Consider the following 288,358-nt stretch of genomic DNA (forward strand, 5'->3'; position numbering starts at 1 on the left):
AGTGCTGCCTGGAGCCTGGGAATCTCCTTGGGCGGAGTGGATGGATGGGCTATGGGGAGTGTCACGAGGAGCGCCTGCACGCCAACGTGCACCGGTCCACGGCCGGACTCTCTAGTCCCAGCGGTTTCGATCCAGGCCCTTGCCCGGTGGCTTCCCTGGTTCTGCTCTTGCGGTTCGCGGTCTGAGCCGAGTTGCTCCGACCCGCCCTCGCGCCGGAGGCGATGGGGGCCGCTGCTGTGCCGGCGCCCCTCCGCGGGCCGGCCTCCCCCTGTGGAAAAAAAGGGAAAGGCGCCGCGCACGCAACCCCGAGCCGAGGGCGCCTGTGGGAGGCGCTAGGACCCGCCCGGCCCCGGCGGCTCCCTCGGCTCCGTCTGCCTCTCTCTGGCGCGCTCTCCGGACGAGCGGGCCGCGCTGCTGCTGCTGCTGCTCGGAAGCGCCAGGCGCGAAATCAGCCCCGGACGGGAGCCGCCGCCGCCGCCGCCACAGGAGCCCGCGGGGCCGGGGCCGGACTCCGCCCCGCCTGGCCGCGCGCGAGCCGAGCCGGCAGCCGAGGGCCGCCGCAGCCGCAGCCGCCGTCGCCGCCGGGCCAGGTCAGCGGGCGAGGCGGCGCGGTCCGCGGCGGGAGATGCCGATCGCGGCTGGGCGGGCTCGAGGAGGGGTCCCGCCTGCGGGCCGAGTGGGCGAGCGAGGGGCGGGGGCGCCGGGGGCTCTCCGCGGGGCTGGCGAGAGGAGCCGCGCTCGTGGCTTGGCCGAGCCGGGTGGAAAGGAGCGGAGCCGGCTCCCGCGCCCGCCCCCCGGCGCGCCGCTGCCCCCGAAGGCGCTGCCAGCGAGGTGGAGCTTCAGTCAGAACCAGTTCAGTGCCAGCCAGAACCCGGAGCGGATTCGCCGCCCCACTGCGAGAGATGCGGGCGGGAGGCTTCCCCCTGCAGCAGGGGCAAGGGTGGGAGGGCCTCACCAAGCGAGGCGCCCCCAAGCGGACCTCCCTCAAGACCGCCGAGGCCCGCGGGCCGCGAGCAGCGGATAGGACGCCGCCGCCGCCGCCTTCGTCATGTCCAGGATCTCTTTGTCCCGGTCTCCCCTCCAGCCAGTGTATGTCACTGTCACCGGGGTGGTGGTGGGGGGGTGGCTCCAAGCGGCTCGTCCTGGTGGCCCCCGAGGGCTCCGCTGGTCCTGATGGCCCCCTACGAGCGCTGCGCTGGGCGGCACGACCACGCCGGGCTGGCTGGAGCATCTCCTTCCCCTCTCCTGATAAACTCATTCATTCTCACCCGCGCATCCGTGACCGAGTTAGACTTTCTGGGGCTGGACCGAACGAACGTGTCTCGTGGCTGTTCCGCATCTTATTCTTGTGTCGTTGTTTGAGGCGATCGATCGATCTGTCTGTCTGCCGACATCTCTCCCCGCCCCCGCCGCTAGACGTCCGCTCGCCTCTCAGTGGGCTGAGATCGTACGTCTGAATGTGCCCAGGCCTCCCCACATCCCTTGAAACACGAAAAAAGGCCTCTTGTAGATGGTGATGCTCGGCGGCCGGGGGGGGGGGGGCGGCGGCGGCGGCGGCGTCCCGCCCGTCGCAGCATAGCCCGATTTCTGGCCTTCAGGGGGCGAAGAGGGTGGCTCTCAAGCCACATCAAGAGCTCATCCCGCTGTCCCCTCCCCTTTAATGTCCCTGGGATTTAAACTCTGGCAAGGGCCCAGAATATTGGAGGGGAATGCGGGGGGGGGGGTAGGCTGGAAGTCAAGCAATTTCTTTTATATGTTATCTACCGAAGAGGCTGTCAAATGGAAAATGGGTATGGGCAAGTTCTTAAGTTCTAGGGACAGATGTTTCAGGGCTCTGCTCAAATTTACTTGGAGGTCACATCCTAAAAACCCTGGCCTGGCCCACCCCCAGATCTGGATGGGCGGGCTGTGATGACTCAATGAAGAGGGAAATACATTTTGCTCCCAGAGGCACTCTGGTCTCTATTACCTCTAGGCTGAACTGTGGCACTAAAAAGGTCCCTGGGTTAAGTCTTGTTTATGGTTACTGTCCTTCTATTTCCCTCTCCTCTACTCATTGGTGCCAGGATCCACTCAAGATCCTTGAAATTCCAAAATCTGGTAAGTGTAATAAAGGGACAAGATTATCTTGCCCCCAATGAAGGTTAGTGTTGTTATTCTCTATACAAATAGTCTCAACTGTGGGAAATAATTTAGTTAAAACTTAAATTATTTGTAGGAATTTGGCGTTCCTGTCTTGGTTTATCTCCGTACTCAGCTTGGGCATGATTTGCCCCTCCAGCCACTGCTCTGATCCCAGTTACTGACCTCATTTAATCCCATGTATTTTGATGGATCTAGGACATTTGCTTGGATTTAAAATACCTTCCTGGGCATAGGCTTTGTAAACAAATTCATAATTAATACTTCTTACTTAGCTGCTTCCTTTGCTTTGGTATATTAAAAATAATAAAACATACCAAAATATTAATTTTAAAAGGCATAGATTTGAATCTGCTTATCTGTGTTATTTGGATATTTATCTTGTCTGGAATTGTGGCTTTGATGCTTGTTTATTAAGTATTGGTGACATTAGATTTATAGCTGTATATTGCAGCTAAATGTGCAGTCTGTAGCTACATCCTCCTGCCTATGTTTACTGAGTTCAGTGGGACTGATTTTCAAATAAGTGGGCATATTAATTATTCTGGTGTTGCAGAGGAGCAATTTCAAGATGCAATGTTGAGCAGAGTGGGGAGGTATGGATTAACATATTTTTAGATGTTATGGAATGTTTACAAACATTGTGTGTCAGTAATGTGTTAAGATTTCTGTTATCTATAACAATCACAATAAATTATAATAGAAATGAAGAAGAATTATAACTAAAATTAGAACAAAAAATGTAAAGTTGTAGATTAATATATTATGAGGCTGCTGCTGCAGTTAACCCGATTTCATTTTGGTGGCATGAAGAAGGGTCTAAGGCCTAGTACTCGCTGGGTTTTGGGTACTAATGTAGTTCCTCAGTTTCTATGTCCCTTGGCATCTTCTGCTGTTTCTGAAGGGTACATTCTCAAGATGCACAGTTGCATAGCTTCTAACACAGTCTAAAGTGCAGTTCTACTCTGAGAACTGACTGTAAAATGACACCCTCACTCAACAGGTCTTCTCCCAGGGTATTCAGTTCTCCCCATGACTTGCTTTCCAATCATGCAAACATTTGTGCACGTGAGTAACTGGAGCTTCATAAGTAGCATGTTCCAGTAAGTTCAGAGTGATCACTGACATATCGGCCCTTACTCAACTGCATGAATATGTGAAGGACCAGAGCAATGAATTATAACTATTAAATGATGCTCTTATTACCGGATTTCAGCCTCAGGGATTTAATTGTTAATCTCCAGAACTAAAGCATGAGGTTTTTATACATGAAATATATAGTTGTGACTCTGGAATAGCAGCAGACTTTGTTTTACTTTCTGGGTGCTTTAAATGCAATGGAAAGCTAGCAAAATAAGGAATGGCTTTCTACCAAATCTGGTGCATCTGTGCACCCACTGCTAGCAGCCATTGACAGGAACCCTTGTAAACCTGCAACAAACGGCTGCTCTCTCGTGCTGTCTGTGTGCGTGTGTGTCCATGGGAGCAGAAAAGCCTGCAAGCAATTACCCATGAAGCGAGAACGGAGAATACAGCCAGGCTTTCAGTTCCACGGTGGATTTGAGGTTGTGGTCCTGATATTTCGACATCATTACAAAGTTTCTGGTATAAAACACACATGCAAGGAATAGCTGTTCAAAGATGGTTTTGAGCTTATGGTTTGGTTTTTAATTGGGTCATTTTTGCGGACATTGTCTTGATTCTCTCCTGCTTTCCTCCGGGGAAACAGACATGACAGTTGGAGAGGGGCTATTGGATGAAGCACTGAACTGCTGAGGAAACATGTGGGGTGGGTTGTGAAGGAGCTTTGCATTTCATACTCACACCCTTTAGTTAAGGGCTGAAGAGTCAGGATGGTAGTAATGGTGGTTGTGGTGGTGGTGATATCCAGAACCTGATTGGCTTCCCAGCCATACAAGCTCTATTCTTTACATTCCAGGTGGCTTGGTAGTCCAGAAATCTGTATGCATGCATGCATGCATTTAATGGAACATATAGGCCACCTCATTCCAAGGGCTCAGGGCAGGTTAAAAAGAATATGTTATCTACTAATTGCATTGATTAAATCCCACTCAAAGTAAATATGAATAAAAAAAAGACCTGAGACTGCTTTCTATGGCTGGGTTTTGGCAAGTCTTCTGTGGAAAGGAATTCCTGAGTGTGGGAAAGGCACACACTAAGAATGCCTCTCCGATTTTATGTGTTAAAGGTCTAGGTCTGGATTTTGGCCTATCAATTTACCTGCCATGGTCTAATTCCTGAGTGTTGAGAAGGACTTGCTCTTTATTCTCTCTCTCTGCCTCCCTACCCCCACCCCATTACCTAGCAGTTCTGGGAGGTTTTGGTTTTCTGCATCATGAGACACACCACCTGGATTTGTCATCCTTGCCCCACAGGAGTCTCCAGCACATGGGGATGTCCAGCACACAGTCATCGTTGCTCTCTGCTTGTGACATGCCCCATTTCCAGTATTCAGATGATCAAAATATATTTTCTTCTATGATAAGGATCAGTTCAGATCTTAGCTCAGCCGGAAAACCACTGGGTCATCTTTGATGAGTCATTGTCTCTCAGTCCCCCATCCATAATATGGAGACATTGATACTGGCGGGTCTTACAGGGCTGCTGTAAAGATTGCTGAGATACTGTTTGTGAATTGCTTTTGAGCACTTAGGGAAAAATGTTGAGGGATAAAGAAGATGAAGAATAGTGAGAATCCTGCCAGTACAGGATTTGTTATTAAAAAATTTTACTTTGCTGTTTAAAATACATTCTCAGGGTGGCTTACAATAAGATATTTAAAACACTATTGACTCATTAATTAAAATACACTAAAACAGCAAATCTATAAAAGTAGCACTAAAATAATCTAATAATCTTCTATAACTGAGCAATAGAAGTTAAAAACCCTAGGAACATAAAAAAGTATTTACCTGGTGCCAAAAAGACATCAGTATGGGTGCCAGGTGAGGCTCTCTGGTGAACGCATTCCAAAGGTATGGAGCCACCACTAAAAAGGCCCTCTCCCCATTAACCACATGCTGTACCTCAGATGGTGGAGGAACCAGATAGCATTTTAGTTCATTCTTACTCCGTATTTTCAAATTGTTTTTGCAATTTCAGAGTGGCGATGCGATCTCTCTATCTCTCCATCTGGCATTCTTGGACCGTGAAAGGGTCCTCACCTGATTCTGTAGTCTCAGACTTCTGGGAGGCTGGTGAGATGGAGCTTCTGCTAAGGGTTCCTCCTCTGACTCAGCAGATGATGGCAAGGCAGAGTGTTATGGATGAGGGGGCCCTGAATATGGACCTGACTGTCTTTATCTTGGAAGAGTAATCTGGTCCTCATCAGAGGCTTCTTTCGTACCCTGAAAAAGCAGGAGGTTGGGAGACATGACAGCCTCGACCACAACAGCGGTCTTTTTTGCCTCAATATTGGGAGGGGAGCAGCCCACTGGCTAATCTTGGGGGTAGGGCTCTTGCCCCCTTTCCCCCCTCTTCTGGATCCCAGATCTAGTTCCTTTGTATGTGCTAGATTTGATTTCATTTGATAATTTTAACCATCTGTTGTTAATTTTCATAATGTTAGAGGCTAAAACTGAAGGAAATGGTTTTAATTAAGGGCCAAACTACATGTGACACTGAGTTGCATGTAATTTTCCCCTAACACATTTCTTTTACAAAATGCAGCTGCAGAGATTACAGTATGCATGAAAGACTGGCTGGGGTGAGGGAGAGGCTTTGTAACCCTTTCTCCTTGAGTGGTTTTTCTGCTTCAAACTGCCTCTCCCACACTTTTTTTTCCCCCTGTGGGTACCTGTATCTTTCCCCCTGCAGGGAATTTTTAGAAGAAAAACTGCCAGAGGGGAAAGGGTTAAGAAGCCCATATAGTGTGGCCATAAATAACCAATTATATTATTCCCTTTTGCCTTCTCCTTAAGATCCCTAATTTGAATGTCTTCTCTTTTTTATTATCCAGTATTTCTATGTTCAATAATATAATACTATGAGTGATCACTTCTGTTTCTTACCAACAAAGTAAATGAAGAAGGGCTAATCAATGCTAATTAAGTGATATCATTTACACTTGTTAAGTTGTTGACATTCCAAGTGAAATACTGAGAGATTTGGAATAAAACCAGTTTTGTTTTTGTTTTTAATTCGAACACTTCCTTCTTGCATTCTCTACTTATACTGTATAAAGAAGTCATGTTTCTTATGTACAGGTCTAGTAGGTTAAAACACATGATTTCTTTTTTTATCAAGCAGGCTAAGACCCTGACATGAGTGTTATGGCTATAATATACAATAGCAAAAATAATCAAATGTGTGCTTTCTTTTATTTTTTAAACATCCGAATCATCTTTGAATCCTGATATTGTGGTACACAGGCAGGAAGAAGAAGGTGAAACTTTTCAGTTAACCAGATACTTTGCATACTCAAGTTACACCATAACTACCTTTTATCTACATATAAACACAGAGGGCCCTTCAATAGGCCTGAGCTGGTTCATGTGATTTATGGGGCAAATAAATAGTGAGACAGGACGTCAAGCACACCCTCAGAAACACCCACAACTGAGTCAACTGTTAAGTGAATGCCTCATCTATCCTTATTGTTCCTTCCTTGGTTTCTCTGGCAACAGCCTGGGGAGCAGAAGCACGCTTTTGGAACCTCCTCTTTTTTCTTTTTGAATAGGTAAAGTTACCATCAATATCTGGGTGCTGGTCTGTATATGTTTGGGAGAGGTCATCTAGTAGAACGGGTAAGGACTTGGGATTATAGGAATTACTTGTCTGGATATATAGAAGTGACCACTGTGCTAATTTCAACAATCTCTTGTTCCCGATTGTGGCCAAACTCAGATAAAGGTACCAGAACATAGTGTACATTTGTGTGTGGGGTGGGGTGGGGTAACAAGAATGCTTTTTAGACTGGGATGTGTCACTTGTAAATGTTATTAATGTATGATAGAAAGGGAAAAATAGTATTTTAAAACTGAGTGCACATTTTAGCAGGTGTAGGTTTTATATTCAAATTACAGGCAAAGAAAATGCAAAAATGTGTTACTTGTGCCAATGTCCCCTAAGACAATAATTCACTTGTTTCCAGGCTTGTGTGTTCTCCCTCTCTCCCCCGCTCCCCAATTCCAGTTGGACAGGTCTTGTTATCACAAATGCTTTATTCTTAAAGTCAGTATTGGTCGCTTAGTTGGTGCGGTCGTAACAAGAAGCAAACGAGCAGGGTTAGGTAGAGATGGCCTTAACACAACCGCGGTTGCCAGATCACCGTTTGAAAAATAAGATGTACAGTAACAGTTTGAGACCCGTTCTTCTGTGTATTCTATGGAACGGGCAGTGGAACTATGGGATGGACGGCGATTGTACCAAACGGGAGTGTTTCCACGCAGAGGTATTCTGAAAATCCAGTTCAGTACGGGCACATCACGGTACTAAACTGGAAGAAGTCTGGGTGGTTGAACGTAAGCTGCGTCCTCTGCGAAGTTAGTCCTTCCCCTAAAGAGATGAACTTCTGCTTATAACTGAAGTGAGTTCAGCCCCCCCCCTCCCTCCCCTCCATGTTGTATATGGATTCTCAGGGATGGAGTAAGGGTGATACATTCCCACTCTGTCTTCCCGTACAGCTGGAGTAATTACCGAGTTCAAGCATGGTTGAAAGACGCCATTTAGATAAGATCAAAGGCGCGGCGCGGCTCTGGTTGCAAAGCTTGTCCCCAAGTCTGATTATTTCTTGACAGTGCAGGATAACCAGAAGTTCCCTAGATTTCCGTCGGATATTCGGATCGCTAGCGGGGCTTGAATTGTTGGGGGAGGGGGGGCTCCTTTCTCCGGCTCCTTTTCTCCCTCCCGCAATACAAGGAAGGGGAGATAGCCGTATAACGCGAACATAAACTCTAGGGCCGGTAAGGGCATCGCTGAGGATCAGACTTGAAAACGCCTCAGGCAACCAGGGCTGCTGCTGTTTTCAGCGCCCGCACCCCGCGCGATCTGAGCAGACCTCGCTCTTGCGTGCGCGCCTGTTCTTCGTGAGCCGGGTGTGTGCGCCGTCGAGGCAGCGACGCTGAACTCGGCTGAAGAGGGGCATGTGCGTGCTGCTATGGCTTGGCTCCTACAGATGGCGAGGGTCACGACTGCTTCCTCTGGAAGCGCACGCGCGGAAGGGGACCGCGGAGCCCCTCGCGCGCGCTCGGTCCCTCATGCCCTCTCTCAGCATTGCGGTATCCTTGGCTCCACCACGAGGTGAGGGCGTGGGTTTCCCGGCAATTACGGTAGGCGCTGCACCCCGCCCCCCCCCCGCCTGCCTCTTCTTTCGGTCACGTCCTTCACGTCCGCATGCGGAAGGGGCGCCCCGAACTGTGCCGGCCTGTGCGCGCCGCCCGCCGGGTGGTTCGGGCCAGCCTGGGCTTGGAGGCGCGGGAGAGGGGGAGGGGGAAAGGCTCCCTCCCCGCCGGGCTGCTGCCCCCTCCGCCTCAGACGCAGCCCCCGGAGCGGCGCCCCACAGAACATAAAGGAAGGAGAGATCAGTGTGGTATAGGAGACTGAATGCTGAACTTGGTCAGGGAGATGTAGGTTTAACATCTCTACTCAGCCATAACGCCCTTTGGGTGACCTTGGGGCAGTCACTATCTCAGCGCATAGCATTGTTCTGCAGATATAAATGGGGAGAAAGAACACTGTGGTACCCAAAGTTGCCTTGGGAAGTGTGCAATAATATAAATGTAAACCGCTGAGCAGGGGACAGACAACATCTTGGCCTGCAATCTGTGCACACCAGCTTGGAGTAAATTCCAGGGAACTGAGTGGGGCTTATTTCCAATTAAGTATGCCTGTAAGTGGTTCAGAGTGAAAAAACACCAGGCTTGATAAAGGAGTAGTAAGGCTGGGGAGTCATTAGGACTCAATTAAATCTTGAGGTCCCTAAATACATTTCTAGTTTTTACTTTTTACAGTTGATTTGTACTGTGTTCTAGTAGCATTTTGACCAATTAAATGTATTGAATTAGTGAGGAAAGCGTGGCAGTCCCCTCTTTCTTTCATTGGTTGTTTTTGTGTTAGTATGATGGTGTATCTCCAGAAACCTCCTTTTCCACCTGGTCTGGGGAAATCCCCAGGGGCTTCTCCTAGTTTTACAACCCTGCAGCTTTTGCTGCTTAAGGTGATGGCAGAGATGGCTCCTTTCATGACACACACTATGAAACCTCAAATCCGGTATCCCCTTTAAAGGAAGTACTTCCTTTTATCTGTCCTGAATCTCCCACCAATCAGCTTCATAGGACCCCGGGTTCTAGTATTTTGAGAGAGGGAGAAAAATGTCTCCCTATCCACATTCTCCACACCATGCATAACCTCTATCCTGTTTCCCCATACCCTCCTTTTTTCCAGGCTAAACAATCCCAGCTGTTGTAACCTTCACTCATAGGGGAGATGCTCCAGCCCCTTGATCATTTTAGTCATTTTATTCTCAATCCTTTTTCTAATTCTGCCTAACATGGAGTTTGCCTTTTTACAGCAGCTGCACACTGGGTTGACATCTTCATTGAGCTGTCCACCACAACCCCAAGATCTCTTTCCTGGTCAGTCACTGGTAGCTCAGATCCCACCAGGCTATACTTGAAGTTGGGATTTTTTGCCCCAATGTGCATCGCTTTACACTTGCTTACATTGACCCACATTTGCCATTTAGATGCCCATTCTCCCAGTTTGGAGAGAGCCTTTTGGAGCTCTTCCCAATCCCTTTTTGTTTTAACCACCCTAAATAATTTGGTGTCATCATAAATTGGTGTCATCATAAAATAAAATTGGTGTCAAATAATCTGCAAACGTGGCCACTTCATTGGTCACTCCTAATTCCAGATCATTTTTGAACAGGTTGAAAAGCATTGGTCCTAATACAGATCCCTGTGGGACCCCACTATTTGGGAGAATTTATCATTTATTCCTACTCTCTGCTTTCTATTCTTGAACCAGTGACTGATCTATAAGAGGACCTGTCCTCTTATTCTATGACTGCTAAGTTTGCTCAGGAGTCTTTGGTGAGGAACTTTGTCAAAAGGCTTTTGGAAGTCCAAGTAAACAATCTCTACCGAACCATCCCTGTTTACATGTGTATTGACACTCTCAAAGAACTCTAAAAGGTTAGTGAGCCAGGATTTACCTTTGCGGAAGCTGTGTTGATTCTTTTTCAGCAGGGCTTGTCCTTCTATATGCGTACTAATTTTATCTTTAATAATGCCTTCAACCAATTTACCCGGAACAGATGTTGAGCTAACCAGCCTGTAATTTCCCAGATCCCTTTTTGAAAATAGGTGTTACATTGGCCATCTTCCAGTCCTCTGGGATAGAGGCTGTCTTAGGGACATGTTGCATATTTTGCTTAGAAGAACAGCAATTTCATATTTGTGTTCTTTGAGAACTCCAGGATGAATACCATCTGGGTCCAGTGATTTATTTTCTTTCAATTTATCAGTAAGGTTGAGAACTTCATCTTTTGTCATCACTGTTTGCCTCACTTCCTCAGACTCCCTTCCTGAAAACATCAGTTCAGCCAGAGGTATCTGTCCTATATCTTCTGCAGTGAAAACAGATTAAAAGAATTCATTCAGCTTCTCTGCAATCTCCTTGTCCTCCTTCAGTACTCCTTTAACTCCATTGTCATCCAATGGTCCAACTGCCTCCCTAGCTGGTTTTCTGCTTCTGATACATTGAAATAATTCTTTATTGTTGGCCTTGATGCTGTTAGCGATATGCTCTTCAAACTGTTTTTTTGCATCTCTTATTGTCTGCTTGCATCGCCTTTGTGCAAGCTTGTGCTCCCCTTTGTTTTCCCCACTTGGGCAAGACTTCCATTTTCTGAAGAAAGCTCTCTTAATAGCTCCCTTAACACTGCTCGTTAAACACGTCAGCGACCTCTTGGACTTGGCGCTACCTTTCCTAACCTGTGGTATATATTTTGGCTGGGCTTCTATTATTGTGGTTTTGAGTAATCTCCAAGCATTCTGAAGGGATTTAATCCTCTTGACTCCCCCTTTAGGTCCATTTCACCAATTCCCTCATTTTAGAGATGTTTCCTCTTTTAAAGTCAAATGTGACTGTGTTGGACTTCCTGGGCAATTTTCTACTTAAATATATATTAAATCTGATAGTGCTGTGATCTCTGTTTCCAATTGGTTCAACAACATTTATATCTCCTACTAGGTCCTGGGCGACACCATTTAGGATTAAATCCAAGGTCGCCTCCCCCCTGGTCGGTTCCATGACCAGCTGTTCTAGGGCACAGTCATTTAAGACATCGAGAAATTTAACCCTTTTGTCATGGCTGGAACATGCATTTATCCAGTCAATGTGGGGGTAATTGAAGTCACCCATTATTACAACACTTCCTCGTTTGGAGGCCTCCCTGATCTCGTTTTCCATCTCAAGGTCATTCTGAGCATTCTGATCTGGGGAATGATAGCATGTTCCTAGTACTAAATGAGTTTTGGAGCCTGGTATTGTCACTCACAGAGGTTCTGTGGAAAAGCCTACCCCTTTCAGGTGTTCTAGTCTGCTCGACACTATGCCCTCTTTGACATACAGGGCAACCCCTCCCCCAGTATGCCCTTCCCTGTCCTTCCTATAGAGTTTATATCCAGAGATGATCGTATCCCACTGGTTCTCTCTGCTCCACCAGGTTTCTGTAATGCCCACTATATCCAGGTTTTCCTTTAAAATCAAGCACTCCAACTCTCCCATTTTGGCATGGAGGCTTCTGGCATTTGCATAGAAACACCTGTACATGGTATCCTTCCCCAGATGCCTCTGGTGTGTGCATCTTTTGCTATGGGATGTTGACCCCTTTGATTGGCTATTATGTTCTACCATGTGCTCCTGGCCTATTTCCTCCCCTTCTGCATTTGGGAAATCAAAAACATTTTCATCTTCATCCCTTTGGGATGATTTAACCCAAACCGGATGCTTCCCAGCTCCTGTCAGCTTTCCCCCAGGGTGTAGTTTAAAAGCTGCTCTGCCACCCTTTTTATGTGTAGTGTCAGCAGTTGGTTCCATTTTGGATGAAGTGGAACCTGTCCCTCTTATACAGGCCCGGCTTGTCCCAAAACGTTCCACAGAGCCTAGCAAATCTGAACCCCTCCTTCTGGCACCACTCTCATCCATGCATTGAGACTCCTCAGCTTCGCCTGTCTAGCTGGCCCTGCGCATGGAACAGGTAGCATTTCCAAGAAAGCCACCTTGGTGCTCCAGCTTCCTACTTAGCAACCTAAATTTGGCTTCCAGGACCAGTGCCATTGTGGTTGAAGACAGGGTTGCAGCTGCCTTTCTCTGGAGATGATCACCTTGCAGTATTGCTAGAAATCAGACCCAGTTGGATTCCACAAGATTCTGAGAAGCCTGGCTAGAGGATCTTAGAGGCAGTGGGTCTCTCTTGGAAGCCTTCATGGGGACAAAGCAGCCTTCCCCAATCTCGTGCTCTCCAGCTATTTGGCACAACTCCCAGCATTCCTGACCATTGGCCATGCTGCCCAAGGCTGATGGGAGTTGAAGTCTAAAACGTATGGAAGACACCAAGTTGGGGAAGGCTGGGATAAAGGATGACAAAAAGTCTGGGTGAAGGAAGCCCATGAAGTCATTTAGCTTGGTACTGTGTTTCTCTGTCATGGCAGACAGAAGGCCATATTTTAGAAAAGGCCAGTGGGGGGAAAGCCTTGTCACCACTGATGTGGTGATGAATGTCAAGTGTTCTGCCTCTGCTATGTACACAGTGAACAGTCCAGCCGCTGAGTTTCTGCCTGAGTTACTGTGAGGCAGAATGGCTGCGGGATAGGAATAAACAGCTGGCTGAGTAGGTGTATGCATGGATGGCTACAAGTTTCCATGGGGACAGAATGGTCTGTCTCCTCCAATACAATACCTGCTTTTTAGAAGAAGGGGGTCTCTTGTAGGAAGAGTACTGGGTGCTTTTATCTTTAGTAAAGCCATCCAGAGGTTATATATCTTATGGATACAGATACAGACACAGATTTAGATCTCACCCCCAAAAGCAAAGGTAGCTGGGTTGACCCTAAGAACATTTCCAAAATCCATGTTACTGTAATAACTTTATTAGGCCAACCAAAAGATCATGCAAAATTTGTACAAGCTTTCAAGATCCCCAGATCTCTTCATTAAGATGGGGGTGGGGGGAAGAAGGGGAGAAAAAAATAGGTGACTAGATAGTGAAATCACATTGTTTGCAAGTTCAGTCTAGTCTGAAGGTGTATTGTGGGGGGAGGAGGAGTCTGCAGGTATTCAAGATAGGCTTGGCAAGTCATGTGATGGTTACAGGAAGCTCCATAAGAAAATAGCTGGATTTTATATTCCCCCAAATGAAGGATCAAACATTCCCCTCACCTTCTTCCCAGCATAACCAGGGGCAGCAGGTCCTGTAACCATGGGACTGGTCTGAACTTGGCAGACAATGTGGGTTTACAATCTAGCCACTTTCTCCCCCTGCCCCCACTTCCAGTCTGCCTTTATAACATCTTGCCTGGGGATCTCAAAAGCTTGCACAATTTTGTTGGTGATCTTTTGGTTGGCCTAGTAAAGGTATTACAGCAACATGAATTTTGGAGATACAGATCTGGTATCCCTGGGAAATACATCCAAGTCAGATAACAAGATTACCTCCACTCTTGCATACACAAAATAAACCCAATAAAAATATTGTATAGAGCTGGCTTTTGGAGCCAGACCCCATAAGCAATGCAACAATTCATTGCTGAACAATTTCATTGTCAGGAAAACTGTACATGTGAGAAGCCAGTGGTTCCTTTCTAGGGAAATTATGCTCTCTTCTGGTTTGAAACAGCTTCTCTTAACAACAGAGTTCAGACGATATTCACTTATTAGTACTTGCATTGTTCAGTTTCTTGTAGCAGCAAATGATGATTTAAAACAAGCTTTTTTCTCTAGAAAAAATACCATGCTGCTGTTAAGCATTAAACTTTGATTAACAGTCCATCTGCCTACTATGACATTTTGCAGATGGATGTTTGACTGACAAAAGCATACATTCTCTTGGGTAGAGGGACAAACCTCAGATAACCTTTACTGTAAGAAATTCAGAGGAAAGGTGTAGGAATGAATACAGGAAATGACACACATCAGCACTGCAGGGAAAAGGTAAATTAAGTAACAACCCACAGGGTGTGTGGAAAGATAAGTTGTAGTATCTTTGTTGCCACCATAAGTGTAGGCAGCAAGCCTTTTCATGCAGTAACGTCACTCCTGGTACTTACAGAAATGTGGACACTTTAAGTATCCCTCCATTTTTGTAGAGAAAGGTGACTCTCTGGCTGGAATCCAAAGAGCTGATTTAGCAATGGTTAGGCAGGCCCAGTGTTTTTTGTTTTGCTTTGTTTTACTTTCCCCCTTTGAACATCAGATGTCCATGCCACTTTAAATGTTTTTGAAAATTCCCCCATTTTCAAAAGTGGTTTGCAATGTGGGGTGCTGGTATTGGGGGCTGCCCTTCAAGAGACATAAACCCGAAGCCTGCTTGGTCGTGTGGAACTAGTTGCACTGTTTTTTGCCCTTTATATACCAATAGGTGCTTCTGTGCTTGCTTCATGTCCTATCTCTATGTTGTTCAGGCAGCCTGTGTATTTAGTGTAACTGAATCTACTCTAGCAGGCATCAAGAGATGATGAAGGAAAAGCATTTGGACATTTTCTTTCTGTAAGAGCAGCTTCGTGCAACAGATCTGCTTGGGTAGGCTCTGCCAGGTTTATTTCTGGAGTTTGAATGTGAAATAGTTTCTTCTGAGCTGTGCAGTGCTGGGCCTAAATGTCACAGAAAGGACTCAGAGTGATCGTGTCTTCAGCCCTCAGCCGTCTAGACAGCAGGTTGGCTCGAAGTCTGGGTCTCACAGGATATCTGAGTCTTACGGAATACTTATTAAAGAACCCAAGCCCTAAGCAAATCATATTTTGTAATAATCACAGTGTTTGTTATTGTCTCATGAGAAATAGGTACCACTTGGTGGTGACATCTTTCTACAGCACATAAACACATTCACTGCCTGTTTCTTGACTGACAGGACATGGGTACGTAAGAGATTTCCTTATGCCAGCCAGTTCATACTGTTGTTCATTCTCTGGGAGGGAGGTCTCTGTTGGAGTGCCACAGGGCTCTGTCCTAGGCCCTTTGCTGTTCAACATTTTTTATAAATGACCTGGATGAGGGTGTAGAGCAGGAGTCTGTAACACAGCACCTGCAGGGCCCTCCAGCAGTGCCCATGAAGCTCTCCACTCCCTGCCCTCTTCAAAAAATAAAATAAAAATAAAAACCTTGTAAAATTTCTTCTTTCTCTCCCTTCTAGCCTTGCTCCTTCTCCCCCACTACCCATTTGCCTTGCTGCTTCTTCCTCCCTCTGAGCTTCTATTCTTGCTGTTTCTTCCCCCCTCTTTAGCTCACTTTTGACCAGCCAGCCCCCCACAGAGGCCATTATGTGACTAGCTACATCCTCTGTGGGAGCCATTTTGTGGTGATGCACACAGCAGTTTTTTCCCAAGCGTGCCCACAGTCCAAAAAGGTTGGGGATCCCAGGTGTAGAGAGATTGCTGATCACATTTGGAGGTGATACAAAGCTAGGAGGGACAGCCAAACCAGTCTTCCCCAACCGGGTGCCCTTCAGATGTTTTGGACAACTCCCAGCATTCCTTACCATTGGCCATGCTGGCTGGGGATGATGGGAGTTGGGGCAGCACCAGGTTGGGGAAGTCTGGCCAATAATATAGAAGACAGACTTGTGATTGAAAAGGATCATGACAGGCTGGAATCCCCAGGTGAAATTAACAAGATGAAATTCAAAAGAGATAAATGTAAAGCCCGTATAGGTACAAAAATAATAATAATCAAAGGCACAAGTATAGGATCGGGGAAATCTGGCTTGGCAGTAGTACATGTGAAAAGGACCTAGCTGTCTTAGTGGGTCACAAGCCAGCAGTGCAATACAGCTGCTAAAAAACCGAATACAATCTTGGGCTGCATAAACAGAAGCACAGTGTCCAGGTACGGGAAGTAATAGTTGCACTCTATTCTGCATTAGTCGGGCCACATCTGGAGTATTGTGTTCAGATCTGGCTGTTACATTTTAAGAAGGGCATTGGCAATCGGGGGCGTATCTAGAGAAGAGCAACCAGGATAGTGAGGGTCTTGGAAACCAAGTCCTATGAGGAACAATGGAAAGACCTGGGTATGTTTAGCCTGGAGAAGATTAAGGGGAGACACGATAATGGTTTCAGTATCTGAAAGGCAGTCATACAAATGGAGCAGAGTTGTTCTCTGCTGTTCCAGAGGGCAGGATTAAAACCAATGGGTAAAAGTTGCAGGGAAGCAGATTTCAGCTAAACATTAAGAGAAACTTCCTAACCATGAGAGCTGTTCAGCAGTGGGATAGACAGTCTTGGAAGGTGGTGGGTTCTCTTTCACTGGGGGTGTTTAAGCAGAGGCCAGATGGACATCTGTCAAGGATGATGCAGCTGCATTGCAGAGCTTGCAAGGAGCAGTGGGTTGGACTAGGTGATCTTCAAGGTCCTTCCTAGCTCAATGGGCAGTATCCAATTGGACACTAGCACTAACGTAAATTAGCAGCCTGCGTAATGGACCTCTAGTGCAATGCCCATAGCATTAGCTGGCATGATGGGTTTTCTGGGGAACCCCTTTGTGCCAGCTAGTGGTGTTGTGCTGGAAGCCCCTTAGGCTAGCACAGTGTAGTTTACATTAGTAATAGTGTCCAATTGGATACTGCCCTATGATTCTGTGACCTAGCCCAGTGTTGACTGCTCTGACTGAGAGCAGCTCTCCAGGGTCTCAGGCAGCGAAGGGTCTTTCCCCATCACCTGATCCTCTAAATCGGAGATGCTAGGGGTTGAAACTGGGACCACGTGCATGCTAAGCACATAAGCCAACAGCCCTTCCCACTCTGGGGGCTTCCAGTGATTTTGACATTAGCCAGACAGAAAATCTGAACCGATATATATATTTATATATATAAATTTTCCATGTTTCATGATCTAGGAAATACCAGCAAAACCACAAAACATCTGTAACGCTTATAGTCACACACATTTTGCATGTTTGCAACTGCATCTGTCTCTAGATCAGAGAATGACTCTGCCATACAGAACACACCCCAAAAGAATGGGATGCAGCCAATTGTAAATCACTGTCCTTTGGAAGACACCTCCATAAAACAGCCATGCCCTGCATCACTCTGCGTCTTTTTCTTTTCCCATCCAAATATCCTGTTTCTGTCTTATGCAAATCCTGCTCAAAAGGGATCTACCACTTTCTGTTCTACTTTCTAAGTATCACACTACATAGATGTTGATAGGTTTTAAAAGCAATCTCTGGTAGTAGAACAAACCTACTTCCACAACAAGAGAACACTTCAGATAAGAAAAAGCTAGCTTTACCTCCCATGATATTCGGAGACTACTGTATCCACAGAATTCTTCACAGTGTAATGAAGACTGAATTGATTAATTTTCTTAGTAACCATGGACTATATAACCATTTTTTTTTTAAATTATGTCCTAGGAAACTCATAAAGTCTCATCATGGGAGCTGTGGTGATTGATGATGGTCCATCTGGAGTGAAAGCCCCAGATGGCGGCTGGGGTTGGGCTGTTCTCTTTGGGTGTTTCATCATCACTGGATTCTCCTATGCCTTCCCAAAGGCCATGAGCGTATTCTTTAAGGAGCTTATCCGGGAGTTTAGTGTTGGATATAGTGACACAGCATGGATTTCCTCCATTCTATTGGCTATGCTATATGGAACAGGTAAGTTGTTTCTAAATGTTAATATAGTAGGAGTAAAGAAATCAAATAAGCTTTTTTCTATTATTTATTTGTGTATTTATCTATTAAGATTGATACCCCATCCTTCACATTTGAATTATCAGAATGGCTTACAATAAGATGCATTTTTAAAAAAACCTGTAAAGTAACAAGTACACAGTATAAGCTAAAATTAGAAAATCTATAAAAGCAGCATTAAAATATACAAGGCAGAATAAAACAGATCATCAAAAGTTAAAAACATGGGGAAATAAAATGGTCTTCATCAAGCACAAGAGAGATAAGTGCCAGGCGATTCTCTCTGGGTTCCAAAGCTGGGGTGCCACCACTGAAAAGACAGGCAATCCCAGCATAAATCTCAATGGCCCTACATTATAAAGAACATGCGTATTAACTACATTCATGGAATTGTCACATGTAGTTTGGCTCCGAGTACCTGTATGTGTGGACACCTGTGGCCACATAGGAAGTCTGTTAGCATCAGACAATGCAGTCATGTTTTTTCTCCCAGTTCTCTTGCCTCAGAGACTTGCATCATTTGCTGGATTAGGAACCATGGGTGAAAACCTGATTTGCATACAAATGCATGTTACAAAGCACATCCAAGTGTGGATGATGAGTATGCACTGCATTGCTTTCAGTGGAATGTACATTTAAATGTGCATCCCCATCCATATTCTGACACAACTAGTCAGGTGTAAATAGCATTTAAAAGTTCAACTAGGGTTGGATCAGGGTGAGGGAGTGAATGGCCCTGTGGTATGGCTGACCGAGTAACAAAGGGTAATTTAGAGACCAATCCTATGGTCCCTGGGAGAGTGCCCCATAGTGGCCATAGGATATTTCAGATTCCCCCTCCCAAGGCTGCAGACATTCTTACAATGACAGGAGGGTGAATCCGACATCAGATCCTTCCCATCTTCCCTTCCCAGCTGCCACAGAAAGAACCGCAGCAGCTGCTTTCTGAGGTCGTAACAGCAACCTCGGACGACCTCATAGAGGTCATGGAGGGGTGTTCTGGTGGGCAGGGAAGGGAGAGGGGAGTCCAGGATCCACAGGATCCTGTGGTTTTTCTGGCACTTGCCCCTGCTCGCTACCAGTAAGCCCTTCTAGCTGATCAGGTCAGAATTTGTGCACAGAAAGTAATGGGAAGCCAGTGTAAATACTGGAGTATTGGTGGAATGTGCTCCTGGCAACCCATTCACTAGGGGATGAACTACTGCAGTTTGTATCAGCTGAAGTTTCTAGGTAGTCATTAGACTGTGTTACAGTCATCTAGATTTGAGGTTACCAAGTCATATATGCTGCTTGCCTGGTCTTCCAGGTGAAGCTGTGGATCCAAAGACATCGAAAAGTTGCAAGCCTGAGAAAGTAGGGAAGGCTGAAAAACACCTGTTATTTATTAATTTATTCAATATCCCACCTTTCTGCCCCCCCCCCCCCCCCAGGCACTCAAGGCCTACCTCACCAAGTCACAAGACCCACCAAGCAGTTTTACCTCATTCTTTTCTGGATTCAGTCAGCTCAGTTGCAGCCAGTCCCATACTACGGTCAGGTACTGGGTAAACACCGACACTGCAGGGCAGGATATTTATTTATTTATTACATTTCTAATCCAGCCCAATAACTAATGTTCTCTGAGTAGATTACAAACAGTTAAAAATGCTATAGAACAGTTAAAATATAAAATACAAAACAAATATTTAAAAGAAAAAAGTACAATACAATAAGAGTCATATCAGCATACTAGACAACCACAAACTCCAAATATTCACAAAACTGAATCTGTATGTGCAATATGATAAGAAATACAACATTTAACTGATACATACCAATTAATGTTCTGGGCAGTTACAGGAACAGACACCTAAATTATCGTCTCTTTTGCTCAGGTCCCCTGTGCAGTATGTCTGTCAATCGTTTCGGCTGCCGTCCTGTTATGCTTGTTGGTGGCCTCTTTGCTTCAGCAGGAATGATCACTGCTTCCTTCTCCACTAATATAATTCAGGTCTATCTTTCTGCTGGTGTCATTACCGGTAAGTACTAGCAAAAGCATTTGATAGAACCAGCCAGTGTACTGGCTGGTACAGTTAGCAATGCTACATGTTGCAATGGCATACAAGAGACTGTGGACCAACCTACACTGGGGGGGCGGGGGGGGGAACATAGGGTAGAACCCTTCCCTTTAATGTGCTAGTTTTGTATGTGAAGGGAGCTTTCTATGTAGGGGAGCACTGATCTCCTAATGGCATTTTGAAGTGGTATTGGGACGTTCGCACATCATGCGAAGCCACTTTGAGAAGAAGCCACAGTGGATGGCTGACTTGTCCATTACTCCCAACAGACGATCACCCACTTGGCAGCTTGCTGTGGCTTGTTTCTCCTCAGTCCCTCTCACCCCTCCAGCCTGCTGCCGGCACGTATCCCAGGGGGCTTTGTGGCAAGAATCCTCTTTTACTCATTCCCTATATCAGCACCCTTTCGGCAACTGGTCTGCTGCGGCTGCCGGCTGACAAGGGGAACTCCTCCTCTCTCCTGCATCGGATCGCAAAAAGAAAATATTTTTCTGAGCCCTATGAACACAAGAATGTGTTTGCCTTCAGTGATTGATGGATGGATGGTTCAGAGTCATGCACAAGACCACGTGCCTGCTATTGTGCCTGGCATAGCCAGATTCCCTCTTTGCAAACATCCTTGTCAATTTTATCCTTCACTTTTGGGCTTCCAAAGTGAAGCCCCCCCCCCCCATCAGATCGCAAAAAGAAAATAATTTTCTGAGCCCTTATGAATGCAGGAATGTGGTTGCAAGCTTTGGGTTTTTTCCCGTTTGGGGTCTTGTCTAAATCTCATGGCAGAGCAGTAAAACTGAGGGGAATTTCGCACACAATTCTTAGTAGTAGTCATTTGTTCCTGCACACTTGTGCAGGAATGAAAGTAACAAATACAAAAACCCTTGCAAACTTGTTTGGGATACTTTTTGACCTTGGTGCTTGATTCCTACAAAATAAATAAATAAATCCATCCTGAGGCTGAGAAGGGATGAGGGAGAACGGCGGTGGCACCAGGAAGATTGCAAGGAGTGGCAGAGGTTTTCACTGTTCTTGCCGGCTGGCTCTCTAGCCATTCCCAACAACCCACAAAAAAATTGCCCTGCCAGGTTTGGATGTCACACTAAGCCACCCTGAGAACACGCCACCCTGAACAACGCTACTGCAAGCCATGGGCTCTCAGAGTGGCTTGTTTGCTGCTCTGGGTTTGGACATCATGCTAAGCCACTCTGCGACCACCCATGGTAACAACGCACCGTGGCTTAGCTAACTGGGTTTGCACATCACTTCTTTCAGGAGGGGCTGAAAGATGTGCTTGCGTAAACCAACTCCCGTGTTCACAACCCTCTTCCCGTCTCTCACTTTCAAAAGCAATCCTTCTCTCACATCCATTCTCCTTGCTGATTGGCTTCAGGCCTCATCTTACTTCCTCTTCCCAGTAGTCAAGCATCAGTTACCATTCTTGGTTCCTCTGCAGGGTCACTGAAGTCTCCTGTTTCTCCTCACTCACAATTGCCCACACCTAGCTGTCAGCATGAGTCCACTGTTGGTCTTGGCTCCCATAATTGCTTCTGTGATTGCTAAGTAGCTTTGCTATTTAGTTTTATTTGGAAATAGCTTAAATAAAGAACCAGGAACCTAAAAAGTGAAATCAAATTAGGTCTCTGAGATATGTACGTACGTATGTATGTATGTGAATGCTATTGTACAGTTGTTTTTCTGGAAAGTAGAATGTGTCTTCCACTTAAAACAGGCACAGAACAAACTTGTGCTGTCACCTTTGTTTTGGTTGAAAGAGCTAGAGCTGGTAAGGGCAAGTTATAATTTCCCCTGGGACACAGATGCAATGGACCTTACTTTACTTGATCTAGGGTGCTCCATATCTCCTCCTGTGTAAGTTTGGACAAGAGGATGCAGCCCACAATGACATGCTGCTGTGAAATGGCCATGGCCACACCAAAGGCCATACCTGCTATTTTTCTCTATCAGGGCTGAGAATTGCTCACCTGCAGTTCCTGCACTATCGAACGCATACTATTCAACAGTGTTCAACCTCTGTTATATATGCTGAACCTAGTTTGTGTTTAAACTGCCCCATTTGTTTTTGTTTTTTTCAGGATTGGGTCTGGCACTCAACTTTCAGCCATCACTCATCATGCTAAATCGCTACTTTAATACACGTCGGCCTTTGGCCAATGGGTTGGCTGCAGCTGGGAGCCCTGTGTTTCTTTGTGCGCTTTCGCCCTTGGGGCAGGTACTGCAACATGAATATGGGTGGCGAGGGGGATTTCTCATCTTGGGGGGCCTGCTTTTGAATTGCTGTGTTTGTGGAGCTCTGATGAGACCTTTGGAACCTCCTAAAAAACCTGAAGTTTCCAAAGAGACCTCTGAGAAACAAATCAAGAAAAAGCTATTGGATTTCAGTGTCTTCAGGGATCGTGGCTTCCTAACCTATACAATTGCTGCATCTATCATGGTGCTGGGCTTATTTGTGCCACCAGTCTTTGTGGTGAGCTATGCTAAGGATCTGAAGTATGAGGACACCAAATCGGCTTTTCTTCTGACCATTCTTGGATTCGTCGATATCTTTGCTCGGCCTCTCTGTGGAATAATAGCTGGCTTGCAGTGGGTTAGGCCCCGTTGCGTCTACCTCTTTAGTTTTGCAATGTTCTTTAATGGTTTTACTGATCTCATGGGGTCCATGGCCCACGACTATGCTGGTCTGGCGGTCTTCTGCATTTTCTTTGGCATTTCCTATGGAATGGTTGGTGCTCTTCAGTTTGAAGTCCTCATGGCTATTGTTGGTACACAGAAGTTTTCCAGTGCCATTGGCTTAGTTCTTCTGGCTGAGGCGTTGGCTGTTCTAATTGGACCACCTTCAGCAGGTAAATGTTCTATTCAGTTAATTAACTAATTGTTTATTACAGAGGGCATTTTGTGGAACGTGATGAGAATTACCATGGGAGGCAATGTCTGATATTTTGAGGAAATGATTGGCAACCATTGTTCTGAAGCCTCCCACACATGCTCTCTCCCTGTTGCTACATTCCCTCCATCCCACTTCACCTAGTTTGGCTGTGGTCGCTTGGGAAATGGTGGACGCTGATTTATTATCTCATATGCCTAGGCACAAACAGAGATAACTGAAGAAGTCCAAAAGCAGGAACATTTACCTTAAGCATGCAATACCAAGTGAAGCAGATGGCCACTTAAGTTTATGGCCCAAGGAGCACAAGAAGAAATAGGAGGAACGTAGTATGGAGAAAATGGCTAGACAGGTTTTTCTTCCTGTCTCAGAAATGAAACCAACTGGCAGGAGATTCAAGACAGACAAAAGGAGGCACTTCTTTAGACAGGGCATCATTTAACTGATTAAATTTGCTGTCACAAGATGTTGGGGATGGCCATGTGGTGATGGCCACTAGCTTGGATGGCTTTAAAAGGGGATTGGACACATTCATGGAGGGGGGAAAATCTACCAGTAACTACTAGTTGTCATGACTATATGCTACTTCCAGGATTAGAGGCAGTATGCCTCCAAAGACCAGTTGCTGGGGAACAACAGGGCTGTTGCCTTCATGTCCTTGTAGTCTTCCTAGAGGCATCTGGTTGGCCACTGTAGGAAATAGGATGCTGGACTGGACGGACCTTTAGTCTGATCCAGTAGGGCTTATTTTATGTTAACTGCCTGAATGAGACAAAAGCAAAGCATCGACCCCTACCTTCAAGTCTACAAAGCCAAAAACAGGTGCAAAAGCAGACCGAGGAGCAGGGGCAAAAGGGTGTAGACAGGCTGTGTGTGGTCACATACTACCTATATCAGTGCGCATAATGCTCTGGAAGTTAAAAGTGGAGAGAGGTTGAAATCACAGAGAGACCTGAATTTCTCCAGCATTGCCATACATTTGGTTTTGGAACTCCAATTTGTGTCTCTTTCAGGGATGTTCTGCTTTGTATTAAAATACATCCTAAGGGAAATAGTTTCAAGTGTTTTCAAATATTTTAATTAACAAATTGTTCCTATTTATTTTAATGCTTTCCCCCTTTCCTTCTCTTTGCTGAAATTAGGAGGCTAACATAATCACATATTAAAATAGAGGACATCAGTTAAAAGTCTAAAGATCCAAAAGATACACCCACAAAATCCAGACCCACAGTCATCATTATTTTTTTATCACCCCCCCACCCCCCAATCCATTTTTATAAGGAAAAGCCTTTCACTAAGGGTATATAATGTAGGTCTCTGGCAGGCTTTTTGGGGAAAATATTCACCTGGAAGTTTGCTTCTAAATTTGTTGAAAATGTCTCTTCATACTAATAGCATCTTTTAAAAACATATTCATGTCAACCCTTAGAACATGGATAGGACTATATTGCTGAAGATGTAAATTTTCTCTTCCAGGCAAACTCTTGGATGCAACACACAAATACATGCTTGTTTTTATTATGGCTGGCGTTGAAGTCGTTACTTCATCTCTAGTGATGGCTGTAGGGAATGCCTGCTGCATGAACAAACCAGCGCATGCACACACAAAAGAAGATCTATCAGAAAGAGAGGAGTTAAACAAACTACCTGGAGGCTCCAAGGTGGACTCTATTGAAGTGGAACACTTTCTGAAAGATGAAAAAAATGGGGAAGTTGTAACTAACCCAGAAACATGTGTGTGAGTGTGACGAGGATGAATGCCAGATATTTATGGAGAGATTCAGATGATTTCAACACTATTTATTTTAGAAATAGGACTAGCTTAGGGCTGGGCCATCTTGTATGGGAACTGGAGGGCAACCAGCTCATGAAATCACTCTCTGGAAGCTGGCTTGTTAGAAAACCTTTCTCCCTGCTTAAAATGGGATTGATCTTCAAGTTAAGCTGCTTGGGCATAACTGTAAGCTAAACAATTGGCCTTCTAAACACATGTAGAGGTCCCACTGTGCATCGTCAGAAAACGCTGAATTGGATGAAAATATTTTAACTAGAGAGGAAGTGTATGTATATTTTCCTGTAATACAGATGAAATATCCATCTGTTTGTGTTTGCGCGTGTGTGCGTGCGGCGCACCTCAGTGTATCTTCCATGTCTGTGTCTGCTTTAGGAGGAATGGCTTAGAAAGGAGAAATCTCAGGGACTTGGTCATCTCCAGTAGGTTTTCAAACCTATTGTTTTCCAAATCTTTTAGATCATTTGGCTCAGCCCTAATCTAATTTTGATAACACGTACAATTTGCAATGACTTTTTGTTTGTCAATGTATTTTTATGAGTTGTTTTTTGGTTTTGTTTTAATTGTCCTTTTTACTGGAAATATTACACATGTACCAAGAAAGGCACTGCAGTGCTTCCTGGGAAACTTCATAGTGGTTGTTCCCACATGGTGAAAAAACAAAATGAAAGTTGTGTTTCGTTCTAAGAGGCCAACAGCGCAAACAAGCCTCAGCTTTAAATACAGCCCCTTCAGAACATGTCTTGCATCAAAGAATTACCAATCTTTCACACAGGAAACTGTCCCTACCCCCCAGCCCCAGGATGGATATTCATTTCAAGAATGAGCCTCTAATATTTGTGGGCTCCAGATTAAACTGGAGGAGGGTAAGCACATATGGCTTGTGTAGTCAGGATTAAAAATGATTAAAAGGTGCTAACTAATAAATTTTGATAAAATAGTGTATCGGTCCCATTATTCAAACATTGTGAGACATTCATAGAGTCATCAGTAGTTATGAAATGGAATGGGGATTAAAGAAAGAAGTGTAGGGTGAAGGAGGCAGGTTTGCCTTCTGCCTCCTGCATTCTTCAGAATGAAACCTCTGGGGGTACAGCTATTCTCTCTCTTTCTGGGACTGTTGAAGTGATGTTTGGGCCACCAGATGGCAAAAGGCAACATTTGGGAACAGAAGTTGAGCTGACCCTGCAATGTTGCATTTGGCAGCTGGGGTGACACGGGTTTATTCAGAAGCATGGTACTGGAGAAAATAGACTGCACTCACTGCTTCCGACCAGACTGTTCAACGGTGGAAACAGTCTTGGGGTTCGCAGTATCACCGAATGGATGTTAATTGCCATTTTCTCCCAATGGGATGGTAAATGGATGGACTTTTCCTGCTCCTTCAAAGAGAATTTTAAAAGTGGGCTGGTGATTCTAAGGGTTTGCATACACAACTAGAAGTGTTTGAGGTTCTTTCAAAAGGTAGATGTCTCAGAGTTGCCAGTCCTGAATGAGAATGCCTTATCTACATAAAAGACATTTAGAGAGTTTGCTTTGGTTATGACCTCGAGTCAAGGCACTGGGCCCTATTTATTTTCAGAGGACTCAATACCAAATATAAGTTCCCTACTATGGTTTAGATGCACGGGCTCAGAACACAGGTAAGGATGACATGACAGAAGCACCCTGATGTTCTGGCCCTCCACATGCTGTTGGATTCCCAACTCCTATCAGCCTCAGCCAGCAGGGCCACTGCGAAGGGATGACAGGAGGTGGCGTCCACCAACATTTGGATGGCCACAGCTTGCCCATCCTTGCCCTGCACCATGTGAATGGAAGAATTGGCTTTGGGTGGAAGGGAGAATGATAAGGATGCACATCTGTCCTTGCTGAAGCTGGTCAGAAGAGGAAAATAAGGCCCTCCTGCCCTACAATTTGAGCCCAGCAATCCAAAGAAGGTCTCAGCACAGAAGCCACTTGGCAGGCCAGGGTGTGCATGTGCATCCAGCCCCACTGACTTAGGATGTAGGTTGCAACTTGTTTACACTTACGTCGGAATAAAAATGCATCTATAGCTACTGAGTTTACCAGTGAGTGTTGTAAACAATTTCTGACCACATTCTGTTCATTTCCAAACTTGGAGGCAACTCCTCTACAATAATCCCTCGTGATAATCATATCCCATCTGATCTTGCTTGGATCAGAAACCTCAAGTTCTTGTTCCCTATGCAGTTGTCAAAGATAATAGCTCTTTCCTAAAAATGCAGTTAGATACTGTTAAGACACAAAGCAGACAATAATAAAACAGTTCTAAGCAATTTCTGTCATAATATTTAACCAAAGAGGGAGTGTACTTATTATTTGATAATATTACGTTTGGCAGAAACTTCTGTTCTTCTACATTTAGTAGCAGATCAAAGCCAGGTAAAAACTACATCACAGAGTTTAGGTCAAGCTTGGCTTGGAACACATAGCTTTTTAGATATAGATACTAAGATACAGTAACATAGCTAAGCTATGTTAATCTACATTATAAGAAAAATAATTGCTCTGAGTAGCAAAATGTCAATTTGATGGTACTCAAGTGCAGCGAGTAGGTCAGGACTAAGCCTCACCTCAGGAAAGTGAGTTGTGTGCCAGTGGCTTTGGAGAAATAGTCAACAATTCCAAAGGAGAGGTCAAGCTATAGGACCATTAGCTGGCTCTTCAACAAAGACAGAAACTCATTAGTATGTTCCTTAATAAAGTGTTCAATAATCACTGATCTAGTGAGACCTGAATGTTTGGTATCCACACCCAAGTTAATTGAATTAAAGGATATTTAAAAGAAAGGATTAGATTTTTCAGTAATTTTTTTTCTAAAATTGTATTTTCCCAGAAATGGGTTCATTGGCTACTTACTGGAAAATCCAGTGCACTTGTAGTAGCGTAGAACAGGCTTCTTGTCCTCTTCCTGATCTTCTGTATAATTCTGGCAATGCCTGTTGTTTATCTTGGTCTTAAGTCTGCTACACAATATGTGGTCCATTACACTAACTCCTGTGGGTAACCATAGAACTTATCAAGGCTATACATCTGCTTCTGAATTAAACCAAGGACCAAAGAAAGAAAAAAGATGACATGCCCTCAGCAAATGTTAGACTCTCCACATTATTAGATCTGAATGTGAAATTGACTTCCAGTCCTGGAAAGCAATATGCTGGTTTTAGTAACATGTATAGGAGGAAGCAAAAAAATAAATAAAAATTAACTACTCACTTTTCATGTTTCAAAAGCTGTATGTCAAAAGGTGAGTAGGGCTGCTGTTGGGATAAAAATAGGTTTTAAAAGATTCAGAAATGGAGCTCAGTAGCCCTTTGGATCACAGCCTACTACACATTTAGAAAATAAGAGAAAGGGACACAGACACGGACACACAAGGGGGACTGGAAATGGGAAGATGGATCAACAGCGAAGTTTATACTTTCCAAGACTTTACCAAACTATCATTTTGAAGTCACAAATGCCAGGAGAAATATTGCTCCCTTTATCTCCTTCAGTCCAAAGTTTCTATCAGTTGTAATTTCTTAGGGACACAAATTTCACTAGTTGGTGGAGCACAACCTCTCAGAGATCATAGACTTACAGGAAGGAAGGAAATACCTTTTACTGGGACAACCTCTTCGAGTGATACAGGATATGCATTGCATTTCAGCTTCACAAATTTCTTCACAAAGCAGAAGACGGCTTGTTGTGTGTTTGTCCACAAAAAAGAAAAAGCACCCAACTATATCTATTCACCTTTGCATCCCTTCTCTTTCTATGCATAATGGACAATTGAAAATATCTTGACAAGTTTTTTTTTATAATGGTAAGGAATAAAAGAACCTTACCTTTTATATAATAAAAACATTTGTTTTTATTATATACCCACTATATCACGCATACTGCCAAATGATGGTTGTCTATTTGATTATCTTTTCTCCTGTCCCCTTCAGCATTTTTTATATAAGGAATGTATGTAAATATGTGTGTGTGAGCACAATGTGTGTGCAGTTGTTAATGCAGTACAATGCATATGCATCCACAAATGAAAATGAGCTGCAGCAGCTTACACACATATGCCTTGATCCAGAGGTGTGCTCAAGTGTACATGTACATTCATTTCAAAGGATGCAGCCAACCCACCCATGTAAAGGGAATGCAGCATAATTCAGCATTCTCCCGAGATGAATGAGGAAGAGACACTATGCAGGGGAAACTGGGTCTAATACTGTTCCCATGCTCAGATCACTCAAATTGGTCATCTGGATTTTCCGTAATGGGCAAAGAACCAACACAAGTTCTCTGCTACATAAACCAAAATGACAACATTATTTTAATTATCTTTTAAAAGATATATAAATCTATATTTTTATCCATTCGCAGCATGAACGAAAAGCAGTTGAACCAAATATACTGAAATGATGCAACAGACATTTAAACAGTGACGAGAAGCCTTGTTTCTTTCCCCTCAACACATAGTTGCTGATAGCAATTTAACTAGGGGCACGCTGGGGGATTCCAACACATTTAAGAGCCATACATTCTGGTAGGTCCCAATCAGACACATCAGTTCCCTTCTTTGCTATTTTATCCAGAGTCTATGCAATTCTTTTCACTGTTTAACAAAAATGAGTCCCTTCAACCGTTATCACCATGTGACACTTTCATTTGCCTTCTTTCTCAAAATGCAGCTGATGCTGCAGTCAAGGACTGTTAAGGCAGTGGTGATGGAGGGTTTCCAGGAGAACAAAGCTCTTGTGCGCTATGTTTATTACGTGCAGAATTGGTCTGTTTAAATTGTCATTGAGCGTGTGCGTGTGCACATAAACATACTGCTGTGTACGAGTGCGTGCTTGTGGCAGGTTAGAGGCAAGTGGAGTTGCTTCTGTTTCCGTTTTCATGTAAATGCACTTTAATGTAATAATATGTGGATGTCAATGTAATTTGGATTTATGCTTTTCTAGTGAACTCTTGCAACCATAGTGAATAAAGTTATTTATTCTGTTGTCAGTATTGTTGCATCAGGAATCATGGCATAGAACAGTTGCCCTTCTGCTTCTTTCATTTTATTCTGGGGCAGAGTCACAGCTTAATTTGTATCAGGCCTCAGCTCAGACATCCATTTTCTATGCTACGTTTCCAAATCTGAAACAGAAATAGATGACATCACTTCTGAGAAGGTGCAGAAAGTATCTGTATGGTACATATATGTTTCCTTCTGCAGGGCAAATAGCAGCTTCGGGGGGAGGGGGAGAATTAAATCAGGGAAAGGGCTAACCCCATCTGTCTCAGTGCTGCAACTCCGAACAGGAGGTAGTTATAATTTTAAAAAATATTGTGAGATCTTTATTACAGATTTCCTGCATTGCATCTAAATTGAATTTTTGCTAAAATAACAAAAGGTAGCAAAGCCTCATTCTGGCCAAATCATTTATTTTACTGATTTGCAACAATCCTATTTTAGCGGAACGGAGAATTGCTCCAGGTATCATCAAAATTTCCACCATAATGGTTTAGAGAAGACGTAGGATGATTATTTACATATCTGCATCACAATTCTTTTCATAACAGGTCTCCATTTATGGATGCTTTATACAGTACAGTATATGGTAATGGAAAATCTTTTTCTTAATGGCTCTCCTGCATTACCAAATATTCACATAAGGTACAAGCATAACAGAGTCACAAACATGCCATTTAGAATCACCTGTTACCAGAACAGATACTAGACTTCTTCGAAGGCCTTTACCTCCACTAATTCAAAATCTATGTTGACAAACTCGGCCAAGGTCAGTAGGCCCTATGTATTAACAATAGGTCACTGCAGTGTGACCACATTTCTCCAAGAGCTGGTAGAGGGATCACAAATCTAAAGACAAATACATTTAAGAAAAAGGGTGAAGGCCTTTAACCATCAAACATATTTAGTGACAAAACAATATATTCCTAAACATATGTATAGTATATTGCATGAAAAGTCTAGAAATTAGTTTCTGTTGTAGAATTAAGATCCTTAGGATTACTGCATCTCAGATCTAGGTTAAATCTAGATTTTTGTTTATTTTGAGCAGCTGACCATATGGCAGAGTACTATTAGGACAAAATAACAGGCAGATTTTACTGTACAATAGTTGAATATTGAATGTGAATTAGATGGAAGCCAGATGGTGATAGCTTCTGTAAAACCTAAATTAGGAAAGAACACATAAACATCAAGCAAAATAACTTGGAACTCCAGCAATCTCAAAGGGTGGTGGGTTTTTTTGTGGTGTGGTTAAGCATGCATGTTTTGAAGAAATATTTTTGCTAAACTTTAAATACAGCCAGAACTGGATTTTAAACTAGCTAGGTATTGGGTGACCTGGATTCATTTATGGAGCAAAACTTCACAGGATGTTGTTCAGTACGATGAATTTTGAGCCTCTCTACTGCTTTTAGCTGTAACTCTGTTGAAAGTAAAAGTGATTCAAGCTACAACAGAAGGTGAAATATCCACCAAAACAAGGCTGTTATTATGAAGGAACAGTGGTGTTTTCCTCTTGGCCATACACCAACAATGCTGAGTAAGCTTTGTGGAGGCTAACTGGACAGCATCAGAGCCTATCAGTGTCAGAACGCACAAGGGAATAAGCTGCACCCTCACAACAGCACTTGTAAAAGGACAGGATAAAAATGTAATAAATGAGATAAATCACAATTCCCTCCTTACAAATGAGGATCAGAGATTACAACTTGCCCAAGTTCATTTTGAGAACTTACCGATGGAACTGAACCATAGACTACAACTCCTTGATCCAAGCCTGTAACCCAGGAGTGCAGAACCTCTTTTAGCCCGAGGGCTGAATTCAGTTTCAAAGTAGCTGCCAAGGGGCGGTATCCAATGGGGCTCTTATGACCCATATTCTTTTCCACCCTGCCGATTCCATTACTCAAGTGGTTGGTCCCACTGACTGCATTCGCAAGCCGGACCCACAGTTCACACAAGATTTTGCGTTTCCTAGGGGAAGCCCTGAAGCGAGCGGAAACACTAGTTTCTGGGAGGTCTGCTGACCTGCCTCCGTCCAGAAACTAGCGTTTCTGCTCGTTTCAGGTTGTGCAAGCGGTGGGGGTCACAACACAATTGGCGGGGCGGAAGAGAATTGGCAGGGGAGGAAGAGCCCCATTGGATTCTGCCCAAGTATTCACAAAAGAAATCCAGCATGTAAGTATCAGGTAAAGGAACGTTATGGACATATATAGAGACTAGCCATCTTTTCTTTTAGGCCATGAGGTGAACTGGAAAAAATGAATTTGATGGCAACCAATTTGAAGACTATGTAATCTGCATTTGTTTGGAAGGCAGTAACCCCACAGACCTTGGATTAAAAATTACCTGCAAAATTTCCTGCAGGTTTTGTTGGGCAGGTTAGATTTAAAGGCTCCAAAGCCCCAGAAGACAGCTGCCTTATGCAACTCTACAAAATTCACCACTCTGGTCTTGCTTTCTTCCAGTTAACATCTGTAGGGGGAAGACCATTCTGCTGTATTTCTGCAGTTGATGAAAATGAACCACCCACTCCCAGTGTGAACAGAAATACCCTTTTCCACGCAGCAGAATGCACCTTCCACCAGGGAATGTTCAGAACAGTGGCACACACAGAAACACAAGGGATGGGAGTCTTCTAGTCATTCTTATACTTGCAGATGTGAAAAGGGGTGCAAGAGCAAGGTGTGCCTCCAATTTTAATTGGGAAAGTGTGTCCTCAGCAAGGTTTGTTATATTTTTAATCTGCCCTATAAACAATGTTCTTTGGGTGGCTTGTTGTTATTGTTCAGTTGTTAAGTCGTGTTTGACTCTTCGTGACCCCATGGACCGTAGCACGCCAGGCCTTCCTGTCCTCCACTCTCTCCCAGAGTGTGCTCAAGTTTGTGTTCATTGCATCGGTGATGCTATCTAACCATCTCATCCTCTGCCGTCCCCTTCTCCTTTTGCCTTCAATCTTTCCCAGCATCAGGGTCTTTTCTAGTGAGTCTCTCTTCACATTAGGTGGCCAAAATATTTGTGCTTCAGCATCTGTCCTTCCAATGAACAGTCAGGGTTGATTTCCTTTAGGATTGATGATTTGACCTCCTTGCAGTCCAGGGGACTCTTAAGAGTCTTTGGGTGGCTTACAAAACACTAACTACAGTGCATGCACATGTAGCTTCTTCTGGCCAACATGTTGATTAGCGAAGGCCGAGCCTCAAAGTTGAGTCTACCAATGGTAAGAATTATTTCCATGTTGCCCTGCCTTGGTTTTGACAAACAAGTTTCCCAAGCTTATAGTTCAACCCAGTGGTCAACAGCATTTTTGCTACTGAACGCTTTGGCATCAGAAATTATGACAAGCATAGTGAGACAGACCCAGATCTACAAAATAAGTATTATCCTGTGCTGCAACAGGATAGGTGTGCTGTAACACTTTTCCTTCAACTGTCTCCTACATCTTCTGTGACAACCCTCCCGCATTCCCCCCCTCTACTTCCCATTTTCTCCCCCTGCACACCCAGAACCTATTTTCAGGCCACCTCCGCCCTGTTTCAGTGTCTACACCCCAGATCAGCATTACCCCTATCCCAAAAGAATGAACACTCCTGTCTTCACAGCTGCTACCACATCTAGATATAATCTTGGATGCTGACTACACAGGCACATAAAAAGAAGGGGACAGGGAAACAGTCCGTTACAAATTGAACAAATACAAATTGAACAAAAAAGAGTCACATTAACTCTGGATCAGAATTTTTAGAAGTCAAGACAAACCATTTTGCCTTCAATATTTAGTAGCTGATTTGCTTTATATGAAGAGAACCTGTTAGATATGCAAATATGGCCACAATGCAAAACAAAATTTAGAAGTTCTTATGAATTTATTTACACAATTTTTAAAGTACACAAATACAGTGGTAATACAAATGAGGTGTTCCGAGATATTTGTTACCAGTACACAGGTTTATAGAGACATTCTAACTATATTTTCAGTAGGTGATGGTGGGATTCAACTATAATGGAAGGGCAAGAACTGCCCACAACCAAGTACAAGTTGAGAAATTTGCATCAGTCAACTTTTTAAGTATAGTACAGCAATTGAAGGTTCCAGATATATAGAGAGAAGAGGCTGCCTTTAGAAGTCTCTAACATTACATCATTGACCACAAGTATTTACAAAGAAAGCACACAGAAGTGTAGAACTGTACAAATGGAAGTGCACATGCCTGAAGAACGAACATCTACAATAACCAAGTGATACAGTTATTCAAAAAATTATCCATGGACCAACATTAAAAACATTCCCATTGCACTCCCCCAATTGTAGGTTGCATCAAATCAAATCCTGAACATACAAATAAGCACTTGGTTAATCATCTAAAGTAGATAAAGAAAAATGACAAGATTGGCCATATCCCCAAATCTACAAAACTAAAAAGGAACTGGCAAAGCTTTGGAACAATAAAAATGTTTGCAAAAAAACAGAAAAGGAAAAACATGGAGTTGCATTAGCCACCAAGTTTCCAAGGAGGCCAGAATCTCACATTTGTTGGTTAATAAGTAGTAACACAACACATTTTAGTATTGCATCTTCATTCCCAAAATGGGACTGCTGTTACTTTGAGTGGTATTTGGTATGATTCACACACCTCCTACTTTCCCAGATTACAAAGGGCTAGATATATTGCTCATGAAAACGAAGGTTCTTCCATATTTTATAGCTGGCACACTCATTTGCTAAGGTAAGTGTTTTGGCCATTATATAAGTATATATCTTCAAGTGAGGGCCAGGTGTTCCAGACTTGCACACTTAAATATTAAAGAATTCAACAAGCTTGAATATTCTCAAGTCTTGGCATCTTGCAGCAGGAACATTTTGTTTATAGCTCTGAGCCTTGGCATAATGCAGCAGACTGTAAGCACTTGCTGTTCTCTGTGTACTCAAGAGAAGCACACCTACTATAACACTGCTCACACTGCAGTGGCAGCGTTCAGATTTTATTGGCATCTGTACCAAAAACCAAGCAGAAACAGTGGAACCTCTCACATGAAGTCCTCTTCTGTGAAAAAAGGAGAACACATATCGTACATTCAAGATTAAAACCTTCCTGAATGGGTTATTTTTGAACTTTGACTTTTGTTCTTCAGTCCATGAAGCATTCTCATCACCTCTACTGGGTACGGTTATTTTTCTCCAAAGTATCTTCTGTTCTTTATTGGACAGTACTAGAGACGAATAAGCATCTAAAAAAATATGTTTCTGCACTGAATGGAACTTTTATTTTAAAAACTGGAAGAACAAGACAGCCAAAAGCAAAATAAACTTGTTTAAAAAAACCCTTGAGAACACCCCTTCTCCTCTGTAGAATGGGACCGTACAAAAGTAAACAGTGTAAAATAAAAGCAGACTTTTCTCATTCATTTACACATTCCCTGCGTGACTTAAGTTTACAAGAAGTTTCAAGTCTTTTTTGTTTTGTTTTAAGCTTCAGGATTGTTCACATTTCTACATAGGTTTGAAATCAGACAAAAGCGACAGTCTTTCTTTTTACAGAAAGAGTTAGCCAATAATCTTTGCAAAATGAATACAAAACTTTCTTAAACCAAGTAAAAGATTTATAGTTACAGTAGAACAATAAAAAGGGGGTAAAGGCTGCCGCCTGTGGAGGGAGAACAGAAATGGCTATTAAATAACAGGCGGTTAATGCTGTAAACCATCTCCTCCTTTTCCAGCCCTGTTGCTAGAGTTCACATAAGGTTATCAGGTTTCTGGCCAAAGCTTCTTGTAGTGGCAGCTGCTGGATTCTGTCCATGTTCCTGCGAGTATCATTAGTAAGTGGCAAGGAGAGATCCAATTGTGATATTTTCTTCTGCTCTAGTTTAGGGTAGTTTTGCTAGTAAAAGCCATTGGTAACATAGGAGATCAGCCATGCATTATCTGCCCCTCAATGGCAACATTTCACCGATGCACAGCAGACTGGAGAACGCTGGTCGTCGCCAGAGCAGGAATCTACTGAAGCCAAGGAACAGGGTATCAGTACTGGCCCACACCTACTGAAACGGCATACAAATGGATCCATTAAAGTAGTCTCAGCCATTTCCCGTAAATATAGCCGAGAAGATGCATCCATTTCAGAAGGATGAAGTGAGAATGCACGAATCTACGTTCCAACAGAATTAACGTTGCACCCACCTGTAGCGCCCATGGCATTTCCCTTCTGCATTAAAAGTAAGGCAAAAAAGGCACCTCATGAGAAATAGTATGAAGAATGACAGAAAAAAGCACATGCTAGCAAAAAAGAATAGACTGATGACTCAGGTGAGCTCTTGAATCAGTATTGAAACTCAAATCAAGAGGCAAGGGGAGAAATGCAAGTGTTACCTAAAAGATCATTGTCTTTAGCAGCGATACTGTTTTGAATATGTTCTACAATATCCTTTCCATAGCAAATGCCATGTTAAGCAAGTCCCCGTGAACTCTGCAATCAGAAATTTGTGCCAAATCTGGCTCTGCTGGTTGCCAATTCCTACTAAGATGCTGAAAGTGACAAGGATTAGATGATCTCTATGCTCAAATAGTCGTAGCCTGAGTCTTAGCCTTAGTCAAATGAATAGCTGAGTGTAGGAACAATTTCAGAGTAATTTCCTTCCTCTGTTACAAGGCTGCGTTGCATTCCCAATGTATCCAACACATAGATTATGTGCCACCAAGCCATCCACAAATTCTGTGGAGGCCCTCCAGTTTCTCAGTTCAAGATGAAAGCTGAGGCTTGCTTCATATGAACTAGACTAAAATTTGCCTCCACCTCCTCTCTTAAAGTAGATGTCCAAGAAGGAAAATCATTATTCACCATTTCAATAAATTACTGTGAAGCAGCGCAATGGCATCATGCACTTTGCTGCTCTCATAAGAAGTCCCCTTGTTTGCAATCGCAAAATAAAGCTTTGGTGGCTAGGGGACAAAGATTTGGCCAACGTGGGTGCATCTGGAGGGCAGCTTGCACAAAGCTGAGGGTGGGCAGAAAGGAGTTTCAAAGCATCCATCCCACCGAGCTCAATCCTTTCTACAGCAGTCCCAACTCCATAGTGAGGCAAGAGCAAGACTACAGCAGCTCAAGCTATGCTAGTCATATTTGTGCAATATCTGAAATGACAAAAAGCCTGCTTACATTGTTTCAATTCCATATGAGCATACTGGGACTGCCCTTTTGATGCAGAGTTCACAGGGACCTGGTCTTAAGTCCAATGGCAGTAGCAACTACGTTTTGACATGCAACAAGAGGTTAATTATTACAGACAAGGACCTTGATAGTAGATTGGATCCTGGAGTTCTCCCCTCAAAACTTCCAGTTTTCAAATAGGAATTGTGCTTAAAAGCAGGCAGCTCAATTCTTCTAGTTGTAATTTACATATAGCTTTGACTATTACCCACTTCATATTAGCCCCCAATTTCTATTTTCTTCCCACTGAAAAGACATATAGAAGTAGCTAGCTGAAAGTCAGTTGGCTGAATGCTTGGCAATCTACTAACTGCACGCAGTGTATCCCATCCCTGTGCTCATTTTCTCCAGAGCATAGAGCATGACATGCAGGCTTCCTACATCCTTGTTGTGGCCCTGCCCTTGTTATTAGGATGGTCTTCTCAGACAAGGAAGCATCCACTTAGCACAGCCCAGTGTGAACTCTGCATTCAAGTTGGTTTGGAAGAAGAATCCTGACATTCTGAGTGGTTGGATTATCCAGATGATCTGATCCATCTGGATAATCAGTTTGCTAATGTAATTAACAAAGTAAAGGGCTGTGGAGTAAGACAAACACAAAAGCAGCAGGGAGAAGAGAAATAAGAGGGATTCTGCACCAATAGGCGAGATTAGTGTAATATGGAGCTTTATCAATGGCAAGGAGATGGGAGAGCAACCAGTAACAGAATCTAAGCAACAAGACATATCAATCTGACTGAAAAAGCAAAAGGAACAGCTTGGAAAATACTTAGATTGGCAACAAGCTACAGATTGCCCCCACACACTTCATTTTGCTCTAGTGAAGCCCTATCTACTGTCAAGACAAAAAGAAAGATCAACTGGTAAGCTTTAGCACTGTTGCTATCACAGGCATTCATTCATTTTCTACCAACACAGGTGTTTAGGAATATCCTCTAAAGAGTCCAGCTTCATTATCAATTTTGAAAATGTTTTTTTAATCTTTGGCTGCTTGTGAGAAAGGGAAAAGAATAAAAGGCTGCATTAATGTTCTGTTCTACCCATTCCAAGAGGGAATCATACTTAAATTAGGCAATAAAAACCATCCTAGTGTAACTTTTCACATTGCTTGGACTTGTGGATGATTGTTTTATTGGCTTATCTAGTAATAAGTTATTTCAAGGTTTATAGCTGTAAGAGAATGGCTGATCTGATTATTGTATAAGATGTGATGATTCTGTGTGATAGCGATCATTTTTTAACTTATGGCCTCCCTTGGGAAAATGGACTTGCTTGAAGTGCTTGGAGGTATGTCGTTTAATGTTCAAGTTCGGCAACAACATCCCTTGCAATGCTAGTAACCTGTGGGTGGCAAACATGTAGAACTCTTGTGATGCAGTTAGCAGAACTTTTGGTCCTTCTCCTTCCTACTTGGGCTGCTCAATCTATGTATTTGCAGCAAAACAGACCTGTGGCTAAACAGTGCACCTATTTTCTCTTACAGGGAGATGATCTCTGTGTAAGAAAAAATGTCTTATGAAGCACCCGAAGTGTTCCATTACCACACTAAGTTACCCTGCGCGTTGGTGGCAATATATACCACCTGGTTTCTCTTATGAACACACAGGCGGAGCCCTTCTAGTGAAGTACTGAAAGCTTTCAAAATATTTTTAAAAAATAATTTGAAGCACACCTCATGCGACGTCATCTGCAACGCAGAAGGAAATAAAGTGCAGAATTAACATGAAAAGCCCCCCAATTTGAAGTCCCCACCCACCAAGCTGGTGTCTAGCGAGAAGGGACTCACCCAGTGCTGCTTTCCAACGATAAGGAGACGAGCAGCTACTTGCCATGGTGTTCGAAGGGAATGCTATTCTGAGGTGGGGGGGAAAAGACAGCCATTTGTAACAATTCCACTGCCCAATATGTAATTTCAAACTAAGATTTTAACCGGAGGTGCTCTTAATCTGGAACGGTGCTCATTTCAGATGCCTCACAGACGGTGGTCCACTGATTAAAGGCTCCCCCACCACCCCCAAAGTTGAGAAATACATGGCTTGATGGAATATACTTTTGACAAGTGATATATGAAGAAGGGCGGCTTTAGCAACAGGTGGCAACCAACAGTATTTTGGAAGTGCTTTTTGTTCCAGTGACTCAGCACAAAAGAATCACTTTAACTGTTTATTGCCAGCCCCTGCCACTGATTCAAAAAAACATTTTCCTTTTTCGTGGTACCTTGTAGAGCATTTTAACCTCTTTAACTGAAGAAAACCCGCAACTGTCATCCATGCTAAATTGTGTGCAAGCTCAATCTGGAGCCCTCTGACTACCATCCACAAATACAGAGACAAACTTGAAGAACAAACACTTCACTAAAGTAACAAAGAGTCTTGTGGCACCTTAAAGACTAAGACATTTATTCTAGCATAAGCATTCGTGGACACTGTCCATGTCATCATCAGATGCATGTCTGATGCTTTCACTAAAGTAGCAACCTTTTTGCACCTCTCTATTGTCCAAGACTGTGTGCGCGCACATGCACATACAGACACACCCTTGATCATCTTGCAGATGTGGCAACCCAAAAGATTCACCACATTTCTCTGTGTATCACTGGTTATTCAAAAGGATCTCATACTTTCCCAATGAAACAGGTTTTGATGGGGGGGTATCTTTTAAATGCCAATAAATGCCGTGTTTTTTCATCCAGTCTGGTTGAGTAAGGATGGATTACTATCCCCCCCCACATTCATTCTCAATGCCTTTAGGCACATAGCAGCAGACAATACATAGTCACACATATACAAATCTCAACACCTCTTCCTAGCAGCAGGTGGAGCTTAACTAAGCAAAAAAACATCCTCTTCTCTTAAAAGTGCCAGTCACTGCCCCACTGCTACATCGGAACAAAACATGCAGTATTTATGTCTTAAAGACCTCCAGCACCCAACAGGAAATGCTAAATTCAGCAAAGTTGTATAGAAATTTTTTGTTGCATTGTCTAGGCCACCTAGAAGTGAAAAGAAAGCTCAAGGGTTTTTTACTAGAGGGAAGGCAGACCAACACTTTCCCGCTCTGCAAAAGATAACTGAGTCCAGAAACCAACGTTCTCCCTAAGCTTGTAAAAGCCACCATACTACTCAGACAATAAGAATATCTGTGCAAAATGATTATCGAGTAGGCCATCAATTTTCTAATTAGCTTTTACCAAAGCAAGCTAAGTAAGAAATACATATAGAAGCACTAATGAGACTATGTATCAGAAATGCTAGCCATCTACAAACAGCGGACCATCAGGTCATGTGCCCCGTTCCTCACACACACAATATGTGATGTGCTATGCTATGGTGTGCACACAAACATAACTATATGTTTAGCTTGTGACCATTCCATTCTTTGAGGGAGAAGATCAGGCGCATGCACGTATGAAACACTGTTATGGGTGTGCTAAGGATGCCCCCACTGCCCCATGATGACACACACAAAATACGTTTGGCCGGCAATTACCAGCTTTCCCTGGCCTTGGGTCTCCAGATGTCATCGGATTAAAACTCCCATCACCACTGGCCATGCCAGCTGGGGGTGATGGGAGCTATAGTCCACCATATATGGACCATGGGACCATCACCATGGGAGCTATAGTCCACCATCATGGGAGCTATAGTCCACTAGCTATAGTCCACCATCACCTAGGACATCACCAAGCTTGAGACAATGGGACTGCAACACTTTATTGGAATGGAACCCAAGTAAGTGTTAAGACTGTTATTTCAATTGACCAGGAGGGAATTATCCACTTCCTGGACTCCCAACGCCTTAAAGGCAGAGCCTTCAATGCCCATTTCTCACTGAGGCAGTAATTTTGTCTCTTCAAACATCCAGTATGGGCTTACCTGACTAAATACTCCTTCATACAAGAAAAAATCCCTCCACATATAAAACTATGAAGTCAAAGAGAAGGCTACAAACACTCCTCCCCAACATCTAGTTTTCTAGTGAAGGGATTCTAATGTTTTGGGTACAGTGGAGCATTCTGTCATGAGAGCCTCTAGCTATAGAGATTATCAAGGTTTTGTGCCAAGGTATCCAAAATGCGCAAAGGTATACCAACTGCTTGCACTTCTAGACCTACCTTGTGTATTCATTTGTTTGATCACCTGAAACATTCTTGAAATTGCTTCTTTACCCGTGGCTTCTCTGATCGACTTTACCCCCCACCCTCACCAAAGCTGTTAAAAGTCTGCTGACTGCAGTTCTAGTCTGCAACCTGGCTTTCACTTCTATGGAAGGCTCTAATCCATGCTAGTTAAAGGCTCCCTAAGTGTAGCAAACTGTGCATGAACTACAGCACCAATCCTCAGTGACCCCGCATTTGATCACTTTCATGGTGAAAATGTAAGTGTAGAATCATTTAACTTGGTCCACAACCACCTGCTATTTATATTGGAAATGTTTCCGCAGAGGCCAAAGCAAGAATCTGGCTGGTGTGCAAGACCTAGAGTTTCAGTAGTTTTATTTAATTCTACACAATAAAATTCAAACACTTGAGAAGTAAAATGTCCTTTTTAAATCCACTTCTCTGCTCTTTATCAACTCTTCTTTCTTCATCATCTTCTGCCTTTTGTCTCACTTGCTCTTCCTTCTGCATTTCTTTCTTTGCAGCAACTTCAAATTCTCAGCTCCCCGTAGGCTCCACTCACACCCCATCCCCTGGTGTACCTGCTAGAGTGGTCACCAAGGAAATAGTTAATGTTGACTGTAAGATATTACTGGGATTTAATGCTGACAGATTATTAATTGGGGTGCCAGAGTAGGAATTCACACAATTTAATCATATTGGTGCTTTAGAACTCTGGAAGAAGCCAATTTTGTTAGGTCAAAACTATGACAATTACCTTCAAAAAAGCACTAAGATTTCCTAGCTAAAATGTAGGCAACTATGAATACTATAAATACAGCAAACAGGCTGTATTCCACCCACATAAAGAATTGTGACCACTGGAAGCAATGTTTTAAGAAGGAAACTCTTAAAGCAATAGCAAAGAGATTTGCTTTTTAGCATTCTTTGGCCAAATCTTCAAAGGATGCAAGACAGTGAGAACTTTAATTTTTTCAGTGTGTCAGCACACACAGATATGTGGAAGCCATACATTTGTTACATGCTGTTCTGCCAAGAACTGGTCAATTTGTGTTTTGTTGTTGCCCTCAATGCTGATCTTCCTCCCTCGCTGGCTGCCACAGCATACCACTGTACTACATATATTCTATTGGGAAACAGCACAATAGTATGGTGGCTGCCAGTTGCCCCTTCCCCAGACTGAAGCAAAAAACAGGGATGGTTTATAGGCACATAGCATAGTATTACTGGCAAAGAGCCACAAGCACAGCCACCAAAGTATTGCATTGTGCTGTTTCTCTGGTGATGAAAGCACAGCAATGCTACAGTGGCAAACAAACAGTTAACAAAACTGAATGTGAAAACTTCCCAAGTTCTCCCAAGCCACGTAGGAGGGAGGAGTGTGCAAGCTCACTGGAGCTTGTTCCTGTTCCTGCACATTGCACTAGACCATGGTTTAGTGGGACGTGTCGATGCAGCCATTATACTGCTGTTTAAATTAAATAACTCTGTGAAGCAGCTGTACTTTTTTTTTAGATGCTGTGTTACACATTATTCAAACAGAATGCTGTCAGGACTTTTCCTACAAAGTAGGCTCTAGCCACTCTTTGCTAGACAGTATTAGGTAGTTGTGAGGGGACTATATACCAAGATAAACTATAAACTGTAGCAGATATGATGAATCTACAAAAGAATGTCAGTGACATCAGACCAGAACATAATCCAGGCTGCATTAGATGGAAGTAAATGTCGACTACTATGGACATGGGAGTGGGCCCTTTTTCGTTTGATTTCAGAAATTTAAACATTAACTAATTCTTACGTATATGAAGAGAAGACAGAACTTGCTTTTTGCATCCCCTGGGGCCAGTAAGTCCAAGAAGGGGCCAAAGCAGCAATAGAGCTAGCAAGGAATGTAGCTTCTAGAAGGGTTAGCAGTTCAATATTTATGAACTTGTGGTTTCATTATTTGGCACTCTCAAGCTTCAATTAGCCAGGTTCCCATTAGATAACCTATTTATTTCACAAAAATGAGCTAACAAGTTGGTTAACCATAATTTGGTTAACCACCTGAAATGTTTTTTTGGAAAAAAGTTGTGCCTCTGAAATCAAGTCAAACACATCTGGACAAAAAGAGATGCAGTCTTCTTGGCCTGAAACATTTTAAGACCATAATCCTATACACATCTACTCAGAAGTAAGTCTCATTTATTTCAATAAGGCTTACTCCCAGGTAAGTGGGTACAGGACTGCAGCCTAAATTGATTTAAAGTATGCCTGTCAACCAATTTAGAAGGCTTAAATCAACCTTTCTTTTCATAAAGTAACCAACCATTAAAAAAAAAAAAAAAAGACTCGCTACCACTTGTACTAAATTCAGGAGCTGGGAGCACTATTATGTACTCATACATGATTGGTGCAGGAGGGAGGTGCAAGTTACAATATTAAAGTTCTTTTCATATCAGAAATACAATACACAGAGCTGTGTCAGGATGGTAGAACTGAGCCTTTGTGCACATGAAGAATACTGTCTCTCGGAATATAGCTATTTCCATCTTGGGGCCTCAGACTGATAATTATCTCTTCCCTTAAGTACAACTCATACGAAATCCCTCAAATCTTTTGACAAATTGTAATTGAGGTGCATAACAACTTGCATCACATGTTACTTACTAAATGCAGCCAAGTGCAACCTTCATATTCCATATCAGATCTTAAGATAGTCATTCAGGGGAAAAAATGACTAATAACCCAAACACTGTTTGCTTTCTACTCCTACCAAGCATGCAAAGCAAGTGTTCACCATATATGAAGAGACCCTAGAAAAGTGAGATACTCATCTAAGTCAAGACTGGTTGGAAGTTTAGTGCCTTCTAAATTCAGTGAAGAAAATAATAAGATTTGTAGATATTCAACACAGCACAGCCTGCTGGGCTTCAATGGCTCCAATGTAAAGGAAAGCAAGCGATTACATCTCAGAGCCTAAAAGTGCTTTATTCCTGGTAATTTAAGTGGTTAAAATACGCACTTTCTTCCTCTTCCTTCGAGGTCTGCAGGAGCTTGGCTTTACAGATGGAAGGATAAAAGAGAGAGTCTCAAAACCTCACAAGGTTTAATTTCTTCAAAATTAGCAAGCCTCTAATATACCCACAGGACATACTTGGTCAAACCGTAGATTGAAACATCTTCCCTTGCTCCATCCCAAGATCCAAAGTAAGATTCCAATTAGGGGCCAAGGAGTACCATCTTACCCACTGCAAATTTAGGGAGTGCGCAGTGAATGAAGAAAATGTTTTATAGAGATTTCTCTTATTTCCTGGAGTATTTCACGGGAAAAAACGAGAGCAAGAAATTCTGAAACTTATTCAGAAGGACAATATCTGATCTGCCCATGAAATGAGAAAGTTCTCAATGGAAAAGTTTGCAAGAGAAGCATGAGTATGGCATACAAATGTATTTATCATCAGTATAATGCCTATTAAGTACAGACTTTAAGCTTGCAGAAAAACATTATCTGTGCCATTTAAATACCTGAAAGTTCCACTCTGCAAGCTTAGGATATGTATCTTCTGGCACTTTATTGCAAATGTTTACATTGGGTGACAGAATTTATGTCCCCATGGTGTTGAAACCCTGAATCTCCACATTCTTCTACATTAAAGGGTATGGTCTGCCCAAAAGGTTTTTGTTCTTTGTATCAGAGACCATTTAGTATTTCTTAGAAGACTGGTGGTTCAAGTACTCTAAGCTAGATTCAGGGTACATATCTTCATCAGTGATTCCTGGTCACAGACAAAAACTTTCATATGGCATCATCAAGGAACAACATTTTATTAGTTTTTAAAAGGAAGCAGTCTTAAAGAGCAACCCTATGCAAGTTTATTCAAAAGCAAGTCCCACTGTGTTCAATAGATCTTATTCCTAGTGATTGTTTAGGGCTGCATTCGTAGTGTGAAATAGTCTTACTTTACTAGACCTGCAGCAGTTACTCAAAGTTAACTGTAATCAACAAATTTCCTTCCTTATACTTGATATGAATACATTTTCATCCATAATTACTTCTTCACACACCCCCCACAGGTTTTTAAGAGTTTTCCATTTCTAAACTATAAACCTTTAAGTCCCTTTTATCATCTGCAGACTTTATCTAGTATTCCTGACTGGTTGATTTTTGATGTGTGGTGCTCCAAACATTCTTTGTAACTGCAACATCCACATTTATGTCCTATTCAACTGTAGAGCCTTTTGTTCCTTTAGTCACAGACCAATTTGCCAACACTTCTAAAACAGCCAATTCCTTGACCTGGCCTTCCCAAAATACTAGTGCATGTGCATACTTTCTGTCCACCTCTCTCCCTCATACATTCATACAGACACACGCAACCCCCCTTCGATCTAACTCAAACAGCAAGTTACTGACTCTGAATTTACAACTTTTTTTTTGCCAATACTTTGGACTGGGAAGGTAACACACAATCCACAGAACTGCCTCCTGGGATCCATGTTACCTCGCTGTAGCATCCATGAGACACAGCCCTGTTTTGTAACATACCATAAGGCTTGTATAAGAACTCAGCCCGATTTGATTGTATGCCACATATATATTGTGGAAGTTAAAAAAAAAAACCCTTGCTACTAAAATGGGTTAATAGCATCTCTTCAGACACCAGACTGACAATGTTTTCCTTCTCTCTTTGGAAACACTAGCAAAAGAAGTGACCAAAAAATAGTGTCAATTGTTATCCCACTTTACAACCATGCAGGAATGTATTTATCTTCCAAACATTCTCCTGTTTATACAATAAGCATTTACACATATAGCCCGTTATGTCACTATGATGCCATTCAACTGAAGTATTTTGAATATTTGACATAAATTACAAAACAAATTATGCATGTTGCAAGGGAAAAGTTGCAATCTACAATAGTGGTCCCAAATCAAGAAGCCTGGTTATTGCAGTCATGTACAGATTCATTCACAACAACTAATCTAGATTAGCTTCATACTTTTGAGAAGGATGCATGCCCAAAGCTAGTTTGGAAACCATTTTTACTTTTCAAACTTTAGAGGAATCTAAAAGTAATAGAAAATAAAATTAAAGTTGCATGAATAATACCTGACAAATACAAAGGATGCAAGACAGGTAAGACAGACTCATTCCTCTCCAACCTCTCTTTTCATCAGGCATAATAATTTCAGAACTATGGTAGATTTAAATACACTCCTCTTATTTCAGATACGATTACAGACAGTTGCTTATACCAGACAGAAGCTGGCAACTATTTCCCATAAACAGTAATTTATTCAGAAATACACCCCAAGCTATGTCAGAATCTCCGAGCGGGTACATTTTTGCCACTAGACACAGCAGAACAAATGATGGATGACTAAGGCTACAGTTGATATTGTCCATTTAGTCAAACTGAGTCTGCACTAAGGATAAAAGGAGAACACTTATTGATCCTTGTTCACCATGAAATCTAACAAATACTAGTATTCATTCATTTGCACAAGGCTTCTGAGATCTGCAGTGGTTAGAAAAAAAGTGATCTTTAAGTCAGTTGATGATTCACATAGTATAGCAAAAGTCACTGAAATTTCCATGGCTGTTAAAAGTCTGTACCCTGCGAATACACAAACATCCAAAACCGGCATTAAACAAGTGAGGTACCCAGTCCTAGATTTTAGTAACCTATAGGACACCCTCCTTCACGTTTAAGCCTCAAAATTAAGAGAGCTAGGGCCTTCACAAGTAGCAATTCTTCAGCTGGTTCTGATCAAAAAAGATAACTGCATGGCTAAGCAATTGTAAGGTGAACTTTCCTACCCAGAGTATATTAACACTAGAGCATCATGTCAAAGAAAGCTATCAAACTCCTATCCCTTTTCCCACTAAAAAAGAAAGAACTGGTTTGTACCTGTGAGGTTGACATGCGCGAGGTATCTTGCCGGCCTGTTAAGTCAGACGAGGAAATATTGACTGGGGCCCCACGATGCAATCGCATACTCACTTTTCGTTCTCGCTCCATTCCAGACACTGGCCGAGGAGATGTGTTTGCTGAGAGAAAAAGATGTATTTTACTTTTGTGCATGTAGTTACTAGCCAAAAGTAACTCTTGCCCTCTGTTGGCCTGTCTTGATTGAGCCAGTTTAAGAATGTTTCCAACAGTCTGAGCCAGAGCAACCAAAACCATCAGCCCCTTTTGCATGCCTATTTTGAGGTTTTAAGTCAAGACATTTTTTAAAATTCTGCTGTTCTTAAATGTATACTATCTAGGAAGGTCCAAGATACCTTAATGCCACACACTGCTTCGGAAGTTGTGGGATCTTTGATGTTTGTCAAGAAGAGGCTGGATAAGCCACATCTCCGTAAAGGGCCATATGTAGGATATATTTTGAGGAGAGCCCAAAATGAAACATCCCTTGGAGTATTTTATGTTCTCTAAGCAAGGTATGAACAATTGAAAACCAAGATAACATTTTTAATCCTAATAGGAATAGCATTCCTTTTTATAACTGTCCAGTATGGGGGACGACGACAAACCAAATACACAGACGGCCTGAATCCAAAACACAGTGTGGATTGCTTTGTGTGCTTAAGGGATCTTTAGACTTGTGTTTGTAAAACAGTAGCTCCTTCCCTCTCTCCCTCACTCAACTTTTGAAACTGAGGGGCAGTTTGTGATATGGAACAGCGCTCTGCTTTTCAAAGGAAAAGAGTAAAAAAAAAAAAATCAATGCTGCATATATGCTCAAACCCTTGGATGGCCCTGAAGTAGCTCTTTAGATTCTAGCCAGGATATTATAACTGGCAAAGACCTTGACCAAGATTCTACATAGGGCCATAAGGAACTATTATAAAATGGTGTGTAACACAATGAATGTACAGCAAATTGGACAGTTGGGCTCCAAATATTACCAGTAATGAAAAAATGATTCTACACATCAACAAACAGAAGTTTGTTTGACATTCTAGCAACACAATGCTGGCCTAACAGCAGCTTTGTACCACTTTAAATTATGCTAGGATTATTTTATACTCGAGGTGATGAGGGTAAAAGGTCACAAATAGGTGGAATCAACAAGAGGATCCCTGAAGTTAAGGCTATTCGAGGGAAATTTGCTTGGTTGAGTGTTTATGTTTTTTGAGCTGCTGAATCCAAATCCATCTGTACCTAAGTGATACACCTTAGTATAAATCCTAAACCAAGGATAAACTTGCCTTTGGAGCCACACTGTTTAATAATTTTTTTTGATGAAGGGAAGCTAGTATTAGGCCTAACACTTATCCCAAAGGTTTTTAGAAGTCTACATTGAAAAATTTACAAAATGGTGGCTAATTGAAATTTATTTTGAGCAACAGTGCAGTCTGCACAAAGTATATTATAAAACCAAATGTATTAGTCCTAGTGCATTAAACAACACATAGTTTAGTGTATAAAGCAGGCTTCTGTGACAACGTGATGCTGAGAAAATTTAAAAATCCAAAATAGCTGCCAAAATCACTACATCTCAATTAAAATTGAAATATATGCTTCATGGGGTAGTCAGAACAATGAAAAGTTTACAGCTATAGAAATAGCACCTAATATTACCTTAGAACAACTCTTTACAACTTCCAGTTGTTTTTATATTGGCATGTTATATTTCTACTGAACAATGTAATAGGGGCAAAATAGGATTCTATGACTGTTTTACAGAGTCCAAACGGCTGGTTATTTCCCTAAAGTGTTCACAGAATCTAAACCGACAAACAAAAAAACAGGAGGTTTATTAGAGTGCATCTCCCCAGGTTAGGACTTTGGGGCTTGGAGGGAAGGGTTCAGAAGGTGGTCCTGGAGGACTTCTCTTTGATCCCCTGGCCACTAGCCTTTAGGGTACCTTAAGGCTCCAGCTTTTCTTTATGCTTTTTAACATCGACTTGAAACCCCTGGGACTCTACCTCTTATTTCCATCTTCTAATCTCAAGAAGATGGTGGAAACCTTGAACACATGTCAGGAGGCAGTTTTGAGATGGATGAAGGCAAACAAGTTCAAATAAGACAAAAGTCTTGTGGGTGGGGAAAAGCTGTTGATCTGGATGGAGGTGTGGAACTGACTCTGGATGTGGCTGCACTCGTCTTAAGGAGCCAGGTACACAGATTGGGAGTTCTCCTGGACTCAATGCTTACCATGGAAACATAGGTGACAGTGTCCAGAAATGCTTTTTGCCAGCTTCAAATTTATCTAGAGAAAGCTGACTGTGCCTCAGAAACACATGATCTGGTTATGTCCAGGTCTGATTACTGTAATGCTGTTTATGTGGGGCTGCCCTTGAAAGGAGTCCAAAAACTACAACTGGTGCAGATTGTAGCAGCCAGAACGTTTGTAGAAGCTAGGCATTTGGATCATGCTATACCTATTCTGCATCAGTTACAATGGCTACCTATTCATTTCCAGGCCCAGTTTAAGGTGCTGGTAGTGGCCTTTAAAGCCCTAAATGGTTTGGGGCCAAGGATACTCAAGGACCATCTGCGCTCATATGAGCCTGCTTTAAGATCAGCATTTGAAACCCTGCTCTCAGGTCTGCTAATGAGAGCTCTGAGATTGCCAAGTACCAAGGACCAGGCCTTTTCTGTGGTGGCCCCACATCTTTGGAATGCCCTTCCCTGGGAACGGTGTATGGCTCCCTCTTTCCTTTCTTTTAGGAGGCTTTTAAAAATGTATCTATTCCAGTTTGAATTTGCTTAATTTTAGTGTACTGTGCTCTTAAATTAAGGTTCTATTTCTTATTTTAAGTATTTACATATAGAATATTGATTGTTTTTAGAATCTGATCATTTATTTTGCATTTTAAAGCATGTTGTAATGTCCTTTGTGAGGGGCTTACTCTAAAATGGGTAGAAGCTGTACTTTAAAATCAATAAAAAGTTGGTGTTGGCCATCTTGGATGTTACCCTTGGTTTTAGGGTCAACACTAAAATGTATCACTTCAATACAGACAGCTTTGGATTCAGAATTAAAAATGAGCAAACCAATTTCCCCCCAAAAGCCTCAAAACCTGGGAAATCTCCCTGACTAAACCTTTATTTGTAGTACGTGGATGACAATACTGATGCCAGTAGACATTGCTATGTTTGGATGTGGGAGACCCAAATTCAAAGTCCCACCTAGCCTTGTAGCTTACAGGTTGGCTTTGGGCAAATCAGCTTAATCCTACCTCACAATATTGTTCCTAAGGAAAAAAAGAAATGTGAAGTACTTTGTACAATGAAAAGGAGCAAAGAGATAGAAATAAACCGAATTAATATAATGACATTCCTCATAATTCTATTACAGGGAGTCAGTGTAGTGATATGGTCGGAGTGCTGGACTACTGCTGGGGAGACTCAGATTCAAATCCCTGCTCAGCTCCCTGGGTGACCTTGGGACAGTTCACTGTCGCTCAGCCTAACCTACCTCACAGGGTTGTTGAAAGGATAAGGGGTGCGTGTGCTGTATGGTGCTTAGAGCTCCTGGGAAGAAAGGCTAGATATTAATATATACATAAATTCTAAGTATTCCGGTATTCTATTCTCTACTACTTCAAAATTTTATTTAAGTGTTGTTGTTATTTTGTTAGTCTATTAAGGGCCAGCCTTCCGATGGCATAGGAAGTCACAGCCCTTTTCTCTGCTTCAGAGAAGATCAATAGTTTCGGATACTGGACGGTACAGAAATGTAATAAATAAATAAAAGAAATGTTTATTTTTTGGATGAAGTAATATTACCAAGCAACAGGAGGAACTGTTGTACCATTTGAAGAAGGAAAACAGGATGAAAAGTACACTCTCACAAATTCTAATAGTATCTTGGATACTTCAGCGTTGTATATAAATGTGTCATGCTCTAGCAACAGTTCAGACTTTACTTAGAAATACAGTGGCATTTAAAAGAAAATATCTCCAGTAACTAGAAGAAAGCCTCAGGGCATTCTTCACTTTACCAGTATGGGAAGTTGGGGTAAGAGGGGTGGGTGGAGCTACATCCTGTGTCCCCCTCAGCCTGCCAGAGGCAGTAGAAGGTAAGCCACGAATGGCTGGATTTCGCGTGTGTCTCATTCTTTCCTCTCTCTCTCTCCGTTCACGCTCAGCATCTTCGACTGCACGACTTGCACCCTGCAAGAAAAACAGGAAATATGACTATAGATGGAGTACTGAATTTTGTACAATGTAGCTGTCGCACAACAACAGTGAATAACTGATGACTAAAGCTATTATTTATACTGTCTACATTTGTATTAGGCAAAATGAGTTTGTATCAATACACATGCATTACACTGATTTTCAGATTATTAGGTAGTTAAGAGCATGTACTCGTTTTTGTGAGGAGATAAACTTCAAAGCTACGCTGTTGAGTTTATCTTCATTACTGAAAGGCAGTCAGCAGGGTCAGGCAGATAAGCATTCTACTTAAACTTGGATCCAAGTTAGATACTGACTTAATAGGTGGCCTTGGGCAAGTTAATTCCCTCAACCTTGTTCCCATTTTTATATGAGAGGAACTAATGGGGATCTCATCCTGCAATGGTTAATGAATTAAAGAAATATTGGTCATTCTAAGCCTTAGGAGAAGGGCAGGCAACAGATTGGATCCAAAGAGTAGTCCCTCCCTCCCAATTTCCCCCTCCAGTTGCAGCCCCCTCTGCTACCCATACATTCCCAAGGATTCCCCCAACCCCCAGAAGAGGCTTGGGGAATGAGGGGACAAGTGGAATGAGCTGGGAAAGTTCTGTTTTAAGAGCAGGACACTGCTTGCCGTTCTTAGCATCCTACTTTACAGGGTTAAATAACTACTAGTCCTATACAGAAATAAGGCTCACCATGATCTTACTAGCCTGAGAAAGCTCACATCAAGTTACTATTTGCTACAAACAAAAAGAAACACTATGGAATACTTGTCTTTATACCACCCGTGTAAATAAGCCCACTCAAGTTACTAGCCTGCAGAATTTTTTACTAGCCTGCTAAGAGGTTAGTAGCCTACTGTGCTGGCTGCAGTTAAAAAAAAAAAGGCTTTTAATCAAGTAGCTGGTGGAGTAGGTAGATCTCTCTATCCCACCTCCACCAGCCTGCTTGGTTTCTCTGCTGGTCATGGAGGAAGAGGCTTTCCTTCCTCCATGGCTAGCATGGAAACCATGTGGACTGCCTCCTCTGCAAGGCACAATCACTGGCATGGAATTCCTGGTTGCCTATGGCTGTCAGGTGAATTCTTAAATTAAAGGCTGCTTTACATTTCCAGCATTATGTTCATCATCAAGAAGGCTGAACATTTAGTCAGGCTTTGAGATAATAAAGCCCTGCTGTATATTACATTTAATCAAAAACAAAGTCAAGCTCTCTCAGACTGGAAAATGTCACACATTTTTTTTTTACGCTAGTAGTACTTACAAATTTGAGCATGTTCCAGTCAAATACATAGTCATAGGAGAAGCCTTGTCTGTGGAAGAGGTTTCTGAATAATTGCCTTAGATACGAATAATCCGGTTTGTCATCAAAACGCAACGAGCGGCAGAAATTCAGGTATGTAGCAAACTCAGCTGTAATAAGAAATCCTGATCATATTACCACAAAGTCAGTGCAAACAAAAAGATCAAGCACAGATTCATCAGCTCATTGCACTTCCAAAGTACTCCTCAGTGATTTGTATGATAGCTGAGGTAACAGAACCTTGAATTGTTTCAAGTGATCAATCTGCCCCACATATAGGCAGCCAGAGATGTTCTTTTTTCACACACTGCAAGTGCTTCCATGATGGTCACTGTGGGCCTGTTTGCACATAACAGCAACAAATTGTGGGTTAATTAATATGATGGGTTGAGCACCACTGCCATTTTGAATATGCAAGCACTGACTGGCCCAATTGGAGGTTATTTCATAATGTGCAAACCCAGACATAATGGGTTAAACAACCCAAGGTCCACCTAAGAACTAATCATAGGTTAACTGTGGGTTATCTAACCCATGATTAACCCATAGTGCCCAGGTTCACACATCATGAAATAACCTCTGATCAGGCTGAATGGAAGCTGCGTATTCAAAATGGTGGTAGCACATGAGCCTGACAAATTGGGGTTAATTATCCATGATTTGCTGCTGTTATGTGAGAACCAGGTTATATCATCATCTAGGCATTTATTAGGCTGCAATGAGAGGCAACCTACAAAGAAGTGGAGAGGTTGTTATTCAGTCAGCCTCAGGTACTAACAATATAGGGATATATATCTCTTCTCAAAAAAAGAAAGCCTCTCTCTCTCTCAAGTTACAGCAAAGGATTAAAACAATGGAATGATACAAGTGTCTCTGAAAGGGGGTGGGGTGGATAAAGCAGCAAAAGGAAGTTGCCTATAGGGTATCCAAACAACATACCTGTACTGGATTAAATGAATGTAAGAGTTACTCTATACAAACAAGTGCCGGCATAATTTCTGAATTGGAGATGTAACAGATCATGTGACATTTAAGTTCAAGCACGCTTCACTGAAAAGTTAGCTTTAAAATCAATATCCAAGAAATCTATTCCAAAGAATAAACTTACAAGGGTATCCTTTACACAAAACCTCAATGGGTGTAGACATTTTCTTTTCACTGATGCGTTCATATTTCTGTCTCTTTGTAGCTGCCTTCAATCCCTGCCAGGGGAGGGAGCCCAGGTTAAAATACATGAGTACATAGCCCAAGGACTCCAAGTCATCTCTGCGAGATTGTTCTACAAGGAGTATAAGAGTGGAGCCATTAGGTTCTATCATCTGATGAAATACTGCAAATATATTTAAAGCAACAAATTACACAATGAAAAGCTTACCTGCAAGAAAAACATGGCTAAGTAGTTATTTTAAGCTTGCAATAAATAAGTAGGAGAAATGGTTTACTCTTGGAATTATTCCTAAAGATTAGCAGAGAACTGGGACCAAAAGACCCTATGGTCCAAACCCCTATAGAAAGGATCATTCATCCACACACCTGTCAGCTGTGGGTTCACAAATCTTGGCTTACTAGCAACCCAGCAACTGCCACCGTCTTTTCCCTTCTCCAAATCCTCTGTATGTGTGCTAGAAGATTGAGGGGAGGAGCTCAATCTTATTTTATTTTGCTTGAAGCTTCTGGAGTTACTTGTGCTATTCTGCCAAACCAGCATGATGAGGGCGACCCTTCCCCTGCATTCTCTGATACATGGAGAAAGTGAGGGAGGGTGCAAGGAAATTTGTAGAGCTCTGAAGTCAGCCTAGGCAATCCAGGCCACAGTTAAGGAACACAGATCTGACATACTATAGAAGAGTAGTTACAGAGCAAGTAGCTGAAGCTGATTCACATGACTGAGCCAGACTGCAAATTACTCACTTGTGCAAAATACAGGCCAGAGTGAAAGGCAAGGGGCTCTCCAACTCATATCCCTCAGAATTATAACCTTCCTAATGACTGAGAGTTCTTTGTTGCCACTGGAAAGTTTGTGTAGCACAGCAATTATTGTATTTGTATACAAGTGAAGGCAACCCCCCCACAAATCAACCAAAATCCTCAGGTAACTTTTGCAACATTCACTTGGAAATATAGCAATCAATGTAACCCGGAGTGGAAAGCGTGTACCAAGCCATCCCAAAAGAAATGCATTGTGCGAACCATCATCCAACATCTTATCTGGAGCAGTCTGATGCCTGAGAGAGCTAGGAACCTCATTCTCATTGAAACGCTAAGCTTCCTTTGAGCATGTTAGGTAAATTATACATACTGGTAGCCAGAACAATTTGTTTTCTCCAGGTCTCTGACTGGATGAACATTTGCATGACAGTAATAGAAGTAATCTGCTACTAGCTCACCAATTCCAAGATGAGTGTTGATAGACGCATAGCGGGCAGTTCCTGTTAAGTTTTTATTTTCACGATATGGAATGTGCTGGTGGGTTCGAGCATCCCGATATTTCTTGGCCAGCCCAAAATCTATGATGTAAACGAGATTGCCCTTCTTGCCTAATCCCATCAGGAAGTTATCAGGCTTTACATCTCGGTGAATGAAGTTCTTTGAATGAATATATTCTATTCGGCTTATCTAATTGAAGAAAAGCAATTTCAGAGTTACTGAATTTTCAACCTTTCTGAACACGCAAGCTTCCTGAAATTAAATTTCTGAAAGGTGCCCACACATACACCAAGAGAATGCCACACTTAATACCCATTAATTATGGTTTCCTCCATGGACATGTCTAGTTCTTGTTGACTCTAATATTCGCACAGAGGTACAAACTAAAATGCCTTTACACTTGTTTTGGAAGAACAATTCCACAATTAAGGATTAACATAACATTTTCAGCTTGTTACAAGATGCAGATTTATGTATCATGCACAGATTAACCATTTTTGTGGTGGCAGCAAACAATATTCAGGCAAAATTTTAAATGAGGTGGCTGTCAACTGTTCAGGTGGTTCCATGTTACAGTGTACTGTATTCAATAATCTTCCCTTACATTATTGGGTGGGTCAGTGTTAAGAACATTGAAGGGCCCTGCTGTATCAGACCAAGGGTCCAACTAGTCCAGCATTCTGTTCACACGGTGGCCAACTAGTTGCCCACGGGAAACTCACAAGTGTTTCATTGTAATGATCAATAAATACAATAGAAGGCTATCTGACTTGGGGATTTGCAATTATTTTTAAAAGCTGGTCTGTTCTGCAGGAACAACAATGGCTAGCACAAGGTTTTACAGATTTTGCAAGGTTTTACAGATTTCCAAAGAGATCAATTAAGAAATACAACCTAACGCACTACAAGCAGGCAAATGCTTCAGAGCCCAGCTCAACTCCCATTTCAGGTCCTCTCCTCATGAGATCATGTTTTGGGAAAAAAAACACATGTATTTTAAAGGAGCACAAACATATTTCCCACTACAGCTACATGGATCACATTCATATAGGCAAAAAAATATTGTTATTGGACATATTTGCTAGCTGGTATATGAAAAGAACAGCTTAAGTGATAACCTTTATCACTGACCTCTAAAATAGGGGTGGCCAACTTGTGGCCCTCTAGATGTTTTAACCTACAGTTCCCATCATCTCTCACCATTGGCTATGCTGGCTAGGGCAGATGGGAGCTGAAGGCCAAATCATCAGGAGGGCCACAACTTGCCCACCTCTGTGTCTATAGTAAAGGATTTCCAGCTTTTCCTGCAGGTAGAACAATTAATAGAAAGCATATATAGTATAAGCAAAGGGTTTCCTATCCAAAATTTATAGGAAACCCTCCTATCCAATAAACAAGAAATGCAAACATTTTAATACCATTTGGTCAGCAAGTAAAAGGACTGTCTTGAGGCTGAATTTCCTTGAACAGAAGTTAAAGAGATCTTCAAGGCTTGGTCCCAACAATTCCATCACCATTACATTGTAGTCACCTTCAGCACCACACCATTTGATTGTGGGAATGCCCACTAGAACAAGGAAAAATTGATAATTCATAGTATTTTGTGAAAATTGTAGTATATATAAGATACTGGCAAAGAATATCTTTCATGTCTCCAGATAATTATCTAAATTTCAGTACATTTCTTCTTTCTGAGAAATAATATTTTTCTTGGGAACAACAGGAATTGGAGCCTTTTGCTAGGAACACTCATGTCTTCATTGCCTGAAACCCTTTCTGTTTGGATCTGCCATCGTCTGACACTCTGGAAGCATTCTGCACATGGACTCTTTTTCTAATTGGAACTTTGGATTGCTAAGGACTTGCCATAAGCACCATGATGCTTTTCATAGACTTTGAACTCTTGTTTGCTGTGGACTGTGTCATTTCCTTGTTGTCAGCCCAGAGTGCCAGCAGGCTGGGTTTGATCCTGACTCTTGGACTTTTTTCTGCCTGGACTCATGCAGCGTGGAGTTACCAAAGTGAAAGCGATGGGAGTCTAACTCTCTGCTTGTGTGAGTTTAATCTTGGGCTTAAGAGCTCTCGACCATATAGTGCAGAGATCCCAACGAAGGTTTTAAGTTGGACAAAGTCTGTGTGGGGTGTGTGGATTTGTCTGGGCCTTTTCTAGAACTCTTGCCTTTGATTGTCTGGGAAGGATGACCCCAGGAATCATTCCAATTCCTTGTGCTGTTTGTGGAAATTTATGTCTTTGCCTGGGAAGGCTGACCCCAGGAATCATTCAGGTTACTTACCCTTGTCCTCAACTGCCTGGGAAAGATGGCCCCAGGAGTCCAGAGCCCCTTCCCCTATTTTTTGAGCTATAGGGACTTCAATGGGGAACCCTGTTGTGTGGATCTCTGTCATGGTTGTAGTTTTTAGCTTTGGACTGTTCTGGAATTACATACAGCCTATGAATGACCGTCAGCTATATGATTTCTGAAGAGTGTAATCATTAAGCTTTTGCCATGGGATTTCCTGCAGTAAAGAAATCTCACTTATTTGGGTGTCCTCTGTCAGAATGCCAGTGTGCGTGCACGCTGGAAGGATTGGGAGTCACGACAGATTTTTTAAAAGCAGTCCAGTAACTAGCGCTGCATTTAGTACAGAGCAAACAGATGGTATCTGAACATTCTTCTCAAATTTTGCACACCAGCAATTTGGGATCATTAAGCAATACACGATCTGTTAACCCTCAATGAAACTCAGGACAAGCTACCCAGCTTGACCACTGGGCAAGCCAGAGCAGTGCAATACTGCCCAAGTAGGCTGGGCTGCACAGAGATAATCAGTGTGGTAGTGGTGGGCCTGAACCTTACTCACATTGAAGAGCACCCATGGGCTCACTGGGTATCCTCAGTCAACAATGATCTGTCAACCTCACAACCCCATATGAAAACAAGAACCACCCCTTACCATACAGGAAGAATGAGAATGAAGATTACGCTACTCATCCAAACTTACTTAGGAGTAAGGCCCAATGAACTCTAAGGAAGCATATGTAGGATCATGATGAAATGCATTCTGCAAATTAAAAGTATTTAGCTACAGCTTGCTAATGAGTGGTAGGGAAGATGACTATGCAATCATGCACACACGTTTCCTATACTATATGCCCGTTTCAGTTTTCAGCTGAAACATTAGTGCCCACATAATTTATCAGCACAGATAATGCTTACCTCCACCCTGCATCATTTTGTAAATTTTGCTCTCTATATGGAGCTGAGGATGTTTGGTTTTCACACATTCCAACTTGATGGCAACCTCTTCTCCAGCAGCTATGTCAGTACCTAAAGGAGAGAAGAGAACAGAGTGTCATAATCGAAGGCAGCGAAAAATGAACTGACCATAAGAATTGCTATTACAGATCTGACCCATGGCTTATCTAGCCTAGAATCCAGCATCAGACAGTTGCTAGCACCCTATGCTTCATGGACCTGCAGAGTACAGGTACAAAGTGAATCCTACAACTTGAGAAGAGAGACAAGAGATGGATCTGCAGTAGTTATGGGGATAGCAACATGATGCCCTTCAGATGTTCTGGACTTCAACTCCCATCAGCCACGGGCAACATGGACAATGATCAGGGATTATGGGAGCTGGAGAGCACCAGGTTTGGGACTACAATTCCCATAAGTATGTGTTCAGATTAAAAGCTAACATTATTTTTCCTAGACTGAGCCAAATTAAAATCAATGAAGTTCTACTAATCTTTTTTGTACTTCATTAAATGTTTTCATCACGTAAATGTCTTGTACTTATATACTTTAACTGCTGTTAAAATAGTTAAGAAAGTTATCTATTTCCATTATAGGAGTATGGTTTATTAGGCAACCATGAAAATGAACAAATATTTGAAACATGTGCACAAAAAGTGTAGTCTGAAAACCATGATTCATAATAGAGAAGCCTTTGGCACAACAGGTTTTCAAAATGAATTACAGAAGCACAGATATCAGGTTGGATCCAGACAAAGTTAGTTGCACTTAAATCCCACTGATTTCAATGGGACTCAAGTTCAACTAACTTTGTCTGGATCCAACCCATTATTATTAGATTAAAAATTAAATCAACTGACTGTAGTATTTAGGTAAGGCTCTAAAGAGCTGCTTAGTGATACTGGGCTCGCCTAGTAGTATTTTTGACTTTTTCTTCCCATGCCACCTCACAAAATGTTTTTTACATTTCCCTTAATTTGATAACCAACTTGCCACATTGCATGGGAAGCTGCCACAAACAAGTCATAAGCGCTTTTGGGCCCATACAACTAGTTTCACATTTTTTTTATCCTGATCTGAGTATTTGACTGTTAAATCTGAAATGGATTATTTGATAGAGACTTAAAGCTACTGAAAAACAAGCATAAGAACATAAGAGCCCTGCTGGATCAGACCAAGGTCTACCTAGTCCAGCATTCTGTTCACACAGTGGCCAAGCAGCTGCCTGTGGGGAACCCACAAGTAAGACATGAGTGCAACAGCACCCTCCCGGTTGTGTTCCCCAGCAAGTGGTGTACAGAGGCATACTCCCTCAGATACTGGAGGTAGTATATACCATCAGGTCTACTAGCCACTAATAGCCTTATCCTCCATGAATTTGAAAGAGCTACAGAACACTCTTCAGCCATAACAAAAGCTTTGACAGTGCGGCTTGTTGAAGATTGTTGAACAAATAACACAATGGCCTAGTTCGCAAATAACGCTAACCCATGGTTTATTTGACTCATGGTTAACCCAGGGTTTGCTGCCCTACCCAGGGTTTGTCTGGCAGATGATTGAACTGTGGCTTGTTTTCTCAACCCCTGGGTTATTCGTTTCCCTCTTCCTTTGACTGCTCCCTCCCTGTACCTCAAATACCTTTGTGGCACAGTAGTACTGGCATGCAGAGTGGCTGTTTTTTTAAAAAAACACACACACACCACTCCCTCCACAAATAGCCTGGTGAAACAACCCATGAACAACCCACAGTTCTGGGTTCACACATAATGCCAACTCAAAGCTTAAACAACCCAGAATTCACAACCCAACAACAAACCATGGGTTGTTCATGGTTAACAACCCATGGTTTATTAGCGCAGCTGGGTTCGCACATCACAACAACCCAAAATTCAATAATCCTTGGATTTAATAAACCATGGGCTAGTGTTATGTGCAAACTGGGTCAATGACTAGGTTTACTTTAGGCACACCCCGAGGGTTTAACTTTCTTTTCAACAGTAACCCCCGTTCTATATCACAAACAACACCTGAAGAACATTTTAAGCGTCTCTGAATGTACCTTCAGGATTAGACAGTGGAGGGAGCAATCCTATGGCTTCTAGACATTGTCTGGGGGGGCCACAGGATACTGGGGATTCCTCCCTTCAAGGTCAGAGATAGTGCTCTGATCCTGGAAGGAGGAGTTGGACATCTGAACCGCTGACACCTCGCACCCAGCACGGAAAGAACTGCACCGGCTGTGCTCTGGGGTTGGAGAAGCGACATCAGAGAGGGGGAAAAAGGTGTGTGTCAGTGGGCAGGGAGGGGAGGAGACCGGAGACCAGGATATGAGCTGTCTTGAGGCCTCTCCAGCTTCCTTTCCTCTTCCTCTGAAGCACTGTTGCTAAATAGACAAAAAAGCCCATCTAGAAAAAAATGCCAGAGGATGAGGAGGCAAAGATCATCTCTGCTGCTTCTCCCACCTGGCACTGGATGATCAGAAGCCTGGGTTCTGGATGCATTTTCCTCATGTTTTCAATCAATATAACTTGCATTAGCACAGAGTGACTTTCACATTATCCCATATCATGGGTACAATCTAGCCTGAATTAAGAACATTCAAAACCGCTTTCAATGGGAGGGTTAAGCACATCATTAGTTCTTTTTCAACAAAATTGTTCTTAATTGAGAGTGGGTCATGTCTAAAGATGTAAAATTTCCAGAAATTTTGAGGCTTGGAAAAAACTGTTTTTTCTGGGGTGGTTTGTGTATGGAAAAAAATGGAAAATTTGGGAAAAATGGAAAAATAAGTAATACTTATTTTTTTAGTGCCCTTAGGGCACAATCCTATTCAGATAGGCAGCTGCTTCTGAACTCGGAGGCAACTGCCTATCCAAAGCAGGGCAGGAGAAGCACAGAGGCAATCGTTCCCCATGTGCTTCTCCTGCCCTGCATTTTCAGCTAGACAGCCGATTGCCATGGGAGGGCTGAACGGGGGAGGAGGCTGCTGTATGACACATTGGATGTGTTGTACAGGCACTTCCACCCTCCCCACCCCAGAACGCCCCTTTTTGGCTGCTCTGCACTCCTCTTGCGAGTGCAGAGGATGGGGCTGTTATGTGCTGCCTCTAAGGCAGTGTGGAAATGGGGGGAAGTCAGTTCCTGGAAAACCAGATATCCTATGGCTGTCTTGCCGCTGTCTAGCGGACATCTCTAGTCTTTCTATAAAAGTATTCTTATTACATATTTTTAAAAATATTTTTGTGGGATTAAAGGCTGGGTAACAATATATTAATACTTCATCTTAAATTCAAAAAGAAAATATTTCATAATCCAAAGCTGTTCAATTTTTCAGAAAAAAAACAAAACAGTCCTTGGAAAAAAACCCCTGTTTTAATCCCAAATGTTTCTATACCCCCGGCCCTTCACATCTCTAGTGATGTCTCATGATCCTATATTTCATCTAGTGTGTGCAAAGGTCATTCCTTGCCATTGACAATTTCCTATGGGTTCCCTATTAGTCAATTTCCCAGTATTCACTAAGCTGTTTTTTGTAATGCAGCATGATCTTCTGTATCATGGTCATCTGCAACTGAAATTCTAGTAAGTAGGCCTAAGTCAAAGGAAAAACTGCTAGGGCCTTTGGATGATGGACTACTCCCAGTCACAGCTTATCTGTTCCCAGACTTGGATGAAAGAGGACAGAGTAGAACACACAAGTGAGCTGAACACATGGGTTTTTTTTAAGGTTGTGGGTGGTTTGTTAACTACCCCAACAACCCACCCTCACCAAGTTCGCATGTAATGACAATCTATAGAGTGCCCCTGCTCAAATATTCGAAATGGTGGCTGCTGCAATGAGAAACCCTGCAGGGAAGTTCATCCATAGTGGCTTCTCGTTACATGAGAACCAAGGCTGAGGCATGCATTAAAATTGACATTATGCACTTGTGGTTGTTCAAGGTTATAGGGTAATACATGCATGTATGATACAGGCCCTATATATAGGGAATAAAGATGAAAGCAGATTGGTCATATTCAGCCTGATCACTCCTTCAGGTTCAGGCCTCGATTTAGTCAAGACTTCTGCTTTTAAGACACTTGTCCCTCATTAAGCATATTCTTCTTTGGGAGACACTCACAGTTATTTTCTGTGTTTAACATATAGGCTATTCTTGCCTGCTACCACATGCAAGGATTGTGTGAGACAAATAAGGCTACTATTTAAGGTAACAATGGAAAACTAATTGACCTCAAACTTTTTGCCAAATTGGATGCAACTGTAATGATATATTATAAAACTGGATCCAGATCTCTTAATTTGGGACAGGAGTGCACACTTTCGCACACATGTGCACTAAGGGAGACTTCTTTAACATCCCTCATATTAAGCCTTCCATCTTGTAATTGTACAGAGCTACACAGGAAAGGAAGAAAGTGGTAAACTATTTGAAGGGTCAATCATTTAACTGCTAATTCTCAGTAAAATGGCACATAAAATATTAAGTCCACCAAGCAAAACTACAGATGTAAGTAATGTGTTTTTTTATGCATTTAATAAGGTTCATCTGCAACCATACACATTTTGTTACAGACTGTTGAGTAAGGAAGCCTCTCTTAGGTAAGCATATTTTCTGCCAACACGTTTTTAGTGACTGGGCAGCATTTCACAATTCTTAAGAAAACAGAAGCTGGCTAAAGGTCAGTTTCTGGGAAACACTGAGGTACTTTGGCGCTAAGTAAAAGGGATATACAAGATAGATTTCTCTATCTCTAAATGAAGTTGTTAACTACCATTTGGAATTAATGTGCAATGCTCATGTGCCATAAGACTCATAGCTTCTGTTACAGTAGCAAGCAACTTTCTAAAAAAATGGCAAAAATTACTTCCAGATGAAAGCTTTGCAAAATGAGCCCACACAATCCAAACATTGGATTATAATGCAGTTTTATGTGAAGATTAGGTATATACTCCAGTCTAAAAAGCTACACAAAATTATCACCACCATCACCAACTGACAGCCTCTAAATTGATCTAACAGATTTCAGATACGGGTCTGAATTTTCAAGCTTTACAGCACAATCCTAGGCAGGTCTACTCAGAATAATGTTCAATGGGGCTTACTCACAGATAAGTGGGTATAGGATTGCACTCTAAGGGTGCAATCCTATCGGGATAGGCAGCCGCCTCCGAACTCAGAGGCGACCGATTTCGGTTGTCTAGCCATGGGACCTCGGAGCACAGGAAGTGGCAGCTGGACGGCACATAGGATGTGTTGTACCGCCATTTCCGACTTCCTCTCCCTGACACACCCCCAGGAACACCCCATTTGTGCCACTCCATGCTCCTCTTCCGAGGGCTGTTCCACGCGGGAGAGGGTGGAGGTCAGTTCTCAGGGAACCGACCTATCTATGGCCGTCTAGCCACTGACTAGCAGCCATAGGATTGCTCCCTTAATGACGTAAGAACTTCCTATCAGATATTTATATCTTACAAGTAGCAGGGAAAATCCTACAATCTCCTCTTTAGAGACAGAATTTTGTAATGGATTGTCTGAAAGACCTCTATCTTGTCTCAAACCAAATAATGAAGGCCAGCTGATCTCCAGAACATGTTCAAAGTCATATACCTTCATAACTGATGATGCAGAAGAAGAGCACTGACAGTACAAGCATAAAATAATTGTTCCAGAGCAACCCAATACAGGGAGACTCTGGGACTTACATTTTAATGCAATGTGTAAGCTCTAACCAATTTCTCTTTAGTATACTTTTACTGTAGGTACAGTGGCTTTCTTGGATACCACTGGCGGAAAGGCAAGGTATAAATCTTTTAAAATACATAAAAGACTACAGGAAGCACTCTTATATGAATCTAATGCTTCTTTTATGCAATAGAGAGAGAAAAAAGAGGCAAAAGCTTCCCAAAACTGCAAAGGAAGTCTAATACTACTGGAATTATACCTACTTATTTCAAATTGCTTTATTTTCTATAAGATCATTGTATTTATACTCAACTCGTTAAAAGATCCTTTACAAATTTTTAATCAATTAGGAATCTAATATCTTGCTTCAGACAGGAGGAGCAACTTTAATTGCACTAATAAAAACAGAACACTGTCAAAGAAACAGGAAGTAGCACCTTAAGATGAGTAAGGGAAGCAGGAAGCCAATCTCAGCTAATTACTTTCACTGAAGGGAAATTTCTCCCCCCTCCATTGATGTGACACCTTTCTTAGTTCTACAATGTGGAAGTAAAGGAAGGGATGTCACAGTCCTGAAAATGAGAGGCAAAACTAGTGGGTGATCCCATGAAAAGCTCTGGCTGGAAGTATTTTTAGTAGGCAACCCTATTCCTGTCAGACAACTGCTGAAACACACCACTATTCTAGGTTTGACACATCATTTTCATACAAATGTGAAAGATACCTGTCCTCTTTCTGATACGTAATTCTCAAAAGAAAAAACTAAACCAGCAGCAGCCCCTTACAAACTAGAAAAGCAACGACATGATGTTTGATAGCCAAATGGGCTATGTTATTAGGAACAAGAATATTAATAAAAGGCTTCTCTGACTCTATACAAAGTTTCCCAACCTGCACAACAACTTTAATTAAAGGTGGAGCTGCAACTGAATGACAGTTCTTTCTCCTGCTGGGAGCACACCCTTTTACAGAACTCCAGAAGCACTACATCATAACCCTCAAATGAATAATGATACTGTGTGGCATGCAGCAAGGGAAATCTGTTAAAGCAGTTCAAACAGTTTGTGATTTTCAGTTCAAACTAGCAAAGACACCATCCAATAAAGTATCTAGAACACTGCATTTCTACAATCTTCTGGTCCTGGATAAGGTACAGTGATTCCAACTCGCATGTTCATTTTTCAGAACCCTCCTCAATAGACAGCTAATAACAAAGAAGTGCACAAATGATTTAATACTATTACACATCCCCATTCTAATACAAAGCACTGTACTGGGGCAAACTGCAAGAGGGTACCAGGTACCCTTCTATTTAACAAGTATTATCAGATTTCACAGAACGACTCACTGCTCCTGCCATGCATAAATTTGTTGTTCAGTCGTGTCCGACTCTTCGTGACCCCATGGACCATAGCACGCCAGGCCTTCCTGTCCTATGCATAAATTAGTGTATTTTTAAACACAGGAGCTCAGACTTGGATTGACTTATACCTTTGTGCAGCAGCAGCAGCATGCAGGGTCAGCAATCCCACTACAGCCACTCCAGTACATACTGCAATGCACAGGCATAAGCTGTTACAGGATTGAACCCTGAACTATTTGCCAGTATCAGTTTCAACCATCAGATATTTTTCTGGCTTACCTTTGCATAAGCTCTATCCATTTGAAAGGAGACACCCAGACTAGTTTACAACATACAAATGCAAGAAAAAAAATCCACATCAGCCCTCAGGGTATATTAAAGATTTATTACCAAAGATGTAAGTTAGCAGGCCTCTGACTCAGGTTCACAGTTATATTGTCATCAAAACTAGAGGCCTAGGTTGAAAATAACCAGGTATGTCTTTCTTCCAGAAAGTAACACAAAGATATACTTTCATCCTAAGTTACAATTCAGCTATTAAAAAAAATCATGGTGGTTATGACAAGCAACAAAAGGGGGCAAAATAACCTAGCCCTACGCAATTCTTTTTAAAACTGGGCTACTTCCTGGAGGCCTCACAGCAAACACAGCTCCCTCCGAGTATTATTTTTTGTCCATGAACTATACTCCCAAGACTCATACTTCGGTGTCAGAACCGGCCCAAACCGTTCAACCCTATAACGTCTTGTAGCCAAGATTTTTTCCAAACCCCAGCCAGGAAGCGGAGGGAGGGGGTGGGGAGAGAAAAAGAGATAAGCAGCGACTTGCCCAAGGTCACAAACGGAAGTTACTGGACACTACCGCGGCTTCCAGTTTTCATTTTCCCCAGTGAGAATTAGAGCTATAGTCGTAAACATGTTTGCCTGGAAGTAAGTCCCTCTGAAATAAGTGGGTGTTTCTTTAGAGTAAACATGGCTAGAATAGCGTCGGCTGAGCATATAGGCATACGACCATTTCTTTCCATTATCGTGCTTGATGCGGCTCTTGGGCGTTCCTCTGTCACCTCATAGAAAACAGATTCAGTCCGCTGGGATAGCTCGACCTAAAGGCCCCAGCAAGACGCAGAGTAAAGCGACCTCACCTCTCTTCCCCGAGAGGCGCCGCTTCCCTACCACAGACCCCCCACAAATCCCCCGAAACCCCGTGCTCCCCAAACCGCTTGGTTCATGCCAGAGCAACCCCTGCTCACCGAGGTAAATGTCCCCGAAGGAGCCGCTCCCGATCTTTCGGCCAAGCCGGTACCGGTTCCCGACTCTCAACTCCATCGAGGCGGCTCGATTGGACCCAACCCAGTTGTGAGGACCCTAACTCAGAGCAGGGGAATGCCAGAGACCATCGCGGCCCTTAGCCCCGTCTCTCGACGCCGGAGGGGTTCGGGGGCGACAGCGCACCCCGGGTGGGGAGGATGGACGCAGATTCCCCGAGACCCGGATCCCCCCTCAGCGCAGCTAAGTCCGAGCCGCCATATTATGTGACCTCACTTCCTTGGCAATAGTGGGCGGAGCCTGAGGCGGCGGAGCATCCCTCTGATTGAAAGCTGGGTCGAGGGACAGGCGTGGGGCGGGATTTTAAGATTGTGAGACCTAGAGACGCTCCGTCTCCACGACAACCGCAGGATTACTGCCAGTGGCGGAAGGCGCCCGGCCTTTCTGTTGGTTCTTTAATCACTTTGAATCTGGTATCGCTTGGTAGTGGGCGGCATCCGGCCGGTCCCCACCCAAAAGAGCCAAGGAGTCCATCACACCATAGCCAGACGCATAGATTTTGTTCAAGGGTGACTCCAGGCCCAGCCACGGGCTAAGTTCTGAGGAAGTTTTATCATAGGTAACTAGGCTCCTTCATGCAATGTGCGAGCTCTTGAGGTTCCAACAGTCCAATCACCATTACAATACCCTCTCATAAAACCATCAGAAAAGGTCAACAAACCCAGTGAATGCTCTGATGAGGCTATGGCTCGGTTCACACATAACAACAACCCAGAGTATGGGTTGTCACTGCATCATGGGTTGCTGCTATGTGTGAACCCTGCACTATGTTTTAACTCTGGGTTGTTAACCACAAACAACCCTGGAAGAGAACCCACTGTTGGGTTGTGAAGTCTGGGTTGTTTGTAGTTAACTACCCATAGTTAAACCATTGCGCAGGGTTCACACATAACAACCCATACACAACCTGTATTCTGGGTTGTTATGTACGAACCAGATCTATACATATAAATCAGTTTCAAACTGGGGAAGCTATCAGAGAACTCTGTGGCCCCATGAAACTGCAGCATCCAAGTGTTTTTAGGCCACATCTTGACAGTTTCAAATTGTTTTCAATTTATCATGTGGATGTGCCAGCCACTGTACCATGACCCTCCCCATTACTGCAGATAAAAAACATAGGTTTCACACTTTGGTTATATGTTCTTCAAAATAGGCTACTTTAGCTCAAGGTACTCAACGTGACAAGTTAATCCATATGTGGAAAAGCAAGCTTCCTCATTTCTCACACCCTCTCTAGAAGCGCTGGCAATGTTCTGAACATCAAATGCAACAGCCTTTTCAGAAGAACTGGGGAGACAACAGTGTACTACCAATGGTTGCCTGAAGGAACCCTGTCACATTACATACACCATAAACACTTAAGGTGGAAGCCTTGATAAAGTCTGAGCCCGGCCTCCACCCAGCACCGTTTAGGGGAGAGCAGTGTCGTAAGACCTACTTATTTGGACCAGTTTGCAAAGATATAGTTAAATCCAGTAAGAGGATTTTGTTGTAAAATAATGCAACTGAACTTTACTCTGTTATTAGTTTAATACTTGCCATCTGGCCACTTCCCTCACATAGAGTTGCTATAAGGAGAGTGCATTTCACAAAGTACAAAGAAAACTTTACACTGAGATTCTCATTTATCTTGATATAAAAATATACTAAGAAAATGCTAAATAATGATAGCTTTCTTACTAGCTGTATTTCCTTTTAGACTGTGATGATCACAGAGGTTCATACCCATAATGGTCTAGGTCCTACAAAAAATCGTTATATATATATTTTTATTACACTTTTTTTTTACTTGGAACTTTACAGTATATAATGGGCTGGATCCAGATGTAGCCATGTTCAGAGCAGACCCATTAAAATCAATGTGGCTCAAGAGAGGCATGCCTATCCTAAGTCCCATTGATTTCAATGGGTCTACTCTAAACATGGCTACATCTGGGTCTAACCCAATAAATATATATTAGATGTGGGTGTTCTGTGGTTTAACTAATAGCAAAAAGCCATTTTCACTTGGCACATTTTGTTATTGATTTGACTGCAATTTGTAATCTTATTTTTATATTATAGATATATATACACAAACACATAATTTGAGTTTATGGATAGTTTTGTACCATGTATTTTGAAATGCTTTATTTCAGTGGCCTGGAGGAAGGTATTTTGAGACTTGTATTCTGGTTTCCCCCCACCCCCAAGATACTTTCCTGTTAGTATCTAAAACTAGCCTCTCCCAGATAAATATTCTTATTTAATATAAAAATTAGATGACCAAGCCAACATAGAGTATTGGGTATAACACTGAGTAGCAAAGTTTTATTTTTTCCTTTGTGGAAGCTGACACACAGCATTTCTTTCAAGACAAGATAAAGTTATGAACTATGAAGTTAAGTTCTCTTTAGAAAGGATAGAGAGTGGGTTGGATCAAAACTTAGTCATACTTTTAAGTAGACCACTGAAATCAATGGGACTTTAGTCATACTTTGAGTAAATGATTGAAGTTATGATTCTCAATCCAAGCCAGTGTAAATATCGTGTAAAGTTAGAATTGTGGGTGTTTGACCTTGGTTGGCACTTAAATATATAAAAAGCAGATGCTTATTCTTTTATCCCAGTACTGTGTTGATCCCACAGATCCTATTTTAGTTTTTTGTCCTGCTTTTTAAAGTATGTGAGAAAATACATTCATACTTTACAAGTAAAACATTCGGAAAAAATACTTTATCAGTGGGTCTGAAAATTGCTGGTTTTAGCCTTCAAAGCCCTAAATGGCCTGGGATATGGACATCTAAAGGATGGCTTTCTCCTACACTGTCTTATTGTAAACCACCCTGATGAGGTTGTACAATACAAGGCAAAAGTATCTCAAACTGTTTTCACTGAGATTCACTGTTTGAAATCTCTGCATCCTCTAGTTAAGGTGCACCCTCTAGGATATTGTTGGAGAATTATGAGCTATAGTTGTATAGTGATTGGTTTTTAATTCTATCAGGAAGTCCACCAGTGCTGGGAATGTTTGTCTATTTGATATAAACCAGCACTTGAAAAACAAGTTGTTTTTATTAATGCTTCAAAGGTGCAATCCTATGCATGTTTAGACAGAAACATGCTGACCGGGGAATGCTGAAAGTTGTAGGACTTTGTTTAAACATACCTAGGATTGAGCCTTAAGCAAGTATCCACCAGTGACCACTTGAGGCCAGTATTATACCAGTTATTGAGCATGAGAGATTGGCTTGAAAATAAATACATGCAATGCCTTTCACGGTCCACTTTATACAAAATATCACCATGGATTGATGGAATTCTCAGTATATGGGAAATACACTCTGTATCCCATGAGGGAGAGCAAGTAGCCTAACCAAAACGTATTACTGGATCAGACCAAAAGTTCTCTATTCCTGCATTCAGTTTCAAGCACTGATGCCATTCCATGTTATTTGACCTCCATATCTGGTACTCAGAGGTGTGCTGCCTGTAAATGTAGACATTTCTTTGGCTACCATGCATAACCGCTATTATTAAACCTCTTCTTCATGAATGTGTCTAATCCAGGTATCTAAGTTAGTGCCCAACAGTACTTCCAGGATGCCCTGTGAAATGGTACTTTCCTTATGCCTGTCCTAGACTGATTGCTAATAAACATTAGTAGAAATGTGAAGCTCTAGTATTGTGTGTCTAAGAGAAATGTCATGTTTACCCACCATTTAAACACATTTAGCTAAGTTCTACTGAGAATCAACCACTTCAGGCTGTGTGTGTGTGTGGGGGGGTGTTACAAGTTTGAAGGCTCCACAGGGGGAAAACCTCTGCACAGAGAAGTAGCATGACAAAAAACTGCCACCAAGCCCACCCTGTAGTATTATTTTATTTATATCTCCCCTTTTCCTGAGGTTTTAGTGTATCTTAGAACATTGCCCCACATGGTTTTTCTGTATGAATGGACCAGCCCTGTAAAGTATTTTTAAATACATTGGTGATATAATGGAAAAATATTGGAAACAAGTTTCTGTAAGTTACCAAAAATGCTATGTATTGAGTCTCATGTACATACATATAAAAACATTAAGTCAATGCACAAAAAATCCACATTCTTAAACCACAGGTTACACCATCTGTAGAGAGAAAAGTAAGAACAGCAAGTCAGCAAATTTGTATTTTTAAAAGCTTTTTGTTGCTTAAGTTTATGAACAATGATATATTAGCAAAGCATTTAGGGAGCAATCATATGGCCCCTAGACAAAGTCTGTGGGAGTGGGGGGCATAGGTTATTTCAGATTCCTGGATCTGAGGCTCTGACCTTGGACCTAGGAGTCTGAGCTCCTCCCACCTCACAGCCAATGCGAGCCTCTATGAGCAAGCTTGCAAATGTGAGCTTGGAGAGGAGCAAAAGGATAGGGAGAGGATACTGGGGCAGCTGGCTTACGAAGTATTCTCCGGCCATCCTTCCCTCTCCACAGAGCCCCCAGCTAGCCAGCTGAAATCACCTGTGCAGCGAAAATGCAAGGCAAGATGACCACAGAGGTGATGATCTCCATGCTCCTCCTGCCCTGCATAGGATGCCCGTTAACCTCCGAGTTCAGAGGCTGATGGGTATACCCACTGGACTGAGCCCTTAAGCAATTATCAGTAATGTCTGCCAAAAGCAAGTCAGATTTAAATTTCCTATTTCAACTTTTCTACAAAAGTTACAAACCCATTTGAATCAAGATAAACTGCATATTTTAGCTGCTTTGTGCAATACAGTCCTATGCATGTATACTCAGAAGTACATTCCATCAAGTCCAATGGGGCTTTCTCCCAAGCGTGCATAGGATTTTGCAGCTTAAACCTTAGACACACCTTTGTGTGACCAAATTTCCTTTTCTGAAGTTTAAGCTTAAGTCAATCCACATCAGAGATAGACTTTGAAAAACTTCACAGGAATATGCAGTAGTTTTAAACTTTAGCACAGGGGTGGGTAATGCGCAGCCTGCACGCAGCCCCCTTGTCCTCTTCTGTGGCCCCCGCTGTGCAGCAGCAAGAAAAAAAATCCAGTTTGTTGCTGAAATTTGGTGCCACATCCACACACCCCGAAGTCACCCACCCCTGGTTTAGCAGGTGAAGTACCTGTACACTGATAAAACTCAAAATTAAAAGCCTTGATCCCATACTCATGAAGCTGATGGAAATGAGGGTAGACTGATAATTGGTTGTATCCAATCAATGCCCTTCCGCTGATGGAAGGCTCTTTAATCCAGCAGAGAATTTTGTCACCATAAGAGGATGGGGAGGAAATTGTCATGCTACCTTCCAGGATGCTCCAAAAGGGTTCTCCAACCCACTGGAGCAGATTTGAGGGGGCACAAGGGGAGGGAGAATTGTTGACATGCACCCTTGCTATGCTGATGGAAGACTGTCAGTGGAGGGACACTGACTGGATACAACACACCGGCTCTAATTTGGCTCAGTTAAAGTGGAGAAGATGATGGTTACATGGTAAAACAAGATTAATCTTGTATTAACAGAAGATACAGCTGAATACTCTCTACTTATAACACAATTCAAAAACTAATATTTCTACAATACATATGACTTGCTTGGGTGCCTCTGCCAACTATATCAGTATTTTGCTCTTTAGTCTCCTGTTCAAGATGAGGGGACATACTGTTCATGGGCCTCCTAACTTCATCAAAGATTAAAAACTCATTGTTTTTAATCCAATTAACTGATAGAAATGCCTCCATTCTTGTGACAAGAAAAACGTTTAAGTGATGTAGCCAGCAATTCCTCAGTAGTGCTTCTGCTTCAGTTGATAATTACCTCACTCTAAAGTAATCGGTTTAGAAGTCTGAGTAGTGTTTCAACCTGCAAAGTTAAAACGGAGTTAATATGCAAGAGCTTCAGAGCTATTCCCACTCTACAATGTTACAAACCAAGTCTGTTCTAGTTCTTTTAAGGTATATCATGCTAATCCTAAACTATTTTATGAAAAAACTTGGAACATTTTCATCTAGAAATGTATTATTTTAAACATTAAAAGGAAAGCAAGAAAAATGTGCAAGTCTTCAGATAACATGTGGAAATTGTAAGCATTTCTTAAATAAACTCAACAGGTGAAATCCAGCCAGAGTTAAAATGTTTTAAAGCTGCAATCCTATGCAGTGCTAGGTGGACTGAAACACATTGTGCCTAACTGGCTGTACTCAGCCTGTATCATTCATATAAATAGGAGAGATTTAAGCACATACTTAGCTCTTCCATTAAGTAAATTACTTGAAGTGCTTAATGTTGGCTAAAGCATATCCAGTGCTTGGAAATACATTGATTTCTCCTCCTTACACCCCCAAAACATGATAAAATCTGTTTTATTATGATTAGGTATCAAAAGCAATGACAGTAGCATGCTACAAGTTTGCAGGCAACTATGAGTTAAAAATACCATCACAATTTCAATAGTATGATTTAATACATACCTATACAATAACGCTTTGCCTTTGCTATTTGCTATGGAAAAATATCCACTTCTTGGAGAGAAATCCATGGAGTTAGCCAAGTATATGAGCTTTCTTCTGAATACAGGAAAATTTGAGAATACAGTAAGCGAAGGAAGGTGGACCTGTTCCGAAGAATGGGATAAAGAAGTGAAATAAATGGAGGTGTGGAGAGGGTGGAAGTGAGAGCACAATTAAATGTCATACGTGTAAAAAAAAAAACCTTAAAACGTATCAGTCTCTACCATTTCCTATGATCCTAATCTGGAGAGCTTCTTAAGCAAAGTTTCATGCAGGCCCAGCAGGGCTTTCCAACCTCCCACCTGCAGCTGCCCATATGGCATTACAAGCTTTTGAAACACCCTAGAGGTTGGACTTAGAGTGTTCCACCAGCAGTAGCGTCTCCTAAACCAGGTTGTGCTCAGAATGTTCCCGCTGGTGGAAAGGGGAGAGAAGAAAGGTGATTTGACCTTGGATCCCCTGGTGCTATCTCCATCACTGTTCCAGAGGATCCATCAACCCTATGGAACAAATTGTCAGGGGGTACAGGGGGACTGCAGGGGGAGGGGGAAGTTAAAAAAAATTGCCTCCTTGCCCATTTCACCAGGGAGATTCCTCCACTGGATCAGAAGCCTTCCATGGATGGAAGGGCCCCTTCCATTTGTGGGAAGTATATTCTGGATCCAACCTCAAGTTTCAAAAGCAGTCTGTGAAGATGTCTATTATATATGTTATAAGCTAGAATCAGGAAAGGAAAAAGGCATGTCTTACAAAAATGTCTATGATCAGCTTGTGATATTTAGGGTGAAAAAGTTTCTCCTTACAGAGTCTTTCAGATAAGAAATTACCACCTAAACAATACGAAAAGGAATTTTGATATCTGTGGTTGTGATATTTATTCTTGGTCACTTCCAAAAAGTGTTACGCCAACTCAAGACATCCTCTCTATCAACACGCATACAGCTAGCATATATGCAAGAGGCAAGAATTTGTCTCTGGCCTGCATTAGACACACAACGTAATTACTGAAGTAGCTAGGAGGTTACGGAATATTCAAATATGTTAAGTGCTCAGGATGAAAGGGTCAGCACTAGAATATTAACAAACGTTAAAACTTTTCTAAGGGAAAATGATCAGCATGGGCAGGAGGAAAAACTTCAGACAGGTATCTATTTGTAAGAGGAACTGCATGCTATTTGCTGAAATAGGGGCAGGGGAATTGGATAGAAGCAGGGGTGCTCTGAAGGCACAGGAGGCCAAGGCCAGGAGGCTGGAGGAAAACTTTGAGGTGGGATTACGAAGAGCTGACAACAAGCAAGAGAGCTTTGAAGGGTGGGGACAGCAATGTAAATGTGGATCAGGGAGCCAAGGGATCTGATTACTGAATTTTCTGACTTGAAAAGCCAGCCATATCTTTGACTACAGGTCCCTTGTTATAGTGTAGTTAAAATCTGGTACAGCTAAAGTTTTATTCAGGAGAAAGTAAAAAGGCCTTTCTGAGATTTTAGGGTTGCAAACAAAATTTTGAGGCCAGATATGCAAGCACTTGAAATTCCTATCTTTAAAAAAGGCCATATATGCAACACCATGTTTTCTGTCCAAATGGATTTAAATATTTTATTAAGAACCAGTCACTTAAATTAAGCCTACTCTGAACACTTTCTTACTAAAAAAAATCTTACCAGCTTCACTGCATCATCAACTCTATTAGATGCCATTGCCAGTATTTCACTGGTGGGATTGAAAGATAATGATGTAGCAGCTGTGACCAAGTTCATTATAGCCTTAAGAGGTTTAGGACTAGTTTCTTTGAGACAATCACCATGGGCGTATACATTCACAACTCCAGAACTGGACCTAGAAAGAATAACAGTAGCCTATAAAAAGCTTAAAGCGTAGTGGAAGCAAGCCAGCAATTTATATACAAAATCAAATGTTTATCCACAATTACTGAGGGTTATTTCCTTTGACATATACCAAGGCAACCTTTGCGTGTAACTCTAGGAAAGTTTTATTAAAGCAACAAATGTAAGTTTTAGTTGTATAAACTTTACAGTCCTAGAAGTACACAACAAATGGCTTTCATATGATGAATGGTGGCTGCAAAATATTTTATATGTGTTTTTTCAGAAAAACACTTTAGAGAACTGCCAAAAAGGAATGTATCGCAAATTAAAAATTATTTTTGTTCTATCCATTTTATAATTACATCTAACCAAACAGTAGGGCATTTGAAAGTAAGTCCAGATATGGCCAATAACACACCATCTAGAACTGGTATCAATACTCTAAAGTGAGTTATTAACAGCACAATCTTATACATGTCTACTTAGAAGTCATCAGAGTTCAATGGGGCTTACTCTCAGGTACGTGTGTATAGGATTGCAGCCTAACTTACTTTACAAAAATGTTCCTGTATATATCATTTCTACATTCTGCAACAATCAGCCCCTGTATTCACCTGTGTTGCACCATCACATTAACTAGCCTTTAATTTCTAAAGGGAGAAATTATGGGGTTCATGACAACTTGGAAGTAATGTCCTGGGGGATGAGTATGGTTACTTCATGGTGAGGGAAACACATTCTCTTACTTCAAATGTTCCAATTGCAATCACATTTTTGAGGACAGATTCTGGGATTGAGCTCCAGTTCCAATTAAGCCTTTATGCTACAGGTGGACAGATATGGAAGGAAAGATGTTCTTTCTAGGTGCATCTTTCTAGTATGCATATCACAAGATACATTAGGAGCAGCAACTGCCTCCCACTACAGCTCAGTAAGTTCCATTTTTATTACGAATGGACTTAACCAGGGATGGCCACAAGGCAGCTCTACAGAATGTATACACAAAGGGATGCCCAATATTCAACTAGTCAGTCTTGAAATCATGGCAGCCGTCTGAGTATCAACCACCAATTATTTGCAGTTATAAATAAGATGTCGTTAGGACCTTTTATAAAGCCTGGAACCCGAAATAAGCATTTGCAACTTGTTTACCAGGCAGATCGGGAAGTTTTTCTGACAGTTGGTGCAAATATGGCTCAAATACTGGCTATGCTTTCACTTACCCACATGCCACATATTGGCTGTTTTTGGAGAGTGCGATAGATGTACCTCGAAGACAACCTTCATCAGTAAACTTGTTCAGACACCGCCTACTTTTCACATCCCATATGAAGACTTCACCCTCAGCTGACAGACATATAAGGAAGATGTTAGCAAAAGCAATATATGTACCTACCATTTAGACATCAAAATGCTGGATTTAGAAAAGTCTCCTAAACCTATGAACACTCTGACAACACAACAAAAAATATCCCGCTCTACTACCTTAAGTAAGGTTTTAAATCCTAACTATTCTCCTGTTGGAATTTTATTAACAGGTACGATCAGGTAAACTATGATGCAAAGGGTCAAAGGCACTGCTATTTCACTTTGGGGGAGTTTGTACTGGGTTGTAATGTTACTGTACTGCTTTACATTTTAATGTATGCCACCATGGGTGCTGTTTAAGTAAAACAGGAGCCTATGCTATAGCAACAACAGCAGCAATAGACATCAAATAGAGGATGCAGTCCTATCAGGATAGGCAGCCTATCTAATGCAGGGCAGCAGAAGTGCGGGGGGATCGGCCCCTCCGCACTTCAGTCACCCTGCATTCATGGCTAGACAGCCAATTTCAGCTGTCTAGCCACAGGAAGTTGGAGCAGGGGGCAGACGACGCATAGGAAGCGTCAGAACAGTACTTCCGCCCTCCCCACCCTGTCCTGCCCCCAGGAATGCCCTGTTTTCACTGCTCCTTCTAGTCCCTGACTAGCAGCCATAGGATCGCACCCTAAGTCCTTTTTCTAAATGATGAACACCTGCAAACAACCATTCTGCATATCAAGTGCAAAAGCCTTACCAGAATGTGTGTAGATTTTGCTGCCGTCTGGAGAGAAAGATGATGCAACAGCCCTCCCATTTATTTTCATGCTTCCAACAAACTCTTTTGTCTAAGATAGACACATAATGCTTATCAACACAATTATACATAAGATAGTGAAGCAAAACAACCTGATCTCACTAAAGAGGTATGCCCTTCTGCAATGGGGGGGGGGGGGCACTTCACAGTGCATAAAAATAAATATTTTATTGGCCCAGTGTCTCAAAATACACTTCAAGGACACTTATAAAGTACACCACTGTGTTCTCTACTGAACTTGGTTCCCCCCCTTCACTCTGTTATTAGTGCCTTCCCTCTTTTGGCTTCCTTTCTTCTGTAATCTCTACCATATTACTGGTTTATTCATTTATTTAATGATTTGTTCAATGAAGACTTTTACAACACAAAACTCAAAAAGTTGATAAACCAAATGGTTATCAGTAGTAGCTATTTGGATTTAACAAAGTCATAATCAAGAAATCTACAGATCAACCCAAAGAACTGTCCATTTTATTAATTTTAAAATGTATCACATTTTAGAGTGTTAATATCAACTAAAGTTCATATGAGAAATGCAATAGCTTGCCAGTAAAATTGCATTGCTGTCTGTTTCTTTCCAAACATTTAAACAGACATTTTACCTTCATTGTTATCAAATGCAGGTAGCCTGACATCCCATTAAAAAGCAGGAACATCCCATCTGGAGAAACTTCAAATTTTCTGACAAACTTCTCTTCTAAACCTTAAGTTCAAAGCAAAGATGTGATGTATAGCTCCAGTATACATAAGAGTTAATTTCCAAAGCTGACACTTAGTCTAACAGAACAATCCTATGCCTGTCTACTCTGAAATAAGCCCCCGTGAATTCAATAGGGCTTACCATGAATACGACTGGAGCATAAGGTATGACAAGTAATTTGTTGGTCATACTGATAAAACAACCTTTGATTTTATATTAAAAGAAAAGTTATGGGTTAAGCTTGTTTATTGCTTACAAGAGTGCTTTTAAAAATTGGAAAGATTTCACGGGGACTCTGAAGATATTTCATGGGGTAATTTAACAGGCTGTATTTTTTTAACTGTTGAAGAGGATAATAAATGGTTTAATCTTTGAATGTGTATGCCTTCATTCTTTTCTATATGGATGCCATAGCTCCAAAGATATGGAGGAACATATATGTGCAGCCCTAGTCAACAGATTAGCCTGGTAGCCATTTCAACAATGTACTCCCAAGCATCAGGTAAGGTGGATATATTCCTATTACATACACCTCTACTTCCTGATCCCCTCCTACCACGAAAGCTACTTGCTAGAAATAGGGTACAGGAACTGCTTCTGCTATTCCCACAGCCTGTCTGATTTACAGCAAACATTTAACTGATCTAGTTATTCATTCAGTAAAAGCAGATGTGTGGTGATAAGGATAATACAAAATATTTCCCAAGTCTTTTCTGTTTAGTTCTGAAAAAATTATGATCTTGAGCCTTATTGACAGACTACACTATGAGCTGCTTAAAATGGAACGTATACAAAAATGTAAAAAGCAGTTCAAACCTCACCTCTGATATGGTTTACAGGAATAATCTTTCCACCCATCATGTCATATATATAGAACAGCTTATTGCGAATGCTAGTGGCTATAACCTGCTCTCCATCTGCACTAAAACGTGCCTTAAAGACCGGGAAGCTTTCCAAATGAATACTCTGTATCTTTGGATTAGTGATACCATCCACCTTTAAAGAGAAAAATACTAGGGTGAATGATGATAGCATGAGCATATTTAGGAAGATTTATAAATACAAATAATAAATATCTATTACCAGCTTTTCCTGAATTAAAATATCTGGTTAAAAAAACCCTAAGCCTTGCAATACATGTACATACCTCACATATCCCTCCCCAAACTAATGACTGCAAACCAGAGCCCTGAACATGTGTGGGACTATTATCACCTGCTACTGCAGATGGAGCTTAAAAAGAATAAGGCACTCTTTCTACTTCTTTGCAAACAGTGTGGAAGCCCTGCTTGCTTGCATGTGCTTTTGATCACCATTAGTCCTTAGTTTTATGTATCGCATGCTGCTTTCATCTCATACTCATAGGTGTCAGCAAAGTATGTCCCTGCCAACCAGTTCCAATAATAATATGCAAGGAGAAAAGCAAAGCAGAAACTATTACATCCTACATAACTGAATTGTTTCTCACCTGGAACAGTGAAACAGAGCGATCAAGCCCAGCTGTCATAACAACTTGAGCAGAAGGATGGAATTGTACAGTTGTCAGTTTTGCATCTGACTGACGTTCATTATTAGCATGCAAGCAGTTTTTCATCTAAAAGGCAGAAGAATATACATGGTCATTGTAGAACTGTGCTATCTCTACAAAACAGAATGTATAGAAATGCATAATCTAAGAACTAAGTGTGGATTACTGGAATATAATCCAAAGAAGTTGCTACTAATTCAGGTGATGATACTTAAAAAATAGAAGCATACAATACTCTAGGCAGTTCTCCCATTTCCTAGTTTGTAGAATATATTACTGATCCTAACGCACAGGAATAGATATTCACGGATTAAACGCCTCAAGAACCTAAAACCTATAATTCAAGCTCTGAGTAGAAATTTTATTTAAGGAATTTTTATCCCACTCTTCAGCCCCCCCATCCTGGCTCCCAAAGCAGCTTACAAGATGAATAAGACAGTCCCTGCCTTCAGGCTTTTAGACTAAAAGACATGACACAGGAGGAAAAGGGAATGGGAAGGGGGAAAAGAAGCAAGCTCAGGCAATAACTCTTAGCTGCATGGAAGACCTTCTATGGAAGACTATCAATGTTCAACATGACAACGTAAGAAAATAGTTGTGTAGTAGTTGCTGAATTTCTATTTCCAGATGATTTTTTTTTTTTTACTGTGGAAGCGCCACGTAACTATTTCATCAGACTTAAGATGACGTTGTTAACAACATATTCAAGTGATGAATGTGCTCTCAACTGTGTTACATGGAGCCTTTCCTTATGAAAGCAGTCATTTTTCTCAAATTTAAGTTAGCTGCCCCAAAGCCAATAATTTCCCATATGTAAGTTTGCCACTAACAGTAATGAGAACACATTATGTGCATGAAAACTGAGTAGGATTTTTTACCTGTAAAATGCCTCTTGGTAGAGACTCTGACATGGTCACAAAATTGCCTGTCTTGCGTAACAGATCATCATCACCTTCATCCTCACTGTCATCTTAAAAAAAATAAGTATTTTTAAATATTACATTATTTTATCTGTGCTTAGAAATATGCACAGCCATATTTATGTGAAGTGTCAACTTAAAATGAAACACAGTATATGGAAAGAAGTCAGGACCGTATTCAGCACATTCCACTTTTGATTCCCTGCTCTTAGGTATGTTTACTCAGAAGTTAAGTCCCACTGAGACTTTCTCCATCATAATAAGAGAACACAGGATTACATGTTAATTATTTTCTCTGCTCCAATTCACAATATAGAAAGCCCCTTGTTTACCTTCATTTTTTCTTTTTCTTACTTTCTTCTTCATGTCCCTCTGTGCCCAAGAAGGGGTTGCTCCCATTGCACTCTGAAATCTAGGAACAATTGGTACTTTTTCTACAATTATTACTTAAGATACTACAGCCTTATAAATACAGGTAAATCAAAAACTCATCAGAAAACTTATATAAATAGCATATGCCAATCAAAGCTGAAGGATGGGAAGAAGAGGGGTGAGCATTAAACAGTTGTTGGAGAGGAATACAGGGCAAGATGTCTAGGCAGAGGGAAGGCAGGCTGGCTTGCTCATCCATTCCATGTCCCCTGATTCTTTCTAGTCACACATACAGCCGCCTTGTGATGCAAGAGCAGAGGCCAACTACTTAAATGAAGGACCATGGAGTTAACAGCATTTTCCCCACCTCATCACACTCTCAAGCCTTTCATTCTGAACAATCATACTGAAATGTTTTTAAAGTGCACTCTAATCATTTCAGCATGTGCTGTCCCCTCCTGCTTGTTTCTGAAACTCTTTCTCTTAAATTTATTTTCTCCACATTAGGAAGTAGAACTTTGTGGCAGCATACAGAAATAACTTTGTGTTGTTTCTGTGTTACTACGTATGCCATAATATGCAGAAGTCTTCAAAAGTGCAAAATGATTTGCAGTTGTCTGTTGTGACACATAGGAAGGCCACTTCAGAAGTGAGCAAGGTGTACAAATAGTTTTTGCATTTAAGGATGTATGTGATGCCATAACTCAAATAAATAATCTTTAAAAGAAACTTCCCCAAATACTGTACCTGCCTGTTCATATGTTACTACTAAACTTACTGTTCCTGAAGTCTTCTTTGAAGTTTTTCTTTTGTAAGCTTCCTTTCTGCATCACATTTTATCATGTTTTTTCGATATCGATGGGTCATGTCAATTCTAGAAGAACAGAGCCATATGCTAAATTTGCACAGTTCTTTAAAAGCATTCATTTAACCAAGATCATTTTACATGTTTAGTCAAGTAGGTAGCTTAGGTTTTACGATGCAGTGGCCTGCAAGCCATGTTGTGCCACATACTAGCTCAGGTTTCCCCAATTTGGTGCCCTTTAGATATATTGGATTTACAACCACCAGCACCTCCAGCCAGCAAGTTGGGGAAGGCTATACTAGATTATATACTAGAGTCAGTGTAGCATTATGGTTCGAGTAGTGGACTAAGTAAGACAGTGAGACACATGTTCAAATCACCACTCAGCCATGAAGGTCACCAGGTGACTTTGGGCCAGTCACTCACTCTCAGCCTAACTTACCTCATAGGATTGTTGTGAGGATAAAAGGAATAGGAAAGACCCCATAAGCCATTTTGAACTTATTAGAGGAAAGGTAGGATACAAATGTTATAACTAAATCAGTATCTCCTAAGCAGCTGTCTATGTTTCTACTCAGTCACACACAAAATTTAATGTTATCAGCAACAAGGCCTCAGTAGTTCCAAACTTCTCAAGAGGTCAGTCAGACAATCATTTTTTGAAACGTGAAGAAAACATGCAAGTTAATGACTTCATTCAGAAACTAGTAAGGGTTAAGATGATGGCTAGATGACCTTTACACCCCAATCCTAAACATGCTAACTGGGAGACAAGTCTAACAGAGTTCAATGCAACTTGCTTACAAATGCAGCCTTACTTACTCCCTTTGATCCACAAGTCAATTTACTATGTATTGCTTACATTTCCTCAGTTTCATCATCTTCATCCACCCACACTGGCTTTTTAGATGAAAGAAAGTTGTCTTCTGTTTCATTCTCTGCTTCTGAGTCACCAGACTCTCCTTCAAGAAGATCCCCACTGACGACATCACTTGCCTTAATTTAAAAAAAAAAAAAAAACTTAGTTAACAAAAGGCAGATCAGAACTAAGAAGGTTTAACTGTTCCCTAAAATTTCACCATTATTTCCCAAACATTTATCAGAAAATATGAAAGACCAGAAAATTGACAGGTCCAGCCTCAGCCTTGCTGGCACCTAAAACCAGAAACAGTTCTCCCTATCCCAACCCACATGGGACAGAACAGTTCCTTTCACTTGCAACCACAAGCCTTTGATTTGGCCACCATGGTGGATGAAGAAAGGAGTGTAGGTGCTTCTTACCGAAGCAGATGGCATCTGGTAACCAGTGCAGCTGCCATCTGCCCTACTACTGTGCTAATGAAGCCTAACCCTCTTCATTAGTAGCTGAGAAGGAACAGGAATCCTCCCCTCTGGTTTGGCGATAGGAAGGGGCAGATTTAAGGGGCAATAAATTTAGCAATGCCCAGTTCATCATTTGAGGTAGGGCCTTAGCCTGCCCTGACAGCCGTGCAAAAACCAGCATTTATTTTTTATCATTCCTACTGCAGTGTGAATTCCATTTTCTCCTGGGATTGTTAATGTTAAATTTTGCACATCTTCTGCAACGATGGGAATAACTACACTGTTATTGAAACTTAAGAGTCATTAACCATGGCTTTCAATCCTATGAGTGGATTCTCCTTTTCTTTTTTGAATGTAATAGCAAGCTGTTGGATGAGTTATTAAACCCTTCCCTACAGTCCCAACTGGGACTGAGGTCTCCATGGTTATTACTTTAAAATAAGAGAATCCCAATAATGAGACCAAAGATAACAGCATATCTAGTCTAACATCCAGCCTATCCAACAACTTTTAGAAGAAGGCATTATCCATCAGGATGTTATTGTATACAATGCAGCCCTTATGTGCAAACGATTAGCCTAATACAAAACAGATGCTAAGATCCTCACAGGACTGGAGGCTGCTGCTATTTGATGCAGAACTGAGAGGCAACTCCAAAATGTACAAGAATGTAGTTCCACCCCTAATATTTGGCATCTCTAGAGAGGAGGTGCTGCTCCTCAAGACAAATCTCAGCTTTCAGTTCTACATAAATCATGCAACATGGACTACTGCTCATATTTTTCTACATGTAATACAAATGAAAACTCGGTTTAAGTGATTAGCATTGCTCCACCCTAAAAAGTTAATATTGCTTTTGGAACACCGCATCCCACAACCTGGTAACAGACTGCAACAGGCCCCAGTATAGATCGTGCCTCTTCCTGAATAATGCTTCCTCACTTCCCCAAATCAAACAGGTGACCATGTTCATGACTATTGTGGTTCATTGCATTTGCAAAATGTTTAGGTGATTTGAGGTACTGAACCCACCATAAAGTGATCAGAATTATTCTCCTTCCCCACTTTTGTATTGTGGTTGTTCATATGACTGTGCTCACACATTAAAGTATTGAAACCTCATCTCACCACCTCCTGGAATCCTTTCAAATTGGATGAGGCAGAATATCATGAGTGGTTATCTTACCACTTATATGTGCACATCAGGGTATTCATAGAGTCACCATACCAAAAAACAATGGGTCGCATCCAGTTAAGCTAGTCCAGCTTAAGACCATTCATTTCAATGGGTGTACTGTAAGTAGGACTAACAGTAGATATAACCCAACATCCCCGGTCTGACTGTTTGAATCCACCATAACTGAGCAAAAAGAAACAGTGAATAAGGTCACCTTTACCTGTTTTCTAGTACTGCCGCAACAGCTGCACCCATTTCTTCCGAACATTTGTTACTGAACCATTTATTAGGGTCATTTTCTTTAAACGGACCAAAGCTTCTGGTCTGCGTGACAGGCAGAAGTTCCCTAACTCTGGTGAAACATTCTCCACCACTGCGTCTCCATATCCAGAAAAGATTCATCTGTTGAATGCCTGTTTGCCATGCAGCAGCAAACAGAAACAGAGAAACCCCGTCGAAGAGGAGGACGGCAGGAAGAATCGTATCTACTGGGTCCTGGGAAAAAGGAATTGTGCTATTTAGTCCTCAGCCCACCCGGGCGTAGGCAAAAGCGGCTCCTACCCAGTACCTGCGCAGATGAGCCTTGCAAACGCCGCAACAAGTCCTCTCCTTCGTCTACGTCCCCAAAGACAAGCTCCTCCAGGCCACGCTCGGCCGCCGGCTTCTCCGCCAGAAGAGCCAAGTGCTCAGCCCGCCGGACCTTCTCCTTCTCCGCGGCGGCTCCGCGGTCGTCTTGGCCCGCGGGCTCCTCACACCACCCCTTTCCCGCCCGAGGCCGCTTTCGCCCCAACGGCGTGTCACGCCGAACGCCAGCCTCGGCCTCCATATTCTCTCCGCCCTCGGGTCCCAAAGCGGAAACAGAGCGCCGCCCCGCCCATCTCCCTCCACATGACCGGAACCCTCCCGTACATTCGGTGACAGAGAGCGGCTGGGGCGCACGCGAGACGCCTGCTCCCACCCGCGAGTCACTGACTCCAAGAAACGGCAAGGACACTGCTGCGCTGTCAAGAAACAGAGCAGAGCACCACAGAGATGTGGGTGTAGACCAGCTCTTCTGCATTCGGCTCCTGCCCCGCACATGGTTGCGATCAAATGGAGACCAGAAGGGTCCGCTCTGCGTAACTCTTGCTTTTTCTCTATCTCTACGCCCCTGCTCCATTTCCCTTGAGAAGCACCCCTACGTGACTCATCCAGCTCCGTCTCTCTTTCACATGACCCCAATTTTTCAATTGATTTCCTCCCTCCGCTTATTTTTCCTCATAAGAACCGCTCTCTGGGTGGGCTGTTCCACTGCTCCTACAGTGGTGGGGATGAAAACCGTTAAAAAACACACACAAAAACAGTTAACACCTCCTCACAGCCACCTCAGTTGATTGCCAGCTAACGAGGACTGTCTGAAATATCGAGCCAATCGAGGCGACCGTTTTAACCCCGGGGCTCCAACCGCCCTCGAGCCAGTCGCCAGCTCCCGCACCCTCTTCCGCGTTCTGGTTCAGGCCGTTCGCCCCGTACGGCGAGCGAGGACGAGCCAAACAGCGAAGGAGCCAATCAAAACGCGCCGTGGGTTGGGGCCGTTCTGCGCGTGCGCATTGCGGTTATGCTAATGTTGTTGATATTCTGAGGCTCGGAGTTGAATGTCTTTTCTCTCTCTCTCCCCTCGTTAAAGTGAGAGGCTGAACTTTCTTCCTCCTCCAACCTGGCCCTTCCCCTCAGAAAGGGGAGGGGGGAGAGTCCGGGGAGAGGGGGCTGAGCCGAGGGAGTGGGGGGGTGGGAGGGGGGAGGAGAGCGGCGGCGGCTGTGGCCGTAGGAGGCATCCCCTGCCCATGAGGGCCTGATGGAAAACACAAAGGACCTGGTGAGTAGAGCAGAGCAACCCCACGGGGAGGCAGCGGAGCGGGAGGGTGCGGCGTGGGGGAGAAGCCTGGCCAGGCTTGCTGCTCTGGGAGGCTGCAGCAGGGGCCCCACCGTTTCAGCGGCGGGGGCTGTGGGGGAGAGAAGACAGAGCGAAGGCAGAGCTGTGTTGGAGCTGAGCGCCGTCCTGTGTGTAGAGTGGCTGGGGAACTGGCAGCGGTGCTAGCCTGAGCCAGCCCGGGAAGGCAGGCTCAAAAGGGAGCTATGGCCAGGGAGAAGGTGAGACGGCCCGTGATGAAGAACCTCCCATGCACAGCTGCCTCCCCCCCCGTCTCCCTCTTTCTTTTTCTCTGCCCCCACCCCCGGGCAGCCTGTGAAAAGTGGCAGGCGCTTGAGAAAAAGTTAACTTGCTTTGTGTGTGCGATGCCTATCTCTTGCTTCCAGTCTCCTTTCCGGATTCTGGTGCCTGTCTCTCATACCGTGTATATTGTAGAGAGAAATCGGGTCCCTCATGCTTTCTTTTGCGAGAGGTGGTAGTGCTACTCCTGCTTTGCCTCTAGTTTATTGTCCAAAATCAGTGTGTGAGGAGGAATACTGTGAGATTTGTGCTGCTCAGCCTTGCATAACATCTTGAATAAACATATGCTTTGCAGGGAAACGTGCAGAGGAGCACTCAACAAATATAGCTAGTAAAGATTTTCTTGCAGTGCACTTCATTTGTCCGCTTTGTAAGACTGCAGGAAGTGGTGCTTGAAGGACATAGAGGAAAGGTTTAGGTTTGCAAATGTTTTATATAGAAGTAGATTTCACAGTCTCTTCATTAGGAGAAGGGGAAACCTAGTATCTCAGGTGCCTAATAAGTAAAGAAGGTCCACTCTTGCTCAGCCTTTCTACTTTTTTCTTCTCTTCCTGTGATCCTTCTGATCTTTCCTTTTCCAACAATTGCACTAAGTTAGAGGCTTCTGCAACAGCTTTGTTGCATAAGAACATGCTGGAGCAGAAAAAGAATGATTCAGACTTAGCTTATGTTTCATGTATGCCTGGATTCATTTTAAAACACCCTGAATAGCTTTCCCCTTTCACAAGAAACACTTTAAAAACTAATGTGAAAAAGAGGTATTGAAAGAGAAACTGTCAAATTACGATACATGGTAGGCTGGCAACAAGCCAGCTTCATTGCATCAATTATGAAAGATATAATTTTTTAATGGTAAGAGGAATCTAAAATGCACTGAATATATTGACATTCCTGTGCTTTATTTGCTAGTGACATTCTAGTGCTTAATTCAGTGTATGGTCTCATTCACTTTTTTAAATGTACCGTTACTAATGAGTGTTGCTAAGCAATGACAACACAGATGTTCTTTTATCATATGTAAGGCTTGGGCCCCACTTAAATGTGTGTGGCCTCAAAAAACCCCAAACTCTTATTTGAGATGATGTAGCTTTGGATGCTGCTGATACTGCAGCATCTTTCATTACTTCTCTCCAGTAGCTTTCCTTTTCCATTATGCATAGTCTCCTTTAGGGTGCAATCCTATGCATGTTCAGACAGAAAAAAGCCATACAACTCCCAGTACTCTATGCTAGAAGTTGTAGGACTTCTTCTGGCTAAAGATCCATAGGATTGTACTCTTATAGTCTGAAATGATGTTTATGTCTTTGCCCTATCTGTGCCTTTCTTCCCTCATTGGTCAGTATGCATGTACCTGAGAGTGATGGAGTCTTAACAGTAAACTCTCATTTGCTTCACGGTCTCAGTCCTGCCCCATTAATTTGCCCATTTCCCATTCTGCCTGTTATGTGTGGCATGTGTCTGAGAACATGTAATGTGTATCACTTTGGTCTTGAGATATCTTCTTCAGTGAGAAGACCAGTAATAGTAATCAAGTCTTCCTGAAAGACAGCTTACTGACTTCTCCTGCAATGAATAGCAACAGGAGAGGATTGTGTATGTTTTTTGCATTGTATTATCATTTGATCTGAGGCAGTGTTTAGGCCCAAAAGACCTGGCTAGTGCCCTGCACAAACTACATTTTCTATCTAGGATAGCCCCAGAAACATGTGCAGTATACTTGAGTTCTTTGACAGATATGCAGGGGTTCCTCAGCATATGTGCTGATCTGGAGAGGGTTCACTGAAGACAGCTGTTCTGAAAATAGCTGACAATGTATATCATAAGCCAACTGCGCCATGTCTTTTGATCTAATGCACTGTTAAATGTTAAATAGTGATGAAAGTAGTAAGGTAATACACAATAGAATATGCTGTTAGTCTCATGGGCCAGTCTTGAAACCTGCTGCATTGGCAAATAAGTATGTAGGAAGAAGACCAAAGATAGCTGCTAGTGCTAACATTGTTGCTCTGGGTCATATATTGATGCTAGTTATGTCAAAACAGTCATTGACAATTGTGGCCTAGAGTTATTGCGCGAAGCCGGTATATGACATGAACTGGGCAGAAAGAGGTGCAAGAGAAACACAGGTGGAAATTGCTTGCTTATATGGCATCCCAGAAGATTTTTGGTCAATATGAAGGCATCTTTTGCTGCAACATTATGTGAATAATGTTTGGCACTACATCAACCTTGTATACTCAGGTTGCAATTGAAAGGCAGTGAATCTGAATGGATGAGGTGTTGCTACATTGAAGCAAGCTATTTTATGTGTCACAGTTGCACATACCTATAGAATTGAATGCTAATACTTAAAACTTACATTCCTCTTGTAATCTCTAACTTGCTTGTTGAACTTCAGATTGCAAGTGCCTTGGAATGAGGGTTTATTTGCTCTTGGGAACCAGAGTGTGCAATACCCATCATGCTCTTCTGTCTGAGTACATGCTAGATTCCTGGAACTTTCAAATTCGTTAAAGAGAGAGGAAAAAAAAGCTAGCTTGTGGTCACCATACTTTTTTTAAAGTGGATAATTGATGCAGTGTGTACTTAAGTGACAAATTCTGGAGTGGTAGTTGTATTACATTGAAGTCCTAACCCCAAATGTTACTTGTTGGAGAGGGTTAGTGTCTGGTGGAGGGGCCCGCTGCTATGTCAGGGCCCCCTGCTGCAACCGCACATAGCTTTTTCCACCAATGGTAAAAAGCACAAAGCTCAAATTCCATGAGTATACCAGGTCAGAGCCAGCTTTGGATCCACTGGCTCCAAAGTTGCTCCATTTCTCCCCCACTCCGCAACCTATGCAAGCCTGGAGGTGGTATAGAAAAATTCCCTCCTGTTTTATAAACTGTGGAATGGAAATTGTTTAAAAAATTGTGGCAAAAGGAGAAGGAAAAAGCAGTGCCCTCACCTTCTACTCTGACCGACACAACCCAGGAGGGTTGTGGATGAGGTGGTACATCTACCTCATTGCACTCCTGACCCCACTTAGGATTGCTCTGTCTGTCACAGAAAAACCAAGTCATGTGGCACCTTAATTACTCAAATTCATGATTCCAGCTAACAGATGTAAGGTAATTGGGTGGGATCCAATTAGGTCATCCTGCTGATGGAATGGTTTTCATCACTAGAACGGCCTCCTGCAGCCTCCTACTCACCCTCAAAATCTGCTCTGGAGAGTTTGGGGAGCCTCCGGAGTAGATTTTGGGAGGCCTCTTGTGTGTCGGGGGGAGCAAACTGCAGGCCAACTTTAGTCATCTTAGGGCCACGTGCAGGTTGCTTATATGAGGTGTACAGTTTCCACAAGTCCCACTATCATCCCAGTAGTACATACTGTGGGCATTAGGTGTCTGCATGACTGGACCACACTTTGGTTCTTGCAATCCCTATCTTTTCCTCTTAGTAATGGGCAGGGGATATATAATAGAAGTCTCCTAATTCATATAATACTGAGGACAGAAATGTTGCCTGACGTAAAATATATAAGGAGATGTTTTATTGATTTGTTTGTTATAGTATTCCTTTTCATAGAAGCAGCGCTGGCATCCTGCATCTTGTTCCATTACCTCTGAAAGGTATGGCCTGGGTTAGGAGTGTCCTAGATGCCAGATCTTCTTTAGTACAAGCTGGTAATTATATCTTTCAGGTTAGTTCCATCTCTAAGATTGTGTGTGTTTGATATTGTGTGTTTTGAGTGGCAGCTGAAATTCCTACAAGCAGCAATATTACTCCTGCTATACCTTCAGAGGATTTTTTTAAGGGATTTGTCTAACCTGTTAGTAGTGGCGGTTGTTCATGGACAACATCTGTTGACATAGCTGAGCAGTTCTGAATACATCAAATGCATATATATCATTATACGTCTCTTTCAAAAGGCAGTGTGCTCTGTCCATTTTCCAAAAAAGTTCCAAAATGTTTTCTTGAAGCACTTGGTCATCCTAATGGTCAGTTATTTAGTTCATGGCATTGCTTTAGTTGTTAGTTCTGGGCTTTTTGTTGTTGTATCCCTTTGTTCTGATTTTGTAAAAACCCAAACCAAAAAATCAAATGTAAAAAAAAGAGAGCACCACCTCTGTAGATAATGGGAGCTCAAACACTGAAAAGACTACCAAAGATCCTCACCCTTAACTATCAGCCTTTCAAGCTAAATTATAGTGAACCAAAATAGTCTATTGTGGTAAGTGGGTAAAGAGTTGTAGGACAAATACACTTCGGAAGAATTAATGTAACTTCTAGGCTACCACTTGATGTACTTGACCTTTATACCAGCTTCTGGATATCTGGGGTCTTCCTTGGTTGTTGCCTTGGTCTATATCCCATGATGATCCAAGATAGGAAGACTAGGACTCAACATCAACACTGCAGTTTTATCCCCTGCCTCATAGTTTTCTCCACCCGCTCATAGATGTCCTATGAGGAATCTCCACTGAACTGGTTTGTCCAGTTCCTCCCTTCAGGGAAGACAGATATAAAGAGAATCTCACCTTCCTTTGCCATGCTGAGTACACAACACAAGGATTTCTCAGGTAGAAAAAAACGGAGTAAAACAAAAGAGTAGTGGAGGGAGCAATCCTATGGCCACTAGACAGCAGCTAGATGGCCATAGGATATTGCGTTATCTGGGAACCATCCTTGGAGCCTGCACTCTGAGATTGGTTCCCGGAGAACCGACCTCCCCACCCTTCTGCGCTGCCTTGGAGGCAACATGGAACAGTTCCATTCTCTGCGCTGGCAAGAGGAGCACAGAGCGCCTGAAAAGAGGTGTGACTGGGGGCGTTCTGGGGCGGGGAGGGTAGAAATGTCTGTATGACCCCTCTAATGTGTTGTACAGCAGCCTCTTCCCCCGCTCTGTCCTCTCATGGCTAGACAGCCACAATCGTCTGTCTAGCCAAAAATGCAGGGCAGGAGGAGTGTGGAGGGAATGATTTCCTCTGTGCTTCTCCTGCCCTGCTTTGGATAGGTGGTCACCTCCGAGTTTGGAGGCGGCTGCCTATCTGGATAGGATTGCACCCCAAGTCTTTTGTTTGGATCAACGATATGTTGGACCATCAAATCCTGCTCAGTGGCTTGGAACTCCGGAGTTTTTACAGTGGTTCTGCACTACTCCATTGGGAACAAACCTATAGGGTATTGCAAGAATCCATCTTATAGCAGTTTCAGGAGCAACAATGAGCCCCTTAAATGGATGTTTGAATATATTTATGGGCCACTGACAGATGTTGACAGGTTGGGAAAAGGGGACCAGATTGCCCCCTTAGCACTTGCCCAACTCTCCACCAGGTCCTTTTAGGGGGATCTATGTTCCCCCACCTCTTTGCAGCTCCGGTTACTGCAGTGGGAGCTGCAAAAAAGGGGTAGCATAGATCTCCCTTAAAAGGGCTTGCTGGAGACTCAGGCAAGTGTGGAATGGAAGCAGGGCACCCCAAGGTATCAGCTCAACACTTAAACCCCCCAGGGGATCACCTTGCTAAGTGGGGGATCTTGACCCCTTTGCATCACGGGTGACTGTCAACAGCTGTCAAATCAGCCTATATGAACTCTCCTCTTGTCAATTACTTTGTATGTTTCATACTGCAGTTAATTCCCTTTGACAGCTGAAACATACAAGGCAATAGACAAGGCAAGGTTATATATATTTTTGACAGCTGCAGGTGTGCACTTGCACAACTGCGAAAAGCAGACAAAATAAAAAAAAGACATTTGCACAAATTCCTGGGGCTGTAAAAATAAAAATTCTGGTTCCATTTGTGCAAATCTCTGGGGCCAAAAAAATGTAAAAAAGGTGATGGTGAACGAGTCACAGCCCCTCCAAAATGCCCTTTGGCCATTGGAGGCACTGTCACAGTGGCATTGCTCTGGAAGAGTGGCAGGGGTTTTTTTTTCCTGCTTGTGCTTACTGCCCAATACCCGCAACCCACAATGGATTGGCTCTGCTGGGTTTGGATGACACACCAACCCATCCTGGGCTAAACAAGCCATGGGTTGTCAGTGTGGCTTGTTGGCAAAAACCAAGCCACTCTGTGGGAAGCAGTCCAGGTTCAGACGATACAGCAACCCACCGTGGCTTGTTTCACCCAACAACCCATGATGGGTTGTTGTCTTGCGTGAACCCAGTTGGTGTCTTCCCAGTCCATTTTCCCTATCTGTAAAACAGTAAATACCTGTCACTATGCTTAATTATTTGAGACACTTTTGTTGTGTGCTGGTTTGATATATAAAGTATGTGGCATGCTCCGGAAGGGTGTTATTTTGATATATAAAGTGTGTGGCATGGTCTGGAAGGGGCATTTCTTTAGTAATGGCATTCTGAGATTGCATGTGGTAGCATGACTTGTCCAACTGCACATTGCAGGCATTCATACAAAAATTTTAAGTTTGTGATGCTTGCGTGTTTCATTCTGCTTCTGTTCGTTGCCATGGAAGTGTTCCTATGGCAAATCATTAACCACATTAATAGATCAAACATCAAGAATAAGTGAAAGCGAAATATATGAGGGGCTGGCTGTACTTAGTAGCTGACAAAAGGGGACCCTTGAGGTTGTAAAGAGCAGCAGTGAGAAAATCTTGGATCTGTTTTTTCTCTAGCTCTGGTATGAATTGAGGATATCTCAATTCTAGTCAGTAACAGGGAAGTTCTACTGTTTTCTGAATCGACTTGAAACAAACGGTAGGGTAATGAGTCTTTTGCTAAAAAAAACAACAAACCCTCAGCCCTGGGTTGTTACATGCTGATTTCTATCCTGTTAATTCAAATGTGGTCTGTATTCCATGGGATGTGAAATCTCTTGAAATGAAAGTGCTTTTCCCCCCTGCAGCAGCCCCTCCAGCCCCCTGAAAATGCTAACCAGAGGCTTGAAGAATCTTGCTGAATGGGGTAGGCAGGAGGGGTGAGAGGGAAAGGGGATCCTGAATAATCAAGAAGCACCTTCCACTTATGCCTCTGCCTGAAATTTTGGGGATCCCCTTTCTCCCTCAGCCCCTCTGTACCACAGCTTACCCCATTCAGCAGAATTCCCCAACCCTCCTGTGTAGCATTTTAGGGTGGCTGGAGGGGGTGCTGCGGGGGCGGGGGGAATTCTGCTTTTGCCAGCCCCATTGCACTCACGTAAATCTGGATCCAACCCAATATCTGGTGCCTTCTAGTTAGCCAAAATGGATAAACAGTTTTCAGATGGTGTCAGGTGCACCAACCGGTAATAAATCTATCCATGGACTCGGCAAAGACCCTTGAGGACTTTTGCATATTTAATAGGCTAATTACACCCATCACTTCAGGACTTTCAAATTTTGGAGAAAAGCTAGTAACATACCATTGATTCCTTGTGAAACTCATGAGCCTGTGATACCTGTATGTAAAAGAACCCTATGTATTCCCATGAGTTCCACAATGCAAGAAAATTAGGAATGTCTTTTAATACTGGTACTTTTAGAAAAAAGATACTGAGCATAATTTTTTACCTTATGCGTAATATTGTTGCAAGAGTGCACTGCATGCAGACTTAATAGAAACTTGTTAAAATGCTGAAATGTCTTTCAGATTTTAATATGCAGAGGTTACAGTATCTTTGGTTTTCTTTTTAGACTGAACATCCTTCACGGTCAGAAAGGAAGAGACGCGACTCATTCGGGATGTTTGATGGTTATGATAGCTGCAGTGAGGATACCAGTACTAGTTCCAGCTCTGATGAGAGTGAAGAGGAAGTTGCACCATTACCCTCAAGTCTCCCAATTATCAAGAACAATGGACAGGTCTACACATATCCAGATGGCAAGTCTGGCATGGGTAAGTCCAAAAACTTAGGGCGCAATCCTATGCATGTTTAGACAGAAAAAGTCCTACAACTCCCAGCAATGCATATTCCAATGCTGGGAATTGTAGGGCTTTTTCTGTCTAAACATGCACCGGATTGCACCCTTAATAGATTTTTAAATGGGATGTTCAGTTGAATGGCTCACTCTTAATTCTATGCCTCTGGGTTGTTACTTCCTACTTGGTGTTAGATGTTTGAGTCAGAATCTAAAGGGTGATGCTGGGGTGTGTGTGTGTGTGTGTCTTTTCTGGGGAAGACAAAGCTGCTGTCTTGGAATGTTTCTTGTTGCCAGTAAACTGCAGCCAAAATACTTCTCATCAGCAACAACAATGTGCACAAGTCCTACTGTAGTGTGCATTTAATGCATTTGTTTTTACATAATAAACAAGTGTATGTACTTGAGCACAATTTTTGAGGAGTTCTGTTGAGTCAAAGTTAACTTCAGGAGAGGGGAAGTTGAATGCACTTGAAAATATAGAGTTATTGGCAGGGGACACATTTACTGCTACCAAGCAACTCACAAGATGGATACACCATTTCTGCTATACACCATTTCTGCTATAATCTTCCCCAACCATGATCCAGATTTTCTCTATATGTGTATATGCATGCACAATAGATATGCAGCTGGCTCTTATCCCAATTTGGAAGGAAGGAGGCAAGATAAGAGTAGCAAAGCAAGATCTGGGACAAGGGGAGTTATTTTATTTATTGAGTCTAAATTTTAAGCTGCTAATATAATTGAAGTATGTTGAAAGGTTTTACTAGATTACAACATTTCACACGTTAACATACCAACTGAATCCTATTACTGCTTACTACTTCACGTAAGAAAACTATAATGCCAAGAAACAACTTTCATGTGCTATAAAACCTAAGGCTATGCTTACTTCCCACAGGTAGGGCTGCTAGTGGAAGAAATGCCACTATTAAAAAAAGTAATAGCTTTCTGTTTAAGTAGGAGCAGGACATGGATACTCTAGATGAAGTGTAGTAATTGACAGCTGTTTGGAAAGTACAGTGTTACTTATGCAATATGAATCCACACTATGAAAAACTATATGAAAGTGTACTTTCAGCTCTTGAACTAGCTTTTGTTACATGCATATTACAGTGTGATATACAAACCAGTAAAATGAGTACATGTGTATTACATCTCTTCTGAAGATTTTGAAGCATTGTGTGCCTTTTTTTACAAATTGTTGTTGTTCAGTCGTTAAGTCGTGTCCGACTCTTCGTGACCCCATAGACCATAGCATGCCAGGCGTTCCTGTCCTCCGCTCTCTCCCGGAGTGTGCTCAAATTCATATTCATTGCATCAGTGATGCTATCTAGCCATCTCATCCTCTGCCATCCCCTTCTCCTTTTGCCTTCAATCTTTCCCAGCATCAAGGTCTTTTCCAGGGCGTTTTCTCTTCGCATTAGGTGGCCAAAATATTTGAGCTTCAGCTTCAGTATCTGTCCTTCCAATGAGCAGTTAGGGTGATTTCCTTTAGGATTGACAGATTTGACCTCCTTGCAGTCCAGGGGACTCCTAAGAGTCAGCATCCATTCTTCGGCACTCAGCCTTCCTTATAGTCCAGCTCTCACAGCCATACATTACAACTGGGAAAACCATAGCTTTGATTAGACGGACCTTTGTCGGCAAGGTGATGTCTCTGCTTCTTACTATGCTGTCTAGGTTTGCCATAGCTTTCCTCCCAAGGAGCAAGCGTCTTTTAATTTCATGGCTACAGTCACCATCTGCGGTGATCTTGGAGCCCAAGAAAATAAAATCTGTCACTGCTTCCATTTCTTCCCCTTCTATATGCCAGGAAGTGATGGGGCCAGATGCCATGATCTTAGTTTTTTTAATCTTGTGTTTCAAACCAGCTTTTGCACTCTCCACTTTCACCCTCCACAAGAGGCTCTTTAGATCCCCTTCACTTTCTGCCATTAGGGTGGTATCGTCTGCGTATCTGAGCTTGTTGATAATTCTCCCGGCAATCTTAATTCCGACCTGTGATTCATCCAACCCGGCGTTTCTCATGATGTACTCTGCATATAAGTTAAATAAGCAGGGTGACAATATACAGCCTTGTCGTACTCCTTTCCCAATTTTGAACCAATCAGTTGTTCCATGTCTGGTTCTTACTGTTGCTTCTTGACCCTTGTACAGGTTTCTCAGGAGACAGGTAAGGTGGTCTGGTACTCCCATCTCTTTAAGAATTTGCCACAGTTTGTTGTGATCCACACAATCAAAGGCTTTAGCATAGTCAATGAAGCAGAAATAGACGTTTTTCTGGAATTCTCTTGCTTTCTCCATGATCCAGCAAATGTTGGTGATTTGATCTCTAGTTCCTCTGCCGCTTCGAAACCCAGCTTGTACTTCTGGTAGTTCTCGGTTCACATACTGCTGAAGCCTAGCTTGTAGGATTTTGAGCATAGCCTTGCTGGCAATTATACGGTAGTTTGAGCACTCTTTGGCATTGCCCTTCTTTGGAATTGGAATGTAAACTGACCTTTTCCAGTCTTGTGGCCACTGTTGAGTGTTCCAAATGTGTTGGCATATTGAGTGCAGCACTTTAACAGCATCATCTTTTAGGATCATAAATAGCTCAGCTGGAATACTGTCATCTCCACTAGCTTTGTTGTTAGTAATGCTTCCTAAGGCCCACTTGACTTCACTCTCTAGGATGTCTGGCTCAGATTCAGTGAGCGCACTATCATGGCTTTCAGGGACATTCAGATCTTTCCTGTATAGTTCTTCTGTGTATTCTTTCCACCTCTTCTTAATCTCATCTGCTTCTGTTAGGTCCCTGCCTTCTTTGTCCTTTATCATGCCCGTCTTTGCACAAAACGTTCCCTTGAGATCTCTGATTTTCTTGAAGAGATCTCTAGTCTTTCCCATTCTATTGTTTTCCTCTATTTCTTTCCATTGTTCATTTAAGAAGGCCTTCTTGTCTCTCCTTGCTATTCTCTGGAACTCTGAATTCAATTGGGTATATCTTCCCCTTTCTCCCTTGCTTTTCGCTTCCCTTCTTTCCTCAGCTACTTGTAAAGCCTCATCAGACAGCCACTTGGCTTTCTTGCATTTCTTTTTCTTGGGGATGGATTGAGTTGCTGCCTCCTGAACAGTGTTACGGACCTCCGTCCATAGTTCCTCAGGCACTCTGTCTATCAGGTCTAATCCCTTAAATCTATTCCTCACCTCCACTGTATATTTATAAGGGATATAATTTAGGTCATACCTGAATGGTTTGGTGGTTTTCCCTACATTCTTCAATTTCAGCCAAAATTTTGCAATAAGAAGCTCATGAGTTGAGCCACAGTCAGCTCCGGGTCTTGTTTTTACTAACTGCATAGAGCTTCTCCATCTTTGGCTGCAAAGGACATAATCAATCTGATTTCGATATTGACCATCTGGTGACGTCCATGTGTAGAGTCGCCTCTTGTGCTGTTGGAAAAGAGTGTTTGCTATGATCAGCGTGTTCTCCTGGCAAAACTCTATTAGCCTTTGTCCTGCTTCATTTTGTACACCAAGGCCATGCTTGCCTGTTACCCCGGTGATTTCTTGACTTCCTACTTTAGCATTCCAATCCCCTATGATGAAGAGGACATCTTTTTTTGGTGTTAGTTCTAGAAGGTGTTGTAGGTCTTCATACAACTGATGAACCTCAGCTTCTTCGGCATCAGTGGTTGGGGCATAGACTTGAATTACTGTGATGTTGAATGGTTTGCCTTGGATTCGTACTGAGATCATTCTATCATTTTTGAGATTGTACCCCAGGACTGCTTTTCCCACCCTTTTATTGACTATGAGCGCTACTCCATTTCTTCTAAGGGATTCTTGCCCACAGTAGTAGATATAATGGTCACCTGAATTAAATTCGCCCATGCCTGTCCATTTTAGTTCGCTGATTCCCAAGATGTTGATGTTCAATCTTGCTATCTCATGTTTGACCACCTCCAGTTTACCTTGATTCATTGATCTTACATTCCAGGTTCCTAAACAATATTGTTCTTTACAGCATCGGACTTTCTTTTCACCACCAGACATATCCACAGCTGAGTGTCCTTTCAGCTTTGGCCCAGCCACTTCACTCTTTCTGGCGCTACTTGGAAATTCCCTCTGCTCTTCCCCAGGAGTATATTGGATACCTTCCGACCTGAGGGGCTCATCTTCTGGCATCATCTCTTTTAGCCTTGTGATAGGTTCCATGGGGTTTTCTTGGCAAGAATACTGGAGTGGGTTGCCATTTCCTTCTCCAGTGGACCACATTTTGTCAGAACTCTCCACCATGACCTGTCCGTCTTGGGTGGCCCTGCACGACATAGGTTATGGCTTCACTGAGTTACGCAAGTTCCTTCACCACAACAAGGCAGTGATCCATGAAAGTATTTTTACAAATACTGCCTTGCAAATCTTACCTCAGACTCTCTAACAGAAATGAATTGCCTATGTAAATCTAAGGAAACAAGAAGATAAAAAAGAAAGGCGGCAGTCTGGAATCTACAAAGGCCTATTAAATGTGTGCTTGATTGATACTTAAAGGGCTGTAAATATATACGGCTGCTGGGATTTGGCTAAATTAACTTTGTTTGCCAAGATACAGTTTGAATGGGACTACCTTCCATGTATATTGCATAGGAATGTGACAGGAACCATGGCAGTGAATGTGACATCCTATGTCATAGTTCTAATGTATTGGCGATTTTTCTTGCCTCATTAGCTACCTGTGAAATGTGTGGAATGGTTGGTGTCAGAGATGCCTTTTACTCTAAAACCAAGCGTTTCTGCAGTGTTTCCTGCTCAAGAAGTTACTCATCGAACTCAAAGAAGGCCAGCATTCTGGCCAGACTTCAGGTAACGGTACAGTCACAATTTTATTACCTTTATTATATAAATAAGTTTTGTTTACAATATTTGAGAAACCTCAAAATAATGCTTGAAGGTAGCTGCTTTTAAGTAAAACAGAATGTCATAAGAGCTGTATTGGATTGGAAAAAAGGTTTGTTTAATCCAGTATTTGGTTTCTGATAGTGGCCAGTCAGGTGCTTCATCAGACCTACAAGTAGGGTGTGAAGGCAAACAGCCCTTCTCCATTGATTCCTAGGATGAATGGTATGCTATCACTGGACCTTCCTTTTAACTATGAGGGTTGGTATTTGTTGTTAAATTCATGCAGGATATGTCTAATCCCTTTTTATAGATATTTAAGTTAGTGGCTGTTGCCAGATCTTGGGAAAACACACTTCATAAGCTAAATCATGCTCTGTGGAAAGAGCTATTTTCTTTTCTATTCAAAACTGAACCTACTGCTGATTTCATCAGGTGACCCAGTTCTACTGTTGTACAAGAGGGAGAAGGACTTCATTCATAATTTTATAAGCATCCATTACAGACTTCCTTATTTTTCTAAAGTAAGAAATCTCCAAATACTTTCAACTTATAGGAAACATGCATTGAACTCTTGACAATTTTTCTTACCCTTCTCTACAATTTTTGCAGTTCCATGATATTCTTTTTGAGATGGGGCAACCAGAACTCTGCAAAGACTTTCCAAGCAGCCACACCAGAGATTTCATTAAAGGCACTAGACTTCCCATTTAATTTTCAATCCTTTTTCTAAAAATTCCAAATATGGAATTTATCTTTTTCAATGTTACTGCATTCAGATGTCATATTCTCTGATCCTCCAAACCATGATTTGAACTGGAGGATCAATACTGAGTGTATGCATGTACTTCCTCTTCCTTCTGCATGTCTGACTTTATAGGACTCTTTCCTTGTTTGCCATGACAAATTACCATGACATCTAAACTGGTAAACTATGGCTTGAGTGACCTCTACAAACAACGGAACTGTACATGCTCAAAGCTCATTTCTGATGCTCAAAACTGTGGTTTGGAGGACTTCATGTCAGAATGCAGTCACAAGTCATACTGGCATTTGACCGGCATGCGCAGCATGGTTAACAAGCCACCATGGCTTGTTAACCGCCTGGCAATCATGTGAACCAGCTCAATGTGTTTAGTGAGCTATCCGCCATGACCCTAAGAACTATTTCCTGGATAGTTGCAGCTGCTTCAGGCACCATTTCCTCTGTAGTTTACACTGAGTTCAGGTATCTTATTGCTCAAAAAATTATGTATTGATACATTTTGAGATGATAATGCCAAAGATAACGATCAAAAGTTGCAGTTCAACCCAACCCTATGCATCTTTATACAAAGTATGTCCCATGAAATTTAATGGGGCTTACTCCCTAATAAGTGTGCATAGGGTTGGAGCTTTAGTGACTTCGGCTTGTTGAAGTGTTAAAGTTAACTAATTTACCCAAATGTAATAAAACTTAAACCACTGCTATTCAACCCCAGAATAAATCTCCTTCTGTACAAATTGCTGCATTGGTATCACTGTGGTATACATCGAAGAACAGGTACTGGATATTTGAGACTGGAGGAAACTAATCACTAGGCTACCTCCACTCCACTGCAGAGCCAATGTAACGGTTGCTTTACAGCTCAGTACTCTGAATATCCTGTATGGCCCTCATCAAAAGCCCGTAGAGGAATGGGATTATTCATGCTGGAATTGTCTTGTGACTTTTAGAATGTACAAGGAATTTTGCAGTCTGTATTATGCCAGCTTTCGAGGAATGAATGTAAAATGTATTTGGCTGCCATGGGCCAGTTGCAGCTGCAGTGTTAAATATCTTTCTAACAGCAGAATACTAATACATTTTCATCTGAGAGTAGTTGTTAAGCTTTGAATGCTCAGGATGACTAATTCCGTTGCTGTCTCCTGAATCCTAACCCAGATTTTTGATTACTAAAGAATGGGTATAGTGGTTTTGTAATATTGGACTATGCTAAATAAAAAGAGTATCAGAAACACAGATTTTTATATTTTAAGTCTGAGCTGTATTCACTGTTGTTCCTAATTTTTTTTCCTAAGTTTTTGTTCTGGCAATAGATGTTTAGCAGAAACAGTAAGAAAGAAGGTGCTGTGTCCTGATAGTTTGTCCAGTCCTTTTCTGAAACAAATTATATTATCGACCATATTTTTTGCTAGAATTCCACAGATGTGTAGTGTCTGGAAAAGATCCTACAACTTTCCCATATGGTGTTCCCATTTGTAGCATTGCACCTGTAATCGTATTGAGTATTTAAAGAAACCGGAAATTAATGGCAACACAGCAGTTGGCTACAGTGGCTAGATTTGCACAACACGACAATCCATACTCAAGGTTGAGTGTGGGTTGAGCCATGGGTTGTTGTGTTGTGTGAACCTAGCTGCACTAACAAAACATGGGTTATTAACCATGAGCAACTCACAAAGAGAACCCATGGTTTGTTGTTGGGTTGTGATCTGCAGGTTGTTCGTGGTTAACAAACCATAGTTTGTTAGTGTGGCTGGGTTCACACAACACAACAACCGTGGTTCAACAATCCACATTCAACCCATACTCAACCTTGAATATGGGTTGTCGTGTTGTGTGTTCGCATGACGTGACAGCCAACTGTGGGTTATTTAACCCACACTCGCCGGAATATGCAACACCCCCTAGTGGGGGTTGCATATTCAAAATGACAACTGCATGTACCCCATATACACTGCAGCCTCACCGTGTGTTCAGTAATGTGTTGCAGCCATTATGAGGCTGCAGGGTCGATGGGGCACATATGGCCGCCATTTTGAATATGCAGCCCTTGCTTGGGAGTTGTGTTGTGTGAACCTGGTGAGCATGGGTTATGTGAGGGTTGAACAACCCTTGCATAATCTATGGTCTGTTTTAGAGTTATTCGAGTGTTGTTTAACCCTCACATAGCCCATATTCACTGGGTTTGCGTGATATGACAACCCATGAGTGGGGGTTGAATATGCAACCTGGCACCTGTAGGTGCCACAGCTCATTGTGGGTTAAATAATCCATGACAAGTTGAGGCATGTTGTCTGAACCTGGTGACAGTCTTACAGATACTCTGATAGAGGCTAATGGCTTTTATACAAAAATTTAGGACAATGTTTAATCAATCTCTGTCTGTGAACTAAAGATTCCCTGCTTTCCAGAAATACTTTACTGGAAAGTTTCCTTTATGCTAGGAGTTAGTTTAAAAAATGTGCTTTCTGATAAGGCTTGTTTGTCAAAACTGTAGTGTTTCATTGCTTTGTGCAATAGAGCAGTAGAAGCAATACTTTGAAATCTTTTGATGTGGATTTGAAAAGGACCTTATTTAGCTCTTGTTGTTTTAGGGAAAACCTCCAACTAAGAAGGCTAAAGTGCTACAAAAACAACCTTTAGTTGCTAAATTAGCTGCATATGCTCAATACCAAGCAACGGTACAGAACCAATCAAAGACTAAAACAGGTAACGTGGGTATTAAGAGTCTCTGAGGAAGTATTATGGGGTTCAGTTATTTCCAGTTTTTCAACGGTGGGGAATATTTTTCAGAAGAACTGTAAGGTGTTTTTTTTATAAAACTATGTACTCCAGCAATTTCCTGAGTGAAGAAGGGGAAAATTTGCTGAATATTTGTGTGTGTGTGTTGGGAGAGTCTTCATCTAATCCTTTGATAAACTGCTAAGGAGAAAGAATTGTAAGGGGCTTGGCTCATGGGCCTTGCTTCCACCTTTTTAGCTATATTAAGGATTGGGAAAGCATTTTAACCTGATCCAATTGGGGAAAGGGGTAGGGTTCTTTCCCATCCTGCTACATCTGTGTGTCTGAATCTAGTAATTGTCCTGTGTGCACTGCTGACATCAGTTCATTGATGTCAGTTGCTATCTGCTTCTGACCTACATCAGATATCTTTGATCAAAAGCTGTATTCTTTTGTTTAGATGGATTAATTTGTTGGAGGATCTTGTGCATAAATACTGTATTCCTCAGGGCAAAGGGTTACCCTGCAGATCCTTTGAAGTTTTTCCTCCAACCTTGCCTTTCTGTGATTCTCCCCCCCACCCCGACACTGGAAACACATTTCTAAATCTTAAATATATATAGCAAATTGCTTGTGCACCTTGCTAAATAAAATAACTCTCATTCTAGCATCTGTTCCAGTGGAAGGTTTCAATTGGGGCAACTACATCAATAGCAATAGTTTCACAGCAGCTCCTGTTAACTGTTTTAAACATGTAAGTATGTTGGCTTTGTTTTTACTATTTCCAATAAGCAGCTGTTAGATAATTATAATATAGAATTTATGAACCCATTGGTCCAGCACCCTTTTGAACTTGCATCTTGAATTTGAGGAGAAGTATAGTTCCTGTTAATTATTTGAAAAATATGACTTTTCTCCCAGTTGAAGTTAAGTGTATAAACTATTAATGATGTAAAGATTGCAGTCCAAAGTCCCATGGATTTTGCTAAGTAGCCCAATTTGTCTGTTGGAGGTATACCTGACTTAGGCGGAGAGCTCTGCTCAACCCAGTGAAGCAGGGTGAAACTGCCTACAGATCTCTTGTGTACCAAACAGAGCTCTCTGTTATTTCTCCACAGAAGCAGGTGGAGTTCAGAAAAAGCATGTTTTTCAGGTTGATTTTGCAAGAAGGAACATGTTGTAATAAATTACTTTGTCATTAGTAAGGTGCATTGTATACTAAGCTACATAATGATAAGGTTGTTCCTTTTCATTAACAGAATCAAGAATAAAATTGTTTCAGAGAAAATTGGCTGATACAGCCACAGCAGAGTTCCCGTTGGAATTAATGCAAGTGACACTCTAAATCATATTGGCTTGGATCCTGCCAGCGAGTTTGCTCCTGCTAGGGAAGGGGAGAGGCAACTTTTGCTGATTGCTCCTGCAACTGTTTGTTCCCCCCTCAGTCTGCTCTGGAGGACTGCGGAACCCATTGTGTGTGTATGTGGGGGGCTACTGGTGGAGGGGGGATCGGAAAGAATTGCCTCCCCCTTTTGCCAGTGGGATCCTTCACTGTATCGAAAGCCTTCTGTTCAGGAAAGGCACACTTAGGCGCCCCCTATCCTTTGACATTCAACCTTAAGAGATCAATATTTCCTTTGCACTGCATGCAGAGCCTGTTTTACCATGAAGGTAGTGGGCTGTATGGGCAATTGTCAAGTTGCAGAATGTCACTTTGTTCTGTGTTACTGATACTAATGTAATTTGTTAACAAGGTCTACCATAATCCACCCCTCCCACGGTCCCATTCTTGCAGCACATTGTGGCTGCTACATCAGAAAAAGTAAATGTGATAACAGCTAACAGTAAGTGAAAAGAGGAAGGAGAAGATAAAATAATAACTGGGACTAGATGCTTCTTGTTCCCTTAACAAGGAAGCATGATCAAAATGAGACAAAGGAATGCTGGATCTTTTTTGTCTTTTAATAGTTTGTTGTTGCCTACTTTACCTTGTCTCCTTGCCCTACGTGCTCTCCCTCTATCATGTATTGTCAGTGACTTCAGGCATGTTGAGAGAGAGCAGACCAAATTCAGCAAGCAGGGAGGGTGTGGCTGCAGCAAAAGGACAAATCATCTGTTTCAGGAAAGCAGAGAAAGTTTCCTACAACCAAAGGAACCAGTGCAACATGTGAGAGAGACAGGGTGACTGTCTTCCTGACTAATTAGCTTTGATTTTCAACTTTAATTTTAAGTTGAAATGTTTCATATATCTGAGGAGTGTGGAATTATCCTAGGCATGCCTTGCAGTCATAGAAGCGGTAATAACAGCAGGAGCAGCATTGAAATAGCATCCATGAAAAGGTCAGGATAATAAAATGGTCTTCATCTGGTACCTGAATGCTACCACAGTAGGTGCTAGGGGAGTGTCCCTGTGGAGAACATTCTGCCCTTGGCTTCCCCCACAAAGAAGGCCCCGATTCTAGTCACCAGCTATGAGGAAAAGTGGGGTGTGTTTAGCCAGGAGAAGAAAAGCTTGAGGGGGGACATGATAGCACTCTTGAAATACTTGAAGGGCTATCACAGAGAAGAAGGTAAAATACTGGTTCTCTGCTTTCCCACAGGGCAGGACTAGATCCAGTGGACTACCCTTACAGGAGGGTAGATTTCAGTTTAACATTAGGAGAAACATTTTAATGATAAGAGCAGTTCAGAAGTGGAAGCAGTTATTCTAGGTGGTGTGCTTCTTCCTTTCTGGAGGTCCTTAAGTGGAGGCTGGATGGCCAACTGTTGGGGATGCTCTAGCTCTGGATTTACTGCATTTATTAAGGGGTTAGACTATAGAGACCCCTCCAACTTCAATGATTCTGTGAAAGTTATGGTGCTTCTCAGCTGAGTGGTAACAGTGGCTGTGCACATGGAATGTTCTTCCTCTCTCTTCTCCCCCTCTCAAACAGGTTAAAGAACAGAGGAATGAGCTGTGCTTTCCCAGTCAGGAAAGCATGGGACAATTCTGTGGTGGTGATGGCATAAAGATGGGCAAACGCTTTTGGTTCTTCGCTGTTCACCTAGCAGCAACTGCTGCTTGCCCCATGCAGATCACTGGGTGATGAGTTTTTATGGCTTTTTCATCAGGATTTTGCTTTTGATGAATTTGAAAGCCATTTTTGAGCTTACTCTGATGTATAGTAGTTTAAACATAGAAAAAGTAGTCATACATGAGGAGGGCGAGAATTGGCAGCCACATTTGGCTGTTTAGTTGTCCCATCTTGTTGCGTATCTGTAACGTCATTAATTTTCCTAGTTCTTTTAGTTTGGTCCAGCACTGGCAGATGACTATGTGTGTATCAGAATCTTACTCTGTTTGCAAATCCACTGCTTTGTATGGTGAGCGATGCAATGGTTGGGATCATGTTCTGTTCTCCTTTGTGTAATGATTTACATCAAAGTATAGTAGCTATTTTAAGGATATCTTTTGAAACTAAATGGCTATCAACAAAGTAATGCAGATGTATCACATTTGGAAACTAATATTAAGGTATTCCCTAAATGGGCCTGCACACTAAACAGAACTATGCAGGCAGCAGTGAACTGTTTGCAAGGGACCATTCTGATTCAATTTCACATGTATAATTTGCTATTGATTACTCAGTTGATTGTGCCAGTCAACTCAGTCCTGCTTTAACCCTAGTTTCCATGCCTGAGGCCATCTATCCATACATTATGTTCAGAAATCCAACTCCAAAGCATGTCCACTTGTAAATTAATCAGCATTCAAGGCTGTCTCTAGCAGCTGTATATTCTACTTCATGTCAAGGAGAAAAATAGCCCCACTGCTTTGTCAGACCTCCACCCCCAGCCACAAATATAATTGGCTGTAGGAAGCACAGATTACCCTTGATGGGTAACATGTGGTATGTTAACATTCTGCCATGCAGATAACATTCAGGTATTCCACAAAGGCGTCCAGATACTCACTTTTATTGCTGTCCTAACACTACTAATTCAAGCCAATGGGTCAATTTGTACTGAGGAAATCATAGTCTTCCTTATCTGTATTTTGTGCTTTCCCCAGGCTCAACTTAATTGTAGACTTGCATGATTTCTATTAAATGCACCAAATTTAATCAGTAAACTTAGTAAACACTTTGCATCTCAAATATTTTGCACCACTGTCCCTTCCAGCAGGGGAGAGAATATCCGATGGAAAGTCTATTTCTGTTGTGCAGGCCTCGCTAACATTTTCAAAGGGATGGAATGTTGAAATTATCTATCAAGTGGGAAATGCAATGGATCAGGATCTCTGTGCAGTACAGCAAGAACTTGGTCACTTTTTGCTCAGCATGCTGACCTGACCGTACGCACTAGAACATTCACTAACAGTACAACAAGCAAACATGAGGGCTGCAGGCATTGTTCTCTGAACTACTTCATTAATCAGACCAACCTAAATGCCACAAAAATTGTGCAAGCTTTTGACTTCTCCAGAACTCTTCATCAGGGTGGTAGTAAAAAGCATGAGGTGGGGGAAGAACAGAAAAGTCCAAAATGTGTTTTGCCCAGAGGAAGAGACAGATCTGAGTTACAGCCGGTTTTTACGTTTTCAGAAATGAAGATCAAAATGCCAGATGTAATCTGGTACCTGCAATACCTACCAGTAACTAGTTCATCCAGTCTGGAATCTCCATTTTGAGAATGGTCTAAACTGCAGACCTGATGGCCACAACATAGCCCCTAATTTTGGGGCTTTTCTGTTCTTCCATCCCCTGTTTTTTACCACCAAGCCTGATCAAGAGTTCTGGAGAACTCAAAAGTTTTCACAGTGTTTTGTGGTATTTTGGTTGTCCTAATAATGGTGTTGCCCAATGGTGGGTTGTGGATTTTTTTTCTGCCATGGACCAGCATAGCTATCTTTGTTTTTAATGTATCAGAAATTGGATAATTGATGGTCATAAAGCTACGCACACGTACTTGGGAGTAAGCACCCTTGAACATCATGGGACTTGTTTCTGAGTAAATGTGCCTCGGATTGCATTGAAATTAGTTTTCAGGTTCAGCATTTATAAAATTTATACAGTTACATAAGGGATATTCTCCCCTTTTTCACTAGGTGGCACTGATGTGTTTATATCGCTTTACTAGCTCTCCCCCCCTCCCCTTTTAATGCGGATATTGCTTTTAGACCAGAGAAACATGTGAATTTGACATATGCAGTGGGCTTTTTGTTTGATTTCAAGGACAAGGTTCACCTGCTCATCACCACGAGCAGCTCTTGAAATTTTCCCAAGTTAAAGAAAAGGTGCAGCTCATTTACATAGGTGGGGGGAGGCGGGAGAGGCTGCTCTTGAAAAAGGAAGGGAAAACCCCTGTTGTGTATGCACCCCCATGGAGGGGATTCTAAATTGTGGCCACTGCACGTGAAAAAGGTAACCAAACATCAGTTGCCCTTTGTCTGGCCCTCTGATACTAACTCTGGTACCAAAGTTCTACGTGTAAGGTCTTTCTGGAGCTCCTTAGGCGTTGAGAATTATTTATGCCAGGTAACTCTGGCAAACCAAGGAAAGCCAAGAGCAATATTTAGCTGTCTTGGGCAGATAACTACAGGGTCAGCCTATTTTTTGTGTTGGGAAGCCCACTTAAATGAATCCGGACCTCGCCCATCAAGACCTTCCTGATTGCAACTTACCTTGCAGGGAAGGCGGCTGTCCCTCACAGATAATTCCTCCAGAGTGTGCGGTGGATCAAAGTGGTGGCCAGGCAGGCCTTCCTTTTATTGGGAAGGAGCCGAGGTGGATGCCTTCATCATGAGTCTGAAAGGTAAACTTGTTCTTCTCTGTATGCTTATGGTTCTGCTAGTAAACATAATGTGCAAGAGGAGACAGTATACTGACTATACTGTATGCCATCACTTCAAGCCCACAAGATCCATACCCATTATGGCTTTCTTCTTCAGAAGTGAGAGCCATATGGATTGGTGTAGGAGGAACTAGCTGAACCGCTATCTTCACAGACAAGGACAAGTTTAACTTTCTGCTATACCCCTATACCAATCCACGTTCTTGAAACCTGGTGCACCAAACTTCGGTCTCGAGTAAACAGAAGAAAAAATGGCAGTTCAGGAATTTGTGAGCCAGGTGGGTGAGAAACCACAAGTAAATGAGCAACTGCGTCCTCTGGCTCTACCAAACACACATACACACACGTTCAACAGCACTTTTGAATTAAAATAAACGGCATGGTCAACCTGGTCTGCTTCAGATTTTTTTAAAGGATCTGTATAGACTTGGCACTAACAGTTATTTTTCCTGTGCATGACACATGCTTAGTGAAACATATGGATCTAACAAATGAGAGCACCCCAAATAATACTACATTAAAGGGTGTTGAAATCTAGGATCTGAAGAACAAAAATAGCATGTGAGTACTGTATAGCAAGGTCTTAATTTTTTTAATATGGAAAGATGTCTAATTGATGTCTTAACATGTGATATGTCTTGATGCTTTGTTTAAGCCAGGTAAACAAAAAAAGGAGAGTGCTGTGGGGTATAATTACATAGGACCATGAGGAGGTCAGAATGCTAGAAAGTAACTTAGCGGTATAATAGATATTTGCATAGCAGCTCTCCCCTTCCTAGGTTTTGCACTGCAGCAATAAACCAGGAGTGTGGGAAGCATCATTCTCAAAAGCTTGAATATTTCACTATTCTTAAAGGCTGGCAATGAAGAAGATAGCCAGCCTAAATCTGTCTTCCTGAAACTTATCAGGTCACCTCATTATCATCGCCCTCATCTCTCGTAAATGTTGGTCTCCTTTATGGCAGCCTTTATAATGTTTTGCATGTTCCTTTTAAACAACTTTGACAGAACATGCTTGCTTCCTTCAGCTTCCATATTTTACTTTGTTCTCTTATGTTTTCTAAAACTATGATAACTGAAACTGAACACAGTGCAGTATTCCATCCAAAGAGTAGTTAGAGGATGAATGCTTCAGCAACCATCGGGTAATAATATTCTCAACTGGCTTGATACCTCTCCCAGATATTTTCCATTTGGGAGTCCAGGGATTTGGAAACTTCACTACTAGGATTCTTCAGCCATTTGTTATTGTCAGATGCTGTCAAAGGCCAGAACAAATTCAAAACCAGAATAGGCTTGTTCACAACCTGATCAGATTCATACTGGAAATAATACATTTTTTAAACAATCACTTCATAATGTACTACGTTATATTTGTCAGGAAACAATTTGATTATCAGCCCAGTCTTAGCTGGTCAAGATTTTGCAGCTGAATCCTAAACATGTTTACTCAGAAGTAAGTTCCACTGACTTCAGTGAGACTAATTCACTAATACATATTTAGCATTGTAGCCTTGGATTATTATTTCTTTCCCCTAAGTTGGCCGTAGTCACTACCAGGTTTGTCACGTCTTAACTTATATGTCAGAAAAGAAATATACCACAGTGAAGCACCCCTTAGGAAGTCAATGAGATCAATGGGACTTACTTCTGAATGAACATGTTTAGGATTGTGCTGTTAACCTGTTATATTTTTACATAGTAGTTACAATCTACAGAGAATCTATTTCCATGTTCACTGACTTTTCCTTCAAAATTGAAGTATTTTGTTCTATGTTTAAAGAACTGGAAATAACCACTAATTCCCACACACTGGTCATTGCTAGCAAGGGCAAGCTACCCCAACTATTTTTGTCAGACATCACTTTTAGGAAGAACTGTTACCACAAAGCATTAATTCAACAAAGGGAGGTTACTGAGAAATGAATAAACTTCACTGGTCATGGATCGGGGAAGGAGAGGTTCACTGTGATCAGCAAAGGTAAGCCATGAAATACCAGTTCTACAAGCAGTAACCAGATAGCTCATCCCAAAGAGTGTCTGTCTTTCTATTTTAAAATAAATATAAATAGGTATCTTTACAATTTTATTTATAACATGTATAATGTGACAGTTCTATTTTTCCATTTTGCACTGCAGGCACCTATGGGGACTTGTTGGGGTGACATCTCAGAAGGTGTGCGTGTAGAAGTCCCTAACTCAGACTGCAGTCTACCTACCAAAGTCTTCTGGATTGCTGGGATTGTGAAATTAGCAGGTCACTAATTTTGTATAAGATCATTTATTTAAAAAAAAAACTGTCTAGAAACTATTGAGGATAAATTGGGTAAGATAGCTAATACCCTGGAAGACAAACAGAATTCAAAGTGATCTTGATAGGCTGGAGTGCTGGACAGAAAACAATAGAATGAAATTCTATTCTAGACCTTGTGTTTGTTTCTGGAGAAGCGGGGAGTGATCTGGAAGTCAGGGGTATATCCACCACCCCCTTGTCATGGTCAGATCACTATCTGGTGACGTTGGACTTCTCGGTTCCACAACCCCTCCGCAGGGGTGGAGGACCCATTAAAATGGTCCGCCCCAGGCATCTTATGGATCCAAATGGATTCCTGAACGCGCTTGGGGATTCTCTGGGGCACGCCAACGGCCACTCGGTCGAGACCCTGGTGGGTGGCTGGAATGCCGCAATCACTGGGGCATTAGATCAGGTGGCTCCGAAACGCCCTCTCCCCCTGAACAGGGCTCGGACTGCTCAATCCACGGTTACGAGCTCTGAAACAGGAGGTGAGACGGCTAGAGCACCGGTGGCGGAAGTCTCGCTCCAAAGACGATCAGACACGGGCTAGAGCTGTATCTTCAGCCTATCACGTGGCAGTGAAGGCAGCAAAAAAGGAATATTATTCTGCCTCCATCGTGTCTGCAGAGTGCTGTCCCAGGAGGCTGTTCCAAGTGGTCCGGAGCCTGGTCGGTCCTGTGGCTCCGGAACCACTGGAGCATTCTAAGGCCTCCTGTGAGGCCTTGGCAAGGCACTTTGCAGATAAAATTGATCAGATTAGGTGTGTTACTCTGCACGCTGTGGATACAGTTAGTGAGCAAGAGGCGGCCTGTGGCAAACCGGTTTTGTGGGATCGGTTCCAGCTTCTTCCTCCTGTTGAAGTGGACAAGGTGCTTTCATCTGTACGGCCGACCACCTGCTTACTTGATCCTTGCCCATCTTGGCTCATTATGGGCTGCAGAGAGAGACTGGGTGAGGGGATCAAGGCGGTGGTGAACGCCTCCCTTGAGGAGGGAGTGATGCCATCAGCCCTCAAGGAGGCAGTGATAAGACTGCTCTTAAAGAAGCCCTCCGTGGATCCTCAAGTTCTGAACAACTTTCACCCAGTCTCAAATCTGCCATTCTTGGGCAAGGTGATTGAGCGGGTGGTGGTGGTGCAGTTGAAGGCACACTTGGAAGAAACTGATTATCTAGACCCATTTCAGTCGGGCTTCAGACCTGGGCATGGGACAGAAACGGCCTTGGTCGCCTTGGTAGATGATATGAGGAGGGCTCTGGATAGGGGTGAATGCTCCTTCCTTGTTCTCCTCGACCTCTCAGCGGCTTTTGATACCGTTGACCATGGTATCCTCCTGGACCGCCTGGAGGGGTTGGGCATTGGGGACACCGTATTGCAGCGGTTCCGATCCTTCCTCTCTGGCAGGTACCAGAGGGTAGCACTGAGAGAGGAGGTTTCGGACCCGTGGCCACTTACTTGTGGGGTGCCACAGTTCCATCCTCTCCCCGATGCTATTTAACATCTATGTGAAGCTGCTGGGGGCTATCATCAGGAGGTTTGGGGTGCAGTGTCATCAATATGCGGATGACACGCAGCTCTACCTCTCGTTCAAATCCAAGGTTGGCCGTAGAATCCCTGTCCAAATGTCTGGAGACAGCGAGTGGCTGGATGGGGAGGAATAAGCTGAAGCTGAACCCTGACAAGACCGAGGTACTTTTGGTGGGAGACAAGAGGAGGCTGGGGGATGTTGACCTGGTGTTGAATGGGGTATGGCTACCCGTGAAAGACCAGGTCCGCAGCCTGGGGGTCATTTTGGACTCCCAGCTGTCCATGGAGGCTCAGGTGTCAGCTGTGAGCCGGACAGCGCTGTATCAACTCCATCTGATACGGCGGCTGCTCCCCTTCCTTCCCGACCATCTGCTCCCCTTCCTTCCCGACCATCTGCTCCCATCGGTAGTACATGCCCTGGTCTCCTCTCGTTTAGACTACTGTAATGCGCTCTACGCGGGGTTACCCTTGAAGACGGTTTGGAAACTGCAGCTGGTACAGAACGTGGCGGCTCACCTGATTAAAGGCAGCCGCCGGCGAGATCACATCACTCCAGTGCTGAAGGAGTTGCACTGGTTACCAGTTGTTTTCCGGGCCAAATTCAAGGTGTTGGTTTTGACCTTTAAAACCCTATATGGTTCCGGCACAGCCTATCTTAAGGAGCTCCTCCAGCAGCACCAGACAGGCTGCTTAACAAGAACAGCCTCGGATGGCCTTCTGTCTGTCCCATCAGCCAGGACAGCTAGACTGGTGGGGACGAGGGAGAGGGCCTTTTCTGTGGTGGCCCCCACTCTGTGGAACTCCCTCGCTAGGGAACTCTGTCATGCCCCCTCTTTAATGAGCTTCCGTCGTGCATTAAAAACATGGTTGTTCAGGCAGGCATTTGGGGTGGGTTAGGGTATTTTAGGAAATGTTTTTATTGTAGAATTTTATTATTTTAAACTGTTTTATTGTATGTTGTACATCGCCCAGAGTGGCTGGGTGACCAGCCAGATGGGTGATTAATAAATTTAATAATAAGATAAATAAATAAATAAATAAATTTAATAGGGATAAATGCCAAGTTCTGCACCTAGGAAAAAGAAACCAAATGCACAGTTACAAGATGGGTGATACTTGGCGCAACAATACTACTGGCGAGAAGGATCTTGGAATTGTTGTAGATCACAAACTGAATATGAGCCAACAATGTGATGTGGCTGCAAAAAAGGCCAATACTATTTTGGGCTGCATTAATAGAAGCATAGCTTCCAAATCCCGGGAAATACTAGTTTCCTTCTACTCAGCACTGGTTAGGCCTCATCTTGAGTACTGTGTCCAGTTCTGGGCGCCACACTTTAAGAAGGATGCAGACCAACTGGAGAGGGTTCAGAGGAGGGCAACAAAGATGATCAGGGGACTGGAAACAAAGCCCTTTGAGGAGAGACTGAAAGAACTGGGTACGTTTAGCCTTGAGAAGACTGAGGGGGAGATATGATAACACTCTTCAAGTACTTGAAAGGTTGTCACAGAGAGGAAGGCCAGGATCTCTTCTCGATCATCCCAGAGTGCAGGACACGGAATAATGGGCTCAAGTTACAGGAAGCCAGATTCCATCTGAACATCAGGAAAAACGTCCTGACTGTTAGAGCAATACAACAATGGAACAAATTACCTAGGGAGGTAGTGGGCTCTCCCACACTAGAGGCGTTCAAGATGAAGCTGGACAGCCATCTGTCGGGGATACTTTGACTTAAATTCCTGCATTGAGCAGGGGGTTGGACTCGATGGGCTTATAGGCCCCTTCCAACCCTAGTATTCTATGATTCTATGATATTGATCAGATCTATTTCTCAAAACAAAATGCACAGCAGTAGGGATAAGTCCTCTGTCTTGAATGGTCTGGTCAATAGGCTGCTGTAGTGGGGCAAGCCCCTATTAAGGGAAACGTACTTTGGCCAACAGAGCTCTTTGAAACCCTCACTGTAAGTGATTTCATGTAGGTCTTGAAAGTCCATCACAGTAGCATCTGGCATACTGAATGGTACAGAGGCTGTTAATTGTAGTCTTTCTCATTCTTTGGAATAATTGCATCTGTTGATCCAGTTAGAACTTTCAGTCATGTTTGACAATGTTTTAAAATGTTTATAACTTTCATTTATACAGTACAGTACAGTTTTTAGAATTGTTTATAAAGTTTGTAACTTTCAGACACTGTAGGGCTGCCTTTGAGTGGTTCCCCCATTCCCAGTAAATTAACCTTCCCTATGCAGAATTCCCTTTAAGATCAAAACATAGCAGACTGCTAAATAGAACATCTTGGATGTTTGTAGCAAAGTGATACTAGTGGGCTATTTTGACAAACTGCACATCCAGTCTGCACATCCAGTCCTATGAGGGAGGGCAGACCATGAGATACCCTTTTTCTATTTCAGAGGTAGGGTTGCCACCACTAATGTGATAATAACTCTTAACCTGACACATGAGAATCTGGGCTTATGGGTTGCATTTATGGAGAACGATAAGCCCCTTTTTCAGAGCTTCCTTTTAAACACTTAAAAACCAGGTTAGCATGTATGTCAAGTGATCTAGGTGTGAATAAGATCAGGAATAGGCCAAGAACAAAATCAGCTCCAGAAGTTCAGAAACGGTCCATTGCCTTAAGAATAAAATGAAACATAGAATTAGCTAACTAAAACTTATCAGGAAGATTTCACAAACAAAGGTATTTCTATGGGGGCTGGGCAACTCCCAGAGAAGGAAATTCAACCTGACCAATCAATGCTGGGCGTGAACTGATCATGTGCCCTCCATTTGATCCCTGCCTGTGCCTATCTAACATAAAGTTCAGTCATATGGTGGGAGGAGGCAAGCCTGAGATGTAAAGTAAAGCAGATTTTGTAAACTGCCTTCCCCAGATAGTATGGTCACATGAAACAAATTGCCATAAAGTCCAGGAAAATGTCTTCTAAAATCTTTGCAATAGTATATAGTGGGGTCACTGTAACGCTTTCACCTGTTTGACAGTGCACATTAACCTGCTCTCCCCCTCCCCTACCTTTATTGGCCTCTAAACAAGGGAGTAGCCTCCCATACCCAGTATAGGCAGTAGCTCCGGAGAGCACTTCCAGCATCTGTTCCCATTCTCTGGAAGCTATTACAAAAAGGAGGGTGGTTGATTTTTATGGATTCCTTTGTTAAGAGTAATATGAATCAGCATGTGGGTTTGCTGTCTTTCAGGTTACAATGCTTTACTAAGATACGAAGGCTTTGAAAATGATTCAAGTCTTGACTTCTGGTGTAACATCTGTGGTCTTGATATCCATCCGGTTGGTTGGTGTGCAACCAGTGGGAAACCTCTAGTGCCACCTCGATGTACGTAAATTTCATTTATTTAATTTCTATAGCACCCAATAGCCCAAGCTTTGTGGGTAGTTTACAAAACCCGGAATTTTTACATTACAGATTTTACATTAATCTGGTACATTTTGTACCAGACTGCTGGGGCTAAACATAAAAACGCTGGCAGAGCAGCTTTTAAACTAAACCCTTGGGTAAAGTTGACAGGAGCTAGGAAGGATCCGGTTCAGGTTAAATCATCCCAAAGGGAGGATAATGAAAATGTTTTTGATTGCCCAAATGTAGATGGGGAGGAAATAAGCCAGGAGTACATGATAGAACCTAATAGCCAATCAAAGGGGTGAACATCCCATAGCAAAAAATGTACACACCAGAGGCATATGGGGAGGAGCACCATGTGTAGGTGTTTCTGTGCAAATGCTAGAAGCCTCCAAGGCAAAATGGGAGAGCTGGAGTGCTTGGTTTTAAAGGAAAACCTAGATATAGTGGGCACTACAGAAACCTGGTGGAGTGCAGACAACCAGTGAGATACGGTCATCTCTGGATATAAACTCTACAGGAAGAACAGGGAAGAGCATACTGGGGGAGGTGTTGCCCTGTACGTCAAAGAGAGCATAGTGTCGAGCAGACTAGAACACCTAAAAGGGATAGGCTCTTCCACAGAAGCTCTGTAGGTGACAATACCAGGCTCCAAAACTCATTTAGTGCAAGGAATATGTTATCGTCCCCCAGACCAGAATGCTCAGAGTGACCTTGAGATGGAAAACGAAATCAGGGAGGCCTCCAAATGTGGAAGTGTTATAATAATGGGAAACCAATTACCCCCACACTGACAGGATGAATGCATGTTCCAGCCATGACAAAGAGGTTAAATTTCTCAATGCCCTAAATGTGCCCTAGAACAGTTGGTCATGGAACCGACCAGGGGGGAAGCGACCTTGAATTTAATCCTGAGTGGTGTCTCCCAGAACCTAGTATGAGATGTAAATGTTGTTGAACCAATTAGAAGCAGTGACCATAGTGCTGTCAGATTTAATATATATTTAAGTAGAAAATTGCCCAGGAATTCCAACACAGTCACGTTTAACTTCAAAAGAGGAAATGTCTCTAAAATGAGGGAACTGGTGAAAAGGACGTTAAAAGGGGGAGTCAAGAGGATTAAATCCCTTCAGAATGCTTGGAGATTACGCAAAACCACAATAATAGAAGCCCAGCTAAAATGTATACCACAGGTTAGGAAAGGTAGCACCAAGTCCAAGAGGTCGCCAGCATGGTTAACGAGCAGTGTTATGGGAGCTATTAGAGAAAAGGGGGCTTCCTTCAGAAAATGGACATCTTGTCCAAGTGAGGAAAACAAAACGCAGCACAAGCTTGCACAAAGACGATGTAAGCAGACAACAAAATATGCAAAGAAGCAATTTGAAGAGCATATCGCTAACAACATCAAGGTCAGCAATAAATAATTCTTTAAATATATCTGAAGCAGAAAACCAGCTTAGGGAGGCAGTTGGACCACTGGATGACAATGGAGTTAAAGGATTACTGAAGGAGGACAAAGAGATTGCAGGGAAGCTGAATGAATTCTTTTCATCCATGTTCACTGCAGAAGATATAGGACAGATACCTGTGGCTGAACTGATGGTTTCAGGAGGGGAGTCTGAGGAACTGAGGCAAATAGTGATGACAAAAGATGAAATTCTCAACCTTATTGATAAATTGAAAACAAATAAATTGCCAGACCCAGGTGGTATCCATCCTGGAGTTCTCAAAGAACACAAATATGAAAATGCTGATCTTCTAACCAAAATGTCCCTAAGATCAGCCTCTATACCAGAGGACTGGAAGATGGCCAGTGTATATCACCCATTTTCAAAAAGGGATCCAGGGGGATCCAGGAAATTACAGGCTGGTTAGCTTAATGTGTGTTCCAGGTAAATTGGTTGAAGGCATTATTAAAGATTAAAATTAATAAGCATATAGAAGGACAAGCCCTGCTGAAAAAGAATCAACACAGCTTTGGCAAAGGTAAGTCCTGTCTCACTAACCGTTTAAAGTGCTTTGAGAGTGTCAATACATATATAGACAGGGGTGATCCGGTAGAGATTGTTTACTTGAACTTCCAAAAGTCTTTTGACAAAGTCCCTCACCAAAGACTCCTGAGCAAGCTTAGCAGTCATGAAAGAGAGGTCCTCTTACAGATCAGTAACTGGTTAACGAACAGAAAGCAGAGAGCAGGAATAAATGGTAAATTCTCCCAATGGAGGGAAGTAAATAGTGGGGTCTCACAAGGATCTGTATTAGGACCAATGCTTTTCAGCCTGTTCAGAAATGATCTGGAATTAGGAGTGAGCAGTGAAGTGGCTGAATTTGTGGATGACACCAAATTATTTAGGGTGGTTAAAACAAAAAGGGATTGGGAAGAGCCCCAAAAGGATCTCTCCATACTGGGAGAATGAGCATCTAAATGGCTAATGCGGTTCATGTAAAGTGATGCACATTGGGGCAAAAAAACCCAACTTCAAGTATAGCTTGTTGGGATCTGAGCAAGCGGTGACCGACCAGGAAAGAGATCTTGGGGTTGTAGTGGACAGGTCAATGTTGATGTCAACCCAGTGTGTGGTTGCTGTAAAAAAGGCAAACTCCATGTTAGGCATAATTAGAAAAGGAATTGAGAATGAAACTGCCAATATCATACTGCCCCTAAACAAATCTGTGGTGTGACCACACTTAGGATACTGTGTACAGTTCTGGTCACCACACCAAAAAATGTTATCGTAGAGCTGGCAAAAGTGCAGAAAAAGGCAACTAAAATGATCAAGGGGCTGGAGCATCTCCCCTATGAGAGAAGGTTACAACAGCTGGGATTGTTTAGCTTGAAAAATGGAGGGTACGGGGAGACATGATAGAGGTGTACAAAATTATACATGGTGTGGAAAATGTTGATAGGGAGACATTTTTCTCCCTCTCTCAAAATACTAGAACCCAGGGTCATCCTATGAAGCAGACTGGTGGGATATTCAGGACAGACAGAAGGAAGCACTTTTTCCACACAGCACATACTTAAACTGTGGAACCCACTACCACAGGATATAGTGATAACCACACATCAGGATAGCTTTAAAAAGGAGTTGGACAAATTCCTGGAGGAAAAGGCCATCAGTGGGTAGTGGTCTTGATGGCTATGTGCTACCTCCAGTACCAGAGGCAGTGAGTCTATACCAATTGCTGGGGAACATGGGTGGGAGGGTGCTGTTGCGCTCATGCCCTGCTTGTGGGTTCCTGGGCGACAGCTGGTTGGCCACTGTGTGAACAGAATGCTGGACTGGATGGACCCTTGGTCTGATCCAGCAGGGCTCTTACGTTCTTACGTTAACATGAAAAGAATATAATCTGGCAGTGATCTTCAATTATTCATCTCATGTACTATGTATTAAGTGTATGAAGATGCTTGGGCTTCAGTCATGGGGTTATCAAAATCATGAATCTACTGCATAACAGATAAGGCATCTGGATTACCACTAAAGTCTGGTCAGAAAACTTTGAAGTTGCTCACTCAATGTCTCACAGTTCAAATATTTATTTAAAAGCAATTAAATGGCTAATGCTAGTTTTTTTCTGAACACTGACAGCCATTCAGCACAAATACACAAACTGGAAAGCTTTCTTGGTGAAACGACTCACTGGTGCCAAAACTCTTCCTCCTGACTTCTCTCAGAAGGTAAGGCTGGTTACAAGAAGACAGACTAAAAAGGAAATATATCTCAACCAGTTGTTGCCTGGCAAAAATTGGGATAAGGTAACTCATATAGCATATTGGAAAATGCAAGTAAAAATCTACAAAATTGAATTCCAAAAGTGCAATGTTAACTTTTTATAAATTCTGAAGATGACTACAATACATATGTACAGAAAGCCAACATGTAGTATAAACAAAATCAGCTATTCAGAGTAAAACCCAAATGTGCTTCACCCTGAGGGTCGTCTTCAGTGGTCTTTTATAAAAAATACTATATAGATAAAGACATTAATATCCAGCATGTTCAACTAGATAATAGAGGACAATACCCTCTTTCTGTCACTATCTAGGTATGGTCATCTTCCTATTCCCTATCCAAATTAGGTTAAAGAGTATATCTTTAAAGTGCGTATCTATCTGCCTGCTTGTGTCGGTGCACTGAGGTCTTATTTATTGGTTTTTTAGTCCTTGGATTTATTAGGAACCCATTACCATTATTATGTTGGGCTTCTTAGGAAGCTGTGGTGCTCCCATTAGTGTGCACATATTTGTTTGGAATATAGATTGAAGTCTCCTTGCACCATCCCCATTTCACACACCTACATTTGGATACAACCCAATATCTAAAAATCAGGATTAGAACTAAAAACTAACATCTAAATACTGGCAACAAAAGAGCAGCAACAGCCAGACCAAAAACCAAAGCCTGGTAGATTAATGAGATTTTCACCTTTATTTGAAAAGAGGAAAAATAAACTTATTCCGATCTCATGGGGTAGAGAATTGCATAATACGAGAAAGGCTCTCTTCCATATGAAACCAGCTTGCCCTATTAAGCCTTAATGAGCACTGGTATAGTAGATTAAATAAATGGCTTAGGGCGCAATCCTATGGGGATAGGCGGGTGCCTCAAAACTCGGAGGCGACCACGTATCCAATGCAGGGCAGGAGAAACACGGAGGGGATCATCCCTTCTGTGCTTCAGCTGCCCTGCGTTTGCAGCTAGACAGCTGATTTCAGAGTGGGGGAAGCGGCTGGCAGACAACGCATAGGATGTATCATACCAGCATTTCCGCCTTCCCCGCCCCAGAACACCCCATTTTTGCGGCTCCGTGATCCTCTTCCAAGTGCGGAGCGCAGGGCTGTTCCGAGCTGCCTGCAAGGCAGCACGGGAGTGGGGGAAGGCTGGTTCTCAGGGAACCAACCTTGCAGCGCAGGCTCCGAGGTCTGTTCCCAGAGACTGACATATCCTATGGCCATCTAGCCACTGACAAGCGGCCATAGGATTGCTCCCTTAGGTATTGAGGCCCCAGAAAGATTGACCACTTGACCAAAAATGTGAGTAAGAGCATGAGTGTGTATGTGTGTGCCTTGCCTGCAGAGTTGACCACAGAGCAGCATATAGTTTGTTCTTATTTTTGTAATATATATCCTGACACACAGCTCTGCAGAGCCCTCAAGGCAGCTTATAATATAATATAATATAATATAATATAATATAATATGAAAACAATAAAAATGACATATTATATACTAAAATATAAAAGGTTCTTGTTAAAAAAAAAAAAAAACCCTCCCTCTCCAAAACTCTACTAAATGTTTAAACAAATCTTTCTGAAAGTGAAAGTAGAGCTAGCTTGTCAAGCTATTTTGGAAAGAGTTCTTTAATGAGGGTGGCACCACTGAGAAGGCCCTGCTCCTTGCCCCATCAGTCTAACATTAGATAAAGAAAGAGGTTTGGAGCAGGGTCATCTCTGTCAGGGTGGAAACAGCCCATAGAGCCCCAGAGCAGCTCTGATTCTGAGGAAGAGCAACAGCCCATGGGAGAGGAGCTCGCTCCTCTCTCACAGGCACAGCGGCAGGGAGAGATTCCTCCTGCCTGAATTCCTGAGAGAGATGGTGACCCTGGCAGTGAGAGAGCAGGGGAGGGGGTCTTGCTGGACACTCGGCGCAGACGCAGGGAGCAGCACCAGATGGAGGGCGCCAAGAGGAGGTGCTCTGCTCACTTGGCACTAAAACAACGGTCACGTCCTGGGGACCCAAGGGTAAGAGGGAGGACCTCTCCATAGCCCATAAGTTCAGAGTCTTCCTGCCCTTCTTCAAACGAGGACCAACTGCCTTACCTGGAGCTTAGGCTACTCTACTAACTACCCCAGTTCAGTTCCTTGCTTAGTTGCTGGTGATTAGCATCTGAAAGAGTCATTAAGTTGTAAAAGGAGTAAAGCCTTGGAAAGAATCTGTTTCGTCTGTTTCTTGAGTTGGCTATTGGAGGGGACTGTAAGAGGCAGCTAGGGCACTCCTGACAATTTCCGATCTTGGTGCAGATTTGCAGGGGACAGGGGACTCAAAGGAGACGTGCACCTAAGGCAAACTACACCAAGACTGCCAAATCAGGATTTAAAGCAGGGGTGGGCAACTTCAGGGGGTCCAGGGGCCGCTTTCCATCCCCATTGTGGGATACACTCCTCTCCCCACCCTGGCACAAAAATCAGTGATTTGCTGCCAAAGTTCAGCACCAAACTGCTACATAGGGGTAAAAAGAACAACTATAACTTGTTTTCAAGCTAAATGTGGCCCTTTTACCCTTTCATAGTAATTTGCCACTGAAATTCAGCAGCAAAACCCACATTTTTTGCCCCCATTAATTTTGGCGGTGTGGTGGCGGGGAGCAGTGGGGGCTACCTGTGGCTTGTGGACTGCGTATTGCCCACACCAGCTTTAGAGGTTAACTTTACTTTCAAATGTGTTTAGAAATGAATTAGGAGCTAGTGCAGTTTTAGCAGTAGTCCATATATACAAAAAATAAATAATTACTGTGATGAACGTCTTACTATTGGAATCTCTGAAAGCAAAGTTAATATATGAACATTCTTGTGGGTAGTAGCAAATTCACATGACTATTATTGTATGAAAATAATGTAGAATATTCCATTTGGAGATGCATGTATGTTAATGCTACACAATCACTTGTTTTCAGGTGTCGGAAAGCATGCAGTATCCTTTCAAGCCTTCTATGAGAGTAGAAGTTGTTGATAAAACACATCTCTGCCGAACACGGGTAGCAATCGTAGACAGCATAATTGGAGGCAGGCTAAGATTAGTGTATGAAGAAAGTGAAGACAAAACAGACGACTTCTGGTGCCATATGTATAGCCCACTCATTCATCCCATTGGTTGGTCTCGAAGTATAGGACATCGATTCAAAAGATCTGGTAAGCTCACCTGGCAAAGATGGTGCTGAGTGAATAGCATCATATTTATCTTCTTAAATAAAGGTAACTTAAATGTGGACAAGTTTTATTGAATGACATGCTTGTTTCCTGCACACTAACATACCACACTGTTGTTCACCTCAGCTCTCAAAATGAGACTGGGATTAATATTTTTTGTTTCAGTAGGCTTCATTGTAAGCATTGGGCCATTAATATTTTAAAGGGATTATATATTTGAAGTAGAAAAGAAGTAGAAGTCTTAGTCTTCTTTTTTCCCTCTTCAGATATCGCCAAGAAACAGGACTCTCACTTTGATGCACCCCCACATTTATTTGCTAAGGTATTGATGTTTTACATGGCACTTGATTTATCATGTAAGGAATTATTGATCAGCATGGGAATATCAGAAGATTAGTCAAAAGTGTAATGTTCAAAGGCCTAGTATGCTCTGACCTGTGAGAAGAAGAGGTGGATAGCCCATTGTGACCAATTACATGGCACTTTTATTTTACTATATTTTTAATCTGCCCCATTAATCAATGTTCTCTAGGCAGATTACAACAATTAAAAAAGTAAAATACAAACAGATAAAATGCAATATTTAAAAGAATAAAATACAATACCAAACAGACAGCACAGAAATAGGTAAAACAGCCATAAAAAAACTAGAACTCCCATGTGAGCCTGCTGGCTTTTTAAATCTTCAGAAGAGGTTCTTCTTAGTATCAGCCCATTTGGTGGTGCTGCAAGAGAGAGGGCCTTCTTGGTGGCTGCTCCCAGGCTCTGGAATTCTCTGCCAAAAGAGGCTAGGCTGGCTCCCTCGTGGTTGTCCTTCTGCTGGCAGTCAAAGACATTTTTCTTCAAGCAGGCCTTTGGCATGTAAGCAGATCTGTTGGGGTGGTGCTGTTTTTATTCTGTTACTGTGTTTTTAATTGTGTGTTTAAAGCATTTGTATTATTTTAATCATATTTTTATTTATCTATGATTGTAAGCCTCCCTGAGTGCCGTTTTCTTGGTAGGAAGCTGGGCTACAATTCAAATAGATAATGTTGCAATCCTTCATTATAGAGAGAAGTGTGTGTGTGTGTCTGTGTGTGTGTATAGGCACAATCAGGTGTGTACAATAATAATGCTTTGAGATGTTTTGGCCAGCTGTTGTTATAGGTCATACTTATTTTATAGCTTTGCATTGCTCCTACTTGTTGCCTCAGAAGGATATTTGCTATGGTTTCTTTAGGTAAAAGATACTGAGTCAAGTGGAGAATGGTTCAAGGAGGGGATGAAATTGGAAGCCATAGATCCATTAAACCTTTCTGCAATATGTGTGGCAACAATTAGAAAGGTAAAGGTATTAAGATACGTTTTGGAGGAGCAGAGAGGGGAGCCCACAGAACCATTTTAGTCCTACATTCACACTGCAGCGAAAATCAACCAATTTGTTCAAAGTCTAATTTATTTAAATTTGTTAAATATCCTGCATTCTACCTAGTATCAGACTAATTCCATGTTTGCATTACAAAAGTGTTCCTGGGTTGATAATACTACATGACTGGTCTTGGCCAGTTTCTTAACATTTAGGCCCACTTTGCATGATCACTGTGGCTCAAACAAACCATCGTGTATGTTGGGTACCATTTCCCTAGTTACCTGCCCAGGTTTGGCTTGTTGTGTCATCTGAACCCAGGTGGCGTGACTTGTTGGAGGGGGAAGCAAACCTCCAAAAACTCATGGACTGTTGGGTTATTTCAGGGTTGATTCCCCCTCCAACAAGCCATGCCACCTGGGTTTAGATGACATAACAAGCCATGCCTAGGCGGGTAATTAGGCAAATGGCATGTGCTGGCATGCGCCATGGCTTAAACAAGTCAGCATGGCTTGTTTAAGCTGCAGCAATCATACAAACCAAGTCTGACTGTTCAAACCAAAGAACTGAACTAGAAATTAGTCTGTGAATTATACATGCAGCCTTGTAAAGCCCAGTTTAGAGCCAGTTCAAAAGTACAGATATTATACTCAAGCCAGTCTGCTACATTTAGTATTTGAGATGCAACTCTTAAAGGAAGCTTGACCCTTTAACATGTCTCTTTCAACACTAGCACTAGAATATAATTATAATTGGTAACTTAGGGGACACCCAGCACAATTGTTCCCTGGCAACCACCAGTGCACGTGTAATACTCCCAATGACTTTACACATGGTTTTGGGATTGGGCTGTGGAATTGCACACTCCCTTATCCTTCCCCTGCCAATTTTAACCATTGTTAAAGCTTATATCAGTACAGAGCTTAACCACAATTAATGCTAACCAAGGCTCACTATTAACTAGGATTTAAAACTGTCTTTAAACCTCTGCTTTGAATCCTTATTCTATAATGAACCCTGGTTAAAGTTAACCATGGTTAAGACTAATGAGGCGAACTTTCACCAGTGGAGGAGAGAAGGAGTGCACTCCCATAGCCTGCTTCTACACTCTTAATCATGTTTAAGGGGCCAGGAGCATTACATATGTTCCAGTCATAATTTTTATAATTCACAAATCTTATGGACCATTTCATTGTTTGCCTTAGCCATTTGAATTTGGCAATGTATGTTATCTACACAGCTGAGTTCTACTTGAACCTTTTGCTTATTACTCTTCACTTCCTGGCTTATTCCTGCTTGCATTGCTTTGTGTTTAACTTCTAAACCTTAAATTCTATTTGTTTTGTTTATCTAGGTATTAGCAGATGGATATCTTATGATTGGAATTGATGGCTCTGAGGCAGCAGATGGCTCTGACTGGTTTTGTTACCATGCCACCTCCCCTTCTATATTCCCTGTTGGTTTCTGTGAAATTAACATGATAGAACTAACTCCACCCCGAGGTATTCATACTTTCCTATCCATAAATATATCCATATTTTGCCAGCAGTATTGTGTGAAATAATCTAGTCCTTAAGCTTGTTTGCAAAATACATATCCTTTCCTCCACATCAGTTCACACACTAGTTTGAAGTTGCGTAGCCAATAATAGTTTAGCAGAAAACAGTGTTTCCTTATTGTCTGCTTGACTGTGGCCATTGAGCAGGCTTGGCTTAGGCATGCCACCTTCTTTCTCAGTCTTGCTTCCTCCAGGAGCTTTTCAGTCAGTGCAGAGGAAAGAGTGGGGGAATTCCCATGCCACTTGCAGGAATTGTGTGGATGGGGCAAAGGATTGGGGCTAGGTGCGCTACTGCTATCTCTTCCATATCTATGATCTCCTCAAAGTACATTTTAAATTAATTTTATGAAAAATATTTCTTACTGCCTTTCAGGGCAGGAGCCTTACCAAGGCAGTATACAACAGAAAAACTCGCATAATATAAACTGCTGCAATAATAAAAACAGCAAAGCTTTCTACTTACTTTCTAGGCAAGACTAGCCCAGTAATAGCATATCTTCTGCTCAATCAGGTTGATTACTTCTGTGGTTTAAGTCTCCAACCAGCTGGGTTCAGGGTCATCCAATGAAAACAGGAACTTTGGAAGCTGCCCTATACTGCATCAGACGATTGTTCCAACTAGCCCAGTATTGTCCACACTCAGTGTCTCTCTAGGGTTTTAGGCAGGACTTTTGGATGCACAAGGTGCTAGGCTCACTAGTATCTCCAGGAAAAATTATCTCTGATAGCCAAAAAAAGACCTCCACCTGAAAACGTTTAGATGTACCGGCAGTCAGAGGAGACAATACTGCTCTAGGTAGACTAATCATCTCATTCAGGATAAAGGAGCTTCATATATACCTACCCAAACCTTAAGATCTTCTTCAGTGTGATCTGCCAAGTAAAGTGAGGTGGGCAAGCCTGGTCCAAGACTTGCTTCTGTCTGAGGTAAAGGACAAGGTGATGGCCCACCCACCCCCACACACATTCTGTGTACAGAACCTGACTGGAGTGGCAGTTGAATCTTACTTCAGCACTGGTGATAGCACAGCATCCTTCATCACAAGTTAGCTTAGCAGGTGCAGGCAGGCTACGTGGTGTGTGCATACAGCTCTGTCCTGGAAAACCTCTTTGCTGCTGGGCACCCCAGCATCTCCAGTGGCTGCCTCACTCTGCCTAGAGGTAAGGCTGATCCTGGAGGTGGGTAACCTCTAGAAAGAGTGTCTTTTTGGTAGTGGTACCCCTGCTATAGAATAGTATTCCCAGATAGGTTTTTCCTAGTGCCATGGTCTTGTCAGAGCCAGGTGAAGCCTTTTTTAAATTAATCCAGGCCTTTTAAATAACTTACATCTGCATCTCTCCACTTAAAATCTGTCTTTTTAATTATGGTTTTTAGTTTTAATAGTTTTTGGTTTACATTATTTGTTAATGTTTTATTTGTTTTGTGAACTACTCAGAGAACTCGTATTATGGGGCAGCGATCTATATCTGTATGTATGTATGTATGTATGTATGTCTACCCTGCCCTTCCACTGTTATCACAATGCTCTAGAGATGTATATTGTTTTGTGATGCTATTACATAATAACTATTAACTTGTAGGTTATGCAAAACTACCTTTCAAATGGTTTGACTACCTCAGGGAAATGGGTTCTGTAGCAGCCCCTGTGAAGCTCTTTAACAAGGTAAGCATACAAACCAGAATGTTTTAGATTTGTGATATAACTACACTTTGACCAGGTTCAGGCGATCGTGGGGGTGAAAGAAGCCATCATGGCTTCTGCCTCCACGCCCGCAATTTGCATAATTACCCACAGTGCGGCACAAAATGCTTCGTTGTCTGAAGTTGGCGTGGTGCGCGGTGGGGTGGCTTCTTACCCACGTCACAACCCATGGCTTGTAGTAGTGGTTGTGGTGTTAGTAAGAAGCCACCCCCAGTGCACACTGTGCCGGGTTTGGATGACATGGCAACCTGTGCTGCATTGCAGGTTCTTAATTCCTTTGCTGCCCCCACAGCTATCTGGAAAATGTTTGCATGTGTTGTTGTTATGGAAAGCAGCTTAAATAAAACTAGAAAAGAGAGTCAGAGACCTTTGGTTTCTAACTTGGGATGTAGATTTAAGACTGTCATGAAGGAGAGTAAATTGCAGTGTGCTTGCTCTGGCATGTGAATCATGCTACTTTAATGCTATAAGAATACCTTTTGTTGGGACCAGAAATATCACAGATTGAATATAGTGGTTATGCCATTTTTGTACCCCTTTTTCTTTGTGGGTATACAGCACTGAAAGTCAGATATTTTGTGTAGTTTATGCAAGTTGTATTTTGCATAAACTTAATACACAATCCTAGGCAAGTTTAGACAGAAAAAAGTCCTATAACTCCCAGCATTCCTGAGCCATCCATCCTGGGAGTTGTAGGGTTTTTTTTCTGTCTAAATGTGCATAGGATTGCCCCGAGTTAATTTTACAAAACAGATGTTTAATTTTTTTGAAGCTTGTTTAGTTTTATTCTGAAGCACATACCTTAGTTTCCAAAAGCTTTGCAGTTTGGGGATATGGTGTGGATTGTACAGCAAGAGGAGAGATGAAGGAAGTAGATGAAGGAGGGAATGATATGTGGAGGAATGAATATAATGGAGATCCTGAGAAAAGGGACTGGTTGTCACAAACTGGGAACAGATGCTTACCCCAGACAATGGAACCTTTTGGAGATGCTTTTTTTCTCTCTGAGATTTGCTTAAGACTATTTTTCTCCCTAATGCACATGCATGTACTTTTGCCCCATTCCCCCACTTCTCTCATTATCCTATCCTCCAGAGTGCAGTACCAGATTTATCTCTACTTAGGATCTCCCAAACCACATCCAGATTGAAATAAGGGTATGAGTAGCAGGTTCTGGAAAATGTTTGCACCATGTAGCAGGTTCTGGGAGATTTTTAACCCAGTGTTGTGCTTGGCCATGTGTTACTACATATCTAGTGTCAGTGGGGTAAGAGTACCCACAAACTTAAGATAATATACTGGAAGTCGGTGTGGAGGGGAGAGAAGTTGTTAATACAGGGCTTGCAGGAAATGCAATTTTGCATGTTTTTAATAGCAAAGCTTTGATTTTCACACACAGCGTGATGTGATTGTCCTGCTTCCCTCTTCCAGGAAGTTCCCAACCATGGGTTTCATGTCACAATGAAACTGGAAGCTGTGGATCTCATGGAACCTCGTCTAGTATGTGTGGCCACAGTAACACGCATTATCCATCGTCTGTTGAGGATACATTTTGATGGCTGGGAAGATGAATATGATCAATGGGTAGATTGTGAATCTCCTGACCTGTATCCTGTAGGATGGTGTCAGCTAACTAGTTACCAACTACAGCCTCCTGCATCACAATGTAAGTGGCCCTTGAGTTCTTTGGAACCTTCTATAGCTGAAATGTAGGAGATTCCCTATGGTAAATCTATTTAATAGATTTGTACACTGCTCTCTACTTTAAAATATCTCTAGATGGTTGTCCCCTACCTCCCCTCACCCAATCTTTGTTTCTATTATTGGATTTTCATCAAAACCTTCATTTAATACTTCAGAGTTCATAGATCTAATCTGTTCTACTCTGTAGTCAACAGTTTTCATGGTGTTTGAATGTTGTATGACTACAGCGCAGTTTTGTCTGATGCTTACAGACATTTGGAAGCCAAAAGGAAAAGGAAGTTGTTGCTTTTAATATGACACATTATAATTGAGAAAAAAGACAAGTCTGTACTTGTACTGAGGGTCTACCACCCCGACTGCTCTGTAAATCAGACATGTGCTGTACACAGACTTGCCTTTCTAGTGATTTTGCATATATGCTTTAACATAGACCGAGAGTGCTTTGCTATCACTCAGTTCTGAGCTTGCTGTAACTTTCTGGTTAGTAAATAGCATGACAGGTAAAAAAATCTAAATACCAGCTTGGATTAGTGTGATGTTGGTGTTCTGAATTAAAAAAACTGCTTTGATGGTATAAATATCGCCCCCCGTTAAAAGCATTGCACAACAGATCAGGTGAGGTGGGCAGACATCAAGGTTGTGGGGTCTACTTCTTTGTCTTTAAATAGAACCCCAAGGCCCACCTTCTGGAACCAAGTACAAAACAGTGGCTAGACCAGGTGCAGTTGTCCGCCCCGTATTATTTACTTCCTCCCAATAGTGTATAATCTCTCATGTCATAAGGCCCTATGTGAGGTTTTGCTTACTTCTTGATATTTCTCTTATTCAGCTCTGCCTCCTCCACGCACTGTTTCCTCAAGTCCTGTTCTTCAGCTCATCTTACTTTGCCCACTTTCCTTTATCCAACTACCCTAATGTACCTGTCCCCACTTCCAATAAGCAGACAGCTGCTACAGACCTTAAGTCCCACCACAGGACATGTACATTTCAGCTAATGTCCTCCCTTGGCCTGGGGGGTGGGGGGAGGGTACCACCTCCTGACTGCCCTGTGATTCAAACACTCACCCTAGTTCCTTTTCCTTCACCTCAGGCTCCCATATCTCAGTTCTTGCTACTTTGTGGTAGCTTTGTTCTTTGTAGTCAGAATGTTCCTGAATATCCCATGCCATTGCAGCAGCTGAGCCAATTAGTATCTGAGGTTTCACCAACAGACCCAACATAGACTTCCTTATTATTTCTTCAAGAATAATTGTTTCAGTATAAAACCTTATTCATGATGGTCAACAAATCCTCCCAAGACCATTGAGGAGGCTGTGGGCTGGAAAAAGATTCTGGGGAGCAGGGAAGCTAAAGAGTGGGGAAATCACAGGTAAGGTAGTTGAAATAAAGATATAGAATAGGCAATGTATTGAGAAATGGAAACCCAAAGGAGTAGGAGGCAGAGGACTGAGGTAAGAATGGGATAATAGGGAGGAGGTATTGAATTTCACACACTGATCTGAACTAAACTGTCTCTTCAGTTTCAACTTTCTAGTATCATACGCCGCCCAGTGGAGCTTTTTAGGGTTGTCCAGGGCCTTTTATGTTCTGGCCCTAAGGACACTATGGAACCATCTGAGGCCTGCTGTAATGCACTGGCTAGGCACTTCCAGATAAAATCTCTTGCATCTGCTGGGACTTAGACTCCAGTGTTACTGCAGGAGAATCTGGTGACGTATCCAGAGCATAGTCATGTCCAGTTTTCTTGGATGAGTTTTAGTTGATTCAGCTTGAGGACATGGACAAGGTGCTTGGACAGGTTTGTGCATCCACTTCCATATTGGATCCTTGCCCCTCTTGGCTAATAAAAACCAGCAGGGAGGGAATAGCCAACTGGGCTAGGGAGGCGATTAATGCCTCCTTGCGAGATGGAGTGGTCCCGGGCCGCCTGAAGGAGGCGGTGGTTAGACCACTCCTGAAGAAATCCTCCCTAGACCCAGAAAACCTTAATAATTATAGGCCAGTTGCAAATGATCATTCCTGGGCAAGATCCTTGAACGGGTGGTTGCAAGCCAGCTCCAGACACTCTTGGATGGGACTGATTATCTGGAACCATTTCAGTAGGGGTTCAGGCTAGGTTTTGGCACAGAAACAGCCTTGGTTGCCCTGTATGATGACCTGTGTCAGGAGAAAAACGGGGAGTGTGACCCTGTTGATTCTCCTTGATCTGTCCGTGGCTTTTGATACCATCAACCATGGTATCCTTCTGGGACGATGCTCTGAGCTGGGAATGGGAGGCACTGCATTACAGTGGTTTTGCTCCTACTTGGAGAGTTGGCTCCAGAAGGTGGTGCTTGGGGAACACTGCTCAGCCCCCTGGATTCTCCAATACGGGGTTCCACAGGGGTCAGTTTTGTCCCCCGTGCTGTTCAACATCTACATGAAATGGTTGAGTGCGGTCATCCGGAGTTTTGGAGTGTGCTGTCATCAGTATGCTGATGACTCACAATTCTATTTCTCCTTTTCATCCTCACCAGATGAGGCTGTTGATGTGCTGAATCAGTGCCTGGCTGTGACAATGAACTGGATGAGGGCTAATAAACTGAAGCTCAATCCAGATAAGGCTGAGATGCTGCTGGTGTGTGGTTCTGCTGACAGGATGGAGGGTGTTCAACCTGTTCTGGATGGGGTGGCACTCCCCCTGAAGGAGCAGGTCTGTAGCTTGGGGGTCCTCCTGGAACCATCCTTGTCGCTTGAGGCTCAGGTGACCTCAGTGGCATGGAGTGCTTTCTACCAACTTTGGTTGGTGGCCCAGCTACTCCTCTATCTGGACAGGGATAACCTGGCTTCAGTTCTCTATGCTCTGGTAACCTCCAAGTTAGAATACTGCAATTCGCTCTGCATGGGGCTGCCTTTGAAGATTGTTCGGAAGCTGCAGCTCATGCAAAATGCAGCTGCCAGATGGATAACTGAGACTATAAGGTCCGCACATGTAAGACCGATTCTGGCCCATTTGTACTGGCTGCCTATATGCTTCCAAGCTCAATTCAAGGTGCTGGTTTTAACCTATAAAGCCCTACACGGCTTGGGACCGCAATACCTGACAGCACACCTCTCCTGAAATGAACCTACCTGTACTCTGTGTTCAACATCTAAGGTCCTTCTCCTAGTGCCTCCACCAAGGGAAGCTCAGAAGGCACCAACAAGGAAGAGGGCCTTCTCAGTGGTGGTATTCAACCGTCCCAAGCCCACCTTTCTTTTTTCTCTTTGTTGTGGTTACAACTGTTCTCATGCATCATTAAAAACAATGGAGAGATTGTCCACAATTTCACTAGGCATGTCATTGTTTCACAGAGGGCTTCTGTACACAGGACATTTCACCTATAGAGGTTTCCATTATGCCTGCATTCTCACTTTAGTTTCATGGAGAAGTGTATTTCCTAATACAAGCTAAAGCAGAATTTTCTTTTTTCAAATATATATTTCAGCATCAAGAGATAACCAGTCAAGTTCATCAAAGCAGAAGAAAAAGTCTAAGTCACAACAGTATAAAGGACACAAAAAAAGTGGGTAACAAAGTCATTTGTTTTTACCCTCCTATTAGAAATGTACATAGGATTTTAGAAGTTTTAGAAAACTGTGAAAATTCCCACTTTATTTGAAATCTTGATGTTCAGTTTTCTATCCTTATGTACAAATATTTTTCTTGCCAGAATGAGGAGAGTGGGTAATAATACTCTGTTCAAAAAGATAAGATGGATGATATAGTTCATTGAGCCATCTTGATAGAATTACAAAATAGAGCTGTCTCTTCAACTTCACATGGAACTACCTTCAGGCTAAAGTAGGAAAATCATCAGTTATAGAAAGAATGGCAGGTTGGGGTGAGGATTAGCACAGAAATTGGTTGAAGAAAGTATCTTTTGAAGAGGGAGGGTAGAAGAGAACGTTGAGTGTTTTCTTGCTTGTGTTGGCTATGATACGGTTTAAGTTTAGCATACTTTATATATTGATCCATTTAGTCTTCATGCTGGTATATCATCTTAAAGTGAACTGTTTTTTTGTGGTATACAGAGGCTGACAAGATTAATATTTGGAGTCATAACTATGAAGGGTCTAAAGAATATTGGAAAGACCCCCTTGCCTAGGAAAGTGTTATGAAATCATACTTTATGCTTGCCAAATGAGATTTTAATTTAAAAACCACATTTTCGATAGGCACACATTAAAGTGGGGCTGTTAAATTTTTCTTAATGGCTCAGTCTTCATGGCATTTTAAGTCTACTTTTAGGCAGTAAAGCTTATTTTGAATTGAACTGAAATTCCTATTCATGTTTACTCCTGAAATCCACTGGCCTGGTTTGGATGGTTAATTCCCTAAGCTTGATAAGCCTTAGTTTAGCAGCCAGGAACGAGACACAGGGCCACATGCGCCCTTCTTACCCCTTTGGCTCCTCCCTTCCTCATCGCCATTTAGTCAAACAATCAGTTGTTGCAGCTGAAAGAAGGAACTGCTATTTACTGTCGGTTTACTTGCCAGGATCTGTAAACAGGACGGGGCAACAAATCTGTGCCGTAAGGATCTGCATGATTGGCCCCACCCATATAGTAGCAGGCATTTAAAAATTACAGCAGTGCTGTGGAAAGAACTCATAGAAACACAGCTCCAAGGCCACTGTCATGATGTCTAGAGAGTGCCTAAGGCTGTGGTCTAAATTCAGTGTAGTGTTAGCGGAAGAACACTACATTGTTCTTGCTGTGCTGGCAGAGCTCTGCTGTCTTTTCCTGTTGTGTGAGAACTAGCTGACCAGTTGTGCAACCAGTGACAGATCCTTGGTTTGCAAAGTGGAACCTTGGTTGGAGCCTCCGCTTACGCATAGTTTGGAACTTGCTGAGCGCTAGCGCTGCACCATTTGTGCTAACAGAATGACATGGTTAGATACAACCCAGTGAATGTAAATTTCTAAAAGATGGGTTGGATATTAGGACAACTTACTTAACTGTAGAGTCTGTCAGGGGAACACCTTCATCAGCTTAGGAAGAGATACAGTTTATCCTGTTGGAGATGGCGAAGCTGAATAACTATATTCCATGAGTGCAGTTGGAGCACTTCTTGCTGGATATAGTTGCACGCTATATCCAGAACTTGGTATCAGGGCTGAGCCTCGGTAACTTTTTTTTTACACTCAGTATTGTACTAGTAAGAGAATGGTACACTCCAGGCATGCTCAGAATGTGTTCCCCTCTCTGCTAGGTAACAAAATCAAAACTCACATACTTGTTAATAATAGCAAGAGTTTACATCGTATGACTTCCAGGCAACTGCTTCTGTACCTCATGACATCCTAGGATTTCCAAGTAGTTTACATAAAAATGCATACAATACAATATAAAGACACTATAAAACAATACATACCATAAAACATTACGACAAAGCCATAAAATAGAGCAGTGTCACAACTGATTAAAAGTAAGGGAAAGCCTGGGTGAACAAATGCCTTTTTCAGAGCCGTTTGAAGCTTGCTACTACCAGAATGTTCCAGAGGGTGGGTGCCAGGACTGAGAAGGCCTGCTTATGTACCATTACCTGATGGTACACTGTTGGTCATGGAACAACCCAGAACTCTTCCTTGGAAGAACTCAGGGGTCGATTTGGTGTATATAGGGGAATGCGGTCAGCTAGGTTAAATCAATACTAGATAGCCCAAGGGGACAAGTTAGTAAGGAATTTTGTAACAAGGGCATTGGCAGCATTAAGACTAGAAAGTATTTGTAGCTTGTGAACACAGGGGAACTGGTATATTCTTTGAGTGGCCTCATATGCTCCCAGTTATGGGTGACTGCCACCCACCTCCACCATCTGGCATTGCACTACTTTGAACACTCCAGAAAGCACTGGCAACCCCCTCATAACTCAGCCTCGGACTGTGACTGTGTGTCTCTAAAGAGGGAGAAGGCTCATCCCGCTCCGTTCTTTCTAGCTGGTGGCACATTGGTTGAACGCCTTGGCTCCTTTTGGGCGGGGGAAGAGGCAACGTGTTTATTTTTAATACTTTTTAGTAGGCTGCTTATAGTTTGAAAATCACTTTAAAAAAGTAAAGCTTTTTTTTACTTAATCCATCATGGTTTGGCAGCCTGGTTGGTGCCATATAATATAAGGCATATATGGAGTGTCTTCACATATCCATGAGTGGCTAGTTCCTCTGGCAAGGAGTATAGAAATCCTGCATGTCTGTGGATTTTGAAATCTGAACATCTGATGGCATCTTTAAAATGTGAATAATCTATTTGGAAATTGAAAATTTCTGCTTTTTATGGTAGGAAATCTATTTGTTCTAAAGGCTCAAACACCAAATTATTAGAAGTGACATTCCCACTTTTCATTTCTCCACAGCGTCTTCCTTGGCTCCACCCTTTATTTAAAGAAGTTGAGTTTAATCCTTAACATTTTCATCCAAATCTGTTATATGCAGATTTTAATGCAACAATAGGCTGTCTTATTTCAGCCTCTTTGTTGCTTGCTTTACTCTGTCACGTTACAATTCTTTCCTTTGAGCTGACCCCATTTTTTTTTTAAACTGCATATATGACTTAGGTGGAAAATACATCTTACAAGTGGCAAAACCTACCCCATAATATTGACGTGCACTTTGAGAATTTCCCTTTCAGTTACCTATCAATCTACCTCTGTATATGAAGTTGGAGATGGGAGCAACTATTCTGGCTAGTTGTACTGTAGAATGATTTCTTGTTTTGACTCTTATTGGTGATTAGAGTTGCAAAAATAGCCTTATTTTTTAAATGGAAATGTGCTATATATTGGAAGAAATTATGTTAAAAAAAATCTACCTGGAAAACACAGCTTGATTTTGAGTATTATGAATAGGAATATTACCAACATTTCTAGGCTTTATAATGTGATGATATAATTTTGAAGTTTTAAAGGGTTGCCTTATAGTTTGCCTTGACTGGACAGGATGGACACTCATAAAGCAGAACCAAGACAAAAGTCCTATGTTTGACATTAGGAAGCTGTGAATCAAGGCAGCTGGATAAATACAAGACAGTAGCTTCTACTACTACCAAAGAGGTGTACAACAACTAAAATACAATAACTTTTCTCCATTGTATTGGAATTCACACTTTCTTCCAATGGTAGTTTGGCTTACTTGGGGAACTGATAGTTTGGTGCATACAGTGTGATGAGTTCAGGATTTCCATAAATTATAGTGCTTGACTATGGTGGCATCGAATAGCCTACAGAAGAAACCAGTGTATCACAGTTATGCACTTTTCTGTAATATGCCAGTTTGACATTTTCGGTGCAGACTGAAATGTTCTGAATGGTATTTGTTTGAAAGATTTATAACAAATACAGTGCGCTTCATGTATGGTTTATGTGTTCTTTAGGCTGACCCCAAAACAGTAACTATCTTGGGTGACAACGATTAAGGCTGCTTCTTATACTATCCATGTCTCTACGGTAGACAAAATTTAATTTGTATGAGCCAATCAAGTATACAACGAGAATGTTTTGTGTTGAAATGCTGTTATCAATTGGAAGGAGGGTATCCTGCTCTTTGGGATACCCTCTGGCTCAGAAAGCAGAGCTGATCTGTCAGTCAGCTTGTGAGGTGGCATCTCCCAGGCTGACCCTGACTTCCTGATCAATGAAGCAGGGTTTGTGAGGTTGCAGCAGGCAGGTAAAAGAGGTCACTGCTTTCTCCTTTCTCCGCACTCCCTGTCCCTAGGCAGGATGGAAGGAGTAAAAAAGCAACTACTTGCTTGTTGTCCCACACTGAGGTGCCCAAAGAAAGGAAGTAAGTGTGTGTGTGTGTGTGTATCTCTCTCTCTCTCTCTCTCTCTCTCTCTCTCACACACACACACACACACACACACACAGTTCCATATACCCAGAACAATTTTGGAAGCTAGTGCCTTGAGACTAGTAAGTGAGGAGAAGCACTGCTTCCCTTTCAGTAGTGAATAAAAGGCAGCAGTGGCTCCGCTTCTGTCCAGGTGAGAAAAGGGCTGCTAGCAACACAGCCATGTGCACAACCAACATGGAACAGCGGGACAAGGTGGATGCCCATGAGGAAGCTAGGGCTCACACTTACGGCAGGGGTGGGAACCTGCAGCCCTCCAAAGGTTGTTGTACAGCTCCCATTTGTCCTGGACAACATGCCCAGTGGTCAGATGATGGGAGTTGTAGTTCAGCATCTGGAGAACCACAGGTTCCCCACCCTGGACTTAAAGCCTGTCAAGTTGCTCATCTCAGGAGAAGCCACTTCAGGAATAGGGGGAATACGTCCATGCTTAGGTGGAATCTCCTAGATAGGGGATATATCTGTTTACCCCATTCCTGAAGTGGGTTAACACTGTTGACCTCTGGAGGTAGAATAAAGGGTTCAGAGGTCACAAACAATTCCAGATGTGGAGCCTGGTAGGGAAAGATGCTCAGGGCAGACAGGTCTAGATCACGATTGTCCTAGGAGCCCTGTTCCCTGGCTGCAATAAAGTTCAAGTAATTATCAGTAGTCTTTAGATTTCAAGACTGACATCTTCCAGACCCAACTCCTTGAAGTTTTATTCACGCTTGTTGACAGGGTGGGGTGGGGAGCAATCCACCCCAAAACCCCAGTGCACTTTGGACTACAGGTGACCCCTCATCAGAGGCATCCGTAATGAAGCGATAAGCCTTTACATGCATTACATAGTATACAGTGCAGAATGTCCCAAAATTTGTTATAGAACGCATACCTCCTTCATTGAAAAAGCAGTCAAGAAGTTCTTTCTCCTTGTGTTTCTGCGCATGCACATTCTTCCATAAGAGAGAGGATGGAATTCTGCTCCCCCACCCCCCAGGTCCATTCTGAAACTAAAGCTTAAAAGCAACACCCCTCTGGGTATGTAGTTGTTTTTTTTTTTGACCTACCAGTTCTCATTCCATGTTCTGTCATGTGATCCAGATCAGGGGTCCCTGGAGCTGCTATTTAAGTATTCACACAAGAATATCTCATCTGCTTCAGCCCTTTACTGGGTGTGCGGAGAGAATGCAAGATTTCAGCAAGCATGAGATAGTGTTCTACACATCTCTGTAGCTAATATTTTTCTCCTTAACCTCCCAGGGGAGGCCAAATGACATAAACTTGATAAACAAAGACCCTCAAGGCCCACATTTTTATTTAGGTAGAATGTTAGTTTCCAAAGGACAAGGGGCTCAAGCACTGTAAGGGCGCAATCCTATCAGGATTCCCATCAGCCTCCAAATTCATAGGCTGACAGGAATCCTATGCAGAGCGGGAGGAGTGCAGAGGTGATCTTTGCTTCTGCACTCCGAGCTGCTCTGTATTTTAGCTAGGTGGGCGTTTTCTCCCATCTAGCTGACGCATTTTGGAGGGGGAGGGACAAAGGCTGGGAAAGGCTGGGGATAGCTTGTATGTCTGCTTCCCCAGTCCCCTCCCTGCTCCCAAAATGGTTCCCTTTCCCTCTGTGAGCTTGCATTTGCAAGCTTGTAGAAGCAGGTGGCACGGTTCTCTCCATGCCAGCTGCAAGGGGGAGGGTGCAGGGACCTCCAATTCCCAGCTCTGAGGTCATAGCCCTGTCTGTGACTTTGGGGTTGGGAATCTGAACAATCCTATGGGGCCCCAGACTTTGTCTAGGGGCCATAGGATTGCTCTCTAAGGTGGGTATTTTTCACCTTGACAGAGGCTGCATTGGTATGAAGAATACTGCCAAGAATGTAGACTTGCTAAAAGTGCTATAAAGTGGCACACATTCCAGAGAAGTACTGCTGTTATATACCCTGGGGGTTGAAAGCCCACTTGCCACACTCTAGGTCAGCCTTCTGCAACCTGGTGCCCTTCAGATGTTTTGGAGTTCAGTTCCTGCCATCCCCAACCAGAGTAGCTAATGGTCAGGAATGCTTGGAATTGTAGTCCAAAATATATGGAGGGCACCAGGTTGGAGAAGCCTGCTCTAAATGGGGAAGGCATTCCCTATGAATCCCCCTGCTCAAAGTAGGTGGGAGGGTATTCTTGACCACCACCACTTCTTGGTTCCCCACGATTTTTTCCATAAATTGGGTTTTAGTGAAGGACTTTTAAGAATGCCCACATGGTATTCTTTTGTTGTTGTTACCATATTAGTGTGTTATAATTGCTGCTGCACATTTTTATTTGCATACCCATTTGTGACCTGGGAGATGTTGTCTCCCAGAATTATGGAGTGATCAGTTCTGCCTTCTGAGTCAAGTTGGGGGAGGGAAGATGGCATCCAGTAGAGCAAAACTCTCTTCTACCACCTACTGAAGCACAAATTCACAGGTAAGACTTTCACTTACAAAAGAGTTACTTGGTAAACACAGCTGCTCTGGGTTAAGTAATTTTGAAAGTACTTGCCTTATGATCCTTGAGTGGTGGTTCCACATTTTTTGTGGAATAACTGCTCAGGTCTGGTCAAGTAGGTACTGTATGTTTATCAAGGGCAGTGGTAAATTTTGAAGTGCAGATGCTCAGCATGATAATCCCTATAGCCACCCCCCCCACACACACGTGCACACACACATGTCCAAAAATCCATATCAATAAACTAGTTCTAACAGTTTTCATCTCCACCAGGAGCTGGTCGTTTGAAAAGCTAATGGATCTTTATTGCCCTTTCTAGACCAAGTCACCCCAAAATACTTTGCATTACCACAGAAATAGCTCTTAACAATATATCGCTGCCTGGAAAATCCATCTCCCCTCTCCCCTGCTCCGTGAGGATTGCAGCTAAGCTCAGAGAGAACAAGGGATTGTGAGGATGTTGGCCATCCCTACTAATCAGAAAGTTCCCACACTGTGACCCTGTGAGCCCTGGCTCTGCCACAGCACTGTTCAAGGGGCAAGTGCTTACAGATATCAAGCAGAGAAGCTCTCTGCTGAACAAGGCATCAGTTTACTTGGAATGACTTTATCATATCTGGATATATCCTCGGTTTGCAGATTTTATACATAAATTAGCACCTGGTCCTTTAATGATTACAGTAGAAAAATCAAAGGTTAAATTAACAATATAAAATTATCATTTTCCACTAACAAATGTGCTTTTATGGCCATTTCCCCAAATCAGTTAGTTCATTAACCCTTTATAAGAGATGTAAATTAAGGTGATTACTCAAAATGTGTTGTGCTTGGAGGATGTCTCATAGAATCTTATGGCTGTGCCACCATCCTGCCTTCCAAGAGAATTTCCTTGACTTTAGTCAATGAAGATTTGGACACATACAGAGCTGTCCATGAGCATCAAGTGGAGGCTGTTCTCAGTGAGTGCTTAGTCTTGAGTTGCCTTAATGCACTTTGATCTAAGTGTTTTACTTTAGTTTGACTTGATGTTTAGAGAGGAAGATACCAGTTGGGAAGAAGCCTGTCAGTTTGTCGAGCGTCCCCATGACAGGTGGGGTACGGAGGAGCTTCTCTGGTGATGAAGAGTTGACTCCTCAGTATCGAACCCTTCCAGCACAGACAGCCCCGGAGGCCTGCCAGCCTCCCAGGACTAGCAGAGAGTTCAGTCCCAGCCTCAAAACAGGTAATTGGTCATGTAAAAAAGCTCTTGTTGTGGAGAGCAAAGTTGACTGAGGATCAAGCATGGTCAGGCATGAAACATGCTGACTCATTGCCGCCCTCACTTTTCATTTAAAAATAGAAAGAACATTCATTTCCTCTGATACTTGCATCAGCCCATCTCATTGAATTAATCATAACTGTTGAGTCCCTGCTTTTTATGCTGTTTCAGAACTCAGCAAATCCCTTTTCAAAATGAAAAAGAGGTATTTCAGTGACTACGTTGAAGCCAGATGAGTAAGGACCAATATATTTCATTTAGCATTGGCTTCTCATTTATAGCCTGAATCCAAACAGATAATTATTATAGTATACATCTGGGGACAGAGAAAACTGTTTTTGGAAAAGACAGAGAGAGAGAGAGATGCTTAATCTCTATTCAGTCTCTCAACAGTGTTAGTCATTTTTTTTTTAATTCTGAAAACAGATTTAAAAATAAGAAATACACTTATTTAATCCCAAACATTCCTGTTTAAATGTGTCTGGGATCATCATGATGATCATTCCGACAAACTGAACAGGAGAAAAACAGCAAAGCAATAGCTATAGAGGCTCACTTAAGATTAATACAAATTGTGCAAGATTGACACAAGTATCTCTTCAGATGTAAAAGAACTGGATGGCACAAACAGTGTACTCTCTAAATGCTTAGTGTGGATAGGTGCTTTGTCTATTTAAATTAAGACAACTACCTGTTAGCCTAAGTTACTGTGATTTCTGTTGTTTACATTGTCAATCTAATCCTGAGCTCCACTTGTGTATGGAAAACTTCTCCACTCACAAATACTTCACTGGTCACTTTAAAGGGGTGGCTCCACATGAGCAAAGGATACTGGCACGGTTGTCATCCTATCCAAGATTTCTTTTGTCAACTTGCATATTTAAGTTTAATATTTAATTTAAGTTCCTAGCATATTTATATTGGCTTGTTAGCTTTAGGGCTGATCAAGTTGACCAGTGGGAAAGGGTGTGTTTCAGCCCTAGAAATATAAATAAGTCGCTTGCACTTCCTTACCTTGTGAATTCCACCTCATGCAGAATTCTAACTAGATTAGGGGTTACCTTCCTAGATATAATATAATATAATCCTCCAAAGCTTCACAGTTTTAATAGCTTCTGCTGGGGGAACAGATTGAGCAAGACAGGAGACCCTAGGGAAAGCAATGCCCAGTTTAGGGTGTGTTTGATTTATCCATGAAATTCCTCCCCACCCAGCCCCGGCTTTGACTATTCCTACTTCTTGTATAGCTGTAACTGTTGGAGCATGTATTTGCTATAGTCACTGGTAAGAGAGAATGTTCCACACCTGACTGAAAGGCTGCATCTTATGAACAGGAGTGAAGTGCCTTTTCCCAGTAAGTATACTGAAGATCAGGAAGCTAAATCCAGCTCATTATACATCCCCATCCTCCTGTCATTCCAACATCTCTATGGGTGCATTGTTCAGTGATAATTCACCTTGCTACTTTAAAAGCTGATCTTGTTTGCTGGAATATTCATGCTACTAATTTTGTTTGTGTTTAAAATGTTCAGAATGGTAAAACCTGTTGCATTTCAGCACTGCAAGCATATAGCCTTCAGACATTTTTCCTTAGGAGAATGATCTCTTGGAGGGCATGCGATATCCCCGAACTAATCTAGTTTTCAATATATTTTGTCTTAATGAACATGATTTGGCTTGGGAATATATGGTATTGCTTTGCATTGAACTTCTAAGATGGCAAGGGGTGGGGGCACTCACTGAGTTTATGAGGGCTAGGAAGAAATATATCTGTGTCCTTCCTGCCTTTTGATAATATTCCATGTCCACTCAGATCAACCAGGGTACCAGAGTCAGATACATAATGCCTTGCATTGCAGGGGCCAGGCATTGCTATATGGTTTTTCAAGTTGTCTTTCTCCATTTTGGAGAATCATTTTGAAGAGCTGTATTTATGCTACTGAATCAGTCGCACTGAAAGATCAGAAAACAGATATTTGATGGTAGGGATTAAATTAAACCTCTACAGTTCCTACCAACAATCCCTTAGGGTAATTCTTTGAACTGCTTACCTGCTTTGAACAACTTATTCAAAGGAATACCACTTTTTGGATCTGTGTCTGAGATTCAGTTTCAATATGTACTTTGCAAAATCATTTTAGCATTTGGGCTTTAAGAAAATGTGAGTTGCATGTGCCATCTTTTATTTTAAACGTATATTTTTATTTTTGAACTTCGTTCATTTTAAAGTGTAACATACTGTGTATATCCCTAGAAACAAACAAAAATTAAAGACCAACAGAATCCTTATGACTATCAACAGTGCTACCTTTTTATATAAAAGGCCCTAGTACTTCATTGCATGGATCAGACATTAATTATGCAGTTTTAAACTCTATTAAAAAAAACAACCCAAGTGTGGAACTCTAACAACAGAGACTTCTCCAGAAAGCAAAAGGCTCTTTACTAATGTTATCCCAAGAAGGAAAGCAGATTGTGTAACTTTGATACCTATCATGTGGGCTTGTTCTTTCACACTGCTTTGCCTACCAGATTTGCTTATTTAATTAAGAATGCAATCCTATGCTGTTTAAACAGAAAGAAGTCTTACAACTTCCAGCGTTCTCCAGCCAGCATGGCTTGTTGGAGAACATTAGGAGTTGCAGGACTTTTTTTTCTTTCTAAACATGCACCAGATTATTCTACCAAGAAGCTCAAGGCAACATGTGTAGGGTTTCCAGCTTGTATCCCATCCAGGCACTCACCACACCCAGGCTACTTTGGCTGAATAAGCTGCTTTGTCATGTGTCTTCAGACCATGCCCATTAAGTCTGCACAGCACACAGATGTTAAAGATACAGGCCCAATGTATGTGTATACCTGGGCTGGCATTCCTTTTGACTTCTGCTTGCCAGCGAAATTGCATTCAAGTTCTTTAAACTTAACCACCAGAGAATTGGCAAAGGGGTTGCCAGGTTCAATGCAATCAGGGCTCCTCTGTGTGTGAGTTCCACTGGCAAATGCAACATCTGTTGTAATGGTGTGACGGTGAAAAATCTCTCCCTGCTAAAGCTATGCCATCCCCCTCACCAGAGCAAATTTCCACAGTGGATGTATTAACCCTAACAGGCAGTCCCCTTGCCAAAATAGGGATAACTGATATGGAGTTCAAAATAGGCATAATCTTCCTTGGAGTAAGATTCAAATGAGAATACGAGCGTAACAGGGCTTCATTACCATGGACGATATTTCTAAGCATTAATTAACTTGAGTAACTGCATCTGAGTTATTGTCTTCATCTCCCCGAATGAAGAATTGGCTTGGCTCCAATTATTATACCCTATTAACAAGGAAAATAGCTCTTTTCCGCTGACACTATTGCCTGTTATCAGTCACTGATTTTTTTGTCTTTGTAACAAGGGGTAGTATCCAGCACTGCCTCTCCACTTACACTGTTGGCTTACATCTAGAGGTTGCTTATGCTAGTGGTACGTCAATAGCGTAAGTGGAGTGGCAGTGTTCAATACTGCTGTAAGAGAAATTCAAAGAAGGAACTTGAACCAAATGATCTTGTTGACTGAGCTTTTGCATAAAATAAAAAGCTTGCTCTTTTCCAAACATTACCCTGGTCACTTCCTTCTTTCATTAGAAGGACTGAACAGCTAAACAGTGATGAAGGGGAAAGGGAAATGATTGGGAGTATTTCCATGTTCCTGCTGGACCATAGATACGGTGCTTTAGTGTCTTTGAAATACTGAGGAAACTTGTGGTTTGACAAATGGGCCTCTTACCTTGTATCAAACCAACCTGTATTTCTGAATGTTTATAAGGATTTAAGTGGGTTTAAAGACTCTGCTGTACCTCCATAACATGAGATGTAACTGAAGAATCCAAAAGCTAGAAGATCCTAAAAGGAATTTACTATTGCCCTGGGTCACCACCCAGAGTAATCAGACCAAAGACCTCCACTGAGTTTCAAAAGTAGTTTGCAGTTGATGTGAAAGTTATTGCTGTTTGAGGAAATGAAGCCCACTAGGCATGCGTGTCATATGCTTTGTTCTTCAGGGTCATTGTGGCCCTGAAGTCCAGCAGCTTCTTGTCTCAGATTCTTATGGAGTACAATATGAGATGGGCAGGAGATGAGACAACTGCACTCTAGTTTCCTGCTGGATCCCATTCTGAAGAAAAGTCTCAGCAGTTCATGTGGATTAGCCTCTACATTCACCATTTGATCTTCCATGGAACTTCTTCCTCTTCTGCCTCTCCTTAGCTGCCCTTTGACTATGAAGCCAATTGCGGAATAGGTACAGCTGGTGGGATACACCTGTACAGCCTACCAGGATGCTGCAGTTTTGTGGCTCTCTTAGGCAAGCAAAATAAAGGGATATGCTTCAATTTGTGATGACTAAGGGAGACATACAGGTGGGTTAGGGATTAAAATGTGCATTGAATAAATATTAGGTTTGCATTTTATAGAATATGTATACTGATGTCGGTTTTTAATACTTAAATGTTTTAAATTTTATTTAGCAGAGGAATATGTGTCAGCAAGGAAGATGATATAGAACCGTACTAAGAACGAATCAAGTGGCCTGTATGTTTTAGTAAGGTTCCAAGTAGCAACAGGTTGTACTTTGAGACTACATTACAACAGACTCCTTTGTACTTTTAAAAGACATTTATGTCAATGTTTGTAATGCAAGCTGCAATACTGGATCAAAGCAAAGATCAACTGAACTTGCCATCTTCTCGTCAAAAGTAGCTACTAATGGATGCTTCAGAAGAAGCGACAAGAAAGCCACAGTATAATCTTCTCCCATATCACTCCCTTCTTTCAGCCAGGGCTGTAGATTATTTGTATTATTCCTTTAGTTATTTGATCATCAGTCATTTGAGACTGCATTACAAAGTCTCCTTTGTACTTTTTTGTGCTTCTTATTAAACTTGGTCAGTGTTTTGTTTTGCCACTTTGGTCAGTTAATGTCAACTTTTTTTTTATGCAGTTGCCTATATGACCATATGTTATATCACTTTTTAACAGAAAATATTTTTTTTTTAATGTTGGAATTAGGTTTGTTTTGTTTGCATTAAATATAACATATCTTCCATAGCGTAGTATATCTTGATAGTTTGCTGCTATAGCAGTCAATATGTACTACTTTAAGCTGCAGTTCTCCACTGTGAGGGTGATCTGGCTGCCACTGATTGCCAGACTTGACCTGGCTGATCTGGCTGGCTAGTCCACCCCCCACTCCCAATCCTGTTCCCATCACGGCAGGTAGTTACATGAAAACCAAAATTTAATATAAAACTAAATGACCATTAGCCCATTTAAAATACTACAATAGAGATAAACATTTTGCCATGCTTCTAGGGAAAAAAAGTATAACTGCATCGTCAAGATAAAGAGGTTTTGCCTGTGTAGGGCAGCCACCAAATACACCTTGCCTTTGTGCTCTGATGGATTATGACTTGGCTTTGGTGTAGTAAAGGAGGTACTCAGTGATCTAAAAGTCAGCCTACAGTTCCAAAAATGGTATTGCTTTGTGGGAAGTGTATCCCCACAATAATGAAATAAGGCCTGTCTATATATTCACATGTTCTTAGTCTTGCACTTAGAGAATTTGTACATTAGGGAGAGCTAGAGTAGAACCAGTGGGTTGGATCCAGGCTTGCACTCAGCGGAGTTCTGTTAGCACTGGAGGAAAGGGGCAAGGTGGTAATTTTCTTCAGTTCTCCATTTACCCCTGCAGCTCCCAGCACCACCCCCTTGCTGTTCCAGAGGTAATTCCCAGCCCTCCTTCTGAGGAAGCTCTTCTGGATTACAATGAAATAAGTCACTATGAGTCAGAAGGAAAATGAAATGGAAGAAAATGACAAATGTTTGGAGTTACTTTTCAAAATTATCAAAAACACGCACCTACGCTAGCAAGTGTGATCCTGGGTGGAAGTGAGGCTCTCCTTACCCATCTCCTTGCTGCATAGAATCCTCTGAGTGCAAATGGGAGCTGTGCAGGGTAAAAAGCAAAGATTCTTGTGCATCACTTGAGCTACACCTATGGTGATCCATGTTTGACTTGGTCTGTGCATGCATCTGCCAAACAAGTGATTACTGCAGAGAATGCTGCCTAGCACCCATCTCTTTGGTGAGATGCACGTGTATTCCATACACAAGCTTGTGGGTCTGGCTCATTGTGTGCATGATACAGGAAGCAATGCTGCTGTTTTATTCAGGCAGTAAGGCACCACCTAGAAGGCTATACTCTAGTTTAGCATAGCCTTCTAGTTCCTTTTAAGAAAGGAACAAACAATTCATAAGGCAATCATGGCAAAAGAGGAGGGAAGGCTGAAGAAAGTGGGATTGCTTAGCTTGACGAAAAACTAATGAGAGACATTATGGTAGTCTTCAGATCCATCAAAGGCTGCCTGTAAATAAGAGAATTGTGACAGGGAGTTAGATGCTAGATGAGGGGTGGGCTTACTAGAAGCCTGAAATTCACCAGCCACAGCCTGGTGTAAAAAACCTACACTTAGAATTAAAGAATTCCGTGCCCAATAATTTGTTGAGTACCAGAACTGAGCAGAGCTCACAGCCATTCCACACAGAAATTCACTCTTTGGCACTCCAAGCTTTTTTAACGTCAGCAACTTAATTTATGGCTGGAGGGTAGGGTGGGGAGTGGGAGTCATGTGGTTGCTGCTATTGGGATTCAGAAACCCTTGCCAATTTTCTGGAAGTCATCTAGAGATACACAGTACCAGTGGCTCCAGATCTACCACCTTCCCACCTCTGGACTAGATGACCAAAGTGGTTGCTTCCAGATTAATGGATTGTACTTGATCAGCTGAAGTCATGGAAACATGTAATTAGCCCTTTTGATCCTGAGCAATAGTCCACCAATCTCAGTATCCAATTTTAGGCCTAATTCTCACTGAGGGTGTAAACCTGTATCTGGACTCTTCAGACTGCATGTGGTGGCATGCATTTTTGGAATGCATCATACCAAGAAAACACCCTTTACATAGAAAACTAGAAGTCAGAGAGAAAGGTTCCAGTTTAGCTTCTCCCTAACATGCTAAGCCCTGTGCAGAGAATCATTCCTTAAAGCTAGGGAGGCTTTTGCTGTCAAGTAAACATAAATGATGTATATGTTTCTCATTCTGTCAATCCACATATTTGCTTAGCTTATACAGTATTCCAGCCTTCAGAAACCTTCTGTGTGCAACTGTAACTGTGTGCCACATTGAATTTTAAACTGTTACTCGGGTGAAAACACATGGTCATGGTATTGCTAATTTGGGTTGCATGTGTATTTTTGCAACATTCCCAGCATAACCTTGATCAAGCCATCCTAACATCCCAGGACTTGATTTGCCCTATCCTCAAAATTCTACTAATTCCTGCCTAGCTGAAGGGAATTTCCTCCCTCAGTCATTTGTAAAAATCATGATTTTATGTAGTCCGGAGAAAGGTATTATATGGTTTCAAAGTAGGTGGTAGGTTTTCAGAAGCTGGTGTGTGAGACAAAAGGGAATGCCTTTTCTAAGACAGCGCCTGTACCATGAAAATAGATTTTTTTCCCCTTTAGAACTGTCTTTCTAGTATGCAAATCTATGCAGGTTTGATAGATTAAAATCTTTTTAAAAAGTGATGAAACGGTAATCACTATAGAAATTTGTACAGTATTTCTGTGTCTACTTTTATTTTTATTCTCTTCCCCCCCCCCTCCACTTTTCCCCTTTCTTTTCTTGGTCACATTTTCAATTTCAGCCCATGAGTTCAGTGTTAGCTTTGCAGTGTTAAATTTGGGGCTTTTACATTCTGTTGTTCACAAAAGTAACAAGAAAAACTGAAGCACAGCTGAAAATTTTAGTCCCTGAATTGAAAGGAAATGTGTTGCTCCACATTTCTTCAAACGTTCACCTATTTTTTATGCTTTTTAAACTTTTTCATGTTTAGTGTCTTCACTGCAGCTGAAGGAGGAGTTGCTAGATGGAGAGGAATACAACTTTCTTCAAGGCGCATCTGATCAGGAAAGCAATGGGTCAGCCAGCCACTACATCAAACAAGAACCCTAAGGGCAAATCAGGGCAGGATGGTACAAAAAGAGCCTTTCTTCAAGACTGACCTTCCCATTCTGATGATACAGTCTGATGGCTTCTACTAAGGGCACTTTGCTAACTGCGGATAAGATTTCAATTCAGATTTTTTGGAGGACAAGGAAACTATTTTAGTGAAAAAAGATTTTTCAATTTATTAAAAAAAGTTGACACTTTTGTGTTGTATTTGAAGCTTTTAAAAGAATTTTTGTAATATTTTCGAGTTCAGATTTATTGTGCATTGTTAAAAAAAAGATTCTAATTTTTTGGTAAAAATTAAAAGCTTAACTATAGCAGGATTGCAGGAAACCCTTTGAGGAAGATGAGGTGGTAGTATAGTCAAATGCAAGTGAACTGTTTGTAACAAGTGAACCTTCTGGTACAAGCTGGGAGTTTCTGAATTTTAAAGCTACACTAGTCATATCCTGTCTTTTCCACAGTGAAATCATGAGACTTGAGTTTTAGGGTGGTGAAAATATACCCAAATAGGTTGAAAGAATGGAGTCTGAAAAGAATTTCTCCTGGAGATGGCAACGTAATTGACAAGCATCTGCTTAAGATTCTGGAGAATCAAGTCCTGGCCCAATCTTTGTTGAGGTTACTGGGTGTTGCACTGGATACTGCTGCATTGTGGTTTCCTGTTCATATTTTGAAGTCTTGGGATATTCACAGAAATGATCAGCAAAGCTTCAGCAGGTTTCAGCGGAGGATATCAGATGAGGACCTTTGTTCTTGTGCAAGAAAAAGGAAACAGACTCAAAAGGCCCTTTTTTGCCAAAACATTGACAGGCTTTCTTTTCATCCTAGCGGAGGTCACAGCCACTGAAGAGGTAAAGGCTAAGGAGGACAGAATTCTGCTTCTGAACACAGCATTTTGCTTCCCCACCCATTGGGAAGACCTTTTACCTTGTTAAGAATTGAGCTGGCTTGCTTAAAGATGGCTTTGGCCCTGCTTTAGGCATTATATTTTTCTTGACTTGGCTGCTGATATGATTTTCAAGCAAAATGTTTTCAGGAGTTTGTACTGACCAGTGTGACAAGGATACTGAATTACCTGGAATCTTTTCCCAGAGAGTTAAATCTGTGTGGATATTAGCAGATGTCTTCATTCACATAATTTAACATGCTGACATTTCCACTCTGCGGTGTTGTGACAGGATGATGTGTGTCAAGAGTTTTGCTTTTACCAGTAAGGTTCATTAACTAAACTCTCAGGAATTAACTGCTTATGTTCTGTAACTGCTTCTGGGTCATAGCAAATCCTCTTTAGAGCAGTATAACTGTCAAATTCTGGACTCTAGGGTAGAATTTAGAAGAAATTAATCCTGTAGATTAACCTCTACACCCTTTAAGCCTAATGCTGTACGACTAGCAACTCACAAAGCCCCAGAGACAATTTTTTGGCATATAAATGTTTTGAATTTTTAAAACTGCATAGAAAGTTGAAAACCAGCAATTTTGATTCTTTTCTTAATTAACTTGCTCTATTGTTGGGTACATACCATTGGTGATATGCAAAGGTTTACCACATTCTATGCAAGAGGGGATAATGGTTTAAAATGTTGTAGTAACTACTGGAAGTACATTTTTTTCTGTATAGTATAGGAATGTATGAGAACCGTTTCTTGTCATTTTTTTCTTCATATAGCTGGGCCATTTTTGACAACTGCTTTGTGTATACATATTTTAAAAACTGAGTATCAGGTGTCAAATACTTGCGAATTTAGGTGGCAATTACATACTTTATGTCTCTAAAAATATGTTAATGATCCAGCGAAGTGTGAGGGTAGATCCTGGCTTAACTAATCTGCCATTTCTCCCCTACCCCCTAGGTAGAATGCCCTCCCCCTTCCACAAGTGCTGCATTACAACTGTTTTTTAAACTTATCCAGTTTAGAAAGCAGCTCCTAATGCCACAAAAGAGGGCTGCTCTTGGGGGAGGGGAGCAAAAAGCTGTATTTTGTGTGTGTGTGTGTGTGTGCGCGCGCGCGCGCATGCGCACACACACACGTGCAGGAGTTCACTGAATCACAACCAATATTTTCAAGTCATAGTTAAGACTGTCCTGCAGTCTCTTCCTTTTCCTTCCTTCCTTCCTTCCTTCCTTCCTTCCTTCCTTCCTTCCTTCCTTATGAAAGTTTTACTTTAGAACAACATTTCTTTTAAGTCAATGCCTCCCAAAACGAGGATGGCTCCATGTCATCCACTCATCTGGATGACCTAAAAGGCAAACAGGGAAGACTGCAGAGTAACCAAGACATGGCACTGATCCCATCTTCTTCCCGTCTGAAAGTGTAATCCTATCAACCTTGTCCACACATAATAGACATGATCAATTCTATGCAGGACTGGCAGGATCAAGGCTGAAGTGCTCGAAGGCCAGCAGTGTGGTACTAGTATTGTGCTAGAGGCTAACTTTGAAAGACTTAATATTAGAACTTGCAGAAGTATTCCACTTGCATATGTAATACTGCTCAATGTGAAAAAGAACAAGGCCCATACGAGTGTCACAAAGAGAAGGCCAGAGTGAGAGCTTGGATGTGTGTATAATTGATTCTTGTATAGTCATAAAATCCAAACTTGAGTTTGACCCAACACAACACACCCTCTAGGTGGAGTTGCTCTCTTTTTTCTTGACGTAAACTTTATATCTTTATACCTATATGACGTGCAGAAATTTAGAATGTGCAACTTTCCTCATCACTGCACATTTTATACTTGGAAAACTTCGTGTGTTAAATTTCTGCCAGTCATGTAGCTATAAAGGTACAGAGCCTTTGTCAGGATCAAAGGTGGCACCCCTACTTCTACCTCTGTTGAATATGGCAGCTCCTGGAAAATCCATAGCTAAACATAATTCCTACCACACCAGCCCAGAAAGTGAACCCAAACCAGCCTCAGAACATCCTGCTGGACCATTTCAGACCTGTTATCATGTTGCAGGGTGATAAATTTCATTAGTGCTATGTTATTAGTCCTCAGGTTTTGGGAGGTAGATGTGCAGATTTATATCAAGTTCGTGGCATTGCCAAACTTTCTTGATTTTCCCATTTCTCCCTGTGGGTAGGATTCTAGATCCTGGTACATATGTGCACATGATAGAAATTTTAAATATGAAAAACTGACTATTAAAATTGCTTCTAATTTAAATGCCATGAAACTTTCTTGAATGAGCCCTTGCTGCAGATTAGTTGCCTAGGAGTTTATTTCTTCAGTCTTGATTCTGAGCAACATCTATTTGTGGCCTCTTAACACAGCAGACTGAGTGGCAGTGAGTTTTCTTAGTACTGGTTTAATTGCTTTGGTATGCATGCATTCTGGTATAATTTAGCTCTAAGAGCACTCTTTTTATGTTACTGTGAACTAAATGCAAACAACTTGGGATTGTGTTGGGATGGGGGTGGGAAGTCGGTCAGGGGTTTGAGGCCTGTGCTGATGCTAAGGGTCAGCTAATAATGTCAGTATTTGGCACAAGGCGGGATTTTTTAAACAAGAAGGTACCACAGACAAGGTAAGTTACGTTGTAAGTGTTCCTTCTTTCTGCAGCTCGGAATTTTACAGCTGACCTTTTTCATGTTTTAAATTTCCTTGCTGAATCTGAGAAAAGCAAAAGCAGTTATCAACTTCTTATTCTATTGATACTAACACGGGTTTCAGTGTTTGTTTGTTTGTTTTTATTGTCATTTTTATGTGATGTGAACACCTTCTCCCATCAATATTTGTATTATGGTGCTAATATATTTGGTAACAATCCTTTATTGGAAAGGGATTAAAACTGTGATTCAATTGATTTTTTTCTTTTTAATTTTCATATTTAAGTCTCAGCCATTTATAAAAAAAGAAGAAAAAAAAGCATCAACTTCTGCCCCTGGGAAAACTATCGGGACAGAAGTTTTAAAAAACTGAATAGGGTTTTTACATCATTTCTGTATGTATTTGATATATAGATCAATATCTGTATAAATTCAATCTTTTATTTTCTTGGTAACTTGTGTGGTCTAATGGGAGCATTTTAAAACCTCTAATGAAGTGTAAATAACTCAGTGACAAATGCTTTTGAAGAAATTAATGTTAATTTCATTTTTACCAGACTGCAGATTTTCAAGCATGGATGTGAAAAAGCATTAAAATTATAACTTTGTGTACAAGATGAAAATAATTCACTAAATTTGCCTTTTTTTACACAAAATAAAAATGTTAAAGTAAAACCAGGTGGATGGACTTCTTTGCCCTCTTATTGTCAGGAATATCCTTCAAAAAATACCAGGTGTGATTAGAGTCATTTCTCTCCCACTTTAGAGGGTGTCTGCCCTGTCCAAATCTGTTGCAAACCATGCAGCAGTGTTTTGAATTATCAGAAGCTTCCAATGCTCCGTTACATGTATTACAGTAGCTGGGTCTGGAGGTTATGCCAGCATCCGTCAGTGCTGCTAGATCTCATCTAGCCAAGCAGAGACGGGCCTGCATTAACAAGCCAAGCTTGTAAGAACTGCTTCAAATTACTGCTGCAGTTTGCTCAACAAAAAGCACTGGAAAGATACCATTTCTGTTCTGAGAAATGGTAACCTCACCAATCACAGGCACATCTTCCTCTCACCCCAGTTAACAGATACCACAAGCATAAACTATCTTGTCTTGATCACCTTCAGGCTACTGGCCCACTTGTCTCTCACCCATTTTCCTTCAGCACCTGCTGGTCTCATTTTGCCCCATAGCTGATAGCGAAGGTGAGTTGTTCGAAAGACATATGGGAAGAACAGAAGCCTAGTAGCTTCATAGTAGTATGGGAACCAGTGTGGTGGTTAGTGCTGAACTAGGACTAACGAGACCTGGGTTCTAGTCTCCACTCTGCCGTGAAGGTCATGGGGTGACTTCAGCCCAGCCCCTGACTCAGCCTAACCTACCTCACAGGGTGGTTGTGAGGATAAAATGGAGAGGATCATATATGCCATCTTGCACTCCTTGGAGGAAACATCTGAATATAACATTGCAGACCCCTGAATTGCATCATACTGAATGTTTAATACACATTTGTGTGGTCTCAGCTATAAACTTTTAATTTGCAATAGCAGAGGTCTAAGCTTTTGGGGCCTGTAGGCACATCCGGAATTGAGTTTTGGGAGCAACCACAAAATAGCTGCTGTGTGGGGTGTGGCCAGTTACACAACGGGAATAAGATTAAAGTTGGATCTAGTAAATCAAAAATTGGATTGCGAAGTCTGCAGGCCCTAATGTAAGCTTTAATTTGATGATTTGTGAGATTCTGTGCAAAAAGCATACAAATTCATGCTCATCCATTTTAATTCTACTGAATCAAACTGTTGAGAGATACGAAAAGCTCTCTACATAAGCTTAGCCTCCAAATCATTGGAAGTTTAATTTCCTTGATTTGCACTAGTAGAGTCACTTCTTTTGAGGACTGGCTGCCTGCTCACTCAGTGGGACATCTCAGTAAGTCCGCTTAGGATTTGCAGCCTTAAGCACCTAACACAGAGGAAAGTAAAGTAAAAGCAGTTAGCAAGAAATGTGGCATTATGAAGCCTTAAAGCAAACCACAATTGCTATTCTGTATACCTACCTTCACTTGTCCTGTAGCAAGAGGAGATGCAGATACAAAGCCTGTCTGTTTGGAAAACAATGGATCACCCTTTCCAAAGGATCCTCATTGCATTTAAAGATGGTGGGAAAACAAACATGACTCCGTTATCCGATAGTGAATGGGAAGTCCATTAAAAACTGCTCTAGTAGAGTTTCTATGTGTTGGATGCCCTCCAGATGCTAAGACTACAGCTCCTATCATCTGACCATTGACCATGCTGGCTGGGGCTGATGGGGAGTCCAAAACATCTGGAGGGCACCTGGTTGCCTAGCCCTGGAGTAGTCAGACATGTTGGCTCCCCTGAGGATTCCTCCCTTTCCAAAAGGGACCCCCCAATCCTGTTCAGGAGCCTGGTTAGAAGGCAACCTCCCCCCAATAAAAGGGCATGAAAAACACCTATTCTCAAACAAGGCACATGAGACCCTCTAATACAGTTTATGCAACATAAATATTAAGGCTGCAATTTAAGTGTTAATCACGATTTTTTAAAAATCTCACTCTTCAGCTTCAGCAATCTAACTAGGCAAGCCAATTCTGAAGTTGCACATGCTCCCTCTCCCCTTCCCCTCAAATTTGCTCAATAGTGCTGTCAATGTGGCTCCATTTTTTAAAAACTGGCTCTTTTATAGTACCGCTGGCTTGAGCTTGGAATGTGGAAGCTATTCTGACTCTTGTGCATTACTATATAATGAATATTCTCTTTTGTTGAAAGAACACAGCTTTTTTGATAAATGAATTTTTGCACTTGAGGATATCCCCTTCCTCCAGGAACCTCAAACTTTGGCAGCTTGCGATCAGTCTTAGCCTGCAGTCAATGGTGAGGCAGGATGGGAGTTGTGGCTCTCCAGGTGTTCAGGCCTACAAGTTGCCCACCCCTGCTCAAATAGCTCACATAGATGCCCACTTAAACTTCCGCATCCATGTGTGTAAAATCCTCCTAACTACTTGGCTGGATAACACAGACAAGCTAAATTGGGGGCTAGGAAAGTTGAGTTTTATTTTGTCCAATTTTTAATTTGTTGACACTCCTAGTAATTACTGTACAGTAGAAGAACTATTTACATACAGCTTTTGTTTCTTTAAAATAAAGAGAAAGGAAATTAGTTCATGGGGTTTTATTTGCTAGTGCCACTAATCACAAAGGCAAACATTTGCTTCCATATTGGTATGTAGCTGGAATAAGATGCTTTGTTGGAAAAAGGCACAACTCATAGTAAGGTTTATTTTATTCATAAATCCAGTCATGAGCACAAGTTTTGAAGTCCACAAGTTCTGAAGGCTTGAACCACAAGTTGATCTCTTTTTGAGCACTCTCCACAGAGTCACTGCCATGAATGATGTTCCTTCAGAGAAGACAAGGAATTCAGTTACAAGACTTGTATAGAATTGGTTACTTTTTCTGAGGCAAAAGTCTGCAATGGTCTATTCGCAGCTAAGAATTGGAACTTGGGTACAGGTTTTTATAACTAACTATTCCATAAGATTCAATCACCACCTAATAATTTCTCAATCACATGTACACACACAATGGACATATCACCTTTAATTAATTGTGACTGTTCAACTTGTAATGGTAGCATAGCTTGTTTAGACTATCATTCATATAGAATAGCTGTCATCAAGACCTGAAAGACAACTAACAGTTGTGAACAATTTCACTAAAGTAGCCCTGAACGAGCAATTTCGCCTATGCTGTAACACAAAAGCATTGTATTATGCTTGAGGTATGTTTACAGCCTATGCTGACCTCTTCTTTGAAGTAGCAAGGCAGTTCTATTGCGCACATTTTCTTTTAGAGGGTTTAAAAGACCGTACTGTTTTAGCAGTAGCTTGCAAACCTTCTGACACAAAGAAGTAAATTTCAGCACCTACCTGCCCACTTGAATGCAGAAATCACCACGGATAGTTCCAGGCTTGGAATCGGCTGGATTAGTTTCTCCCAACATTACTCTGCCTGTCTTCACAACATTGAGTCCTTCCCAAACCTGTAACAATAAACTGGCTTAACACCTATGTCTAATTACAGTACTTCATCAAAGAGAAGTGGTGAGGGCTGTACTATAGAATATGTCCTTGAAGAAATTAAGCCCATAAATTTAGTAAGAGCTTCAAGTGTTTAGATTTCAACTCAAGTTGCTAGGATTAAGAGCCTTGCTGGATACAACCAAAGGCCTATCTTGTCCAGCATTCTGTTCCTACAGTGCCCAACCAGATGTTCCAACAGGAACCCCACAAACAAGAATAGAACTGCACCCTCCCACTCATATTCCCCAGCAGCTGCTATTCAGAGGCTCACTGCCTTTGATACTGGAGGTAACATACTGGCATCACGGTATTAGCCATTGAGAGCTTTGTCCTCCATAAGACAAGGCTACCTAATGAAGAGTTTAAGCCAAATCCCTAGTGACCTTTACATAGACACCCCGTAAGTCTGAGGCAGGAGGGGGTCATATGTAATAGGTCATGTGATGTTTCAGTTGAAGGAATGTTGTTAAGCTGCTGAGCTGGTTTGAGTAAGTCTGGGAGAAAGTTCCAGATGTTTCCTGTTTTACATTGAGCTACAGAAACTTCCTAAACTGCCGATTCTGTAAGGCTAATTAACCATTTTCTGCTTGTGACAAATGACAAACATGTTGAAATATGAACCAAGATTTGATTGGCTGTCCTGATTGAGTAAGGAAAGTACAAGAATTCTTCTTTGTTGCTAAGCAATTGTTGTTCATCCTGATGCAGAACAAACACATGCATGAAAGAAAGGGTGCTTAACTCAGCCTTGACCTCCAGCCTCATTCCTTACTGAGTGAAGACGACACTAATCCCCTTTTAAAGAGGTCCAAGTTGGTGACAGTCCCGTCTTGTGGTAGCGAATTCCACTTTAACTCTGCACTTCCTTCTATATGTCCTGAATTCCCCCCAACCCCACTTACAGCTTCATAGGATGACTGTGGGTTCTAGTATTATGAGGGGGTGGGGACAAAAAAATCTCCCAATCCACTTTCTCCACACCATGCATAATTTTATACACCTCTAGCAGGTCCTCCCTTACTCATCCTTTTTCGTAAGCTAAAAAGCCCCAAACGTAATCTTTCCGCATAGGAGAGTTGCTTCAGTCCCTTGATCATTTGGTTGCCCTTTTTTGCACCTTTTCCAGTTCTATAATATCCTTGTTGAGGTGCGGTGACCAGAACGAAACACATTCTTACCTCCTCCCTGACCACATATACACATACAAATCTGTGCTATGTAGGTCCCTCCATAGAGAACTAAGCTGTAGAACAAAACAACCTGAGGGGAACATGAATACATGAAAAGACTCCTTCCCAGTCGTATGGTAGTATCCAATGTTAATCCTACTTAGAGTAGATCTGCTGAAATGAATGGGACTTAAGTGTTCGTAATGCTATCGATGCCTAAGCCCTACTTAGACAAAACCCCTAGACACAAACTACTAGTAGTTAGAACTTTGCAATAATTTGAAGATGGCTATTATTTCTATACCAAAACCACACACCACAAGTATCCCATGAAGGTCAATCCAAGACACAACCCTATTGGTCCTGGATCCGTGCGCTAGCCCTGTCGCCTAGACACCACCAAGAGTGCCAGCCACCACACGTTTGGAAGCAGTCTTGAAGAGGGCTGTAAGTACATTCATAGGGCTCTCTTCATGGGGAGGGGAACCCTGATTGAACAGGGTTCCCATCCCTGTGGAGGGAGCCCTATGCATTTACATGCAGCTCCCTTCAGAGTGATGTGGTGAACACAGCAGCACCTATTGGTGGGTGTATCGTGTGCGCTGTCATTAGCCCATTCATGCGTTTGGTACTCATGGGTGCTGAACACCTGAAGAACCCGCAAGAGCTCAGGTATGGGTTTAAAACCACTAGACAGTAATGACTTGGCTTAACAGTTTTAAAAATTAACAATCTGGAACTAATTAGGAATAATGGAGACACTAGTTAGATAATTGTTTTCTACCGAGTCATTTAAAGTTCAAGGTTTCTAAAACAATTTATCTTTGGCTCCAGTTTTCCAAAACATACTTACTGTTTAGTTGTGCAGTTAAGTCCAAGAAGTTTCTCTATAAAGGAAGTGGGAAATTCTCTGGGCTTTTTCTTATTTATAAACATTTTAGGGTATTCTTCATCCTTATGGATACCAACGGTCATCCTTTCCATTAGACTTTCAGTTTGAAATGGGAAAGATCAGTCTTAAGCATGCTTACTTGGAAAGCCCCACAATTCAAGGGGATTTACTTCCCAGGAGACATGGTTAGGATCAGGCTGCATCGCATTCATAGCACAACCTGAACAGACTACAAGGTATTATTTTTGGAAGCAGCCTATCGTTTAGTTGTCTCACCCCAATAACAGGAAGTAGGTGTTTGTAGAGTTCTTAGATTATCTAAGCTGAATTGCACCACCACAGTGGAGAAAGTGTAGCTGATTAGCACGAAAAGAAAATATGAAGTGGTGGAGGGAGCAATCCTACCGGGATAGGCGGCCGCCTCTGAACTCAAAGGTGACCGCCTATCCAATGCAGGACAGGAGAAATGCGGAGGGGATTGTCCCCTCCGCACTTCAACTGCCCTGCATTTGCGGCTAGACAGCTGATTATGGCTGTCTAGGAGCGGGAAATCGGAGCTGGGGAAGCAATGTCCGGATGACACACTGGATGTGTCGTACGAGATTTCTGACTTCCCTGCCCCCAAGAACAGCCCGTTTTCACCACTCTGCACTCCTCTTCTGAGCGTGGAGCTGTTCTGCGCTGCCTATGAGGCAGCACAGGAGGGAGTGAAGGTTGGTTCTCAGGGACTAGCGGCCATAGGTTTGCGCTCTAAGCATTCTAACACCGTTAGGAAAATAGTTCAAATCTAATTCAAATGTTACTGTATCAAACCAGTAGTAAGGACCTATTTCTACCATGACATGGAGCTGAAGAGCTTTGTAGAAACAATCAAGGTCTGCCATAAATAAATGGACAGGTCATGAAATATGCTCGGATGACAGCAATGTTGCAATGTGTACATAAGGAATGTTCACTTCTCCCACCAATGCACTAAAGCTAGTTTTAGACCTGTTCCAACAATGTTAGCAGCATCTAAAGCACATCTTGGTCATACGTTTTCTTATCATTTAAGGCGCCATATATTGCTTTAAAATTTGAGTATTTCTAATCCTGATTATCTTTGGATCCTAACTGATTGTCATACATAGAAGGTTGAAAGTAAAACTAAAAAAGGCAGTACAGTGGCCATCCCACGCCTTGCTCACTGAAGAAGAGGGAGAGCTTTCCTTACATTTTATCTGTAACACTTATTCACTCTGCCCTAATACAAGAGAAGGGTTGTTAGGGGAAAGAGAGTGAAGGGGATACATGTATTCATGTTGCTAAATTACTACAAGCCTGATCTGCTTCATCTTTCCCTATCATCCCACAACAATCTAAAGAGACTAGCTTAAGTAATATTTATTCCTCATGTGGCTACAAGTTTACGTATGGATACTTACCATGGCTACTACAGGCCCAGAATTCATATATTTAACCAAACCAGGGTAAAATGGCCTGTCTTTCAGGTCAATATAGTGTTCCTTGAGAAGTTCTTCAGATGCCTTCAGAGAGAAGTAATACAGCAATGATTAACCTCCTACTTTAAGCCCTTCCACTACAATTGAAATAATGCAGTGTCAAACAGCAAGTAGCAAAGCACATATAACTAAATTCAGAGTTAGACTGTGAGAAACTAATGGCAGTTTACATTTGGGCAGACAATTTCAACAGATCTAGCTATGCGGCTGCTGTACAGGTTGCATATTGTCTTATCCAGTATAACCTTCTAGTAAAAGTCATATGAACTTGTGTGTACTGGGTTACACAGGTAGTTTTACTAGAACCATCTGTACTTCAAGAGATGGAAGATTGCCAGACTGATCAGTCTGAAGACAAAACTTGTGAATATGTAACTGAAAGGTCATTATTTCAGCAACAAATAAAAAATAATTGGGATGCTTTTTTTGTTTTGTTTTCTAAAGTAGCTTTTGCTCTGCCTCAGCCTTGTGGGAGCAGCATGAAGTGCACACAGATGCCAATGGTGCATTTAGCTTTACAATGGTTATATAAGCTGAAATACAGAGATGATATACATAACTCTTGACACACAGTATTTGCTTGAGGGGACACCCCCTCCGAAACTAAGAGAACATGCAATATGAATCAGCTGATACGTGAACGGTCTGAATAAGATCTCTTGTGTGTTGAAATATTTCAAGCTATGTCAGAAATAAGCAATTCAAATGAACACTGGCCCACACTTCGGTCTCCTCCATATTTGTTTTGGGCGCTCTCTGCTAGTTCCACTCTTACCTCTTTATATATGAAAAAGAATGAAATTTTTCTGATATAAATTGTAGCATGTCCCCACTGATAGGTACCCCATATTGATACATGATTGCTTTCCAAATGTTGCACACCCAGCCCTGTTTTAAATTATGGCAAAGAGTACCTGTGTATAACAGTTAGCCTTTCCTGCATTGTTACATTGAAGTAAAGATGAAACTTACTTGCAAAAATTTCATAGCCACTATACGAAAACCCTTCTGTTCAAATCGCTTGATAATTTCACCTATTAATCCCCTTTGGACTCCATCAGGTTTGATGGCAATGAATGTGCGTTCTGTGATGGAAGCCATTATTCTACTGCAAGAGAAACACAAAGAGAAACCAGTGAAGACCAACAGCCAGACAGGACAACACTGTCATTCTCCCAACATTAAAGAAAACTAAAAATAGAAGATGGACTGAGAGGCCAAGGACAGCAATTCAAATCAGCAAGATTTTAAAGCAGGCCAGAACATACACAACAGGCACTAGGTACTATGAGGAAAGGTTGAATGAGCTGGGTACATTTAACCTGAAGAACAGAAGACCGAGTGGGGACATGATAGCACTCTTCAAATACCTGAAGGGCTGTATTACAGAAGAGGACAAAGGGCCCGTTCGCACATAATGGCAGCAAACCATGGATTAATTAACTCATGATTTGCCCCCATTATGTGTGATTGCTGGGTCGTATGCCCAGCACATGCCACCACCATTCTGAATATGTAATTTCTGACTTGAGGTTATTTTGTGACATGCAAACCCAAACACTATGGGTTAATTGCAGATTAAACAACCACAGTTAACCTAAGAACTAACTGTTGGTTATTTAATTCTTAAATAACTAGGGTAACATTACATAATCTGAACAGAAGAATGTTAGCCACAGAGTTGATCTCTGAACTGAATCAATGCCTCTACCAGATATATTGAATTAAAGGAGGCTGTTCTCTCCAAATGAAGAGCCAATCTGATAATTTCTCAAATCGTTTCACTCTACCCAAACATAATTTCATTTTCACCTGATGAAAATAAACTGTACTAGTCTGCCCAGTAACTATCAAAGCTTGCTTCAACCTATCTAATCATGGGCATTTCAATTTGTTTCCTACTTAGTTTTTGGGAGGGCAAGACTAGGCCAAGACAGAGTTAAGAAAAACAGAGCAACACTAGAAAGAAAAAGATGACAAAATTATTCAGCATGCATCTTATATTCCCATACTTAGGCTGCAATCCTGACCACTTGCCTGGGAGTCCCAAGCTGGGAGTAAGCCCCACCGAAGTCAATGAAACTTATTTCTGAGTAGACATGTATAGGATTGCACTGTTAACCTCATACTGTTATGGGTGCTGGTCATTAAAAAGACCCTATACGGAAATATTTTAAAGACATTCTCTCTATAGGTAAAAAATGAGAGCATGCAAAATATACAGTGAGACAAGGAGATGCAAAGCCTGCTTTTAAGAATGAAGCTGTGTAAATAATATTCAGTTTAGTTGTAAATTAACTTGAGTTTGTGGTAGGATTTGCACCACTGTTCAGGAAACATATGAAAAAGTTTCAAAGGAAATCATGATGTAAATTGCTTTGATGTAAATCAATCCACCCTGTCCATCTCTGCTTTAACAGATTCCTTTTGAAAAATATATCAAGAATTAAACCCAATGTATTAAAACAGTGAAGAAACAAAGAAATTATGGAATCAGCTTGTGGTTGTTGTTTATATTTTAAAAGTTCTTTCTTATGCGCACTGCTACCAGATGTATATGGATCTATGAAGCTTCCTGGAACTGAATGTACCTCTTAGAATAATTCTGTGATACTTCCGTGACCCTTCACAGGAAAAAGTTCCCCACCCCTCCTTCAGGTGGGACTTTTACCTCTAGAGGTGGCAACACGGGAGCAGCACCCCTCGGCTTCATGCCGGAAAGAGCTCCCTTCCTCTACTGCACCCTCCAGGTGCCTTGGGGCTGCAACGCCTAGAACTTCCGCTCCAGCCGGCAAGGCCACGCTGGCTGGGGGATGCTGGGAGTTGTAGGCCACTGGAGGGCCCCAGATTGGGAAGGCTGCTCCGCTTCCACCAGGTCCCACCCACGTGTCACCCAGGAGCCCTTCGTTCCCGCCCCACGCTCAGGCGGCATGAGTTCGGGGCTCGCGCTCGCCCGGCTGGGTCGCGGGAGGCCCTTCGGCCGTAACGTTGTATCCGCTTACTTGGCAGCAAGCGCCACTGAATTCGATGGGGCTCTGCTCCCGAGTAGGCACAGGTGGGCTAGCGCTTGCCGGCGCCGCCTCTGTCGCAGGCTGAGCGCCTCACTCCAGTCGCTTCACGGCGCAGGGGCCTAAGGGGGGGGTACTGCGCTGCCTTCCAGACGGCTGCGGATGCTTCCAAAGGGACGCGGCCGCCCCACCCCTTCGCCAAACGCCCTGCTCCGGCCGTCGCTTCGAGTCCTCTCTTCCTTCCCTCTTCTTTGCCCCAAGACTGCCTTGCCCACAGGATTTCTTCACTCCCCGGGGAAGCGGGGGCGGAGCGGAGCGGGAGCAAGCCGCTTACCTCAAGTGCAGCGAGCCTCGCCCAGCCTGGGTAAATAACGTGGCTTCAGCGGCCGTCTCGCCGAAATCCTCCTGGGAAGAGGCGGAGCAAGGCCGGCAGACGCCGGAGCCGGAACCTAGCCCCGCACGGAAGCCAAGCGGGCGGTCTCCGCGGAAAGCCCCCCCTTCTCTCCGCCTTCGCGGTCGGGGAGGCGGGCTCTCTCTTCCCCCGGCGACGCCGAGGTGGAAGGGGGGGAGCGAGAGGATTCTTCCCAGATCTGTTTTCTCCTCCAGGAGTGGAGCCGTGCAAAGGCGCTAGGCGCGTCATACGGGGACGCGGCTGGCTGGCTGCGGGCCTTTTAACAGAGGCCACAGGAAACTTCCTTTCTAAACATCAGCTGTGCCCATTTACTCGCTGTGCGTATCTAGCGCATCCGTGGATTCCGCGCTCACAGTCGCGCGCGTGGCGTGGAAGTTCCCCGCCAGCCACGCGCGTGCTATGTGGCCCACGAACACAACCCATAGAATAAGGACTTGGCCACTGGTCACCGTGTGATCTTAGGGCATGTTCACAAATCACCATCGTTTAAGGAAGCGTTGACCAGCGTCCCACATAAAGGAGGGTCTAAAGAACATAAGAGCCGTGCTGGATCAGACCAAAAGCCTATTTGGTCCAGCATTCTGTTCCCACGGCCGGCCAGCTGTCTGTGGGAAGTCCACAAACAGGACATGAGTGTAATAGCACCTTCATGCTCTTGTTCCCTAAGAACTGGTGTTCAGATGCTGGAAGTACTATCTAGCCATCATGACTAGTAGCCATTGAAAGCCTTATAAACGATCGATACACATACATTGAAAGTGACCCACCCTGATAATCAGTGCTGCAGGGTTAGTACTGATGCAGAATCTGCAGCTTTATATCAATACTTTTCAAATATTTCAACAATGCATTGTCCACCCCAGTGGCCGCATGAACTTAATGTTTTGTTGCATCTACTGTGGTACTTAGAAAGTGTCCCTAGGGCAGGCGTGATAAATGTGTGGCTTTCCAGATATTGTTGGACTGCAACTCCCACCAGCCCTAGCTAGCATAACCAATGGTGAGAGAGGATAGGAGCTGCAGTCCAACGGTATCTGGAGGGATATTTTTCCCTGTTTTAGGGTCACAATTGTACGCACACTTACTAGGGAGTTCCATTTAACTCTCTGGACCTATGTTTGAGCAAACAGGATCCGATTATAAATGGCCTTACTCCTAACTTGCCCTATGACATGGCTATATAACTGCTTTATCCTGAATGGTCATACATGTATTTCTTTTTCTTTGTTTGTTAGATTTATATCCAGACTTTCTTTGAAGGAGCTCAAGGTACAAGGACCCCACCACCATTATCATCACAACCCTGTGAAGTAGGTTAGGCTGATACAGTGAATGAGCTTCATAACTATGTGGGGATTTGAACCCAGGTCTTCCCCTGCCCCTCCCATTCCTAGTTCAGTGTTAACTGCTATACCACACTGGCTATCAACATGGGTAGATGTGTGTGTATGGGGCGGGGGGGGAACCGTGTACCTTGAGTGCCTTCAAATAAAGTTTGGATATAAATGTAAAAAACAAAAGAGAATCATAGAATCATAGACTAGTAGGGTTGGAAGGTGTCTACAAGACCATCACGTCCAACCCCCTGCTCAATGCAGAAATCCAAGTCAGAGCATCCCCGACAGATGGCTGTCCAGCCTCGTCTTGAATGCCTCCAGTGTGGGAGAGCCCTCTACCTCCCTAGGTAATTGGTTCCATTGTCATATTGCTCTAACAGTCAGGAAGTTTCTCCTGATGTTCAGCCGGAATCTGGCTTCCTGTCACTTGAGCCCATTATTCCATGTCCTGCATTCTGCGATGATCGAGAAGAGATCCTGGCCTTCCTGTCTGTGACAACCTTTCAAGTACTTGAAGAGCGCTATCATATCTCCCCTCCGTCTTTTCTTCTCAAGGCTAAACATGCCCAGTTCTTTCACTCTCTTTATAGGGCTTTGTTTCCAGTCCCCTGATCATCTTTGTTGCCCTCTTCTGAACCCTCTCCAGCTTGTCTGCATCCTTCTTAAAATGTGGTGCCCAGAACTGGACACAGTACTCCAGATGAGGCCTAACCAGTGCTGAGTAGAGGGGAACTAGTACTTACCGGGATTTGGAAGCTATGCAGCCCAAAATAGCATTTGCCTTTTTTGCAGCCACATCACATTGTTGGCTCATATTCAGCTTGTGATCTACAACAATTCCAAGATCCTTCTCACTTGTAGTGTTGTTGAGCCACGTATCCCCCATCTTGTAACTGTGCATTTGGTTTCTTTTTCCTAGGTGCAGAACTTGGCATTTATCCCTATTAAATTTCATTCTGTTGTTTTCTGCCCAGCGCTCCAGCCTATCAAGATCACTTTGAATTTTGCTTCTGTCTTCCAAAGTATTAGCTATCCCGCCCAATTTTGTGTCATCTGCAAATCTGATCAGCATTCCCTGCACCTCCTCCTCCAAGTCATTAATAAAAATGTTGAAGAGCACGTGGCCCAGGATTGAGCCCTGCGGTACCCCACTCGTTACCTCTCCCCAGTTTGAGAAGATCCCATTATAGAATCATAGAATAGTAGGGTTGGAAGGGGCCTACAAGGCCATCGAGTCCAACCCCCTGCTCCGTGCAGGAATCCAAGTCGGAGCATCCCTGACAGATGGCTGTCCAGCCTCGTCTTGAATGCCTCCAGTGTGGGAGAGCCCACCACCTCCCTAGGTAATTGGTTCCATTGTCGTATTGCTCTAACAGTCAGGAAGTTTTTCCTGATGTTCAGATGGAATCTGGCTTCCTGTAACTTGAGCCCATTATTCCGTGTCCTGCACTCTGGGATGATCGAGAAGAGATCCTGACCTTCTTCTCTGTGACAACCTTTCAAGTACTTGAAGAGCGCTATCCTATCTCCCCTCAGTCTTCTCTTCTCAAGGCTAAACATGCCAAATTCTTTCAGTCTCTCTTCATAGGGCTTTGTTTCCAGTCCTCTGATCATCTTTGTTGCCCTCCTCTGAACTCTTTCCAGTTTGTCTGCATCCTTCTTAAAGTGTGGTGCCCAGAACTGGACACAGTACTCCAGATGAGGCCTAACTAGTGCTGAGTAGAGGGGAACTAGTACTTCCCGGGATTTGGAAGCTATGCTTCTATTAATGCAGCCCAAAATAGCATTTGCCTTTTTTGCAGCCACATCACCTTGTTGGCTCATATTCAGCTTGTGATCTACAACAATTCCAAGATCCTTCTCGCTTGTAGTGTTGTTGAGCCACGTGTCCCCCATCTTGTAACTGTGCATTTGGTTTCTTTTTCCTAGGTGCAGAACTTGGCATTTATCCCTATTAAATGTCATTCTGTTGTTTTCTGCCCAGCGCTCCAGTCCATCCAGATCACTTTGAATTTTGTTCAGAATTCAAAATTGATAAGCACTCTTTGAGTCTGGTTCTGTAGCCAACTGTGGATCCACCGGATCGTTGTTTCATCTAGCCCACTTTGAGCTAGTTTGCTCATCAGGATATCATGGGGCACTTTGTTGAAAGCTTTGCTGAAGGTGAGGTATATTATGTCCACAGCATTCCCACAGTCCACAAAGGAGGTGACTTGATCAAAAAATTAGATCAGATTGTTCTGGCAGGATTTGTTCTTGACAAATCCATGTTGGCTTCAAGTAATCACTGCATTGTTGTCAAGGTGCTTACAGATGGATTGCTTTATCATCTGCTCTAGAATTTTCCCAGGGATTTTATTTATTTATTTATTTATTGCATTTATACCCCGCCTTTCTCCCTCTCGCAAGGAACTCAAGGTGGCTTACATTATCCTCCTCCTCACCGTTGTATCCTCACAACAACAACCCTGTGAGGTAGGTTGGGCTGAGAGTCTGTGACTGGCCCAAAGTCACCCAGTGAGCTTCCATGGCCAAGTGGGGACTAGAACCCGGATCTCCCGGCTCCCAGTCCGTCACTCTCACCACTACACTACACTGGTCTGTAGTTCCCAGGATCCTCCTTTTTACCCTTTTTGAAGACAGGGACATTAGCCCTCCTCCAGTCATCTGGCACTTCACCCATCCTCCATGATTTCTCAAAGATAATAGACAGCGGCTCTGAGAGTTCTTCTGCCAGTTCCTTTACTACTCTAGGGTGCAGTTCATCTGGCCCTGGAGATTTGAACTCATTCAAAGTAATTAGGTGTTCCTTGACCATATGCCTATCGATCTCAAGCTGCAATCCTGCCCCTTCAGCCTGTACTTCACCTTTGCCAGGGGGGTCATAGACCCTCTTTTGGGAGAAGACTGAGCCAAAGTTTAGAAAATTGCAGGATTCCCCCTGATAGTCTGAAGAGTAACAAGATACTTTTGTGGTCAAGCCCCCACCCATTCCTCCATTGAGGAAAGTAACCACTCTGCTTTTCACAATATCATGGGCTTGTCTATTTATTTATTTACTTACTGTATGTTCATCTCACCTTTCTCCAAGGAACTCGGCAGCATACATTATTCTTCCCTCTTTCATTTTGCCTTCACAACAAGCCTGTGAGACAGGTTGGGCTGAGAGGAAGTGACTGGTCCAAGCTCACCCTGCAAGGATTTGAACCCAGATCTTCCCAGGTCCTAGTCTGACAATATGTTGCAATCTTTATCCCATTCAATCTTACCAAAATCTTATCTCAAACTAACAGAGACTATGTACTTTAATTTCCTCAAAATGTGCACCTGGTTTTGGCAGTATGCAATTTTAGAGTAATTATTCAATTAATAATCCAGCTTTTAATCAGATAAATTCCTTTAGGGCACAATCCTATGCATATTTAGACAGAGAAAAGGCCTACAACTCCCAGCATTCCCCAGCTAGCATGAGAGTTGTAGGACTTTTTTTTCTATCTAAACATGCATAGGATTGCACCCTAAATGTGTTGACAGCCTTGCTATAGATACTAGAGTAAGATGGCCAACCAAGTGAAGTATATGGTATAATAGTTTATAGTGCTGAATTCTTAACATTCTCAGCTCAGAACTAAATAGCACAATTCAAGTGTTGCCTCCCATGTGAATGAGTTAGTGACCCAATCCAGTACCAAACTACACATTACTCCATGATAGAATCTCCTGACATTTTTCTAGTACTTAAAAGTAGCCATGTGTCCCATGCTGCGCCACTAGTGGATCAAGTCCTTATTGCAAAAGGTTAACCATAGGTGTCCTCTGGAATTTTCCAGGGGGGAGGGAGGGCAAAGTACACAGTAGTTTTTGGTTGTAATTCACGCGCATAGCATGCACTGCTACAACATACCTGTGCACTTTCCTTGTGCGTACTCTTTGTTGTTTAGCGTCACATTCCACGACATTTAGAAGCCTACACAGAGTAGTAGAAGATCCTAGGAATTGAACAGCACTAATGTAGAAGAGCGTTATATTCAAGAAGCATCATGAGCTCCAGCAAAACTTTATTTGGAGTGAGAGATTAACCCCCCACGCACACACAACAGAACAAGAAGAAAAACTTCCCAGATGCACAAACACAGTACAGCTGTCTTAAGAATAAAACATATATTTTATGGCATCACTGGCTTTATCGTAACAGTGACAACTTAATATGATTCATCCTGGAATGATTCCCAGCATCTTGGAAACATTGGTGAACACTCTCTAGACCAGTCTTCCCCATCCTGGTGCCCTCCAGATGTTTTGGACTACAATCCCTGCCTTCTGGCCATTGGCCAGGCTGGCTGGGGCAGATTGAAATCTAAAACATCTGAAGGGCGCCAGGCTGGGGAAGGCACCTCTAGAGAGCAGCAGTGGAGTCTGTGGGGAGTGTCTTTAGCAGTGGGAGGAGAATGACTATGCTTGATCAGGTTTTAGGATTCTAGAGGACCCTGGGCTTCTCACTTTATTCACATTGTTATCAGTCACTTTTTACATCAGCTAACAAAAAAAACTTTTGCATGGCTTTAATCTTTAACTACAGCAAAGTTCTTTTGGAATGGCATACGTTTCCCTGAACTGTACATTTTGTATCTAGTTCCACATTTTTAAAAAGCCCTAATAGCATCAGAGAACAGGTCTACCATTTCTGGTAGATCTGGTAACTGAGCAGCAATAAGGCCTGGGCACCAGGTCTACCAAGATAGGTAGATCGACACTCTGAGAGGTCTACCCCTCTGTTGTTTCTCATTTGGTAGGTGACCAGACAATGTCTTTCCACCCACAGCTGAAACCCTCAGTTCTTTTCATGACTCCCTTCACCCCTGTAATATCCCTTCTGCTCTACAAGACATGCACAATAGATTTAGGTACCTTCACAAGAGGTTTCTTTATTTCTACAATATATGAGAAAACAATAATGTCTGTGGAGCTGCATGACACACTGTCTCATCTCCAAGGCCAACACTAAGAGAGAGATGGGAAGAGGTTCCACTTGGGCCTCCTGTGAGAGCTAAAACCCATAAAGCTATGTCTGTCTGTCTACCTCTCTGTCTCTCACACACACACCTACACACAACAGCAACAACCTGTTCTAAACTTTAATGAATTGCACTGCTGCTACAATCAATTTCACAGTCCCATCTGCATTTCCTTAAAACACCAACTGTTTTAGGTCCAGAAGACAAGGTCCTCAGGTCCTCAGGACAAGGTCCTGAGCCTTGCCTGTGTGGCTGGAAACTGAAAGTAGAGACAGTTAGCACCTGTCTAACACAGTTGGGACAGGCATAATACAGGTGTGTGTGTGTGTGTGTGTGTGTGTGTCCCATGAATAACGGGAGCTTCAAGGGGGCAATTTCTAGTAGGGAAACTATGCAGGGGAAAGTGTTAAATCCCCCCCCCCCCGCAGTGTCGCAGCCTGGACATGCCTCTGCTTTTAAGACTTGGGGGCAAGGGAGAATCAAGATTCCATCATAACATGTAGTTTGGTCCTCAGACATTGTGCTAAACCATGGCTTGTAGCAGGGGAGGGACTATAGTTCAGGGGAAGACTAGAGTACGTGCTTTATGTGCAGAAGGTCCCAGGTTCAATCTCTACATCTCTAGTTAGAAGGATCAGGTAGCAGATGATAGGAAAGACCTCTGCAGAGACCTTGAAGAGCCGCTTCCACTGGCCTGGCCTGGTACAAGACCATTCATAGTTGAGAATGTACAGACAAATCATGGTTTAGAGCAGCATGTCTGCTTTCATTTTCTATCAACTTAGCACTCCAGATGCAGTGGCTTCTGGAGGCAAAGCAACAGCTAAGGTTTGTTAATTCATACATCGTATTAAACCCTATTTAGAGCAAACCATAAAGTTGGATCTAGACAAGTTGGTACGCAATCCTATGCATGTTTAGACAGAGAAGAGTCCTACAAAAAGTCCATGACTGGCTAGCGAATGTTGGGAGTTGTAGGACTTTTTTCTATCTAAACATACAGAGGATTGCATCCTTAGTTGAACTTGGTTCCTACTGAAATCAATAGAATTTAATCTGTAACTAGTTTGTGCCATTGATTTCAATGGGAACTAACTTAGCTTGGATCTAAGCCATGATTTGCAAATCCATTTCACACCATCATTTCCGATTTTGTTTTGCTGGTACACTGCAAACCAGCAATGTACCAGCAAACCAATTTGTCGCTTCAGACATCATATCAAACCATAGTTCAGCTTGCTTAACTATAGTATGGCACGATGTCTAAATTGAGCCCGCCTCTCTGTTTTGTTTGATAGTTCAGGTAATCAAGAGAAGAAAACATGCATGTAGATGTAGCAAAGAAAATGCTTTCATTCAGCTGAAATGAAGACGCAATTCTATAATGCCCTCATTGCCAGCATCAAACAAAATGATAGAAATGAGGCACAGAAGGCAGAGCTTACTGAATGGCTCTCACATTAATCTTCTTTTCTCATAAAAGTACATTTCATAAGCAGCTATACTAATCTAGCCTTAAAATGACACAAGTGAGCAGTGCTAGGGTGAGAGAGGGCAGAATAAAAGAGTTTAATAACCATCTGTACAAAGCTGTATTTTCATTGTGATATTGTAACCCGAGCATATCCATTTGAAGTAAAAACAAAGTTGAACTTTGCCAACATTTGCTACAGTTCAATCTTATATTCTATCATTCTTCAATATGCAGTGATTTACTCTGCATTTAAGGGCACAATCCTATCTAGACAGGCGGCCGCCTTCGAACATGGAGGTGACCGCCTATCCAAAGCAAAGCAGGAGAAGCATGGGGGGATTGTTCCCTCCGCGCTTCTCCTGCCCTGCTTTTTCTGCTACACAACTGTTTTCGGCTGTCTAGCTGTGGGGGGGCCAAGCGGGAGAGGAGGCTGCTCTATGATGCATAGGATGTGTCGTACAGGCAGCTCCGCTCTCCCCGCCCCAGAATGCCCCAGCCCCGCCCCTTTTTAGCCATTCCGCGCTCCTGTTCCAAGCGCAGAGGATGGGGCTTCTCCACGCTGCCTCCGAGGCAGCGCGGACGTGGGGGGAGATCGGTTTTCTGGGAACTGACCTTGGAGCGCGGGCTCTGAGGTCAGTTCCCAGAAAACAATATATTCTATGGCCGTCTAACCACTGTCTAGCGGCCATAAGATTGCTCCCTAAATTACTTTGTAGTGCAGTGGTTTACACTGCACCACCTGTGACTTGGCATTTCAAGGTGAAACAGAATAACTGCTCCACTGATCCATTTTAGCGAGTATATTCTTTATGCCAGATCATGTGTATAACACATTCTGTAGCCAAGAGAATGGTTTGCATACAGTACTAGCTTCTCATCTTTTAAACACACAGGAACAAGCTTAACATAAAATACTGGGTTGACTCCACTGAGTACAATCAATTTAGGTTAATCAGTCTAAGCATGTGCACTTGAAAACTGCGGAACAGGAGCAAAAAAATGTGCTCTTTCATATCCTTCACCCCATGACCTTTTCTAATTGGAATGATGAATTTAATATTTAATCAATATTAATTTATTTAATACGTAATAAATAAAGCTTTTTCTTCAAACAGCAAACATAATTACATCTATATTCGAAAACACTCAGGAAATTTTTCCACACATATACATGAAAGTGCATTGCAGAATTGGGAAAACAACCCTAGAGGATAATGGAGGTAGGGACTGTTACAAGGTCAAGAGTGCTACAAAGGGATAATAAACAAGGAATATATTCAGCTTTTCAGTCGTAGATCCACGAGTGATCACACCTTGTGTAGTCAACCAGTTCTTCAGGAGTGAACCATAGGTTAATTTCAGTCTCAGCACTTTCTACAGAGTCACTTCCATGAATTATATTTCTAAAGGGGAAAAGAATTAAAGAATTAATTCTACTGTGATCAGTGACACATTTGCACAAAACTATAAGTCAGAACTTTGGAGAATCCTGGCTAATTGTTCACAAGCAAACATGACCGTGCATGCTGCACCACCTGATAGCAACTCCTAAGCTCCTCCTGCCAGCCAGAGCACCTTTCGTAACCCGGAACTCAGCAGGAGGAAAAAATCTAGGCTTAACTCCAACAAGGCACAAGTGGACTTGCACTCACACGATGGGACTTTCCCTTGCTCGCCTCCCCCTGCAGCCTCCTGTGCCTCCCAAACTTTCTCCAGGGGCTCCCCCAGCCTTTGGGGGCAGATTGGGGGCGCAGGGATTTGCAGAGAGGAGGGGGGAAACTATTCTACCGCAATAATACAAGCCCAGCTAAAATGTATACCACAGGTTAGGAAAGGTAGCACCAAGTCCAAGAGGTCGCCGGCATGGTTAACGAGCAATGTTAAGGGAGCTATTAGAGAAAAGGGAGCTTCATTCTGAAAATGGAAGTTTTGCCCAAGTGGGGAAAACAAAATGCAGCACAAGCTTGCACAAAGACGATGTAAGCAGACAACAAAAGATGAAAAGAAGCAATTTGAAGACCATATCGCCAGCAACAACAAGGCCGACAATAAAGAATGCTTTAAATATATCAGAAGCAGAAAACCAGGGGCCGATCTACATTGCGCCCGCCATCACAATGAATTCAGTGTCCCGTCGGGTTAAAGGCTCTCGCATTAAAACGTGATTATTCACACTCACCCATTTTCCCTGTTGCAGTGCTTCATCGAATGTGCAAGCTCGGTTCACATGTTATAGAAATTTCAGTTGTAGTATGTCTGTTATCCCATGATTTTATAAGCTAGGCTATGTCTGTTTTACCTCAGTGTGAGACTGCCATGCTAAACAAAGACACAGCGCCTTATCAGAGACTCAGGAATGCCAAGAATGTGTTTACTAGAGTACAAGGCTACCTCTCTGCGCATGCCTAGATATGTCAAAGGTGCTGCCTGTCTTCTGTTTCCCTCTCAGCTAGACAAAAAGATTAGTACAGCGCAAGCGTAAGACAGCCCCAAAGGTCTTGCCTATATAAACTTTTGAATCACATCACTTGATTGTAACCTTTGTTGGAGCGTTAGCCCCAAGGGTTGCCTTATTCTGCAGAATAAAATCGTGTTGGACCAGATCTCTGCCTCCTCTCATTCTTGGTAAACAAATTGGAAAGTCTACCAGGGAAAAGAACACAATTTTTGTAACACACACTTGAGCGCTGTGCTGTTTTCCTGCGCACGCTTGTCTGATCTCGGGTGCTAAGCGGGGTCGGCCCCGGTCAGTAGTTGGATAGGTGACCGCCTGGGAATCAGACTTCCTGCACTGAGTAGGGGGTTGTTGTATCCCCTCAAATGAGACTAAGTTTTACCCCCTCCTCTCCCCCACTCTGGATTTTTTTTTTTTTTTAAATTCAGGCGTTATCCTCACAGAATCGGGGCTTCTCCGCGATGTTTTTTTTCTAATTGAGGCAAGATCTTCGAAGCTTCAAAGTTGTGAAGCATGTCTTCTTCCAGCTACCCATCGCATAGCTTCCTCAGCAGCAGTTGCACAACTTTGGAAGCCGGAAGAAGACATGGGGCCAGTGAGAGCTGTGATTGGGCAGGAGGGAAATACAAACACCGCCGCATATGGACAGGCGGGGGAGGGGACTACGACTGGATATGGTAGCGAAGGCGGAAAATCAGAGCACATTAAGGGGAAATACTGGGATATTAGGGTATTGAAAGCGGGAGCACAGAAGTGGGAAATTCTGGTTCCAATTTGAGGCGGCTACTGCGTAGTGTGAAAGGCGGGCAATGAAACCTCATTGGAAGCGAAAAAAGGCGGTAAGTGTAGATCCAGCCCAGCTTAGGGAGGCAGTTGGACCATTGGGTGACAATGGAGTTAAAGGAGTACTGAAGGAGGACAAGGAGATTGCAGGGAAGTTGAATGAATTCTTTTCATCCATCTTCACTGCAGAAGATATAGGACAGATACCTCTGGCTGAACTGATGTTTTTAGGAAGGGAGACTGAGGCAAGTAGTGGTGACGAAAGATGAAGTTCTCAACCATATTGATAAATTGAAAGTAAATAAATCGCCAGGCCCTAATAGTATCCATCCTAGAATTCTTAAAGAACTCAAATATGAAATTGCTGATCTTCTAACCAAAATATGCAACATGTCCCTAAGGCAGCCTCTATACCAGAGGACTGGAAGATGGCCAGCGTAACACTAGTTTAAAAAAAAAAAAGGATCCAGGGGTGATCTGGGAAATTACAGGCTGGTTAGCTTAAACGTGTGTTCCAGGTAAATTGGTTGAAGGCAATATTAAAGATAAAATTAGTAAGCATATAGAAAGACAAGCCCTGCTGAAAAAGAATCAATACAGCTTCTGCAAAAGTAAGTCCTGTCTCACTAACCTTTTAGAGTTCTTTGAGAGTGTAAATAAACATGTAGACAAGGGTGATCCGGTAGAGATTGTTTACTTGGACTTCCAAAAGGCTGAAAATGCTTTTCAGCCTGTTCAGAAATGATCAGGAATTAGGAGTGAGCAGTGAACTGGCCAAGTTTGTGGATGACACCAAATTATTTAGGGTGGTTAAAACAAAAAGGGATTGGGAAGAGCTCCAAAAGATCTCTTCAAACTGGCAGAATGGGCATCTAAATGGCTAATGTGGTCCAATGTAAGCAAGTTTAAAGTGATGCACGTTGGGGCAAAAATCCCAGCTTCAAGTATAGCTGATGGGATCTGAGCGAATGGTGACTGACCAGGAAAGAGATCTTGGGGTTATGGTGGACAGCTCAATGAAGATGTCACCCCAATGTGTGGCCACTGTAAAAAAAGGCAAACTTAATGTTAGGCAGAATCAGAAAAGGAATTGAGAATAAAACTGCCAATATCATTACTGCCCCTACACAAATAGATGGTGCAACCACACTTGGAATACTGTATACAGTTGTGGTCACCACACCAAAAAAATGATACTGTAGAATTGGAAAAAGCATCTCCCCTATGAGAGAAGGTTGCAACAGCTGGGATTGTTTAGCCTGGAAAAAAGGAGGGTAAATGGAGACATGATAGAGGTCTACAAAATTATGCGTGGTGTGGAGAATGTGGATAGGGAGACATTTTTCTCCCTCACTCAAAATACCAGAACCTGGGGTCATCCCATGAAGCTGATTGGTGGGAGATTCGGGACAGATAAAAGAAAGTACTTCTTCACATAGCACATAGTTAAACTACGAAATTCAGTACCACAAGATGTAGTGATGGCCACCAATTTGGATGGTTTTAAAAGGGGGCTGAACAAATTCCTGGAGGAAAAGGATATCAGTGGTTACTAGTCTTGATGGCTATGTGCTACCTCCAGTACCAGAGGCAATGAGCCTCACTGCTGGGAACATGGATGGGAGGGTGCTGTGACTAGATGGGAGGGTGCTGTTACCATTGCTGGGAAGGGGCCAAGCAGGAGTGATGAGGACATATCATGAATGCTTGGCCAGGATTCTTCAGAATTCTGCCTTATCATTTTGTGTGAATGCACTTACACAAGCAGAAGTAAAGACATGTACAAATATGTTTTTTTTTGCTCTTTTGTTTTGTCAAAGGGACAAGGAAAAACATATATTTTTCCATTTTCATCTTGCATATAGCCTTGCAAGAATGAGTATACACATGGAGTCACACTTTAATTTTTTTTGGATGGATGTATCAATCTGTGTTCAATAACTACTCACTAGTACTAAGAATGTAATGCTTGTGATCCACGTCTATCTAAGACGAGGAGTTGGGTCCAGATCGTTGGTTCCACCAGTGGAAGGCCACTGCTTGCAGAATGGGACTTTAACATTTTATTTATTTATTAATTTATTTATTATTAAATTTATTAATCGCCCCTCTGGCTGGTCACCCAGCCACTCTGGGCGATGTACAACATACAATAAAACAGTTTAAAACAATAAAATTCTACAATAAAAGCATTTTCTAAAATACCCTAACCCACCCCAAATGCCTGCCTGAACAACCACGTTTTTAATGCACGACGGAAGCTCATTAAAGAGGGGGCATGACGGAGTTCCCCAGGGAGGGAGTCCCACAGAGTGGGGGCCACCACAGAAAAGGCCCTCTCCCTCGTCCCCACCAGTCTAGCTGTCCTGGCTGATGGGACAGAGAGAAGGCCATCCGAGGCTGATCTTGTTAAGCGGCCTGTCTGGTGCTGCTGGAGGCGCTCCTTAAGATAGCCTGGGCCAGAACCATATAGGGTTTTAAAGGTCAAAACCAACACCTTGAATTTGGCCCGGAAAACAACTGGTAACCAGTGCAACTCCTTCAGCACTGGAGTGATGTGATCTCGCTGGCGGCTGCCTTTAATCAGGCGAGCCGCCGCGTTCTGTACCAGCTGCAGTTTCCAAACCGTCTTCAAGGGTAACCCCACGTAGAGCGCATTACAGTAGTCTAAACGAGAGGAGACCAGGGCATGTACTACCGATGGGAGCAGATGGTCGGGAAGGAAGGGGCGCAGCCGTCGTATCAGATGGAGTTGATACAGCGCTGTCCGGCTCACAGCTGACACCTGAGCCTCCATGGACAGCTGGGAGTCCAAAATGACCCCCAGGCTGCGGACCTGGTCTTTCAAGGGTAGCTGTACCCCAGCTGTACATCCGCTCCTTCCCCCTGCACCCCCGCCCACGTACCCTCCAACTCTGCTCCAGAAGCTGGAGGGCCCTGCAGGGGAGAGGAGAGGATGTGGAATTCCCTTTCTGTGAGTGGTGTCCTTCCACTGGCGGAATGAAGGATCTGGATCCAACCCAAAATGTTTCTTTTCCAAAGGAACGCTTTCAACCGCATTAAAAGTTCCCAAGTCCAAATGTCAAATCACATTCCACAATTTTACAATACCACTTGTAAGACAAGGCTATTGTAATGTTAAGGACACCCTCAAAGTAGGAGTATCATTCCATGTATTCCTTTTAAAGTAACACTGAAGTGCTATGAGAGTATTAATGTTGTTAGCAGGCCAGCCTTGCCCAAAATCTGCTACCCCAAGGCCATCACATGTAGTATCATAAGGAAATGTGGCAGTTGAGACTGAGGCACCAGCAGCCATCAGGAGCAGTAAAGAAAACTGCTGAGACAATAGGAAATGGCTGGTATATTAGGCCTGTTGTGATCTACAAGACACTACCTGAAAATCAGCTGCTCCGATCTTCCCTAACCATACCTTTACACTCCAAATGTCTGCATTTTCATTCAAAAGATTCACACAGATATAACATTTTTATTCTCAATCATACATGTAGACTAAAACTAGTCAGCAATTTAATTTTATGGAGGACAATTCAGAATTTACCTGCCAACTTGCACACAAAAGTCTCCACGAATTGTGCCAGGCTTGGAATCTGCAGGATTCGTTTCTCCCAGCATTATTCTACCCGTCTTAACTACATTAAGGCCTTCCCATACCTTCAACAACCAAAGTACTGAGATTAAAAATGACTGCCATAGTAAATTATAGCAAGAGTTAGAATATCACATTCTCACCAATTTCACCACAGTGTCAATAAGGCTCATTCTGTACACATAGTTAACAGCAGCAGACAATATGCTAATCTAATATAGGCACCCTATTCCAAAGCTTTCCGTGGCCTTTATGTATGGACAGTGGCCAGAATCCAGTATAGCATTAACCACATTTAAGCCTCACTGATTTTGATGGAACTGACAGTGCATGACTGTGCGCTGCATTATGGCCAATGTACTGAGCAAAAAATTTGTAGGTGTTGCTCACATTTACATATGAAACTGCTTTATGCTGAGTGAGCATTGGCCCATCTATTACCGTTCCATCTGCTCTCACTCAGAGCAACTTTCCAAACATTTCTTAGGCAAGATCTTTCTCAGTCCAACTAATATATTAGGCCATCTTCCTTCAAGGAAGCTCTTCTGTTTTAGGGCTATGGTCCATGGGGTCACAAAGAGTCAGACACGACTTAACGACTGAACAACAACAATGTTCTTTGTGTCCAAATACTGTTGCTCAGAAAATTATTTTTTTTCTTAATCTAGCAGGGCCTCTGCAATTAGTACTGCTATGTCGAAAATAATTCTATGTGCACCATGGACATACCATGGAATAGTGCTGGTGATGTGACTGATAACATGCCACACAAGCTCTCCCAATGCCATTTCAAGTTAGTAATCTTTCAAAGCTTCCCCCTCCTACTTTTGTGGCTAAGTGCTCCCACATCGTAGTCAGTGAGGACTAACAAGTTGGACATACATTTTAGAATAAATAAATACCAGGTTGGACCCACGTAGTCATATTTAGTGTGTTGTTCAGTCGTGTCCGACTCTTCGTGACCCCATGGTCCATAGCACGCCAGGCCTTCCTGTCCTGTGCTCTCTCCCGGAGCGTGCTCAAGTTCATATTCATTGCACATATTTAGTGTACACCTACTGAAATTAAGTTATTTATGACTAGCTTAAATACCATTGATTTCAGTGGATCCACTCTAAGTATGACTACATTTGGATCAAACTCAATCAACGTTTTGGCTTACAACTCCCATCACCTAGCCAGCATAGCCAATGGTGAACAGTGGTGTAGTGGTAAATTTTGAAGTGCAGGCACTCATCATGACATTCCCCACAGCCACACCCCCAAGGAGAATCCAACATTGCAGGCAGCTGTGTTGATCCATATCAACAAACTAGGATTTTTCTGCTAGGAGCAGGTCTTTTGTAAAGTAAATGGGCCCATTCAGAACCAACCCACTCCAACATACCTTACATTACAACAAAGAATGATTTGTTGTTGCTGGAAAAATGCATCCCCCCCCCCCCCCAGCAACTGTGAGAATTGCAGCTAAGCTCAGAAGGAACAGGGAATTCTGAGGGGGGACGACATTGCTGCTCATAAAAAAGTGCCAGCTCTGCATCCCTGCGAGCCGTGGCTCCACTATGACACTGATGGTGAGGAATGATAGGAGTTGTAGGCCAAAACATCCTGAGGGTCGCAAGTGGAATAACTGAAGTCCATTCAAGCATACAGTCCGAGGATACTAACAAGAGCCCATAGGCCAAATGTGATCTGGATTACCCTCCTCTTCTTAATGTTTGCTGTGTATAATTGATTTACTTGTAAAGAAAGCCAGGTTTATTGTTTGAAGAGTTACCATGGCTACGACAGGCCCAGAGTGCATATATTCAACTAAACCAGCATAGAATGGCCTGTCTTTCAGGTTGATGTAGTGTTCTCTGAGAAGATCTTCAGCGGCCTGCAGGAACAAAACGCTTAACGTAAGAACTTAAGAGCAGGTTAGATCACATAAAATTAGCCGCATGAGTAGTATTAATCCTTAAATTGCATGCTTGCTTTTCAAAGGCTAGTTCCAGCACTTTGTTAGAAGAGTAGTTTAGTTGGACAGTACAGATTTGAAATATTTATGCTGGTTTCTTCAGTGAGGTGCTTTCCACTTAGGTCCATTCAATAATGCTTAAACAGTTTTTGCAGCTCCAAGAATATATGAAGTGCTAAGTGCTATTTAAAATATACCTCTAAGGACACACCTTTCAGAATATTCACCTCTAAGGACAGCCACTTACTAAAATTAGACTACTCAGCATGTCTTTATCTTCTGCTAGTTACTGGAAAGTTTCCAAAATATTAGGTTATCTTGTAAAGGAACTTATACTTCTGCCTGAAGTCCATTTTGAGAAGTACGCAACATATTGACTTTCAATGGATGACAGAGTATCTTGACAGAAGAGGCACTGAAAAAGAAGAAAACTTACATGCATGAATTTCATGGCTACCAGTCTGAATCCCTTCTGTTCAAATCGCTTGATAATTTCTCCCACCAAGCCCCGCTGTACTCCATCAGGCTTGATGGCAATGAAGGTGCGTTCAGCCATCATCCTACCACACAAGCAAATAGTGGCAACAGAATCAAGAATCAAATCTAGCTACAAGAGAAGTCTAAATGGTAAGGAATACAGTTTGTCACAGCACTGTGCTGTAGGATTAAACCAAGGACAACTCATCAGCTGAACGGATTAGGCAGAGTGTACACAGAATATTTACATCACATCAGAACAAAACTGCACAGCAGTGGTTCCACAAATATGCCAAGTAGCTGGTTATACAATCACTTGAGGGATGAAGAATATAGAAATATTGCAGTTAATTAAAAAGGGATTATATTATGTACTCCAAATAACACAGTAAATAAGATCTAGCACAAAGAAAACTGAAATAACCTTTTCCATAACTTTGTTCTAGTATGTCAGGCATATCTAACAGGTTATCAGAGCAAAATTATTACATTACCTACTTACATTCAAAAGATTCCTCCAAGGTCAAAGAACTATGGTTAAACTTGAAACGTGGTAACTTGACTTCACTTTCCATATAGTACAGAAGTGATCACAGTTCATACAAGATGCAGTGTTTGAATGAAGATAAACACTATACTTAACAGATTTCACTGTTTTCAGAGCATACAATCTCGCACTCTGATCCTAAATAAATTTCTTAGGAATGTCCTACTGATTTCATTGAAACCTTCTTTCAAGTACGCTTTTTAGGAGCGAAGAGTCATGTTATTGTAAACTACCTTCAACGTCATCCCAATACTGGTTATTGTACATGTGCCACTTTAACTAGTATCCTTAGTTACCTTCAAGCCCTTGCAAAAAACTGCAGGCATTCAAGTTCCCCACAGCTTCAATAGCAATGATCTCCTGTAGAGTTACGATCACCAATTTTTCCCCAGGGATCCATTCCTCAAATGTCCATGTGTTTGCTACACCTCCTTCCCCACTGCTCGACCAGCAAATCCCTACTCTAATAAAATCTAGGCACACACCAACCTGAGTCCCAATATGCCATGCTATCTTCAGTGGGCAGCACTCCATAAGCACACCTTTGCATTCACCTCACAATCTCTCATGCATCCCTTTCCTTATAGCTTCCTCTGTAGTTGTGCCTCCACAATGCCTCCTAAAACCTGAGGCACCTCTAGCTTCCAGATAGGGCTTTTATTGGGCCATTGCCCTCATTAAAAGAATTTTACAGGGGGTCCAAATGTCGACACCTTCCACTTGTAGCTTAGCTCTGCTGTGTTTCCCCACGGCTTCTTCCAGTTTCCCCCCCCCCCTTACATCCATTAAGGGTGCTTCCAGATGGAGGGCTCTTGGCACTACCAATGAGAAGGCACTGTGCAGCTACTCCATCTTTCTTAATGGACTTTCTACAGTAAGAGAAAAGATGGAAGAAACGGTGGGAACACACAAGAGGGTGATGAGTGGAAGATGACAATGGCTGGGCCCACAGTAAAATTCCGTGAATGAGGCAGAGTGACGACACCAGGAAAGCCTCATCTGGACGCACCCTAAGTAAGAAAAAATGGAATAGCTCCACAGTGCCTTCTGATTGTTAACGTATCCCTCGGTCTGGAAGCAGCCCAGATCCACCAGTGTCCTTTGACTCCACAATTCCCCCTTGCCCCTTATGCTCCTGTACTTGTCTCCTGGGTGCTGCTGCTGTGCTTGCTGAGTGGCTCGTGCTGGCAGCTGTGGTAACACCACGACGGCTACAGCCCCCAGCCTGGCAACAGCCCAGATTCACAGCAGGAGTCTTTCTGACAGGAGGCCTGTCCCCACATGCCCATTCGCTGTCTCTTCTTCTGTCCTCCTCCCTTCTTCAGCTTATTAGTAAAGCAGGGCGAGCTTCCTGGGGCTGTGGACGCCATCTACTGTTGGTTTCAAAAAGACCACTTTGCTTGCTTCTATGTATTATTCAGGCTCCTTGATCCTCCCCCAAACAACAAAGAGTGGTGTGGCACATCTGCGGCACTGCCTTAATAAATGCATTTAAGTATTTGAGGGAGCAATCCTAAGGCCACTAGACAGTGGCTAGATGGCCATAGGATATGGTATTTTCCGGGAACCGACCTCCCCAGAGTTCTTCGATGTCCTCCTCCAGAACATCTCTGTCCTCCACACTCACAAGAGGAGTGTGGAGTGGCCAGAAAGGGGTGTGGCTGGGGGCATTCCGGGGCGGGGAGAGCGCAGCTGCCTGTGCGACACGTCCTATATGTTGTACAGCAGCCTCCTTCTCTGCTCCGTGCTCCCGCGGCTAGACAACCACAATCGGCTGTCTAATCGAAAAAGCAGGGCAGGAGGAGTGCAGAGGGAACGATCCCCTCCGTGCTCCTCCTGCCCTGCTTTGGATGGGCGGCCACCTATCTAGATAGGATTGCGCCCTTAGGTGTCGCAAGATTTTTGTTTTTGTTGCAACAGGCTTAACAGGGCTACCCCTTTGCAATTAAAATTCCACTCCAACTGGGCTGTCTTTAAATATCCCCTGCAGCTCATTCATAGTCGATTCCATAACCAGCACTTGGAGTTTTTCTTTCCGCATGTATCACATTGTGTATTCAAAGACTCTTGATCCCAATTCACTCATGAGATCCTCAGCATTGTTGAGAGTTCTTCTTCCCCACCAGCTAACAAGTGTGATTATTATACCTTGACCTTGCTTAGCTCTGATATGTTTGGAACCATGGGGATATCTCTTTAACTAGAACTTAGATTAGTCCATGTCATGGTGTCTGTTGAAATACTGTAATAAATAAAACTCTCCCAGGATTTTTTTTTTAAAAGGCTGCTAGGCCACAATCACATGTGCATTTTAAAGTGCCTGAATGATTCAGAAACACCCACTCTTCAGTTAATGCCATTATCACTGTCCCCCCAAATGCCTTCCTCACTTTAACTGTCACCAGAGCCCCTGTAGTTAGTGTGGTGGCAGGCACTTCCCCATCTACCTTCTCTGGGTGGTGGCCCATCCTGCTCTGCAACAAGTTTTAGATGTAATCCCAGAGATACCTATGTCAGGGTGGACACTGAGCCCATAGAATCCCAGAGTAGTTCTGATTCTGAGGAAGAGGAGTCGCTCCTGGGAGAGGAGTGCGCTCCTCTTTCCCAGGGCCAACAGCTGACGGAGATTCCTCCCACCAGCATTCCTAGCTTAGATAGCAGTCCTGGGAGTGACAGAGCATGGGGAGCAGACTTGATGGACGTGCGACACCGACACAGAGAGCGGCGCCAAATGGAGGGCGCAGAAAGGAGGCGTAGTGCCCGGTTGGCGCACAAACACCAGCTGCGCCCAGAGGATCCAAGGGAAAAGGGGAGGGACTCTCCCTAGTCCTTAGGTTCAGGGGTCTACCAGTAATTCCCTTTCAAACAGGGACCAACTGTTCCAACTTAGGGCATAGGTACTCTGCTGCTCATATCTAGTTGCTAACAGTAGAGTTGTTAAGTTGTAAAAGAGGAATAAAGCTTTGAAAAGAATCCCTTTGTCTGTGTCTGGACTTGGCTACTGGATTAGACTGAGAGAGGCTTCCAAGGAGCCCTTGACAACCTTTCTATTCCACCCCACCACTGTTTATATTACTTTCCTCCACCCCACTTTGCACTGAAACTGGCAATGTCCAGGGAAAGCTTCATCAGTTTCACTGATGTCCTACCTAACGCTAAATGTTCAGTCTGCTGGCCATTAGCGTGGAAATACATTATACATATGTCTGAACATTTCTTAATACAAACATCTTAGGTTTGTCATGAGAGTGTTCGATTCTGCCTTTAGGATTATACTTCATGAATCTGATGAAGTGGATTCTAGTCTGTGAAAGCTTAAACCATAATAAATGTGTTAAGTCTTTAAGGTGTCACAAGACTCTTGTTTTTGCTGCAAGAAACTAATAGCACAATCCTATCCATGTCCACTCAGAAGGAAGTCCCACTGAGATAAATTGGTACAGATACAAACATCTTAGGTAAATTAGGACTGCGGCCTAATACAGCTACTCCTCTGGAAATTATTTAAATAAATTACAGTTCAAACTTAAGAGGGCCTCTGGTAACATCAAATGGATTTCCATGAACTTCCTCTCTGTTTTTACTGCCTACCCCATCCATGTTCTTTTGTGCTATTTCAAGAAGGGTAGATAGGTGTGGTTTTCTCAAATCTTGATCCCACCTCCCAAAATGTTCAATAACAGGAAACCTTGACTTAAAGAAAAAGGTGAAGATATTTGGTGCTCTTGCCGGGCTAGTAGAAGGTCATTAAAAAAGTATCAACATCTTTGCAGACTGTCTGATTTTTTCAATTAACATTTTATTGAAATATTATTTTAATTGTATACATGAACAATCCCCAGTTCCCCCTCCCTCTATTTTCCCCATTTAACTTCTCCCCACATGCTTGAAAAATTACAAATAGAATTAAATAGCTAAACAAATTAAGAAAAAAGATGCATAGGTATCAAAACATGCATCAGACAAAATATTCCTGATTTATGGCCAAAATTCACACAATTGATATCCCCCTCAGGCATGGTCTAAGTGTTGCTGCTTGCATAAGCAGCAATGTAAGCACACATAGCCATTCCTTTTCAGAATCTTTCTTGAACTAAAGGTTTATCTTAAACATACTTGAGCTAGAAAATGTCTAAAATGTTCACATGCCTGTGACTTCTAGAAAGCAAATGGAGAATACACTAGCTTGAGCTCACCAACTGCCCCACAAAATTCTCCATTTGTACTGTTAATTGTTCTAACTATTATGACTTTGCCACTTCTGCTTTATTTTCACAGAAGTTGCTGACAGAGGTAATAAGAAAGCAGAATCTGGCTACAATGCAAAGTTGCCACATGCATCATCTCTGTCTCACGCCCCTGCGACACAGTCGGTGACGCTCACGCTAAGTAGTGTTGGAATGCATTCAGAACATCACGAGACTTAAATCTGAACACACCCATACTTTCCCCAGCCTCTGTAGTTGCCATTCTGCCTCTTCTGAATAAGAAGCTGACAGACTTGTAGCCTTTCTTTGTGCCCTACTCTCAGCTCCTAGCACAAAAGGAACTCCCTTCCCACTCCCACTGTAAGGCTCTTCACCCTGTCAACACATGACCTTTTCTTCACAGACTACAACGGTACATGTTTTAAAGTCGCAAGATATATTATTTTGTTATTGGCTGCTTTTACCTCATAACATTCCGTAATTTTTGTACATTTAGGGGGGCTTTCTGAGACTATAGGGTATACAAGGTTTTAAAGTTTTCTTCTATTATCCCCTTTCCCATTAACATTTTGTTTTAATCCTTTAGTCCCAAACCCCCAACAAAAATGAAGCCTAAATAGGCGCAAAAGCATTTTGCTCACGTTCATCCCTTGTTACCTTTCTCTTCTGTTACCTCTTCATCATCCCCAGCATTGAAATTTAAGTTGCAAGGTCCTTAGGGCAGAAACTTTTTTTTTTTTGGTTTAACTTGAAGTTGATTCTACAACGGACGATGCCCATGAATGATGTTGTATAAATAAAAATACAGGTTCTAAAACTGCTAAACACATACTTGGGGAGGCGGACAAGGAAACTGAAGTTCATAATACTCCGATTTAAACCTGAGATTTAAAATCATGTTCAATTTTAGGTCTGCGGTGTTCCCCTACCCTTGTGAAGCTTACGATGTTTAGCAACGTTGGACCTTTCTCACTCACACCCCGAGAGGCTTCAAGTTATTCGAGGCTGTCATTACTGACCACCCGCACGCCACTGGGGTCATCGGCACCCACCCACCTTACCATTTGTCCCCATGAGCCGCCCCTCTTCCTACAAAGCAAATAGTCCAACCAGCCACATCACACCCACGTCCCATAGTCCTTCGCCCCAAGGCGCGGCCCATCCCCCGTGATCCCCTTGCTGCCGGATCCTGTGCACGTGGGCTCGGAAGCCCTGGAGAGTTCGGTGGCGGGACTTGCAGCCCGGTCCTACGCCCGTCGGCTCGGGAGTCAGGTCACAGCGAATAAGGCATCCCCGCAAGCGGACGTGCCGAGGACTGCGGTGACCCTCATGCGCACGTTGACCTGACGGGAAGCGTCGTTGACCTCGGTGGAAATTCCCTCGGTGTAAGCGCATTAGGATTGCAAACCCAGCTGAATCCTATGAAGCTTACTCCCGAGTAAATCCAACGACGTCTAAGAGGGAGCTGCTGGAATTGCCGCCTCCCACGTTTTCCTATCTCCCCAACAACCGCAGCCTCCGCCAGCGACCCGGCCCCGCCCCGTCCTACTTTCTTCCTCGCGTCACGTCAGTCAGCCTTAGCGCCGCCTCCCCCGGGCCCTTTCTTCGACCGCGGCAGCCCGGGCGTGGCCCCGCCCATTATTACGTCACTGGCGCGCGTCCCCTCCCACCACTCCGGCGCTGTGGGTGAGGTCAGTGCCGCGCGCCTGTCACCCAGGCTTCCTTCCCGTTCGCGCTGAGCTGTAAGCAAGGCCCCGCTGCAGAGGGAGGTGCTGCTCTTCCTTCTCCGGAAAGGAGCGCTTGCCGCCCGCCCCTCCGTCTGCCTGCTCGGCCGGCCCGTCCGTCGGCCCTTGCCGCCCTGCGCTCCGAGGCCATGGAGCTGGCGGACGGGGTGGTGTATCAGGAGGACCCCGGCGGCCCCGGCCCGGCCATGATGTCGGAGCGGGTGTCGGGTCTGGCGGGCTCTATCTACCGCGAGTTCGAGCGGCTCATCGGGCGCTACGACGAGGAGGTGGTGGCCGAGCTGATGCCGCTGGTGGTGGCCGTGCTGGAGAACCTAGACTCGGTCTGCGCGCACAGCCAGGAGACCAGCGTGGAGCTGGAGCTGCTGCGGGATGACAACGAGCAGCTCCTCACTCAGTACGAGCGGGAGAAGGCGCTGCGCAAGCAGGCCGAGGAGGTGAGGGGGGGGGAAGCCGGGGCGGAAGCCGGGGTCTTGCGGGGCTGCCAGGAGCATCCCCAGAGATCCGTCTGCGCTGCGCGCGTGTTTGCGTGAGAGAGGCAGGGAGGGAGGGCTGAGTTGGTTGAAGAGGTATTGTGCAGGAGTGGCAACTAAGGGCTATTGATGAGGTGCGAGAAAGTTGCAGGGAGGGAGCTGCGGGGACGTCTCTGATGTTAGTCTGGGTGTGGTAGTAGGGGGACAGAGGAGCAGCAGCAACAGTGAGTCTCCACACACCCTCAGGTGAAAGTGGCTTATGCGGAGGGAAGGGTGCTGAAAGAAAGTTGATGTAAATGAAGTGAGAACGTTGAGGGAGCCTGTTGAGACTGGGGTGGACAGTTGCTGATAACGCCTGCCAGCGAAGGCCCAGCAGCAGAGCTTGGTGTCCCAGAACCATGAAGATAAATGGTGCCATTGAGTAGAGGGAGATGTGTTGGTGCTTTTGTGTATTCCCTATGAGCTTCTCAGAGGGATCTGGCTGACTCAGAATTCTGGCCAAGATGGATCTTATGATGCGGTGCCTGAACTAGGTTGAACTCCTGGAAGGTCCTGTTTGTTGCTTTTAGTTATTTCTTTTCCTGGGGCTGATAACTTCTATAGTGGGTAAATGTCACATGTTAGTTATGCAACATTAGGCCCAAATACATGCATATTTGCCTAAGATAATATTTGTATTGTCTGGAATTGGGCAGTGGTCTTCAGGAATGATGGAGGAAAATCTCAGTTAAAGCAACAGGTGGTGCATGAAAATAGGCCTTCAGTGATGACCCAAAGTATTAAGCATGAGTGGTGAGTGCCATGTGATTAATACCATTCTTTTTTCTTCATTTGAGACAGTAAACATATACATGTGGATACCTTGTGTAAAAATAGAGTTTTTGTTAGTGTGTCGCTTTCTAGATTTGGATTTCTAGATACTGTCATTTATAATATAGCTAATTTTGAAGAGATCACACCATAACTTAGGCATAGGGAGCAATCCTATGGCCACTAGACACTGTCTAGGGGGCCATAGGTTTGTTCAGTTTCTGAGAACCGAGGTTGGAGCCAGGGCTGTGAACTTAGTTCCCAGAAACTGTGCTCCTCTCCCCCTCATAGCCAGCACGATTCTCTCCATGCTGGCTATGGTCTCTGTGCTCAGAAACGAAACACAGAGATGGGGAATAGGGGGCGGTCCTGGGGGTGGGGAGGGGAGGAGACCATGGAAATTGCTTTACACAGCTTCTTATTGGGTCTCCAGGTCCCCGCTCTCCCCCTCCCTGAAGCTGCGCCTAGACAGGTGAAAATCTAGGCAAAAATGCAGGGTGGCCAGAGTACGGAGGAGAGGATCCCCTCTGTGCTCCAGCCACCCTGCATAGAATAGTCAGCAGTCTCTGATTTTGGAGGCTGGTCACTATCTGGATAGGATTGTGCGCTTAGTATCTTTTACCCCACAGGTGGGAAAACAGCTTGGAAGGGGAGAGGATTTTGAATAGACAAATGGCAGGAAGGGAAAGAATTAAGTAGTCCCTCTGTGCAATCAGAATAACTTTAAATCATCGACTGCTTTTTGTTAAACAACAACAACCAGGGAAAAGAATCACACAGAACTGAGCATCATGTACAATTTGGTCCTTTGCTAGAGCACATGTTTTGGATACCTGGAGTCCTATCTCTGCTGCATCCAGTTAAAATATCTCTGGTGGTTGGGCTAGGGCTCTGCACAGCTGTTGTGCTCATATTCTGTTAATGTGTGCTCTGTTTACTTTGAGTAATGCAGTTCATAGTACTGAAAACAGAAGTAATATTTCTTGTGTCATTGGTTTTGTTCTCAGCTTAGAAAAAGAATAAATATTTTATATGTAGTCAGGACTCCGATATCCCAAGCACTTAGTGGTTCAGTTGCTGAAATGTTTGATATAGGTGCTTAGGAACAGGAAATATTTTTGTCAGTCCTGTGTATAGTAGGTATTCAGAATGAAAAATAAATTAGGGTGCAGATTGTGATGGGAGGCAAGAATGTGCTAGAATGTAAATGGATCAAGGTAAGTAAGTTAAACATATTTCTTAGCACTTAATTGGTGAATTCAGTAACAACTGTGTATTATATCTTTTCAAGGAACTATCTGTTCATTTGTGAATAACTTCTTTGCTACTAAGTGACCAGCCCTTTAGGGTTAAGGGAGAGGTGTAAAATTCCTGGCTTGGTTCGAAACATGTTTGACAAATCAGGTTCATATGCTTTAAAGCAAAAAAAGAATGCTGTGTGAAGCAGCAATTGTGGTCAAAAAACAGTATTTCTTTGGGAGGGACATCTCCACTTAGGTTTTGCTTATCACTGCCACTTTATCAAGAATCGAGATGTATTTGAGGAGGCAAAATAGCAACAGGGTCTATGAAGGGGTAGTGTTTTTCCTATTTTACATTGTGTTACGTATTTGCCATTTAGCAAACCTGTAGAAACCAACAGTAGTTGCTAAGGTATAATGTATTGCTTTCTATAAAGTGAATTGTTAAATATAATGCATGCACACTTTTTTTTACTCATTTCTTGTGGCCTTGAAAGCAGCAAAATCTGTTTGTACTTAGCCTGCATGTGAATAACTCAAAGAATTACAGGTGAAAATGGAAAAATATGCACTTTCCATCTGTATTGAGCCAAACTTTCAAAATGTGGTCATAATGTGGAATATTAATATATTTAAATGTTAAACAGCCCATGTTGGCTTAACTAAACTGAGTAAAATTGTGCAACATGTGGAACCTAGTGGATTATGGTTACAGATTTTAGGAAAAGATTAGTCATTTGTTGCTTACCCTTGGGGCCATTGAAACACATGTTTTGTATGTGGGAGGGTGCGGTCCTAGATTCGACCCTGGCCTCTCCGATTAAAATGGATGTTGAGTAGTAAGCTGGGGAAAAAAAACTTTGTTTGAGATGTTTGAGTTATTGTCACTTGGAATAGTAGTAGCGGTCTAGACGGGCCAATGGTCAGACTCGATATAAGGCTGCTTCTTACATTCATATATGTTCTTATTGGTGGCTCTGAATGCTCCCACCACTACCATACCATTTAATACTGCAGGTGTTTTATTTTTGCAATAACCTCAGGTTAAGCATTTGAGTTTTTTTGGGTGCTTTATAGCATTCCTGGTTGGCACAGTCACTATGGGTTAAACAAGCCATGGTGGCTTGTTTAAGCCGCAGTGTGTGCTGGGTGCCATTTGCCTACCCCCCACCCCCCGTATGACTTGTCATGTCATCTGAACTGGGGAGGCATGGCTTGTTGGAAGGGGAAACAACCGTCAAATAACCCAACAACAACTTGTTTAACCATGGTGAGAGTGCAAACCAGCCCATGGTCTCTTTATGATGGTGATGTGTGTGGTAAAACAGCAGGTACAGCTTCCCTTTTTATAATGATACCTAAGTATCAGGCATGATTGCTTTTGTTCAGTATTCCTTTATCTGTGATTTTTCATAACTGATAACTTGTGCTATCTTGGATCTTTTTAGACAGATATAGTCTAGCGTACCATAAACTTTCAGGAAATGGAAGAATCTGATGATCGGCCAGTGATTTCCATGTGACTGTTAAGTAATGAGTTGTTCCAAAACATGTATTCTGCAAATTAGCTTCAGTTGAAAAGGGGTCTTATCTCTAAGATGCTCCAAAATAAAAGAAATGGGCAGAGTGTGTATGATCTGTTTGCTCATTTTTGTATTCTGTGCACTGCAGGTCTCTTTGCTTATGTCTTGTGAGGTAGTGTGCGTTGCCTACCAGTCCTTCAGCCATTTGTTCCTTTCAGTGATCCTGCATTGGAAACCTGCTCATTTTTGTGTTTGGTTATTCTGGAGGAACCTGGCTCTAGAGATAAATGGATGTCTGATAGTTTTAACCCCCCTCCTAGGGTCCTTCCTCTCTTAAAAAATACATAGAGAGTTGCATATTTTGCACCATTGTATAGTCATGCTTGCTTTGGTATAAGAATCCTTTCATATTTTTTTCCCCATTATCTTGTGAGTTTGCAAGATTGTGCAATTGAGCTATATGTGAATGATCACCACCACACAGTCCTTGCTACTTGAACTGGGTTGAGATATGATATGGGAGGGAGGAGAGGGTGATGGCAAGGGGAGGCAAGTAACAAGGACATGGCAAGCTCTTACCACTGGTGACATTGACAATGTCTGGGTTTCAACATTTGTCTCAATGTCTCAACATTTATGTTCAAGGCATTAGTAACCAAAACCCAGGAAATTTGCCCCCCATCTTCAGTGAAGTTCAAGATTCAGTCATCATAGCATTATGCTTGGACAGACTCTTAGATGTTATCAGTTCAGGAAAATGTAGGTGAGAAACATGTTATAGATGCCGCAGAGTGACTTGGGGCTTCATTGAACAACTGTTGAAAAAAAAATACCTGCTTGGGTGTGTTTGTGGTTCATTGGGGAAGTATCCACATATCTGCTTTGGCAGAGTAAGTTTCTGATGGCCTGGTCAGCTGGTTGCTTGAATGGCTACCGTTGGATGTATATTTTATAAGGCTTGACACAGCAGGAAATTTAAGGACTAAGATTTGGCGGGGGCTTTATTGGCCTGTTTACTAATCCCTGAAATTTGACAACTTTCTTAACAAGCTTGCTGTTCTATAGGAGAAAGAATTGGATGACTACCAGCTTCACAGTAAATGGATTTATATATCATTAATAGAAATAGCAATTAAAGGAGGCGGAAGCAAGAGCTCATCTGTTCTGTTCTGGAGTTAAACTTCTTAATCCCAATAGAGCATTTCAGTTGAGAGTTGCTCTGCAATATGTTAAATTAACTACTCTTAGCAAAGTAAGCATGCTTTAATGACATCTTTCTGTATTACTAATATATGAAGAATTAAAATAGAGTGCTCCGTGCCACTCAGTGTAAACAGTGTAAAAAAAGCAACAGAAAATGAGTGAGGAACAGCAGAGGAAGAGGAAAATAGGCTATGTGGGGGAAGAGATGCTACCTACTCTTGAAGGGCAAAACTACATGTGACATGAAACGTGGTTTAACATTGCATGTATCTTTTTTACTGGGAGTAGATCAGGAGTGTAGTGCGCAAGAGTTTCTTTAACCCTTTCATTCCATGCTGCAGTCTTGATATCATCCCCCCACCCCCAAGCTGCTCTTTGGCACAGGAAGGGAGCTCTCACTGGAACCAAGTCCTTTTAGTCATGGTACCTTTAATCATTACAGGTCTACCAAATCTTTAGAACTAGCATCACTGCTATCTGACATCTTTGGGCATTAAAGTTTTCTACTTATGTTTACAATGGGTTGGATCCAGACGAAGTTAGGTGAATGTAGTTCCCATTGAAATCGGTGAGACAAGTTAGACTTAACTTAAATTTGACTAACTTATGTGGGTGCAGACCACATGGCAAGTAGGTTGCCCATGTGTGATTTAAAACATTGACAGAAAGCCCTATGCATGTTTACTTGGAAGTACATTCAATTGAGACCAATGAGGCTTACTCCCAAGTAAGCCCCTTCATGTTAGCAAACACCACAATTCATGGTAGTTTTCATGGTAGTTCTTAATTGTGCCTTAATGTTAGTATTTTATAACTTCAAGTATGTGTACAATACTCTTTGCATTGGTGTAGAGTGTTAAAGTGAGAGGGTCAGAGGGAAGTAAGTTAAGTGGTAACTTTTATAAAAGACTAAATAAAAAGACTAAATTCTTTGGATGAAATAGAATGGAAACTTTCAAGTGGTGCAGAACTGCCAGTTGGTTTGCCTTGCAACTGGTTCCTCATAATTTTAAAGCTTTAATTCTTCAGTTGCTAACCCGGTAATAGCCATTTTCACAGTGTAATGTACAGACATGTAATTATTTCTGAGAGTAATTTAAGTGGCTGCGTATGCATGCAGCTATGTTGTATGAATCCTTGGTGATCCATGAACATAGAATTCAGCTTACACGAATGAGGCATTTCTGATACTTTCCTCTATTCTAGTCAGAGGAAACATTCTAGGAATAATCCTGTGTCTAAAGATCATGCTGTATGACCCTTTCATGAGAGAGAAAGAACATTACTTTCAAAACAGTTGAGATACGTTAAATGTCAGGCAGAGTATGTAATGGTATATTTGCATACAAGATTAAATGTAGAACCAAAGCTAGGGTAGTACATAGTGATGGAAATTACTTTGGAGACTTCTAAAATAATTGAATTCATCTGTCTGAATTGCTATCTTATATAGAAGAGGTGGGCAACTTGTTGTCCTCCAGCGTTTTGGCCTACAAACTGCCCACTCCTGTTATATATTGTTATATATTGTTTTACTGTGTGCTTTTTGGTTTTGATTTTTGTGAACCGCCCAGAGAACCTTGGCTATTGGGCGGTATAAAAATAAATAAATAAATAAATAAAGTATATAGGGTAACATGTGAAAGATTGTGTTGAAGGAGACAGGAGGTCTGAATATCAGACTATCATTTATATCTAGCTTTATAGTCCCACTGGTACTATTAAAGTGACTCATGATAAACAGGTGGAAACACAGTATTAAACATAGAACAAAGTGGAATTCGGAACAGCTAAGTCCATGTGGCTATCCTTGTGTGTGCCCATGGAAAGCATAGTAAACATAATTTATTTACAATTATTTTTAGGTCTTCTTTCAGGGTGGAAGCTAGCTGGAGGACTTAGAATGTGTACAGAAAGAATGAAACATGGCTTTTGGTTGTGGAGCTAAATGGGTTCAGAAAATATGTTGTGACTTATGGAATTCTTTATTATGATAAAAGATATATTTAAATAAGCTATGAATATTTTTCTTTTTCGACTCCTCAGAAATTTATTGAATTTGAAGATTCTCAAGAACAAGAAAAAAAAGATCTGCAGATAAGAGTGGAAGCTTTAGAATCACAAACTCGGCAGCTTGAACTAAAGGCAAAAAACTATGCTGATCAAAGTAAGTAGGAATGTATCAGTAGATTCTAACTGGACCTTTGCTGCATGACTTAGATTTTTTAAAATTCCTACTTTTAGTAAAACAAAACACAAAATGGCTTTGTACCAAGACAATTCACTAGTTGGTATGGTTTGCTTTTATTCATGTACACCGTATTTAATTTTTATTTTGCATTAAGTGGTGCATACGTTCAGCAACTCACTAACATTGGTAAGATTTTTTTCTGATAGTCCAGTTTTAATTTCTTTTTCTTATCCTGTAAAACAGTAATGACTGCACCTTACATGATACTTGCACTTTTTTCATGAAGTATCTCATTAAAGAAAGATGCCCTGTGAGTATCACTAACTGACTTGTGGCTGACCCCAGACTTCGGCTTGCTTCTCTGGAAGCTGGCCTGACTTGACCTGTGTGAGTCAAGCCAGCTTGCAGACTTCTGCCCCTGGCAAAACCCCTCATGCTCTGTTTTGCTGATGCTTACACAGGCAAGGAGAGTGTGAAGGGTTTGCGTATGGTGGTGGCGGCAGGAGTCCCCATTGCTTCTCCCACCCGGGAGAGGGAAGCAGCCATTTATGCATGGCAGTGCAGTAGCAGGGGCAGAAGGATAAGAGGGGAGCGCCATAGGCCATAGCGCTCCCCTCTCACCCTCTCGTCACCACTGCCATGCTGCCGCTGCTACCCAACCCTCATCCCACCCCTCTTTTTCTCTCTCTGCTGGGCCAACCCCGGCAGAGAGAGAGAGGGACGACAGTTGTGTGGCAGTGATGACAGGGTGGTAGCCATGAGGGAAGTGCCATGGTACTCCTCTCCCAGCTCCCACCCTGTTGTCACTGTCACCGTCACCGAGCAACCACCCCTCTTTCTGCCGTTCCCACGCTACTCCTGCCTGGGCATACCTTTCCATTTACAAAAATGTGGCACAGCTCTTTTGGGGCTGTGGCATGTTGGAATGCTGGTGGAGGATTTCAGGATTAAAACTGCAGTCCTATGCATGTTTTCCTGGCAGTACATTCCATGGAATTCAGTGGGCCTTATTTTTGTGAGTGCAGGCCACATGAAGAGTGGGTTGCCCTAAGGCAACCATCCAGTAGGATACAACTTGATGGAATCTCCCCAATCAGTTGATTGGAGTCAAATCTCAAGGAGCCAAAATCTAGAGAGGTTCCCTGAAATGGTTTTATTTTTTTCGAGATAGTTGGGTGGCTTTCTTTGAGAAATTATAGAGAAAATGAAGCTCCAGAGCAACTTTTAGAATTGGGTTAATGTCAACTATGGCTAAGATCCAAAGGGCTTTATAGTCTCTTACAAGGGGCTTGTGCCAACCCAGTGAATTTTAAAATGTGACATAGAGCTCAGCTGTAAATAACATCACAAACTCCTTTTGAAACACACTTCAGTTTCAAAAACAGTTTGCCATGTGGCATTGGGTGGGGCACATCTAAAGTCCTGATACAACTAGTTTTATGGTTCCTTGGATGCTAGTCAGTGTGCTCCTGTTCTTAATTTAACCAGTAAATGTTTTGCTGTTTCAGAATTAGCAAGATGATGATGATCATCCCATGTTTTCTCTCAGGAGCCAAGAATGGTGTATTAGCCTCAAAGTAACCCTGTGGGCTTGTCAGATGTAACATTCCTAAAACATTCACAGTGGTTATATTTTAGGATTGTGTGCTCCCTCCTCTTTTGCATGTGAATCCCTGGCGGCTTTAATTATGGCTACTATTTTAATGCTAACCTGGGTTTGCTCTTAATTAGGATTTAATCACTTCAGGATCTGGCTTCAAATCCTGTTTAAGCGTGAACTCTGTTTAGTGTTAACCATGGTTAATGTTGGTGCTGAGATAAACCTTAAAACTCTTGTTAAGGCGAGAACAGAGCGTATGTGAGAATATATATATGTTCCCAGAGCAATGGTTAATAAATCAGGCTACCAACACATGTGGAGTAGGGTAGGCTAACATGTGTAGTTCGTATGCAAACTGTAGGAAGTGAAGAATTAGTTTCATTCAGCAGTTCTTTGTTACTGAAATACTTAGTCCGCATACCATTTTCTAGAAGTATGGTTGGAGCTTTAGGGGGGCCTAGACAGAGTGCTAGTGCTTTGCTTTGTATAACTGGAAAGGAAACAAAGCAGGAACCCAAGTAGTTACCTGTCAGGAGCGCCCTAGCAGCCTCTTTCAGTAGACTCCAACAGCCAACTCAAGACACAGACAAAAGGATTCTTTTCAAGGCTTTAATCCTTTTACAACTTAATGGTTCTTTCAGATGCTAATCACCAGCGACTAAGCAAGGAACAGCAGAGCGGCCTATGCTCCAAGTAGGCAGTTGATCCCTGTTTGAAGGAGAGTCACTTGAAGACCCTGAACTTATGGGCTAGGGAGAGATCCTCCCTCTTTCCCTTGGGTCCACGGGAGGTGGCCGTTGCTTGCGCGCCAAACAGGCGTTACGCCTCCTTTCCGTGCCCTCCATCGCTCGTCGCTCCCTGCATCGAGCGTCTAGCAAGCCCCGTTCCCGCACTTTCTCACTGCTAGGATCACCATCTCAGGAATGCCGGCAGGAGGAACTTCTGCCAGGTGCTGTGCCTGTGAGGAATGAGCTGGTTCCTCTCCCATGGATTGCTGATCCTCAGAATCAGAACTGCTCTGCGGTTCTATCGGCTCAGTTTCCACCCTGACATTACCAAATTAATAACTATTTTTAATGCTCTGTACTTGAATCTTGACTGCTCACTTAGGGATGACTTTTTAACCCCTCCCCAGCCTCTTAGGATGGCTTGAAAAACTGCTGTACATCAAATGTGCTTGGTATATAGTGATATTACACATGCATGCATGTTTGAAGGCCTATTTAAGATTGTGTATCTGTCTCTGAATATAAGGATTTTGTTGGAAGGTGGCTTTTTTCAATGTCCTTTGCAGTGGGAATGGTAAGCTATTGGGGGCAGTGCAGGCTTGGCTTCTAATAAAAGAAAAACAGGAAAGGAGGAGGGCTGAGGCCAAGAATAAGGCTTTCTATCAAAATGCTTCCTGTTAGTGTGCTAGTGTGTGTTTATAGCTCAGGAATGTTATATTTTCTTACAGAAAGTTCTTGGTATAAGAGTGGCATTGGGCCTTTGTACTCTGGGGAGCTATTTTTCCCTCCACGAGAAGATGGCTCTTTACGTTTAGAATGCCATTGATTAACAAAATACAAGTGGAAGACTTCACCCCTGCTTTTATAAATAGATCTTTTCAAAATTTGAAGGAAAGGTACTGCATTTGCTATGGCTTAAGTAATGCTACCTCTTAATTTAGAGCTGCACTTCTATTTTAATTTTTTTATAAATTGTTTTAGAGCCAGATTGGCATTTGAAATTGAGTCTGAAATTGGCAGTGCATTACTTGAATGAGTTTGGAAAGATATAGCGCAGCTTACAAAATATTTGGGATAATATAATAATATATATGCACAATATATATTATTGTAATCATAATAATATGCACAGAGATGGAACTTGGATTTGATAGGTTGATTTTCTATCACCGTGTACCACATTTGCAAGAATACTTGTGTGGTATTGTAGCATGATGATCATCCCAGTTTAATAGAGGAAGCCCTTCATTGTCTCTCTCTCTCTCTCTCTCTTTTTTTTTTTTAGAACAAGTAGGCCATCACACCCTACTTTGAATACATTGGCAGCTGCCAGTTGTCACTATAAATATTTAAACATACTGTATATGCCCTGCATTTAAAAACATTGCTGTAAGCTTCCTCGATTGCAGGAAAAGCAGGACAGAAATATTTTAAATATTTTATTTCGATGCATGCTTATACTGCTGTGCATTTCTTAAATGGGTGTTTATGGTGCTTTACATTACTTGTAAATGCTTGTTACTGAAGTGAGCAGATTCACCAAAGTACAAATGCAAATCCAGAGTTATTGAGGTAGCGCATACTAATAGTGTTAGTATGTGCTACCTTAATAACTAATTGAGGTATTAGCCATTCTAACGGAATGGCTCAGTAATGGTTCTCTGACATAGATTTTTTTAAATGGGGGAGGGGATTAATCCGTAGTTGCCCATTGCAGCCTGTCCATTTGCTGGATTTTGTAACCCCCCAGCACCCACCCCAAGCATATTAGGGTTATACAAATTGGGCGATGATGGTGATAAGGAATCAGGATCGAGCGAATCCACTGGTGGAAGCAGGCAGTGATGTGCAGCTCTCTTACTCATTAACCAATGGTAACTTTTATTTTATTTATTTATTATTAAATTTATTAATTGCCCATCTGGCTGGTCACCCAGCCACTCTGGGCGATGTACAACACACCATAAAACAATTTAAAACAATAAAATTCTACCATAATTTTTTTTTTAAAATACCCTAACCCACCCCAAATGCCTGCCTGAACAACCACATTTTTAATGCACGACGGAAGCTCATTAAAGAGGGGGCATGATGGAGTTCAGTAACTGGCACTGATCACAAGCTTAAATGTTGCAGAGTATCTTGTGTGGACTGTTCTTCAAATTCCATTGGAGAAAATAAAATCCTTTGTTGCATCATGACTATCATTCTTCCTTCAACTAGTAAAGGAGTATCCTCTCTATAGATAACAGCAGAATTTGTCTTCATGTTGTAATATCAAAGGGGGTACAGGATTTGAAGCTCACTGCTGCTGCGTCTTCACACTTGGAAACTGGCAGTTCTTCCTGAGAAATTGGCCAAGGCTTCCTTCAGTGCTTTCTGAAAGATTCTTGTGTGTGCTTAGAATTTGTGCATTGGATGAACTCCAAAATGCCACTTGGGTCTTCTTTTGGCTTGCAAAGTGATGAACTAATGATTATGAAAGTCCAAAATGTGAAGAGCTTCTTGCAGCAGCCCAGAAACAGTGATGCTCAGGGCTGTTCCTCATGTTATAAGAAAATTGTATCCACCATACAAAATAAAAATACAATGTCCAAGTTCACTACAGCTGCCCATAACTATGCTCTTAGATATGCAGATGCCCTCCAAATCTTACAGAAAAGACATGGTCACCCACAGGGAAATGCAACAAGGATCTCAAGTTCGCAAAACCGCTTGCCTAGGGCAAAAAGTATGTACAGTGTCCCCAATGGCACACGCTATTATATGGCAGCTAACTGTTCCTGTTGATCTGAAGCCTTATTTGCTGTATCACCGTTGAGCTCGTGCATGATGAGGTCCTTCAAATATACTTTTTGCTTGGGAAGAAAATATTGGCTCACGATGAAACCTGAGTTCTATAACTCGGTTATATAACTGCATACCTTACTAAATAACTCTGCTTCGGTTTGCTTTACACAATACTTTATAAGACACCTATCAAATTCATTTCAAACTTGCTTACTTTGGTTCTCGCAAATGCAATTTTAAGAAATGTTTCCTTGAGCTTTTCTCCTATCCTGCTGAGGCTGTGCATCTAGTGCTAGAAGTACACTCCTTTCCCTGTTACGGCAACTGTGCAGTTCATGTGCCAGCAGGCCTGCTCATGCGCACCCTCTGTTGATTCAGGATCATGGTATGTGTGGTCCTTAGCAGTGGATTGCCGCATTCAGCACTTAGGGCTGAGCATGTGGTTTCTGTTGCTGGATTAGGAATTACATGCTCAGCATCCCTGATCCAATACACCAGATCATCAGCTTTGACAATACCGATTTATGTGTTTGGGGGATGGAGTAGCAGAGTACACCTCTGTCCAAAAGTGAATGGTGCTGATTTGATTGACTCATCTAGTCAAGGATAGATTCATGGTAGGACCACATGTATAGCAGTCCACTGCCACATGCTTGTGTCTGCGGACTAGGGTCTTCATAGATAATTTCTTACATGTTGGGTACCTGACGTGACACTTCAGCTTTCTTTTAACCTAATAATCCTGGACACTGTATTAAAATATAATACCATCTTAAGTATCCACTTTTTGTTTATTTGCTTGGCTTTTATGCCTTCTTGTACTTCGTTCTTTTAAAGGACGTTTATTCTGAAAGTCTAGGCAATCATATGTGTACGTATTGTATCTTCAGGAAACGCATCAGGCTTGCTTTGATTTTTTTTTTTCCAGAGCCACATACATTTTTAAGACATTTTGTTTAGGGGGAAAAATAAGGCCACTCTTCTCCCCTTCTCCCCAAAGTTGATATGAACACCTGAAATCAGAATAGCCCTGTGAATATAAACATGAACCTTGTCTAATTAAGTCTCTCAGTTTAAGTTTTATTGCTGTATTTAAGCCTGGGGCAGCCTCTGTTAGGACTTGAGGCAATACTAAATAATTTATTTAGAAAATGTTACCTTGCCTTTCTCAGACTAGCAAGATGCTTATTCAATAAATAATGCATCGTAATGCAAATTAGGAATTTCTGCTATAAATGAGTATCTTGAAACTGCATATTAACATGGAGTGTTATCAGAAGATCTCAGTGTGCTGTTGCTTTCAGTTACTGTTATTGCTAATTTTGTTTGCTGTGTGAGGGCCATCAGGGATGTTTCCATTTTGCCAGTTTTGTGGAAATATCTTCTAGTTTATTGGAAGTTAGAATGTATTGGAAACTGAATTGCTATTATTGAATGAATGAAATGCATCTCTTCCCAAATGTCTTCCAGATGATTAGCATTCACATGCATTGACTGTGTTTCCACTGTACAGTAATCCAAGGTTTGAGGGAAACCTAGTTTATCATGAAAAAGATACACATAGCCTGTTTCTTCCCACTTGGTTCCTCCTGCCAGTGCAAATGGCTAACCAAATCAGAAATCAAAAGGACACCTTGATGTCCAAGCCTGGGCTCCTGATCTGTCCCTCCCAAACAAGCCAGGAGTTGTAAGCCCTGGTTTACAATTAAGAATAAACCCTGGTTTACAATTCTGACTTGTAAAGGGTACAAAAAACCAAGATCCCAGATTCAGACATCATGGTACGTTTCAACTTCTGGTTTGTTTACCTGTCCTAGCAGGAGGAACCAGGCAGGAGTGAACAAGCTGTGTCCGGTTCTGATGTGCATTTCCTGGGGGGGAAATCCTATGCAAATTACCCTAACATGCATAGGGTAGTTTGTATAGGAAAATTTTCCAATGCCTTAGAGCAGTCTTCCCCAACCTGGTGTCCTCCAGATGTTTTGGACTACAACTCCCAGCATTCCTGACTATTGGCCATGCTGCCTGTGGCTAATGGGAGTTGCAGTCCAACACATCTGGAGGGCATCAGGTAGGGGACTGCTGCCCTAGATTGATCTAATTTAGCATGTTTATTTACTTGTATTTAGTAAACAACAAAGCTAAAAAATTTACCCCATGTTAATACTTCTTACAATATGCCACAAGTATTTGACCTGAAATATATGCAGGGGGAAAATTAAACCACACTTAATGTGATTTAAATGTTATGTTAGGTACAGTTTTTTATTAGGATACTTGTAAAAATGTAAAGGCAGTAACATGCACTTCCCTTACACTGTTTACATTTAAGAAAAAATGGTACTGAAACCCATTTTGGAAAATCTTCCACCCCTTACAACTGGTGTGCAGGAGCATGCAGCTTTGTTCATGATAAGCCAGGAGTCACCATAATGCTGCCTTAGCACGCTGTGCAAACGCAGACATTGCCTGGAAGCAGCCACCCACAAAGCACCTTTTGGGTAACGTGGATTTGTGCTGGGTTGATGAGCAGGGTGGGCAGAATCAGAGCAGCTGTTCAAGCTCCTGGCAGTTGAAATGTCCAGTGGATCATTGCAAAGATCTTGTGCGCTCGTACCTTTACACAGACATCTACATGCTCCCCTGTATGCTTACTGATGACCTTTGTAAGCCTCTCTGAGAACCTTTTTTGGCTGAAGAGTGGGATAAAAATGCTTTAAACAAATAAATGCTCCAACGCACAGGTATGCATGTCTTCTTGTTTGTGCTGATAACTGTGGAATATTTCAGGAATTTCAGAGAGGAAGAAGAAAGCTTGTTTACCCAATTGATTGTGAATGGTACAATAGGTTAAATTACAGGGTGGTTAATTTTAGCAGTTGCGCAACAAAATCTATTTGGAGCTTAAGGAGACTTCCTCAAAGGTTTTAAAGAAAAAGGTGGGCCAGGCAGGGTTGCTGTAGCTCAGGGGTGGGCAAACCTTAGGACTGTGCAATCTACTTTGTTTTCTATTAGAACCGTGAGATCTACAAACCAGAGCTTGGTACAAAAGCCATTTAGAATGAAAGAAATCTGAGCCCAGGAATTTGTTTTAAGTAGAAGAACTGCAAAGAGCTCACAGTCCTTCTGCGTACAACCTACTCCTGGTAACCCCAAGCTTTCTCCATTTCAGTAGTATAGTTTAGTGGGGGTTGGAGGGGAGGGAGTCATTGTTTTGCTGTTATTAAAAAATGGGTGTCAGAAATCCTTGCCAATCTACTGTAAATCACCTCAAGATTTACCAGTAAATCCCAATTGACCTGCTTTAGCTGAGAGTAAGTGTCTGAGGTTGGAGGATAGGGTGGGATTTACTAAGTCCAATGGGTTTGATCCAGAATCTTCCTTTTGTGGGAAGAAGAGCTCCTGTCAGAGAATGTGCCTCCGTCTTATTTTTGGGGATCCCGCTGCACCACAGCTAGCCCTATTCAGCAGGGTCCCATGACCTCCTGTATAGCAGTTTCAGGGACTTGGAGGGGCTGCTGTGGAGAGGAGGGGGTGAGGAAATCCCCTTTCACCAGCCCAGTTTCAAACACCTAAATCTGGGTCCAAGCCATTGGGTCTTTCCATCTCTGTACGGTGTTGTGCTTATGTGTGTTATCTCCCCAGTATACATAGAAACAAACCTCAGTGTGAAAATTCATTCTCTCATACATGTGCAGAAATCTTTATTTAGAAGGCAGCAATGAAGAGACTTTCTTCTTCTCTCTCGGGCAGGTGAAAGCAAGAGGTTGCCTCACTTCTCTTCCACACTTCTCCGAGCTCCTCTTGCAATTTCATTTTAAAAGAAAGTTTTAACTGGCCGCTGAAGTATGCTTTGGTGTCTGGTGAGTTTTGCCTTGGCAACAGATTCAGTTTAGCAGCTCTTGGACTTCCCCAGGTGCTTTTGCGTTGAATTCTGTATAGCAAGGGCCTTCCTGTTTATTTTGCTTTTCTGCCTGCTTTTTCTGAACATGGGAACAAAATACTCTTGATCATCTTGATTTGTTTCTATTAGAGGTGAACTCCTTCAAGCTCTGAGCTTCTTAATGCCTTCTAATTTCTCTATAAAGTCCGCCCTGAGTTGAAGGTGGTGCTGCTGAGTGTCAGGTTGGTGGATGGGAAAACAATAGCCATCCAGGAGTTCATCCTGGATGAGTGTGCCGACCTGTCCTCTGTTGCGGAATCCTGGTTGGATGAGACTTTGCCTACCTGAGTAGTCCATGTTGCAGCAGGCAAGACCTAGGGGATGGAGAGGCAGAGTTTCAATGGTCTATCCTGATTCTATTTCCCTAAGTGCCCCATTCTGCAGTCTTCCAGTTTTGAGTCTGTGTATCTGATGGTGGGTGATCAGGGCAGAATAAGGATTCTCTTGGTGTACCAGCTGCCCTGATGCCCAACATTTTCCCTTCCTGAGCTATCCAGAATGGTCCCTGAGGCACCTGCCTATTACCTTGGGAGGTGATGCTGTGGGAGACCTGGTTGACCTGTGGAATGGAGAAATGGCTCGGGCAGTTGACATGATCCTCCTGCGTATCCTCTCCCACTACATAGAGCCAAAGAAGCTCCCTCGTTTTCCAGGGAGTTAGCGGCACTGAAATGAGTGGGATGGCATTTAGAGCAGTGTTGGTGGAGAACTTGGAATGGGTCTGACTGAACACAGGCTAGAGCTCATTTGAAATCCTACTCTGTGGCAGTGAGGGTGGTGAAGAAATGAGGCCACTACGTTTATATTTACTGAGTGCAAAGACATATCTAGAGAACATCTAGCTCTCCTTAGGAGGCAAATTTGTCCAAACTGTTTTGAGAGTGTGCTTAGTTATTGACACCTTTTCCTCTGTAGGAACCTGTGTGGTGGCAAATCAGCAGTCCACTAGATGGAGCAGGAGCAATAGTTGTCAGATGGCTCAGTCAGTAGACAGGAATAGTTACATTACAGAACTGGAGACTAAAAGGAAACGAAGTGGAACGATTAGTCTGTGAATGCTGCCTGCTTGTTTCCTGTGTTTCTATGGCTTGAAATGAACATGCATTCATGTTTGCAAATGTACTTCACTTAATGCTGTTAAGGCCCTGTTTAAACCACAGCGTCGTTATGGCTATTTATATTCTATTTATTTAAAAGAACTATTATAATTTTCTGGGGAAAAGGCATCACATGGTGACTTAATATATAATGGTTGCTGCAATAAAGGCAGCCATAATGTGTTATGTTCTGATGCCTCATACAGGGACGTGAGAGTCTAGGCACAAGCCAGATTTTTTTCCTAAATACATCTTAAAGGTTGCATGGATGTACGGAGTCCAACCTGGCGGGCTCTATTTTGATTTAGCAAAATAACACTCTTCCAGTTGGTGGGAAAACGTTTTCAAATTAAGGATGATATGCAGTGGTAATAGACTGAGCCAGGTTTATCTGCCAATTTATCACATTCTCTCTTACTTTCCTACTTTTCCTTGCAAACTGTTAATCTGTTTGTTTGATTACCTTTATAGTACCTTTTTGCTTCCTTCATAATTTTCAGGACTGGTAATTCCCCTCTAGCATTACAAGAATGCTGGTGGTGGAGCAGTCAGGCAGGGATCTAGGATTTAGATGGTGCTGGGAAAGAGCCCATCAGTAGCCAGTCTACTTCTAATGGCCCTTGTTCTTCCCTATGGTCCACAGCATATTGTAGAGGGCCTTAGTGAGCGCTGGTTTTTTAGTCTGTTTGGGCTGCTTGAACAATTTCAGGAACAATAGAGAGAATGGATTAGGGCTTGAGTGTGGGACTTGGTTTGGTGTATCCTCCAAATGTCCTGGTCCACAGCTTGACCTACTCAGTGTTTGCTTGAGAGATGTGCTTAGAAGAAGAAGAAAAAAGCAAGAGCACACTTTGCTAAAACAGCAGAATTGGCTTTTGGATTAAGAGCTTTGACTTGTAGAAATGGACTGTTACTGTTGCTAGCAATACATCTGTTTTGAGTAAATTAATTATCTTTTTCAGTTAGCAGACTGGAAGAGAGGGAAGCAGAACTGAAGAAGGAATACAATGCTCTTCATTCAAGACATACAGAGGTAACTAACGAGATATTCCTTTGAGCAGTGTTTGAGACTGCAGATGTATAGTCCAGCCTTCCCCAACCTGGTATCCTCCAGATGTTTTAGACTGCAACTTCTAGCATTTCTGATCATTGGCCATGCTGGCTGGGGCTGATTGGAGTTGGAGTCCAAAACATTTGGAAGAAATAGCTCTGCCTCAGGTACTAGGGGAATAAGGGAATTGAGACAGCTTCTTTTATGAATGTTTACAGAAGGATCTTTTTGGGGGGGTTGCCCTGAGCCTTTGAAAGTTTGTTGGTGTCTCCTGGATATGTTTGAAAACCTGTTATATTAATTGCTGTCGTAGGAAAGAATCATATTGACAGCATGTGTGATTCCATCCTCACATTTGCTGAGATGACTGAATATTTGGGGGGGGGGGGTCTCAGGAGAGGGCACTTGCAAAGAAAGATTGGCAGATGATTGGAAAGAGTACTTAATTTCTATGCCAACTGATGACCCCCTGAGAGGAGGAAACTACTTAATACTGTCTTGGGGTCTACTTACAGCAGGAATGAGGAACCTGTGGCCCTCCAGATGTTATTGGTCTCTAGTTCCCATCAACTTCAGTCACCATGACCAATGGTTAGGGATGATAGAATCTATAGTCCAGTTACATCTGGGGGCCACAGGTTCTTCATCCCTGACTTACAGGGAGGATTAGGCAGGTGTGGGAATGGTTAAGTGTCCCCTGGCACATACTGATTCTCCCCTGCAAATGGCTCTCCATTCTTATATTAATGTGTCAAGGAAACCCCGAGTTTTCCTCATGAAATATGCTTCTGTGCTTAGAGTTACTAGGATGGAATTTGACTTTTTACTGAACCTTGCAGTGTTTCCCTCACTGTTAAACATATTTCTCTAGTGTTCACATTTTCTAAACACTATCTAAACTTTGTTCTGCAACCCCAGCCACCTGATCTGTTTCATGCAAACCTAGCTTTGCTTCTGAGTGAAGATATTAATTAACATGCATTCTTCACAGAGGCTGATTCTCCTCCTTTTCAAGACCTTGGGAACTGATGAAACTTAGCTGCGCAAAAAGAAAGTTTTATGCATGGCCTGAATGCAGAGTCAGAGGCAGCTGCTTGAACTATCATCTAGCGTATGGTGCAGTATCACTTAGGTGCTGTTGACCATGAAACTCTTACCGACATTATACTCCCTGTACTAACTGGTTTGGGAGCATGGCTGAAGTTCAGATGTGCTCCTCCTCTAGTGATTTCCTGCAGTGTGAACAAGCATACATAAGCCTTGGGCTTGCACACTCCCCTCTCCTGTTTTGTGTGCCAAAAGTGGAGATCAGAAGCTCCTATTTTTGGTTTTAAAGATACCACTATTTCCCGAGTTCCTGTCATAAGGAATTGAAAGCTGAAACATTTAATCTTCTCCTCCTGGGGCATGTGAAACAGGGAGATGGGAAGGAGAAGTGCACAGACTCATGCAGGCTCATTCACTTAGCAGGAAACCACAGTTTCCTCTTACTTCTGAACCTAGCCAGCGGCCTCATTCACATGTCACAGTAAGCCAGGATTCACAGCCCGATCTCTGTTGCTTGGCTTCTCCCACTGGCTCAAGTGGCTAAATCAACTGGAATTTGAAAGCTAACTATGACATCTGAATCTGAGCTCTTGGTTTGTTTCTCCCAAACAAGCCAGGATTGTAAATCATGGTTTGTTCTCATCTTATGAATTCTGGCTTGTTTTGGATCAACAAATCAGGAGCCTGGATTCAGATGTCACTGTAAGCTTTCAAATTATGGTTAGTTAAGCTGCTTGTACTAGGAGGAAGAGTCAAACTGCAGCAAATTTGCCTAAATCCTGGTATATTATGAGATGCAAACACACTCACTGTATCATATGATAATTCTATGCTAGGTTTGGTAAGTTCATCTTACCTATTTTCTTTTTTGCAAAAGTAGACTGGCATTTTTAATATTTGCATTGACCATTCTGTTTCAAGCCTTTCAGAAAAGCCCCTAAGAATAAATAGTCAATTTTCTTAGGGCAGGGGTAGACAACTTTAGTGGGTCCAGGAGACAATTTCCACCCCTGGGCTCTGCTGTACACTCCAGCTGCCTCCACAATCTGGCAGCGCAGTGGCAAAAAATTGACAGTTTTGTCAGCAAACCTCTATGGAGGCTTAAAAAGGGCAAATTTAGCTTGTTTTCAAGCTAAAGTTGCCCTTTTAAAGCTTCTGCAGTGGTTTGCCACTGAAATTTGGCAGCAAATCGCTGATTGTTTTGCCACCATTGTGCCACTGAATTTTGGCAGGGCGTGCATATTGTCTTAGAGTATGCCAAAACCTACTGGAGAGCGCAGTCATATAGTTTAGTGTTTTTAGTCTAAGTTTCTACAGCTTTGATGCTAAGTTGCATTTTGGATTTAGCACAAATATTCTCTGTTTTGTTTAAAGCTATCAAAATATTTATGAATGAACTGCAGGTTAGGTGCATGTATACTTCGTACAAAAGTAATATCTGTGCCATGGAAACACAAATTCTACGCCAAGAACAGCTGAATTTCATGCCCTGTATTAAAGTTATATAAATAAGCAAACATGCATATTTTCTGTTTGGGGTGTGTGTGACATTGACCCTTTTGTCATTTTAAGTCCTTCTGACTTGGGAAGGTATTAGATCAGGTCTCAGGTTAAATGAAAGTTCCACCAGGCCTCAACATTTGCTCCAACACCTCCTGCAAAGTGGTTATAAGTCATCATGGGTGAATTTGAGGATAAAGGTTCATGGAGTGGGAGTGTAAAAAAGATACCCTTTAAAAAGGTAGCCATCCTCCTCCCTGCTTTTAATGGCACAGCTGTTCTGAAGTGTATGGGATCCAGAGGAACTTCTAGGTCGGAGGAACTTTTGTATCCTACCAATTTCTACATCTGTTATCTCCATAATCTATCTGCATATCTATTCTCCCTTTATTCACTGCTTCCCTTAAAAAATAAAAAAGACAGTAGCCTGATTGCATGTCATGATTAGCCAGGGTTTGTTTAAGCCCTGGGTAGTTGTGAGCAAGCAGGAAGGAGGGAGTGAGCATGCTGGCTCCCAGCTGCCTGATCACTCCTGCTACAGTTGGGAGGAGCTAAAATTCCTGGGTTGTTGATGTTGGAACCATGGGTTCCAATTCTGGGTTGTCTCTGTACCAACTACCCAGAGTTCTGGGTTTGTATATCATGATAAACAAACCAGGGACAGAATGTTTAGCTCAGCGGGAGTGATCAGGCAGCTGGGAGTGAACACGCTCATTTGCTCTCAGTTGTTCAGGACTACCCAGGGTTTAAACAAACCCTGAGTGGTCATGATGTGCATGAGTCCGTGTTTTATTTTTAGCATTATTTAGAATTCCAGCAGATGTGAAGTCAGCATATTGTTTTAAATTAATATAAGTATTTGAAAGAACATAGGGTATTGCTGCTTTATATTTTTGCTTTAAAGAACAAAAAATATTCTTTAAAAATAGCACTACTACTAAAGTCATGGATGTTAAGAAAATCCTTAACTGTGAAAAAGGCTGTGAAGGAAAAATACATGCACGCCTGCTGATAACTGTGACCAGCAAAATGCTTTCCTTCTGTGTACCTTTAAGTCTTAAGTATGTTATGTGTTGAGTAGCCTGCTGACAAATCTTGGAATAATCAGGGTGGACATAGGAAAAATGCAAGGTACTTGAAGGTAGGTATTAAGCTTGAAAGCTGGAAATAGGATATATAGATCTTTTGCTTCACACAATGAAACTAGTAATGAAGATTTGGTTCTGGTCATTCCTTGTTGTGCCTCAGGGATATTGTGTGGGAATTTATTTTTAATCCTGCTTGTCTCCTAAAGTGGCTCACAACAGTTCTGTCCAGTGCTGCTGGCAGGCACTGTGCATTAATGAAAATGAGACATAGGACCTGCTCTCAAGATTACAAACTAAAAAGTCAAGACACATGGGAAAGGGAGTGGAGAGAAGTACATGTGTGTATGAAGACATTCCTCGACAACAGTCACAATTTTACCAGCAAATGAAAAGAATATCTGGCCCCCCGTGGATTAATAATGGCCACAGGGAACCTGAGAGACAATAGAGGGGAGGGGAGGGACTTAAAAAGCACAGCGGTAGCTAATGTGGTAGCATTTCCCATGTTTTTGTTTCCTGTATTTCCCCCCCATATTAGCTTTTTCTGTGCCCCCACCCACCCATATTCCAAGTCCTAAGCTCTTAAATTGAAATAACCCTGTTTTCTTTGACACTTTGAAGGCTGGCTTTGCCGTGTAAGCATACGAGCTGGCTTCTGAGCATCCAGTTGTTAAAATGCTCATCATTGAGGTGGGGTGATGGTGGTGTATTCGTCAGGCATCCATGTTCTACATATTTGAAACTTGCATTTCTAAAACTGCAACTTGACTGAGTGAAAACCACATGGAACTATTTTTAAGGTCAAACTAGAAGTTCCTAGGAACATAACAAGTTGCCTTATACGGGCTGGGTTCACACAGCATGACACCCCATACTCAACCTTGAATTGTCATTGAACTGTGAGTTCTTGTGTTGTGTGAGGCCAGCTGCACTAACAAACCATGGTTTGTTAACCACGAACAACCCAAGTTCACAACCTAACAACAAACTGTGGGTTCTCTTTGTGTAGTGTTCTGGCCTACCCCTGGCAACAAGCCACCTTGGCTGGCTTCGCACAACACAACAAGCCACACTGCAGAGGGTAATCATGTCCCCCCCCCCCCCCATGTGCCTGGCATGTACATGGTGGGGATCAGGGGAGAAATAAACCATGGTGACTAGGAGCAGCTCTCCAGGGTTTCAGGCAGGATTCTTTCCTAGCCCTACATGGCAATAGTGGGAATTGAACCTGGGATCATCTGCATGTAAAGCATGTGATGTACCACTGAGCTATGGCCCTCCCCAGTTATGTGTATTCCTCACATACAGTTGTGTAACATCCCCCAAAAGGTGTTTTAAAACACACCTACTCCACCAAAAGTAGCCTTGGGAGGCTGCAAGTTTAAATGAAAGATTGGCAGTGGAGCTATTTAGTCCTCCCTTTCCCCTTTGGTCATGTTTCTGCTCAAGATCATCCCCTGTCCCCATCCTCCACCAACATCAGTGATGTTTCTGCTGATTCCCTCACCTCTTTATAAGGCAGGCAGAGAATGATGTTGGGGCTATGTCTAGAATGCCGCTGCTGTGGATCAGGCCTTGGGTGGCAGTGCTTGTTGTGCATATCAGCCTGGCAGCAAAGGCGTATGCTGTATTAGATAGCTGTTTGACACTGAAAGAAGATGCAATTCGGGCACAAGAAGGAGTGAGTCATCCAGAGCCAGACCACTTTATAATCTTCAGTGAAAATTTTGCAATGGTTTCTGTCTAGTGATGAGGGAAGTGTAGAATATTGAGCCTTCTAGAGCAGGGGAACCACTCTGTGGCTGGTCCTGCTCCAGAACAATCCAGTCAAAACAAAGGCCCACTATACATGCACAGTATGTTTACTTCCTTCACTGAATGTGTAGAACATATGTTAATACACAGGTGGAATAACACAATGCAAATATATCAGAATACATCAATACGTAGGTGAAAATGTGCTATAGAAGCTCTTGTCTTAGACTCTGGTAACTATGGAGTACTGGTAAAATTCCATTTTAACTATGCCAAGTCTTATCAAGTCACTGTATAAAGAAGTTCAACATCCTTGGGGGGAAAACATTTTGTTCAGCTCTGATTAAGGTTGTCAAGTCAAGATCCTCCTGTTCTTTTGGTGATAACCAAAAATTCCTCCAGTCATCCACACACTTCTTAAAAAGTATACCCATTCTGTTACTATGTATTCCTCTTCATTACAAACATCACTGTATACAAAACACTTACCAATATGACAAATACTTTTTTTTGTCCCAGACAGTCTTGAAATCCATTCCTCTTTCCACAGCCCAAAGACAAACTGAATGCAACTTCAAACTATGCTTCATTTATTGCTGCAGTCACAACTCCCTTAAAGGCCAAGGTTATACAGTCTTGTTGCTTGGATAGTTGTGTTTGAATATTTGTAAATGTTGCATTTGGACTTCCTGGCTCCTTAAGTCACAAGCTAGGCTGGTCCAGATGGATGCAGCTGTTGCATCAAGACATACATTTTGGGAAGTTGTTGGAGATCCTCATGTCTCTATTGGACTACAGTTCTTCAGGTGTGTGTTGCCTACTCTGCTTTGCACTTCATAAGTAAAGAAGCATTCACATATGGAGCAATACCTTTGGTAATCTCGAGTCAACAACTGCAGTGGAAAGTCGCTATTGTAACCTCTGTATAACGAACAAAGAACAGGCTCAAACAGATGGTTGTAATGTCTGGAGGATTGCACACATGAAGGAGCTATTTTGAATCGATTATCTCCTGCCAAAAGCAGGCCATGCCAGTATTCTCATGATTATTCTCATGCTTATACATCTCTAAAATACAATTTTATTGGCAAAACAGTATCAAGAGTGTTTCAAGGTCATTGTCCTGTTGACCCTGATTAAGTACTGAGTGAGGGGGGCTTCAGGGGAGAGGGGGAATTTGATCTGCCAGCGTTGTCTGTCCTGTTGGTAAAAGATCACAGTTATAAATTATTGCTTATGAAATAAGAGAACCTATCAGAAAGAGAACCTCTTGCAACAGAATGTTGTGAAGCTCAACATTAACAGAGTTAGGTCAACAGCAGCAAATATTCTGTTTAGGTTAATTTAATTATGGCTATTACATTATTAGTACTAGTAGTGCATAAGTCAACAGTTATAATTGTTGCTGTTCAAAGTGCTGATCAGATTATGGAAGGAAAAGAGCAAGTGGCATCCATTGTAACTATTATAGAGTTCTATAGTATTAAGTTGATGTAGTTTGTGCTGTTTGTCACCTGTCTAGAAAAGGAAGATTTGTTACCTTTCTGACCCTTGTCTGATAAAAATGAATATCTCTAACACTGAACAAGTCAAAAGATACGTAGCAGGGAGGTAGCAGTGTGTCGCTGCATCCTAAGAAGACTGAAATGCCATGTTGAAAGCACAGTTTCTCCCTACCGTAAACCATTTGTCACTGTGTAGGATTTCAGCAGAAGTTTTTTGAGAGGATTATGCACCCCATTAAAGATCCAGGAGAAGAAGCACAAACACAGGTTGGATAACTGAAGCATGGACAGACTTACTGGAGCAATAGAAATGTGCTTGATTGTACAGCTTGTACTCTTCCCATAATGTCAGGGACAAATTAATGCCCTTTAGCAGTTCAGAGTAAGTAAGTATCTGGAGAGTGTAAAATGTACTTGGTTGCCTCCAGAAATCTGTATCCTAATATATATCTTGCTTAGTCTGAGATGGCTTCATTTGTCTTGCTAAAACTGATATGGAAAGGTGTGTTTTGATGCTTTATAATTCCTTGCAGCTGAGTCTCAGTAGAAGTCTTTTAGATATTTTGTGGACAAAAGTGTTCTGATATGTGAGACGATGAAGAACATGACATGCCTGTGAAATAAAACATTTTGACTTAAGAACAAACTGATGCAACAGATTTTTAAAAGTTATACCTTAATCGGAAGTACTTTTTCCTACAAGCAAATGCTTAACAATAGTGTCTCTTCAAACTGCACATAATATAGATATGCAGAGTTTCAACTGTGACAATATTTTAATGGTTGTAAGCCACCTTGTGGGCCAATTTGGCGGAAAAGCAAGGCATTAATAGAATGCAAAGCAAAGTCAGCCAGTTTTATTATGATATAAAAATTGGTAATTGTACACAAAACAACTAGAAGACAACATCAAGCAATGTTGTGCCACCCCCCGCCCAAAAAAAGACGAGGACCCAGTTTGCACGATCCAACAGCCCATGGTTAACAAACCATGAGTTGTTTGTAAGCACAAGCGAGTGAGCACACTGGTTTCCGCTTGCTTCTGCTTTCTGAAACAACCCAGGAACCCCTTGGTCCTGGGTTGTTGTCATGATGTGTGAACCCAGCACTCTGGGTTGTTTACGGTTAAGCAACCCAGAGTTTTAACCCATGGTTTGTTGTTCCTGGGTTGTTTTGGAAAGCAGAAGCAACAAGCATGTGGAAGGCAGTGCTCTCACTTGCTGCCATGTGCCCACAGCTAACTATGGGTTAAAACTATAGTTAGCTGTTATATGTGAACTGGGTCTATTATTCACATATACCCATTTAAACCCTGCACACCACTGTAGGGCTAAGACAAATATGGCTGTTCTAAATGTATATTTGTTAAGACCAGTGAGTAAAAACAATTTTGCAAATGAGGATGTTTCCTTCACCCAATTCAACAAAGGAAGGATATGCTTAGCTCGAAGATCATTATAAATATTTTATCCTTGGCATACAGAGGGTTACAGATACACACTCTACTCTTCTTAGGGGAAGCGCTTGAGATGCCTTGACCAATCTTCTGGAGTTTAACCACGCCCAAGAAAATAGTACGTAATTAGTGCTTGCTAGGCAAAGGGGAAAAAGTAGTGCTTTGCCACCTAATTTCGGTGACAAACCACTGTTTTTTCCATTTGCCTAGCAAGTGCTGATGACCTTGTGCTAGCGCTGGTTTACGCTAGGAAAACGTCATTAGCGCCAGCACTGTGATAGCATTGGTTAATATGACTAATATAAATGGTCTTTTAATCTCCTGAAGTTTGATACTGTTTTAACTATATTTTTGTTATTTTATGGCTTTGCTAGTAAGTAACTTTGGAAAGATTTGTATTTTTGAAGGCAGGATAGAAAAATGTCATTATCTAATCTTTTCCCTTCAGTGTGTTGTTCTTTTTTTAAAGAAGTGGATGCTGGCAAGTCTTTTTTTTGCAGAGTATTCTCAGGTCATGTAGACATTCAAATCAGCTGACAGTGCCTGCTAAAATTTCCAAGATCACCAGTAAAACAAAATTAACTCTTGTTTAAGGATTCACTGTACAGTTACTGATGATGGTAAATGTGTTTTCTTCTGATTCCCCCTTATTTTGGCGTTAATAATGTAGAACTAACTTCTCATGCAGCTTAATTTAAAATGGCCCTGAAGGCAGGAAAAAGCATCTTTTGACATATCGAATGACCATCTCATGATATAATCTGATGTGATAGTATGTTCAACTATAAATAGCTCAGCTTTAAACCTTGCACTGGTTAGTGGCCTGCTATATGTAATTGGTTCTTCTGTGGAAGGAGTTGCATCAAAACACTATCTATTGAAAGGTTTGTATTTTTAATGTTAAGGTCATATGTTCCTTCTTCCTTTAAATCTCCAAACTATTTGAAGAAACATGATAGCCTTATAAAGGTGTGGACATAAAACTGTTTGTTTTTGCCCTTCATAAAGGCTGGAAATACGTAATGTTTTCTCATTAACCCTTCTTATACCCCCAGGGAAAAGGTCAAGTGTTTAGAATATATTTTCTGAGAAAAAGATAAGGAAAGAAACCCTCTCAACAAGCCTCTTGCACAAGCTACACTACCTGAAATTAGGGTAGACAGTTCATAGCTTCCAGACCTTTGTGAAGTAATGTAATTGTGTAAGTTGATCTCAGTTTTTAACTCACTTCTATGACCAAAACTTGGTATCTTTTATTTACTCATATTAAAAAGGAGTGTTCTTGCTTAAGAGTTAATGTTTTAGTGCTGAAAATAAAAATAGAACTTCACAGGGTGCTTTCGTATGAAATTGGTCTAGAAGATGTCTATTGTGACTGATATTGTGAAACATAAAAGCAATAGGACGAGATCTCAGTCAAGGTGATGTGGAGCTTGCTAAATTCATTGGGAATAAAATAGTTACTGAAGAAGTAGCCAATTTGCCACCACCACCACTTGCCTCTGGTCAGATGTTCACTTTTATGTGGAATGTGTTTCAGGCTCATAAATGCCCTGACCTCTGTAGGTAGAAGAAAACATCCAGCCTATCACAATACTGAACATAAGAGTCCTGCTGGACCAAAACAAAGGTCCATCTAGTCCAGTATCCCACTTGGCCACAGTAGCCAACCAGGTGTGTGACCCAGAAGCCCACAAGCGTGACCTGAAGCCAATAGCCAACCCTTGCTCCTGCACCGGTGGATGTGGCATACTTAGGTGATATTCAAAAATGCATATCCTATCAAAGCCATTACTGGGAATCTTAGTTGCCGGTCTTTTAATGATCTCGTCTTAAGGCCAGGATACAAATCTGAAAAAATAAGAGCATGGTGTCAAATTCTTTGGCCCAGTGCAGATGTAATGGAAAACCATTATTTCCCTCTTCTCCTTTTTCGTATTCCAGGGGAGGAGATTGGAAGCACCCACTTCTGATTTTAAATTAACCCAAGTTCCCTGTAATATTTAAACTTGGGAAATGGAACCCAAATCTGAAACTACATTTGATTCTGGTTTATTCTCATTGATCATAGTTTAAACAAACCACAGCTCCCCAAACTGAAATGTTCACAGGAACTGTGGTATGTTTAAAATCAGAAGTAAACACTTCTGATCTCCTCACAGGCATGAAAGGAGGAGGGGGAAGCACATAAGACTCACTGCAACTTGTTAACCTAATGGAGAACCATGGTTTCCTGTTATGTCTGAACTGGGGCTCTGTGTGCAGAGACATGATGAAAAATATGTATGAAGTGTTTTTTCTCAGTTTACTGTGGTATCTCTTCCACTCGATCACTGGACTTCTGCTAATTCTATTGATTTGCACTTGGGTGGTGAACTGTTTCTCTGTATCTGTATTGTACTGTTGAAAATGTATAGTTTTGGGGGCAATAATTGACTGCTTACACTAGAATAGTGACCTTGAAGTCATTAAGACTGCATTAATGCAAATGATCGATGAATTGCCTTCACAAGACCAGTTGTTAAGGTGAACTTACTGTGTATATTGGGAGGAGAAAATATTGTTGGAGCTGTAAGAAACATTTAACTACAATGGTAAATTGTTTTGATACTTCGGATATTTTATAAACTGAATTAAGTTCATAAGCCATAAAACTGAATGCCTATAGTACCTTGAGAGGAGGATTATTCCAGGGAGCTGAGGTGGGCAAAGAGCATACATTATTTCTACTGTGCTTAAATAGGTATGGAGTGGTGTTCAAAATAATTCTTAGTTTTATTTTTCCCTTGTTAATAACAGATGATTCATAATTACATGGAGCACTTGGAAAGAGCCAAGCTTCATCAGCTGACGGGGGGTGATCAGCTAGAGCCCATCATGCACAGTAGGATTAGGTAAGCTTAACTAAAACTTGCCTTAAGACCACCGTTTAGCTTCAAGACTTTATTCTTTGTCTTCAACAACCATTAGGCTGAATTGGAGTGTGTGTGTGTGTGTGTGTGTGTGTGAATGAATGCACAAGGAGTGCATAGACTCTAGTGGGTGGGTGCAAATGGTTTTCCTGTTGGCATAGTTCAAGATTCAGTTATCTGCTACTACCTTTAGGTTTAAGTGTGTGTTCATATAGATCTGGTCTGGTCGGATTTTTCGTTTTGTTCTCAGAACCAACACCCAAGCAGCACAAAAGGACTAGCAATTAAAGGATTTGAAATAACTGAATTGAATTGGCATGATTTGTACTTTTGTGTACATGTTTGTGAGAGAGTGTCTCCAACTAAAGCTTTGTGACTATGTTATGTATATGCCAGAGCTTGCCATCCAATGAAATAGAGTCAAGCACCAAAGATTTGAAGTAGTGGGGAGGAGAAAGTGGTTAACAAGCTTGCTTGTATCTTTAGGTTGCTGCATAGATGCTGGGGAGAAGAGAAGCCGTTCTAGTGGGTTTTTTCTCCTTTTTAGGTGGGGGAGGAGAGTGAGGTGATGTCATTTTGCTTTGGAGCTGCTGCAGAAGAGAGTGAAAAGCTGCTGCCGATGGCATTGTTTTTGTGGCAGCAGCTGAATGACAGACTCTCGCTACAAAGATACTCCCTTGTCCCCTGTGTAGCCTTGGTTCTTGCAATTCACCATGCCAGCGCAGCGCCATGAGTCCTGGATGCATGCTGCTATTTGTGTTTGGCTTCGTTGGCGGGGCGGTGGTCATTAATTCAGCTATTTTAGTGTCTCTTTCTGTTTTGCTGCTTGTGCACTTTTCTATATCCACTGGCGTGCCAGCTCTGACGCAGAACTTATCAAGGATTCTCAGGTACTCCGACCACGGAACCTCTGCTGTTTTTGTATTCTTTGTTCTTGGCTTCCCCATTATTTCTCTTATCTAGGGTGGGGAGGGGGTGGGTGGGAAGGAGGGAGACAGTGAAGTGATGCTGATCTGAGGTGTTGATTCAAAATCCGAGTTTGGCATTTGTAGGATGTCTTAAACCATAGAATTGCCCATTTAAAACATAAAATGAGATTTTTCATTGTGCTTTCTCTGAGACTACAAACCCAGTTGTGTTCTTGAGAAAGTAGTTAGCCTTTCTTTTTAGTACTGTATCATGTAAATAGTATAAAAGTGCTATGTAAAAACATTGTGGACAAAGCTTGTATTCACTGTATGGTCAGGTGCTTGACTAATTCTGGACAGCCTTGCTTCCATGGTAGCTTAGGCCTTTCATTTATTCAGTCTGTATTTTACTCCAGAGAATTCTGCAGAATCTGCTAGTGGGTAGCCTCTCAAATGCAAACTATTTCAATTGTGTGTTTGCATCTTTTTTGTAAATAGATTGCTGACATGCTAAGGCATTTTAAGCATACTAGAGTGTAAAAATGGGATTTAAGTACATAATTATAAACCACACACACACACCCCTCCATGCTCCCACCCAAGTAATAAATAAATAAATAAATAAATTTATACATATAGATTTATTTACTTTTTACTTGTAGGGGAGAGGAGCATAATAAATAAATAAGTTGTATGCTGCTTGCTTTAGAGCACAGCAAAACTGTTTTTATACCAGGTTGTAACATGTCCAGCAATATGGCTTTCTGAAAACTTCAGTTACCCTTTTTTTTTAAAGTCTTAAAATTCAGTACATTGGACAATCCACCCTCACGTGCTCTATTAGGGTAGAGCTTGCATATGTTCATTAAGCAAAATTAAAAACCAGAGTACAACTCCTACAATTTAGTAAAATTTGTCTCTAACTGGAATACCTCTATTGTATGTTGGTTAGAACTAGTTTGTAAAATAATGGATATTATAACTGGGGACATCCGTACAGCCCACTTTATTTTTGACCTCCACTTACATAAAAATGAAGTGAGCTGTATGCATATCTCTAAAAGAGCATCAATCTGACCATGTACTGTAGAATTTTCCTGTCTCTTAAGAGTGGGGTCTTAGCTGGCGTTAAGCCCTCTATAGGCTGCTTCCATATAGTACCAGACATTTCATGTTACCCCGGAAGTGCAGAATGGAGTGGTGGTGTTTAGCACTGCCAAGGGAGTCTAAGAACCCAAGCTGATTAGATGTATTCTCGTAATAGAAGAAAAGCAAAGCTTGAAGAATATGAAGTGAAATCATTTTGCTTCATTATGAAATAATATTTGTCATTATTCATGAGAAACCTATGCTACCTTCTTAATGTGTAACTCTTGGGTAATCTCTTAATATTTGAAACGTGTATGTTTAAACTTTTGCGCATATTCAACATATTAATGCAAAATGCTAGTTTGTTTTAAAAAAAGGTTTTGTGTTACGTAGGGTCAGAACTCAAATTATACAAGTTTATCTAAAATATAATTTGGTTGCAAATCTCCATAGCTGTAATATTTCAGTAGCTCCCCAAAGAAGTAACTAATTAACTAAGACCATGAGCTATGCAGGGGTTGTTTAACCCTCACATACCTTACACTTGCCAGGTTTGCATGACACGACAACTCCCGAGTGGGGATTACATATTCAAAATGGTGGCCGTATGTGCCCCACACGTGTCACAGCCTCACCATGGGTTAAATAGCCCATGGTGGGCTGTCGTGTCATGCAAACAGCTCCAATGTCTGTCAGTTGATTGGTGACCACACAGTGTGTGTGCTGTCTGTCTGAAAAAGCCCTGACAGTGATCATGCCGCCAATGACTGTGTTGGTAGCCAGAGTTGGTAGCACTCACAAAAAAGAAATACAAATTCTGTGTACAGGCTAAATTAATATAATGCAGTTTTGCATATATTTGCTTATTTTGAGCATTTAAAAATTTCAGTATTGTGAGTTTCTAGAATTTGGAATATTTATAAAAAACTGAAGTAGTAAAGACAATAACTGGAGTTATGGGAAAGGGGAAAGCTATATAGGGCACAACTAGAAAATCTTCCCAAGGTTATTCTGGTTTCTACACTTTTGGCAGATGCAGCTCTGTATCTTGAAACTTTTTTCTGCGACAAATCAGAAAATTCATTTTAAAGTAAGCTGAGAAGGTTCCTAACCCCTCAGCTTGCCTAAAGTTAAATTTTTGGACATATGCAATATGAATGGAATTGGTTAGCATGATCAGCTAGAGTCAAATTTTGCTGTATATGTCCTCGTTCTTTTAAAAATGTGAGCCCATTTTGCTAAAGAATTATTTTTATAAGAAACTTCCTGTTCCTCAGACTTTAAAACCCATCGCAGCAATTTAGCTTTATATTATGCCCAATTGTAAACAGGTTGGCTGTATTTTGTACATAAGGGGGGGGGGCGAAGTCTCAACATGAGACCCTCTCACACAGAAATCTCTTGCCACATCTTTTTCTCCCTAAGGTGCAGCCTACTGTAACTATATCAAAATGTTTTTGAAGAAGGCATTATTAGTGCAAGCTTACACAGAGCTTGTTTCTCTCTCCCCGCACCCCTCATACTTTACAATTGTGAAAATACTAAATAAACTGCTTGAATGGATTCAAATGATTTCCAACACTCATAGCAAAATGTCTGTTCAGTTATGCAACCTGCTCTTGCAAGATGGTTACAATTACTTTATTCTCAAGCTTTGCAGTGCATTGACCTTTACTGCTGTGGTGATTTGGTTCATTTATTCATGCATAGGTACAAAAAATGTTAACCCAGCCCTCGACTAAAAACTTGTTGTGGCACTTCACACACACAGTTTCAAAATTAAATAAAATAGAAGACAGTAAAATCATGTAAACAGCAATAAAACAAATCAAAGCAGTAGCAACTCCCCAATCAGCTAAATGTCTTTCTGGAAAGGAAGGTTTTTAGCAGCCTTCCTAAATGAGCTCAGTGAACTGGACAAGCACATCTCCCTAGGCAGGGCATCACCTGCCTAGAGAGCATATAAGGCACTTCCAGGTTATTTCTCTGGATGAGTACTATCCATTTCATTGCTGTTACTTGTCAATTTGTATTAGCCACAAACACAGTTCAGGCGATTTCATGGTGATTGTCATTCATGGTTTTGCATGAACCTCTCCTTCAGCATGCATGATGTTAGGCAAATGGTAGCCCTTTATATAAAGTACCTGACGTTCCAGTTATTGCATTAAATTGTTCATGTGAACTGCTGTTTTCGTTTATGTCGGCTTGCTGTAGTGATTAGACTTTGCCCAGTATACCCTTCCTTGCTGTACGTGACATAGGCCACCCACTTGCTTGAATGTGGATTCATGTGTTTCCCCCTTCCACCGCTGGTGTGTGGCATAAACTTCACTATACGTTCCTACTAACCTGTTTTGCTGTGGTGGTGTTCCACCAATATGCTGAGCTGCTCATTGAGTCCCTGTTACACTTGCACAAACAATGCCTTCTTAAGGGACAACCTGGCACTGTCATGGGGTTCTTGATTTTTTGGCTAGGTAGGGTGAAGGAACAATATAACAGTTAAGTAGCTCTTGTAACACTTCCAGACTTTTGAAATAATAGCAACAGAGATGGCTACCTGCAGTTGCAGATGCACTGCATGGAAGTACCAGTGTAAAACCAAAACTCTGTGCAGTGACTTTTTAGGAAGATTAAGTACAATAATTCTTCCTCTGGGTTTTTCACTTGCTTCTGCCCTGTCTATAAGAAACATGACTGGTGATAACAGACTCACTGAAAGCTTTCTGGAGTGCAGAGCATGTTTGGTGACCTAATAGGAATGGGATACTAGTTATTTGACTAGCTGTCAAATCACTGGTCAGTTAGTTGCCTATTTGACTATAGTCAGTATTTGTCAAATATTCCATGAAATCATGAATGCCCTTGTATGGCAGCTAACCTCTTTATTGCATCATTGTACTATGTGATAGCAATAGCAGTGAGGGGCCCCTTGTTCTCCCCCCATCCCAAGGCATTCTCTCTCTCTCTCTCTCTCTCTCTCTCTCTCACACACACACACACACACACGCACACACACACACACACACACCTCTTGTTGAAGAGTTATTGTCTTCCCAAAAGGGAAGGACAGATTGTGTGACCTTCCATATCTGATCTCTAAACATGTTAATTTACAACTAAAGGAGTATTATTTACACTGTTTCGTTCTTACAACCAGCCCTTGCATCTCTTTGTCACACAGTGTCTTCCCCTTCCCATTCCTTCCTTCCCTCCTTCTATAGTGGGAATGTTTTAAAAATATTATCATAGGGTCTTATGACCAGCACCCATGACAGTTTGTGAGGTTAGGTATGGGAGTATAGGAACCTGGGCACTGGACAATTTTGTCTCCTTCTTTCCAGTGTTGCTCCTTTCTGGTTCACTCTGCCTTGGCCCAGTTCTACTCTCACAAAAACAAAGTAGTACCCGAAACATGAAATGCCCATGAGTGATAGGTAGAAGGAAGGTCTGAGCAGACTAGAGCCGTTTATTTTCATGAGGTGAGAATGGGTTGCCAGTGTTTGGTAAGTAGTGAAAATATTCATATTTGAGGAGTGACCAAACAGAGTCTTTACATGAAAAGCCTCCTTTAACTCAGTGTATGTGGTAAAGGCATTGATTCAGTTTAGAGATTAACTGTAGGGCTAACATGATTATATCTTGATTATTTAATAGTAACCTAGTTGTTATTTAAGACAAACTTAGTACTTACAATACAAATCAAAATCAAAATCCTATCTTAAAAATCAGATGCTCTGTTTTTATCCAACCTGTGTGGTTGGTTGATTGAGATCATTGGTTTTATCTGCTCTGAGGGTTATAAAGGAGGACATACTGTATCACGCTACAATTATAAATGTATGGCTAGAGGAATCCAGTGAAAGAGAGCCCACTGATATTGAAAGAAGTAAAGATATTTGTACTGTCAAAGTAAATGCAATGTGACATTATAAAATCTTACAATCATATGGACAAACTAGAAATGTAACAAAAAAAATGCTTCTGTTTAGCAATGGTGACTGCAGCGCTTGGAAGTGGGTGTCTGAAAGTGTTCTTTATTGTTTCAATATTGGCAGGGCAATCTAGGGGAAAAAATAGAGACTTGCAATTACTACTTTTCTAATACACAAATGTTGGTATGGGGTATGAATCTGCTGTCTTACAGATAGTGAATCTAGTTGAGTTTCCTCTGTTAAGTTTTCTTTTTTCTTTTCTTCCTAGCATTTTCTATACTGATTTACTATGCACTTTGAGCTAATGCTATTTGAAATTCGTCATTTTGCTGTAACATGTAAATCAGAACTGAACGCTTTTATTCTATAGCATTCACCATTTGTTGCCTGTTTTCATATCTGATGTCTAGCTCTTCCACTTCCTTCTATACATTCAAAATATGATTTTGCGCTGACTTCTTTATGCTAGCAGATTTATGTACCACTTCCACAACATTGCTATAAGATAAGACTTTCTCATCATAGCTGCTGACAGTCAGTTTAGCCACTGTAAGAATGGTTACAAAAAGCTCCCTGGAAAATGAGGGGATATGTTCTATATCATCTGCTATTTATATACGGAAACATGCAAGAAAGCAGTTCTAAATTGCATGTACTTAAATTAAAAAAAAAAAAATCGTAAATATTGGCTTTTACTACTCAAAAGTTTTTACAGTGTAAGAAAATTAAAGCAAATAACTTACGTTTCCTTTCCCTGCAGAAAGGAACCTCCTATATCACTGGGCATCTTCCCACTACCTCCTGGAGATGCACTTCTTACACCTGATACTCAGAGAGGAACAGTGGAAACTCCTGGGTCAGACTCTTGGAAGTTCCGTGAACTAAGTCAGCCACGCTCCCGCACCAGCCTAAAGGTGAGCTAGCAGTTTTATTTTTTTCTTATGGAGAGTTCCTGGTAATATGTTTCTTATATCTTGTGTGTAATTGAAACCTAAACCCCAAACTGTCTTTCTTTAGTTCCTAAACATCTAAGTGAGAGTCATGCAGGTAAGTTGAAGGTGAGTCTTTTTGTTACGTGTTTTGATGAATGGGTCTCAGTTTGCACTTGGGATTATGGGAAGCCCTGGACCTCAATTTGGGTTTTCCAGATACACTGTTCCTTTTAAAATTAGCTTTCTAGATGGGTAGAGTGCTTTATAAGGCTAGTATTTCTTATCTCTATGAATTAACTAATCTGTTGGACCCTTAGGAAAATGAATGGACATAGGGATAAAGATAAGAACCATGTGCAGGCTTAGTCTTTTCAACTAAACTAAACAGTATTGTTCAGATAACTGTTGTGCAACAATATATGTCTGTATTTGAAAGAAAAATTTCATGTTGGTTAAAGAATATAAATGCTGTTGCGGCCAGTAATATGGTTTTTATGACTTTACTCTTCAAACTGTAAGCACTGTATCCTCTAGAGGCGTTTAAGGTATGTTCTTTTCTTATAGATCATAAACCATCCACCTAGCAGGCATTTATTAAGGTCTTGAATAGTTTCCCAAAATCCATTTACGCTGACTCAATTTTAAAATCTATAAAATTCTTTAAGCAGTTCAAAATTGAAATCGTGAAGCAGCTTTTACAGCTGGGGGTTGATTATTGGAGGGAGCAGTCCAATGCGGATAGGTGGCTAAATTTGGAGGGGACTGCCTATCTGATGCAGGGCAGGCAGAACGCAGAGGGGAACCTCTCCTCAACGCTCCAACCACCCTGCATTCATGGCTAGATGGCCGATTTCAGCTGTCTAGCTGCGAGACTTCAGAGGGGGGTGGGGGGAGGCCAGACGACGCATAGGAAGCATGGTACCGGCAATTCCACCCACCCTGCCCCTGGGAACACCCCCTTTTGCTCTGTGCCTCTTATGAGCTTGGGCTCTGAGGTCAGTTCCCAGAACCAAACAATCCTAAGGCTGTCTAGCAGCCATAGGATTGTGCCCTAAGAAACCAAATGAAAAGGAGATGTTCTTTGACAATTCCTCCATATCTCTTTGTACTGCTATGTGGATTGTGTGCAAGCTTGACTGGGGAAGGGACATCTTTTGCACTCTGTCTGGGACACCATATCTCTGAATATTGAAATGCAGTGTGTGATTAAAAACACTGCGAAGTAAACTGAGAAAAACAATGTCGCCAAACTTATGCAGATGTTTATCCTTTGATTTTTGTTTGCCCTTTGACACAACCCTAAAGCTAACAGTTGCTTTATGTCTAGGATAGACATTCTGTGGCTTAGCAAGTCTCGCAATCCCATGTAATGTGGCCTAGGATCATCAGAGGTGAATTCTCATGTTCCTACTTCTCTATAGAGCAGGGTTGGGGAACCTGTAGCCCTCCAGATTACCGGAGCTGATGGGACTGCACCCCAGCTAGCATGACCAATAGTCAGGGGTGATGGGAGTTGTAGTCCAGCACCATCTCAAGGGCCACAAGTTCCTCATGCATGCTATAGGGTGTTCCCCCATCTGCCTCCACAACTCAAAAGTGGATTATATATGTGAGAAGGGGAAGTAACTTAGAAGTTTGATTACATGACAAAGTAAACTGCACAATTAGTACAGTTTAGATAAAGTATGGTATAGAGGGCAGATGTTTCTTAATTTTAGAGCAGTTATTAAATGTTGTCATAATACAACTCCCTAAATCAGTACTAAACATGCTCAAGACCTTCTTCAGTTTATTTTCATGCAAGTCACTTAACGTGCATATTTGTGTCACATATGAACATTTAGTATGAGAGAGATCATGAAAGGTAGTTGGGAAGAATGTACAGTCAAACATAATTTGCAGTTGGGTTGCAGAAGGTGACAGTAAGATAGTCATGCAAACTCCTGAAGCTAAATGGCATTGCGGTTGTGGGGCTCCTTCCCAATTCCATATATAGATATTAACAAAACCCATCCGCAGAAACATATTGCTGAATTGTAAGTCTGTCCATCCAGCGTTTCATTATATTGCAAATTTGCCTGCCTTTCAAGGAGTTCAAGGTGTCTTCTCTGGTTCTTCCTCTGCCCATTTTATCCCATCAACTTCTTTGTAAGATAGGTTAGGCTGAAAGATTTTGCCTGGTCCAAGGACACCTAGTGAGCTTCATGGCTGAGTGGAGATCTGAACTTGAGTTTTCCATTGTTCTAGTCTGACACTGTACCCACTACACCATACCACACATTTTGTCTGTCTGTACTACATGCCAGTCTCTCCTGCCCCAGTTGAAAGGGCTGGAGTGTAGGGATAGAATAGGAAAAAGCAGATCTTGAATAAAGGGATCCATAATAAATGTTCCAGAACTTAAAATTATCCTTCTTATCCTTCATAACTTATCCTTCATAACTCCTTCCTTAATACCCATAAGTCATTTTTTGATGAAGCATTATCTAATATTTGCCTAGACAATCTGATAATTCAAGTGCAGGAGCAGAAATGCAACAATTGCAGTGGACCAGTAGAATTCTAATTATGAAACTGAGCTCGTCTGTTTCTTTGTTAAACTATTCAAACTAAGCTCTGAAGGTTTCCTTGGCCCTTTTCTGTTGGCAGTCAGGCCATTTGTCATGAGTGTTTTGTCTGCTAAGGTCAATGGTCTGTGTGCTGCATTCTTTCGTGGATGCAGTTGGAATACAGAGGCTGAGAAATATTTAAACAAAGCCAAGAATTTTCCTCTACGGGGGAGCTCTGCATTCACTTGATAAGACTGCAGTTTTTTCAGCTTGTGAATTTTTGGATAAATTATTAACTAGGATTGGAATTGCATTGCTGGGTGTGTGTGTTTTTGGAAGGGTGGGGTTGGATTGGAGAAATAATAATCAGGAGGGGAATAATGGGAGGAGGAGGCCAGCTCTCCTAAACAGTGTAGCTAAAACTTTTTTTTTTTAAGTGCCTAGCTTGGACAGCCTGTGAATCCATGTTACTGAATGATAATGGGCAATCCTAGTGTGTCCTGGCCAGGCAGGCAGATCATGGTAGAGATCCACATAGGTTTGTGCTCCTCCAATGTAGGATGAATGTTGTATCTGTAGTCTTTCCTGGGATTTATGTGCATTGTAAAGCATATTTCAGCTGGATTTTGATGGGTAATTTTTTTGTGCATGTTTTTCATTATTTTGAACTCTGGTTTTAATTTAACATTTTATCATTTGAGTTTGGATTTTAAATTTGTTTGATTCTCTCCTTGAGATAGGATAGAAAATTAATCCATATAAATGCTGCTATCAATTTATTAAAAAGCTGTTTCCCACAAGGTAGCATTTAATAATGTTTAATGATGAAAATAGACTAAGTGGCCATCGTGGGAGCAATTCCTGGGTTGTTTAATCTACGAATTTCAAGGATGAGCGGAGTGTGGGAACGGCGTGCTTGTTGTTTCCAGTTTTAATTAGCAACCCAGGAACTTAGAAACTCGAGTTCTTTATGGGTTGACCCAGAATTAACCCAACAACAAACCATGGGCAATTGTTGGGTTAACTTTGGGTTGTTTAACCCATAAACAACCCAGAGCTCCAGGTTCACACATCATGAAACAACGCAGGAACAGGGTATTCCTGGATTGTTAATTACAAATAGAAATGATGAGAGCTTGGCTAGCACGCTCTGCTCGTCCCCACAATTCCTGTGTTAAACAACCCAGGAATTGCTGCCATGGTGGGCATGTCACAGGTAGTGCAGCCACTCTCTCCCACTTGTGCACAGTAGCGAATGGGTTGATTAACCCATGGGCAGTCATTATGTGCAAAACATGTCAGTGGGATTTACTTCTGAGTAAACACATTTAGGCTTGCTTTGTGGACCCTCAATGTTTCCTTGATATATGTAATTTTTTGGAGGAGACTTTCTGTTTTTTCACAGAAATGCATGAAGTGCAAGCTCCTCTTTTGAATGGGCTCATAAGAAGCTGGACAAAGGAAGGTACTTGATGACCAAAGTAGAAGGATATAAACAGGGAGGTTTGCCATGTTCTAATTGTCTACGTCTAAGGCAGAAGGATAGTTACCTAGTGGGCAAAACATTTCACTAAAAGGGCTGAGTTCGCAGGGTCCGAGTTTTGAAGCCAGAGGAAGTACCCCTGTGTTAGGAAGGCAAATCAGCAAGAGCCAAGGGAGTTCAGGGATTGGAGCCAGTGAAGCTGGACTGCAGGCAGCAGCAAAGAAAAGCACAGTGTACCTCAGAGAACAAGATGTGGTGGCAGCTGTTGCATTGATGAGGAGTGAAGCAGGATGCTTACGGCATGAATTAGGGCTGGCCAACCTGGTACTTGGGGGCAGAGACAGGGAGCTCTGGTAAAATAGCTCATCAGGTCCACATGTTTCCCTGATGCTGCAGGTTCATCACTGACAAAGGTGCCTCAACATGCAGAACCTTGCTTCAAGGTGGGGCACCAATATTTGCATATGACAGATGTGATATCTTTGTCTCTGAGGAGTGTGCCACTGCTGGAGTTCTTGGCTTTATCATTTTCTTGGCAGAAACCTGTGCTCAAGTCAGAATTTTGTGTGTGGTGGAGCACTGAATTTGCTTCCAGTTTCCTCTAACCTTGCTCTGGTGTGTGTAGTGTGATTTATAAGCTGCTGTTCTGGCCAAAGTATATGCAATGGCACAGGAGGCCAGTGTCTTCAAACAAGCATCTGTCTCTTTCAGGTGCAAAGCAGGAGATGCAATTTAAATCTCAAAGGGGGCATGGGCTGAGGTTGTTTGAACTTTCACCCTACATATTTCTGGTGTTGGAGCTCGGCTGGGAGGAAATATTACCTTGGGAGACAGATTGGGAAAGTGGTAGCCAGGGGTTGGGGTTAGGAGGTTCTGCCCCTTTTGAGCTTTAAATTGCATGTGCACACATGTATCCCACTTTAGATGTGATTGGGACAGACTGGCTTTTAAAGACACGGTCTGCTGCTGTCACTTGTAAACCCACACAGCCTGCCTGAAGGCCTGCTCTGGACTGAGTTCGCTTCTGTTTATATAGGGCTTCAGGTGCCTGTGTGTCTTTCTGTTGTTCTTGAGGTGTCTTGAGAGGATTCTTGACATCTCTTGCCTAATGGTGTTGCCTTAAAATTGAGATTTTCTGTTTCTTTTGGAATATGCCAATTTAAATGGGTGTATTTTAGAAATACTGCTTTAATATATTTATTTATGCAAATGCTAAGCAAGTATTCTAAAGCTTTGAAGTTTAACATTGGTATGTAGAGTGTTATGTTCATAGTGACAATAAAATATCAGAGTGCCACATCTGAGTATATCTATTCCAGCGATCTATATTGTCTATGTGCAAAGACTGTAGAAGAATGAGCATGTAAGAACGTTGCAAGGTTTTGTGCAGAAAATAAAAACTGGTTCTTAATTTCTTTTTTGGCTTGGTTCCCCCCACCCCCTTTCTTGGAAACGGGTCTCATCACTTAGTAAATACTTCCCAGGTTCTGACCCAAGACAGCTCTTAAATTCAGCTATGTTTTCTGTATGTAATACATTCCATCCTGTCACTACGCCCCAGGAAAAATAGTCCTTCCTGAGCTACTGTGAATGTCCTTGGGCTTCCAGTTCTTGTAAATACTGTATACTTCTTTCTTCCCTTGAGCATTCCATGGCTTGCTTGATTTTATACTTAGAGAAGCAGTACAGTTTCTGGGATGGCCAAATGGAAATTTATTTACTAGAGTTTATATTTCACCTCTGGATGCAAGTGACTTCAGGACAGCTTGCAACAATAATAAAAACAATTCCAACAAAAATGCAGAACCAACAAACAGTTAAACTACAAGGATAAAAACAGCAAAGCTAGCAGATAAAACTGCAGATGAAAACCAATAAAATGATCTCATTGAAACGACGGGAGGATGGACTTTGCCTGGAACCAGAAAGATAATAAAAAGATAGTACCAGTCAAATATATCTTGGGAGAGGATTCCATAATTTGACTGCCACGATGGGAAAGGCCCTCCTGCTGGTGGCCAGCCAGTCGCCCCCTAAACTCTAGGCAGTCACTGAACTGTGCTGTTAAAGATTGAAAAACTGCTGCATCTGGCACTGAACCTTAGGCGTCACTTTACATGCAGACACGTGGAACTGCAGCCTGGCATCCCATTTTTTATTTCATTCATTTTATGTATAATAATTATTTATATATCATTTTTTAAGGATACAGATCCGTCTGAGACAGCCTGCAAGTAAAATAAAAATAAGTAAAACCACAATATCAAAACATAAAAAATCATCAAGATCCTTTCCACAGGGTGATAGGTGGCCATTGGCTTTGTTGGGAGAGAGGGGACAGTCCAGCTGGAACAGGCTCTGAGGTTGTCCTTGCATGCCTCCCTTGCCCTTTTGATGAGGAAAAGCTGCTTCTAGAGGGTCTGATGAGTAACAGAGAAGGAGTGGGCAAGAAGGCCTTTCCTGTCTGTGTTTGAATTACCCCTTCCAGAAGCACAGGTACAATGACATCAGTGGGTTAGTGTTAACATCACTGGTGGCACCCCGCTTGTGGGGTGACCTCTCCAGAGAGGCTTGCCTGGCACCTACATTGTGGTCTTTTCAGAGCCAGGTGAAACCCTTTTTATTTTCCCAGACTTTTTAGCCCTTCAGTTTTAAAAAGGTTGTTAGTGCATTTTTAGATCTTTGCGTGGCTGCTGGCTTTTATCTTGATTAATATCTTTTTATCTTTGGTTTTATTCTATTTTAAACCTAGGGTTTTATATTATGTTTTACTGTGTTATTGCATTTTATGGGTTTAAGCTTTGTCTTGTAAACCACCCAGAGAACTTTGGCTAATAGGTGATATAGAAATGTAATAAATGAATGAATAACAGCATTATTTGGTGCTAATACATTTGGTGAGCCAGCAGTGTACTCTGTGATTGTGTCTATGGTTTGTCTAGTAGTTATAGTCACCAAGAAGCTTACCAACTCACCATGTGCGTGGCTCATGCTTGCCACCATCTACACTGATGTCTGCACGAACATATGGCAAAATTCAGTGCTATCAATCAGTCCTATGTAGAAGTCCGCTCTTTTATTTCAATGGAACTTTTGCTTAGAACTTCAGGATAACACTTTCTCAAATGCTACAGTTGAAAAATTAAGTGGGAGGTTTACTGTTCTTGTTGCATATCCTACTCTACTTCCGTAACCATTAGTAATCTTAATTTTTCTTTCAACGATCCCAGCTGAGATGACATTAAGGGATAGAGAGAACTCCCCTGGCACTGAATCTCGATTGATGTATGTCTGTTGCCTTGGTTTGGTTTTAACTCAAATGAGTGCAACTTGAAAGAGATCAGAACCCATATTAATTTATTCTTCACAATCTAAGTATTGTTTTCCAACTTCTAAGATCAAACTTGTTTCCTTCAAGTGTACTGCTTTTCAGCGTTCTCTGATTGAGAGGCAAACATGCTAGAAACACTCTATGCTAGGAAATGTGGTTCTGCCCATATCTTTGATAAATCAAACATTTTGACAAGTATTGCTAGGATGGAGACACTACCATTGCACTACTACTGTTATTGGCATAGTATCTCTGTAAAAACGACCTAGATCTCTCTTAGATTTGGAGAGCGAGAGATTTAATAAAATCCATCTCACTGTTTTATGTGTGAAAGGGGCAGGTGTATGAATAAACAAAAGTTGCTCCTCCCATCATATCTAGTTTGGCTTTATTTATTTATTTCATTTCTATACCACCCCATAGCTGAAGCTCTCTGGGCGGTTCACAGCAATTCATAAAAAATACAACAACAACATTACAAAATACAACATTATGGTAAAAACATAGTATAAAAATGCATAACATACAGAATGGTATTGATCTGGAGGCCTGATGCTGCTATGTCCTAATCAAATTAGATTATTTTGATTACCAAGGTGAAACGAAGCCATTTCTGCAAAAAGATGACAGTTTATTGATAGAAAATGGATGCAGAGTGTCTATGCAAACAAAGCTCTCACCTAGATAATCAAGCTGTCATAGCTGGGTATCTGTCGGGCGCCCCATGATAGACAGAAGCCATTCTTAGGGCCACAAAGGTTTCTCCGGGCTGGCAGTGCACATTGCCCTCTGAAGTGAGACCAACTTGGCATACTTGATTTTATACGTTTTTCTCTCTAAGTTCAGGATCTGACAGGCAATGCCTATTCCTCCTCTCAGAAGAAGCAGCCCCCCCCCCCCCAGGTACTCGAAGCATCCTAGCTTGGGAAACTAATTGCTTTTCTTAAGAGAAAGAGAGGCCCCAACGTTCCAGCTCCTGAGAGGGGGCTCTCAGCTCCGCTGTGAGAATCAAAGCAGCACATCCTTCCCACTTTAACTGGGCAAAGGCCTAGCAGTGTCTAAATGTTGACATATGGAGCTGTACTTACTTGGAACCAATTAAGGCCTGGTGTGAAAGGCCTGCTTACTTAACCTTGAAACTGCTGGTTAAGCCAAATCACACAGGTCTACTACCAGCATACAAGAACTCTGTGAAGTTCACTTTTTTGCTTATTAACCAATTCATTTCAAAAATTTACATTTGAACAGCTAAAAATAATTTCAGAAAACATTTGTTTTAAATAATAGACCTGTTCAAGACAGCTGAGATAAATGGCCATCATATGCCATGAAATGCCTGGGAGTACAGGGCAGTCTTAACCTGGTGCGGAAAAGATGTCAGTGTCGGCGCCAGGCAGGCGTCAGTGGGAGGCCACCACCGAGAAGGCCCTCTCCCTTGTTGCCATCTTCAGGGCCTCCCTTGGAGGTGGCACTTGGAGGAAGGCCCAGATGTTGATCAAAGTGTCTGGGTACATTCAGGTCGGGAGATGAGGTCTGTCAGGTATTGCGGTCCCAAGCCAAGTAAGGCTTTATAGGTTAAAACTAGCACCTTGAATTGGACTCAGAAACATACAGGCAGCCAATGCAAGTGGGCCAGAATTGGTCTTACATGCTCAGGCCTTCTGACTGCCATATTTTGCACAAATTGGAGTTTCTGAATAGTCTTCAAGGACAGCACCACATAGAATGCATTGCAATAATCTAATTTGGAGATTACCAGAGCATAGATCACTGAGACCAGATTATCCCTGTCTAGATAGGAGCATAGCTGGGCCACCAGCCGAAGGTGGTAAAAGGCACTCCATGCCACTGAGGCCACCTGAGCCTCAAGTGACAGAGGTGGCTCCAAGAGAACCCCCAAGCTATGAACATGCTCTTTCAAAGGGAGTGCAACCCCATCCAGAACAGGTTGAGAGTCCTCCATCCAGTCAGAAGAACCACCCACCAACAGCATCTCAGTCTTGTCTAGATTGAGCTTCAGTTTATTAGCCCTCATCCAGTCCATTGTCGCAGCCAGGCACTGATTTAGCACATCAACAGCCTCATCTGGTGAGGATGAAAAGGAGTAATAGAGTTGTGAGTCATCAGCGTACTGATGACAGCACACTCCAAAACTCTGAATGACCCCGCTCAGTGGTTTCATGTAGATGTTAAATCACATGGGGGACAAAAAACCCATGTTGGAGAATCCACAGGGCCAAGCAATATTCTCCAAGCACCACCTTCTGGAGCCATCCAAGGAGGAGGGAACCTCTGCAACGCAGTACCCCCAACGCCCAGCTTGAGGCAGTCGCCCCAGAAGGATACCATGATTGATGGTATCAAAAGCCTCTGAGAGATCGAGGAGTATCAACAGGATCACACTCTCCCTGTCTCTCTCCCAACATAGGTCATCTTACAGAGTGAGCAAGTCTGTTTCTATGCCAAAACCCGGCCTGAGCCCTGACTGAAATGGATCCAGATGATCGGTCTCATCCAAGAGTGCCTGGAGCTGGTTGGCCACCACCCGCTCAAGGACCTTGCCCAGGAAAGGAACATTTGTCACTAGCCTAAAGTTATTTAGATCTTCAGGGTCCAGAGAGGATTTCTTTAGGAGTGGTTTCACTGCCACCTCTTTCAGGCAGGCCAGGACCATTCCCTCTCACAAGGAGGCATTAATTACCTCTCTGGCCCAGTCAGATGTTACTTCCGTATGGCTTTTATAAGCCAAGAGGGGCAAGGATCCAGTACAGAAGAGGTTGCACAAACCAGTCCAAGCACCTTGTCAACGTCCTCGAGCTGTACCAACTGGAGTTCATCCAAGAAAACCAGACTAGCCTGTGCCCTTAATATGAGTAACATTTCATATTTGCCCATGATCTCCAGCTCAGTGCATTTTAGTACTTTGTGTATTTAGCCATTTTTGACTTATATAGTTAATGAGAGCAAGTGGGAGAGGAAGAGGAAGCTTCCACTTTAAAGAGAAGCTGTTAAGTGTGTGTGTCATTTGTGCAAGGAAAATAAGTGGGGAGGCACCAATAACAGGAGGAAGGAAGGAAGAAAAGAAAGAGACATTCAGGATCACAAGGTTTTTTTAAATTGTGTCCAACTCATTTTGAACCGAGTTCTTCTTCAAGGACACTATGAGTATAAAAAATACAAAAAACATTGCAAACCACTTGTGTGCATTTTAATAATAAAATGTAAAAACAAATCTTCGCTACTGATAAAAAATTATAGCTGCCTAGAGTTCCATTTTTGGCAGAAAAGTGGGGTATGAATTAAATAAATAAAAGTTGAAATGACAATTTTTATGTTTTTCATTATTAAAATTTGCACAAATGGCTTGTAATAAAAGTTCATACTGTTTATATTCATAGTGCCCCGGAGGAAGAACTTGATTTGAAAGATATTGGAGGTCAATCAAAACATTTTTTTGGTGCAGTTAGAGGTATTCTTCCTGTATTTTGTGCCCAAACTATGTGGTATGTAAACTAAAAAAAAGTCTCATAATGTGTAAATATCAGGTATGTAAATTTAAACAATTTATGCACAAATAAAATGGAAAAAAGTTGTAAACTTTTATATTTAAACCTGTAAACTGCTATATAAATGATAGTACAGATATCAGCATAAGCTTTGTTCATGGAAGGGGAAGGAAGGGAGAAATTCTGGTGGGCAAGTAGCCAAATGTTACCACCTACTTCTTTTTGCAAAACTATGCAATAGAGTGTGCTTTTGAACTAGGCAACTTGGTTTTCCATAGATTCTTCCTTCCTTGGAGCCTTTGCACTGTAACGTTTCAGCATTAGCAGTCACTGACCACCTAAGGAACCAGAAGACTGTGTTGGAGCAAGCGGGACTGTGGTTCATTAGGAGTTACACTCTCTGGCATAGGAACAGAGGCCTCCCAATGGGAATGGATTGCTCAGTGTGAGAGAGGGAAGCTTCCGGGGAGAGGGGTGACATTACTTGGCTCTGGCTTGGTTAACTAAAAAGCAGTTTATTTCCTGGTTGGCACTTGGTTATTATTGGTTACAAGAGTGATCTGTTACGTGAACAGTGTAATGCCAAGGTAGGTAACTTGCATATACTTGCAGCAGCTATTGAAGTAAGAAGAAGAGTCTCAAATTCGATTGCTTTTGCAACCAGTGATATGCATGTGTTGACTAGGACAGACAGTAAATGAACTGGCTCAGACTGGTCCACTATTCATCCAGGATTTGGGAATGTGACATATAGATTCTGTAATTACTGCTAACTTCTCTATACTTTAGGATGAAATTTCTGACGTTAGCCAAGCAGGTTCCAAATCTACTACGCCAGTCTTATCTGCTGCTTCAGATGTGCTTGCATCTGCTGAATTACCCCTAAATGAAGACAAGGAAGGGCTTGTGAAGAACTCTGAGACACAGAACAAGAAACTGGATATAAGCAAGCACATTGAAGTGCAGGTAGCTCAAGAAACCAGAAGTGTATCCATTGGTAAGTTGCTGTAATAGATTTATCTCTAAAGTTAAGATTTGAGCAATTTAAAATACAAATTTATCTAATCTTAAGTATTAAGAAATCAAAGTGTGTTTATGCACACATTGGGTTCCAGACGAGTAATTACAATTACTATTTAGGTTAACTTGCATACTATACACGGGAAGCACCTTCATATAGGAAACAGAATGAAATTTGTGTGTAGATTGCCGTGTGTGATCGAACACAAATATATTTCAGTGTGTTTACAGACTTTGAGAAGTTAAAATCATCCACATCTTCCAAATCCAGTGAAGTCTGAATGTGCATGATTGTCATATTTAAAGATCCATATGCTGGTGAAATTCTGTAACATCTTGTCTGATGAAGATATCTGGAGATCTCAAAAGCTTGCTCACATTTTTTGCATTTTTAGTTATTCCTAATGAAGGTATTCCTTGACCATTGATTCTGGAATATTTCCTACATGAAAGTGTCTTCCGTGTAGAAAACATAGTTTGTCTGTATTGGTCTTAATAATATATTGTGATTTAAACAGGCAATTTAGTGGCCTTTGTGCCAGTGTAATTCACTGGATAAGAATCTGGGTTTGGCTGTAGGATATTCTGGTTCAAATGCTTATTCAACCATATAACTCGCTATGAGGTCTTGGGCAAGTCTTTATCTCATCACATAACCCGTGGCTCACTGGGTTGCTATGAAAATACAAATAAAATAAAATAGGGATATATAGTAATTCACCTAAGCTGATGCAATAGAGCAAGAAAGAAATAGGAATAAAAACTTGGTTTGAAGTCAGTGGGACAATAGCCGTGTAAATGGTTGACTCACCCATGTGGCTAGCAAGGTGCTTTATCCTGCACTGAGCAGGGGGTTGGACTCGATGGCCTTGTAGGCCCCTTTCAACCCTACTGTTCTATTCTATGATTCTGTGATAATCTTTACCTCATTTATTCTCACCACATCCAAGTACAGCATCAGAGTGTATTTTACACAAGTGTGTATTTTACATCTAGAGCTAAGGTCGTACATAGGAGCAAACTTCTGAAGGACACCTTGATCCTAAAATGCACATCATGGATGTTTTGTTGGTCTCAGTGAAACATACTTCCATGTGTAATTTACTTGGGATTGTGGTGTCTGTATATTTTGTACTACCTGGTGAATATGGATGGGAACTCACAGCTAATTTTCACACTCAGAGGGCCACTTCACACACTAGTGAAATCCCTTCATGATCTAATTCGCTGTACGTTTTTTGTAGTATGAGAAAGGAAAGGTTCCTCTTGTGCAAGCACCAAGTCATTACTGACCCCTAGAGGGATGCCGTTTTTCCTTGGTGTTTTCCTGGCAGACTGTATAGTGGGGTGGTTCGCTGTTGCCTTACCCAGTCCTAACTGCCTTTCCCCCAGCAAGCTGGGTACTCATTTTACCAACCTCGGAAGGATGGAGGGCCGAGTCGACCTGAGCCGGCTACCTGAAAACCAGCTTCTGCTGGGATCGAACTCAGGTCGTGGGGAGAATTTCGGTTGCATTACTGCCGCCTACCACTCTGCGCCACACCCTTAAAACTTACAAATTTGTCTGAGCACAAGAAGGATAACTGGAAAAGGCTGCAGAATCATGTAGTGCAACTCTTGCCCTTTGGTAAGATCAGCTATACTCAAACTGCCTATATAATTAATTCATGGTAATGGGCTGCAGCATGTAGAGGTTGAAAATAGACACCAGGAAGGAGAAAGATGCCTCAGTGGTAAAGTCTGAATTCAAAGTCCCATACAATAAGGAACCTTATTATTTAGCCTGGTAGATGAGCTGTGTGTTTAGCGTTTTTAAATCAAACATGCTGCATCAGGTGTTTTCTTCTGTTAATTGTTATAAACCTACTTTGCTTTTGACAAAATATTTACTACTTTCATCCCAAGGTTCTAATGAAAATGAAGACAAATCTGAAGTTCAGGCAATCATTGAATCCACTCCAGAGTTGGATATGGATAAAGACCTTAGTGGATATAAAGGTTCAAGGTATTTTGCTGACAGCTTTCAGTCAACGAGGAGCTTAGGGAAAAATGCAAAAGCTACAACAGTGACTATGCACAGACTGGGGCAAATACCAGGGCCCTGAGAGCCACCAGCGGCCCACCTAGCTGGCCGTTCCTGCTATTATCCAGGGTGCCCAAGAAAGTCAGAAGCAGTCCTTATTAGGGCTGTGCAGGCTGTGTAAAATCCGCTCCATCTAGTTCGCAGATGGTCAGGCGCCTTTGGTTCCATCTTCTGCTCGCAGACAGATATGGATTTTTTTCGTCATGCGGAAAAATACGCAAATCATTATGTAAGAGGTTTCGTAACAATTTACATAATTTACTTTACCACATAACATTTAGTGTATCGTCCCTCATTCCATTCAACTTTTCCTCAGCAGAAACTTGCATATTTTCCTGTGAATAAATATGCGTACATTTCAGGAAAGTAAAAAAAAATCTGAAAGTCCACGGACTCCGCATGACCTGCGAGGGTCTCCCTGCAGCAGATTCCGCAGGTCGGATTCTTAGAAATCCAGACTCACTTTAGTCCTAATAATGTCTCCTGTGCTGTCTGTGATCTTCCCTTGCTGCCATAGTGCAAAGAGTCCTGAGCTGCCAGGAAGGTCAAAGCAGCGTGTTGTTCAGCATACATTATCGCTATATTCAGGGTCTCCCAGGAACATAAGGGCAATGTGGCAGAGATTCTCATGCTATTTCTGATCTTCCAAGTGCCCAGCATGGAGGGAAGGACTGCATTCCCTAGAGTTCTGTGCAATGTGCAGACGACTCTAGAGAAGTGGGAAAATAAGATGAAGCTAGGTCATGGACAATGGGGAGATAAAGGTAAAATGCAGTTTACGTTGTGGGCGGAGGAAGCATTATCTTGAGACTCCCTGCTTTTTGCCAGTTAAGGGGGCTCCCACTAATGGCTTTCTTCCCCATTATTCTGGCGTCAACGCCTGCCTGTAATACCTTGAAGAATAACCATGTTATTGTGACATAAGCTCTTGTGGGCTTGAGCCCACATTGTTGGCTACATGAAGTGGTTTAAAAAGCGCTTCTCTCCATTTCTCTCTCTATCTGTGTGTGTGTGTGTGTGTCTTCCTCTGTGTGTGTGTCTGTCTCTTTCTCTCCTTCTCTCTCTCTTGCTCCGTGCATGTGTGTGCGCATCTCCAGATTGAAGAGATCTTTTTAAAGACTTCTTTCTCCTAACTTTTAATTTCCAATTCTGTTGTTCAGCACTCCTACCAAAGGCATAGAGAACAAAGCATTTGATCGTAATACAGAATCACTTTTTGAAGAATTGTCTTCTGCTGGCTCTGGTCTGATTGGGGATGTGGATGAAGGAGCGGACTTGCTGGGTAAGTGGGTATTTTTTTAAAAAATCATCTGACTGAATTTGCCTTTATTTCTTCAGTTTAAGAACCATGAAGGTAATTGTTCCATTACAGTTCGAGAAATAAGTTTGCGGAAAAAAGTATTAAGTATGACAACTAGCTTTGATTGTTTCTTCCATGCATATTAAACCTATTTCATAAAAATAGTTAAATGATGAAGCTGAAATGTAATGTGGGGCAGGGGAATCGCCCAAAGTCAGGTGGAGGCGAGGACTGCAAACTCTCATATTTGCAGTTACAAGTAAAACTTCATTATAGATTTGAATTCAGCCAAATGAAGGCCCTTATTTTATAAACAGATGATTCTACAGGTACTATCATAAGGACACTGTATTTTAAATAGTGTTTTTAACTGGTTAGGAGGAAAAAAAACCCTGCCCAGTTGTGTTGAGGTGCTAAGCCAGTAGTCAGAATTCTGTGTTTAAAAGTCAGAAATTTTGGGTTGACTGCTGCTGGAGTACAGCTGGAATGTTTCAAGTTAGTGTGAGCATACAAAAAGGAATTTCCCCATTTGTTCAAATCTCTGACAGTGCAATCCTGTTTATGTCTGCTCAGAAGTAAGTCCCATTGGGACCCTGGTAAGTATGTGTAAGATTGCTGCCAGGCAGAGCAATGAAGGTGTGTGTGTGTGTGTGTGTGTGTGTGAGAGAGAGAGAGAGAGAGAGAGAGAATCTGTGGCAGAGGAACTTCCATTTTCTTTCCCCTTCCAGCTCATGCCAGCCAGGGCAGAAGCTAGGAGAAGCAAGTTTTTCCTTCTCTGTCTCTTTTCATGTGTAAAAAGGCATTGTATTTTCCCCTTTTGGGGGTATTTCATGGGAATGAGGGGCTTTGGATCCAGTGGATCTGAGGCCTCCTTTGATCAGCCCCCGGCACACACCCTTTTCCTCCCTGTGGAGGCGTAATAATGGCAGAGGTTTCCACTGCCACAATGAGGAGGCCTCTGGCACTGGGCCTTCTTCTCCAGCCTTGGGATGCCCTGCCAAGATCCACAGAATTGCAGCCTTTGTGTAGTTCAGGTTCCGAAGGAGGGTAGCTTGTAGTCAGCCCCAGGCAAGGTGGTGTTATGGGAGGATCACTAGAAACAGCCCCAGAACCATCAACTTGCAGGTGTGGAGAGGGGCACAAAGCTACCTGCTGATTTCTGAAGCTTCATATATGTAGCAAATTCCAAGTGGATCAAGCAAGCTAAATGCCCTAGAAATAATTTGGAGTATCCAAGTTTAAAATGTCAGATAGCAAACAGAGTGCCTCTTGCATGCCTGTCACTTTTAGTAAGTAACTTATGAGAGCAGGCAGGGCCTTATTTCTTCAATAGGGCCAGCTTCCAGTCTTTGGTACACAGACGTAATGCCTAGAGGCTTCTAACAGGCCCTCATCCAGATCCATTTCAGACTGTCTTCTTGTCCAAACCTCCGAGTTTGAACTTCTCTGGGTATAGGTATCCAGTCAGGAGGATTTGTATACCTAAATCATAAACTAATCTAGTACTGCCTAAACTTTGCAAATTCTAATTTGGTATGAATCAAAGTCAATGCCAGTTTGATGGGTTGGTTCTTGGAGGCTATCAGCAGATGTCATCAATATGTACTACTGGGAGCATATGGAATCATAAAGTCAGGAGCTTCTGTAGCAACACTAGGTTCTGTTCTTGGGGACATCTGTTCATAAGGATGCATTTTTTAAATGTGTACTGTTCCCCCAAAAGATATTCTCCCTTTGGTCACAAAAAAAGAAGCCAAAGACCTGAGGCACTTTAAAATTGCAAGAACAAAAAAAAGGTTAACCAGGATTATTAAATATTCTTGTGGACAATGAACTTAAGGTTTCAATTGGCTGCAGGCAAAAAAATGACAAGGGAGAGATCATGAAAACTGCACGTGTAAGAAAGTAAGTAAGCAGAAGAAGGCTTACCTGTCTCCTCTCTGCCCCTCACTCCCCAAAAGCTTCTCTGGAGGTTTGCAGGACCCTCCTCAACAGTATTAAATGTTGCGTGGGGAGCTGTAGTGGGAAGGGGGAATCAACCAAAGTCAGGTGGAGGCAAGGACTGCAAACTCTCATGTTTGCAGCTGCAAGTAAAACTTCATTATAGATTTGAATTCAGCCAAAAGAAGGTCCTTATTTAGAAACAGATGATTTTACAAATACTGCCATAAGGAAACTGTTTTAAATAGTGTTTCCAACTTGTCATGAGGAAAAAAACCTGCCCAGTTGTGTTGAATTTCCAAGCCAGTAGCCAGAACTCTGCGTGTAAAAGTCAGAATTTGGGATGACTGCTGCTGGAGTACAGCTGGAATGTTTCATGTTAGCGTGCGCATCCCTACTTGCATTTAGTTCACGCGTTTGAACTGTGTAACCCCTGTTCAGAGGCATGTGTGCGCGCGCACACACACACACACACACACGAGCCAGGTGATTGAGCTCAGCTGCACTGCACCATCTTACAAGGTGAACTATTTTTTTTAAAAAAAATAGCTCTGCCCTTGCTCGAGTTGTGCAGGCTTCACCCCCTGGCTGAGTCCTGGTACCAGCATTTTTGGATTAAAAGATACTAATGTAATTTAAAAAAACTGCATGTGAGCTTAGCTAAAGTGATGTGTTCCCAGTCGATCCATGCACTGCAGATACTTGTGTATGTGTCATTCCCCCCCCCCCCCCCGTGGGTATTATGAATTTCATTCATCCATTTCATAGCATTTTTTATTTGAGCTTATTGTTTAAAAGAAGCTACTTGTTATTTGGCATTTGAGTAAGTTTTCCTGCATATGCCATTTGAGCTGGGAACTTATATCTGTAACTTGAGGAATAATATCATTCTTCTTTTTCTGGTCCTCTGAAGTTCAGTTGGCTGTTCAAATAAACACCTGTCTTTGATTTCTTTATATACATTGGATAGCATTACCTGCTGTAAAGGGAGACTATTGGCTCTTGCCACATCCTTTCCATAGGTTCCTTAGTTGATTACTCTTTAAGCTTGTCTGTTTTAAGAGAGGAGCAAGTACATCTAGGATATTATTGATCAGCCTTTCATGACCTAGTGCCTTCCAGATGTGTTGACTCTAACTCCCATCTCTCCTAGCCAGCATATGCTTGCTGGGGATGATGGGAATTGCCATCCAACACATCTGGAGGGTATCATGTTGGGGAAGCCTGGCTTAGATCATTTAGGTCTTCAAGAGACAGTACCACATAAGGCACACTGTTGATATTTAATTCTATTTAAAACAAATATTGCCAAAAGAGGTAAAGCATACTGCAGATAACTCCCATTATAGATCAATCTTCCGAATATCTTTCTAGTAGTTTATGAGCCTTACAGCTTAAATTCCTTGTGGTAGTGGCAGTTGTGCTTGTGATTTCATTATGGTGATGTGCTTGTGCTTTCATTATGGTGAAATTTTTTAAATTCTTTTATAATTAGAAAATTCACTGCATTATATGCATTAGAATTTGGGTTGCTATTGATATGTGTTGGATAATATACTTGCTATCCTCTTTAATAATATCCTGTGGCTCTACAAACTTGTCTTTCTTTCTGCCTTCCTCCTTTTGATGCATTTTGCTTGTGTGGGTGAGATGAATCAACTGAAAGCTAAGAGGGAGAGGAATGTATCAAACTATGGGACTGTTTGCACAATTGAACAGCCCACCATGGCTTATTTAAGCCAAGGTGGGTTGTGGCTTATGCTGGCTGCCATTTTGAATATTCAAGCCCTGGTTGTGTTGTGTGACCCTGGCGACCGTGGGTTATGCAAGCGTTAAACAACCCAACAACAGACCTGGGTTATGCGAGAGTTGTTTAACCCTTGCATAATCCACAGCCCCTGGGTTTACACGACATGACAAGCTGTGGCTGCAGCTTGTATATGTTGAAAAACCACCCTGCACACACTGCATGGGCTGCGATAATTGTTTGAATCGGGTGTGTGTTTGGGAAACCTGTAACCTTTTGAGCTGGGACAAAGCTTCTCAAATGCTCCTTCCACCTAGGGATAGCATGGGAAAATAACACTAGTCCCCCCTGCTTTAGGGAAAAAGCAGTGCATTTGTGACCTCAACAGTCTTTACATCATCCTGAAGAGACCTCAGGAAATGAGGGCAAAGGAGTCTGAGTTATGGGTGTGGATTCAGACAATGGCTCCAGCGGTAATAATGGCAGTAGTTTCCCCTGCTTTCTTCATGCATTTCTTTATGCACGATGGGCATCTCATTAACATGGCTACAGGAATGGTTATAGCTGTTTAGGAACTGTGAAGGGAGCAGGGTGGCAGAGACCTGAAGAAAGAGTGCAGTGGACAGAGGTAAAACGAGGAGGAAAGTCACCTGAGAAGGAACGTGGCCAGCGATGGCCATACTTCCATAAATTTTCTCAACATTTTCTTGGTATCCCACTGGTTCAGGAATGTCATATTTAACGTTTTAGTAAAGCATTCAGAAGGATTTTCATTATAAACCATTTGCTTTATTAACACAAATGTAAATCTGTGTTAATGTTGGTTTGGATCCAGAAACATTCTTCCGCACTGTGCAGAGCTACTGCTTGTGAAATGGGACTTCCCACATCCTTTCTTCTCCCCATAGCCCCCCCGTGCACCCGGCCCCCAACCTGCTCCTCCAACCCCTCAGTGACAGGGGTTGCAGAGGGGTGGAGAGGACATAGGAAGTCCCATTCCTTAAGTGGTAGCCATCCATATATGGAAGAAGATTTTCTTATGCATAGCTAATGCGGTATTTGATAAGAAAGGATATTTAGCTGTTCTACTATTTCTGATGTTGCTCAGTCTTGACCAGCTGTTAATCATTCTAGGGAATACCTGTTTTTTTTTGTAATATGTTTTGTGTAAATAGAACTAATAGCACGATCCTAACATGTTTATACAGAAGCTCTACTGAATTCAGTGGGCCTTAATTTGAAGCAAGTGTGCATCTTATATGAAATGCTTTCCATTAGCAGTTTGATACGCTGTGTATCAGCTATTTGGCTTATGGTGCACAGTTCCACAACATTAGTTAAATGAGATTCTCCAATCTGCTTTCTCTTGGGCTGCATACCCAGGGGAATATTCTGGTGTGTATGCTTTTTATACTCAAAAGTGATTGCTTTGAAGTTCAGTATTCTTGGCTGCTGCTCTCTTAATGTGTGTTATGCATTCTGTTTTCTTTTTAACCTGCTTGGTGTCTTTTTCCTTTTTCCTTTTTTTTTTTTTGCCTGATACTCATTTCTCTGTTAGGGACACCAGCAGTTAAAAGTGTAGTGCAAATAACTCAGGTAGGGTTCCTATTTCTTGTTTTTCTGAACAAGGTTTGTAAAAGTATTCTAAAAACTCAAACTGCAGCCATTAATGAAGAAAAGTTGCTTTGTTTCTACATATGTTGGTACTAGCTCAAATTCTGCCATGTGAAAACTGTCTGTATATGGGGAAAACATTGGGTATAAGAGTAGGATTAGGAGTAAGCCTTCTGAAATCAATTTTCACTATTTCTGGATCACTTAGTGCAGGAAAAAGGGCTCCTCCTCTTATCTTTAAAACACAAGCACATAGCAAACACATTGTAGCATGCAAGTTCTAGTGCTGGATAGTTGGAGAATGCAATACTGTTACACTGGGAGAATGAGAGCAGGGAATTCCTGCTGCCCACACAGTGAGTGCAGAAATAAGACTTGATGCATCATTGGGGGTAGGTTTTCATCTCTGGGTCTGATGCAGCATTTTAGTAACCTTGAGAGTGGTTATTTAAAACAAAATATCTGGTTCCCTTGGCTTTAATCAAGATGCAATCAGCTCTATGTGTGCTAGAGAATATGATGCTTATCACTCAAATGGTGAAAAATACTCAGTATGCGTAATGATTTCAGAAGCAAGGTGTTGCTTTGCTCTGGTAACTTCCTACACAGCTCCGTTGTGCACATGGAGCTTCCATGTTCATCCCAGTACAGGGGGCAGCTTCTGCTATGCATAAGCAGAGACGTTCCCCCATTTCTCACTAGGTGGATAGAGCAGTGCATTTGCTCCAGAGCTCCATGTGTGCATTGAAGCAGATGTGAGGCTCTAAATAAGAGTATTAGCCCTGTTTTCTTAAGGTATGTGCATATTCTGTTTGAGGAGCTGGTCTCATTTACTTAGTTTGCAAATATGTGTCTAAATATATGCCTGGTGGTTCCACATAGACCTGTGGCCCTGTTGGAGTCCATGCAAAGAAGTGCCTTCAGTGTGGTGGTGCCCTTTCTTTGGAACTCTCTGCCCTTGAAAGTCAGGCAGGCACCGACACTGTATTGCTTCTGGCACCTCCTGAAGACAACTTTGTTCCAGGAAGCATTCCTTAAATGGCCAGCCACAGTTTTTATTGACATTTTGTTTGTAATAATTTTAATATAGTGTTTTACTCTTTTATCTTTTTTACTGTTGTACCTCTGATGTTCACCACTCAGGAATCTGTTTTAGATGGGGAGTGATATACAAATGTTGTAAATAAAATAATAAATAAACAAACAAATAAAATAACAAATTTGTTCCAATCACACATTTTAGTGGGGGCTGTATCTGCTGTGAAATACTTCACAATTTATTGGCTTATCTTCTCAGATTCATGGAAATAGGCCCAGTTTAAATACTGATTCTTTCAGAGTTGATCATCAACTGTGTAGCTATTATATTACAGCTTTCTAAAACATAATTGTTCAAGTATACTAACTTTAAATGTTTTTCAAAGTGTATTATAAGCTGTAAATATTTTTCCCTACTCTTTGATGAGGTAGCGAAGGTCACTGTTTGGAATAAAAGGTCTTACAGTCAGCTGTGTACTGTTTTGGCTGTTCCTTCTCAAAGAAGAGATTGTAGAGTTAGAAGAAATACATACAGAACAAGGTTACTGTAATGGTCAAGAACATGTTCCAAAGTTTAAAGCACTTGGGGCTTTTTAGTTTAGAATAAGAAAAAGAGGCAATGTGATACAAGCTTATAAAATTAAAAAATTAAGAATGATTTGGGAAGAGTGGATAGAGATTTTTTTGGGGGGGCCTTACTTTGGGAAATAGATGGGTCTATGTGATTTTATTTAGGAAATTTATATGCTACCCTTCATCAAAAAGTTCTAAAAGCGGTGATTCGGGGCAGACAAAATAAATAACTTTGTGTGTCACATAATTAACTTATTAAATTCACTGCCACAAAATGTGCTGATGACCACAGAAGCATTAAAAGTGTGTGGGTTGTGGGGATCAATCACATTCACGGAGGATAGGTCTATCAATTAGCCATAATGGCTTGATGGGATCTTGATGTTTAGCAGAATTACATTTCTGAATACTGGCTGCTGGGAACAGTCTAAAGGGGAAAGGCTTTCATGCTTTGGGGAGGTATCCCGCTAGCCATTGCTAGAAATGGGATTGAGCTAGATAGATCTTTGGCTGTTCTTACGTTCTCAGCAATCTTTTTGACGCTACTCTCTTTTAACTGTTTGTCTGTCTTGCTGTCAGTCTTCTTAAATTCAAAACATATTTGGCTTCAAACATTTAGTGTTGGCTTTGCTTTGAAATCACTCATATCTAACAAATCTCTCGTCTTGTACTGTACCTTACCTATACTGTTCTCATTACATGAAATATTTCTTCTTCTTTTTGCTCTTCATGGGATGCATGGGCTTTAAAGACCATAATTTCTTTGGTAAGGTATCATCTCATTTGGGGCACATTTGCAAGGGCTTTGCTTTGGTTTGAGCTTTTCATATTCAGCATCTCTTCTGTGCGATGTGACATATTTGAGCATCAGAAGTTTGCAGTATAAACTTGTAGTAAGAACTTCAGTTGATTTGCAACAGTTTAATGCAATGTACCTCCCCTTTTTTTTAAAAAAAGTGCGGGCATTCAAACATTATATACTTGAACTGAAGATATTTTTCACTGTAACTCTAAGCTTCAGAAAGCCTGCATATTGAACACTTTAAAAACGTAGCAGCAAAATGTAATTATATTTGAAAACTCTTGTCTGTTCAGCAATTAGAACACATGGTGGTCTGAAACACACAGAACCTACCTATCTGTGCAGGCTTCTCTTCCATTTCAGTGGAAGAAGGTAGTCTGCATGCACACTCCTGTGTGTGTGTGTGTAGGTAGGTCAGTATCCTCCATTGAAATAATGAGAAGGTCCTACTTGTGCAGTGGCTCTGTGTGAACCTTGGAGCATGCGCTAGACTCTGGATCAGGACATGTAAGTTTGACATCTAACATTTCCAGTAGTAATTTCAGTATTTTCATTATTTACTCTGTTCTGTCTTTGAAAGGAATGGGTCGTGAAGTTGAAAACCTTATCTTAGAAAACACGCAACTGCTAGAAACCAAGTGAGTCATCATTTTTCAGCTTTTAAACTTGGAATTACTTCAGGACACCTGTTTATTTAATTAATCATGATGCTGTGTAGGGTTGCTGATTGATAGAAGATATACCTAATGGAGGCTGGTGGCTTCGATTTTGGCGAGGCTGTGAATCCATTCAGGGTTTCAGTCAGAACCAGCCAGAACTCGAGGAGTTATTTAAGGTGCTGATCCTTATCCCCAAATGGGTTCAGCACCTTGGATAGCTCCTTTAGAGTTTTTGCTGGTTCTGACTGGATATACCAATTCCTTAAAGCCTTCTTGGAAATATATTAAATTTTTAGCTGGGAGATGTACGTTAATTGGTGCAGTATTTTGATCCTTAATGCAGAATGAATAGATTAGCCTGTCTTGATCTTCTTGAATAAATTCTTCAAATATATGAGAGTTATAAAATTATGAAAGGTGCAGAGAATCTTTGAACACTAGAGCTTGGGTTTATTAAGTTCAGCTGACTGACAGTAGCTTCAGGACAATCAAAAGGAATGTTCATTTATTAGCATTCATATACTATTTCAGGTAATACTTACTGATGGTATTCATTGTGGAGGTCAGTGGCTTTAAAAGAAGATTAGATGTATTCATGGAGGATAAGCTTAAGAATGCCAATAATAATTAAAAGGCTATTAGCCATGATAGCTAAAAATTGAGCCAGCAATTCAGAGGTGGCAAATGTCTGATTACTATATGCTGTGGACAAACAGTAGGAGGTGACTCTCCATCACACCTTAATTGTTTGCAGGAAATTAAGTTTAAAATTTTACCTGTCCAAAATATCATTGCAAAGCATGCTCATTCAAAGCTACTGTTGTAAGGGACAGCATAACTCTTCATTGCATGAGTTCCTATGACAGGAGAGAAATGTGGGAGTGATTTTTTTACTGCTCTGATGTTGCTAGAAATGTCCTAATTGCAAACCTCTGGTTTTTAAAGAAATGCCTTGAATGTGGTGAAGAATGACTTAATAGCAAAAGTAGATGAACTATCCTGTGAGAAGGATGTCCTGAAAGGAGAGCTGGAAGCTGTAAAACTAGCCAAGCTAAAGCTTGAAGAGAAAAATAAGGAATTGGAAGAAGAACTTAGAAAGTGAGTGTAATACGCTCTCTCTCTCTTCCCCCCACCTTCCTCCCTCCCTCTGTGTGTGTGTGTGTGTGTGTGTGTGTGTGTGAGAGAGAGAGAGAGAGAGGGAGGGAGGGAGGGAGGGAGGATCCTAAAAAAGGTTCTGTGACTAATTTCATTGATATCTCTTGCATCTTGTTTAGAGCCCGAGCAGAAGCAGAAGAAGCAAGGCAAAAATCAAAAGAAGAGGATGATGTATGTAATTGTATTGACACCCTTTATCTAATCCTTTTCTTATTTGTGTGATGGTGCACTAGAGTACTCTGATCTAAAGGCTAAATATTCTGATCTTTCTATAGAATTATTGAGGTGTGCTCATCCTTTCTTTTTTGTGGCAGTCCTGGAATTTGCCTTGTAATTAGAGAGTGATTACAACGGGGCACAGAGATTCTAGGTGGATGCTAAATTCATCTGCTTTGCCCCATTCCTCTCTAGACACAAAGGAACTGTGAGGGGCTTCTTCCACTGCTGCTATTGTTCCTTCCCGTCCATTACTTTACTTTGTGCTTGGCCATAAAGGCCGCTGAATTCTTTTGAAATAGCTGTCTGAATTAGTTCTTTTGTGTAGTTCATTGATAATGGAAGAAAGACACTTAAACAGAACTATAAAACTTCCATACTTCCAAATCTGATGCATTAATCATGCTTGGGTTTTCTTCACCCTCAATATGCAGAGTGATATTCCTACTGCTCAGAGGAAGCGTTTTACTCGGGTTGAGATGGCTCGTGTCCTCATGGAAAGAAATCAATATAAAGAGAGGCTGATGGAGCTCCAGGAAGCAGTGCGATGGACTGAGATGATACGGCAAGTACAATTTGTGTTAAATGTTAGAGCTGCAGTGCCTGATAGATAAATCCTTGGCTTAGCCATTTCCCCGTCTAATATAGGATGTAACTTTGGATAAATAATTCAGTTATGGTTAAAGTGTTAGTAATATTCTTTTGCATTGTGGATAACACACAAACAAGCCACACATTTTTTGTTGTTGGGGCGTGAAAAGAATACCAATTATGCTCTTTACCTTTCATAACTATAAAATCTTTGACTTATTTGCCTCATCCATCTTGCTTTTTTTCTTACTTTTATATTCCTGTAAGGAACCCAAGGCAGCTTACATGATCCTCCTCTCCATTTTATCTTTGATCACCTTGTTTTATTAAACAATTTTCAGAGGGATGGCAATTTTAATGTCTTGTTGCAGCAAAAACAAGAAAGTCTTGTGTCACCTTAAAGACTAACATGTTTATTATGACATAAACTTTTGTGAACTTTTAAAGTTTTTTAGGGAGCAATCTAGACACTGTCTAGAGGGCCATAGGATATGCTGTTTTCCAGGAACCAACCTCAGAGCCCGCGCTGTGAGGTTGGTTCCTGGAAAACTGACCTCCCCCCACATCTGCGCTGCATGGAGAAGCCCCATCCTCCGCGCTCAGAAGAGGAGTGCAGAGCAACTGAAAAGGGGCGGGGCTGGGGGCGTTCCGGGGCAGGGAAAGCAGAGCTGCATGTATCACACCTCCAATGTGTCGTACAGCAGCCTCCTCTCCTGGTTGCCCCCCCTACGACTAGACAGCTAAAAATGGCTGTCTAGCGGAAAATTGCAGGGCAGGAGAGGCGCGGAGGGAATTATTCCCCCCATGCCCCTCCTGCTTTGCTTTGGATAGGCGGTCGCCTCCGAGTTTGGAGGCGGCTGCCTATCTTGATAGGATTGTGCCCTTAATGTATCTCTTAAGAATCCAACCTCCACGGGGGGGGGAGTAGGGGGGGTGTTGTCCATCATTTTGAGCTTTGTGCGCCTAAAGATATGTGGGAGGGTTGTTAAAAAAAGCATTCCTGTAATAAATAGAAATACGTATATTTTACCTTCCATGTTTTTGTTTGCTGACAGAGCAATGGAGAAGGCACCCAAGCTCTGGAGCTTGGTATCTCCCATCATTTGCTTTGGCTGTGTCCGCATGAGAAATTACTTTGTTTCGCAAGATTCCTTAGTTTTTCATCCGTCCTCTTTCTAGAAGTTGGGATGTGGCTTAGACTGGATGAAGGGGGCTCCTTTAGGAGCTTAACTTGAGCAGTCTTCTATCATGTGTGAGATTTGGCTTTTAAGTATATGTTATGGTTCTATATAGGGTAAAAAGGGAGCCATGTAGGGGAGTTAGTAAGCCAAAGGAGTAATTGCACCAAAAGGGTGTGTGTGGGCACAATAATTGCCCCCTTTTGGTGCATCTATTCCTTTGGCTCCCTGCTCCATTTTCTGTGTTTCTCAGTTGTGCTACCCAGTCTTTCCTTTCCCTTACTATTATTTTCCCTCTGGTCCGTCACAACTGTGCACAAATTAGCTGATAGGCAACCTTGTCTTGACAGTTTCCTTGTATGTTTCCTACTCCCCTTTTCTGTGCCCTTTGACAGCTGAAACAGACAAGGAAATTAACCAGGCACGGCTTCACATACCAGATAGCTGTGAGCCAAAGACCCACGATGATGGTGGTGGTGATGATGATGATAATAAAAAAAATAACATTACAACCCCAATTGTGCATTTTTGAGGCACTGAAAAACTTTTTTTTTTTAAAGCCGGGGAACAAGTGAAGTTCCTTCCAAAGTACTGTTTAAGCATCAATGGAAGGGCAGTCACTGGCGAGATCACAAAAAGCTAGTGGCATGGGCTTTTTGTTGCTGTTGCCAAGTGGCTTTGTAGCCAGTTGCTGTAACCCGCGATAAAATCAGTCTCCTGGGTTTGGACGACATGACAACCCGGCGTGGGCAAGAACAACCCTGTAACAAGCCATGGGTTCTCAGTGTGGCTTGTTCCCAAAAAATTAGCCACCCGCAGAAAATGATCCGGGTTCGAACGACACGACAACCAACCATGCCTATGGTGGGTTGTCGTGTCATGTGAACCCAGTCATTGTAACCTTAGTTTGGCCCTTGTTTTTAATTCCTTTCCAGGGCACTCCCATACATAACATCCAATTTTGCTGCCATCTAATGGCCTGATTTAACTACATGTACTACATCTTAGCTGTAACTATTAATTACAGAATAATGTGTACATCTCTTTGTGACTATTTAGATTATTTTGCTTGAGACAGATCTGCTGCAACCAGATTCTAGAACGAAACAAGTTTCAGTTTCCTTGCACATGTAGCTGGTATGCCTTTTGCAGCCACAGGTGTAGATACTTGCTGTTCTTAGGACATTAGTTCCTACACTAGACTATTTAGAACTGCCAGGTCTGATTTCACAATGAATGCACGGGATCAAAAAAATGGTAATCAGGTGGTGGGTGATCTTATGAGAAATGCAATCATCTGCTCAACACCCCAGCACCATCTTGTCCTACTTACTGCTTTTACAATATCACCCTTGTCTCAGGCAGTTGGACTGCATTAACTCCGATTATCCCTTTAGCGATACACAAACAATGTCTTAAAAACCCAGTGCCAGTGTGTGTTGTGGAGGGAGATCAAAATGGCAACATTGAATTTTTAGTAAGTTAAACTTTTCTATCCCTCATCCCTCTCCCAAGTGCTTTTGTTCACTTTAAATTGGCTAGCAATTTTGAAAAAAAGCCTTAACTAGAAACACGCTACAGGAAGACTTCCCTTATGACCCTGGTTACATTGTCATTTTTTTGGTGCCTGTTTTCACAGGAGATGCCATAGAATTAATGGGTAGGTACTTAACAGTATACCTGAATGCTGGTTTTGTGCAGTAAAAGCCTATCTGCGTGACTAAGTGTGGTGATCTACAGTTCTGTCTTAATCTCAGATCCCTGTTTAGAGTCCATAATTTGGAAAATTATGGAAGCTTTATTTATATATACAGTAAACTATTTATACAAATCCCCCCCCGCCGCCACCAACTTCATAGTATGGTATCTTGCAATTAGATACAAGCCACTCGTTACTTTGATGCGTAATGCAGTGCATTCTATGTCATTTGTTGCCTTGTTGATCAACTACTTAGCTTTTGCCTTTTTTCTTTAGGGCATCAAGAGAAAATCCAGCCATGCAGGAGAAGAAGAGATCAAGCCTTTGGCAGTTGTAAGTACTGAAATGTAATTGAAAAATAAATATATTGTTGGCCTTTTTATTTCTTTAGTAACAAAGGGACCAATAATCACAAATCTATTTTCTTTTTGTTATCTAGTATGCCAGCTGGGTAAGACTGGTCTTAAAGACGAATTGTATCGTAAGATGCATCTTGCAATGTTGGTTATGCACTTGGCAGAGAAACATAATTGCCTTAATCTAACTATAGCATTTTTAAAAATAGGAATCAGAATCCCAATACAGTAATTCAGAGCACTGTATATAGGCTGTCCTATGAAAACTAAACTAAACTGAAATTTGGGGATCCTTCGGTGTGGTTTGAATAATTTCAGTACACCAAACATTTCCATGTGAGAATTCATGAGGTGCTTTTTTGTTGTTGTTGTTCAGTCGTTAAGTCGTGTCCGACTCTTTGTGACCCCATGGACCATAGCACGCCAGGCCTTCCTGTCCTCCACTCTCTCCCGGAGTGTGCTCAAGATCATATTCATTGCATCGGTGATGCTATCTAGCCATCTCATCCTCTGCCGTCCCCTTGTCCTTTTGCCTTCAATCTTTCCCAGCATCAGGGTCTTTTCCAGGGAGTTCTCTCTTCGCATTTGGTGGCCAAAATATTTGAGCTTCAGCTTCAGTATCTGTCCTCCCAATGAGCAGTCAGGGTGATTTCCTTTAGGATTGACTGATCTGACCTCCTTGCAGTCCAGGGGACTCGTAAGAATCTTCTCCAGCACCACAGTTCGAAAGCATCCATTCTTCGGCGCTCAGCCTTCCTTATAGTCCAGCTCTCACAGCCATACATTACTACTGGGAAAACCATAGCTTTGATTATACGAACCTTTGTCGGCAAGGTGATGTCTCGGCTTCTTACTATGCTGTCTAGGTGTGCCATAGCTTTTCTCCCAAGGAGCAAGCGTCTTTTAATTTCATGGCTATAGTCACTGTCTGCAGTGATCTTGGAGCCCAAGAAAATAAAATCTGTCACTTCTTCCATTTCTTCCCCTTCTATATGCCAGGAAGTGATGGGGCTAGATGCCATGATCTTAGTTTTTTTAATGTTGAGTTTCAAACCAGCTTTTGCACTCTCCACTTTCACCCTCAACAAGATCTTTAGATCTTTAGATCCTCTTCACTTTCTGCCATTACGGTGGTATCATCTGCGTATCTGAGCTTGTTGATAATTCTACCGGCAATCTTAATTCTGACCTGTGATTCATCCAACCTGGCGTTTCTCATGATGTACTCTGCATATAAATTAAATAAGCAGGGCGACAATATACAGCCTTGTCGTACTCCTTTCCCAATTTTGAACCAATCGGTTGTTCCATGTCCGGTTCTTACTGTTGCTTCTTGACCCTCATACAGGTTTCTCAGGAGACAGGTAAGGTGGTCTGGTATTCCCATCTCTTTAAGAATTTGCCAGAGTTTCTTGTAATCCACACAATCAAAGGCTTTAGCGTAGTCAATAAAGCAGAAATAGACGTTTTTCTGGAATTCTCTTGCTTTCTCCCTGATCCAGCGAAATCTCTAGTTCCTCTGCCTCTTCGAAACCCAACTTGTACTTCCGGTAGTTCTCGGTTCACATGCTGCTGAAGCCTATCTTGTAGGATTTTGAGCATAACCTTGCTGGCATGTGAAATGAGCTCAATTGTGCGGTAGTTTGAACACTCTTTGGTGTTGCCCTTCTTTGGAATTGGAATGTAAACTGACCTTTTCCAGTCTTGTGGCCACTGCTGAGTGTTCCACATTTGTTGGCATATTGAGTGCAGCACTTTAACAGCATCATCTTTTAGGATTTTAAATAGGTCAGCTGGAATACTGTCATCTCCGCTAGCTTTGTTGTTAGTAATGCTTCCTAAGGTTCACTTGACTTCACTCTCGAGGATGTCCGGCTCAAGTTCAGTGACCGCACTATCATGGCTATCAGGGACATTAAGACCTTTCCTGTATAGTTCTTCTGTGTATTCTTTCCACCTCTTCTTAATCTCATCTGCTTCTGTTAGGTCCCTGCCTTCTTTGTCCTTTATCATGCCCGTCTTTGCACAAAACATTCCCTTGAAATCTCCGATTTTCTTGAAGAGATCTCTAGTCTTTCCCATTCTGTTGTCTTCCTCAATTTCTTTCCATTGTTCATTTAAGAAGGCCTTCTTGTCTCTCCTTGCTATTCTCTGGAACTCTGCATTCAGTTGGATATATCTTCCCCTTTCTCCCTTGCTTTTCGCTTCCCTTCTTTCCTCAGCTACTTGCAAAGCCTCATCAGACAGCCATTTTGCTTTCTTGCATTTCCGTTTCTTTGGGATGGATTGAGTTGCTGCCTCCTGAACAATGTTACGGACCTCCGTCCATAGTTCCTCAGGCACTCTGTCTATCAGGTCTAATCCCTGAAATCCATTCCTCACCTCCACTGTATATTCATAAGGGATATGATTTAGATCATACCTGAATGGTTTAGTGGTTTTCCCTACGTTCTTCAATTTCAGCCGAAATTTTGCAAGAAGCAGCTCATGATCTGAGCCACAGTCAGCTCCAGGTCTTGTTTTTACTGACTGTATGGAGCTTCTCCATCTTTGGCTGCAAAGTACATAATCTGATTTCGATATTGACCATCTGGTGATGTCCATGTGTAGAGTCGCCTCTTGTGCTGTTGGAAAAGAGTGTTTGCTATGATCAGTATGTTCTCTTGGCAAAACTCTATTAGCCTTTGTCCTGCTTCATTTGGTACACCAAGGCCATGCTTGCCTGTTACCCCGGTGATTTCTTGACTTCCTACTTTAGCATTCCAATCCCCTATGATGAAAAGGACATCTTTTTTTGGTGTTAGTTCTAGAAGGTGTTGTAGGTCTTCATACAACTGATGAACCTCAGCTTCTTCGGCCTCAGTGGTTGGGGCATAGACTTGAATTACTGTGATGTTGAATGGTTTGCCTTGGATTCGTACTGAGATCATTCTATCATTTTTGAGATTGTACCCCAGTACTGCTTTTCCCACCCTTTTGTTGACTATGAGTGCTACTCCATTTCTTCTAAGGGATTCTTGCCCACAGTAGTAGATATAATGGTCACCTGAATTGAATTCGCCCATGCCTGTCCATTTTAGTTTGCTGATTCCCAAGATGTCGATGTTCAGTCTTGCCATCTCATTTTTGACCACCTCTAGCTTACCTTGATTCATTGATCTGACATTCCAGGTTCCTAAACAATATTGTTCTTTACAGCATCAGACTTTCTTTTCACCACCAGACACATCCACAGCTGAATGTCCTTTCAGCTTTGGCCCAGCTGCTTCACTCTTTCTGGCACTACTTGGAAATTCCCTCTGCTCTTCCCCAGGAGTATATTGGACACCTTCCGACCTGAGGGTCTCATCTTCCAGCGTCGTATCTTTTAGCCTTGTAATAGGTTCCATGGGGTTTTCTTGGCAAGAATACTGGAGTGGGTTGCCATTTCCTTCTCCAGTGGACCACATTTTGTCAGAACTCTCTGCCATGACCTGTCCGTCTTGGGTGGCCCTGCACGGCATAGCTTATGGCTTCACTGAGTTACGCAAGCCCCTTCGCCACAACAAGGCAGTGATCCATAAAGGGGTCATGAGGTGCTAATTTATGCTTAATATTCTGACTATTACTAAAGCTGAATGTACATGAGACATTGCTTGAAAGTCCTGTGTGTTTTCAAGGCATTTACTTTATTTTATTTTCTGCAGCGAATGACATAGGAATATTTTGTCACCTCTCCAGCTGATGAAAGTGGATTGGGCTAGTAAATTTGCAGGACTTTGCTTCTAAGTTGCTGGATCACTAAGATTTGGATCCTGCAAGATTGTGTTTCTCTTAGCTTTATTGCTGCTCACATTCTAAACCAGTGTTGTCCATCCTTGCCTTCTGCGTGGGGAAACTGAATATATTGGGGCTATGAATCCTCCATATCTGGACTGATCTGGACTCCATATCATAGTCTTGTAGTCTAGTAAGCTTGCACTCTGTGGCATATACGTCATATTTTGATGAATGGGAAGTGGTTTGAGCAAACTAGCTTTGTTATAAGGATTGTTATCTTGTAAGGTTAGCTGTCATTATCCCCGTATTATAAATGGGGTTGAGACAGAGAGTTTCTTGCTTAGGGGCAGTTACTGAGCCCTATGGCATGAGTGATTTACAATACATATAGGTCATGCTTTTAACCACTGCAGTGCACCAACTCTGATATTTATCAGGGGGTGTGTACCTATACACATTAGAAAGATTGATTTATTAGCATATAAATAATATGCTACAATGTAAAATAATACATTACATTGCTTTGGACACTGAATCAGTGAGTGGTGTTCTCCAAATTATGATAGCATTAATGACTTCAGTGGTAGAAAATTGGTATATGTAAAACATTTCAAGTTCTCAGGTGCTAAAAGTCTAATTTCTAGGAGCTAGCACCACCTTTTTGATGCCAGCCCTGTATTCATATAGAAACTTGTCTACATTTTTAACACCACATTTTTAGACACCTTGCCATTCTACAGCCCTTGCACATTAATGTCCAGTCTCTCTTTCTACATTGTTGGCTTGGAAGTGCATGAAATAATTCTAATGAGTGTTATAAACATGTGCTACTATTCTGGCACTTTAGCTGTGCTGGGCAGTTCATGGCTGTTGTGTTTGGGCCCATTCCTTTCCTGCTACTCATCCTTACTCCACTGCTTTGAGTAGGGCAGTGTGCAAAGTGCCATATGTACATACGAAGCCATGATAATCAAGTTTGGTGCACTTATGTACTCACCTGCTTCTGCTTTTTTTGTCTCCAGTTTTAGCAGGTTATTCAGCTCCTCAGGCAACACTGCTAAGAAACCAGAACCACCAGTTAATGTTAAGTACAATGCACCAACTTCACACATTACTCCATCAGTCAAGAAAAGAAGCAGCACTTTATCTCAGCTACCAAGTGACAAATCAAAAGCCTTTGATTTCCTCAGCGAAGAGTAAGGCTTCTTTTGTTTATAGAATAAAAATGTACAGGCAGATATTTATAAAACTGATCAAATATATCAGGGGTAGCATGTATATTTATTTATTCGTTTCATTTCTATACTGCCCAATAGCCAAAGCTCACAAAAATTATATGGAGTATAGAAGTCAAGGTATCAAAATTGGCTCTGGAGTGATTCAACTTTGTAGTGGATGAGCATCAGAATAACAGATTGTGGTCAAATGTTGGCTGCTAGATTTTTGTGACTTTGTCATGTTTGCTGTGTCATCAATGAATGTGTGTGGCACAAATTGCTCCTGTGAAAGTACCCTAATTTGTAAGATTAAGCAGTGTCCTTGCCCCCTTTATGACACTGAAATGCAAAATGCCCCATGACAGTCATAATGCACACACTAAAGTATAACGTCCTCTGCTGTGCTACTTGAGTCTGGGGGAAAATGTTTTTGGCATTTCTGCACCGTCTTTCTTTTCTTTGACAATATTTTCATTCATAGCGTATAGTCTGCATGTGTTTTGCCCAGGGAGCTCTTTTTTGTTGAAGGGAGGCCACAAACAGCCAGGGTATTCTATTTTGTAAATGCAGCCCTAAATAACTCAGCTCCTTGTAGTTGCAGCATTAACTGTGTTTGCAGTGTTTGCCTAAGTTTGACTCATGTTTGTAGGTATAGCCTTTATGATGGAAAGAGACACAACTCCTTCCCACCCCCCATGCCACCACATTTCTTCACTTGCTGAGATATTTGTACAAACAAGCGGTGCCATTTTTTGAGTTTTTAAAAGTTGTTTGGAGGTGGTGCACTTCCTTGCAAACTTTCAAATGCCTCTAGTTCAATTTTCCTCCGGGCTCAACAGGGAGTGTCACTGTCCTCTGTCCAGGGAGGGGTAGAAGGCACCCTGGCCACCACCATATCCTGGGCTTTTAGCATCAGCAGCATGCCATGCCAGAGAGCCATGCTGTTTGAAAAAGCTTAGAAATATTGCTCTGACAACTTCTTTAATGTATTTTCAGCAACAGAGAATACAAAGGTAGTTTACAGAAGTATCCTAGAAGCTAGCTGAAGTTGGTGTGGTGTTCACTCAAAGTCATCTACATTTCACTTACCTGTTAATTTTTGAAGGACACTTTTTTTTAACCTATGCCAAAGCTGCGTAACTTTGAAAAGTTGCATTTGAACAAATAGGAATTGGAATGAAAGAGAATGACTTGGAACAACAACAGCAAAAATATATTTTCCTTCTGGCCAGGTCTGAGGCTAGTCTTGCCTCACGCAGAGAGCAGAAGAGAGAACAGTATCGCCAAGTGAAAGCACATGTTCAGAAGGAGGACGGTAGAGTGCAAGCTTTTGGTTGGAGTCTTCCTCAGAAATATAAACAGGTATTGTTTTGGCTAATTAAAAATGTCCTTAGACTTCCTGACAAAGCAGAGGTGTTGTATGTTGTCACCTGTTCTTTATTGTTCTTGTGTCCTTTTAGCATTTTCATTTACAGACCCAAACATGGAAAATATGGTTAAAGATTTGTGTGGAGAATTGTTATGGCCATAAATGGCATTACACAAATCAGTATACAGACGGAAGGAGCAATCCTATGGGGATAGGTGGCCGCCTCCAAACTCAGAGGCGACCGCCTATCCAATGAACGGTGGGAGGAGCATGGAGGGGATCGTCTTCTCCGTGTTCCAGCTGCTCTGCATTTGCGGCTAGATGGCCGATTTCGGCTGTCTAGCTGTGGGACATTGGAGCATGGGGTGGGGAGGCCAGACATCACATAGGAAGTATCGTACCGGCACTTCTGCACTCCCCACCCTGCCTCCGGGAACACCCCCTCTTGCCCCGCTCCACACTGCTCTTACGAGCGGGAGCATGGGGAGGATCCGCGCTACCTACGACGTGGCGGGGGAGGGGTGGGGAGGGGGTTCCTGGAAACCGACCAATCCTACAGCCGCCTAGCCGCTGTTTAGCAGCCATAGGATTGCGCCCTGAGACACTATGCTAAGTCAAACAAAACCAAAGAAACCAAGTACTATATAAAACCAATGTCTATGAAAAACTAAAATGCCATTGAAAAGGTTACAAATTATTTTCAAAGCATAGCAGAAAACTAACATTATTTCCTTAAGAGTGCAAAGGTGTTTAGCACTGTATTTCTTAATTCTGAAGCTACTGCTGAAAAGGCCATGGGTCCTTTAGAAGTCTTGCCTCCTGTGGCAATGAAACCCTGAGCAGGGCTCCATAGAACAGATAGCATTTTTAGGGGAGAGATGTTACATGTTTGCAGGAAGCACGGTTAAGAGCTGAAGATACTTCCTAAGATACGCAAGAACAATGGTCCAAGAGTGGTAATCGTATAGCTGTCATGTTTACTTTAAATATGAAGTATGGAAATGTTCTAAGCTGGGAACTCAGTTTATGAAGTCAGCATTTTCCCCTTTAAAACACACATGCAGCTGTTCAGAAAGGAACTAGCAATAAAATGTTACTGAACTGTAGGAAGAGTGGGTGGCCACATGTTCAGACTTCTTTATAATGGAATGTTCTTACTGCACAGTTTTTGAAGTTTGGAAAACACATGCATTAACTTGCATAGTCTGTATGTAAAATATTTTGAGAAATGTACAGATCATAGTCTCTCTCTCTCTCTCTTTTGCTTTGTATTTGTTAACTGCTGTGAAAGCCTACTATTGGCTAGTCTGGTGGGATAGATTTCTTAAAATAAAACACTATCCCTGTGCACAGAAGGAAATCTTCAGTTTCTTTGGCTTATTATTTTAAAAAGTGGATTTGTGATTTCCCACCCCCTCTTGCAGTCTGGTTGCTTCTCATATCTATCAAACACCAAAGATGTGCTTGTGGCAAATTGTCCTGTCGAACAAGGATGGAACTTGTGTCCCTCCAGATGTTGGAATTCAGCTCCCATAATGATTGACCATTGGTTCTGCTGGCTGGGGCTGATGGAGTCCAAGAACATCTGGTGGGCCACAGGTCCCCCCCCCCCCGAAGGATACCAGAATTTTTTTTGACGCAAAGTAAATAATTTCTCTCTGTTTGCTGTGAGAAGGCATCAAACAGTGGATTAACTCATCCTACCACCCAGGAAAGGTAAGGATCATGTGACATAGATTTTAGTAGTGGACTTAGTGCTGCAAGACTCCTACTTTGTTTTTTTGCCTGCTTTCGCTCAGGACAGAGCTCTGCTGCCTTGCCTCTACTCTTCTCAGGGTTTTTTCCTCTACATCCTAGCTACTGTCATTCACTTACTTTATCTTGATCCACATCTCTCCTCAGTATTTTTAAGCTTCTTTGTGTTTTTTGAAAAAAAAAAAAAAGTACCATCATCATTTATTTCTTTATTTAAAATAGTCTTACCCAACTTGGTGCCCTCCAGATATTTTGGACTTCAACTCCCATCAGTGCCAGGTAGCAGGGCCAGTGGTCAGTAATGCTGGGAATTGTAGCCCAAAATGTCTGGAGGTTGAGAAGGCTGATTTAAGAGACTTATAGGGCACCTTTTAGAGGAAACAAAATAAAATAATAAGAATAAAATACAAAATTTTAACATTAAATCCAGCTAGCACCATCTACACAATGGCACCCAGTAAACTGCCTCAATTATAGGCCAAGGTGAAAAGGTACATCTTTCGGGGCTGCTTGAAGGCCTGTAATGATGGCACCCGCCTAGTGGACAGGGGGCCACTGCAGAGAAGGCCCTGTCCCTCGTGACTGCCAACCTAATTATTGCTCTTTCAGGTGGGCATACAAGCAGGTCCTCTGATTCTGATTTCAGGAGTGTGGACATGCTGGTATGAGTGAAGGCGGTCCTTCAAATAAACTGGACTCACACCATTTCGGGCTTTAAAGGCCAATACCATCATTTTAAATTGGGTGAGGAAATTCACTGGCAACCAGTGAAGTTGGTACAATATAGGTGTCACATGATCCTTACACCTATCAGTATTGAAGTGGGCACATTTTGTATCAGTTGCAATTTCTGAACTGTATTTAAAGGCAGCCCTCCATAGAATGTGTTACAGTAATCCAGCCTGGATATGACTGGAGCCTGGATAAGTGAAGCAAGACCCATGCTTTCCAGAGAGGGTTGCCTTTGGCGTATCAGCCTAAGCTCATAGATTGCACTCCTGGTCCCCACTGCCACCTCAGCTTCCCCAGTTAGTGTTGTGTCCAGGAGAATTCCCAAATGGCATACTTGGCCCTTCAGGGGGAGTGCAACTCAGTTTAGGACCAGTTGCAAGCCTCTGTCCAGAGTAATTGGTTTCCCTGCCCGCAATACTGCCATCTTGTCTGGATTACGTTTCAGCTTGTTTGCCCTCATCCATCTCAAAACAGCCTTCAGACACCAGTTCAATAGTTCCACAGCCTCTCTGAGATGAGTAGATGGAAATAAAAGGTAGAGCTGGAGTCCCCCAGTACCGCCTTCTGAGACCAATCCTGCAGGAAGTACTGAAACTACTGCAACACCATGCCTCCCAAGCTACTGTTGTCTCTCTTCTCCTACTCTGCTTGTGGTTCTGATGGGAAAACAAAATGTTTCCAAGCTGCAAACAAAAACAAACAAACAAACAAACAGACTATGTCTATGTCATGAGAAAACAAAAGCAAACTACTCCAGCCACTGTGGGGTGGGGGTGGGGGGCAGTCTGGCATTTGTTCCCTGACTTTCCTCCCTTTACCACCAAACAAGGTGCCATCTTGGGATGATGAGATTAGATGCATTTCCAATTCTGACCACCAGATGGCAGTGCCTAACAGAAAACGAGACTAGCATTTCCATTTCTCAAATGTAGGGATGTATGAAAAATTCACTTCAGTTTGTTTTTGATCAGGATTTACCCAATTCATACCTTCCGGACTGAACACAGACTTGGATGCAATCTGCAGTTGAATACCATACATTTCCGAGCTTGCAGTGTGGTTCACGTACCCCCCCAAAATGGGCGCAACAACACGCGTACATTTGAAAAATGTGTATGAAAAATGCACACTTTTGAAAAATGTGGACACATTTGCTTTAATCAATGGGAGAAAAATGCATACATTTTAAAGATGTGGGCAATTGATGTGTACATTTGAAAAAATACCCAGGAAAACGCATGCATTTTCATGCGAAAAGAAAAAACAACTCTTGCAGTCTGATATGGACTTCAGTCAGAACAACAAGTAGAATTCGGAAAACTCTGAAGAACTCAAGTTATGCTAATTCGCACATCCATGCTCAGACAGCTGGAAAACAGATTTTTCAAGTTGCTTCTCCAATCTTTCCCAAGCCCCCAACAATCAAGTTCTACTTCTAATGAGGCTGGCACAATGAGTTTTCCATCATTTACTCTGGAGGATCTGTTTATTCAAAAAAATTAAACAAGCGGTAATTAGTGACTTAGCTGATGGGTTTCTACTGCAAAACGAGACCAGACATTCCCATAATGAGGCATGAGGGAACCTTCCTAAAACCCTCCTCCCCACTCAAGGCAAAAAGGGGGAAAGGTCCCAAATCCAAGTCATCTTCTAAGTCCAAGGCTCCAACTAAACCATCTAGGACAGTCTTTACCCTCTTATCAGAGCAGTCTGCCTGTGAGTCTCCTGACCATTGTCAGCCTCTCTTACCATTGGGCATGCTGCCTACTCATCATAAAACCTCGTCCCATAAGGTGCAAGAGGAAGATAATGTGTCCATTAGATCCCTTGCATGTTCTCATTCTCTACCTAAAGGATCATCACCACCCTTGATCCATCAGACAAAGAAAATGGGGAGAGATCTGAGTAGAGTCCGATAGACGGAACACCTAATTCCAGACTGTTCAATACCAATAATTTTCTGCCTTTACTCCTTAAAACCATGTCTTCTCTAGATCTGCAAGCAGCTCCCCAGCAATCACAACCCCAGCAGTGCATCCGTGTCCCCCAAATCCAAGACGCCCTATGAGAGAAGTTCTTTTTCTGTCTTCCTTTGACAAGGTAGCTAAATTGGAATGGGCAATTGCCTTCCAGAGCAAAAAAGCCACTAATATCACCCAGATACTCTATTCACTCTCTAAGCCAGCACTGGAGGACCTAAAGGTACCTCTTTGTAGATGTACCTGTGGCAGCCTTGTTGTGGGAGTCATCATTCCTGAGAATGGTGGCATCCCACTCAAAGATCTTGGAGAAAGGAAATCCGACCTAGTCGTCAAGAAAGCCCATGGGGGCATTGGCTCTTAGAGACTCCTTCACCTCCTGAGTTTTTGCCAGAGCAGCCTTCTAGCCTTCCAGAAGATCTCATCCAAAATAAAGGGCTCAGGCCGTTCTTCATAGAACAGTGCTAAAATTGATCAAGACCTATTCCTTTGTAGTTGATGCCTCACTGGATTCTGACCAGTTCTCAGCCAGAGCAGTAGCAGCAACCAGTATAGCCAGGTGATCTATTTGGTTCTGTCACTAGAATGTGGAGGCTGCTTCCCAGTCTATTTAACCATTGTTCCCTTTATAAGGGCACCTGCCTTTAGGAGAGGAGGCACTTAAGGATGTCCTTGTAGAAACGAAAGGCAAGTGTAAGGCTGTGTTCTCCCAAAAAGAGGAGATAAGAGGAAACCTAGATGTAGCAATCCCGTGGTCTAGAACCAGATTCCTTGTCAGTACACAAGGTGCTATCTCTGTCAGATCAGGAACCTCCCAGGCTTCCAGAGGAGACCATCAGCAATTGATGCCAGCACCACCCCCAGTCAGAAGAAGGCTACAGCTATTCCTCCATACCTGGGAGGCCTTGACCACAGACCTCTGAATGCTAAATACTATCAGGGAAAGTTGTTATATAGATTTCCAGAAGGTAGCCATGTTAGTCTATTGCAGCAAAAGCAACAGATTAACGGGCCTCTTAAAGACTAACACATATATTCTGGCGTAAGCTTTTGTGGATGAAGATCAGAGCGGAACAAGGCATGCAGTCAACCTTGTAGCCCGCTACTGACCACAAAGACTGGTGCTCAGAGATCCTGCACGTGGCAGAGGCAGATCTGTGGTTCCTGCCCATGGTACCAGACCTTCTGACCTGGGGGCCATAGTCCACCCAGATCCTAGATGGCCATGTATAGCTGCCTGGCATCTAAAAGGCATGCCTTCCTGAAACTAAGATACCCAGAAGAGGTAGTCCAGACCCCGTTGTCTTCTGCGGAACATCAACTATTTTCATATATGAAACTACTTGGGAGGTGTTTGTTAGATGGTGCAGGCACAAAGCAATTAACTAGACTGGAGCACTGGGCAGAAAACAACAGAATGAAATTTAATAGGGATAAATGCCACGTTCTACACCTAGGAAAAAGAAACCAAATGCACAGTTACAAGATGCGGGATATGTGGCTCAACCACACTACAAGCGAGAAGGATCTTGGAATTGTTGTTGATCACAAGCTGAATATGAGCCGACAATGTGATGTGGCTGCAAAAAAAGCCAATGCTATTTTGGACTGCATTAATAGAAGCATAGCTTCCAAATCCCAGGAAGTACTAGTTCTCCTCTACTCAGCACTGGTTAGGCCTCATCTGGAGTACTGTGTTCAGTTCTGGGCACCGCACCTTAAGAAGGATGCAGACAAGCTGGAGGAAATTCAGAGGAGGGCAACAAAGATGATCAGGGGACTGGAAATAAGGCCCTATGAGGAGAGACTGAAAGAACTGGGCATGTTTAGCCTTGAGAAGAGAAGACGGAGGGGAGATAGGATAGCGCTCTTCAAGTACTTGAAAGGTTGTCACAGAGAGGAAGGCCAGGATCTCGATTGTCCCAGAATGCAAGACACGGAATAATGGGCTCAAGTTACAGGAAGCCAGATTCCGGCTGGACATCAGGAGAAACTTCCTGACTGTTAGAGCAATACGACAATGCTACCAATTACCCAGGGAGGCGGTGGGCTCTACCACACTGGAGGCATTCAAGACGAGGCTGGACAGCCATCTGTCGGGGATGCTCTGACTTGGATTCCTGCATTGAGCAGGGGTTGGACTCGATGGCCTTGTAGGCCCCTTCCAACTCTACTGTTCTGTGATTCTATGAATTACAAGATTGTGAGCATTAAAGAGTTCCTTCAAATCCAACTCCTTGGTGCTCTCCTCAGTCCTATCCAAGACAGGCCTGAGACCGCTCAGTTCACATCTGTAGCTGAAGGGTCAATCCTTAGCCCTCCTATGGGACACAGGTTCCCCTCATGGAGCTTACAGGTATTCCTCAAGGCCCTGGCCAAACCTCCATTTGAACCTCTGAAGACTGTATTGCTAAGGATCCTCTCACTTAAGGTGGCTTTCCTTTTGGTGATTACATCAGCCAAAAGGATATCAGAACTGAGCGTACTCTCCACCATAGGCCACCTATATTCCATGAAGACAGATTAATCCTCCACCCTGATCCTTTCTTTATACCAGAAGTAAACACTTTCACAGGTCTCAAGAACTTAATCTATCCTCATTTTTCCATAAGCCCTCTCACCTGTCCAAGCAGGCCTGGCATAAGCTGGAGGGACTCTTATGCAAGACTTACTTCCATTGCACAAAATCTTGCAGACACATGGACACCTTATTCAATTCCTTTCATCCTACCTCCTTAGGGGGAAAAGTCTCACACTCTGCTATTGACATGTATTGCCACACCATATGAGACGTAGTACTTACTTACACCACGCCACATCACAGCTCATTCTATCAGAGCAGCAGCCACAGCTGCAGCCTTCTTTGCTGACACACTCCTCGCAGATATACGCAAGGCCACCACGTGGAACACACCAAACACTTTCATCAAATGCTGCAGATGGTACTCCTTTGCCTCTGCAGATGCAGCCTTTAGAATAAGTGTGCTTCAGCATGTTCTTCCTCCCTCATGGTTCCAGCCGCTCTTACCCCCACCCTATGGATTAGCTCAGCTTGTGCATATCCCACCGTTGGATGCTTCCTCTCACCAAATGGAGAAGGGAACATTTGGTCATTAGCATGAAGGTTCCTTTCGGTTTGTGTGACAGAGGCATCCGAACCACAAGCTAACTAATCAAATGGCTGGCACTAAATATTTATAGCTGGATGGTATACCTAAACCAACACCTCCTTCCCTGTGCTCCAGCTTGTGGGGGTCTTTGCTTTTTCCCTTTCTCTTTCTCTCTCTAATGGATTCCTCAGGTTATACTCTGCCTTAGGCTCAGGAACTTGTGGAGTCTCACAGCACTAAGCCTAGTATTAGAATCTAAATCACCTGATACCTCCCTTTCCTGGCTGGGGGGTTTCGTGTGTCTCTGTTAAACCAAACCAGAGGGACCTTCATGTAAGGATGTAATTTTCCATCCTTTTCCACTTTTTAGGTTGTAAATGGTGGCGGTCAGGGTGATAACAAGATGAAGAACTTACCTGTGCCTGTTTACCTGAGACCACTTGATGAAAAGGATACATCCATGAAGGTAGATCTGTTTTCCTTTCCTCTATCTTCCTCTTTAAAAAACATAACAAAAAAGGTTAACTAGAGTTGTGAATTTTAAATCAGGCCTAACTTTCTGCATGGGCAAATTATATTCCCTTTATGGGAAGTCCTTCTCGGTTCTGAGCCATGCCTAATTTAGTTACACTTGTAGGTTAATACTTTTTTTTAAAGAATCTCTGATTCTTAAATACAGATAAATGTATTTCCCGAAACGCCTATGCAATACAGCTGCTCTAAAAACATTGTTGTCTTGGTTAATTATGTCCCATGGACACTTATTTTCATAAAATCAAATACCCTGTTTTTTACCAAAGGATTTTTTAAAATAAAGTTTCCTTGATATTTAAGCTGTGGTGTGCGGTAGGAGTGAACTTATCAGGAGGGAAGACGAGAGATGGAGGTTCAGTGGTTGGTGCCAGCGTGTTCTACAATGACGTCGCCGCCGTAGATGTGGACAGCAGCAAGCAGAGAAGCGCATCTCAGAGCAGTTTGGATAGATTAGATCAAGAACTTAAGGTGAGATCAAAGATACTGTCAAAATGTGAACCACGTTAAAAGCCTTGTTAATGTTTCAGTTAAATGGAAGACTTCAGTATTGTGTTCGTAATTTAAAATAAAAGTATTTAATTTATGGTCATGAATTTAAACAAGTATCGGCACTGGCTTGACTGTTCTCAAAGCTTCATTCAATCTAAATAGTGTAATGTTCTAGCACAAAATGTGTTGCACAGGATCCTAGTCTTTGGCTCAGGCATAATTTGCACTAGTTCTCCCCCCCGCCCCCCCGCCCCTGCCCAAAAACACCTGTATAGTTCTGGGTGCCATAATAACTTGGCTGAAGGAGATGGAGTATGCCTGGTAGGTAGCGGAAAAGCAAGAAAGCATCATTGCCGTGCCTTCGATCCTTGGTGCACCCAAACAGGATCAACAACTTGCTGACACTTGGGCTACATAGGCTGTGGCTGATAGTTTTGAGAAGAGCCTGACAGTCTGCTGTGGGGTCCATCACACTAGCTTGCTGTCAAGTCATAGGACCACTTCCTGCGTTACTTGCCGAACCATTGATTCACCCGCTTTCACAACATCTTGTCGCATTGGGTCACTCCTGTCAGCTTCTAGGTTCCACAAGAAGCGTATGTACGTAGTTCCAACCCTTTGTACTGGTCAAGTAGACTGGACAAGAAAACAAATGTCTATGTATGCGAAATTGCTTGACTGTGAAGGTGTGACCCATTTCCCCCCAGAAATGCCGCGTCTGTTCAGTTTAGTTTGTGAAAGTATGTTTTGACTGAAATTTTGCATGGTTATGAAAATCATGTGGGCAATATTACACGTGAAACAACCTGCTTAATTAACAGGTAATTCTGGTTGCTTGTACAAATGGATATTTTCCATTTTGGTCTGCGTTTGTAGCGAACACATCTGGCACCATAAAAAAGGAGGTGGATATAGCACACTTTAATATTACACCATCTGTTACGTAGCAATACATTTACATTGGTCGGTCTTGGTTTTCCCTATACAGGACCAGCAGAAAGAGCTGAAAAATCAGGAAGAACTATCAAGCCTCGTTTGGATCTGTACTAGTACCCACTCTGCTACAAAAGTTATCATTGTAGATGCTAACCAGCCAGGAAACATCCTAGACAGTTTCATTGTTTGCAATTCTCATGTACTTTGTATAGCTAGTGTGCCAGGTAAGAGTCGCAGAGTAGCGGTTATCTGAGTTAACACAGATTTGTTTCCACCTGTTATGGAGATGCCGGGCACCTTCTTCTATTGAATTCAGCTGGGCAGAGGGCCATTTCAGGTGGCCATAAGGTTTAAATTGTCCATTGGCGTATCTCTTGGCTAGGTCAGTTCTGCTACATAAGATGTAACTTGCTCTGTAAAGTGAAAAAAAACATCCATTTAGTGGCTGAACTTTTGAAAGAAGCCAGCGGTTGCTCTTACAGCTCAGAAGAGAGCATTGACAAAGAGGTCTACTTTATTCTCTTTGCGAGCCTTGGCATTATGACATTGTTCTTACATACGGAGTCATTTCTCTGTGGACCAGATGGCTGAAGCCTTAATTCTATTAAAGCATGTGCTGTAAATTATTTCTAAGAACTAAACATGAAAACCCAGGTTGGCCACAGATGTGTCATCACCATACCAACACTTGAATACTTTGCTGTCAGATATGCTGCTTTACAGCCTGATCCTATACACATCCACTCGGAAGTAAGCTCAGAAGTAAGAATAGGGATGTGGGGAAATCAGTTTGCATTTTGTTAAGAAATTAATCACATTTGCACTTCCACATCAACATGTGAACCTAGATGCAGTTACGGTTTGGTAATTGCAGTTCTCAGGATTTGCAGTGCAGTTCTCTGAATAAAGAGGTGCATACAAAAATGCATATATATATGGAAGAAAATGTACAAAAAGCATTACATAAAGTAAACCTTGCAAAAATACATATATTAGACAACGTATACCAAAAATGCATATAGTAAGAGATATGTGCACAAAAACGCAGAAGAATTTTCATGCAGACTTCAAAAAAACTTATCGCAACTGATATGGAGAAGGGATAGAATGAAATGAGGATTGGAAAAATAAGAAATGAGAGGAATCAAAATTGATAGATTTTTGGTTTCTACCATCGAAATCAGTGGGACTTACACACTTAACCTGGGAGTATAGGATTGCAACCTTAGTTGCGTTCACTGTTTTCAGTTGAGTCATAGTAACTAGGCAAGTAAAGTTAAATACTTGAGGATTAGAAACAATCCTTTGTATCTCTGCAAACTAAGAATGAATTGCTTTGGGCAATATCTGAACTGCCCTTGCAGTAGCGGGAACAGCCACTAGCGCAACAGGAACCTAGTGCTTCCTAGAGCAGCCAGAAACTAACCGAAACTAGCATTTGCGGCACAGAACAAGTCAGCCGAACTTGCAGAAGGGAGCTCCATTGACCTGTCCCATTCTGGGAACGCTAGTTTTGGTTAGTTTCCTGGGCTGTTGTAGGAAGTACTAGCTTCCTGTTGCACTAGTGGTCATTCCCACTAGCACAACCAAATGAGTGCTGGTGGTAGACTGCCAGCTTTGGATACTGCCTGTTGTTTGTACCTTTTATATCAAACCAACCATGCATGTAGCTGTTACTTTTTCCAAATGCCTGGTTTCTGGATTCACATCTATCTTGAATACTTCACTGAGAGTTCTGCAGGGCAAGCTATGTGAATCATGCTTTGGTTCTCATCATTTTTATTTGGTTCATATATTACAAATTGTAAACTAGCTTGCAATGATCCCCCACCCCAAAAGAGCACTGAGTTGTTAGCTACATCCAAGATACTGAATGATATTTCATATTTTCTTTCAGGGGCTCGGGAAACTGACTATCCTACAGGAGAAGAAGGCTCACAAGAACCAGATTCGGGTGTGGTGGACAAGTCATCCTTGTCTGGCAGCATGAATAGCAACAGTTCAGCAGAAACAGATAGTCTGTTAGGAGGAATCACAGTAGTTGGTTGTACAGCAGAAGGTATTATAGGACCTTCTACCCACAGTGCCAATGGTGCCTCCCCTGAGACAAATAAACAGCCAGGTATTGAAAACATTCACAATCCCACCCACCCCCATGTGGCTTGATGTAGCCTAGAAAACTGCTGAGTCATTACTAACACAGTATTCAGTTTATTAGCCATTAGTAAATACTGCTTGAATTCCTCAAGTAGAATCATGTTCCTGGCGGCCACTGGAATTCTCCTTTCTCCAGTCTCAGGATTGGTGTGTGTGAAAGGGGAAAATACCATACCCCTGCATTCTATAAGAGGTGTGGAATTTCCAGTGGGGCAGGACCAGCCTGGCCGCTTTATTAGCTGCTGGCAGTAGCTAATAGACATGGCACGGTGTGCGTGTGTGTGTTAGACAGACATGATGGGTAGGTGGCGGAGGGGAGACAGACACGGCGGGGGGAGGGCGGCAAGGGTGGCTCTCACACTGATTTTTCTTTTTGCCAAGGTGGCTCTCACTTGAAGAATAGTAAAGAGCATTGCACTAGTAAATTCCTAAAGAGAGCATTATCAATTTCTTAAACAAAGACTCTTCTTTCTTATATATTCAGGGCATGAAAAAGTACATCACTAGCAGCAGATAGCAACTTGCTTATCGCCCATTTGAGCTTAACAAAGAAGCATGTGGATTTTTTAGAGGAGACAGTGTCTTATTTGCAGTAGGGATGGAGCAGGCATGCAGCGATGCTGCATAGCGAACAGATGACAAAGGCTAATTCTGCTGCTTGGCTCCTCTACATGCCTTAGTTTACATATGGCTGCTTAGTAAAGGAAACAGAAAGGAATGTTGGAAGAAGCTGAGGATAGAGTAATTAGCGTACATATATGCATGGATGCTTCATAGCAGCAGGGAGCTGAGTGATCGTTCAAGTTCACCTGTCATTGAAACATTTACTTCAGATGTTGCAGCTGAAAATGATGCAGTAGATGAGAATGTTCAGACAGCAGAAGAAGCAACCGAGGCAACAGAAGTCAATGCTGGCTCTGGAGAAGAAGTAGCAGATATTGCACAGACTGGAGTTTACACAGAGCATGTCTTCACAGATCCTTTGGGAGTCCAAGATACTGTAGAGGGTTCTCCAGCATTCCAGCCCAGGTATGCCTGGTTTTGTATTAACAAGGTGAAGTGGTTGTTCAAGACAGAAATAGCTTACACTGCTTTTCTATTAGAAATGTTTTACCTCTGCTTTGTATTGATTAGGCATTTTGAGCTCTCAGTTTTTAAAGGGCACACAACAAGTACGTCGGTGTGTTAGCCATTGGCTATAGGTCATATGGCAACCATTTTCAAGACATTTTACCTGTTAATGAGTTACTCAAGTAATTTCTTTCGAGTTTATCAGATCGTAAAGCATTTATAGGAAACCCTTTGTGTACTTGGTGGCCAAACAAGGGTTTATTCAACCTTCCATTTCTGGTAGAGACTGTAGTGTGTTTATTTATTTGTATACAGCCCCACATCTAAACAGATTCTGGAGTGATGAATAAAAGAGGAAAATAATAAAATAATAAATAAATAATAATAAATAATATAAATAAATTATTTATATTATTAATATAAATAATAAAACATATAAAAGCTTAAAAAAAACCAGGATGCCAATAAAAACCATGGCTGGTCAATCAAGAAGGCTTCTTGAAATAAAGATGTTTTCAGTAGTGACTGAAAACAACACAATGGCTGGGTTCAGACAGCACAATAACTCCCACACAAGGGTGAAGTGTGGGTTGTCATTGAACCGTGGGTTGTTGTTGTTGAAACGTGAGTCATCGTTTTGTCTGAAACCAGCCGTGTTAACAAACCATGTTAACCATGAACAACCCACAGTTCACAACCCTACAACAGACCATGGGTTCTCTTCATGGGTTGTTTGTGGTTAACAAACCATGGCTTATTAGCGTAGTTGGGTTCAGACAACATGATAAACCCATGGTTCAACGACAACCCACACTTGGGTGTGGATTTTCATGTTGTCTGAACCCAGTCAGTGTTGGTGACTGCCTGAGCTCCAGAGGCCGGGAGTTGCACAGAAAGGGAGCCACCACGCTGAATGCTTTTCTCCAGGTGGATTCCAGTCGAGCCATAGGTGTGCACATGTGTGGTCGAAGTAAAGAGAGTTCTCACAGAGAAATTGTAAAAAGATAAATGATCTCTCTATGTTTCTCAGCCTAACCTACCTCAGAGACTGGTTGTGAGGATAAGAATTTGGTGGTGTACATCACTCTTAGCTCTTTTGAGGAAAAGTGGGATACAACTCAAATACATTTTCATTCTAATCTTATTCAGCCTTGGTGTTTAATGCCTTGACAGATTCTGTGTTAGGAATCTTTTTTTTTTTTTTTGCTGTGGAAGCCTGGTATGTTACTTGGCTTAGTCTGGCTTAGTGTTAGAATGTGGAGACTAAAGAGTATTTGAGTACAGTTTTTACCTACTCGATTTTTTTCCTTCTTTCAGCAATGAATCACACATGTATAAAGATGTTGCTGTATTGCCAAATGAGCAGGATCTCGTAAGAGAAGAAGCGCAGAAAATGAGCAGCCTTTTACCTACAATGTGGCTTGGAGCACAGAATGGGTGGTAAAGCCAAGAACCTTAATTCCAAACTGTTTTGCTAATAGAATACTTTAGTTATTAGTTCAGTTCTTCCTTTTATAAGACTAGTAAATATCTGTCTTAAAAAAGAAACATCAACAGGTCATCTCTGAATTACAATTTCAGATGAGGGTTTCACTTGGTTAACATAAATTGGAGTTTATCAATAGTCACTGATCAATTTTGGTAATCAGTGGTATGCATCTGCAATCAATGATGTGCGATTCTTTCTTTTCAACCCAATTAACTAAAGCTGATATTTGGGAATCAGATTTGGATAAGAGGCCTTTACTTGTCATAGTACTTTGACTTTGTATTTATTTTCTCACTATTAAAATAATGTGGAATGGTACAATTCTGGGTTTGGTGTGAAGGAGGCATCCACCAGTGGGATGTCTCCTCCTATTGTCTAGGAAAGGCAGGTGTCTTCAGACCTAAATTTCAATACTAGGATTGGTACTACAAGACTCTTCCCCTGTTCTTTCCTGCCTTTTGCTTAGGACTGAGCTTACTACTTCAGCTCCTTGCTTCTAAAGCACTACCTTCAAGAGCACTACCTTCTAGAGCATAACCTTTTAATACTTTTGTCTTACTGCTTCCGAAATTTATTACGTTCTTTTCGGCTCAGTCCATTTTCATTTTCCCTCTGTCTCCTGTTCCTATTTTAAAAACGCATATTTTCTTTGTCTCTCGCTGTTGTCTTTTTATCCTGCCTTTGGGCCAGGACTCTCATGGGGAAATGTGCTACCTCCATGTGCTACCAAGGAAAAAGGAACACAGCAAGTTCATGTCTTAAGAGCAAACAAATGAAGCACTCCAGCTGCTACAGGGACTCGTTCTGTGAGTGCCCGCCATGTGCATTCATCCATGGCTCAGGCAGAGACTTCTTGCCCATGCAGCCTGGAGTCCATACATGCCAGCTGCTGCCGCCTTCCAAATAATCTGGCAGCAGAGAAACTCCAGTAGCCACATCTACAATCTGATCCTTCTATCGGTGAAACAGGGTTGGGAACGCAGCGAGGGGTGTGTGATCAGACCACCATCAGTAATCTGATTCCATTATTTCCACACCAGAAATGCAGCGCCATCTTCAGAGGAGGATATGCATTGCATTTCAGACTTGGACCATCTGACGGCAGCACAAACCAGAGAATGACTTTACTCAAACCTCTGAAAGGGAAACCTCTCCCATTGCTCTGCTAATCTCCTCCATTGCTCTGGTGCTCAGACTTTGGAATCTTCAGAGCTACTTTCTTCTAGTGACTCTGATACCCCAGATTTCCCTTAATTTATTCTGGAGGATCCATTTCTGCAAAAAATAAACCAAGCTGTAATCAGTTATTTAAGTGATCAGCTCCTCCAACAAAATAAAAAGCAGTCGTTCTCATAAACAGACAAGAGGAGCTGTCCTCAGAGACTTCAACTTCTCCCCACTAAAGGCAAAAGGGGGGAAAGGAATTAAATCCAAGACTGCATCTAGATATAAGATCTCAACTAAACCGGCTAAATCAGTCCTTATCCACTCCTCAGAGGAGTCTGCCACTGAGTCCTTACCTTTTACCATCAGGGAGGTTGCTTACTCATCATAAACCCTTGCCAAGTAGGCAGCAAGAGGAGGATAATGAGTTAATCAGATCCCTTATGGACTCCTGATCTCTGCCTCAGGACCTGCCCACCCTTAATCCATTGTGAAAAGAGGACGGAGAGTGGCCAGATTGTAGTCTGCTAGATGAAATACCTAATTCCAGACTGATTAATAACAATGATTTTCTGCTTTTAGTCTCTAAAGCCATGTCCACTTTAGGTCTAAAACCAGTGGCACAGGTGCATCTGTGTTCCCCGAATCTAAAGCCTCCACCAGAGAAGTGATATTTCTGTCATCCTTTGATGAGGTAGTTCCATCAGAGTGGACTGTTCCCCTCAGAGTAAAAAAGCCACCAGTATTACCCAGAGGTTCTATTCAGTCCCATGGAGAGCAATGAAGAATTTGAAGGAACGTCTTTGTAGACACCCCTGTGGCACCTTTGTTGTCAGGAGTAGGGATGTGCGAACCCACCCTGTCCGGGTTTTCAGGCACCCTCCCAGCCCCAGCCCCCGCTCGCCAATCCTCAGACCTCACTGGAGCCCCTCCCATGCTCGGTGAGCAGCCCACACTCACCCTGGTGGCCCCGTTGAGCTCCGTGGTCGCCATTTTTTGAAAAATAAATTGGTGATCGCAAAAATGCGCATATTTGCGTATGCGTAAAAATGCACATGCTCAAATATTTTGGCCACCTAATGCGAAGAGAAAACTCCCTGGAAAAGACCCTGATGCTGGGAAAGATTGAAGGCAAAAGGAGAAGGGGACGGCAGAGGATGAGATGACTAGATAGCATCACCGATGCAATGAATATGAACTTGAGCACACTCCGGGAGAGAGCGGAGGACAGGAAGGCCTGGCGTGCTATGGTCCATGGGGTCACGAAGAGTTGGACAAGACTTAACGACTGAACAACAACAAAAATGCACATGCGTGAAAATGTGCACTTTTGCAAAATGCACTTTTCATGCACATGCAAATATGTGCATTTGCAAAATGTGCATTTTCGCACACACAAAGATGCACATTCACAGAAATGTGAATTTTTGTGCAAACGCAAATATGCACATTTTTGCGACCGCCATTTTATTTTTCAAAAAATGGCAACAGTGGAGCTCGACAAGGCTGCCGGGGTGAGTGCAGGCCTCTCACTGAGTGCGGGTAGGGGGTGAGCAGAAGCAGGGGCTCGGGGGTGCGGGCACAGGGGGGCGTGTTTGCCAGATTCCCAGATGGGAATCCCCATTATTCCTATAGATGTTGACACCCCACTCACCCAGATCCTGCATGGCTGTGCCCAGTGACCTGGCATATGAAAGGGACACTTTCCTGAAACTTGGATACCCAGCAGAAGTAATCCATACCCTGTTGTCCTCTAGAACAGTGGTCTCCACAGCGGTTGCATGCATCCCAAGGGGTGCGCAGGATGATCCATAGAGGTGCATGAGCCACCTGATAATTGAGCAGCCTTCTGCTGCCCTGATGAGCTGCCGTTGTGTGCAATGATGGCAGTGGCAGAGGCAGCAGGATGGGATGGGAGCCAAGAGGGGAGCTCCATGGCATTTCTCTCTCTGCTGTAGTCCTACCCTGCCTCTGCTGCAGCCTCTGAGAGCAACTGCGCCAGTCTCTGCCAGGCACAGCAGAGGAAGGCGTAGTTGCTTGCTCGGCCGCAGCACCGGAGCAGCTGCCATCCTGCCGAAGGGAAGCAGATGTGTTCCACATTTGCCGACCTTTTCTGTGATGACAAATGGCTGCCAGTAGGATGCTGCCTAGCAGATGTTTTTGAAAAAATCAACATGCTTAATCTGTCCCTTCAAGGTAAAGATGACGTTTTAACGATGAGTGAAAAAGTAACTGCTTTTCTAAAGTAACTTGTGTTGTGGAAAGAGCGCTTTGAAAATGGATGTTTGGAAACGTTTCCATCGGTATGTGCTTTTGTTGCCGAAAACGATCTAAGTGTGTCACCTATAAAAACTCTCATGTCTGCACACTTAAAAAACTTGGAAACGGAATTTTCTGACCGGTTTCAATATCTTCCAAGCAAAGATTTTCAGTGGGTTTTGAACCCATTGGTTAAAAATAAAAACATTCAACACCCTCAGATTAGTTTGCAGGAATAACTGATCGACATCAGGGAAGATGGAAATTTAGTAGCTGAATTTCAACAAAAACCTTTGCATAATTGGTGGATGGGATTGAAAAATGAGTATTATGCGTAAGCGTAGCCAAAGATGCACTTCTTCCATTTGGATCTATGTATCTTTGTGAGGTGTCTTTTTCAGCTATGACAGCCATTAAAACCAAGTACTGAAATAAACTGAACTTAGAACCAGACCTTCGAATCATGGTATCACAAAGTGTTAAACCAAGATTTTCAAAAATAATTAGGCATATTCAATCACACTGCTCTCACTAATGTGTATATATATATATATTTATTTATTTTTAGTGAGAACAAAAAGGGGGGTTGTACCATTAGTAAATAAAATCAATTATTTTAAAATATTGTTTATTTCATCCTTTTTTAATTTCTCTTTTTTGTGTATATTTTATAATGTACATAATATATTAGTACAGTAGTACAAATTATAATTTATAAATAAATATACAGATATCGGGGGGGTGCTCAAATTTTTTTTTACTGACAAGGGTGCGTGATCAAAAAAGTTTGGAGACCACTGCTCTAGAAAACTCTACTGTACACTTACACATGACAACATGGAAAGGGTTCATCAAATGGTGCAGATGCAGAACAGTCAACTATGAGATGGCAGGCGTTAATTAATTTCAGTTCTACAGACAGGGTTAAACCTATGTCTTAGGCCCAACACCTGCACAGCCTTTGGGAGAAGAGTGATACAGCGTGTTCTTCCTGCCTCATAGACTCAGCCACTTTTATCCCTCCCTAGACATTAGGTTAGCCTGTGCACTCCCACTGTTGGATGCCTCCTTCATGCTAAATGGAGAATGGAACAATGGACATTCACCATGAAATTTCTTTCTAGTTTGATGTGACAGCGGCATCCAAACCACAATTAACCAAGTGGCTGACGCACACACAAGGCCTAGCTAGCTGCAGATCCTAGTTTACGCTGATGATTTCATTTGCCTTACTTCAGCTTCTGCTAGGCCCAATTGGGGTGGGGGTGGGGATTGCGCTCTACTTTTTCTCTGTCTAAAAGGTTCCCTCGGGTTATACTTTGTCTCGCGCTCAGTCACAGAACAGAACTAGGGAAGAGTCTCGCAGCATCAAGCTAGTACTGTAATCTAGGTCACATGATGCTTGCCTTTCCTTAAGCCCAACACCTTGCACAACCCATTTGGATTTCTCCTTCACACCAAATCAAAAGGAACCTTTGTGGTAAAGGTTCAATGGTCTGATCCCTTTTTATATTTATTAAAAGACTAGCAAACATACCCGTCTCCATATGGATTGGAATAGTCCTTTGTCTGATACGGCAAAATTGTCAAGCAAAGTTATGCAGCTGGCAGGCTTGGACATATTGTGCCCACCCCATCTGAGTGAAGCCGTGGACACTGGCACCCCTACCGCCCCGAGGGAGGGGTCTGCCCACTCCAGTCCCCTGAGGTGGGCTACCCCACAGGAAGTGGGAGGAGCAGTTGTATAACTCTGTCCCTTGGACTACTCCTGCCTGGCTTCAAACTGTATCAACCGCAATGCTATGCATTGGTTAGGGAAGTCTGCCACCTAGTGGCTGAAGAGGCTACTGGAGGCTTCAGACGCATGAGCACATTTAAATTAATTAAAAGTAATGTTGTTTAACAACCAAATAGCCCTGAAATGCACACCCCTAGGGTCCCCTTAGTATGCGTGCCAAGTTTCAAGCATGTAGTTTTTATGGTTTTGGAGCTATAGCATTGACACAGACACATACCCTTTTTATTATTTATTTATTTGTTTTTATTTATTTATTACATTTCTATACTGCCCAATTTCCAAAGCTCTCTGGGTGGGTCACAAAACACAACTTAAGTATTGCCGTTGTTGTTGTTGTTGTTGTTACTTAGAAGATGTATAGGCCATTCTTCCATATGAATATTCTCAGGGCAGAGAAACAATTTATAATAACACAATTAATTAATAACACAATTCTGTAATAATACAGAAGAACAGCAAATAAAATCAATTTCAGGTTTAAAAAAAGGCCTGGGAGAATGGAAGTATCCTTATTTAGCACAAAAAAAACATAGGAGTTGGAGCCAGGTGAACGTCCCTGGGGAGAGCATCCCATAAGCAGGGCATTGGAAAGGCCCTCTTCCTGGTTGTTACCTTTGCCAAACTGCAGCTGGAGAAGGGCCTCCAGAACCAATCTCAATACATAGGTGATATGTATGGGAGGGGGGCAGTCCCTGAGGTACCCAGGTCTCAACCCATAGAGGGCTTTAAAGGTAAGCACCAGCAATTTGAATTAAAACATCCATTTAGCATTAAAAACAGGATAAGTTCTCTGGGTAGCGCATTGGCAAAGCCAAAAAGAATTAGATGCTTCTGGGAAAACAGACCAGGCAAATCAGTCATGTTTAAGCCAGCTTGTAGTGTCTCTTCTGTTACTGTGATATTTTTTTAAAGCCAAGAGCTATACATTTATTTAGTTATTTAATCTATAACCCTGCCTTTCTGCCAAAATTAGCACTCAAGGCAGCTATATTGCCATTTTTAATTGTTAACATGGGTTTGGGGATATTGAATTTTTAATTCATTCTGACTTTATCGTTGCAGCTTATATGTTCATTCTTCAGTGGCTCAGTGGAGGAAATGTGTTCATGCAATTAAACTTAAAGATTCTATTCTCAGCATAGTGTAAGTTGCTACAAAATATTTATATTTCCATAATGACATTTACAGTAGAGTTAAATAGAGTTTGCTGAGTGGAAAATGATTATTCTAAGAACTGCCTTCTGTGAAGTGCTGATATTTTCCATTTTTTGAAGAAGAAAATGAGAAGAGTTGGTATTAAGTCACCAAGGAAATCAAATGGGCTGTATTTGTTTCCAATCATGAATGTGTCCTGGGTTTCCTTCTTAGAGATGTTCATAGCAGAGATTTTATACCTCCTGTAAGTTAGGAAGGAAAAGTGTACAAGTAGATTTTCACATAATCTCAGTGGTACAAGCCTCTGGATAGAGATGGATTTCTGTGCACAGATCTCCCCTATCACAAACATTAATTGATGTGGGGGGACCCCAGCCCGTGGGATTTGCTGAGTGGTCCTCCATTGTGTGTGCACGCCATTTTATTTCGTTTGCTTGAACTCCCGCATGGTGCAATATATACCACAGCTTAAGCTATGAAATGCAAGAGCTTTGTTTGTGGTCAAGCATATCCTATTACAAAACTGAAAGTTCAAGAAACTCTCCCATTGTGAAAAAGTGGATTCAGGTTCTTTTGTACTTGGCCAATAAAATAGTTTTAATTGCTTAAAATATGAGAGGCACGCTAAATAAATTTGATTCAGTACAATAACCATTTCTGGATATACTAATTAATGGAACAGTTTCAATAGACTCCCACTTATATATGCACCTTGGATAGACAGCCCGCATTGTGGCTCTGAAAGCACTGATCACCTGTTACTTAAAGGGGAAGAGAGCACTGGCATGGTTGGGGTGTGTGTGTAGGGGTAGTGCTGAGAAGACTTAATGAGCTCTGTGCTCCAGGTTCCTCACGATATACATTTTGCCTCTTTCTCTTATCTAGACACGTAAAAGGAATAGTATTAGTTGCACTAGCAGACGGAACTTTAGCAATATTTCACAGAGGAGTAGGTAAGCATTCTGCTTGGACACCTAGAATGGTCACGTATTTATACCTCTGATATGCTTCTGAAAGATTTACCCCTTGCAGACCTTGCTTTTTTGCAGATATTGTCTCTGAAATCTTGTAATTCTTGAGATAATATGGATTAAAAAATGGAGGCCTCCCTACATTCTGTCTGCTTCTTCATGAGGTCTTCTTTTAGATGCATGTTATCAAGAGTGATCACTTCCTTTTCCAATTCACCGTTGTGAATGTGAAAACCTGTTATAGACTTTCATACTTGCAATCCTTTCGACAGCCTGGTGCTGTTCAGTGCTCTGATGTGCATTGGTGATACACGAGTGGAGACTCTCTCTGGCCTGTGGGGAGTCCCCTTTTAGGAGTTGCTGCTCCATTGAGCATGTTGAAGGATGACTGAGTGTGACCAGATCTCCTTTTTTTTTTGTTTTTAAAATACCTGAATTGCTACCTTACAAGTCATCTTGGTCTCTAAACATGGCTATTTGATGCTGTGTGGTGCTGTTTTGGAATTTATTTTGCCTTTCCTAGCAGTTGAGTGACAATATCCAACACACTACTTAATAACATTTCTTGAAAGTAATTATGCCTTTCTTTCCACATTGATTCTTTATATAATTAATGGAGTTCTGAAAAAACGTGACAGAAAATGAAAAAGTGACTGAAAAATTAAGCAGTTATTATGCCGTAGTAGTGGATTTCCTGCATCAGCAAGGGGTTAGACTAGATGACTTTTGAGGCACCTTCCAGCTCTACAATTCTATGAATCTATGTTATAAGTGATTCTAAAGGTGCAATCCTATGCACGTTCAGACAGAAAAAAGGCGCAGCATTCCCCAGCTAGCCATGTAAAGTTTGTAAACTAACATTTGCAAACACGTTTTTCTGACCCCCTCTCTTCCTTCCTTCCTTCCTTCCTTCCTTTCTTTCTTTCTTTCTTTCTTTCTTTCTTTCTTTAAGATGGACAGTGGGATTTGACAAACTATCACCTCCTAGATCTGGGCCGACCTCACCATTCAATCCGGTGTATGACTGTGGTACATGATAAAGTCTGGTGTGGCTACAGAAACAAAATCTATGTGGTTCAGCCAAAAGCCATGAAAATAGAGGCAAGTTAAAATAAACATTTCATTAGACCTAGTAGTCTACTTTCTGTCCCCATTTAAGTCACAAAACCAGGTAAGACACTGCCAACTATTTGTCCATAACCAGGTCTTCGATGTTTGTGCACAAGTATCCCTGGTTGACCCCTTCAGTATTCAGACACAACTCATTCAATAAAACAGGGGCCCAGTGTAAAAATTTGAGAAATGTGACCACTCTTTAAATGCTTTGGCTTCCTGTCTGCTCCTTTTGGCTTCCTGTCTGCTCCTGGATCCAGTGCAGATTCCCACTATGGCCTGCCCGCCCCCATATCTCTGCTCCTACATCTGGATAGATTCCTGTTGATGATCTTTGCTCCTCCAGCTCCACCACCCTCCAGCATCTGAATGTAACCCTTTTCCTTTGCCACCCTGCATGTTTGGAACTGACTCCCAGAACACCTCTGTGATGCCACCTCTCTTGCTTCCTTCAAATCCCTCCTTAAAACCCACCTTTTCTGTGGAGTCTTCGGCACAACAAACTGCTTCCTATGTCCTACTATCAAAGCCTGGTCTGTAACCTAAGCTTAAGCACGTGTAACTGAAACAGTCACATATTATTTACCTTATTACACTATTTCCTCTTCCTCTGTTTCCCTTGTGTCAAACTTTAGATTGACAGCTCCTTGGGGCAGGGACTCATCCTCTTGTACTCTTTAAAGCACCATGCACACCATGCATGCATGCTCGCAATGCTCTTTCTCTCTCTGGTTGATAGATATAAAATCTGGGTCTGTCCAGATTAGCAGGGGCATTCAAAAAGTAAGAATGGGCAGAACAGCAAACACTTTTTGTTTCCTGTCATGATAAACATGAAGGTAGGAATAGTGGTCTCAAGAGTGGTGGTAAAAGGAAGCAGGAGTAATATGGCAGCTGGGCTATTGTAATGAGTTTCCTGCTTTAGAGGATAGCCAAGCCACAAAGCTCCTACCGTGTTTCTGCCTCCACTGAGTCCTTAGATATAGTTGGGAGAGAGCATTGCAGGAGAACTAGTTTAAAAGATGGGAGGTTTTGTGGGAAATGAGATTGTATGGCACAGAGCTTAAGTGAATTTCAGTGAATGCTAAGTAACCAGGAATAAAATTAAATGTGATAATGAACCCTTCAAAAATAGCACTTTCAGAAGGCAGCGAGAACTCTGGGAAATAGCTAATTTAACAGTAGATCCAAATCAGGCCCATTTGAACAAAATCCATGGGGTCAGTAAAATAATGTAATGGGAAGAGTAATTTTACTGGCACTCCTTTAACTGTGTTCGGTGGGAGAATAAATCTGTATGTGGTCTTATACTACTTCCTAAGCCACCTGTGTGTATTCTTAAAAGTATAAATAGGGGCAGAGAGAAATATTTTCTTATGAAATCTTAATCAAGACATTATTTACCGTAGAAATCATTCGATGCACACCCAAGGAAGGAGAGCCAAGTGAGACAGCTGGCTTGGGTGGGAGATGGCGTGTGGGTGTCCATTCGTTTAGATTCCACGCTCCGTCTTTATCATGCACACACTTACCAACATCTACAAGATGTTGACATTGAGCCCTACGTAAGCAAAATGCTAGGTAAGTCGTTGGCCTTGGATCAGACAAGTTGTCGTCTTCTTTTATGGATGTGAAGAATTACATGGGCGAATAGTGTTGCTGTTACCGTTATAATCATTTTATATATAGTAATGAAATATAGTACTGTTGGTAAAGGCTAACATTATATTTAGTTTTGTGTACAGGTCCCTCTAAGGAAAACATTGGGAGTGGGATTTACAAGATGTATTAATGTACGTGAGGGGGAGATGCTAGGAAGGCCACTGGCTGTAGCATCAACACAGAGAGTAAAGACCTTTATTTTGTCTTTGAAATGAGGAAATATTCTCATTGGCAGAAGAGAGAAACAGGAAATCTAGCTACCTTGTTTGAATGGGCAAAAACATCAAACTTTAATTTGTCATAATGAAATCCAGGACATGGACATCAGACATGGACTAGGGAAGTCAAGTACAGACATTTACATTGAATTAAGGGTTAAGAGCCGTACACGATATATGCACATTAAATAGGCTGTAATCCAAGCAGCTGCAAAACCTGTGATGTCCACTCTGGATTATTGATCTAAACTGTGTAATTCTTCTGCACAGGTATGTTTGCCCATTGTGAGGCAGGCATGAACCTGATGCATCTATTCAGAGTATTTACTAGACTCCAGGGATTTAAGGAAGCAAGCACACCCCATGCCCCAGTTGTACAATCAGGAGGTCTCAAATACTGATTTTGGGTCTGGGGGACAACCTGGCTTGGAAGCAGACTACCTGTGGGCGGAGGTCTGTCTACAGGACTCTCCTGTTGGAGGATAGGGGGAGGCGACCTTGGCCGATCCCACTGTAGCCCCCTGTGCACCCTGAAAAGCTGTTCTGGTTGGTCAGAGGGCTCTCCAGCAGTGGAGGAGGTGGACCTTCCGCTGGATCTTGTTCCCCTCTCTGAGCGCAGGTCGCCCTTCTGCGAGTGTAAGGGACACTCTGATTCCAGCCCCCAGTTTTCAGAACAGTAGCTGAAACTGTTTTGGGATTTAAGGAACCACATTCTTTAAAATAACAAAGTTGCCTTTGTTTTTGTTTTTTGTTTTTTTACTTACACAACGTGGAGTTGGGAGTAAAGATATGATAGAAGTGTTCTGTAGAAATGTCTGTCTTCGTTTCCTTACGTTCTTACGTCTTAGGTTGCACTATATTGTATTTTATTCTTTTGAAAATTTGCATTTTATATTTTTAACTGTTTTATGGCATTTTAGTTTTCTAACTTTTTGTAATCCTCCCAGAGAACATTAGTTATTGGGTAGATTATAAATGTAATAAATAAAGAAATAAAGAATGCTGCTCTGTGCTTGTTTCAGGTACTGGAAAACTGGGATTTTCATTTGTGAGAATCACAGCTCTTATGGTGTCATGTAATCGATTGTGGGTTGGGACAGGAAACGGTGTCATCATCTCCATACCATTAACAGAAAGTAAGTACAATAACAACAAATGGGTTATACTAGAATGCCAACAATTTCATATCAAAAACCAACTCTAGTGCAGGCCAATGTTTGGGGCTGTCCAGGAACTTCATGTTTCTGTACAGTCTAATTCTAGTCTTTATGGCAACTCCTCTCTCTTCTGGCTGGCAGCTTCACACACTTAAGACAAAGGAAACCTTGTTAGAGACTTAATAGCGCTCTTTTGGATGCAGAAATTCAAGTAGATAGGGGATGCAAGAATATAGAACTGTGAAGGGAGTGCATGAACTTTGTTTGTGAGAGATTCAAGATCTTGTGACCCAATTCCATGCACATTTACTTGGCAAATAAAGCACCAGTGAGTTCAGTGGACTTGTTCCTAGATAAATGTGTTTAGGATCGCAGCCTTAGGGCTGTATCTGATGGTATCATTCTGCAAACTAAGCAGCACTGGCAGAACTCCCCAGATCTTTCTGTTGTGCAAGTGCCTGCACATTACGCTTCCATTGCATTGTACAAAATGGTTGTGCAAGCAGTTGTGCAACTGCTTGTGGAACCACGCTTGGACAAACATAACTTTAGTTGGATTCTCCTTTTGTGTTTAGTTTGGAACTTAGGTTTCACTAGTACAACATCATTTGCACTAGTGGAATGACGCATAGTGTCCAGTTATGACAGTCGGGGCCCACGAAGATTTCCCATTAAAAATTTGTGAACTAGATCATTTAGTGATTCAGGGCCAAACTAGACGTGATACAAACGGCATCATTAGAAAGTATGTCAGGGTTTTTTTGATGTAATAGTAAGCAGGGGGTGGGGGAGTTACCTAACAGTTTCCTGGCACCTCAGTTGTTCCCACAACCTCCGTCACTTCTCCCTCTTCAGCAGCCTCCAACTGCTCCTTTTTTCCTCCTCTCCTGTCCAGTTTGCAGTTCCTGATAGAGCCTGCAGGTGACCACTTTCTCCTCTCTCTAGCTCCCACAGTCCCAGCAAGCAGCTAGGAAAACATGTGTAGAGAGGTAACAGCTTCTGTTCTGAGCTCATGAAAGCGAAGGGCAAGTGGATACTAATTTTGAATGTTTTCTTGAACTGCATAAAATGCACATGTCATTATGGGAATGATTATGGAGTACTATTTCGTTAGATTCTCAGACCACTTCATTCCATAGGTCTTTGCCCCCAAATTCTCTGTTTGGGGCTTCCATATTTGGATAATAATCATATTAAACATACGCAGATTTCCTGTCATTAAGCTGAGATAATACATAACATTCTAGTATTTGTTGCTATATTGGCAGCATGGTGTAGTAGATTATTGTGGAATGTCATAATATATAAATTCCTGAAAGACGATTAATTTGCCAACTTTGAAGTTCATATCAATTGCTTTGAACATCATGTGCATTGTTTTTCATGCTGTACCATTACACTGATCATCCATTAAATGTTTGGTTTTAAGTTGCCTTTGTGTATTCAGTAAAGACAAATATGTCAAAGCATATAACAGGTTTTTAAATAGTGAAAATGCTTCAGTGGATGGGAGGGAGGAATTGGATTTTTGCATGTATGTCTACAGGCCTCTGTAGAAATGGGCCATAATTTGTAGAAGTTGCTGAGCTGGGCAGATACACTCCAGCAGTTCTCTTAGCAGCATATGCTCACAGCTCCATAGGAGACAAGCTGCTAGTATTGCCCCCATTGAAGTTGTTCTGATGTTTGTGATGATAATGTCTGTGGCATTATCCTTACCATCTAGAAAGTGTCATCAGAACAGCGGAGCAACATATGACTAGGTAAGTACAGAGGCAGTGGTGGAAGGAAGTTCTGGATGAGAGCCAGTCGCTTACCCAAGACCCTGTCTACTGCTGTTGTGTGTAACAGCAAACAGGTTTCAAACAGACTGGCTACTCTGCCCCCCCTTGTCAGCACACAGGCTAAGAGATGATGGGTAGTGCTCATTGTCCAGGGCTGACCGGTTTTTTTTCTTCTGGAGGAGGAGGGGATGACAGTTTTACTCCTGTCAACTCTGATAGTGTCCCTTTGAAAGAAAAGAGAGAAAGGGGAAACGCAGCTTGCCACGACGTCACAATATTAAGGTGTTGCTATGACCTCTGCCCACTTAAACTAAAACTTTTTACAAGAAAGACATCATTCCTTATATTTACTTTATTGTACCTTCTGTAGCTTGGAGCTAATATAGAGAGCTCTTATCGAATAGCAGAACACAAGTGGTGGGTTCTCATTAATCCTTCTCCTCTGCTGTCACACCTATCCATTTTCCCCTTTCCTCCTTTCTTACTTTAGCTGTAATCCTCCACCAGGGACGTTTACTGGGGCTGAGGGGTAAGTGCTGATCCCAAACCAAAAAAGTTCTGTATTCTCAGGCTTTTCTAATAGCCACTTTAAGGCTGTTCCCCACTTTCCTAGAATTTGCCCCCTCTTTGTATGTTCCTAAACCGTTTTTCCACTTGCAGTTACCTGCATTGCAGTATTTTATGTTTGCTAAATGACCACCAATCCTGCTCAACAGTGTAGTGCCTTCATATTTTGTTGCAGCTGAACTTTTCATGCTGGCTTCTGTTTTTCTTCCAGCGTCATTTGTGATACCATAACCTTATAACTGTCATTAATCCACATCATTTTTCTCCCATTACAAATCATATTTCTTTCCCTCCTCTGATACTGATTGAAATGGAGATAGTTGTATGTGTCTAGCATACAGAATTGCATGAAGATTTATAGATGTTAAAATCACTTTCTGGAAGTGGAAACATGGCTTCTCAGAGCCTGCCAAGGGCCATTTATTGTCTCACCCACCCACTCTTGGTTTTAAGAGCGCCAACAGTCGTAGTTGCTGAGGGAGACTCCCTTTGAAAAGAACAGAGTCCTGTGGCCCTATAAAGGCAGGCTCCATTCATTGCAGCGTAAGCTTTTGTGGATGTCTCTGTGAAAACTAATTCCACAGTAAATGTGTTCATTTGCCACAGCGCTCTGTGATGTTTGCTGCAACAGAATAGCATGGCTTTTTTTTTTAAAGCAACCAAACATATAAAGATATTAGATTTTGAACACTAGTCTATTTCATTCATATGCTCAGCTCTTGTTTTCAGGACCTGTCCTATATACCATTTTCGTGTGTGAATATAATTTTTTTGGGGGTGTAAAAAATATACATTTATGCTAGACCAGCAAGCTACTCCATTTTTTCTTTGAGGTATTTCAAATAACTAAGCATGCTGTCTTTTATTCCTTTCCAGCTCTGTCTTGAATTGGCATTTTGTTGCCCCCTCTGTTTCATTTCTCTAAGTTGGCTGTAGCTTCTAGATTGGTACCATGAGGTTTCTTAATGACTAACCATCTTGGTGACTAGCAGTTTCAAGTGGAAAATATTTTCTTTCTCTCTTTGTAGCTAACAAAGCCGCTGCAGGTTCTGGCAACCGTCCCGGCAGTGTCATACGTGTATATGGTGATGAAAACAGTGACAAAGTGACACCTGGGACCTTCATACCTTATTGCTCCATGGCACATGCACAGCTTTGCTTCCATGGGCATCGTGATGCTGTTAAATTCTTTGTTGCAGTACCTGGTAAGCTTTGCATCTAATGTTCCCCCTCAGTTTTCAGGTTGGGCAGGCCTAGTTTAGACTTCATGGAAGAAATACTAGGCGCTAGTCCCTTGGATGTATTTGTGGCAGCCTTCTCCAACCTGGTGCCCTCCAGCTGTGCTGAGCTACAACTCTAAGCATTCCCCAGCCAGCAGGGCCAATGGTCAGGAATGCTGGGAGTTGTAGTCCAACACATCTGGTGGGCACCAGGTTGGGGGAGGCAGCACTAAACGGTTCTTCATAGTTTAAAAAAGAAAAGAATAATTTGCCTTTGATTTTGCAGCTGGCTGAAATTAGGAACATAAATTTTTATGCTCAACCAAAACCAACGTGAAGTAACCAAAAGGAACACATACAACAGAACCAGCAGAGTATTTTATAGAAGAGAGACGTTCTATAGCTAAATTTCATTTGTGTGATCTGTGAGGCTGTACTGATTGCCTTGACCCTGGAATACTGCTTTGAAACTAGTCACTGTGCACTCTGGTGATAGAATGAAATGTTTCTCCTGCTATCATCTTGAACCTATTGAACCTGTGTAGTGTATCTTGATTTCATAGCCGTTACGTCTTTCCTGGAATCCGTTACAATAGTCCTTTTAGTTTCCATCCACTGAGTAGAAATTCTTGCACAACGCT

General features: G+C 42.3%; 7 protein-coding genes across 45 annotated transcripts in view; 3 read left to right on the top strand and 4 right to left on the bottom strand.

The window, feature by feature from the left end:
* The first annotated feature begins 322 nt into the window (after positions 1-322).
* SLC16A3 (solute carrier family 16 member 3) lies at positions 323-27,842 on the top strand. Of its 9 annotated transcripts, none has more exons than XM_084837900.1 (5): positions 323-590; positions 17,740-17,982; positions 19,893-20,036; positions 22,166-22,933; positions 24,451-27,842. In XM_084837900.1, the coding sequence occupies exons 2-5, from the start codon at positions 17,760-17,762 to the stop codon at positions 24,714-24,716; spliced, it is 1,401 nt and encodes a 466-aa protein (XP_084694026.1). In that variant the 5' UTR covers positions 323-590; positions 17,740-17,759; the 3' UTR covers positions 24,717-27,842. The 9 variants fall into 9 exon arrangements, with proteins under 9 accessions (XP_084694026.1, XP_084694032.1, XP_084694030.1 ...); XM_084837906.1 differs by lacking the exon at positions 323-590 and adding an exon at positions 842-1,089; XM_084837904.1 differs by lacking the exon at positions 323-590 and adding an exon at positions 1,947-2,100.
* A 5,800-nt stretch (positions 27,843-33,642) lies between these two features.
* On the bottom strand, positions 33,643-66,831 carry CSNK1D (casein kinase 1 delta). Of its 8 annotated transcripts, none has more exons than XM_084837911.1 (10): positions 66,528-66,831; positions 58,193-58,303; positions 56,393-56,541; positions 54,935-55,163; positions 53,656-53,826; positions 52,509-52,657; positions 51,065-51,236; positions 47,019-47,158; positions 38,787-38,854; positions 33,643-35,790 (listed from the first exon to the last, which is right to left on the bottom strand). In XM_084837911.1, exons 1-9 carry the CDS (start codon positions 66,601-66,603, stop codon positions 38,822-38,824), a joined length of 1,230 nt encoding a protein of 409 aa, XP_084694037.1. In that variant the 5' UTR covers positions 66,604-66,831; the 3' UTR covers positions 33,643-35,790; positions 38,787-38,821. The 8 variants fall into 8 exon arrangements, with proteins under 8 accessions (XP_084694037.1, XP_084694038.1, XP_084694036.1 ...); XM_084837912.1 differs by having other exon boundaries at positions 33,643-35,793; XM_084837910.1 differs by lacking the exon at positions 38,787-38,854.
* Positions 66,832-68,120: 1,289 nt separating this feature from the next.
* Positions 68,121-85,383, bottom strand: UTP18 (UTP18 small subunit processome component). 4 transcript variants are annotated; one of them, XM_084837894.1, is made up of 15 exons: positions 85,215-85,383; positions 84,085-84,359; positions 82,227-82,360; positions 81,338-81,433; positions 80,520-80,599; positions 80,146-80,237; positions 79,208-79,333; positions 78,561-78,735; positions 77,642-77,742; positions 76,980-77,070; positions 76,144-76,267; positions 74,756-74,930; positions 73,056-73,198; positions 72,403-72,447; positions 68,124-70,715 (listed from the first exon to the last, which is right to left on the bottom strand). In XM_084837894.1, the coding sequence occupies exons 2-14, from the start codon at positions 84,130-84,132 to the stop codon at positions 72,423-72,425; spliced, it is 1,410 nt and encodes a 469-aa protein (XP_084694020.1). In that variant the 5' UTR covers positions 84,133-84,359; positions 85,215-85,383; the 3' UTR covers positions 68,124-70,715; positions 72,403-72,422. The 4 variants fall into 4 exon arrangements, with proteins under 4 accessions (XP_084694019.1, XP_084694020.1, XP_084694022.1 ...); XM_084837896.1 differs by having other exon boundaries at positions 85,229-85,370; XM_084837895.1 differs by lacking the exon at positions 85,215-85,383 and adding an exon at positions 84,433-84,712.
* A 77-nt stretch (positions 85,384-85,460) lies between these two features.
* Positions 85,461-152,415, top strand: MBTD1 (mbt domain containing 1). 11 transcript variants are annotated; one of them, XM_084837892.1, is made up of 17 exons: positions 85,625-85,719; positions 93,691-93,892; positions 98,633-98,772; positions 102,160-102,274; positions 102,955-103,040; positions 110,258-110,375; positions 115,159-115,293; positions 118,908-118,996; positions 121,992-122,226; positions 122,511-122,566; positions 123,464-123,568; positions 124,944-125,091; positions 126,729-126,811; positions 128,282-128,516; positions 132,022-132,099; positions 139,913-140,101; positions 148,077-152,043. In XM_084837892.1, exons 1-17 carry the CDS (start codon positions 85,699-85,701, stop codon positions 148,193-148,195), a joined length of 2,154 nt encoding a protein of 717 aa, XP_084694018.1. In that variant the 5' UTR covers positions 85,625-85,698; the 3' UTR covers positions 148,196-152,043. The 11 variants fall into 11 exon arrangements, with proteins under 11 accessions (XP_084694013.1, XP_084694017.1, XP_084694018.1 ...); XM_084837883.1 differs by lacking the exon at positions 139,913-140,101 and adding an exon at positions 89,626-89,755 and having other exon boundaries at positions 85,644-85,719; positions 148,077-152,415; XM_084837884.1 differs by lacking the exon at positions 139,913-140,101 and adding an exon at positions 89,641-89,755 and having other exon boundaries at positions 85,647-85,719; positions 148,077-152,415.
* Positions 152,416-155,023: 2,608 nt separating this feature from the next.
* LOC146353998 (nucleoside diphosphate kinase) lies at positions 155,024-162,826 on the bottom strand. 4 transcript variants are annotated; one of them, XM_084837916.1, is made up of 5 exons: positions 162,746-162,826; positions 160,376-160,511; positions 159,326-159,427; positions 155,688-155,800; positions 155,024-155,158 (listed from the first exon to the last, which is right to left on the bottom strand). In XM_084837916.1, exons 2-5 carry the CDS (start codon positions 160,502-160,504, stop codon positions 155,041-155,043), a joined length of 462 nt encoding a protein of 153 aa, XP_084694042.1. In that variant the 5' UTR covers positions 160,505-160,511; positions 162,746-162,826; the 3' UTR covers positions 155,024-155,040. The 4 variants fall into 4 exon arrangements, with proteins under 4 accessions (XP_084694042.1, XP_084694043.1, XP_084694044.1 ...); XM_084837917.1 differs by having other exon boundaries at positions 162,406-162,826; XM_084837918.1 differs by having other exon boundaries at positions 162,075-162,826.
* An 8,937-nt stretch (positions 162,827-171,763) lies between these two features.
* NME1 (NME/NM23 nucleoside diphosphate kinase 1) lies at positions 171,764-181,825 on the bottom strand. Of its 2 annotated transcripts, XM_084837920.1 has the most exons (5): positions 181,615-181,825; positions 179,894-180,017; positions 179,275-179,376; positions 177,450-177,562; positions 171,764-172,052 (listed from the first exon to the last, which is right to left on the bottom strand). In XM_084837920.1, exons 2-5 carry the CDS (start codon positions 180,014-180,016, stop codon positions 171,935-171,937), a joined length of 456 nt encoding a protein of 151 aa, XP_084694046.1. In that variant the 5' UTR covers position 180,017; positions 181,615-181,825; the 3' UTR covers positions 171,764-171,934. The 2 variants fall into 2 exon arrangements, with proteins under 2 accessions (XP_084694046.1, XP_084694047.1); XM_084837921.1 differs by lacking the exon at positions 181,615-181,825 and having other exon boundaries at positions 179,894-180,699.
* A 4,532-nt stretch (positions 181,826-186,357) lies between these two features.
* Positions 186,358-288,358, top strand: part of SPAG9 (sperm associated antigen 9) — a 109,019-nt gene continuing 7,018 nt past the window's right edge. The window contains exons 1-28 of one of the 7 annotated variants that reach the window (XM_084837923.1): positions 186,358-186,868; positions 193,728-193,848; positions 204,993-205,063; positions 216,232-216,326; positions 223,040-223,193; positions 234,870-235,077; positions 237,006-237,105; positions 238,344-238,465; positions 246,779-246,836; positions 247,803-247,955; positions 248,132-248,183; positions 248,663-248,793; positions 251,973-252,029; positions 256,834-257,007; positions 258,261-258,390; positions 266,344-266,439; positions 266,808-266,975; positions 267,985-268,156; positions 269,830-270,054; positions 270,923-271,118; positions 272,478-272,600; positions 278,933-279,013; positions 279,911-279,978; positions 280,949-281,097; positions 282,519-282,690; positions 284,012-284,125; positions 286,421-286,459; positions 287,526-287,702. In XM_084837923.1, coding sequence (XP_084694049.1) covers positions 186,563-186,868; positions 193,728-193,848; positions 204,993-205,063; positions 216,232-216,326; positions 223,040-223,193; positions 234,870-235,077; positions 237,006-237,105; positions 238,344-238,465; positions 246,779-246,836; positions 247,803-247,955; positions 248,132-248,183; positions 248,663-248,793; positions 251,973-252,029; positions 256,834-257,007; positions 258,261-258,390; positions 266,344-266,439; positions 266,808-266,975; positions 267,985-268,156; positions 269,830-270,054; positions 270,923-271,118; positions 272,478-272,600; positions 278,933-279,013; positions 279,911-279,978; positions 280,949-281,097; positions 282,519-282,690; positions 284,012-284,125; positions 286,421-286,459; positions 287,526-287,702 — 3,712 coding nt within the window. In that variant the 5' untranslated portion in view covers positions 186,358-186,562. The other 6 variants (XM_084837925.1, XM_084837924.1, XM_084837926.1 and 3 more) reach the window with 6 other exon arrangements.

Source organism: Heloderma suspectum, chromosome 2 (genome assembly GCF_057233095.1).
Source record: "Heloderma suspectum isolate Gila_16-S chromosome 2, 16-S_ref, whole genome shotgun sequence".
NCBI classification, from domain to species: Eukaryota; Metazoa; Chordata; class Lepidosauria; order Squamata; family Helodermatidae; genus Heloderma; species Heloderma suspectum.

Coding starts and splice junctions, on each gene's coding strand:
- SLC16A3 (XM_084837900.1), top strand. CDS start 17,760: ATGGGAGCTGTGGTGATTGATGATGGTCCATCTGGAGTGAAAGCCCCA. Junction 20,037..22,165: donor TTCTGCTGGTGTCATTACCG/GTAAGTACTAGC, acceptor TGTTTTTTTCAG/GATTGGGTCTGGCACTCAAC. Junction 22,934..24,450: donor AATTGGACCACCTTCAGCAG/GTAAATGTTCTA, acceptor TTTCTCTTCCAG/GCAAACTCTTGGATGCAACA.
- CSNK1D (XM_084837907.1), bottom strand. CDS start 66,603: ATGGAGTTGAGAGTCGGGAACCGGTACCGGCTTGGCCGAAAGATCGGG. Junction 58,304..66,527: donor CTTCGGGGACATTTACCTCG/GTGAGCAGGGGT, acceptor TCTCTCCTTTAG/GTACTGACATAGCTGCTGGA. Junction 47,159..51,064: donor TACCCCAACTTCCCATACTG/GTAAAGTGAAGA, acceptor TTTTTCTCTCAG/CAAACACATCTCCTCGGCCA.
- UTP18 (XM_084837893.1), bottom strand. CDS start 84,690: ATGGAGGCCGAGGCTGGCGTTCGGCGTGACACGCCGTTGGGGCGAAAG. Junction 80,238..80,519: donor AAGAAAAAGAAAAAATGAAG/GTAAACAAGGGG, acceptor ATTTTTTTTAAG/ATGACAGTGAGGATGAAGGT. Junction 77,071..77,641: donor TGCATTTGATAACAATGAAG/GTAAAATGTCTG, acceptor TGTCTATCTTAG/ACAAAAGAGTTTGTTGGAAG.
- MBTD1 (XM_084837892.1), top strand. CDS start 85,699: ATGGAAAACACAAAGGACCTG. Junction 98,773..102,159: donor TGGCCAGACTTCAGGTAACG/GTACAGTCACAA, acceptor TTGTTGTTTTAG/GGAAAACCTCCAACTAAGAA. Junction 123,569..124,943: donor GTGTGGCAACAATTAGAAAG/GTAAAGGTATTA, acceptor TTGTTTATCTAG/GTATTAGCAGATGGATATCT.
- LOC146353998 (XM_084837916.1), bottom strand. CDS start 160,504: ATGGCTTCCATCACAGAACGCACATTCATTGCCATCAAACCTGATGGA. Junction 159,428..160,375: donor TGGCTATGAAATTTTTGCAA/GTAAGTTTCATC, acceptor TTCTCTCTGAAG/GCATCTGAAGAACTTCTCAA. Junction 155,801..159,325: donor CTGGGCCTGTAGTAGCCATG/GTAAGTATCCAT, acceptor TTATTGTTACAG/GTTTGGGAAGGACTCAATGT.
- NME1 (XM_084837920.1), bottom strand. CDS start 180,016: ATGATGGCTGAACGCACCTTCATTGCCATCAAGCCTGATGGAGTACAG. Junction 179,377..179,893: donor TAGCCATGAAATTCATGCAT/GTAAGTTTTCTT, acceptor TTGTTCCTGCAG/GCCGCTGAAGATCTTCTCAG. Junction 172,053..177,449: donor TTTTGTGTGCAAGTTGGCAG/GTAAATTCTGAA, acceptor TTTCCCCTTTAG/AAATATAATTCATGGAAGTG.